The sequence below is a fragment of the Chamaea fasciata genome, unplaced genomic scaffold, assembly GCF_029207755.1.
Source record: "Chamaea fasciata isolate MVZ Bird 193981 ecotype frontalis unplaced genomic scaffold, bChaFas1.0.hap1 SCAF_8, whole genome shotgun sequence".
NCBI lineage: Eukaryota > Metazoa > Chordata > Aves > Passeriformes > Sylviidae > Chamaea > Chamaea fasciata.
In genome coordinates this window covers 36,917,388-37,133,685 of record NW_027094093.1, presented here as the reverse complement: position 1 = coordinate 37,133,685, position 216,298 = coordinate 36,917,388, and the positions used below count along the sequence as shown (strand labels likewise).

General features: G+C 44.4%; 3 protein-coding genes across 8 annotated transcripts; 1 reads left to right on the top strand and 2 right to left on the bottom strand.

The window, feature by feature from the left end:
* Positions 1-19,651: 19,651 nt before the first annotated feature.
* On the bottom strand, positions 19,652-127,097 carry MBD5 (methyl-CpG binding domain protein 5). 3 transcript variants are annotated; one of them, XM_066190433.1, is made up of 16 exons: positions 126,636-127,097; positions 84,443-84,541; positions 65,660-65,800; positions 62,624-62,815; positions 59,213-59,270; positions 50,677-50,936; positions 50,247-50,381; positions 46,520-46,622; positions 45,884-46,064; positions 41,579-43,699; positions 34,262-35,257; positions 32,504-32,745; positions 29,391-30,569; positions 24,488-24,561; positions 22,170-22,245; positions 19,652-20,246 (listed from the first exon to the last, which is right to left on the bottom strand). In XM_066190433.1, the coding sequence occupies exons 7-16, from the start codon at positions 50,357-50,359 to the stop codon at positions 20,175-20,177; spliced, it is 5,157 nt and encodes a 1,718-aa protein (XP_066046530.1). In that variant the 5' UTR covers positions 50,360-50,381; positions 50,677-50,936; positions 59,213-59,270; positions 62,624-62,815; positions 65,660-65,800; positions 84,443-84,541; positions 126,636-127,097; the 3' UTR covers positions 19,652-20,174. The 3 variants fall into 3 exon arrangements, with proteins under 3 accessions (XP_066046530.1, XP_066046529.1, XP_066046528.1); XM_066190432.1 differs by having other exon boundaries at positions 50,247-50,936; positions 62,624-62,818; XM_066190431.1 differs by having other exon boundaries at positions 50,247-50,936.
* Positions 127,098-127,308: 211 nt separating this feature from the next.
* ORC4 (origin recognition complex subunit 4) lies at positions 127,309-139,442 on the top strand. 2 transcript variants are annotated; one of them, XM_066190430.1, is made up of 14 exons: positions 127,309-127,558; positions 128,698-128,766; positions 129,473-129,549; positions 131,049-131,139; positions 132,380-132,455; positions 132,776-132,861; positions 133,940-133,988; positions 134,508-134,659; positions 135,831-136,004; positions 136,366-136,452; positions 137,880-137,988; positions 138,328-138,423; positions 138,505-138,572; positions 138,736-139,442. In XM_066190430.1, exons 1-14 carry the CDS (start codon positions 127,490-127,492, stop codon positions 138,922-138,924), a joined length of 1,392 nt encoding a protein of 463 aa, XP_066046527.1. In that variant the 5' UTR covers positions 127,309-127,489; the 3' UTR covers positions 138,925-139,442. The 2 variants fall into 2 exon arrangements, with proteins under 2 accessions (XP_066046527.1, XP_066046526.1); XM_066190429.1 differs by having other exon boundaries at positions 127,309-127,567.
* Positions 139,443-142,018: 2,576 nt separating this feature from the next.
* On the bottom strand, positions 142,019-189,547 carry ACVR2A (activin A receptor type 2A). Of its 3 annotated transcripts, none has more exons than XM_066190426.1 (12): positions 187,741-189,547; positions 159,554-159,761; positions 157,653-157,762; positions 156,258-156,412; positions 150,880-150,903; positions 147,288-147,431; positions 146,463-146,606; positions 145,641-145,786; positions 144,898-145,012; positions 144,410-144,548; positions 143,645-143,775; positions 142,019-142,698 (listed from the first exon to the last, which is right to left on the bottom strand). In XM_066190426.1, the coding sequence occupies exons 1-12, from the start codon at positions 187,793-187,795 to the stop codon at positions 142,504-142,506; spliced, it is 1,566 nt and encodes a 521-aa protein (XP_066046523.1). In that variant the 5' UTR covers positions 187,796-189,547; the 3' UTR covers positions 142,019-142,503. The 3 variants fall into 3 exon arrangements, with proteins under 3 accessions (XP_066046523.1, XP_066046525.1, XP_066046524.1); XM_066190428.1 differs by lacking the exon at positions 187,741-189,547 and adding an exon at positions 171,901-172,934; XM_066190427.1 differs by lacking the exon at positions 150,880-150,903.
* Between the last annotated feature and the right edge of the window lie 26,751 nt (positions 189,548-216,298).

Genomic DNA, 216,298 nt, shown 5'->3' with positions numbered 1-216,298 from the left:
CCCGCCGGCTCCCCAGAGTGTCCCCACAGTGTCCCTACTGTGTCCCCTCCGGGTGCCCACAGCGTGCCTACGATGTCCCCGCAGTGCCTCCGCTGTGTCCCCACAGTGTCCCCGTTGTGTCCCTGCCGTGCCCTCATGGTGTCCCCACTGTCTCTCCACAGTGTCCCTAGATTGTCCCCGCAGTCTTTTGCCAATGTCTCCTCACTATGACCCGCGCAGTGTCCCGGCTGGGTCCCCACTGTCTCCTCACAGTGTCCCCACAAAGTCCCCACCGTGTCCCCGCCGTTTCCCCCACAGTGTCCCCACACTGCCCCTGCCGTGTCCCCGTCAGTGTCCTCCCTGTCTCCTCCACAGTGTCCCCCCCGTTTCCTCTACAGCATGCACACCGTGTCTACACCATGTTCCCGTTTTGTCCCCCCAGTATCCTCGCGGTGTCCCCAGTGTCTCCCTGCCATGTCCCCACAGTGTCCCCACAATGTCCCCGCAGTGTCCCCGCAGTGTCCCCACTCCCTGGACAAAGCAGCGGGGTTGTCCCCTCAGCGTGTTGGTCAATGCGGGCTTAAAGTGTTCCTTCCATGGAAACATCAGGAGAGTTGGCACAAACCGACACTTTAGACACAAAGTTGCTCCTGCACAAGTATTTTAAGTTTTTTCCAGAGAATCACAGAATATTTAGGGTTGGAAGGGACTTCTGGAGACCATCCAGTGCCACCAGGGTCACCTGAAGCAGGTGGGTTTGGAATGACTCTGGAGACACCAGAGTCTCCCTGGGAACCTGTTCCCATTCTCTGCCACCCTCATGGAAAACTCATCCTCATGCCGAGGTGGAACTCCTCGTGTTTTAGTTTACTAAACTCCTTCATCACTCTTTCCATCAAGGGCAATGTCCTGCAACTTGGAACTTAGTAATCCCAAATTCTCACCTGGACAAAGCCTCAGTCCTCTGCCCATACAGTTTCCTGCCTGAGTTGACATTAGTCTGTAAAATTCTTCATCAATGACCCTTAGTACCTCAAATATCTCCACACTTCCATTTTATTTTGACACCATAAGACCAAGCAGCTGCTTCTCTCACCTCCACTTTAGAGCTCTCACAGGAGTTGTCAGTGTTATAAACAGAAACTCTTACTCAAAACTTCAGTGTCTGGATCACTGTGCCGACTGTACCTAATTTCCATTTTTTTTAAAACTAGGAAAAAAGTACGTTCAGTCTCTGAATTGCCTTTTATTTTCAGTTACCTGTTGTGGTTTTTGTTTATGTGGTTTTGTATAGCAAAAACAACTGCTGTTTGTGACAAACAGATGATTTACAAAATGAAGAATAAAGAATTGTGTCAGCTAGAGAGAGAGGAAAGATGAAACAAGCACAGCAATACACAGGAGGGAAAAAGAAGCAGCAAGAACATTGTGCTCATCAGCCACAGACCCAAATTAGCTTGGGAAAGAGATCTGGAAATTATATTAACTACTGCCATGAAAGCATCAGGTAAGTGTTCAGTCATGTGAGCAAATGAAGCTTTGAAAATATGAGAGAAGGAGCAGAGAAAACAAAACTGTGATAGACTGCACTTATTTATAATTCCCTTAGAGTATTTTTTTATTTCCTAAGACAGGCAATCCTTGCCTTGGATTAGAATCCACAGGTAAGTATTTAAAATTTGTATGGTTTAGCTTAGAATTTATCATTCAGCACCGTTTTAGAAGCAGCCAAACTTCCCACACCCCGACCCTCTGGGGTTTGGTGGCCCTGAGGCGACTCAGGCAGTGGCAGCACAGGAGGGGTTGGCATTTCTCGGGGTGATTGTGACACCGTCCTGCCTGAGCTGTGTTTTCCACCTGGGTGCCATCACCTGGGCACTGCTGAGGCCGTGTCACCATCCCTGGGGGAGGAACAGGCAGCTCCTCCTCAGGTACTTCCTCGAGCACTTAAAGGACTTTCTTTTTTCTGCTTTTACACGCTGCTGGAAGACTCTTTCCCCCTTTCAGTCAGCACAGCTGAACAACAGATAATAATAACCTTTTCCCTTTTGTGTGCATGTTCTGCTTTTTTCACTGCTTAAATTAAAAAAAAAAGTACAAAAATGAAACATATTTACCCTCCAGGTAGCTCTTAGTCCTAAACTCATCCCATTCTTTTATTTCTACAAGCAATGCAATTTTTTTTTGAAATGATGCCCTGTAGGATACAGAAGGGGTTTTTATGTAGTCAAAAAAGCCATTGCACGGAGCTGAACATGGGCAGAACTAAAGTTTCAGCTTGCATTAGTTTAGCTTTAAGCCAGAACCATCCATCTTTTAAGCCCATAATCTGATCTCTTCCTCTTGTAAAATATTATAGGTTTTCTGAAGAGTTGTAGCTGTAAAAAAATTATGAGCTGTAACTCACCTGTAGATAAAATAACTTACTTTTCATGCACATATCAGGGAACCTATGTCTCAAACGAAATTATTTGTTCAATAGTTGTATTCTGAGCCATCTTCTGAGAGGTAATGGAATTGGATATGCATGTTTGAACACTGGATAGACCAAAAAATCCTCTAATTTTATTTAAACATACATATCAGTGGAAATGTCAGAGCTGTATAGGCTTGGGGGCTTTGTCACATCCTTGCTTTTGGTTCTGCTTCTCCATAGTGACATTTAACACAAGGAATCCTTGTTCTCACCATAGCTGCCTAAAGCCTGGGATATTTCTGGAGATCTTTTTTGCAGATTTATCCCGTTTATATGTTGGTTTGGTTTTTTTCTAATACTTCCTATCTCACTGCATTGATCTTCTCCAAGCAGAAGCATCACTTATGGATGATTATCTCAGTCTACATCACTGCAACATGATGCAGCAGGAGGATGTGCTACTTCTCTACTCTGTGCGTTGTTACCTTCTAAGTACAAAAAGCAGTAAAATAATAATAATAATAATAATAATAATAATAATAATAATAATAATAATAATAAAAAAAACTCTCAAGAGTGCAGAAACAGAAATTCCAGAAGTGATAATGGCCCCTGCCAGGGCACGGTGCTGGCTGTCCAAAACCTTCATTCAAGAAGGTTTAAAAGAGAATTTTTAGGGTGCTGATGACTTGCCTGTAAATACACACAAATAATCAAGGCATGAAGCGTACAAAGAATCATCTTCTGCAGAATTCCAGGTACAGGCTCAGGAGGTGCAAGCGGGAAAGCGATGCCGAACAATCCACATCACCAAATATTCCCGCTGTTGTAAATCCCAGCTTCCAGCTCTTTGCAGAGGGGTTTGATCTCATGTTTAAGCAAATCCTCACTAGAAGGAAGCCTGAAAGTATCCAGGAGCTGGCTTAGTAACTCCAGCACAAGGGAAAGTGCTGAGCTTTCCAGGAGATCCATGAATGGACGAGGGGAGTCTTTTTAAAGGTTATGAAGTCCTTCTTTCTCCCTGTGTCTGAGAACTCTGATTGAAGTGAAAGGAACCTCTGTCCTATTCATTTCAAAGGGGGTTTTGTCAGGAAAAAAGAGCTTGATCAAAGTAGCCAGCGAGCATGCTTAGTGCCTAATGCTCAGAGTTAATGTATCATTCCCAACCATTTCTATTTCCAATTATTCCAAGGGTTTAGGGAACTGGCAGCCTGTGCATTTCCCCCTCGAAGGTCACCCAAACCTATCAGCCAAACCCTGAAATCGAGTATGGAAAGGCTTCCTGGGAGATTTAAAGCTCTGAATGAAAATTATCAAAGTTGAAAATGGAGTTAAAAATCTCAAGCCCGACGGCAAATAAAACGAAATAAAAGGGCAGCCATGAAAATAGCTGATCCCCCAAATTACAGCAGGAAGGGACAATGATGAAAAGCAGCAGGAAGCTCCTGATTTGAGAGTTTTATATCAAAACTATTTGTGTCAAGAAATAGGTTTAAAATGAAAGGCAATTGTGCTTTGTGTGTGGAGGTTACCACAGGCACCGGGAGCTCTTTAAGGAACCTGCTGCAGCTGTTTCCTGTGGTATAAAATCTTGGACTCTGACTCAAGAGATAAATCTACTCTTGGCTGGGCTCTTTTACAACCCCATTCAACAAGTGAGTTAACAATAATGCAGATATGAAACCAGAGGATTTTGATTTGGAATTATCTGCACTCAGAGGAGGGCAGCTCAAACGCACAGAAATCTGGGGTTTTACCACCAGGAAAAAGGTAAATTTACAATGCAGTGACCAGTGATGAAAACAGTGATTGTGATTGGAGCTAGCAAAGTATTGTTAAAATCAGTAGGTAATAAGGATGGTATTTATGCCCTTTAACTTTGGAAAATAAGAGAGATTTAATCAACTGTTACTTACAAAAACATAGCAGAGAAAAATCTTGAAAACCAAGTTTACAAATGCATGCAAATTTATCCCCAAATCTCACAGCTCAGAAGGCAAACGCATGGTAATTCTTAATTTTTATTTTTTTTTAATCGGTGTGTTTTGAGGAGCTGGGATCTCCCCAGCTTGTGTCAAAAAATTAAAGCAACCCCATCCTGCAAGTTAAAGTATCAATAAAGTAAGACTCACGGAGCATTGAAAACTGTTTTTATTTTTATTCAGATTACAGAGGCCAGAGTGAAGGACTTGCCATAAAGGGGCCTCTGGAAAACTCTGTCCCAGAAGTGAGAGATGCTCCCTTTCCTCCTCCGAGCTCTGTAATTCTGCTGGATTTCAGCACAAGAGAAGTGGGGCTGCTTTCTAAAAAGAAATGTTCAGGCAACTGTAAAATCATAAAATCACAGAATTCCAGAAAGGTTTGGGTTGGAAGGAACCTCAAAGGTCATCTAATTCCAACCTCATTCCGTGGGCTGGAACACCTTCCACTAGATAAAAGCAAGAAATTAGGAAATAAAAATAAAACCCACCTAGAAGCTCACCTACAACCCCCCCCACAAACCCTCCTTGACAATTGCTGTCTTCTGCATTAACAGCCTGGATATAACAATTTTTTCTTTCTGATCCATAATGGCAACATTTTCCCTGCCCACTTTACTCTGGGGTTGATGTCATTGCTTTGTGCTGATCTGGAGTGGGAATGTTTAATGTTCCATGCGGAGAAACCCCTGAAAACCCCCAAAATCTCCCCAGCTGGAGTAGAACCATTTCCTGCTGTGCAGAAAGAACCCAGGTCTCGCTCCTGGGAACGATTCCCCTGTGCCAATTGGAGTCAGGGGATGTTTCCCTAGAAAGGAAGATTTGACTTTTATCCGGCTGTGATGCAAATCAGAGGGAAGCTCCTTGTCACACTTGTATGGGAGCAGGGTCACCGTGTGCTCTCCGCTTCCCCCATTTTCCTGCAAAACGGGGCTGAAAACCTCCACAGGAAACCCAGAATCTCTCAGCAACGTTGCCGTGCATCAAGAAACACAAACATTTGCTGGGCTGCAAGAGGAGTCAAAAGGAAAACGAAAGCGTTCCGTTGGCAGTGAGGAGTGGGGACAATGTTTGCAGTGCTCTGAGCACACGTTTGTAATAACAAAAGGAAGTTTGGAGCTGTCGTGGGGAGTTATGCAATCAACATGCAGATTTAAAGATGTATTCAAGCTTCGCTTTTGCTGTACTTCCTTGTCAAAGGTTTTTTTTTTAAAGAAAATAATGTAAAAAAAGACACTTCCTCTGTGCAGACATCAGTCACAGCAAAGCTGGTGCAGTATTCCCACTTCCAAATTGCCATTCATCCCCGTTCATTGAGATCTGCTGCTCCAGGTACTGCCAGACCTTCAGAAACACACAAATGCTCTGAGAGTCACACCTCTACAGCAGCTCCTGCTTTCCTCAGGAACACTGGGAGCCCTGCTCAGCTCAGGAATTTCTTCTCAAAGAAAGACTAAAGACTCCACATCGCTCCCTGGAAAGAGGGGACAGCTTTGCCCCTTGGCACATCCAGCTACTTCACTCTCGTGCCTTTGGTTAAATATCTCAGTGGAAGAGGGAGCAGTGAGTTTATTTTTATTTATGGAGAAGGACTTTGGACACAGGAAAGGGCGACAGGAGAGTGACAGGACACAGGGATGGGGGGATACTGGGGAGGAATTCTTCCCTGTGAGGGTGGGGAAGCCCTGGCACACATTGCCCAGATAAGCTGAAGCTGCCCCTGGATCCCTGGAATTGTGTGTTCCTTGTGTCCCAGGCCAGGGCATGGACACAGCAGGAGCTGCTCATAAAATTCCTCTGAGCTTCACTAAGAAAAAAAGGAAGAAAAGATGGAAAAGTGGGAATTGTGGCCATGGGGTAGAGCAGACAGGGCAAGAGGGCACTGGTGAAAGTGAGGGAATGGTGATTCCTTTCAATCAGTTTTCACATGTGAGCCTTGGCAGCCTGAAAATGAAAATCGTGGATTACTCGAGGCAGTGACAGGATGAGAGGACAAAATTTTAGGCTGTGCTAGGGGAGGTTTAGCTGGACATGATGAGGAGTTTCTTCACAGAAAAGGTGGTTGGACATTGGAAGGGGCTGTCCAGGGAAGTTTGGAGTCACTGTCCCTGGAGGTGTTGAGGAAAGACTGGATGTGACAGTTGACAAGATGGTGATCACTCACAGGTTGGACTCAGTGATCCCAGAGGTCTTTTCCAATCTAATTGATCGTGTGATTCTGGAATATTTGGGGAATATTTGTGGTTCTCAGGGCACAGCAAACACCCAACTTCCAGAAGGCCAGGCCCTTGGGAAGAGGCAGGATTTATGGGAGAGCCAATGCAGAGAGGAACAGGAGCAGCTGAAAGCTTCCAAGAGAACTGAAGAGGTGCCCAAACCACGTGAGACCATTTCTGTGGAACCCGCACAGACATCCCACAGGAAAATCAGGGAATGTCACAGGCCTGATGGGAATCTCTAACCCTGAAATCCTAAATAATCCTGTGAGATTATAAAAAAGGACGTTGGTGCTTCTGGCTACTCCAGATATAGGAAAAAACTTCCAGAACAAAAGAGTGGCTGGGTTCGGTAATGGTTTTGCAGGTACCAGGGTTGTGTCACTAATTAATCATTCTTGGAAACAAAGGAGAAATAAAGGAGTGGAAAATATTGCCATTATAAAAGAGGAATATTGCATCAGAGTTTCATTCTTCGATCGGAAAAAAAAATAATGCCAGCGCAATAGGCAGGTTTTCAAGGAGCCCAAATTAACCCGTCCCCATTTCCCCCCAAGTACTCGGTGCTTGGTTGTTAATTAATTTCTTTGCACAGTTCTCTCCGTTTTAAACAAGCAGATATTTTGCGAGCTTTTCCTGAAGCCACAGGTTAATCCTTTTAGGAAAATGATCTATAAAGCCTTGAGTTGTAATCCCAAAATGTCTGGAGTATCCAAACTCCACTTGTCAGGTACCAAACTTCAGCAAACAGTGACCTCACATCACCCGAGACACATTAAAATATTCCAGCTTGGGAAGTTGTGGTTCCATGCCCAGCTTTCCTTCTCTGCTCTTTAATGACAGGTTTTGTTCTGCTCCGTTCCCAGCTGGAGAGGGAGCAGGTTCTGCCCGTGACAGGACAACCACAACAAGGAGCTGCAGGTCTTGGCACACCACGGAGTTGTGGGTTTCCTGAGGAGCAGCTCTCGGCTCTCCAGTCCTGTGGGAGAGGCTTGGTGGTGTTTAAGCAGCACCTCCAGAGCTTTCCCTTCTCCCCAGCTCGGGATGGGAGTGGAGCCCTTGGCTGCTGCAGCATCGGGAACTGGATGATCATCGTTCCATGGATCCAAACTGCAATTTGCCAATCTCATTTCCACATGTGGCTTATTCCCATGGACACATCATCATTCATTGGAATATGTTAAATTCCATTTTTTCCCCTCTTTTAGCCATACCTGTAACGTGTCAGTTCTTCCAGGGCTCATTTCACTGGAATGTTCCTGCACGAGGCAGGGAGGAGCTGGAGCTACAGATGCATCCACCCAAACCCTGTTTCCATCTGCCAGGAGATTGATAATCTATAATTTATTATAACCGTCCCCACCTCAGTTCCTGCTCTTCCTTTCAATATCATTTCACAGCTGTTTTGTCCTAACTATTTTCAGAAATGGTTTTATTTACGTCACCTATTTTGTCTTTAGCTTTTAAATTACAATTTCAGTAAATTCCTGTTATCCTCATTCAGGGGAAAAATGGCCCTGTTAATGTAAAGAGCCGTGTGGCGTCAGTTTAAAACATTCAGTGCAAATTTGGTGTTGGCAGAGGAATCAAGCCACGTAAAAAAAATCTTTGGGAAAGGTGAAGTTGGTGTCAGCAGTGGCAGAGCAGAGGCTGTGCTGACACTGAGCCGTGTGGGTGGTGGTGGCAGCACTACACCCAGGAGGAGTTTGCTACTCCAAAGCCTCCCAAAAGCCAATATTTAAAAATTACTTTATAAATAGACTTTAGAAAACAAGTTTAATTTCATGTATGTCCAGAAATCCCTTTAGGTCTGTTGCTGACAACATAAACTAGTGTTTGAACTCAGAATTAACAGAATTTTTCATTCTCTAGTTTTGACAAGTTTGTGATAGAAATCTTATCTATAGAAATCTTATGTGCAAACTTTCCTGAATGTATTTTAAAAGTATCTTATTTAAGCAAGTGCTTAATTCGAGCATGACATGTGATTTGCCAAACAAACATATGACTAAGGCAACACAGAGTGAGTTCAGTAGGACCAAAATTTGCTCCAGTGTGATTCATCAATGAGTAAGAGTGATGCTATCTGGAGTTTTAATCTAAGCACAGATTTGAATAATGACCTGAATTTTTTGGAGGAGCAGCTAGCTAAGCAAGAAAAGGGGGTGGGGGGAAAAAAATCTGTATAGAATTCTGGGCTTGATATCACCACCTATTTTCAGCTGTATGAGTCAGTGAGCCATCACATGGATTTGCACAGAAATATCAAAGCAAATCCCACTTCAAACCCACACCACTTCCCAATATATCCCCTCACTCATCGATCCCAGCAAAGCAGGCAACGTCTGTTTGTCTGAAATAAAAGCGAGCAGGGCTGCAGGAACAATGAACTTTCTCCAAACAAAGCCCCTCATTTTCTGTGAAGCTCCAGCCCGGGCTGATTTTCTGAGGAGAAACAGACACTCCAAAAGTGCCACTGGCTGAGCTCAATCAGCGCAGCCTTCCCGACGTGTGCAGAGACCCAGGGAGGGAGATTGTTTTGCAAAATTGCAAAAAAAATAAATTTGTCTAAACCCACAGAGATGGCAACTTGTGCAAATATTCTCTAATAACAATGATGGAGAGAGCTGCAGCTGCCATGCAAGACGTGAAACCTGACAGGTTTCTTCAATATTAGGAGCTTATTGGGATATAAATGTGAGCTGCCTGTGGATCCAGGGGAGGAACATCATTTGCAGGGGTTCATGTTATGAGACATGAAGGCAATTACTCGCTCGAAGAAAACAGAACTCAGTCTGTTACAGAAGAGTTCTGCTAAGTCCCAGCCTAGCAGAAGATGAAGCTTTGATAGAAATGATTTTTTTTTTCCCCAGAACGTTCTGCAATGTTTTGCAAGTTGCTGCCAGATGTGAGGTCCTCTGGAAATTAAAAGAGGGATTTAGGCAATATTTTAATGTGATATTCAGAACGGCAACATTTGCATGCCAGAAGATGAAAAAAACCAGATAGTTCTGTACTTTTAGTTCTTTTATTGACCAGAAAATCCTCTGTGGATTTATAAATCCTACCACCTTAGGACATCCTGCTCTTCTCCAATAGTTTATAAACCCTATAAGTGAGGATTATTAGGATCTCCCACTATAAAGAGGATTTAGGTGTGAATTAACAAGCAAACAAAGAGGAGAAATGGAAAATGACACGGGGTCATCTCATTAGTTGGCAAGGTGGGGATCAGCCAGAGGCTGGATTCAATCTTGGATATCTTCTCCAGCCTCAGTGATCCTGGCATTCTGTGGGTCTTCCTTGCCCAAGTTGAGTGTAATCTTTTGCTGGGAGTTCTTCGACGCCAGATGGAGCGGAACGGGTGTTCATGAAATGTTCAAACACAATGAGAAATTCCTCCTTTAGGGGAAGCAACACAGGAAAGCTCCGATTGGGAAAGTGCTGGATGGGGAGTGGGACCTTAAATCCCATCCCACTCCCACCCTGGATACCTTCCACTGTCCCAGGTGGCTCCAAGCCCTGTCCAACCTGGCCTGGGACACATCCAGGGGCAGCCGCAGCTTCTCTAAGGGCTCCGTGGTGTGGAGAAGATGCTTTCAGAACAAAGAACAAAAAGAGACCCAAAGCCCTCAAAAGCTGAGAAATGTGAGGAAATAGACCTGCCATGTTATTCCAGGACAAAAGGGGCCACCCCACACGGGTTGTTTAGGAAGCAGCTGGGGCTGCTGTTTGGAGTTCTGCCTGCAGATCCATTTCTCTGATTTCCACGGCAAAGTCCCACCCTCAGTGACGGCCACGCTCCTGCAGGAGCTGCCAGGGCTCTGACCTGGAAATACAAATAGCACAGGGAGGTCAATCCCCATCCAGCCATTCCTCCCTCAGGGCACAAACCGTGGGGCACGAGACCTTTAGTGTCTTCTTGTACAGCAGCATTAATTTTTACCTTCCTTTCTTTCTCATCAATATTTTTTATTTTGAAATCCAGTGCCGCATACTAATTCCAGTTCTTAATATAAACGTTGTGAAAAATCAAATCCAATCTGATCGACTGGAAACAACCAACAAACATCTACACACTTCAGTGGATTCCAAGAGGAGCACAAGCTCCAAGTATGGCTCAGATGGTCACCTAAATACCGTTTTTAGGAGAGAAACAGCCACGTCCTGCTCAGGCCGCTGAGAAGCGCAGCTCCTCAAGCACCGGGGGTAACAAATCCCCCAGGCTGGCAGCCAGCAGCTGCCCAAAGGAGCAGTGACTGCAGGAACAATCAGGGAGAGAGAGGAGAGGAGTGTGCCTGGCCTGCCCCGATGGAATGAAGGCTGGAGAGGGAACAGTGATCACACATCCAGGGGGAGAGGCTGAACAGCTCTCAGAAGAGATGAAAACCAACGCTGAGCTTGGAAATCAGGAGACAATTGCTGCTGTGGGGTGATATCCCGATGAGAACAACAGGAGGAAAAAGTCAAACATGCCCTGATGGAGCTTAAAAACTTCCAAGGATTATTCAGGGCTCTGCTTGGTGACGCTGGCTGCCCCTTGCACTTTGGGGCAGGAATTTTTGGGTTTAAGCAAAACATTTTAGCCTCAGTGACACAGAAAACAAGCAAGGTCTCCTCCCGGCACCGGGAGCCAGAGCTGTGGAGCAATTGGGGAAAGCAGAGGAGTGAGATCTGAGGGAGAAATAAATTCCCTTTTGGGAGGCTTTGAGGAGTGGCAATCCCATTTCCATGGAGCATTTGAGCCCTGACCCAGACGTGTGAGCAGGGAACTGTGGCAGGAGCCCTCGGCGGGGTGGGTGGGAGCCGAGTAAATTTAGCTGGGTTTGTTTGGAGATCAGACTGTGCTCCTCGCACTCCGCTGAGGAGATGCTCCAGAAAAGCTTCCAAACGCCCCCGTGTTTCTGAACTCTCCCAGAAGTTGAATAGGTGCAATTGTCTGCAGGGCTGAGGGAAGAGTCCTCTCAGATCTCAAACAAAGAAGAGATCGTGTAGCTGCAGATAAAAGCGGCAATTTCTGAGACAAGAAAACTTTCAGTTCAGGTTTATTTACCTGACGTGATGGGTCTTGATGACCTTCTGCAGCACCACCAGCAGCTGACTGCAAACAACGGGGCTCTTTCACTTGCCCTTTTCTGAGAAGCAGAAACTTTGAGCCATTTCACTCTTTCTTTAGTTCCAGAAACAAGTAGAAGGGAACATGAACTTCTGATCAGCTGCGCCTTACCAGGGCTTGGCTTTATTGAAGAAAGAAGTAGAAATAAACTGCTTTGAGGATTAAGAGTTAGAAAGTAGGAGGTCTCTAACTGAGGGAAATTTTTGAGAAGTTTCATTCCATCTTTGAAGGATCATTAAAAAGAAAAAAGCGACTATGGACCTGATAATTAAGGGCCATCTAATTAGTTACACGTTATTAATCACATTTGGGAAGACACTGAATGTTGTTCATTCAGATGAGCTGCATGACGCCCCAGAAGCTGCACTCAGGGAGCCTCCCCTGGTGTCTGGGATGAAGGGATAACCCTGCTCTCCCTGTCCAGGGGAACAGCTGGGGCTGAAGGAAGGGAGCACAAACCCATCTTTTCCTTTCCCCTTTCCCAGGGTGGGAATGGTCCCTCCTTGGCCTGGCCCGGCTCACACTGAGGAGTCAGCTCATGGAGCATTTACTCTTGTGAAAACACCTGACATCTCTGAGATATTCATCTCCTAAAAGTTTTGGGATCCAAATCAAGAACCTGTTCCACTTGCCTTTCGTTCAGTAAATAACTGTGCTCATCCTGCTGCAGGTCCAGTGATCCTCGGGATACGCTTCACTCGCTCTTGCTGTTTAATCCATGATTTTATGAGATTCTTAAGTCATCCTTATCAATAGCTAATGGCAGCATCTTCCTCTGGAAACCAATTAATGGAAGTGCAGCATTCCCATCCTTTGGGATGTGGCTCAGTTCAAAGCTCTGGCTAACAAAGCATGAGAAATCATTACAAAACATGCAGAGGTGCTTTGGGGTTCGTTAGGAAATGTCCTCTGTCCTTTGGATATTTGGAATTGCTTAACATTAAATTATCTTTTAACAAAAGAAACTCTTTCAGCCTCAGGTCTGGAAGGCGTTTTCAGTCTCACACAGAGCCTGACCTTAAATGCACAGGGAGGTTTTCGCAAGGCTGAGGCTCCGGGCAGGTGATGGGAACGTTCCTGCAGGGGCAGGGACACCTCCCACTGTGCCCAGGCTGCTCCAAGTCCCATCCAGCCTGGCCTTGGACACTTCCAGGGATGCAGGAGCAGCCACAGCTTCTCTGGGCACCTGTGCCAGAGCCCCATCACCCTCCCAGCCAGGAATTCCTTCCCAAAATCCATCTGATCCTGCCACTCCTCAGTTTGAAGCCATCCCTGTGTCCCCTCCATTCCCCGTTCCTGTGACAGGCAGGGAGCAGAGCAGGCACAGCACAGAGAGCTCAGCTCGGGGCACAGCCCTGATAACATCTTGTTGTACACATTCCGTAATTAATTTTAATTTACTTAATTAAGAATTGAGTCTTTGGGGAAGGAAGATGAAAAAGTTCCTTCATAAACTGACAATGGGCAATTGTTGCCAGCTCCTTCTCCTGGAGGCACGGGGGATAATGGGAGCTATAGAAATCCTTGGACAGATTGATTATCTGGATGTGATAGGAATCCCCCAGCACTCGCAGAGTAACGGGCACCTCCTCGCTCTTCCCTCCCCATTCCCCATCATCCCAAGGAACTCAACGTGGCTTCGAACCACGGAAAAATTAAAATTTCTCTGCAAAAGCCAATTTTCATTTGCAGACTCAAGGCTTGGGATGTCACTGACGTGGGCACGGACTTAACCCTTGCCAGAAAAATCAACCCAACGTGAAATGACAGAAGTTGGGGGAACGATGTTAATAAAATCTGAGCGTGGAAACTCCCAATACTTTTCCCCCGGCATCCATAAAAATAAAACGATATAAAAGAAATCCGACAGATGTAGCGTCATATGGATTTCCTTAATGGCAACGCTCAGCCTTGCGAAAAAAAAAGATTTACAGCCACAGTCACTACTAAAAGTTGACATTTGCATTGAATAATTCATCATTTGCTGCTTGCTGGGCTTTGTTGCCTTTCTTTTATCCCTCAGTGGTATCAGCTCTGCTCGCAGCGAGGCCAATCAGTTCCAGCAGATGCAGATATTTTGTTGTTACTCCCAAAGCCTGACTCTGTTTTTAGCTAAACCCGGCTTAAACCTGCCCTGGTGAGGACTCCTCGCCTGTCACAGATTTGATTTGCACCATTACCAGCCTTCAGCCTAATTCCCCCCCAAGCATTCCAAGTATTTTAACAAGGATCACATGTGCCTTGGACATGGTTTCCACGCCTCACACCAGGACAAACTCCTCTCACCTCACTCTTTGTGTGGATGCAGCTGAGGATTCCTGATCTGAGGATAAAACATGTTGGGAGCCACAGCTGGACACAACATCTGGACAGAAACTTGTCTGAGTGGCTGCTGAAACAGGACTTTATGGGCAATTCTATAAAGGTCATTGTCCCTTTAATGGTTTCAGGATGGCAAACCCCACACTTTTATTTCCATTCATCTCCTAAAGTTTGTCCAGAATTTTAAAGTATATTTAAAAAATTATATTGTGCTTATTGATTTATTGTCTAACGCTTTGTCATCTATTTTTTATCCTTATAACCAAGTTGTAAATGACAAACATTTATTCCTTCCCGATACCCCATTTGTTATTTCCTGTTTGTTATTTTGGTTCATGAGACTCCCAAGGCCAAGTCTGGGAACTACAGAGTCTCCTTTTGGTCCCCATTAAAGAAATGAGGGAAAGGAAAGGAAAGGAAAGGAAAGGAAAGGAAAGGAAAGGAAAGGAAAGGAAAGGAAAGGAAAGGAAAGGAAAGGAAAGGAAGGAAAGGAAAGGAAAGGAAAGGAAAGGAAGGAAAGGAAAGGAAAGGAAAGGAAAGGAAAGGAAAGGAAAGGAAAAGGAAAGGAAAGGAAAGGAAAGGAAAGGAAAGGAAAGGAAAGGAAAGGAAAGGAAAGGAAGGAAAGGAAAGGAAAGGAAAGGAAAGGAAAGGAAAGGAAAGGAAAGGAAAGGAAAGGAAAGGAAAGGAAAGGAAAGGAAAGGAAAGGAGAAAGGAAAGGAAAGGAAAGGAAAGGAAAGGAAAGGAAAGGAAAGGAAAGGAAAGGAAAGGGGAAGAAGTTTTATTCTTCAGATGTAAATCTTCCCTTTTTCCTCAGAAGCAGAGAGCTCAATCCCATGACTGAGAACACATATTGACAACCTCCAAAACTTTGTTATTTTTATGACTTTTTCTCTCTCTAGAGAAAAATCACTGAGAAAAGCAAGAACTTATTTTCCTGGAAGTGCAAACGAGCTGTATTTCTGCTGGGAGCTCAGAATTGCTTCTCCTTCAGAAGGGCCTCAGATGATTGTGGTTTGATGAGACAGAAACTTCTCAAGTGGGATGAAGAAAATGTCTGTTCGAGAATCCTGTTTGGTGCCTGGGAAATCGGTTCCTCCCAGCACAGACCCTGCAACCCATCACCTGCTGTGGGTCCAAGCGATGCAGGGACCAGCTGGGCAGAAATTCTGTGATCTTCTGACCCAAAGTATCGATTCCTCAGATATTTGGGGAATTATCAGTGAAGGACTTTCCACTTACCTGCACCATGGATGTGGATGTGGCTGGAAAAGCCTTTGTTCTCTCATCCCACTTTATCCCTGGTTCGCCACCCCACAGCTCAGCCCAACATCAATTCCTGCCTGGAATTTTGGAACTCTTGTGCCAGTGCCTCCTTGGGATTTCACACAGGAATTTGTGAGGATGCTCCTGCTCTTCCTTCCCTGCCCCACTTCATCCAGTGCAAGTCAGAAACCCCTTCCCACTTCCCAGATCTTTCCCAAAGCAGGAATTTCCAGACAGTACTGTTCTAAATATAAGGTTTTTTCTCCCCCAGTTGTAAATCTTACCCCTCATCCCCCTTAGGGATGACACTCAATTACAGCCAAATCCTTATCTCGAAGCAGGTAAAAACGTGGGAGATGCAATCTCTCCAGGATCTTCTTTCACTGGGGGATTCCAAATCAAATCTTGGATTTTTTTTTTTTTTTTTTTTAAACAGACCAACAAAAATTGCTTTGAAATGTTCACAGCCAAGACCTGGCAGAGGGAAGAGCTCCCAGTGCTGAGCTTGCAGATGCAAAGCCAATACAAAGTGTCACCAATCCAGGCTGAAGGAGAGGTGGCAATGCAGGATCACACCAGGCTGCTGGGAATTTTTGGGAATTGTCCACCCAGGCAGCATTTCTGGCATCACCACCAACCCAGCCTGAGGCTGCCAGTGAGTCTGAGCAGTATTTAAGGACACAAAAGCATGGAATTGCTCTTGATCCTCGGGAGCACGAGGATAACCAGATGACAGGAGCGGGGCAGGAATGCTTGGTGGGGTGTCTGTGGGTTTGGAAGCCCCTGCAGCTCCCAGGTTTATGCCCTGGGGATAGAGAAATTTATTTTATGCGGGACTTTTTTTTTGGTTTTCAAGCCTCCAAGTGTTTTTCCATCACTGACTGGACCCCGGTGTGAGCGGTGAGTATCGAACTGAAGGAATTTAGGATTCCTGGAAACCTCATGCTTGGAGTACTGTGTTTTGGGGGAAATCCTGGAGCTGCAGGGTCAGAGGGCTGGGATGGGATGGGCTGGGTGTGAACACCCGGGATGAGATCCTGCCTGGAGTGAGCAGGAGCCTCCACAGCCGCCGGCTCCCTGAACTTACCCGTGGGACGCTGCCGACACCGTGGCCTTCCCGGAGAGCACAGACCATGGACGGGCTGTGGGATCTGCAGGCTGAACTGGGAATTCTCTCGGCTCTCCTGGATTTAACTCAACCTCACAGCTGTGAGCTGCTATTTGAATTTGACAGAGGTGCCCGTGGGCATCCCATCGTGGCATGGAATAATCCGTCGGAAGACAAAGTCCCTGCCCCGAAGAGAACAGCACAGGAACTGTTTTTTCTGGTGATTTAATCATAATATTGACAACTTTATCAAAAATTACAAAACTGATATTAAAAAAATTCTCTAATTCTTAGTAAGACTAGAATGGGTTTTTTTTTTAAAAATAGAAAAGCACTTTTATGCTACGGCTCTTCTGGAATTCTCACATTACAACCCTACATAGCAAAATACAAACTGTAGCTAAGAAAGGTAATTCAGTCCTAAGGTAATTCAGTCCACCACGAGCCCTCTAATATCTCTAGACCATCAAACTCAGGGACTCCAAAAGGATTTCACACGACTCATAAACCTCCTGCAAAGATGATTTCGGAAAGACCTTGGAATTCTGAAGTTCCTCTTAACCCCTAAAACCTTAGACTGTGAGGATAACAGACCTGGGACATCAGAGGTGGGGTGGGGGGGTTTTTTTTGCCTTTTTTTTTTTTAAATTATGTTTAAACTATGTGGATATCATTTTTTTTTTTTTTTTTTGCAGCTGATACCAGCCAGAAAGTTGAAAACACGAAGAGAATCCATTGCAAGAAACGAAAATATTTTCGTTTCGTTTCGTTTCGTTTCTGGCGTTTCCACACAACGCACCGTTAAGAGAAGAAAAAAAAAAGGAGGAATTATTTCCTTTAATTTGAACGTCACCTGAACGACTCAACCACATCGTGTTCACCCACTTCAGCAAAAAAAAATTAAAAAAGGAAAAAAAAAGAGAAAAGCATAATAAATAAATAAATAAATAGACAAGAATAATGCAACACTTTAACATCCTCAAGGAAATCACGGCGTTCCCTAAATCTACCGAGGTCGTCGTGGGCTCGCTGTACTCAGCCACTCTCAGGTGATTGTGCCACGTTCATGACAAATCCAGTGGTGTTCCACTTTCCACAATGGAGGAATTTCTTTCTTTTTTTTTTGGTGGTTTTTTTTTGTTTGTTTAGCTTGTTTTTGATTTTTTTTTAAATTATTTTTGTGGTTTTATTTTTCTCCACCTTTTAAATATAGGAATTCTCTCTTAAATTAGAAAGTAGGCAAAAAGTATTTTTTTTTAATTTTCATTTTTAAGTCTTCTATTAGAAAAAATAGAGATTTATTAAACAAAAAATAATAAGGTAGAAAGAAGGGTTGGGCCTCCATCAAAAAAGTAGATTATGCTTTAATGCAAAGAGAAAGAAATGGCTCTATGGGCAAAATTCAAGTATGAGTGACCAGTTTTTTAATCGTAAAGTCGGTGCAACATTTCTTAAAATGTTACAACACTGCATGACCTGTAATGCTCACAATATTTACACGAACTGCTTACATGAAACCATAAAAACTCTAAAAGAGAGAGAGAGAGAGAAAAAAAAAATCGGTATGGACTGAAACAAACTACTCCTAGCACCCACATCAATGCCATTATTAACCGAGGAAATCAAGTGCACGAGAATACTTTACATAATCTTAGGGATGTAAAGTAAACCAGCGGGGAGGGAGCACAAACCTAAGGGCCAAAGGAGACACGAACTCAGCTCTGGGACACGAAGCGGAGGGAGGAGGAGGAGGAGGAGGAGGAGGAAGCAAGGGGAATCCCGAGGGCTCGATGAGGGATCCAGCGCACGGATCGGGACGGGGAAGAGCCGAGGGCCACCGGGACACGGCCGCGAGCAAGGGAAAAACGGGAGCGGCGGTCCCCGGCAAGGGCTCCGGGGGGACACGCGTGGAGCTGCCCGCGGAGGGGGCAACGCGCCCCGGGGACAGCGACAGCGACAGCGCCAGCGACAGCGCCAGCGACAGCGCCAGCGCCAGCGCCAGCGCCAGCCCGGCCGCCCCGAGGGAGCTGCGAGCGCGGGCGGCGGGGACAGCGCGGCCGGCCCGCGCTCGGGAAAGAGCCGGAACGGCCAGCCTCGGGATCCCCGGGATCCCCGCGACCATCGGGATCCTCCGGGATCCTCCGCTGCCCGGGCTGCTGCCCCCTGCCAGTGCTGAGCCACAGGCGGGACCCGGGGAAAAGGAAATGTGAGGTATCGGTGGTCCCGGAGCCAGAGGTGGGAGGTAGAGCTCCACCCCGGCAAAGGTGAGCTGCAGTTACCTGGGGAAGCCTCGCCGCGGCTTTCCCTTCACCATCGCCACCGGCCGTGTGAAAAAGAAAGATGAACTCGAATGGAAAAGAATGTTGTGCTACGCTTCCGTTCGTTAATTTTATAATGGCTCATAGCTTTAGACTTTTAAATCTGTAGTGTATTAATTTTTTTTTTCTACATATGTTTCACATTTCTCACTTAATATAACATAAATAATTTGGTTAATAGATTTAACCTGCGCATTTCAGCCACATTAATATATATAAGAATCTGTTAATGGTATAAATAATTCTTCTTAAATAAAATAAATCTGATATGTTACATAATACTGATAAAAATTACTGTTGCTAAGTTTTGTAAGCCACCCTTAACTTATTATTATTCTTTTTTTTCTGTTTTAATACTGCGAGCTGGATCCTGGGATTGCTTTTCCCCTTTCCTCCTACTGCCGAACCCAAGGTAATCAACAGCAATCAATGCCGATCACTGCTGCAAACACCGTGTTAATGACCCGTGTTAGATAATTGACGCTAATTAATCTAGGGGGTGGTTGGAGGGGCTCAACGTTACGGGGGTATCGACTCTTTAGTTCCTCAGGTGGCTCTGAAACTTCTACACAAACAGGTTGACTCAAATAGTCCCTCTACTCTTCCTTTTTTTTGTTATGTTTTGTTTTGTCCTTTTTAATCAAACCTACAGCGCTCTACGTTCAAAGCTAAGTAAATAAAAACGCACCCGAGGGGTTGCAGCCTTTGAATTGTTAACTCGAGCTGTTGATCCCACATCCCAGTCGGGAATCTGCCAGGCTGAGCTCTCCTAAAGGCCTGAACTGGAGTACAGCACTTTTCCAGGCAAGGTTCATTCCACACAGACAGAGCAATGAACACTCAGTGGCGTGAAGTGGATGTCATAATTAAGGTATTACATAATCATGCCTTCTCTCTGCTGTTAAATACAAAAACAGCATCTTTTACATTATCATATAAAAGCATTTAGGCTGTATTTTTATTTATCACTTTACACTGGTAGTCTCTTGTATGTGTACTCAATAGAAACCAAAGAATTTTGTACACTATTTTTTGTACAATAAAAGATAAAGTGTGCATTAGGTACGCTTGTACATGACAATATTGTACAATATTTACAGTTCAGATATCACCATGAAATTCTGTATTATCTATATACACAATGAAAATTTCTCAGAAACATTTGGACTATTTCTTATAATCACAATTTTTAGTATTATAGAAAAAAAAAAAATTTCAGTAATCATCTGACATTGTTACTGCAACCTTTCAAGATTTCTGATTGGCTTATCCAGCAACCTCTATCCCTCCTAAATCATCCCAAATGTGGCAGCAGTGCTCCTGGTGGTGCCCTGCCACGGCAGCGAGCTGTCTCCACAGAAATATCGACAGACCCACGTCTGCAGCAAGACCTACAGATAGACTCATGTGCACGTTCACTGTGATAAGGACTGGACCAGTAACAAAGACATTCAATGTTATCTAGAGATCTTCCTCCTCTTGAGTTTTGGAGGCTTCACTTGTCTGTCTCCCTGCGGGATTTGGTGGACCTAAAAATAAGTATATTCACAGGTTAGCACAGGACAGTGGTCGGAGGCAGCCAGGGGCTGGCAGGAAGCAGCTCGCAGCATTTCCCAGCTCCACTCAGTAAAGGGACTCCAACAGCTTTGAGAAACTGGCAGGAAAAAGGTTGATTCCGTAAGCTGTGCATCCCCAAACCTCGGAGAGAGGCAGCAGCTCCAAGCTCACTTGGTAAAATTCGGTTTCAACAAATGATTTGGTTGGGTCGTGGCTGGGAAACAACCACACCATCAGGGACTGAAAACCCCAGTCAGGGACTGAGCCCAAAGTGCAGCGATGGCAAATTCAGTGACAAACTTTCACACCCTGCAGTGACCAGAGTGACAAAACCTGGGGAGGAGATGGGAAGGAAATGCTGGTCACAGGGAAAACTGGAGAAATCCAGCTCAGGGCTGTTAGTGAGGAATGAGGGATGTTCGGGAAACTCTTGGTGTTGAAGAGGAAACGTTCAGTTCCCAGCTAATGCTGGATGGATTTGGGAGCCAAGGTTTGGCGTCGCTGGGAGAGAACCAGCAGGGAAGAGAGGAGGAGGAGGAGGAGGAGGAGGAGGAGGAAGGCTGAGCTGCTGTGGAATTCCACCACCATCTGTTGGCAGCAGCTGCAGCTCCCAGCAGAGGAGCCCAATCCCTCAGCAGCTCCCTGGGCTCTGCAGCCATTCCCTCCTCCACTGCCTCCTGCCACAATTCCCTCCTGGAGCCGCTGGTCCTGCTCCCCATCTCACACTGGCTGGAGCTGCACAAGCTGCAAGTCACTCCAAAGAGCCGCTGAGTCCCTGGGAGTGCTGCTAGGAATGATCATCCTCGTGGCAATCGGCCCTGATCCCCAATTCTGTGCCCACAAAATTAAAGGCTCAATCCAGGCACTGCAGGGGCGTCAGTTTGGGTGACAGGAGAAGCAGAGCAGAAAATTCAGCAAAAAACGTTGTTTTGAATCAAAGCTCAAAAGTCACTTTGTAAAATTCAGTTTCAATGAAAGATTTGGTTGGGTCGTTGCTTAAAAGCTACTGAAGAACTTTTTAAATATTTCTTGTTGGGTCTGAAATCAGCTCTAAGCCTCCTGTTCTTCAAATACACAAATAATTATAAATACATTTCCTTTCTTATACTCCAGAAGCTCCCCAAAGTGTTCCTGTAACTTCCAAACCTGCACATCTTCAGTCCTGAGCACTGAATATCAGCAGAAAACCCTTTTTCCCCCCTCTGTGTTCAAACATTTTATAATTAATAATTTGAATACTTAATGACCAAATAGAAGATGTGAGAGGTTACAGGAGCTGTGATAATTTTTTTTTTAATTTATTTTTAGGTGGGCTGCAATGAAATTAGAGCCGTGTTTTAGAAATAAAAATGAGGATATTTTATAAACCAAACCCGTGATTGGAAAGATGCTGGAGTTACACAGTAACAGTGGAAATCAGTGTGGAAAAGCCACTCTTGGGTGTGACATTAGAAATATTCTTTGGTTTTTTTAAACTTACCTTTCATTTCTCACGGGGAAAACTGAATCCCAAGAGTTTTGCACTCCAAAGAAAGATGCTTTCAAACGTGCTTTCAATACTTTGCTACCCCAGCTGAGAAACAAATGAGCCTCATTTTGTGTCATTAGCCAGAGGAACCCCCTGGAACACGGGCAGGACTGGAGCTCATCCAGGTATTATCAGGCTGGATGAGTTCAAAAATAATAACATTTGCAACGCACCTAAAATCCTCCAACTTTCCCCATTTTTCAGAACCATCAGATATTTGCAAAACAGCTTTTAATGCAGGGGAAACTTTGAAAATTCAGAAAATAAGCCCAGAATTTGTTAGAGAGCCACCCAAGCCAAGCCTCCCTCCAACGGACACATGCAGAAACACGGAAAAGGAGAATATCCCCAAGGAAAAGCAACTTACATTCCCAGACATTTTGTCTAGTTCACTCATGGCCTCGTGTATAGCAGCTTCTAAATGGTTATTTAGCTTTCCACTTCTAGGGGAGAAAAGAAGAAAGCCATCAGTAGTTCTTAAGGACAAGAAAATGAAGTGAATTCTTAAGAAAACCTGAAAACGGCGAATAACAAACACAGGAATTCATTGGGAATGTTCTGAGCCTGGAGCCTCCCAGGCTGGGAGCACGAGGAGGAAGATCAGCCCCGTCACAAAGGTTTGTGTTGGGATTACAGAAGTTAAATATCCTTCTGACTTTGAACAAACCGGATTAATTACCTCCAACATTCCCAGTTTTACCCGGGAATGGCAGCAGCCCACAGGCCGAGGGAGAGGCGAGGGGAAGGTTTCCTCCTCCCAACCCCCAGTGACCCCAGGCCATGGGGCACACTTCATTGCACAGTGACAATCCCATGGATCTGTTTGCTCCTGAAGGATTTCTCCCACCTGGACACGGTGACAGCTCCCGCTCTGGGGATGAGGAGAACCACGTCTGTCACGAGGGAAGGTGATGGCACAGACAGGTCAGGGAGCACTTTGTCCCCTGCTGGGACACCAGGCCTGTCCCTCCCACAGACACCTCCTATAAAAACCCCTTTCCCTATAAAACCCCTTTCCTTTTCATCCCAGAATTCCAGACTGGTTTGGGCTGGAAGGGACCTTAAAGCCCATCCAGTGCCACCCCTGCCATGGGCAGGGACACCTTCCATGGTCCCAGGGTGCTCCAACCTGGCCTGAGACACTTCCAGGGATCCAGGGGCAGCCACAGCTTCTCCAGGAATTCCAGCCCAGCTCCTGGGAAGGGGAAGCTCCAGGAGAGCACAGCTGGATCAGGAGAGCACAGCTGGATCTGTGCCATGGCCTGGGGAGCAGGGGCAGGGATGTGGCTCCAGGAGGATCAGGATGGCTGAGATGGAACTGAGCCATAAAGAATCCATGGGGTTCTGGAATGTGAACATCACTTGGACACCAATCCTGCTCTGCTGGACCAACTCGGGGCCCGTGTGATGAGAACTCTGAGTGCAGCAATCGTATTTAACACTGAATGTTTAAAAAACTTGGATAAAAATCCAACAGAACATCACAAACCAGAAAGAAACCCAGGAACTTTGCCAGATAAACCTACAGCAGGACATGGGGAAACCAGGAAATGTCCAGCAAAGGATCTGAACTAGGGAATGAGTTGAAATATTGAGGGAAAAAAAAATCTCTGTTAGGGCTGTAAAGCAGTGGTTTATGGCAGCTTTAACCACCTTAAATCTGCTCCCGCTGTCCTTGAGTCACTGATGTCACTTCAGGGACATGAATAAATAACTGGGAAGTCACCAAAAGCCCTTCTGCAAAATCCAGGCAGGGATTCTGAGGATGATGTTGGAAAAACCAGCCACCACCACCGTCTCATTGGAATAAAAATCCCTTCCTTGGCCCCGTGGGACACAGAAATAAAAAGGAGGGGAAGAGAGGGAATTATTGAATCCCTTTCAGCCTGTGGTAGTTCAGAGCTGAGTTTAAATCCTCCCAGATTTAAGAATACATTTTCCCTGTGACAGTAAAGAGGCACCATCACAGACCAAACCCAAACACAGCACAATTCCTGCTCGGTCATCCTTTTAAAGAAGTCCAGAGTTTTTTTTTTTTCCCCAAAAAAATCCAGTAATTTTCCTCTTTTTGCCCATCCTGATGCTTCACATCCCAATATTTGCTGTTTCACAGTTTTTCTACGCTGGAATTTGTCACTAAAAGGTGAAGTTGGATAAACCCAGCAGCTGACACAGGAGTGACCCAGACCCCAAAAATCCTGCAGCACCTCTCAGCAGTGGGGATCGAGGGAATTTCTCAGAATAAACCTCTGCTCAGCAGCCACAGGGACAGGCCAGGAGGTCAGGGTCTGCTTAGAAAGTGTGCCTTGGTCAGGAGAACTTGGATGGAATGATGTTTTCGCTGGAGCTCAGGAATCCCTCCAGAAGCTGCCACCAGTGGGATATTTCAGAGGAGACGCACTCGAGACACATCAAATCCCAGAACCAACAGGAGGAATTCCAAGGAATGAACCCCTCAGCGTGGCTGAGCTGCCCCAAAAGGGCAGCAGAGCAGGGGAATGGTTGGAATTTTGGTAAAGAAACACCCCAAAAGGGCAGTAGAGAAGGAAAATGGTTGGAATTTTGTAGGGAAGCACACTAGAAGGGCAGCAGAGCAGGGAATGTTGGAATTTTGGTGGGGAATACCCCAGAAGGGCAGCAGAGCAGGGAATGGTTGGGATTTTGGTGGGAATTCGATGGACTCACTTCCTGTTCCTTTTCCTGGCGCGGCTGAACGCCTCCAGCCCCTCCGTTAGTGTCTTCAGCTTCTCCGGCTCCACCTGGGGAAGGGATGGACACCAAACCTCGTTACCCACAGCACCAAATCCCAACTTTTCCTGCACTGAGATCCCTCCAGCAGGGCAGGAAGAACACCTGGAGCCCCCCAGCTCTCCCACGTTTATCCATTCCTGGAATTTCCCACCGGCAGCAACAGAAAAGCAAATCCGTGACATTTGTGGCAACAAAATTGAGGAGAAAAATCTTTTAAAGCCCTTTTTGGGCGGTGAAGTCTCTCAGTGTGAACTCCCAGGGATTTTACACCTGGAATGAACACCTGGAATTCTCAGTGCCTGGCACTGATGATCCCATTTTCACACCAGCTCCTGGCTGAGGAATTCCAAGTCTCTGTTCAACTCATGGCACGGCCAAATTCATTCCCGTTCCAGAAGGAAATCCTTCTTTGCCTCCTCAGTCCAGGAATCTTCATTTTATTTCTCTTAAAATCAGTCATTTTGATGATTTTTTTTTATTTTCCTTTAGCGATCTGGGCTGAATTTGGGCACGTGCTCAAGAGAAGTGGGAATTTAAATCTCGAATATTTTAAATCTAAACAATTTCAACTGTGTGGGCACCAGTGAGTCCCAGTGTAAACAACAAGAGCAGAAAATTAAATTATAACATCTCCATAATTCCACCATTTGCATCTCAAAACACGAAGCCACTTCACTCTTATTATTTTGACCTGGCTCAGTCATTCTTGTTGGTAAAAACAACAAAATCAGACATTTAGAACACATCAACCTGAAGAAAAGAAACGGTTCAGTTTCTGTTTCTTTGCTACATCTGACTCGACACTTTACAAAAACACAAATCTATTGAGCGTGTGCCAACCTGGAAATGAAGGGGGAATGCAAATTCCCTCCAAGTTCAGCCTTCCAATTATTAAATAATTTATATTCACCGCAGATCTGATGCGTGGACATGACAGAGGAAATGAGCGAGCAGTTGCCAAAATCTCTCAAAGTAAGGCCAAAGATTACGCATTTAGAGCAAATTTCAGTGTCTTGAAGTCACACCTGTGACTAAAGAAATTGGGGATGTGCTGATCCAGGCACTTCCAGGAGTCACTAACGGAGAAATCTGCGCTCGGGGAGCTGAGATTTCAATTTTCACGAGATAAATTCAATTATGCCCCAAACTGTAGCTTTTTTTCCCTTAAAAGCTGCTCACTTTTTGATGCAAATACTTCCAATAAGCCCTCCCCTCACCGGATTTTGGATACAAATTCAGAAGAAACTGAGAACCTGGGGAGCTTTTCTAAGGACAAACATGAGAAAAAAAAGGAATTATCCCTATCCACGATGGAAATGTGTATCTAAGGAGCAAACTGCCAAGAGAGAAACTGCAAAGTTCCATGGAAATAATGTTCTCAAGAATTAATATCATGTTTGGGAAATAAAGGGCTTCTTAAAATAACAAAAAAAAAATCTTAATTACTGGCATTTTGTGATGGTTACACACAAAAAAAAACCCACTTGGGTTTTTTGGGGGAGAAGCATCAAACTGCTACAAAACAGGATATGGAAAGCAACTCCAACAGAAATAACAATCAACAATCACTAATAATTAATAATCACTAATAATTAATAATCAATGTCAACACCAGGCCAGTGAACACCAAATCACACACACGGATGGGAGGAATCCTCCCTGATTTACCTGAAGAACCAGAAAAGCCCATTTGAACCAACCCAGTTTAACCTGCAGTTTAACCAGCCCAGTTTAACCAGCCCAGTTCAATCAGCTCAGTTTAACCAGCCCAGTTTAACCAGCACAGTTTAACCAGTCTAGTTTAACCAGCCCAGTTTAACCAGCCCAGTTTAACTAGCTCAGTTCAATCAGCTCAGTTTAACCAGCCCAGTTTAACCAGCTCAGTTTAACCAGCCCAGTTCAATCAGCTCAGTTTAACCAGCCCAGTTTAACCAGCTCAGTTTAACCAGCCCAGTTCTATCAGCTCAGTTTAACCAGCTCAGTTTAACCAGCTCAGTTTAATCAGTCTAGTTTAACCAACCCAGTTTAACCAGCCTAGTTTAACTAGCTCAGTGTAACCAGCCCAGTTCAATCAGCTCAGTTTAACCAGCCCAGTTTAACCAGCTCAGTTTAACCAGTCTAGTTTAACCAGCCCAGTTTAACCAGCCCAGTTTAACTAGCTCAGTTTAACCAGCCCAGTTCAATCAGCCCAGTTTAGCCAGACATTTTAACCAGCCCAGTTTAACCAGCCCAGTTTAACCCCAGGAAATTCACACTGAGAGCAGGATTTGCCCGGTTAAAATTCACCACGAAAAGCTCCCACAAAGCCTTTGATTGCTCTGCTCCTGTTTAGGTGATGAATAATAACCAAGGTGGGTAATAATTAAATTAATTGCTTAATGAGCTACAACTCCTCTGGTTTGGGATTAGACTCAGGCCTGCTCCTTTTCTTCCCCAAAATTCCTGCTGCACTCCCTTGGGCCCCTCTCATTTCCAGCAGACACAAACCAAGGAAAGGAAGTGCAATATTCCTCCTTCTCCTGCCTGGATCCTCCCAACAGATCCGTTATTCCATTCAACACCCGAATGCCCAAAGTCTTTTAAATGGGAACAAAAAAATCAAATGGTAAACAAGGGAAAGACCAGAGAAGGCACAAATCCCAAGAGCAAATTAGTACAGCTCAGGAGGGTCACATTCGGTCACACAAAGATTTAAAAGATGTTTTCAGGAAGCTCCAGAGAAAAAGGGATTTTCCCAAGTGCTGCAGGTCACTCCCACCACGGTGCAGAATTCCTGAAGGACATTTGTTTTCCAGGTTATTTCTTTGTGGTTCTCAGGGGTGTTTCTTTGTCCGGGTGATTTCTTCTGGTTTGGGGTGGGTTTTGTCCCTGTGTATCCCACCTTCCACCCTCCACTCCTGCCCTTTGGAACGGCCACAGTTCACTCTGCACTTCTTGATGGAGGAATGAAACACGTTTCTTTCATTTTTAAATTTAAAATGATGAATTGAAGGTGATCTGATGCCAGAGGTGATCCATGATGTGGGAATCCCTCATGGAGAACTGGTCTCCACCTTGCTGTGAGCATTCCAAGGATCTGCTTCCCTGGATTTTGTGCTTCAGTATCCAATAAAATGGGTTTAACATCCCACAATTCCCATACAATGCACAGAAACCTCAGCACAGGGACGGAGCTTTGCACAAACCCAAATCACACTGTGCTACCCACAGGTCAGGGAGGAAACATGAAACTGCTGAGGAATGCAGGTAAGAAAATTCCCCTCTTTACAGAAGTCAAAACAAATAAACCTAAATAAATCTAAAAATAAAATAAATCTAAAAAAGAAACCCTTCAATTCTATGAAACACTCACAGAGATTCGGACACACAGTTCATCCCATCCATGGGGATGGGAATGCTGTTCCTGACTCACACGGGGACGTTGAACATGGAATTCCTCCAGTTTTGTTTCATCCCTAAAAGTCTGTGATCTTCCCTTGCGCCTCCACTTCCTCGCCTGACTTGTAACTCGGGGATCTGAGCTTCCCAAGGGATGAGCTCTGAAACACCGGCCTGCTTTGGGATCTGGGCTGGATAAAACCATGGAAAGCTCTGGGATGTCCAGCACTCGCACCTGCCAAGGGAGACTGAACTTCTCCTGCTCTGGGGGTGAAACCACAGTGCCTCAACAGCCTCCAGGATTTCCAGCTCCAGTGGGGAGGGACTGGCAGATTCCCAGAGCAGCTGTGGCTGCCCCTGGATCCCTGCAAGTGTCCCAGGCCAGGCTGGATGGGGCTTGGAGCAACCTGGGATGGTGGGAGGTGTCCCTGCCCACGGCAGGGGTGGGATGAGCTCCTTGTCCCTTCTCTCCTCTGCTCTTGGCTGAATTTTGGGGAAAGGAACGCTTTGGTCCAACCCACTCTCCTCAGTTTATAGGGATTTCATCTCTTTGTCTCGCTAACAAACCCCTATTTCCTTAAACCTCCCCTCTCCGCTCATGCATCTTTTTAATTTGCATTTTGCAAAATGGCACTCGAAAATATTTATAGGTGGAAGACGTGAAGCGTTTTATAAGAACTACAAAGATAAATTGTTACACAAGCAGTGGAGACCAGATTTGGGAATATTTTCCGTAATGAAATAACCAGTAACTCCTTGATAACTGCATTTTCTGTATACTCCCTAACAAGCACAGGATTTGTTGACAAAAAAAAAAAAAAAAGAATTTTAGCATGAAAGAACAAATTGGAACGCTTTCCTTATAACTAAATGATGATCAAAACCTCCTTTAGAGTTGGAAATGTGTGTGCATTTCCTGGGAGAAGTGTGCGTCAATCAGCGAGATTTCACTCATTAAAGATTCCTCCATCTGATTAGGCCACTTCTCCTTTTTTTGCAGCTTCAACGCTTTCAGGTATTTCCGTTTCAGAGGCTTTGGACACAGCCGGGGATTTGTCTGAACACACCACGGGAGCGAGAACCATTTTTTGGTTAACGCTAAAAAATCATTTAGCGAAGCCCAGATCTAACCTGTCTGATGGCCCTGGTAAGAAATTCAGGGGAAATTCAGGGAAAAATCAGGGAAAATTCAGGGGAAATTCAGGGGAAATTCAGGGGAAATTCAGGGAAAAATCAGGGGAAATTCAGGGGAAATTCAGGGAAAATTCAGGGAAAATTCAGGGAAAATTCAGGGAAAATTCAGCTCTACAAGCTACAGCTACAAAAAAAAAAGAGCCATTTGTGCTGTTAAAATAAGAGACAAAATAAAGAATTTTGATCTGTGTGCCGGTGAGGGGAAAGAGAGAGAGACAGAGAGAGAGAGAGAGAGAGAGAGATGTGCACAGAGATATAAATATACCTTCCCCTCCTCAGCGTTCTGTTGGCATGAATTGTGAACCTCTTCCTCTCTGCCCAGTTTGCCGGGCCAGGAGGCGAGTCCTTTGATCTGGCCCCAGACCAAGTCGCCCACGTTAAACGTCCTGGGCCTGTAGTGGATGAGCTCGTGGGACGAGGGCGACTCGGGGTTCCGCAGCTCCTCCTCGCTGCTGATGCTCTTAGCATCCGAGGGGCTGGGCACGCACCCGTTAATGCTTTTGGCATTAAAATCTCCATTGTAATGGATGTAGTCTTTCACTAAGGAGCTCTCCAAGCTATTGGAGGAGCTGGGGGATTGCTCTTCCAGGATCAGGTCTTGTTTGGAAGCGTTGAGCAACTCCCCGAAGGCCCTGTTGGGCTGCGGGCGGTTCCCGTTGATGTGTGCACATCGTTCCACAGTGTTCTCCAGCCTTTCCTTGAAACTCATCATAGTTCTTTTGTAATTGTTATACCTGAAATTCTCCTCCGGCGCCTTCTCGCTCTGACAGTTCCGCTGGGCCAGCAGGGCCTGGTGCTGCTCCGCCGGCAGCAGCGGCAGCGCCGAGACGTTGTTGGGCCTCTCGCGGCACGGGCTGCCGTGGACGTGGGCGGAGTGCTCCAGGAACTCCTCGCATTTCCACCTGTTGACGTCCCCCACGGGGCTCTGCTCCCCTTCCCACTGCTTTTTGGGCGTGTTACAAGCGGCCGCTTTGTAATACTCGTAGCCGTCGCCCTCGGCGGGGCCCTTGCCGTGCTCCGGGCCCTTGGGGCCGCGCGCGGCGCGGGCGGCGCGGCCTCGGCCCTCGTGGCCGTGGATGACGGCGCTGACGGCGCTGGACAGGTTCAGGGGGTCCCCGATGGAGGCTGTGAAGGCACTCATGGCACTCAGGGCGGGGATGGGGCTCGGCTGCGCCGAGCCGGAGCCGGCCGTGGTGATCACCACCGGCACGCCCTTGCTGGCGGCGTCCACCACCGCCTTGTAGATGGCGTCCACCGAGGCGTCGGCCGCGCTGGCGGCGTTGGGGTTGTCCTTGGCCAGGGCTGGGTCAGGTCTCTGCTGCAGCTCGCAGGGAGGCTCCTGGAAGGGAGGGAGGAGAGTGTTGGAGCTCTCGGGAACCGGCGCCATTCCCATCTGGGTGATCATCCTCTTGTTGAGAACGGCGGCGTCTTCCTGCATCCTCACCTGGGGAAAGGAGAGGAGAGGGTGGGAGTTGCTGTTCTAACTCAAGCTGGGTGCCAGCAGATAAACCCTGTGGTTATTCATCACAGCACATTTCTGTTTTGTCATACACCAGGTAGGAAATTTCACACCGAACAAGGCAGAGAGGGAATTAAAAGCCTGATTTAGAGGAAGACAAAATCACTGTCTCAGACTTTTCACCAGCGGGCTCCTGTTTTCTCCCAAGTCCTAAAAAAACTTCTCCAAGGCCAGTATTTCTGATGCAGAGACACAGCATGGTTTGGGTGGGAAGGGACCTCAAAGCCCACCCAGTGCCACGGGCAGGGACACCTTCCACTGTCCCAGAGTGCTACAAGTCCTGTCCAACCTGGCCTTGGACACTGCCAGGGATCCAGGGGCAGCCACAGCTTCTCCGGGAAATCCAGTCCAGGGCCTCCCCACTCTCCCAGCCGGGAATTCCTTCCCAATATCCCACCTAAATTTCCTCTCTTTCAGCCTGAGTCCATCCCTCAGCCAGCCCCTCCCCGTCCTGTCTCTCAGTCCCTCTGCAGCCTCCCTGCAGCCCCTCCCGACACTGGAAGCTGCCACAAGGGAGCCCTGTCTTCTCCAGCTGAGCTGATCTAATCCAGCCTCCTGCTGGAGCACAGGATCACATCCAGCTGGGCTCTGTGCACCTCCAGAGGAGGAGAGACCTCAACTCCACAACCTCTGAGCTCTGCTCTCAACTATTCCCCTTCTTTCCTTCCCAGACCCCAACACTGCCTCTGTCCTTGTGTGCCCCTCGATGAATTCCTGACTGCCATCTCCGTGCTTTTGGAATTGCTCCACATTCCTATTTTCCCCTTTGCTGTGTGCCTCTCCCACGGGATCTCGTGGACTCCAATCCCCAATATCCCAACATCCCACATCCCTGTGCTCTAAGCCAGGCCCTGCCACAGCAAACTGCCATCTCCAGATTCAACCACCTGAGCTTTTCCTGCTCCTTTGTCACCTCCACAGGCAGGGAACACCATGTCAACGAGAGCACTCCAACAAAAACTGTAAAAACCACAGGGGAAATATTTCAAAAAGCCCTTTAACTACTTACTGTGACTATTTATAAAACTGGGAATGTGGCACAAAAAAATACAGGGAGAGACCAAAATTCTACAAGAGAGGGAACAGGCAGAGATTTTCCAGGGAAACTTCTCCACAGCCCCTTTTCCCTCCTGGAAGGGTGAGAGCACTGCCTGGTCCCCCTGCATTCCCCTCCTCACCCCTGCACTTGTGCAGCAACACTGAGGAACAACAAATCCCTGTCTGCACCCTGGGTTTGTCACCTATTTTTGCTCTGTTGACACCCAACCTGCATTAGGAATAATTGTGTTATGTGGAGAGCGGGGAAATCTCATTTGTGCCCAGTTTGTCAGTGTTTATTCACTCCAATCCCTGTTTTTCCAGGCTGCACAACCCCCATCACAGCTCTTCCATCCCATTTCAGTGGGAATACGAGAGGACTGCTGCACACAGACACTTATAACGACCTAATCAAGTTTCTAATTGCTGCAAAGTGCTATCAGCATTTATTTCTCACTGCTGAATTATCAGAAGGGGCTAAATAAAAATTTAGGATCATTTCGTGTGATGGCAAAGAGTTTTGTTAAAATTCTGCTGTGACTGTCAGCACACAGAGGAACTTCTTTTCAATACATGCAGCAGAACTCTTTCCAAAGCAACTAAACCCAACTCTTAAGGAGAAAGGGATAAAATTTCAGTAACAAATGTTCCTGATTTGCAAAATCCATCAGCTACTGAAAGAATATATTGTACACAGTATACATAGGATGATATAAATGATATTGTCTCAATCAGCAGGGAAACCCAAACTCTGGAGGATGGGATTTTACCTCCTGAGAGCTGCACCCTCGCTTGAGTATTGATTTAATTCTGTTTTCTACCTGGAAATTCTGGAACAGACACGCCATGGGGTTTGGGTTGCTGGCTGGGCCAGGGATTTGGGGCTGGCCTTGAAAGCCCTGCACGTTCTGGTAGCCCTGGAGGAGGTGCTGCTGCTGCTGCTGCTGCTGCTGCTGCTGCTGCTGCTGCTGATTTGCAGGAAACATCTGATTGTTGTTGAGGAGTGACTGGAGATGGCTGAGCTGATGGTTGTTCAGAGTAGTGTTCAGAGATGACATTTCCCCTGCAAGGCAAGCACAGGCAAACCCCGCTCAGCAACTCCCTGAGCTCCAATTTCACTGACTGCCACGAAAACCTCTGGAAAACAATCCTTCCACCCTCCAGGGATGGGGCTCTCCTGCTCTTTGTTTCTCCACTGGTGGGTCTTTAGTGTCACAGGACTCCTGGGACAGCCAGGGATGGCAGGAGGAGCTGCTGTGGAATTCCAGGCCTTGGAATCTCATTTAAACAGTGCTGGGGTGGTGAGGGGTATGAGGAGGGGAGAGAGAGAGAGAGAGAATCATTTAAACCCCAAACAAAGTGAGTTTTTCACCAGCTGTGAAGGAGAAAAGGCTTTTTGGCTCAGCCATGTCACCCAAGTCTTTTTTTACATTCGAGAGTAAAAGTTGAATTAATGTTTCCTATTACATGAAAATTTCACCTTGCATGAATGTTTTAGCACTAAAAAAAAAAAAAAATAAGTGCACTGTCGCACCTGATTTTATGAAATAATAAAGCTTAAAATATATCCATTTTCTAGTTTTGTTTCCTTTTTTTAGAATTAAAATCTTGTGTGTTTTCCTCAAAATTTCCATTTGAGAAGTCACTGTTAGATGGAAAACGCCAAGTAGGTTGAGTTCACTGTCGCCATTTAGGTCGGGCTGAGGCAGTATTTGATTATTATTTAATTCCCACCAGGAGCAGATTACAGAGGATGTAACATGTTTTTGGTAAAAATAACCACAAAATCATCTCCCAGGAGGGAAAAACTTTGTACTTGTGGGGTTTTTTCATCACTCGTTTTGGGATGTTGGTTGTTTGACATCTCCATAACAGCTACTCCCACTAACTCTGTGCTGCCACAGGCACTCCCAGCTGACCCAGGGATGCTCCTGAGCAATGCAATAAATCCAGCTGCTCACACAATTTTCAGGTGGATTTAGTAAGCCTAGGTGGCAGAATTAATAACTTCCAAGATCAATATTAAAACATTAAGGAATGAAAGCAGAGCGTGATTTAAACGTCTTACAGGAACAATTAACGTTTTCTCGATGAACGCAAAGGAAAAAAAAAAAAAAACGAAGGAAAATAAGGGAGACAAACCCAGAATCTGCAATTCTCCCTCCCCAGTAAAAGACAACCCGGGGGTTTTTATTTATAAAACTGGGAACGTGGCACAAAAAAATACTGGGCTAAAGACACCAAAATTCCCACAAGAGAGCAGGAACAAGGGAGGGAATGGGCAGAGAACGGAGATTTTCCAGGGAAACTTCTCCACAGCTCCTTTTTCCTCCTGGAAGGGTGAGAGCACTGCCTGGTCCCCCTGCATTCCCCTCCTCACCCCTGCGCTTGTGCAGCAGCACCGAGGGACAACAAATCCCTGGCTCTGTCACCTATTTTTGCTCTGTTGACACCCAACCTGCATTAGGAATAATTGTGTTATGTGGAGAGCGGGGAAGTCTCGTTTGCGCCCAGTTCGTCATCGTTTATTCCCTCCATAAAACCACAAAGTTTCATTTTCTCCACAAAGCCGCCCTTACCCAGCAGGAGCGGGTTGAGGAGCTGCGGCACCACGGAGCTGTTGTTGCTGTTGACCTTGGGTGGCCCCGGGGCGCCGCCGGAGATGTTGAGCAACGTCTCCGCCATGGACACCACAGCCGCTCCGCCGCCCAGCGCCGACACCGAGAGCGCGGCCACGGCCGACGACGTGGTGGTGGTGGTGGTGGCCGTGGCCTGCGAGGACGTGGTGGCGATGGCCACCTCGGGGTGTCCCCCCGAGCTCAGCACTCCCCCCACCAGCTGCGGGTTGAGCGCCATGAGCGCCGAGGCCCCCGAGGCGGCGGGCAGCAGCAGCGGGTTGGCAGCGGGCTCGGCGAAGCCGGGAATGGGGTTGGACAGGAGGGTCTCCACCCGGCCGCTGTCGGGCAGCGGCTCCGGGGGTGGTGGCAGCTGCGTGACCGAGGGAGCGGGAGCCGGGTGCTGCTGCTGCTGCTGCTGCTGCTGGAGCAGGTCGGAGATGGCGAGGTTGAAGGATGGCACGGGGAGCATGGCAGCGGCCTGAGCTTGGTTCTGGAGCAGCGCTGCCAGCAGCTGGAAGTGCACGGGCTGCAGAACCTGCCCGTCCACGTCGCCGGAGAGGAAGGCTAAAGCAGCATTGACGTTCGGGTTCAGGAAACCCAAAGGGTTGAGGTTCACCTCGGACTTGCCTTCTCCTGCTGAAGGCTGGAGGATGTTTAAGAGATTCTGGTTGAGGAGATGTTGCTGATTCACGGGCAGAGAGAGAGGCAGGGAGTTGAGGAGGTTTTGATTCAGAGGATGTGGCAGATTGTTGTTGGAGGAGCTGTTCTGGGGGAAGTGGAGCGAGTGTTCGTGGCCGGCGAAGGGGAACTCGCCCGCCATGGGCAGCTGGCCCTGCTGCAGAGGGGTCCCGGCTGCAGTGGTGACAATGACACCGTCCTGGAGCACTGACGTGGTCTTGGTGATGGCAGCTTGGCTGCTGCCAGCGATGGCTATCGATGACGACGGGCCCAATCCCCCTGGAACGGGAAAAGCAGGAATATTAACGGGAATATTAATAGTACCATCAAGGCCGCTGATGCCTTGAGTTTGAGCTTTGATGTATTTTCAGGTTCTGTGCTGCCCAGGGGTGCAGCTCTGAGCTCACAGTCAGTGTCACTCAGCTCTGCACAGAGCAGGGACACAAAACAAATCCAGGGAGCCCAGGCTTGTGTGAGCTCAGTAAACAACGGTCCTTAATAATCAGAATGAGAAAAGATGAAGGAGTCAAACTAAAAGCCATAAAAACCCAGGGCAAACCCAGCTCCTGCAGCCACGGACTCTGCCAAAGGTTCTTCTGCCACTTGTCGAGAAGAGCGAACTCTTTGCAATGCAGTGAAAGGAAGAAACATCCAGAATGCAGAAAAAGCAGATTTGTTCTCTTAGAGGGTCAAAGAAATGTTTTGGCAGCAAACAGCAAATACGTTTTTAGAATTATTACTGATGTTATTTATGAGCATTTTTAATTCTGCTTTCTTTTCAGAGCAGGTTCATTTTCCTGTGTGGATTTTAGCTTTTGTGTTCCTTCTTTGAAAGCATTGCTTGATGGGTGTTCTTAAGCAAAGACAATAAAACAAATAGGTCTTTTGGAATCAGTTTGGGTTTGAGAAGATTCACTTAAACTAAAGAAATCAGAGTGGAAGATATTCATTGTTAATATCTCAGAATTGTTCTTCCTAACCGTAGATGCATTTTCCAAAAGGACTGCACTTAGAGTGTATTAATTAGAGAAGAAGATTTCAAGTGCTATTTTACAACTCTTCTCCCTGTGAGAAATTCCCCATTACACATCCCAGTATTTAAATAATCTCAAAAAACACAGGGCTGGAATTTGTGGGGAAAAAAAAAATAGTCCCTAAAACAGGTGTATGAAGCAGTGAGAAAAGTGAAAATGCACAACTTGCTCATTGTCCATTAACACCTGAAACGTTTTTACAACTGAGCACAAATAAATGGTGTAAATTCCACGGCATAAATTCCACATTCTCAGTTCTCGCTTTTCAGAGAATCCCAGGATGGTTTGGGTGGGAAGGGACCTTAAAGCTCATCCAGTGCCACCTCCTGCCATGGGCAGGCACACCTCCCACTGTCCCAGGCTGCTCCAAGCCCTGTCCAATCTGGCCTTGGACACTTCCAGGGATCCAGGGGCAGCCACAGCTTCTCCAGGAATTCCAGCTCAGCCAGGAATTCTTTCCCAATTTCCCATCCAGCCGCCCTTTGCCAGTGGGGAACCATTCCGTGTCCTGTCCCTCCATCCCTTGTAAATTATCTCTCCCTGCATATCCCTTAAAACCACAGCCAGCTTTGCTTAGACTGGATATTTCCTTGGCTGCTTTTCTAATTTTGAACTTTTCAAGTTTTGGAAACCCTTGTTGGAATCTCCCTTTTGTTCTCTTTGGTCATCCAAGGAACTCCTCACTCAACTCTCACCACCTCCATCCATCCATCCATCCATCCATCCATCCATCCATCCATCCATCCATCCATCCTTTCCTGCTGCAGCTCAGGCAGAAGGAATCTGCAGGATCCTCTCAAAAAGCCCCGTGTGAGTGCAGAGAGCTGCCCCTGAGATCAGGAGGGTGTGAAAGCTCCCAAGATCACTCAGATATTTTAATTAGCACCACAGCTCAAAGGGGTTGTGACACCTCAGCCACCACGGGGCCACCCAGCCACGCCCGAGGTCCTGCAGAGCTGCTGCCACACCCGGGTGAAACTGGAATCAATCTCAAATTAGAGATAAAACCTCCGAGTTTGCATTAATGGGGAGATTGGTCAATTAGTGATTTCCAGAGCTTTCGCTTCCCAGTGAAGCTGCTGATGGAAAACACGACCTCAGAGTCCCTAAAGACCCCCGACAATGAGCTCTTGCTGTAACTCCCTATTCCATCCCTTACCTGCACACTTGGAACCAGGAGTTACACATTTTGGCAATTATATTCCCCCCTTTTCTTTCTGGAATGGAAAACATTTAAGATCTTTATCTGATATCTCCTTTATTACGCCCCTTCCAATTCCAGCAGTTCAGCACAAACTGCCGTCACCTGTTCCCCTCATCGAGACCCACCGCCCAGAAATCACCAAAAATGGGCCAATAAATGAAATATCCCCGTCAGAACCAGTTAAAAAATCCTCAACTGCCCCTGCACGCAGCCCTCCACGGCCATGGAATGTGCTCTGCTGGGAAATATTCGCCTGCCTGCCCACAGCTCCTGGGCACCACGCTCCACGATCACAGGGAGTTCTTCATTTACAACAAAGCCGCAACCTTGGCCCCTAAAATTTTGGCAAAAGGCCCAGAGCTGTTTATAGGACAACAGAAGTCCATAAAATCAGGCTTTTAAAAAATTTTATTAAAATTAAGCTTCTTAAAATGGAATAAAATTAGGCCTTTTCAAATTTAGTTTTCAGAATTTAATAACCTGTCTGAATTTCAGTCTGGGCTCTTGTCCCCGCCCATCTCCTGTGATTTCTGCATTTTTCCCAGCACTGCTGGGTTGGAAATGACTCGGAGGGAAGTGTTGTGATGTGCTCAGCTGTCAGCAGAAAGCAGAGCAGTGTCTGAGTGGAAAACTGTCAAGACAACAGCACACGAGAGCAGGAGCAGGAAACTCAGGATTTTCTCACTTGCTCTCGTCTCTCCCCACTCGCAGCTGTGGCAGATGCATTGCAAATGAAGGAAAACACTCAACTGCCAATTTGGGAAGCTAAAAATCCAATAAAAAGCATTATTTCCTTCAATAATCCCCACTCCTCCCTCTGGCAAGGGCTGGAGCTGCCCACTGGTTCCATTTTCAGCTGGGAAGAGCTAAATACGTGTGGGAAATCCCACAGAATTAATTCAGGTTTTCTGTGCAATATTATCTTTAATAAGACTCGTCTTTCTACGTTAATTTGTTATTATTTTTTACAAACTCCCTGACTTTCATCAATATAAAAATCCTAGAAAGTTGCATGGAACGTAAGGGCCTGGTTAACTGGAAGATTGTCAATTGTTGGCAAATTCAAATTTGAAGAGGTAAAACAACACCAGAAAACCTCAAGCTGTGTCCAATCTTCCAAAGAATTTAATAAGAAGGGAAAATGAGTTCTTATTTAGAAATAAGGATGGGGAAAAGAAGCTGGAAATTTAAGGATCAGTGATTCCTCATCATCTCTCCCAAGCAGGGAAAAGTCCTTCGGGATGTTTCTATGAACCCCATATCAATGGGGTTTAAATTATTATTTAAATTTGCTTTATTATTAGAAGATGAGGTTCTTGCCACCTTGTGATTCCAGTTTAATAAGAGATTTTTTTTCTCAGACACAAAAAGTCCCAAAAAGTTGTCAGACACCCTTCTGACCCAGGAGTCCAAAAGCCCTTCTGATTTTGTAATTCTAGGACATATCAAGTAATTTGGGGAAGCAAATGCAGATTTGTTTGGCTTAATTTGTTTTTGACAGCTTGCACTGAGGTGATTAAATCAAAGTCTTTTGGGGGCTTTGTTTCCCAGTGCCATGTTCCATTCCCAGTTTTCTTGGCTGTATGAAAACGAACTCCCCTCCTCACCCTCAGTCATTGGTGTTCTGCTCCTCCCTGTTTAATTCTATTTTACTGTTTCTATTCTGTGCATTTCACCAGGAAAAAAATTCCCATTCCAGGGAAGGAATTACAGCCTTTCTTTTTTTTTTTTTTTTTGGCTAAATCTACCAACTTTTTGTCTCTTCTTAACTTCTAGACCCAGAGTTTCTCCTATTTTATAATGTTAATATTTGAGACCACTGATCATCTTTATTTGCTCTGGTTATTGAGGTCCCCTTTATTTCCCTTACCAGCTGTACAGAGCTTTTATTCCCAAATATTTTCACTCATTTCCATCCACCCTATTATTTATGGATGTCGCTCTCTTAGCAGGATTTGGACGTTGAATGTTCAACACTCGAACACAGATTTTTCTACCCCGTGAACCACATGTTAACAGCAAGGAAAAGGTAAATAAATAAAACCCTGCAATCAGATCCATCACCCAGTGATGCAGTTCCAGCCTACAAAAGGAACAAATTCCACCACACACACACACACCCACCCTGAAAATTACCTGGGAACTAAAGATATTATCTGTGGAAGAAGAAAACAAGAGCTGGAAATAACCAAACTCGGTCCATGTGGTTAAATTATAATTAAAAGCTTAGGCAATAACCAGCTAATTGTGGGGATTCACAGGATTTTTTTTCTCTCAGGAGCTATTTCTGAGGAGTAGCTGTTCTGAACTGCTGGCACAGACACAGAAAACAGATTTAGCAATTAAAATACTTCAAAACAAAGGGGGAACAAAAAAAGAAAAACAAGGCACAAACTGAAATACGAACACGAGAGGTTCCTTTAGACATCTTCCTCAGCTGAACTGCTCTTGGAAATTCAGTGTACAGCACCATCCCCAACACTAACAGAGGAGAAATCCCAATATTCCTCTTCCCAGTTTTGTTACAGAGCTGGATGCAGGCTGGCAACTCACTTTTATTTCAAAAAAAAAAAAAATTATTAACCCAAAACACTCAACATTTCACGTGAGTTTCGTGGAAGGAACATTCCCATTCTCCTGGAAATCCAACAGAATTCCTCTCTCTGGATCTTCCCAGCCCTGTGCTGCTCAGGCAGGAGGCTCAGTGAAGGTTTATGCAGAATTTCAGGGAATGACACAAAGGTAACACAGCCTGAGACTTCACCTTAAAGAAGAAAACCTTCTTCAGGCTTTACCGTGGATATTCAAGAAATAATTCAATGCAGGCTGTTTATCCTGAAAGCACCAAACTAAAGGAACGTTCAGCAGCAGAGAATGGGACATTTCCCAACTTTCCAGCCTTTGCCTGCAGGGAATTACCTTTTATCTTTTAGAGAAGGACCAAAAGGGTCACTCGAGGCTTTGTAATTTGATGGTTCGAAGACTCTCAGCCATCCCCAGAGAGTGGGAATGCCAGGAGGAGTCCCCAGGTGGGGATTGTGTCCCTGCTCCTGCTCCTGGCTGCTGATGCTGGGACCTTCCTTCAGACCTTTGACTCATTTGTTCTATTTAATTTGTATTTTTGGCCGGGAAATTCAGCTTGTGGCTGAGTGGGATTTACCACAGGAACACCACAGGAGCTTTTGGGAGTGGGGGAAACCCCCAGCCAAGGTGGGAACCAAGGGGTTCCTGCCCCAGGGATTGCGTCCTGCGCTCAGTGGGACAGGGAAATGAATTCCCAAGGCAATCCCAGACCTTTGTTCCGGGCAAAGAGAGTGCAAAGTCTCGGGAGCTGCATCAGGAAATGTCCCCTGTGTCAGCATGACAAGGCAAAAGAGCCAGGCAAGGATTGAGAACTGCTTGTTGCGACCACCCCAAGAAAGAAAAAATGAAACCTTTTAATGCCAGGGATGGGGAGGAACCCTTAAAAGTCACCAGGAACCATGACCAGAGTGATTGCAGAACATCATTTGACTGTAATTCAGCTTTTAGAGGAGGAAGCTGAGGAGTGCAGAGCAGGTTCTTGCTCGGGATAATGAGAGGCCACTTGAACACTTTGGTGAGACCTGGGTTTTCATTCCACTTCAGGAATTTACACCACTGCCATCTTCTAATACTTTGTTCAATCAGTAATAGTCAATTAAGTTCACATTTTTGAGCTGATTCCTTTCTCTCTTTGTACCCCCCAGAGATGGTAACAGCAGCAAACCCATTTCCTCTCCAAATCTTCCCTGATGAACCAACCAGGAAATCTCTCCCTACACTCCTCCAATTGTTTATTCAACCATTTAATCACCACCTTAGCAGAATTACCTCAATAAAGGCAAACACTGGCTTGCCATTGCCTCCTGCTGGCCCTGAAAAAGGTGATTTTGTACATTTTGGTACTCCCGGGATCTGCTCCAATCTCTGACACCACCTCTTCAATTCCAGCAGGAAAGAACTCACGGATCACCTGGACATGCACTGCCAGGTAAGCCGCAACCTTTAGGCCTTGGAGCAAGGGCAGGCTGCAAAAAAACCTCGAATTTATTTGGAGAAGTGACAAAAGAGGTGTGGGAATGTCCGGAAGCGAATGGATTTTATTCCTGGAGTGTGTGTGGAAGTCGGCAGAGCTGTCACAGGACGCAGGCCAGGATGGTTTTGTCCAGAAAAAGGGAGATATGTTTTGGTTTGGTTTTTTTTTTTGTTTTTTTTTTTTTATTCCTTTCTGTTTTATTTTTGAGCAGGTGGCGTTCAGGATAGACCCAAGCTCAACAAGGAACACTTAAACCCAACCATCAGGGATTTCCAAGGACGGAAACCCGTCGGGAGGTCACCTACCTGCTTCAGGGCTGCTTTGATTACAGCTGCTGCCGATGCTGTTGGGGATGACGGGCGCGGAGGGTGCCTGGAGCCTGGCCTGAGCCGGGTTGGGATGTAAGGAGTTCCCCAAGGCCATGCCAGCCTGGGGGAGCATCCCGCAGCTCCCGCCCGCCTGCATCTGGTTCAGCAGCCCGGCCAGGTGGTTGGAGGGGGCCGGGCCGGCGCCGGGCCCGAAGGCAGGGTTGGGGTTGGGGCAGGGCAGCCCGTCCCCGCGCAGGGCCAGCCCCGGGGCCAGCGGGGCCACCACGGGCTCTGCCAGCTGCAGCTGCGGGCCGGGGCAGGGCAGGGCGCCGCTGGAGCTCCCGCAGCCCGAGGAACTATTGCTGCTGCCGTGGGAGCTCTGACAACTCATGGACTGCAGGAGCTGCGACATGGAGCTGATGGGGAAGGAGCTTTGACTTGGCTTTCTTATCAAATCAGAGCCAGCTTTGGGAACCCCCGAGCTGTCCAGCTGAGACTGTCTCAGCAAGCTCAGCACCGTGGTGGTCGGCTGCTTCCTTTTCCTCAGAGGATCCTTTTGCTGAGACATGAGTTTATCTCTCAGTGCTGCCCGGCCGCTCTGCCCCTCCGTGGTGGGCAGGAGCACGTTGGCAGCAGGAGGGAACATGGGATTTAAAGTGCTGTGTCCTTCGGTGCTGCCGCCGCTGGCAACAGGTCCAGAATTGCTACTGCTGTTATTGTTGTTACCAGCAAGTTTGTTTTGATTTGCTAGCTGTGCTTTGGCTGCTGCTGAGAGTAAACTGCTCGCTGGAAAAGAGGCAGCGTTGTGCTGGTTCAAGATCTGATTTAAAGGCATTCCCAGCAAACCGGGCTGACTCTTCAAGGAACCGCTTCCAGCCGATGCAGCGGGAAAAACGGCATTGTTGGGAGGATTTAATACATTACTCATTCCAGCAATTAACGGGTTGGGGATGTCCTTGTACTGATTAAGTCCATCGTGCTTGGTGGAAGGGCTGGATGGCATGGATGGCCTCGGTGAGCCTATGGTTGACCTCGGGGACCTGGGAGGGACTTTGATCCCGCTGCAGGACGACTGCGGCCCTACGGGAGGCAGCAGGAAGTTGCCGTGATCGGACGAGGTGGAAGAAGAACGGGATCTTTGGGGAGAAGCCTCGATCCTGGCCATGCCGGGCGCCATCATGTGAACGGGGGACGTCACCGGCGACGGCGACAGGGACGTGGAAGCCGAGTGCTGAACCCTTTGGACGTGAGCGCCATGGTTCATGTGGGCGGGCTTGACGGTGGGCAGGGGCAGGTTGCTGGGCAGGGGCACCACGGCGGGGGGCATGCTTACATTCATCACGGGTACCTGAGAGTGGACACTCGAGTGGAAAGTGGTGGGGTTCATGATCACGGGGTTCTGGTTCACCGGTTTGCTGGGAATGGGGTCCAGGATGCCGAGCGGATCCTTCTCGGATGGTAATGGCTTTTTCTGAAGAGCACAAGAAGGAGGTGGAGGAGGTGGGGGCGGCCCTTGAGGGGGTTTATGGTGGAACATTGCTCGTGGTATTTCCATAGCGGCCGAGAAGTTACACAGGGGTTTTTTCATGACCGGGCTCTTGGTGGTCAGGGTGGGGGAAAGAGGTATATTAGTCCTCGCAGCCATTGCACAGGATGACTGTATGGGAGAGCCGTGGAGCATGACTGACGGCGGGGACAGAGGCGTCCTGGTCATGTGGATAGGACTGGAGTTGGGAGCTCCGTGAAAAGTGGGATTGTTCCTCGTGAAGACGTCGGGGCTGCCGAGCGGGTCAGTCCTGGGGGAGATGGAGCCGTCCCCGTAGATCTGCGATCCCGAGGACGCCGGGCTGGGCATTCCCCCGTGACTGCCGCGGTACGGAGACTTCTGCCCCAGTTCATTGCTCCCCAATCTCTGCCTGGGATAGGCAGGATGGAGCTCTGCTTGCTGGCTTCCAGCCATTTCTTGCACATAAAGCCTCCCCATGGCATTAGATGCCCCCATCATCAACTTGAAAGGAGTCTTACATTCCGGCATCACAGAATTTGTAATTCCTTCATGTGATTTATTCCTCATCGACCTTGGAGTTGCTGCTCGAGTGGGAACTACTGGCGTTGCACCTGGGATGGGAAACACGCAACAGTTACTGCTTGGAAATCCAGCGTCCCACGTTTCAGGGCAAGGCTGCCGAGGGGGGAAACATTCCCAAAAGCGCAGGGAGCCTTTGGCTAAACTTTGGCTTCAGCAGAAAGAAAACCCTCAATCACCGAGCGGCTGCTGGAACGGTGCCTGTTCCCAACTACGCAGCTGTAATTCCATATCCCATAGAATTATGGACCATTTAAAACCTTTTTCCTTCCCTTTTGCCTTTTCCAGCCACCCCCTCCAGCCTCCTGCATCTCCAGCATCCCCCCTCTGGCAGGAGGAGGGAGCAGGATGGCTGTGGCAGGGAAAAGGAGCCTCTGGCACCATCTATTGAGGACAGGAGGAACAAAGCCCATCCAGGATCGAGAATCGTTTCCCACAGAAAAAGGTCCCGTCCCAAATGCTGTCCCTGCTGAGGGATCCTGACTGCTCTCTGTTTGTTTTCGGGATAAAAGCCTTGGGGATATTTGCACACGATGGAAGAATTCCACTTTTCAGGCTACACCTTCCGACAAACACAAGGCCACTTTCCATCTTTATTTAAAAAGGATTTTTTTCCCCCGTGTTTTACTTCCAGACTAGAAGCACAAGCAGCTCCAAGTCTGGGAGAACTTTCTGCCAGTTTTGCTGCTCTGGGAATTTGCAATTCAGCTCGGAGTGCTTGGCATGCAGCCTCCAGATGTGCAAAATTCAACTGGAATTGGGAGCTAAAAATTCTGTGCTCAAATGAACTCAGAGGTGCCTCGAAATTCCTCTGCTCATCTTTCCTTCTGCCTGGTCAGATGGCACTGACAGTCCTGCCTTCATCCTATTTGCTCCAAAGTGAGAGAAACAAACATTTCCCGTGTCCCAAAATACAACCAAAGTCTCGTTCAGGGCAGAAAACTAAAGGCTGAACTGCAAAATAAAATTATTATGAGAGGCCTCACCTTGAGTGCTGGAAATAAGCAAATGGTCACATGTAAACGTGCAAAAAATTTTGCTTACAAGGGGATTGATTGGGGAATTTTCTTCTTTGCTTATGCACAAAATTCTGATCACCAGAAAAAGTAAGAGCACCTAAATATATCAATTACCTCCTTCATGTTGTTAATTTTCTCAAAACAGGGATGTAATTTAAGTACTACTCGTTGAAAAAAATTAAGCAAGGAAATGCACAGACACTTGGGAAATTGCACTGTTAGTTTTAAAAAAAAAAAAATTACACTGAAAAAAAATTTCCAGGAAGATTTTAAATCCTAAATTTCAATGTGAAAATGCAGGGGCACATCAGTGTTACGAACAGCACGGGGATCTTAGCATTGGCACTTATCTAAAATCTATTATTTCTAGGTTTTCTAATAATTTTTTCCACTTTGAGGTGGGAAGAGCGATTGGCCAGGTGTCCTCACAGCAGTGAGGGGTGCAGAGAGCTCTCAGGCCTTTTCCCAGGAGTACAGAAATAAAAACTCAGCCCCTTTCCCTCCTCTGTCCTGCCCACTGGATTTGTAATTCTCTTCACAATCTTGTGATCCTGACAAAGCCCCTAATTTTGGATGAATTTCTGGGTTTGGAGCTGTTCCAGTGCTAACTCTGCTTTCACTCCAGGTCTCAGGGAGCGCCCCTGGTTTGACAAGGTTTTGATCTTTTGTTTGGAGAATACCTGTCAACTTCAGCCACCAACAAATTTCCTTTTTTTTTTTTTAATTATTATTATTGATGGGGATAATTAAAATGCTAATCCAAGTTGGTGGCCAAAAATAATCCTTGAGAAATGACAGTGGAGATCTCCTCTTGCTGTCTATTCTCTTTCACAATACAATTTCCCATTTAGCCAAGTCCTTAGCCACATCCTAATCCCTTCATAATCACTTTATTCTGCTCCTCTAATTTCCCATGTGACAGAATATCAGACATATTACTACAGTTCCAAAAGATGAGAGCTAATGTATTTTCTTTGTCTAGAACAATCTGATATCTTTTCCAAGAAAATCATGCTCTTCGTCTGGGCTGACCTGCTTTTAGACTCATTTTTCTATCTCCCTCCATCTCTGATTACTCCCTTTATTTATTCCTCCGATCTGCTTATTTCTGCACTCACAGTCAGACTTTCGGGGTGGTTTTTGCATAGTAATTACGTGTATAAAAATCAGATTATTGCATGATCTCATTTTACTCACTCGTTCCACCACCAGGACTAGTTAGAACCAGTGAAGGATGTGGTGCTTCCATGCTTTTATGAAGTGTAGCCACAGCAATAATTTTCCTTTTGTGAATGCATAGTTTGGTGACATCTTCGTCCGCTTTAACATCTTCAGCAGTTCTCTGCTTCACAGCAGCTCCAGGATCAAAATTAAAGACCTGGCAGGGAAAATTCCAGCGTTTAAAACAATCACTGCAGGCAACAAAGTCACCAAATCCACATAAATTAGGAATTTTTAGATGGAATAGAAAATTTATATGGAATACAGAGGATTTTTTCTCTCTTCCTGACTGCTCTTATGCTGCCCAAGAGATTCCTTGGCAGCGTGTTTGGAAACAACAAATAAAAAATGAATTTATTCATAATATATTCACATATAAATATATATATATATATATATATTCATTATATATAAATATAGAATATATAATAACTGAGTCATATCCCTTCCAAGAGGGGCGAGGGCAGAGGAGAGCTGAATTTTGTATTTTAAGGTCTAACTTTTGAGTGGACACCACTTATTACAGAGATGACCTGAACAGAGTTTGAGTCACCAGCATGGGCAGCTGACAAATATCACTGCACCCAGATCCAAAATGATGCCGTGCTTTACCTTGGGAAGAACAAGAGGACATTCTAGGCCACACTTGCACGTTCCATCAGTCAGCAAGTAAGTCTTCACCTGCTCCAAGCAGGATAATAAAGACCCACTGGGACTGCAAAGGAACAGAAATGATGAATAGGAGCTCTTGGATAGGTCAGGAATTGTGTCTGCTCACAAGGACAGTGGGTAAAATCACACTTCATTTTTTTTTTTCTCAGAGTACTTCTTGCTTTTATTCAAGCATTGAGGTAATACTTACAAAAAACCAAAAACAAACCACCCAAAGGATATTTTAAAGGAAACAAAACTGTTGCAGCCGGGTCTCTTTGTTGCACAACGTTTGGTTTCATTCAGCTAAAATTTCGACCTTCTCACTTCAAAGTAAGAAATATTACACCAAGGAGCCAGGCCAGTGAGCTCCTGATAAACTGCACTTGGATTCCTCCAACTCCCACCAGAAAATCATTATCTGCACATCCCAAAATAGGGCACTGGGAACTCTGTTACGGCAAAATCACTAATTCATAAGATGAAAAAAAAACCCAAAACGTTCTCGTGTCCCCAGCCTGTCACTGGCAGATTGCTCTTTACTGCTGGGCCAGCTGAACTGTTTATCTGGAATAAACCGCTGGTTATTAATGGCAGCTGTAAATAGCCCCAGTTCAAACAAAAAACAGCTCAAGTGGAATAGTTTGGATCACGAAAACACTCCTGACTCAAAATTCCAAGCCATGACGAACTTTGGGACTTAGAATCCAACCCATAAACACCTCACCCTGCACGAGAACAGAGTCACATCTAAAGCAACATCTGCAAGTGACATTTAAAAAGTTCTGCTGACAGTTTAAATAAGTCATTCCTTTGCCAGGCATGCCCTGAAACAGTTATTTTTGGGAGAAGTGCTCAGGTTGAATGTGTGCAGCAGTGACAGTTTGGAGGGTGAGGAAGATGAAAGAGCAATCTAAAAATAAAGGTCCAGGTCTGGTGACTGGTCAGGAGTCAAACCTTCCCTGCCCGAAATCCTTGGGGAGCAGGGGGAAACTGCTCTTTACTTTGTTTTATTTTAATTAAAGCAGGAGCCCGCCTGATCCCTTTGGATGCTCCCACCTGTCCTGCTCGTGCTGAGCCCAGGCAAACTCCACGCTGGAGGATGTAACAGCTTCCCAAGGGAGAATCCCAGACTGACATCTGCTCTGGACCCTCCTGTCTACGCACCCAAAATCTCTCCAGACACTTCCTGTGAGCCTTAAAAATCTCCTGTAAAAAGGCATTTCTGGGAATATGCTCCGGAGTGAGGATGTGTTTTATTTGCATTGGCTAAAAAAGGCCACTTTTCCTGGGGTATTTTTAGAAAGAAGCGATTTTAAATAACCTTGCTGTGCTGTTTGCCTGGGCACACACAAGCGGTGCAGGCTCCAGGAGATCCTGGAATAAAAAGGAGTGTGCTGCCAATCAGGGAGTGGAAAGGAAGGTCAATCCACTGAATCTGTGGGATGTGGGATCCAGCATTCTTACTGCACTCACGTGCAGGGTTATTTGTCCATAAAACCCAAGTAAATTTTAAAAAGGGCCATTTTTTCCCTGTTTCTGCCTTGATCCTGGGCAGAGCTGTAACTGCCAAGTCGCTTTTGTCAGCGCACAAAGTTATTGACACTTCTGTAACACAAAGGATAATCCACGGCTTCCTTTGTACGAAACTGCCACAAAATCGTGGAATTCCAGACTGGTTTGGGTTGGGAGGGACCTTAAAAATCAGCTGATTGCAGCCCTGCCATGGGCAGGACACCTTCCACCACCCCAGGCTGCTCCCAGCCCCGTCCAGCCTGGCCTTGGGATGATTTAGGCTCTACTTAGCAGCTCTGTTTGGCTAAGAAAAGCCCTGAGAGTCAACTCAGTGCTTCCAGCAGGTAATGAAAACCAGTTAATGAATGGATTTAATCTTGATTTAATCCAAAGCAACTGCTGACAGCTGACAGGAAAGCGTCCGTGCCTCCCGAGGAGGCACAAACACAGAGTCTTTATTCAGCTGGGATCATCTATTCCACTTAAATCATGTCAGATCTTAATATATCCACTAATTTTCCCTGGGATAGCTGTGGAGTCAATATTGTTTGACCTTTCCTTGCCTCCATGAACGCCGTGCCTGCTGGCAGGGCAGTGAGGAGCTTGTGGAAACTCAATCCTGGAGGATTCAGCTGCCCTCAGAGCCCTGTGGATGCTCCATGTCAGGCAGGAGATTGGATTGTTTGGACTTCCACCCTTCCCAACCAACACATCCTGCACAGAACAGGAGTGGCAAATACTTTGCTTCATCAGAACAACTCGGGTGGTCAGCAGAAAATTCACCAAAGAATTTAAAAAAAAAATAGATTGGAAAACTTGGGAAGAGGGCTGGAATGAGCTTCACCAAAACTCGTTAGGGCTGGGGGAAATGAAGTTTAAAAGCTGGTGGGATCATCAGGTACATAAAAATACCAGAAAGTTCACCAAAGAAGAAAAAAATAAATTGGAAAACTAGGGAAGAGGGCAGGAATGAGCTTTGCCAAAACTTGTTAAGGCTGGGGGAAACGAAGTTCAAAAGCTGGTGGGATCACCAGGTACACAAAAATATCAAAGCAATGTTTCCCTGATGTTTGGAGATAGAAATTATTGGGGGGAAAACCCTAATCCACAACTTTCCTTGGCCATTGATCTGTGAGTGAGGCAGAGGCTCAGTGAATTAATGAGGAATACAAGGGCAGGGTGGTTTTCTCCTTGCCATGGGTGTCACTGACATGGACTGGGCTTGACTCTGCCAATGGAGAACACAAACAAGAAATCCTGGAATGCACCTGATCCTTTCGGGCAGTTCAGTGTAAAACTGGAGTGCGCTCTGGCTCATTAAAGACTCTGTATTGGTAATGCACAAAATGTTGGGAGATGTGGTTATTTTAATCACAGAGCGGTGGGAGAAATTTAAGCGGGTAACTGACTGATAATCGCATAGACTCGTGTGATGCAAACCCGATGTCCCCACATTTTATAAAGCTAACTTTGATCTTTTTTTCCAATAACATTTAATTTAGGCTCTCTTTGTCTGAACACAGTTATTTCACAGCAATTTCAATGCATTTCTTCGTGACCATTCCGGGGCGAAGCAAACAAAAATCCAATAAGCTGAGAAAATAAACAAATAAAGTAACCTAAAACTTTGGATTTAGGTTTATGTTCTTGGTTTGTTGTTTTTTTTTTTCCCCCACATGAGAAATGTGAGAGATCCATAAAAGTTGGAGAACATCAGTGATAGTGAACACAGAACCTTCATGGGTGTAAAAAAAATGGGTTTGGAGCTGAGCGACTTGAATTCAGTTTGAAAAGAATCACAAAATCACAGAATGGTTTGGGTTGGAAGGGATCTAAAGCTCATCCAGTTCCAATCCCTGCCCAGGGACATCTTCCACTGTCCCAGGTTGCTCCAAGTCCTGTCCAACTTGGCCTTGGACACTTCCAGGGATCCAGGGGCAGCCACAGTTTCTCTGGGAATTCCAGCCCAGCTCCTCCCCACCCTCCCAGCCAGGAATTCCTTCCCAATATCCCACCTCAATCTACCCCTCCTCCAGCTTTCCAAGGCGATCTTGCACTTGAAGAACGACTCCTTGAGGTTTTTGAGCAGAAGACAGGAGCTGGGTCAGGAATCCCCTGCACATCCTGGCCAAACTCCACCAAAGACCAGCCCAAGCCCCTGAGGTGACCTTACCTGATGTAGAGAACTCCACTTTGGTCCACCCTCCGCTGCCAACCAACGGGAACTTGCACTGCTGGTGGCCCTCCATCCGTGTCCCCTCCGTCACACTCCTTCCCACCATTCATTTTCCTGTTTCTGGTTATGAGTCTTCAAAGATATCAACAGTAAGGTGATATCCTTTTACTACATGTCATCCTGGCCTCCCAAAGCAGGCCCTGCAGCACAGCTTTCCCCAAATCCTACAAAGTGCATCGGGAGGCTCCAGCTCAGTTTGAAACCAAGTCCTCAAAAGTGGCCATTTTGGTTAATGAGTCACTTTCCCATTATAATCCACATTAAATATGCAAGGTTTAACTCCTTATATATTCATAAGGATGAACTATATAGATAAAAATTAGTGCTTCCAACTGGGGAAAATCATAATTCACCAATCCTTTGTTACCTGTCAGAAAGGAGAATGGGGAAAAGGAGAATTTCTAGTTCAACAGCATGATGGCTCCAAGCTTGATGACTGTCTAAGATAACTTGTGTTTCGTGAAAGCTCGTCTCATTTTTATAAACATGAGTCAGATCCAATACCTCCAGGTATCACACCCTTTATATGCCACATTCTTTTTTAGTTTCTTTTTTTTTATCTTCTGGTCATGATCCAAGTTGTCTCCTTGAGTTTCTCTGCTGACTCCTTGGCTCCAGTCGAACGGCCTGAAAGATACAGATGTGGGGAAACACGTGAGCCATCCAACCCTCCATCCATCCATCCCTCCATCTATCCCTCCACCCTTGCATCCATCCATCCATTCATCCAACCCTTGCATCCATCCATCCATTCATCCAACCCTCCATCCATCCATCCCTCCATCCATCCATCCATCCATCCATCCATCCATCCATCCACCCTTGCATCCATCCATCCATCCATCCATCCATCCATCCATCCCTCCATCCATCCATCCATCCATCCATCCATCCATCCATCCACCCTTGCATCCATCCATCCTTCCATCCATCCATCCATCCATCCCTCCATCCATCCCTCCATCCATCCATCCATCCATCCATCCATCCATCCATCCACCCTTGCATCCATCCATCCCTCCATCCATCCCTCCATCCATCCCTCCATCCATCCCTCCATCCCTCCATCCATCCCTCCATCCATCCCTCCATCCATCCATCCGTCCATCCCTCCATCCATCCATCCATCCATCCATCCATCCATCCATCCATCCATCCATCCATCCCTCCATCCATCCGTCCATCCATCCGTCCATCCATCCCTCCATCCATCCATCCATCCATCCATCCCTCCATCCATCCATCCATCCATCCATCCATCCATCCATCCATCCATCCATCCATCCATCCATCCCTCCATCCCTCCATCCACCCATCCATCCCTCCATCCCTCCATCCACCCATCCCTCCATCCTCTGCAGCCTTTCAGCCCAGTGCAGTTAACTCAGGGAGATGTTCACAGCTGCAGCCATTTCCAGAGCCTCAAATCAAAATTTTAAATGTCAGTGGAACCATCAAAATAAGGCTCAGAGCAAACAGAATCCTGCCAGCAGTTTCTATTTATACGTGGATGTAATTGAGCTACGTCTTAAAAGCTACAAGAGTGCAACTGCTGTTAAATAGTTGATGTGGAGTTTGGGTGAATTAAGGGATGCATCTTTTCACGGAATATTTTCACATATGCTTCTGTTCAGAACTATCAGCAGATGACTAAATTAATGCCCTTTAAAAATTGTTTAGAAAACTGAATGAATTTCATGTGAAGGAAGCTGCTTCTAGGCTTTGATAATATCCATAAAAATGCAAACCTCCTGCCTTTCGATTGGATTGAATTAAAATAATCATCTCACCCAAAAAAATTGGGTAATAAAAAGGGAAAAGCCAGCAGCAGTGACTGATCTCTGAATACCTTTGAAACAATCTGAATATCCTCAGGAATAATTCCCCTCAGAGATTTTCTCTCCTGACAGAAGTTGTGTCAATCCCCGCCAAAAGAGTTTTTTCAAGGTGAAACTTGAAACTTGGGACTGGACATTTTATTAAGGCGAGACAAACGCGGCACATGGGATTTAAATAGTAAATACACCAGGAAAAAAAAAAAAAAGGCAACAATCCTCAATTCAAATATAGGATTGCACAGTTGACTGCTGTAGTAACATCATCAGGAGATTTTATTTGGAATCAGGTGTCAATCCTGCCTCATTCCCAACACTAACATTATTCCAACATGTTAAAACATAATAAATGTTATAGACCTGACTGATTTTAATAAGAAAAGGGTTTTTTTTTTAAAGCCAGAAATGGAACATAAAGACATTTCTGCAATAACACCACATTACATCTATATTTAACAGTAATAACAGCTCCTTCCTTCAAGACCACTAAAGGAAGACTACAGAGGCATAAATATAGTCCTGGAAAACGTTCCCTTAAGTACCCTCATGTAGAACATTCCCTTTAGAAGTGCTGCTTAGAAATGTAAAGTTCCAAATGCTCCAAAAAAATGAAAAAAAAAAAAAAAAAAACCCCAAAAAACCTCACCAGGTTATTTCCAAGGATAAAAGGAGCTGGTTGGACTGAGGGGCTGGAATCTAAAGACCAGGGAATTGGCCAAAGGTTGGAATTTGTGCTCCTGGAGGTTTTTCCCAACTTGAATTCCAGATTTTCTGCAGGATGAAGGCTCTGGAATGGGATCTGCTTCCACTTTCCCAAGCATTCCAATGGGATGAAATCCTTGGCCGGCCCAAAGTGGGGAAGGGACAAGGAGCTGGTGAAGGTCACCGAGGATGTCCCACGGACACCTTGTCATGCCTCCTATCCAAACAATCCACCCTTTAATCTCCCAGAACACAGAAATAGGATGTGGAGAGCTCCTGGCAACAGTTCAGGCCTCGCTCAGGTTGTCAGCTCAGAAATTTGGAGGTTGGAGTGGTTTTATCCCGATTAAGGAGGGACCAGATGAGGTTTCATCAAAAGCAGGCCAGAATTTACCTCATTGCTGAAAGCTGCAGTGGCATTTTTCCTGTAGGTCCCATGGAAGGGTAAAACAGGGAAAAAAAAAATGTCCCTGATATTCTGAATTAATTGAGGATTAACCTTCTGTAATGCAATAAAATCAGAAAATTTATCAAATACTGCGAGCACCCAGTGCAGGGGAAGTTGCTCACGTCTCAGCCCAGCCTCGCTGTGGCTCATGTTGCTATTTAGGGCCATTATGAGCAAATAATATCCAGCAATTGCTTATTTTTTTGCAAGAAAAACCTCGAAGTAACTTTTTTTTTTTTATTATTATTATTTCTACAGGTTCTGCAGGGTCCTGCCTCAGCTCTCATTCCACCTCCACCACGGGATCCTCACATCTAATCACGTGAACTTTGTCTGGACTGCAGCTGGGGAGAAACAGGACTGAAAAAAGCTTAAAAAACCAAAAAATCACTGAAGGGTTTAATCTGTGGGAAGTATTTCAATATTTTTAGGAAAAAGAGCAGGGTTAGGTGGGGTATGTGAGGGTGATGAGGGCCTGGCACAGGTTCCCACAGAAGCTGGGGCTGCCCCTGGATCCCTGGAAGTGTCCAAGGCCAGGTTGGATGGGGCTTGGAGCAACCTGGCACGGTGGAAGGTGAGGATTAGAGGATTTTTAAGGTCCCTTCCATCCCAAACCATGCTGGAATTTCATATTTCAAAATTCTGTTCAAAAATACTTCGACCCCCACACTCCCCTAAGCAGGAGCAGTGACCAGAGCTATTCCCAGCTCCCGGATTTGACCATTTCTGTGCAATTTTCTGTGCTGGGAGGACACCCTGAGGTGCCTGGGTGTTCCCAACACACACAAAATCCGTGTTTTGTAGGAAATGCTCACGGAAGTGAGATGTTTTTCCATAAAACCCAGCCCAGTTCCATGTGGATTTCCACAAAGTAAAGCTCCCAGTGACCTCTGCGTGTTGCTGGAGGCACAAATGGCACGAGTAAGAGGTGCCCCCAATCCATATTTCCATGCTGAAATCCCATCATAAGCCGCACAAGGAAAGTTCCTGGGTGTTATTTGATTTAATTAATTTAATAACACCGCACAACTCAAAGCTCTGCTGGTGGGATTTACAACAACAACAACATTTACAACAACAGGACAAGAGGGAACAGCCTCAGGCTGGGCCAGGGGAGGCTCAGGTTGGACATCAGCAGGAATTTCCCCATGGAAAGGGGTGGTTAGACCTTGGAACTGCCCAGGGAGGTCTGGAGTGTCCATCCCTGGAGGTGTCCCAGGAATTCCTGGAGGTGACACTCGGGGCTTGGGGCTGGGGACAAGGTGGGGATGGGGCACAGCTGGGACTCCCTGGGCTGGGAGGGCTTTTCCAACCTCAGGGATTTTGGGATTCCAGGAGTGCAGATCCCCCTCATCTCCTGATGCGCCATGTGCCCCTTCCCCATCCACGCTCTCCCTGAAGTTTTTTGGACTGGGATGCCAAGCAGTTTGGACCAAACCCAAAGAGTTCTGGACACTGGCAGGAATCCGAAGGCCTGATTTCCATCAGCCATGGGCTAAAATCCCTCCCCTCGGTAATCTCCAGACAACTCCTGTTATCTCACGACTTCCCACATCCAAACCAGCCAGGGCTTCCTGCCCCGTGCCAGCACATGATGTTTAGATTTGTTTGGCAGTCCAGTTTCATTACGATAGCCTTCAAAATATTTCACTGGAGCACTTTTGCAAGATGACAAGAAATCCCTCGACCCCTTCCCTGCGTGGAAAATTTCTCCTTGATTTTCATCTGCTGGAAGCCTGGTTTCAATTTTTTAATGGGACTCTCTCCCTTTTTTTTTTTTGAAATGTTGGATTTCAGGCAGCCTCTTTGCACACTCAGCTGTTAATATTTACTTGAACAGCTTTTGAGTCGAGTGGGAAAAAATAGAAAAACCCGATAGGATGTAAAAAAAAAAAAATTAGATTAGATATTATTAATTGTCTGGATTCCAATCTGTTACACATGATAGGAAGAGCATTGATTTTTATTAGGAAGTGGACGTTGAGCCAACTGAGACAAGTTTTGGGAGGTTGACATTGCAAATCATGGAATGGTTTGGGTTGGAAAGCCAAGAAAAAAGCCCATTTAAAGCCCATCGTGTTCCACCCCCAGGGACACCTTCCGCTACCCCAGGCTGCTCCAACCCTCTGAGTAATAAAGTTTTACCTCTTCAAATAGAATCCAAATCTCTCCCTTGTCCTCCAAATACTTCTGATGCTCCATTACTTTTTTTCTCACGTGAATTTGGAAGTGCCCAACAATCCCACGGACCCACAATCCCTGCCTGGCCCTCTGAGGCACAAATCCCACTTCCCCACCTATGGAATGGCCGCTTTTGGGATAGAAAACTTCGCAGACATTTAGAAAAAAAAAAAACAAAACCCACCAAACACTGCTCAGAGACACGAATTACAATCTCATTTTCAGGGCTTTCCTTTCTAGCAGTGAAAAAACCTCCAAAATGAGAAATGCTCTCCAATCACAGTCCTGGGGTTTCAGAACTAATGAGGAATTTCAGCTTCTTAAAAAGCATCACTTTCAAAGCCCTCAGTGAAAAGGAGTTTTTATTCAGTTACCACTTGCACATTATTAATCTGTTGAAGTCTATCAAAGCAATTAGCCAGGATTCTCCTGTATCATCTAATTAGATACAAATGTTGCGTCTTTTTATTTTTTTTTTTTCGGGAATGCTTTCCCAAGTTTGAGAAGCAGCATTCTCCTGACTAATTAGATCAGCGGTGAATACTTCATGAGGGCCTATTTTTAGGCCAGTGAGTCAACAAACAAAAAGTGCCTGATGTAGGAAGGAAACCTTGAATCCTTCAGGATTCTTTTCCTTGGGGTGGTGTCCAGGGCCATGGCCCAGCTCTGCACATGATTTACTCATGATTTACTCATGATAAACACGATATATTCATGATATACTCCGGCCTTCAGGCTGAAAACAGATCTCCCCCGTAAATACAGAATTTCTTGTAGTAAGAATATTTTGCCACAACCAGAAAATTGACTGAACGCCTTAATTAAAGCGAGCATTTTAAATGGCCCCAGTGCCAACTCACTTCACACCAGCCCAGCCAGCTTTGATATTGAGTTATTTCTAACTTTTCAAGCAGCTTTCTATCTATAACAAGGTTTTTATTCTCTTATTTCACACCGCTGTTGATGTTCTGTGATTTTTTAGGATTGGGATTTAACCACTCCACGAAATAACTCCCTGGAGGTGTCCAAGGAACACCTGGATGCAGCACTCAGAGCTCTGAGCTGGTGACCAGGTGGGGATTTGCCAACAGGTTGGACTCAGCCTTGGAGGCCTTTTCCAACCTGGATGATTCCCTGAGAGCCACGTGGGTGAATTCACCCATAAAGAACAAAAATCCAGGAGGATTCCAAGTCTCTGTCCCTGTTCTCCACCCCCAGGAGCTTCCTGGATGTCCCCCAGCTCCCAGCCTGCTCTCCCAGCACATGGATGGACAGAAACCTCTGGAATTTCTTCTCCCAAGCCCCCAAGAGCAGCCACTTCAGCCCTGCTGGTCAAATAAAACTGCATGAACATGATTTTCATGGAGAAAAACTGATTTCTGTCCATGGGATCCAGCCCATCATCAGGAACATTCCACATAAATGCCTTTCCCTGGAGCATTCTGGATCTGGGGGCTGTGAAGTGATCAGACAGAAATCTGATTTACAGGGAATAATCACAGTGTCCTCAGTTTTGGAGATTTAATTGTGCCAGCAAAGTCATCCAAGGCAATGGACAGCTGGGCTGAGCTGGGAAGGAGCAGGATTCTTTTATGGATAGCACCAGCCCCTAAAATCTTCTCCCAGGATGACTTTGAACCCATCTTTCTGGGCAACTCCCAAAGCTGGGGGCAACTGAGGCAGTCACTTAATAAAAGAATGGATAAAATCCATCCTCTCAAGACACAGAGATCTCTGAAAGGCTTTGCACAAACGAAAAAAGCCCCAAAAAAAAAAATCAGGAAAGAAAAGGATTCTGTTTTTAATGCTCATCCCTGGTTGTTCACTGTGGATTCATTAATATTTATTTATCATTTCATTGTATTTATATTTAATTTATACTTATAACTATGTAATATATATTATATATAATATAATATAGAAAATATATCATTTCAATTTATAATTATATTGAATTTAATTTATTTTTATTTATATTTATTATAAATACAATAAATTTATTTGTAATTCCCAGGTTGCTCTTCCAGGCTTTCCACCACACGGATTTTTCTCTTTCCAAGGGACACAGGTCAGCAGTGCACGTGACACAGACCTACCCTGTGTCAGCACGATGGCAGAGCTCAGATTTTGTCCAAATTCAAGTTAGTTTTTGGTGTACACCAGAAATCAGCCAAGAATGAGGTCGCTGTTATCCAAACCTTTCCCAGGGAATATCATCAAATGGAATATTACCGAGCAATATGTTGATGAGAAGTGGAGAAACTTCACGTCCCCCTCATTTTAGGGGGAATTTGGAGAAAGAAATGAGGGATTTTCTTTCAATTCCCATGTTTCAGGCTCCCAAAAAGCTGATATTATTCAGCATAGTTCTGCAATGCTTTCAGAATGAAGATTAGATGAATTTCAGGAATCATTGATAGAGAATGTTCCGAAAAGGTCTAATAAAGAGATGCAGAAATTGAGGAGGAAATAACTATTTGTAAATGTTCAGTTCTGCTGGGTATTATATTATTGACTTAGAGGTTACCAGGGAAATGGAAATTTGGGAAAATAAAGATTTAATTGAAAAGGGAAAAAAATAAATTTTGAACTGAACTCTTTTAAAAAACTGACCATGAGAATTCAATTAGATTCTAGCCAATTAAAAAAAAACAGGAAAAATATCAAGATTCCTGGAAATCCGAGAAAAGGAATAACAATTTTTTGAATAGCCCCAGATCTCCATTAATTTTGAGACCAAAAATGAAGCGATAAATGGCAAAACCGAAGCAATAAATGACAAAAAAGAATCCCATCCTCCCCTGTTTTCAGTGCAGAAGTCTCAATAAACAGAATCAACCTCCTTTGTGTCAGCCACCTGAAGTTGAGGACGGAGCAATATTTCAATAATTTGAATTATTCAGCCCGAGTTCCCGTGCAGGAGAATTGTCAGGACTGTAGCAAGATTACAAATTAAACCCATAAATTATGCTTTTGTGCCAAAGTAGTAATCACGTGACTGGACTATTTTTAGAGCCTTGGAATTATTTTTTTTTTTTCCTCCAACTGTTTATTGAATTATGTAGCTCTGCTCAGCAATTTCCCTGATGAAAATACACTTAAGGTATTAAAAAATATATGGGAACAATAAAAATCAGCACTTGAGACACCTCAGTGCAAACCCTCCTGTCTCATCTGGCATCAAATGGAATAATATTGGAGAGCCTGGACTGCCTGTGGACCCTGAAAATCTGATTAATTCTCTCCATTAGCAGATAATTACTTACTAATTGAATGTAGAAGTGTTTGGAGAATTTGGCCCCACTATTTTATTTGAGAGAGTTTTTCTCTGTTTTCTTAAGAAAACAAAAAAAAGAGATAGGATGCAAAAGTTCATGGATACTAAAAAAAAAAAAAAGTGGTTTTAATCCTTTTAAATGGCAAAATGTTTCCCTCTTGCTCTAGCAGAGATTTATTAGTTCTGAGTTTAATCGTTTTGAAATCAATCTCGATGAAGATTTGTATACATGACCTTTCCTTCCCCAGCCCCTTCTTCTCCTCGCACTGCTCTGAGTCAGCTCTTTCCTGAATTCACCGTTTGATTGCAAAATATTCTTGCTCACCCTGCCATTCAAGCATCACCTTTGCTTTGTTTATTGAAAAGCTTTGAAACCAGTAAAGCCCCACATAAAGTGATTTTTAATGTTAACTATTAAGAGGAGGGCAGGGGATTGAAATGAAAATGAAAAAATCCTGACCTTTTTCCTCATTAAGCATTAGATGGAAGGTGGCTCTGCTCATCTTGTTCACTCCAAGCTGGAAAAGAATCAGTTAAAACAGAAAATAAGCCACAGTGAGCAGCACACTCCACTCAGGATGTTAAGATTCCAATATTAAACCACTCTTAATTATTTCTTCGCATTTATAAACACTTAGAAACGTTTCTTAGGATAAACGATGGAATAACTACTTCCACTTCTTGTTTTGTACACATTTCCTTTCTGTCAAACACCACAACATGGAAAAAAAAATAACCTAATACTTAAGAAACTGCCAATATATGATTTATTTTTTACGAAGTCAGCCTTACTCCATTTAACCTGAATTCTGGCAACGCAGATGATCAAAGTTCTTCACTCAGATTTCCTTTTCAGCCAGCCAAGGTGGTTTTTTTGCCCACGAAAAAGGAGCAAAGTGCCTCAGAGTTGGTGCCTGTGTGTTTTGGGGATGAATTCTTACATAGCAATGATCAGACACGTTCACACCATCACCTTAATATGGGTAAATTTCTTTGGCCAAAAAAAAGTGTGAGGAGTGGAGTTTTCTGGCTCCTGGAGAATCAAACAGTTGATTTTAGGACAGATCACCGGAGCAGGGCTGCTGAAACCTTCCTCAGAGGGGAGACACAACAAATTTATTTTTAAAAATAAATGTAAACTGGCAGAGCAAGGTGGTAGCTGGTGGTGACGCTCAGCTCTGCCCTGCCAGGTATCCCTGGCTTTGCTCTGAAAAACCTGATTTTCCTGCTTGAGAAATAACCCCCAAAGCAGACAGAAAAAGTTTGATTCTCTTCAGAAGGAGCTAAACAAAAGGGTGAATCTGAGTCAAGCTTGACAAGCACAAGAGAATTCCAGCAGCTCATCAAAGCAGGGAAGAGAAAAATGAGAGTAAGGCCCACAGGCACCCAGAAATTAAAACCATGTGGCCCTTTAAGGATGCAGCACATCCAAGAGTTTAAGAACAAAGTTCCAAAAAAGATAAGAGCCTGGACAATAGATAAGACAATACATATCCTAACTCACAACTCCAGCAGTCCTTTATTCTCTGAAAGCGCCTCAAAAACCAGCTCTGGAATTGCCTGACGCAGAAATTGAGGATGCTCTGCTCCAAAAAGTGAATTACTGGGGGAAATGTGGGCAAAGAACCACTCAGGGAACTCTTCATCACAAGATATTTAACATTTGGGCTGCAGGTATTTATTTCTCATGTTTTTCTGCACCAGATCCTGGACTCGGCCAGCTTCCAAAGGCTGCTGATCCCAAATTTCACTCTCTTTGCAATGAGAGCTTTTCCAAGCATTTTATTGAAGAAAATAAAGGTCCTTTGGTTCATTTTTTGCTGCACACCTTCAACTGAAAGGCGTTGGCAGGAATGGAAAAGGTTTGCAGGGAAATGAGGCAAATTTAATCCCAAAATTTAGGTGACAGAATTAAACTGAGGATGTGAGTGAAGATCTCAGGAGAGCAGAATGCTCAGCCCACGGCCAACGGGGAAGGTCAAAATGACTGAAATTTTCTCTGGAAGCTCCTTCTTTGTCTGTTTTTAAAAGTTTCCTGACAGTGAGAGGTAAAATATCCCAGTTTTCCATAGTCAGATATGAGGTAAAATAACAACAAAAAAAAAACCCCTTGGCCTGTTTTCTCTTTCCATCTCTCCTAAATTCTGCTTGGGGCAAACTAAACTTGCTTTTTAGATTTTTTTTTTGTTTGTTTTGTTTTTTTTTTAAACCCCCAGCACTGCTTTGATAAAACCCTCTTATCTCTTTTTTTCTGCCCATCCTACAGTGTTCCCTTTTTCCCTCCAATAAACAAACCCAACCCTTTCAGCTGTTCTTTAAGAGCCTTGATTTCTACATCTGGCACGGGATGGTTCCTCTGCTTTGCATTCCCCTGGCTAATACCAATTTAAATGAAATTTATTTATTCAAATTTAACAAACAGACATTAAAATTGATTTTAAAATAAAGAAAGAATATTTTAATGTTTTTCATATGATTTTTATAAGATTTTTTTTCTTTTTTAAATTATAAGGGTAGGTCCAGTACTGCAAAACACCTCCTGCCTTTGATGTCACCAAGAGGAAACACACACCAAGAAAATCTGGGATATTTTTAAGGAATGAAGAGATTCCATGAGAAGGAGAATCCCAAAATGGTTGGAGGGATCTTAAAGCTCATCCCAGCCCCACCCCTGCCATGGGCAGGGACACTTCCCATTGTCCCAGGTTCCTCCAACCTGGCCTTGGACACTTCCAGGGATGAGGAATTCTGCGGGAATTCTGTGCCGGGGCCTCGCCACCCTCTCAGGGAAGAAGAGATTGATAGAAAATTCCACCAAGGAATTTTGGGAGCTCTTGTGTCAGCTCTACCTAATCAGGGACAGCACTCAAAAGAAAAAAAAGGATTCCAAATGAGTTGTGACCATCAGTGATTCTGTGGGAATGCTGCACTCATCGGCTCAGAGGGGATCAGACAGAATTCCACATTTCCTCTGAAGAAGAAAGTCCTGATAAGAATGAAAATGTGTTTAAAATCCTTCTTTTGATCCAACAAATACTGCACAGCCACTTCCAGTGACTCACTAAGATGCCCAACGCTATTGTTAAGATGTAACTTTATTTAAAAATAAACACACACACACACATTCCTTCAACTGGGCCACTTCAGATTAGGGATCTCTTCAGCCTTTTCTGGAGGGATTTAAAAAAGCTTTGGAGAAATCTTAAAGCTATGGAATTAGCCTGGTATTTATAGCTCCGTTTCCAAGCGTGTTCTTTGAGCTTCCTAGGATGTTCCTTTTCCCCATCTGCTGGTTGTTGACATGGTGTAACCTTGTGTTTCGATGAGGAAAATCTATAAGAGTGAGAGCATTTGATTTGGTATTGTGCAGGAGAGGTCTGGCCCCATCTCAGGCAGCTCCACTTTGCCACTCCAACGTCACCCAGGGCAGGGACGGTGCTGAGGATTTTCCAACAGAGAGCTGGAGTTCTGTTGTTTGATGATGTCAAAATTTTATCACTCCCAATCATGACTAATGCTCCACCTGAATCACAGCAGCACAAAATGGTGGGTTGGTTTATCCCCATTTAAAATGCTGAGCTTCTCATGCTGGCTGGATACAACCTCTTCAGTTGAGTTCAGGGAAGTTTTTTTCCTTTGTTTTCTTATGATTGGGTGCACTGTCTACCTTCCACCAAGGCATGAACTGCTGAACTGCTTCATTTTCTACTTCAGCACCATAAAATGTTGAAGATGCCTGATCTTCTGTTGTTTTTTTTTTTAATGTTGCCTCAAATATTTTATCTTTAAACTTCGCCGCCGCAGCGTAAAAAAAAAAAATTCCAAACTTCCCCAGCTCAATAAATGCTCTGATTTACCTCGGAATACTCACCTACATTGCTTCTCATGGTCTTGCTTCAAGGTATCTTGGGGATCTTTTAGGCTTTTTAAAATTCCTGCTGCACTTTGAGCTTTGCTTTAGACAGTCTCCTGTGGTGCTCTCGATGATGGGCTATGTCCATCGGGGCCGGCTCCTCGCCTCCCTCCAGCCCTCATCTGAGGAACTCCTGCACCCCACTCACATCTGCTGAGACAACCACAGGAGGATTTCAATTAAAACAATGAGCCAAATGCTTTCATTCCACTTTCCCTGATTGCTTTGTAAGCCCCTGCACAATTACTTGGTAGTGCAAACAAAGCAAGATTCGTTTCGCAGGAACGGCTTTGGCTGGAGCTGAAGACGCCTTCGGAGTTGAACTGATCCACACAAAAACCCCCCAGCTAAAAAGAGCTGAGTTTGGGAGCTGTGATGCTGGAAAAAGCCTTGGTGAGGTAGAAGGTTCCACCAGCACCACAGATGAGCCATAAATGATGAGCTATAAATGAGTCTTGGCTCAGGTACAGGACACTGGTGAAGCCCCAGTTGAAACAGAAGCTGCTGGATCACGGAATCCCAGAATGGTTTAGGATGGAAGGGACTTTTGAAATCAGCTGATTTCAGCTCCTGGACACCTTGCTGGTTGCTCCAAGCCCCATCCAGCCTGGCCTTAGCTCATTATTCCCCTGCTCCTGGGCCATTTCTGTCCTTCCTGTGCTGCTCCGGAGCCTTGGTCCCTCCAGCAGTGATTCCCTGCTGGAATCCCCCCGACCCTGAGAGGAGCCAGCAGCCTGCCCAGGACCTGAAGCCAATTAATTGGATTCCCCCAGAGGTGAAATGGATTGGAGCCCATGAGGTTAAAGGAATATCCCAAAGAGCTCATGGGGCCTTTAAACCCTTGGATCTGAGAGCCTGAGGACTCGGCACAGGCACAGCTGGGCATCAAATTCACAATAATTGGGGATTTCACATTTTTCCCCCAATAAATCGTCATTAAAACCAAATGCAACATCAATGATTCTTGAATCCTTCAGAAAAATGGAAAGAATTAGTTCTGATTTTCAGATCACCACTCTGGAATCTCTTTTAAAGCCATTTATCATCACAGTGAAGGTCTGGGTTGTTGTTAAAACCTTCCCCTGTCACAGAAAACCCTGACAGAAAACGGGAATGAAGAATTTCAGATAACCCAAACAAACAGGGTACAGCACAACCCTGTGACAACAAAAGTCACAAAGTGCACAGGCTGTGAAACCAAAGACAGCATCATTTCCCAGGATTATTTAAATATCTTAGTGAAGTCCAGAAGCAAAACCTGCAGTTTGGCTTCACTGATTTCATCAGTATCCCCAATTTAACCGAGTTTTCAATTGATCTGCCCAATTTAAGTGCAAAATCAGGGCTCAGCATTTTGTAAAAAAGGGCACTAATGACTCTTGGTTGTCTCAAACTGCATTTACCAACCTGGCAGAGCCTTTCAGGAATGGGGTGTTTTTTCACATGCAAGCTACTTAAAATAAAAATGACTAACTCTGTAAAGTTCTTCCCCAATCAATATGACTTTATAAATGACGCCCTATAAATTATGAATATATATTTAGGTATTCTTAAGGGCACTAGAAAACTTCAAGGTTTAGGCTCTATAAAGGGTTTACCTGCTCTTAATACTGAGTACTAACAAGGAACACTGAGTCCAGAAATATTATTGAATATACAGATATTACTGAATGGAAGTATTTCAAAACACGAGCATTTTATGCAGGTTCTTCATATAATTATAATTTATCTTCACAGTAACAAAACCAGACAGAAAGATGGTATAACCTACCATTAAAGAATTTGCATAAAAATGTATTTCAGATCATAATTCCACTAGGGATGCAGCAAACTTCACATAAAATTATTTATTAATGTTTAAACACATTGAAAGGTATTGATCAGAGACATTTCTATGCAGAATTCCCCATGAGCGCAGAATGCTAATCACAGCAACCACTGTAAAACTCCAATTTACTGGAAACAATTCCAATAGATGGATTGAAAGAGCTCCAGAATAAAACCTAAAGTCATAGAAGGGCTTAAAAAATCTGGGTCACATGGCCAGTGCTAAGGACTGGAGGAGCAGCAGGGAAAGGAGCTTCCTCCAAAGGCCTCGAGAAATCAACAGCAAAGCATCACAAGAATTCATTTAAACGAATGATCTGATTTTGAATTAATTAAAATGAAATGGCAACAATAAGTTAACGATAAAATTGTCTGTACTGAGCGTATGGAAATGGACTTGCACAGTGATTAAAGAATTTGGGGTTTTTTTTTTTTGGTTCCAAGCACATTTTTAACAATGAACTTCCCAAAAAGTTGCAGGAATCCAGTGGTGACTTCATTTCTGGGGGAGGCACATCTGTTTTTTTCAGAGCCTTTTGCTGTCTCCTTCCTTTGTGAGCTCCCTATTTACATAACAAGTCTGTGCTAACAGATTAAAAAAATCCTGTCCCCATCTAATCTCTCCAGATACAAACAATATTCTTACAACTACTGTGTTTGGAGGATCTAAAATTAAAGACACTTCTTACGAGCAAACAGGAAAAACACCAAAACCTGTTATTTCTGTGAGAGCAACAAACTGAACTTTTTAATTGTGTGCTGTCACAAATGAGTAAAAAAGAGGGTGGCAGTCAGCCAGCTCTCTTTTTACTTTAGCTGGGTTTTAAATGCATTTCTTCTAGATCAAACAACTTGATGATTGGCTGTTTCTCAGGTTATTTTTCTTATTTACTCTGTGGTGTAACTGAAAACCTCTCCTCCAAACTGCTTCATTCCAAATTAGAGCCACGAGCTCCACGCTGGAAAATAAGAGCAGCAGCTTTTGTTTGGGAGCATCCAGTTGTGTCTGATTTTCTTTACAGCAACTGTTATTTTTATTTTGCTAAGGGGAAAAAAAAAAAAAAAAGTCGCACCAAATTACATTTATTAATTATTATAATTCAGGGAATGGGAATCTGCACCTCCCCTGGGCTGCCAGAAAGAAAAACAAAGAGAGAATTCACCTACCTGAAATCAGGAAGACTGGTGGGTGTAATCCTTTAGGATTTGGTGGTGCTCAGAACTTTAGGGGAAGAATTAGAGAAGTGCTGTTTCTTCAAGTCTTTGTGGTTTTTTTTGCCCGTTTTGTTGCGATAAAGCCTCTTCTTCCTGCAAGAAAACACATTTTGTTGGACTAAAGGGAGGTTTGCAGGAAGGCAAATTATTCCTAACTCCCTCTGGAAGGATCTCTGCGTTCACTGTCCATACCCACAGACCCAGGAGAATTCCCTGCAGTCCAGGTCTGGCCGTATCCTCCCCTGCTTTACACTTGCAGAGAATTTCAGGCTGTAAAAACAGAGCCCACACAGCTGGAGAATGGAGAAAAAGGACTTTAAAATGAGATTATTCTTGAAAGGATCCACCACAAAACTCCAGAGAACGAAAATAGCAAAAAGACGCCCAGTTCTGCTTATTTATATACACATCTCTTTTTATATACGCTCACACACATGGACAATTCTATAAATTAATAGAAAAACCCCCAAAGTAGTTTAGAACCATTGAAAGTAGGTTAGAGACTCGTAGACTTTTTTTTTTCCCCCAAATGCCTTGTAGATTTTGCCCCTAAACCAAGCAGAATTCTGTGCCTTGAACAAGTGAGGGCAAATCACGACCTCGGTCGAATTGTATTTAATTTTATTCCCATAACCAGCATAAAGAACGAGTGAAAATACAAATGACGTGTCCGTGATTGTGCTTGGAGTAACCCCAGGGCTCGCAGGATTTTCAGGTTTCCCCAATTCAGCCTCAATCTGGAAGGCCTGGCCTAAAACAGGGCTCTGCTGTCTCCTCAGCACAAAGCCTGAAAACTTTGGGGACACCAGATTTTTTTTCCTTACTCCTCCATTTTCCTGGACTTTGAGGAGGAGGGAATTCCTGAGGAGGGAATTTCAGAGGAGGGAATTCCTGGGGAGGGAATTTCAGAGGAGGGAATTCCTGGGGATGGAATTCTTGAGGAGGGAATTCCCAAGGAGCGAATTCTTGAGGAGGGAATTTCTGAGAAAGGAATTCCTGGGGAGGGAATTCCAGGGGAGGGACTCTCGGAGGTGCAGCCCCTCTCTGTGCCAGAGGACACAACTCCTCCCTGTGCCCCAAGGCTGCTCCGTGTGTCCCCCTGGCTCAGCCCAGGAGCCGATTTGTGTATTTCTGCTGGATTAGTCTTAACCCAGATCCTTCCCTAATCCCTGTGCCTGCAGGAATGCTGGGGCTGGAGCGGCCAGGAGTGGCACACGGACAGGAACGAGAAACTCCAAGTGGAAAGAGCAGCAGCCACTTGGAGAAATCCAGGATGTCTGCTCATTTTATTTCTGCAAATCTCCTCTGTGTTCATGGGAGCATCTCAGTGTAATCATTGTTTAAATAAAAGTTTATCTGGTTACAGCTTCCTAATTCTAAATTTTAACTGCTACAATGCCAGAGAGCAAGGGAAATGCCTAAAAAATTCTGAATTCCTGACTCTTGCTGGAAACAATAACCTTGCTTCCACGCTGATTAGAATTCCCATCTATTATCCAGTATTTGCTAGACACGGGATCTGGAGAAAACGAAGTTAAAGCAGAACAGATGGCAGGAGGAAAAGAAGCAGCAGCTATCCCACCTTCCAAGGCTACCTTTGCAGGAACATATGGCCTTTCCCTGGGCTTTTGCACCACAACAAGTTGGCTGAACAGAACTTCAGAAACGAACTGCAACTGCCTAACACCACCACGGAGCACGTGAAAAACGCGAGAGCTCCAAGAAATACCAAAAAATCAGGCAGGTCTTCCTGAGAGGTTAATTCAGAAATCGGCTGGAAGGCCAACAAACTATCACACCTCTTTAAATTACAACGCTGTAAATGTAACATACTGATATATTTCCTTTATGCATGTGATACATACATAAGGCTGAGGTAGCAACATATTTATTTTACATATGTGATATATAGATATAAGTAACATTTTTCAAAGGTTTGGCAGCGCTGTCATTTGAGTGACTGTTGCTTTGAGCACATAAGATGTAAGAAGGGATATTATCTCTTTTTTGTGTCTCCAGCTACAGGGGAAAAAAAAAAAAACCAAAAAGGAGTTTGAATTTGGAAGAGGAAAAAAAAAATCAGACATCAGTTTAGTCAATATTTCAATCCTCTAAATCCTGAGCGGCTGATACCTCTGCCTGCAGTTTGGACATTCTCCACAACTTGATGAAGTTCTTGCTGAAAAGTTTGGAGAATAAAGGTCTCTCCAACAATCACACGTCCCAATTTATTTTGGTTTTCTCAAAACATCTTAGAATTAAATTTGATGAATAATTTACAAATTATTTTCATTCATCTGTAACACAGCACTTTGAAAACTCGATTTTGTTTCCCTCAGCCCCTTTGCACACCTGGTGTACAAGCATTGCTGTTTCCTGGCTCACAATGGAAATGTAATCAACTTTTCTCCTTCACTGATCTTTAATTTAATATAGAGATAACTGAGAAACTGATGAGAGCTGAGAAGATAAACAAAGAATCTGAGGTCTGTATAATGCAAATTTTTCTCCTATTTCGCCTAAACAAATGTTGCTAAAGGCACAAAAGAACGAGTTAGTAAAAAATTTAGTTGTTAATACTCCATACTCAGAAATAATTGACTTTTTTTTTAAATCACAGAACCCCAGAATGTTGAGGTTGGAAGGGACCTTAAATCCCATTCCATGGCCAGGGACACCCTCCCTGGACCAGGATGCTCAGGTTCTCTCTTTAGGTGTCTCTATCATAATCAGCCTTATCATAAAAAATACAAATACCCCCCCAAAAAGTGAAGACATTTGGTAAAACCACCCAAAGAGGAGAAACAACTGTCAGAGTCATCTCCAACCCCAGTGTCCACTCTTTCCTCCTGCCCCTCCAGCTGCTCCTGTGCTCCCACAGATCTGCAACACTTCCTCAAAAGTTGACTGAACCCACCAGAACATCTCCATTTCTACCTCCTCATTTTATTTCATATAAATATATTTGTGTTGATTTCATATAAATATATTTCTGTTGACCCCAAGATCAGAACTTTTTCCATTTCTCCACAACACACACAACTCTGCCAATACCTGGATAAACATACCCACAGCATTAGGAAAAAAAAAAGGATACCTGGACTTTCAGAGGAATTTCTTACCCCAAAGCCCCAAGCTCATTAGGAGAGAAGGAACTTCATGCAGCAAGCACACCAACAGTTTATATTTTTGCCTCATGACACTTTATCATCACATAATAAAGCGTCTTCTTTTAGACATGACATTATGCCATTGTTTAAAATTAAATCCTCCCCAAAGAAAATAACGTAAACTTTTCTAAACTGTGTTACTTCTTACTTAAAATTTCTTGGCACAAACCTCCGTAACTGGCAAATCTTGATTATTCTAAACTCTCTTGCAGGGCAGATGCTGCCATGGGAGCAGAGAGGAGACTCCAGCAGACTCTGCTCTGGATTCAGGCTCCAACTGGAATTATCCTGCAACTGGAAAGGCTGAGAAAATCCAAATTTCCAGAGGAGGAGAAGGAATTTCCAGAGAAGGAGAAGGAATTTCATCCCAGCTCCATCCCTGCTGCCCCTGTCGTTGTCACTCCACTTCCTCTGAGTAGTTCTTCCAAAGTGATGCTGCTAATTAGTACAACTAATTGTCCAATTCATTGATAAAAGTATCAGGAAGGTATTTGAATAATCCCCAGGCACGGGGCTCCGAAAGCAGAATTCAGTCTCTGGAATTCTGATTCTGTTCCTGCTAAGGTTAATGGATGGTTTCCCACTGAGTCTAATATAATTCACACTGGATCACTCCTGAGTCTATATTTATATAAAAATGCCCTACTATTTCAATCTGTTTGATCACTTTAAAAATATCCATCTTATTTATTCAGAAATAGAGCTCAAAATTCTATAAAAATTTAGCCTAGGATTGAATGAGTTTTCGGAAAGCTCCGAGAGATTTTATAAAGCAAATGGGACTAAATAATCAAATATTCCTCTGAGTTTTAGAAATATGTATCGCAACAGCACTAAGGCCGAAGGGAAATATTAAATATTATTAATGACAAATGTACCAAAAGCACGGTAAAAACAAGGATTTAAAGGTGGCAAGGTGTTTGACAGCAAATCAACCGCAGGAATAACTAAACTCCAGACTTTTAAAGTTAAAGGCACAAGTATAAATGGAAGGATTTTCACATCGGCAGAGCACACAGAGGAAAAGGATCCAGGAACAAGACTTTAAGCAGCAGTCAACAGAAAACTGGGTTAAACCTAAATTTGCTTTTTAATTTCACAACTTTATATGAAAATTTAGTTTTCATTAATGTTCTATGACCAAAAAAAACCCCAAAACCTTTCAAGCTAAAGAAACTTCTAATATACAAGAAGTTGAACAATTTTAATTGCATCGTTTAAGTTCCCTTAAGAATGAAATAATATTAATTTCATACTTAAAATATAAGTGCAATAACACTACAGCCTTACAATTTCGTATGGCTCTAAGAAGAGTGAACTGCAAGATGTCAATTTAATGACTGAATTTTTCCTCCTTCACAGAAACCACAATTGAAGTGTCCCAGTTCCTTCATTCTCAGCCTCTTTTTTACACTTTCTGGTTTCAGCCATAATAAAAGACGAAGTTTCTGACCCCTGAAGCTTTTGTTTCCTCTCCTGTACTTGCAAAACTTCCCTAATTCAAAGGTCTGGCAGGAAGGAGTTAATGGGAGCTTCCAGATGAGAGACTTCATCTCCCAAGGAGAGTCCGAGACAGTTCAGGGAGAAAAATCTGAAATTCCCCAGAACAACATCAGATTGGACCTGATGGACAATCAGATCCCAAATTTGAAATTCCTCCAGAATGACATCAGATTAGAGTTGATGGACAATCAGATCCCAAGAAGATTCCTACTCTATCCAAGTGCTCCAGCACCAACAGTGAGCTGAGAGTGAGGATCCCTCAGCTTCCTGCAAAGTTGAGGTCAGCCTGGCAGCTCTGAGAGAACTCTTCCCAAATTCTGGGCAGCAGCCTTGGTGTGATGTGTAACAAGCTGGACATGCCACGTCCCTGCCAAGACCCTGAGGGGCAGGAACTCCAGGCATGGCACTGGGAATGCCATCCAGGTATTGGGAGCCGTGCTGGGATCTGTCTTCCACGCCAGAAAACAAAGTCTGGACATGGCTTCACCCAGAAACTTCTTCCTCACCTTCCAACCCCTGTGAGCTGCTGCTCCTCCAATCAGCCTCTCCTGCATTTCAGTACTTTTGGGCTCTGTTTTTTTGAGCAGATCCAAACCAAGCCAAATTTAAAGGATCTGAATGGTCCCACCACCTTCAAAGAGTTCGAGGCTGAAAGTAATTCCATACACAAAGAACTTGGTTGGATTTTAAAAGCACCTTTTAAGGGATGGCAGCACCGTGCCAGGGGAGAAAACCTCAATCTGCTTTGTTGAAACGTGCGAATGTGCTGAAGTGGCAACCAAACCTAAACAAAACTGGGACTTAAAATAACCTCAAATTGGAATTCTACTCTTGCCCTCTCTTTGGATGAACGTGATCAACAAGTGTGAGGAACAGGACCTTCATCTGATCAACCAAAGCCTTAGAGAATGCCAACAGCTCATGTCTGAAACACAAAGACAAAATGAAGCCATTCTGTAAATGGCACGAGAGCACAGAAAATGCCTATTTTAGCTCCTGCTCAGTTGCAGAGAACAGATGGAAACATTTCGTTTGGACAACAAGAATTATTCCTTGATAATTCAATATTTCTCCCTGATATCAAGGCAGCCTGAAAACCAGTAAGAGCATCTTTAATTTTTTAGGAACTGAGATCTGTGCACCTATTGGGGTTCCTTTAACATCATTAGTGATCGGATTTTACATCCAGTGGAGTTTCCTGCACTGTGGCACCACCCAAAACTTTCAGCAGCCTCATAATATATATTATATAACATATATATATATTTATATGCTGATACTATTATTATTATTATTATTATTATTGTTGTTGTTGTTGTTGTTGTTGTATCTGATATTATTATGATGATATTATTGATATTCTGCATTAGCAGCTTCAAGCAACGGTGTCCAGGTCCTTCCTCAACTCAGGTCCTTGCAGGTAACAGTTAAGTGGTACCAAGTGGAAGGACTGAATTAGTAAATCTCAAGTAGGGTTACAAAGAGTCAACACGAGGCAGATCCAGGCTCCTGAATTATTTATTTTTTGAACTATAAACACGTCCTCTGCTAAACCACCAGAATTAAGAATCTACTAGTGCAGGTAGATGCTCATTTTGCATACCAGGGCTTCACTACAAAGAGGTGTAAATTTACTCAAGGTAAGAATTTATCCTAAAACACACATGAAAATGTCTTAAATGGACACACCAAATAATTTGGCTTTTAGTGCTGCAGGTCAGCCCAACTGAGCACATGATGGTGAGCACAGGAGGGTAAAAACAGTTTGTTCCTCAGCACCTCCAAGTATTTTAGGCAGCAGATAAAAATGAGCAGCTTAAACCAAGGTTTTCCCCTGACAGACTTTTGGTTTATTTGTCCAAAGAAACATTAAATACAGAAAATATGAATTCACCTGAAGTCACACTGTACTCTCACATTCTTTAAATTATCATCAAGGACTATTATGGTACCTCTTTACTAAAATATTTTATTTCAGTGTTCCACTCCACTTGATGTAACCACGTCATTTTGTGGCAGAATTAACGTGACAGCACAAACATCCCTTCTGCTTTATTAATTCAATTAATTGTCTTGGTCCAAACCCACAATAAACTCTAAATTTGTTGCAACCACACCCTGAATGGCAGCCTGGGCTTTGCAAAAAAAAAAAAGGCTCAAAGCTGCAAATAAAGAAATTTAGGAAGGAATTCCTGGCTGGGAGGGTGGAGAGGGGCTGGCACAGGGTGCCCAGAGAAGCTGTGGCTGCCCCTGGATCCCTGGAAGTGTCCAAGACCAGGCTGGATGGGGCTTGGAGCTGCCTGGGATAGTGGGAGGTGTCCCTGCCCATGGCAGGGGTGGATTGGGATGAGCTTTAAGGTCCTCCCAACCCAACCCATCCTGTGATTCCACGAATTTCTGTACAGTTCTGCACAATTTCTGCACCTCTGGATGAATTCTGCCAGGGAGTTTGATAAAACTCCATTTCTGCAGCGCGTTTTTCGGCTGCTCTTTCTGAATACAGAAGACATAAAACCAATAAAGAGGAGCAGAAGCTTGTTTTAACATCTACTTTCCAATTTTTGCGTGATCAGCAACAGGAGATGATTCTGGAAGGGCCACGGATGTAACCAGGGGTGTGGAGTCATCCTGAGGACCAGATCCAACACACCTTCAGAGTCATGATTTTCTCTGCCCAAAACGACTGCAGACACAGGCAGGGACTTTTGAGAGATGATTTTGGAGAAGCTGAGCCAAACTGAAACGTCTCTTCACACAGAATTGAAAATTGTTTTTAAAATTTCCCACTCTTCAAGAGTAACGCCGTAAAAAAAAAAAAAAAAAAACAACCAAAAAAACTTAATCCACGAAGCTTTTTGGAACTACAGCAAGATAATTTAACACGTTGTGCTGCTCTGAAGTTAAGGTCACACATTCTGCCATCATGTTGCGCATGAATTTTGATTTCCCCTCAGCATGATGGTATTTGACATTCACGGAATCAGCTCAGGTTAAGGCAAATGGTGAAATGTTGCATCAGGTTGTATTTTAAAAACTGGAACGGAGGATTTCAGGTATTTTGTCCTGTTGCAAAGGCAACACGTGTACATTTACATGCAGCGACTGTTGCATCCAAGGAAAAGCCATTCAGTGATTTACAGCCACAGCACTCAAGCACAATTATCAGCTTTGAAACCCATCAATTTGATTTTTTTTTCCCCCCCTCCTTTCTTTCTTGCTTTTAGCTGGCACTAGCACAAGGAGTTCTGGCATAGACTGTTTTCAGTTTGTACACATTTCAAACCAGTGTTGATTTCCTAGGACAGATGATTTAGAATTGCCACGTTCCCTTTAACTGAGCAGGATTTGCAATAGTACAAGATTTCCTGTATTTTTAACTGTTGGGCCTCCAGCACTCCGAGCAAGGCTCATTTTCTCTTTCCATTAAAATGTGACTTTTTCTTTTGCACCACTGAAAACTCCAACAGGGCCGATGTGTCTTCTTTCCTCTCTTTAAATTTAAAATTGTGAAGGATAGAACTTAACTCTAGGCTTAGTTTTCGGTCTTTGGAAGGGACAAAAGAACAGGCATCTCATTTATTTTTTGGTAGCTTTTTGGTGTAACATCGATACAATTTAACATATTCTTCTATTTTTTAGGCAAAGAGTGATACTGCTGCTCAAGAGACGCCAGAGAGCTTTCTGGAAAGTTAATTGTGATTGTGTTAATCAGCTATTAAACTTCTTTCTGGAAGTGTTCTCTGAATACTGCAAACCCTGGTGTTTTTAACCACTTGATGAGTATGAGTTTTCCTCAGGGATGACTCCTCCTGGAAAAAAACCTGTGAGGAGCTTTGGCATCTTCTCTGTGAGGGTGGCGGGATGGAATACCCAGAGCAGCTGTGGCTGCCCCTGGATCCCTGGGAGTGTCCAAGGCCAGGCTGGATGGGGCTTGGAGCAGCCTGGGATGCTGGAAGGTGTCCCTGCCCACAGAATGGGATGAGCTTTAATTTCCTTTCCAACCCAACCCATTCCATGATTCCATGAAAATCTGGGATTGTCAGGGAGCTGGGGTTGTTTAGCCTGGAGAAGACTCAGAGGTGACCTTATCACTCTTCACAGCTCCCTGAAAGTTGTGGTCAGGTGGGAGTCGGTCTCTTTCTCCAGGCAGCAACTGACAGAACGAGGGGACACAGCCTCAAGCTGCGCCAAGGGAAATACAGGCCGGATACCAGGAGAAAGTTTTTTACAGAAAGGGTGATAAAGTATTGGAATGGTCTGCCTGGGGAGGTGGTGGAGTCACCATCCCTGGAGGAGTGTAAGAAAAGACTGGATGTGGCACTTGGTGCCGTGGTTTAGTTGAGATTAGGGTTGGGTTGGACTTGATGATCCTGGAGGTGTCTTCCAACCTGGAGATTCTGATCCTGATCCTGATTCTGATCCGAAGCTTTGGGAATCACCCCCCACACCCTGCCAGTGTCCATGGTGAATAAAAGCACACGCTGGTGTCCTGCTCCCAAACATCCAAACAGAACTACCCAAACCTCCTGGGGAGCCACCAGGTCCCAGCACAGCTCAGGGAGACTCCGCGGGAATTCAGGGACACGAGGACAGCTCTGCTCCCACCTCCCAAATCCCTGAAGCTGTTTTTGGCCTGGTTCTGGTGAACCGCTGGAACAACACCACCTGAAGAGACGGTTTGGTTCCTGCAAAGGCCTTCAGTGCTGTTCTCCTGTCAGAATCCATCCAGAGGTACCACATGTGGCCCCTACTGACAGCTGTGTAAAATTAAATCGCCCTAATTAGGCAGCCAGCAGGCCCTCCCAGTCTTCATTAGGTGCTTAGGAAATGTCAAAAGGAAAAAGCATCCAGGCCCTGGAGATCACCAACCTTTGCCTGTGAAACCACACCAAACCCACGCCTTTGAGTGAAAAGGAGATAAAATCCAAGTTTTTCTAATGTTCAAAGGATGCCTTGAAGGTGTTGCAGGTTTTCAACTATTTGTGCATTTTCTTTAGAAGCACAGATCAGGTTTTTGCTTTATTTTTTATTTTTATTGTTCTATTTTGCTCTCTAGTCTTGAAAGCATCAACTCAGCGTTCTGAGCTTTCAGAAATATTTTATTTTCTTTTACGGTCAGGCCTTGAGCTGCTGTGAACAAGGACAAACTCAGGATCCATTTGGACAAATCCAGACGTGCCACAGGTTGTCCCACCACTCACTTTTGTTGGCCAAACCCTGAATTCAGTAATTTATTAAACTTAAATCATCAAGTTGCAGGTGTCACGGGAAGATCTACTGATAGAAGAATTCATGTTTATTTTCTTTAGACCTTTACAAGAAAACCTCATCAGAAACATCTTCAATACTCCTCCAAAATCCGTATTTTTTCCCTTTTATTGGAGCTACAGAAGCATGGAAATGAACAAGAGGGATGGCTTCAGCACTGACAGTGTTTCTAGATGAGTTCAAGGACAGGGAAGAAGAAATTTAACTGGTTTGGCATCTCTGTCCATCTTGCAAAGCCTGATGCAGAGTTACCTAAATGTCTGAAAAGCAGAAGGGTCAGGTATTTTGGAATGAGAGGCCTTTCCAGAATGCAGGAATGGAACAATGAAAATTCAGGAATGGAGCACTGAAATTCAGGAATGGAACACTGAAATTCAGTCATTACAGAGCTGTGGTCGTGATCCTGTGATTTGGGCATGTAACTGAAATGCTTTTTCAGCTCAGGACTCCAGGATCCAGCAATTCCAGCTGGACAATCCTCAATGCTTTAAAATCACCTTTTTATCATCACAAAATCATGTTTAGTTCACTGCTAGAACACACAGTTCAATCCTACATTCACATTTTATAAATTTCTATTTCCACCTAAACAAACGATTTACTGTTGTGTCAGTCCAGCAGATCTTTTGTATGCTGTGGTTTGGGGTTTTTTCCCTCCCTTTTCAGTGAATCCTTCCCATTATTGCGAATATTCCATGAGACTGAATCTAAGCTAGAATTTACTCTAAGGAGCACAGCCCTGCTATTCCACCCAGGAAGGAAGAGTGTGTAATCCTTGTCCCCTTCTCTTTATCCCACTTTTCAAGTTCACTTCCCAGGCTGAGGGGCTAAACTGCTTTCAGCTTCTTACATCCTTCTGGATTTAGGGATTGATCACAGAGGAGGGAGCCAGACCCTTCTTTCCCTCCAGCCAGAAATGTAATCCCCCTGACCTGAACCCAAAAATCACTTTTGGTTTTAGCTCTTCCTCCAGAATCTCTCCGCAAGGGGAGAGGACAAACCGTGCTGGAATTCTCTCAGTCCATGCCTGGAGTGCAGGCTCTGAATACACAGCAATGCCATTTTATCTCCCCCAGAATTTGGTGTTTAACTATTTATTTGGGACAGCACAAGCCTTGCCTTCACAAATGTTTTAGTCTCTGGAAAAAAAAAAAAAAAAATCTGTTTAAAATCTACCGCATTGTGGCTATCAGTAATTTAGGGGATAAAAAACCAAGGCACATCAGGAGTGCAGCTACAAACGTGGCACTTTATAAATCAAATTTATGCCACAGAGGCAGAGCAGGAGGACACTGGGCTGTGCTCCTCAGCTCCCTGGTCGGGAGATCATTTCCACACAAATGCCTTGCACAAACTTTTCCCAGCTGGCATCGTTTTTCCTTTTCGCAAGAAGTGCAAGAAAAGGCTGAAGCACGAGCGCACCTGAGGGAGGTGCACAGGGAATAATGGACTGCACCAACAACAAGCAAAAATACAGTTAGGAAGGATTTAATATGTATAAAACACAGAAAACGTCTCAGTCCAGAACACAGAATGGGGAAAGTTGGAAAAGATTTCCGAGATCATCCAGATGAGAGGTAGAGGAGGAGTAATTTTATATAAAATGCAATTTGTTACTATTAGGGGTGATTAATATGGGAACAGTTCTCTGGGTGCTGTGGTGAGCTCAGTGTCAGTGCCAGGCTCTGAAACACGATCGGGGAGCCGTGAGCAGGCTCTGTGCAAGGTGAGAGCCTGGCAGCTGCAGGGAGGCTGGGAACACTCACCGGGCTGCACGCTGCCCTGGGGCTGCTTGAATTCACACAAGCCCAGCAGGGATGGCCTTGGAAAGGCATCCCATCCCACCCCTGCCATGGGCTGGGACACCTTCCACCAGCCCAGGCTGCTCCAAACCCTGTCCAACCTGGCCTGGGACACTGCCAGGGATCCAGGGGCAGCCACAGCAAATCTGGGAATTCCAGCCCAGCCAGGAATTCCCAATCTCCCATCCAGCCCTGCCCTATGGCAGTGGGAAGCCATTCCCTGTGTCCTGTCCCTGCAGCCCTTGTCCCCAGTCCCTCTGCAGCTCTCCTGGAGTCCTCTGGGAACTGGAAATTCACCCCAGAGCCATTCCTTACTCTCCCTTGGATGCCTAGAATAGAAAAAGGACCTGTTTGGGGCAGGAAATGAAATCCTGCAGGCAGCAGATCCAGAGGTGTCAGACACAACCACACAAGTCAGTGAGGGCCCCGCTCCCATCTTCACCCCAGGATGGGTTTCCCAACAAGCATTCCTGGTCTGAAAGGATTCTCTCATGGATCCCCTCTTGACAAAAGCACTCACATGTAACTTTGGGCATTAAACACGGGCTCTCAGAGTCTGTTTTTCCAGGGAACAGGTGTGTGATTCCCACCTCCTGCTCTGGTCTCATCAGCGTGTCCTTATCCCAGTCCCTGCAGCTGCAGCCAGGCTGGTCCTCCATAATTATAAACCATCTTGAACTGGAATTTTAGCTCCACATTCCTGCAGCCCAAATCAAAACTATTCACGGAGAATGCGTAATTTTGTATTTTAAATACGTTTAGATGGGACCATCAGGATAATCTGAGGGCACTGGCCCTCCTGCAGAAACATCTGTGTCAAAGCAGGGACTTGTCCCTTTCTGGTGGGTCTATTTTTAAAAGCTTGGAATGTATTTTAGATTTTAGATCATCAAGGAAATGCAATTTAAGACAAATCAGAAAAATCAGTTTTATGTATGGACTAGTTCATAATCATGATTCCCACTGAAAAGGCATTGGAAAAAAAAAGCCTTTTAAGTACTAAGAAAGAGAAAAACCAAGCGAATTATGGAAAAAACATTTGGTGGGATCTCCCAGATTTTATGGCCTTGTGCTCAGGAAGGTGCCTGGCTCACCTTTAAACCCTCACAATCCTTTCCAAGGGGAGACATTGTAGAAGAGGTGGATTTCACAGGATTGCAGAACAGGGCCACCCACAGCCTTAACAATCCTCTGACAGCTGGAAAAATCAGCCCAATACTGACAGTCTGGCTTTACTGTTTTAAAGCAGCATCACCTGGATCAGGGATCTGCTGCCTTGCACTTTAAGTGGCATCATAAGGTAGAAAGACACCAGGAATGGTGCAAAGAACCCCAGCTGAAGGCAGTGCGTGATGGGGATACACCGAATTTTATACTCTGGGAATACAATATAAACTGCAAGCTGCTCCATGAGAACTTCACTGCACACAAAGAGGATCCTCCAGTCAGAACACCCACGTGTCAGACTATCCCCGAGTGCCATTGTGCCTCCTGTCACCTGCTCATTTCCCTGCAGGATCTGTCCTCTGCAAATGTCACTCGCTGCCACTCAAATGCTGAAATTGTGCTGCTCATAAGACGAAAATTAGGGGAAAAGAAATATATATAGGTCTGAACCAACATAAACGTCTGCACTGGCAAAGGTATAAAACTTCCTTTAAAAAACTTCCAAATAAAAATGAGCAGCATGAAAAAATGGTGTCAGAATCATCTAGGGGAGGTTAAATATACATTATTTACATTATATACATTACCAACCTATAATATTTATCATTTTCCTCTGTTGCCTTTTCTTGAAGGGGCACCTGTGGCCAGGTTTTGCTTTTCCCTTGTTGGGACAGGAATTAAACAAGAATTCACTCCTGGGATCTACTTCCTGATGAACTACTCACTATCAATTACAGGAATTAAACAAGAATTCACTCCTGGATTTACTTCCTGATGAACCATCGATTATCAAATGGCACAAAGATTCACCAGTGAACAGCCCCATTCATGTGGTATGGAAACAAGGATCACCTCAAATAGATTCCTGCTCCCGTGGAGAATTCACTGGGATCTGTGTCCTAAACACTTTTAGTTCCTGGATTAAGGAGTGATGCAAAAAGAGGAGATATTTTACCTTTTGTTGAGTTTTTAAATAGAAGCTTCAGCTCATTTCCCTTTTCCTGAACTCAGCAGCTTTTGCCCCCACTCTCAGAATGGCACCGATGAACTGAGGGTGGGGTTTGGATTGGACTCTGTGACCTTAAAGGTCTTTTCCAACCCAAATAACCCCGTGATTCTGTGAGGAAACCTCAAAGAAATGTGATGGATCCTTTGAAGTGATCCAAACTTAGTTTGGGAGGCTGAGCCAAAGCCAACTATGGCAATTGCTGACCCACCTTGGGGAGAATCTTTACCTCTCAGGAATGTGGTCAAAAAGAAAAAGAACCTTTTTTGCGTTCAGCTGTGGGGCAGCACCACAGGTTTGGAGAGGAAGAGAGGCCCTTTTCTTCAGAAAGTTGCTGTGATTGATTTTAGAAGCATCCCTGGTTTTAATTTGCAAGCATTTCCCCGGACTGGGATCCTTCTAGGAAAAGGCCAGTGGAGAATCTCAAAAATGATAATGCTTTCCTTAAGCATTTCAATTCATTTTTCACCATGACAGTGGCCCTCCAAGGATGTGAATTGATGGGAAAGGGAAAAGCAAACAAAACTGAAGCACAAAATGAAAATAAGAATCCCTTCACAACCTTCCAGGCCACCCTCATGTAAAAAAACTCAACTTTTTTTTAAGTTTTCTTTAACAGCCACATTTTAAATTTGCTGCCCTTGAACTTCCCCCTTTTTCTTTTTTTTTTTTTAAGAAGGAATTATTCAGACAAAAATCAATGATCTGAGTTAGGTCTGGTGTTTCAAAAGAAAAGAATAATCTGCTTTATCTTAAGTACTACACTATACATTCTTTTCTTAAATGTTATTTACAATTAATAAATAATGACAGGAGCTCTTATCTGTTACTTCGAACCAGCAGCCCTTTCAGCAAAAACATGTGGCTTTTACTTCACAGAAATTTCTTGTGAAATTTCAGGAAAACCTGAGGATGGAGATATGTAACATTTTCTAATACCACAGCCTGAAATAATCCAAACCCTCAACATTTTCTGGAGATATCCCAAGAACCTCAAAACTTTCTCGAGGTCTCCAGGTTCCTGGGGTGGTAGGAAGCCAATCTTTAGCTTTGCTAAGAAAAATTAACTATTAAAAAATTAACTGGAAGAATTTTGCTCTTTTGATATGAATTTTAAAGAGAGAGGCACTGCAGGATCAGAAAGTTTTGCATTACTTAAACATTTAACTTTGAAATCACAACTAAATCCCTGAGCTTGATTAATTTGCTTACAATAAAGGAAATGTTGAGAACATTTCCTTTTGTTCAGGGTGCCTGCTGCTCCAATTTTTCAAAATGAAAAGCCTTTGTAGTTGGTTTTATTTACAATATCTGTGCAAGGCAAAATTCAAAACGCCAGCCCAGAATTCAGGTTCAGAAGGAGCAGCTGGAAGAGAAGAGGGGATCATGGAAAACCAACTCCTTGCTCTGTGCAAAAACTTGGCAGAAGTGGTACAGAAATTCTTGCTCAGGCAGAGTACAATTTATCAAACCTACTACACTTCAAACGTACTTGGAAAATTTGGCTCTAAAACGCTCCTAAAAGTTGTGATAATTACGAGCAACATCAGGAAAATGTCTTTTTTTTTTTTTTTTACCCCAAATCCTTTAAATAATTTCTGTAGGGAAAAAAAAATATTCAAATGAAGTAGGTCTCCTTTTATTAAATTTAAGGAGGCAGAATTCGTTTATACCTTGCTTTAGAGGGAGCACCTTGGGATTTCACCACACTCCAAGCCTTTCATATGGAAAGAAGACAGAGCGAGACAGAAAACTGATTGTTCTCAGCAAAACATCAGGGCTTCAGGAAAAGGCAACCCAGCTCCTTGCTTTTAATGACAACTCAGGAGAAAGAGGCTGAGAAGAAAAGTGTTGGAACCCAAAGCTGCTCCCTGCGTGCCTGAGGATAACCCCAACACAAAGGCTGGGAGTGGCAGAGTTGGGAGCACAGTCAAGGCTCTGTGCGCACGGGAATGAAACAGCTCCAGCAGTTCTGGAGTCTGGAGTTTGCCCAGGAATGTCTGAGACACAACAAAACCTGGAGCTGGGGATGGCACAGGGCACTGCAGGTGTCTGCAGGGCACCAAACTCCTTCCAATCCCACACTGGAATTGTCCATGGTTAAAGAGATGAACGGATGCAAACCTCACTCATCCCTCCTGGGTCTGCAGATCCAGTTTCTGTGTTATTAGTGCTGCACTGATTCATTTATTCAACAACACAAGGAAAACCCGGAGCTGCTGGAGAGTCCAGAGGAGGCCACAGAGCTGCTCCAGGGCTGGAGCCCCTCTGGAGCCAGGCTGGCAGAGCTGGGAATGTTCCCCTGGAGAAGGGAAGGATCCTCCAGGAGAGCTGCAGAGGGACTGGGGACAAGGGCTGCAGGGACAGGACACAGGGAATGGCTTCCCACTGCCACAGGGCAGGGCTGCATGGGGGATTGGGAATTGGGAATTCCCAGATTTGCTGTGGCTGCCCCTGGATCCCTGGAAGAGCCCAAGGCCAGGCTGAAGCAGCTTAGAGCACCCTGGGATGGTGGAAGGAATCCCTGCCATGGAACTGGATGAATTTTAATCTCCCTTCCAACGCAAACCAGTGTGGCATTCTCCAAAACCTGCTGCTAAAAGGTGCAAGAAATCACAAAAAACGAATTGTGAATTCCATCTGCAGGGAAAGGCCTGAACATCCCTGAGGAAGGAAGGATTGAACAACGAAAGGCAGCGGATTGCTGGTTAAATTCCATCGATTTAATGGAAGGGTTTCCTACGGAGGAAAATAGCAATGTTATCATATAATTAAAGATAATGCCCGAGGTCTGGAGTGGGTGAGGCTGGGACAGGAAGGTTTGGGAGTCTTGGACTACCCAGGAATGTGGATTCCAGCCAGAGAGCCCCCGCTTTTAAAAATAGATCAAATGGACCAGCAGCAGTGGCTGCAATACCTGCACAGCTGTGAGCACTTTGGTGGGGGAAAGAAAAATTAAAAAGAGTACAAAATACAAGTTAAGATGCTGAGAATGAGAACTAAATGTTTTCTTGGATTTCACTGGAGCATCCTGAGGTTCATCCACATGTACATATTAAAACTTCAGGAAGTAACCGGTACAACATGAACCTCACAGAGAAAACTACTTTCCCTGCCCTAGTTTTTCATGTAGAAAAAAAAAAGGGTTTTTTCAGCACCCAAACACAGACTTCGATAATTATTCCCCCAAAACATTTGGTTTTCCAAATGGTGTAGATTCCCCTTTTAGCATAAATGAAAACATATGCACAGGTCTGTCCTGGAAGGGAAGAGTGACAACAAAACAAACCCAACCCCTCAATAAGGCAGAGGTATAAATAACCTCTCTTGGCTCTGTTGGGCTTTTAAATGGAAAAATCTTCCTTCTGAGGGTCAAAAAAATCCCCAAACGAAGGGAAAATAAAAAGGGAAGAGAACTGCCTTCGTTTTTTTCCTTCATTTTCAAAGGCTCCATAAATGAGACACTTAATTTGTGTGGGCCAACAAAGCACTTCCAAGAATTCTCTATTGATACTGCTAGAAAATAGAGATTATATGTATGTATCCATTATTTATGTATTAGAGAGATATGTATTAGAAAGATTTGCAGAATGAGCCCTTTGCCCAGCAGATCCTGACTTGACTAAAAGAAGGAAATTAATTACAAACACTGAATAAACTTTGTACTTAAATCAGTTTTAACTGTGCTGCACCAGAGCATCACCAGGGCCTCGGCAGGCTAAGAGCAGTGGAGGTTGCATTCCTCAAATCCCCACCTCCTAAGAGGCATCCAAAGTTCAGATCTGAGATTTAAGGAGCTCATCCATGAGTTTCTCCAGGCCTTTATTCAAGAGCATTTGACAGGCTTCGCTTTGAAAAGCCTCAGCTCCAGTTGGTGCCTCCAGAAGTTCAAAACTTTAAGCTGGAGCCTCATTTTGGACCTCTCTGCCCGAGCAAAGAAAAGCAAATATGTAAATTCCCAGCGAATTCAAGTGGCCCATTAGGAGCTCAATTATATTCTGAAATGATGTCTTAATTGGTTTGCTCATAGACGAGCTGTACTGCTAACCAAAAAAATCTACTGCCATAATCAGCACTAAATTTCAGATATTGCCACACATTAAATTAACAGCAGATAATGAGTGGGGAAAATTAGCTCGATTTCCATAATAAGGGGAAAAAAAAAAAAAAAGTCCCATATTACCTATGGTGTTACACAGAGTTACTTTCAAAATAGGAAAAAAAAAAAAGATCCGTAAACAAAACTCTCCTGAATATCCTCACATTTATTTGGATCGTTTATTGATAATAAATAATGCAAGCAAAGAAAATAAATGGCACAGGACACAACAGGTTGGCGCTTTCGATATTTAATTTAAAAGAAGTCAGACTTCTAAAATTCTATAGAAATTTTTCAAGAGATTTACCAGTGTTTTATCCTTTTTTCACCCAATTTTTGTCTTTCTGAGCGTAAGCCCCATCCTCAACTACTGTCGAGATTATAGATTTGTTGGTTCTCAGCAGCACCACAAAAATATTGCAACTGATCTGCAGGTCAAAACACTCATGACAAAAGAAGAATAAAGAAAAACATTAAGTGCAGGACGAAAAAGAGAAGCTAAGGAAGGAGGGATATTCCTGTAACTAAAAGGAGGAGAAGAAACTGAGCTCTTTCCACGGATATTATTTTTCACTTCAGAATAAATAAACGTTAAAAATGAGGTTAAAAGCTGGCAGACTTGGTCAGACTCCCGAATTTCAGCTGCTGCTCAGTTCTGGAGGAGAAAAATGAATTCATGACTTGGAGACAAAAGCATCATGTGGATTATTTGAGTTTTACCTTTGCTGTGTGAAGGAAACAGATTTTCAGAGATCTTGTCTGTAAGTGATATAATCTTCAACAGTGCTGCCTCCAGCGACCACCATCGTCAGCAAGGATCTGCACAACAACACCAGAGCACAAAGTCAGCCAGGAGAGCTAAATACTGACTGATCTATTCATTAAAAAAAGACACAATTTCATGCAATACATGAATTTAGGAGCTGCTGAAACAGTCGCTACGTGGGAAGGGATTGATCTGCTTGAGGGATATGAAAATTACTCTGCATTAGTATATTTAAAAATACACCTGACTTGGGGAATTCACCGCTCTACCAAAATAACAACAGCAAGGATCCCGTGAGTTCAAATTCCAATTAAATAAAATTACAAATTAGTACTGAAATGTGACATATTATAAGCACTAACAGATTATGAGAAGTTAAATCACCTCCCTAGTCTGAGATGAAAGGTAACTTTAAGACAAGGTCACTATAAATGCCAGTTATGCTTTTAAAAAAATAAAATTATTCAACAATATAACCCCAGAGAACAATTGGTTAGTGTTGCTTTCATATCTCAGCACTGCAGCTATGCAAAGATAAATATAAAAAATTAGATCACAAGAAAACTCATCAGCCCCTAAAGTTTTTGTCTTGTAAACTATTTTTTTTTCTTTTTTTTTTTTTAACTCAGTCAATTCCACTTGGTTTAGACTTGTTAAGACGAATTTCCAGATATGCATCAAGGTGGGGTTGAGAGGCAGGAGGGGAATGGAAAGAAAGGGTTTTTTTGTAATTGAAGGCTCAAGGAAGACCTGGGATTCAGAGAAGTTTCTGTGAAACAAGAGGTGAAAAAGATGTGGAGATGAGCTCAGCATCACTGAACAACCCAAGAGGTCCAGGGGCACCTGGAGGTGGCACCCAGGGCCCTGGTGACAAGGTGGGCATGGTCACAGCTGGGACCCCACGACCTTGGAGGGCTTTTCCAACCCCAAACCCACTAAACCCAAACCAATCCCCTTTAAATCCACACCTTGTGCAGCCCAAACCTACAAGCCCTTAGAATCAGGAGTAATTCAGGTTGGGAAAAGCCTTTGGGATCACCAAGGTCAAGCTGCAGCACTTTGTGACAGCTCTGCTGGCTTTGGTGTCCTTTAATTTGTCCTTTATTTGGTCAAAGCCTAAGCCTAACCCAACAAAGCCCAAGGAATGAAGTGACACAGAAGCCAAGGCAGGATCCAACAGCTGATTTCTTTCACGAGCTCAGCACAGAAGTTTGGATCAGCAGCTCCAAAGAGGAAAGTTCACCTGCTGAAAACTGGGAAATGGATTGAGAATTGGAGAGAAAAGTGGTATTTTAAAGGGAGAACACATCATATGGAGCAGCTCTGGGATGATAATATTTCACTGTGCCGCTTTAAAAAGATCTTGTTCGGAGTCTCCAAAGTGGTTCTGTGTCTTCCCTTAAAGTGACTTTGTTCACATAATTTGGTGTTGAGATTTTCTATCCACTCTGCCTCAAACCTCCCATTCAGTTCTTCATCTCCCCAGATTTTCTTCAGTGCCACGAAAAGATCTGTATTTTATTTTATTTTTTTTGCCTGACAAACAAATCATTCTCACGTCGCCTTTTGTGTTAACAGACGACATTTTCTATGTTCTTTGTGAACTGCACAGCCACAATCCAGATATTTAAACTCTGCTCCCGCTGCAGATGTTATTTCTGATCAGATTTAATCATCACTCTCAAACAGAACAACTGCAATAATTGTAAGGGTATCATTAATTTTGTTCTCAAAACCTCTAAGCCTTCTCCAAGGGCTTGGAGCATCACAGCCCTGGGAAGAAATTTCTTCTGTGTTTAACCACATCTTTCAAGGGATTCTGCTGAATTTCATGGGATTTGTTAATTTTGCTGAATGGCACCCCAGCGTTTCATTTTTATTTCTTCTGATTTTATCATCAACACCCAGAGACCAGGAGGAGTCACCGTGACCTCACCTCCAATTCATGGGAATTTACTGATGAAATGAAATGCTTCCTGTCGAAGAACACGTGATGTTATTTATAGCGTTGATTCCTGTAAAACATTTGATACACAAAGACAGAATTCCACAGAATTCCAGGATGGTTTGGGTTGGAAGGGAGCTCAAAGCCCATCCAGTGCCACCCCTGCCATGGACAGGGACAGCTTCCACTATCCCCGGCTCCTCCAAGCCCCATCCAACAGATCCCTGTGGATCCTGGACACCCTTTCCTGCTCACCACAGCCCAGGAGTGCCTGCCATTCCTTTGTGCTGCTCTTCAGGTGCTCCCTGTTCTTCTTTTTAGAATCTTTTTTTTCTGTTTTTCTTCTGTTCTCCAGCACCTTATTTTGAATGTTGTTCCTCTAAATATCCCAGAGTATGAAGAGTTGGTTCTACAGGATTCTGCATCCTAGTCTGGTGCCAACCCACCAAACATATGTCTCTGCTCAAATGGAAGAATCTGTTTTGATTTCTCTTTTTTTTTTTTTTTGAAATTTCTTCCTGGACTGGGGACAAAACATTTCTTTAGATACAACTCAACATTTAGAATCTTCTGAGACACGAAACTTCCTATAAAATTTTTGTTAATTTATTCCCATGCAACAACTTGGACGGAGCTGAACTGTCTGAATACGCGACAAGGAATATTAAACGTTCAGAATTTCATCACTAAATCAAAATTTATTTTGAAATTCCTGGCTGGGAGGGTGGGGAGGAGCTGGAATGGATTTTCCAGAGAAGCTGTGGCTGCCCCTGGATCCCTGGAAGTGTCCAGGGTCAGGTTGGATGGGCTTGGAGCACCCTGGAATGGTGGAAGGTGTCCCAGCCCATGGCAGGGGGTGGCACTGGATGGGATTTAAAGTCCTTTAAGCCCAACCCACTCCAGGATTCCATGACAACTCTTCAATCTCATGCTTGACAAACACGCCTGAGCTTCCTGGAGATGTTTAGGAATGAAAAGAAACCCATCAGCTCAGACAGGTGCAAAATCTGCCATCATTTTCTGTTAGACGAGGGAGTATTTGGGATGCACCACCACAGAAAACACTCCGAAGCCTCTCTGCAGTTTCCAGCAGTTGTTGCCTCTGGGAGGTGTTTTTCTTGTTTGTGAGAACAAAAAAATAAAAAAAATAAAAATCCTTCCAGTCACATGAAAATTATTCCACAGCAAGATAAATGCAGAAATTTTCGATGCATAACACAAGATCTGCACACAGAGTCAGGAAAATAGTTCCTGATTTTTTTTTTTTTTTTTTTGTAATGGCAAATGTAAAGGAGCAGCAGACTGGAAAACACAGTGAAGGGATCTTGGTATTTTCACACCTGAGGGGTGCAGTGCAGGAGCAGGGCTGGATTCTCCTCCGAGCTCAGAACTCCCGGCATGATCCAAACGCTACCTCTGGAGAAGGAGGAGGAGGAAGACACGAGTGTTTTTCCTTGTCTTATTCCACAGTAATGCTGAAAAGGCTGCCTCGATCTTCCTTTTAAATGAATAGTTTGCAGTGAGAAATAAATAAAGCAGGTCGGATTGTTTTTGTCAGAGATGAGCGAGCAAGGACTAATGAGATCACATGACAGATGAGTCTACTCCAGGATTGTCCTAAGGAAGAATTCCAGCCCTCTTTTAACTGTTATTTACCATTTTATTGACACCAGCAGAAGAGAATTTTTTAACTACCATCAGAAGACAAGAAGATGTTTTAAATGAAAGTAGGAGAGCCTCACCAATTTCAAAATTTCATTCTGGGGATGCTGTGCTGTATTCTGCACCAGATACTTCTCTCTGTATATTCACATTTAAGCCTAACCCACGTATCCTACCTAAGTATTATATGTACATGAGTATATAGAGGAAAAAAATGTGTGTTTCTCTGAGCATATAGACAACAGATAGTTCGTTTTTCACTCCAGGCAAAATCCCAGCGCTATCAGAATTTCTGAGAACCAAAATATTTCTGAAGGAAATAAATCCCCCCAGCCCTCAACAAGACACAAACTCCATTAGGAAGAAATCCCATTTATCTTCCAAACACCAATATCTCCATTTTCTTCCCTTTCTGGATGACTTTTTTAGCAGCTAATCTCTCTTTAAAGCTGAACAGAGTTAAGGGAACACAGAAGAGGTCACGGAGTGGGAGAGTTGGGAATGTTCAGCTGGAGAAGGGAAGGATCCAGGGAAAACCCAGAGCCTGAAGGGGCTCTAGGAGAGCTGCAGAGGGACTGGGGACAAGGGCTGGAGGGACAGGACACAGGGAATGGCTTCCCACTGCCACAGGGGCAGGGCTGGGTGGGATTTTAGGAAGGAATTCCACGGACTGAGTTAATTTCCAAGAGTTTTCCTCGCTCTGAGTAGCCCAGAAATGCAGAGATGGGAAGAGTCCCTCATTCATGGAAATTGAACGGGGAAAAGTAAGCCCAGTGCCACGCTAAAGGAAATTATCATCCCCGGCAAACTAGGTCACAGGAGTGAGTAGTTTACTAAATATAAACTTTCTTTGTAGTCAGGCAACCACCGTCAGAGTAATGAGATTTACTCATATTTCACCCAAGTGCTCTCTGCGTTCAGACTCATTAAAATAACCAAGCGACCACTCACACGGCCCTCACCCTCTCAGGTGACGCAGCAGCAAATTTAACAACCTCAAAAATAAAAAATAATAAAAAAAACCCAATCAAAAAAAAAAAAAAAAAAAAAAAAAAAAAGAGGGAAAAAAAAGGATTTTGGCCTTTTATAATTGCTAAATAATAAAAGAAACCCCTCTGCACCTCCACAAACATCCCCGCAAACATCCCGAGCGTCATTCTCTTCCCAAGTCACGTGGAGGTGACGGAACCCACAAATCCGTGGTGGCACAGGGACTTTTAGTGACCTCCTCAAACCTCTGCCATGCTGCTGACACACTTGGAAGGGCAACACGAAATTCCTGACATCTTCCAATCCTGTGAAGAGCCAGGGCTCTCCCAAAAATTGTAAAACTCCGGAAAAATGAATGGAAGGCTGAGAACGTTCCCTTGTTGTTTATTTATTTTTGTGTGTGTGTGTTTGGAGGAAGAAAAGAGAAAAATATTTTTTCCAGCCATGCAAGTATCAGTGTGTTTATAACAGGATGTTCTTCCTCTGCTGTTTGGATGGTTCCAAAAATATTCCCCCTCTGGTTTGTGGCAGTGGCTGTCACCCTGACAGCGTTCGCTGCCTCCAGGGCAGGCTGCGTCTGTAACAAATCTGCACAGGCAACTGATGCCACACTCTCATTTCTGCTCAACTTAGAGCTAAAAAAACTGAATTAGACAACTGTGGAGACAAAGCTTTAATTTCTGGATGGTTTAAAAACCTGCAAAGACGGTGCAGGTTGGGCTAAAAGTTCTATTTTTGGTGGGGGTTTTGAGACAACTGCACGCTGACATTTCGCTATTATAAAATAATTAATGCTCCTGTGCTTTCAAACACTGGGTATCAGGAATGATGACACGGAATCAAAACCTGAAAAGAGGACACTTCACTGCAGATAAAATACTGACATCTCTTCAGAGACTTCCTTTTAAAAAGGAAAAAAAGAAAAAAAAAAAAAAGGCGCAGTGTTGAGCCTTGGTTGTTTGAAGAAATATTCTTCTCCTCCAAAATGAAATTAGAAACATTCAGAAGCCCCAAATGTTGTAAGTTTATGAATGTATCAATCTGTGGTTACGCAGCCAAAAGAAAGAAAAAAAAAAAAAAAAGCATCTCTTCAGATACATCTCTTGGTTTATTTTCTGGCTTCTTCCACGGACAGAAAAGGCAATCAAATGCAACAGAAAAATTGTATTAATTGGCTAATCTTATGACAATTTCCATTCAACAGTATTTTCCTGCTCTTTTCACTGAATTGTAATTATCCAGCACAAAATGCAGAGTTTTATCCCACGTTTTGAGCCCTTTCTGCCATGGCTGGGGCTGCCCTGGTCCCTCCTCTCCTGGATATTTTAATTTATTTAACTGCTGTCAATGTTCAGACAATAAATTTTGGTGCCATTGGAAGGATTTCCATGAAATCACGAATATCTTGTTTATTTTCAAGGAAAGAAACCTGAAAGTAAATCCAGAAAAGTATTTCTCTGAAATCTGAGAGTAATAATTAACAAGTTTCAGGGGTCTTTTCTTCATTTTAATTCTAATATTCCGCTCAGAACTGTGTCTAATTTCCCAGACCAAGAAATGGGGTTTTTTTTTGGTCTGTATTTTAACACCTGCAGTTTTACAAAGGATTTCTCTTTTGATGGAACTCCTGGAAACAAATTAATTCATGAGTGCCTCCAAATCCCCCAAGATTTAACAGAGGAACTCTTCTTTATATAGCAGGGCATGTTCAGCATCAAACTGAAATCTAGGAAAAGACTTGATGTAAAATTAAAATGTTTTTAATCCGTGTATCCCACTTTTCCAGGCCTACACTCACACAGACCTATTACTCCACCTGCTTTCCCCTTCATCCTCATTCCAGAAGGAACACCCACTGAATATTTAGGTTTAAAGTATGGCGCACATTTAATAGTTTGGGTTTTTTTTCCCCTTCTCCATTAACATAAGATTTATAGCACTGCCATAATTACAATGCTTTTAAAACAAGCCCGCGCACAGATATCAAATTCTGATTGATTAGAATCAGGAGCAAGGAATATAATCTTTATTATCTTCCAAAACTTCATCCTTTCCTTTGGCCAAACTTAGGCCAGCTGCTCTTTCAGCTGATGATTTAGGAGCATCCACAAATGACATCAGGAGCACTTCAGTTACGCCAATCTAATTTCATAAAAAATACCTTGAGAGATGATTGTGTTACTAACAGAAAGGAATTTATCTCCCTTTTCAGCTGCTGTGTGCAGCTCATACAGATCAGCCCCTGCAAATCACTCCTGGAAACTTCAGAACGCTCCTTAAATGTAATAATGGACTTTTTCTTAATAGCAAATTTATTTGAAGCCGTGCCCGCATTCCTTCCTTGTGAAACAGAAGATAAAATCCTATTTCCTCACAGCTCACTGTGCTGCCTGCTGGAAAAGCAGAGGGTTTAGGCACATTAAAGAAAAAGCCTTAATAGGTTTTTGCCCCTCTTTATTTTTTTATTAAAATAAGGAAAAAACATGATTCTGGGTGGACTTCATTGTTTTTTTTCTCAGCAACCTGTGCTGTGCTGCCACAAGGATTCCCACACTGGCACAAATCCCTGTTTAAGGCACGTTCAGTCAAAGCTCTGTCATCCCTGCTGATATTCCTGCCCTTATCAGTTTTGTCTCCATCATTACTCCTTCCATCTTATCTTCGCTGAAAAGAAAACCTTCCAGGAAAAATGCACCGCTATCACCCGAGACATCTCCACAACAGCCACGTGGACAATTAAACCAGCAGATAACTGCAGAATTCCCCTCCTGTCTGCCTGAAATCAGCTTCGAAATATTTTTTTTGAGGGGGGGAGAAAAGGACCTTGTTCATTTTCCCAGTCGTTTTCCTGGAAAGCCACAATTGGCACATCCAGGAGGAACCACCAGGGCTGTGCTGGCTTCAGGATCCCCCAGGATCAGGGGTGCAGATTGTCTCTTCCCAGCCTAATTGTGGAAAAACTGCTTGGATAAGTGCTGGGTCATGGAATTAATGGATGAGACAAGCTGCTCTCCAAGAAAAGGAAATTTGGGAGTGTCTGCGTTGCCATAAAACCTCTCGGGACAGCAAGGAGGAGTTGGAGCCCAAAGATAAAATTGAGGTTGAAATTTAAACGTTTCCTCGAAGTTCTTCGCGATCCTTTAGTTTCTAATGGTTCTTTGGGATAGGTGGAAGACTGGGAATATACATGTGGGAAAAAGAGAAATGCAAAGGGTCCAAGTAAAACAAACAACTCCCCCCAAAAACTGAACCTGCTGCAGGAGATTTTGTAGAACCCATCTCAATCATCCCTCCCAATAAAAACACTCCAAAATCTGGTTTAGCTGCTCCGTTTCTTTAGCCCACAGAGACACCACCACACAAAGAGGAGGAAACCTTCGTGTGGACAGGGAGTGAACGGGCAAAACTCTGTCCAGCAGTTTGGCTGCTGGAGAAAAAGGCGAATTCTCCTTTTCAGGGAGGTGTTGCCAGTTGAACTCGTCAGTTTAAACCACCAAAGCGATTTTGACCTGCAGGAATTTTATGCCACTGGAGATAATACTGAAAGTTTTCAAGGAAAGACATCAAAAGCTTTTAAAAGCTTAGTTAAGGAGTATCCATGTCAAAATAAGGATATTGTTCAAAAGCGTCATCTATTTGACCCATTTACAAGTTTAAATTTGGGTGTTTTCTTCGCCACCCATAAATACACACTCTCCTTTTGCGCCCAAAGAACGATTCTAATCTCAAATTAAACAGTCCACAGCACTGCTGGAATTGTCGTCCAGGCCCTTCTCATGGTAAATAAACAGCATTTACAGGCATTAAAAACAAATCAAAAAAGCAAAACCACTCATATAAAAGCTTAATTTCTCCTCATCTTCCTCTTTTCGTCTCATCCCACTTCAGCCCAGTTTTTACTCTTTATGTTTTCCAGCTTGTCTAAAACTAAATCCTGAACTGTCCCAATCTCTCAGCTCCTACAAAATCCTACTGAGACCGGTGAAGGAAACTCTTTACTACAGGAAAGAATTCTTCACTATAAATAGAGTCCTTTACCACAGAGAATTACACAGCAGAATTTTCTACTAGGGAAAAGAAATCCTTCCCTGTGAGGGAGGGGAGGCCCCAGTACAGAGTGCCCAGAGAGGCTGTGGCTGCTCATCCCTGGGAGTGCCCAAGGGCAGCTTGGACAGGGCTCGGAGCAGCCTGGGATGGTGGAAGGTGTCCAGGGAATGGGGTGGGCTTTAAGGTCCCTTCCAGGACCCTATGGAGACACCTTCCAGGACCCTATGGAGATCCCTTCCAGGACCCTAAGGAGGTCCCTTCCAGGACCCTATGGAGATCCCTTCCAGGACCCTAAGGAGACCCCTTCCAGGACCCTAAGGAGATCCCTTCCAGGACCCTATGGAGATCCCTTCCAGGACCCTATGGAGGTCCCTTCCAGGACTCTAAGGAGATCCCTTCCAGGACCCTAAGGAGGTCCCTTCCAGGACCCTATGGAGATCCCTTCCAGGACCCTAAGGAGATCCCTTCCAGGACCCTATGGAGGTCCCTTCCAGGACCCTAAGGAGATTCCTTCCAGGACCCTATGGAGATCCCTTTCAGGACCCTAAGGAGATCCCTTCCAGGACCCTATGGAGGTCCCTTCCAGGACCCTAAGGAGATCCCTTTCAGGACCCTATGGAGTTCCCTTCCAGGACCCTATGGAGATCCCTTCCAGGACCCTATGGAATGGAGCATGGAGCACTCCCAGACTGCACTCCCAGACCCCCATGGCAAAGCCACCGCAGCAATCCCAGGGATGCTGAGATCCACGGCCATGCCTCAACAATTTAATGCATTCTTTTGTCTACCCAGACGAGATTCTTTTACATGGAGTGGTTAAGCTGAAGGAAAGAAACGGGAAAAAATGAAAAAGCAAACAAACAAACAAACAAACAAACAAACAAAAAAAAAAAAAAAAAAAAAAAAGGAAAAAGAAGGGCCTTTGTCCCAAAACAGTTTTCCCCTTGTTTTCTTTGGAAGAACCATCTAAAAAGCCCCAAGTGTTGCAGAATGCTCTTCCATGACATTAAGTCTTAATCTTCTCTTTCTCCATTTCACTCTTTATTTCCAGCTCAACCTCCTTACTCCAGCCGGAGCATTTCCCTGTTATCTCCCCTTGTTTACAACTCCAGACCCACGGAGGCTGTTAAACCTTGTCCTGCAATTCCCCTCTCTTCCTCTTTCCATGCCATTACTCCTTAAGAGACCAGACAAAGGCACATTCAGGTGTCTTTGATAAATAAGGCAAAGCAGCCTTTTAGGCCTGAAGTAGGAATCCTAAATCATGTGGCTGGAATCCCTCGGAGTGAGTGTCCACGCAGACGTGGCCATAAGTCATAAACCAGTTACATCCCTTCCAGTGCATTGCACCCAGCTCCTAAAATGGGATATTTGTGTCCAGCGCTCAACTCTGTGATCTATGAGCCTCTGGCATTGAAACTGTAAAAAAAAAAAAACAACCCAGGTATTTCCTGAAATCTCTGATTTTGGTAACCTGTGTGCAGCAAATAATGCAAGCAGGGGTACACACTAAAGAATCAAATAGGAATATACACACTGGGTTTCGGCAGGACAAAAATCTCATACCAAAATCCTCTTCACAGAAAATCTAAAACGTTTTTTTGCTGTGCAAAGTTAATATAGAATGATATGGTTTTATAGGAAATCAACCTAGATAAATGGTTATGTGTTTGCAGATAATCCTGCCATTTAAAACCAGTGTGATGGCAAGAAATCCAATGGTTAGATGAAGAAAAAAATAATCAGCACGGAGTAAATGTAACTTCATGATTGATCAGATCCCAGATTTCTGCATTTGCACATTCACTCCTCGCCAGCACTCACACAACCAGAAGCTGAGACTTAACACTTGATTTCTTGCTGTCCTAATTATAATCTGAATTAACTTTTGCTAACAGACCAAGGCCAAAAGGCAGGACAGAGGGGTCCTGTAAACCCTGGAGTGGTCCCAGGTCAGTGTGCTGACCCAGGCCAGGACTCCTGCCCTACAACCTCACAACTCCTTCATTCCATGAAAAACCTACGCTTCCTGTGGGCTGGGATCACAGAATGCTGGAAAGGAGCTTTGGGGGCCTCCAAGCCAACCTGCTGCTCCAGGGAGACCCAACTCCATCAGGATGTTCAGGCCATTATCAATGGAGTCTCACATTCCTACAAAGATCTTACAACTTCTCCAGAGTTTTAGTTTTCCTTGTACCTAACTGGAATCTCCTTTTTTCCCAGTTGTGTCCCTGTGCACCTCCAGGACACCTCTGTCTCTGCCTTTTCCACACCCAGCAGCAAGAAATGGACCTTTGTGATTCCCCCTCCCTGGGTGACAAGCAGCTCCGAGTGTCACTAAACCCACACCTCCACTTCACATTCATCTTTCTGATAGAGAAGGGGCCCCATTTACCATGGAAATGAAACATAAACGTGCAGAGAAAGAGACTGTCCACGAGGTGAACAGGGAAAGTTTAATAAATCTCCTTCACTCCAATCAACAGCTCTGTTTAGACATTTCAACTGCTCCTTCCACTACTCACAGCAATCCCACCTTAGCATGCAAACAATTTTCAGTCAAACTGCCAGCTCAGCAGGGGAAGATTTAAATCCGGATTTTCTTGCCCCATAACTTTTCATTTCTTGGTTGTCAAGGCCTGAGATATTCTGAATTCTGCCTACTGCAGGAGCAAGAGACACTGCCAACAAATCTTAATACCTCAGCAAGATTTCCCTTCTTCCTTCTGAAACAGAAGGAAATGTTTTGCAAAGCGAGTTGGGTCCTTTTAGGCAGCTGAGGTCACGGTGTCAGTTTGTTGTCCAGTCACTGCTTTCTGCTAGGAAAAAGGCACAGATTCCATGGATTCCTCAGGAATTCTATCACTTGGTATAAATAATGCTATCATTTAATCATCAGAACCTTTGGGTTTAATGTGGTTAGAAGGTAAAGTTGCTTCCTGGGTTAACTTTGTGCTGCCTGGACAATTCCCCTTTTCTGCAACACTCATTTATTTTTAAAAGCTTTGATGAGATGGATAATTCTTGGAGTATTTTCTACAGTTTAACAAGTTTCTAATATAAGACTCTATCACAAAGATTCTCTGAATTACTCCGGCAGAATTCTTTGCTGAATGGGAATTCCCCACGGGAAACAAGGGAGTCTAAAATAGCTCCAAGATGGAAATCTCTGCTCTGTCTCCCTGGGTGCTCTCACCTTCCTCCTTCCACATCCCCAGCACACACTGAGCTCACTCCAGGCTCCCTGAATCCCTCCCCCAGGCCTCTTTTCCATCAGGTATTTTATATATTTCCATCAGGGTCTCAAGGGCAGTGACCTGTCCACGGTCGTTGTGGGTTCCCAGTCCCTGGAAGTGTCCACGGAGCAATCTGGGATAGTGGAAGGTGCCAGACACAAAGCCCAACAACATGAGACAGATTGTTCTCTTAAAAATTCAAAGCCTTATTAATTTATTTTTATGACTTTTCTCCCCCTCACCTCCCTCTTCAAGCTTTGCTCTGCAGCCCCAAATCCATTTCCTCCCTCTGAGCAGAGAGTTTGGGCTCCTGAAATCTCTTCATTCCCCAAATTAAATCACATGAATCTTCCTCTCTGCATTCTATTGATGTGAGTTCTCCTCATCGTCCCTTATTTTCTCATTTTATGTCAATAAGAATCTTATAAACTGAAAATACAACTCCCTCATTTTAGCCTGGTGATAATTCCTCCCATGAGGAACCTCCTGCACTTCCAGTTCTCCTGTCCAAACTGATTTGCTCTTCTGGCTTTTATCTCCTCTCACCGACCCAGCTGTGCCACAGGTGGAAGAGCTGAAATGTGCTCCACCCCTACTCCTGCACAGCATTGATTTCCTTCCGTGGAACTGTGGGCAAGCTTGGATCAAACCGGGCTCTCATTAAAACTGAGGAACGAACAGAAGACAATTTTCAATCTAAAATTTACAGTTGTATAGGAGTGAAGTGTAAAAAAATATATATAATCAACTCAAATAAAATATTTGTGTGGCAGAACCATTCCTGAGCAAAGCTTCACTCCAAGCATGATTTGAGATGGAGTCACAATCTTTAACCTCTGTGTATTTGAACTACTAAATTTTAAATCCTGGACTATGTCCTCAGTTAAACTCCAACAGCCTTTAAGGAAGACAAAAAAACCACCCCCAAAACACAACAGAGAAAAGTCAACACGAAACTTAGATCCCACAGGGACTATCTGAAACTTAGTATTTCCAAAATGCCTCTTTTGGGGGTTTTCTTTGCTGAAGAAGTCACCAACTGCTGCTGCTGCCTTTGGGAAAAGAAACTCCCTTTCCCTGAGCATTTAAAATCAACATGATTTTAAATAAACACCAAGGTAAGGTCTGGTATACGCATAAATTAGAGTCCACAAAGTCTAAAGATGACAAAGGAATAATTTGCTACAACTTTTAGGGCAATTATGGGGACCGATAATTGCATTATTTACTATTTTTAGTGATGATATATCTTGGAGTTGTTAAAGAATACGCGGATATGCAGATTGTAAATTTGTGCTTGAACTTGCAAATAAGAAAGCAAATCAGTGAAAATAAAGACAGTGTTTATTGGTATTCTCTGGTATATCAAAGAAAGGTAAAATATAACTGAAGTGTTGAAAAAATTGCTACCAGTGTTCAGCGTCAAGGCTTTGGGCACACACAGAACAATGAAAAAATGAGGAAAAAAGTTACAAAGAAGCAACAAAAAAGATGAACTAGCAGTGAGACGGAGTTGAGGGTAGAAACACACGAGTTACAAGTCTAGACAAAGTAACTATTAACAGTATTTAGGAAACGTTCAGAGACGAAAGGCAGATTCTCTGTAGGCATCAGGTTATCTTAAAAATGCATTTTTAATAAGAAGAAACTTTAGCAAAGTGACCAAAGCAGTTCCAGAACACCCGTGGCAGGAAAGGAAACACCAAGAAAAAAGGCAAACATTCCCTAAATCCAGAGCACGGAGCAGTCGTTCATCAGCTGCTAAAAAACCACTGAAAATTCAGAATTGGTCTTCAGAAGAACTAAGGGAATCCCAAACCATGAGCTCCAGGGACAAAACCCCCATGGAAAGAAAATCCTACACGAAGGAGAGGGAGTTTCTTTAAGGAGAAATTCAAGAGACGGCAAAGCGCAACTTCCGCTGCCTTTCCACCGTCATTCCCATGGAGTCACATCCCTGCAGTCACTGCATGGAAATTACACCAGGAGACACCCAAAATGATGGGATAGCCGAGCCCCAAGAATGGCACAAGGGACAGGATGAATTTGAAATTCATGGACATTGATCGTGGAGATCCTCCCCCAGTGCGGCCCCTCCGATGACACAACCGCGTGCGGGTGATCCCACCATCCCACCCGGAGCTACGGATGCTGGGGTTGGGATCACATGGAGACACCAGCAGGAGCAGAGCAGGACCTCCAGAGGAGTTCAATAAATTACTGCTCCAACCAGGCCGAGCTCCACAACAGCTCATCCAAGTCAGCATGGAGGGAAAACCCATCTGGGAATGGCACCACCAGCAAGGACGCTGGGAATTCTCATCCATCAACCGATCGCAGGGTCCAGCATCACAGTTCAGCCTCTTCCTGCACAAAACCATCTGAGAATTCCTCAACTAGCCGGCTCAAGAGTCTGCAGTTGTTTAGAAAAATATGAAGATTTTCATTAAAAACCCCACCAGAATTTAATCAATTACTAAAGTATACAATCACAACAATTTAATAAATTTTGATTTAATCAATAATAATAACAATATTCAGCAATTTTTTTTTTCTTTCTTGGAGAGTTTATAAGGAGTCGGGAAGGATCTTTCAGGAATCTCACATGGCATCATTTACTTGTGGAGGGAAAAATAAAGGGAGAGAGAAAGCCAATCGACAGCCAGCGCAGGTGGACTTGATTTAAATTGTACTTCATTTAAATGCAACCCCTGACACCTGCAAACATCAGAATATACTCAATTTTTATCAGCACATTGCAACTCAACGGCTAAACTAACGTAACGTAGGGAATTACCTCGTGTCTAAAGCCTATTCAACTACAGAATTCAAAAATTAATCTAAAAATGCTTTAGTTGCACAAGAATTCTTGACTTCAGCCAATGAAAAATTTGCTGAGAAGAAATCTTAAGTTAATTCATTGAATATTTGAAATTGGGCAATCCATTTGTGATTGGCGAAACCTTCTTGCCGCTCTGCAGGAATTCTTCTGAAAGAATTCTTTTCAAACTGCGGCAGTTTTCGGGATGCTGCTGTGGACATTCTCAGTTCTGCACCAGCACACCCTCAATTCCATGAACAGAAGATTCAGTTTAGCTTTCAAATACAAATGTTTGGAGCACAAAAGCTGCCAGTGAAAGGGTTGGGTTTGTTTGTTGGCTTTGTGAGTTTATATCATTTCTTTAAAGTATGGACAGAGCCATCAGAACATATTTAGATACCAAATACCTTTTCATAAGGATCATTCAAGTTGGAAAAGAGCTTTAAGATCATCGAGTCCAACCATTGCCATCACTGCGCCATGTCCCCAAGTGACACATCCACATGGTTTTTAAATCCAGGGATGAGGGCTCCTGTGCCAGGGCTGGAAAATTTTCTTCTTTCCAAGAAAAAAATTTCCTCAATATTCAACTTAAACTTCCCCTGGAATAACTTGAGGCCACCCCCTCTTATTCTTTGGAAGCAGAGACCAACATCCACCTTTTATGAGATTGCTCCAACGTTCTTCAACGTTGCCGCTTTTCAAATGTCATTTGATGTGAGGAATTGAGAGCACACTGATTTTAGACACCAAACACTGATTCCTAGCTATAAAAATGGAAATGTTTATGCAGATGCATCATGTACTGTTTATTTTGATATTAAACCGTAATTAAAATCATTCGACTCTACGAACCAGAGCAGCCTCCATCAAAATCCACAAGTTTATTTTTTTTTATCTAGGAAAGGATGAAGCTAAAATCATCCCCTCACAATCCTGTGGGTCAAAACTCTACCACTGTCCAGAACTCCCTGCTCCCAAATTAACATGGTTTTATAGGAGGCAATGGAAGGACACGAGTGGTTCTGCCTTGGAGATGGCTGGATGAAGCCTTAGGATTTTAATCACAGATTCTTCCTCTTTCACTGACTGTTTTAATTACTTTGAGCAGCAGAACCGAGGTGGTATCTGTAGGCTAAATCTCCCTTGGCCTGCTGAGTGCTGACTGGGCTGTCTGCCCTGAGCTGGGATGGATGCTCACTCTGTGAAGGTGTATCCCAACAGGTTGGATTAAATCATCCAGGAGTCCTGGAAAACGCCCCGTTTTAATTTGCCCAAGCTTGCTGGGAAGAAGCTGGAAGAAAAATTCAAGAGAAGCAGGGCCAGTGACTGCACATCATTTTTTGCACATTATTTCTGCTGCTGTCTCTGCAGTTGACTTTGGGTTGTAGCAGCACCTTCCCAGTAATGATCCCGAGTTCCCTGTTGGACAATGAGGAGGTGAAAACTCAACCCCCACCACTCAACTTGTGTTCCACAACTACCACACCACAGAAATGGGTGGGGTCTCTACCTTCACCACGGGCAAAAATGACAATAAAAACAATCTGAAGGCCACTGGGCTGTGTTTTGTTCCTCTCTCCCTCTGATTTTCGTTTTACTCCATCCTGTTGGTTGAGAATTTAAATAATAGAAAAAAACTTTCCTGGTTTCAGACTCGAGGTCCATCTCAGACACCGGCAGCAGATGCCTTACATTGGTATCGGTCCCACAACTGCTGCCCCCGTGAAGAATTGATGGGGTTGTTTTTTAGGGAATGTTGACTTACACATCTATCCCTTAATTAGAGAGAGAAAAAAAAAAGTTTTCTAAATTCTGAGGGCTGTTCCAATTCTACTCAATCTAGACACGATCCTGTTTCAATTTCCCAGACGAAATTCCCACATCCCTTTCAGAGCTGCCCAATTAAAGCTGCATAGAAAGATGAGTGGCCTCGAAACGGAAGGGAAAAAAAAGCCATTTTTAATGACGCTTTATCATCCATGATAGATTGAACTACAAAAATAACTGGTTGGGCTACACACTTAATTGTGTTACATTTTCTAGCACATATTTTTACCTCTAATAGTTTGGTTTCTTTAAATCAAAAAAAAATGGGGGTTTTTGTCAATTCAACTTGCTGAATATAAACGCACGGAAGTTCAGGATATTCTTACTTTTTCCTTTTTTAAAATCCACCACTATTCCCCAAAAACATAATACACAACAAGAACAAACCATCTTAGCCAAAGTCCTGAAGGCTGCATTAGAGAAGTCAGAGCACTGGAAAATCTTGAAAATGGCATTCAAATCCTTAAATATGGCATTCAAATCCTGAAATATGGCATTCAAATCCTGAAATATGGCATTCAAATCCTTCAATACAACACTAAAATCCTCCAATATAACATTAAAATCCTTCAATATAACATCAAAGTTCTTCAAGATAGCACTAAAATTCTTCAAGATTGCACTAAAATCCAATATAACATCAAAATCCTTAAATATAACACTAAAATTCAAGATTGCCCTAAAATTCTTGAAGATTGCACTGAAATTCTTCACGACCGCACTAAAATTCTTCAATATAACATTAAAACTCTTCAAGATGGCATTAAAGGAAGTTGAAATGTGAACTCTATGATCCAACAGGGCTCTCTGGGCAGGTCTTTTAAAGCTGAGCTGTGTTTTTCTTAACGTTGCTCCACAGAGAATCCAGCGCAAGCGCCGCTCGGCATTTAATCCCCGAGCTGCCCTCAGCTGCCGGCCCAGCAGCATCCCCACATCCCATAAACCATCTGGCCCCGGCTGGAGCGGGGCCCTGTCTGCTCACAGCTGCTGCTCAGCCACCAAAAGGCTCCCAGGAGGCAGCAGGAGCCCGGCACGCGCTGGGCCACCACGGCACCGTGAGCCACCACCGTGGGGACACGGCATGATGGCCACAGCTGGGATGGGCCACTGGATGCTCTAATTTATTCCCGGGATAAGGGGCACAAGGCTCTGATCCAGACCGGGGTGATGAGGATGCTGCCAAGGCTGGAGCTCCTCCGGAGCCAGGCTGGGACAGCTGGGGGGGCTCACCTGGAGAAGGGAAGGCTCCAGGAGATCTTTCCAGGGCCTAAAGAGGCTCCAGGAGAGCTGGAGAGGGACTGGGGACAAGGGCTGGAGGGACAGGACACAGGGAATGGCTTCCCACTGCCACAGGGCAGGGCTGGATGGGAGATTGGGAATTGGGAATTCCTGGCTGGGAGGGTGGGGAAGCCCTGGCAGAGGTTACTCCATGGCTGCCTGTAGTGGTTTTGGTTTGAATTTGGGGTTTTTTTGGTTAATGTATTATTTATGTGGTGGTTTTATATTTGTTGAATTCTGTTTGTTAATTGGGAGATAGGATTTCGGGAGAAAAAGGTGAAAAAAAAAAAAAAAAAGAAAGAAGTCAAAACTGCCTCACCTCCTGTAAAAGCAAAAAAAAAAAAAAATCCTAAACTTTCTTCTGACTTTTAAAACTGTATAACCCAGAAGTATATCCCTACATGCAATCGGTTATTTTAGTTATCAATTAAAAAAAAAAAAATCGCCAATTGCACTTCACCATCTGTACTAAACCACCCCATTGCCCCTGGATCCCTGGCAGTGTCCCAGGCCAGGCTGGACAGGGCTTGGAGCATCCTGGGATAGTGGAAGGCATCCCTGGAGGGGGCTGGAACAAGCTGATCCCTAAGCTCCCTTCCAACCCAACCCATTCCATTACTCTACAATAATTCCATGACTTAGACAATTTATTCCCGACAAAGTTACGCAGAGCTGGAAGACAAATCTGAGCCGTTCGTGTCAAACAAGGCGCTGCATGTAGAGCTGAGCCTTGTCTTCCTTTCATCTAAAAAAAAAAAAAAAAAAAAAAAGAAAATCCGCCCCAACAAACCCCAAACAAATCATGTCGGAACTTCTCTAATTACAAAATCAAACATGAAATTTCTCCTGTGACATTTTCAATCCTTGCAATGATGAACTCCTGCGATACACGCGGAGTATGACAGAAAATCATTCTGCGAGTTCACAAGTGATAAGCTCCTACCCATTTTGGCACGTCTCAGCTCTGATAGCAGTCAATTTTTGCCTCATTATAAATGGGAAAAGTGAAGCTAGCACGCAAAGGCCACTTAAAAAGCAAAACAAAAATAAAGGAATGCAAATTTACATTGGGAGTTACACAACTGCCAAGCCTGCTGATCTCCTGTTTATTGCTCGCATGTTCTGCTCTTTGCCTCAGCCGTGCGTTCGCCAGGCTGAAAACTTCCAAAAAGTGTCTTTTAGAAGCTGACTTTGAATCGCGGCGAGCGTGAGTCAGACGCAATTTACACGGCTGAAATTTCACCGAGCCGCTCGGAAATTACACCAGCACGAGCCCTTGTGAGGAAGAGTGGCCCACAGCCTCTCTGCGTGTGTGCGCTCGGCTCCTGGAATCCGCAGCCCTCTCCCACCAGGAATAAATTCCACCTTCTATTCCGAGTGAGGCAGGGCTGCCATCAGTCACTGCTCAGGCACAGATGCGGGAGGCTGGGATGAGGATGGGAGCGCAGGGGAAGGAAGTGACAGCGCTGGGAATCCGCCTGAGCCGCGGACCTTTCACCACGGACCATATGCTCCCCCCGGCATCCCAACACATCCTTGACAACCTTTTCCCACACTGGTTTTGTTTAGCCAGACTGCTGCGAACACACCTCCCCTTCTTTTTTTTTTTTCAATTAGCCACGCAAAGAGGGCAGAGCGCTGGCAGAGCCCCGGTGCCTGTTAATGACGCGCCGAGGGAAAAGGGCTCCGAGCTCAACGAACAGCTCCCACTCCTGCCACATCCACTCCTACACGTGGGATGCGGCAATGCCTGCAAGGTTTAGACTGGGAATTAGGAAAAATAACTCCACGGAAAGGAAGCCCAGCCCTGGCACAGCTGCCCAGGTGGAGTCCCCGTACCTGGAGGGATGTGGCACTTGGTGGCTTTGGCGGTGATGGGAATGGTTGGGCTTGATGGTCTGAGAGGGTTTTTCCAGTCGAAATGATCCTGATCCTGTTCTCCTGCCATGGAGGCCAATGGTGGGAAGGGAGTTGCAGTGTTATCCCTCTCAGTAATTCCTCTGAGACCACAACATTCGCTCCTCTTGCCCGCTGGGACATCAGGAGCGCCAAGAAGAAAGGAAAAGCTGTTTGCAAACAATAAAAAAACAAAGAGAAAGAACTTCCATCCTTCTCCAAAGGCTCCACAATTCCCAAAAAAGTCCTGGAGATGTGTCAGGGATCCGGAGGCCTCCAGGTGAGGCGCAGACACTGCGGATTCTGATGACAAATTTTGGGTTTTTTTAGTGATCTCACACTAAGGTAAGAATGCATGATAGTTACAGAGAGGAAACACAACTAAGGGATATTTGTAAAGGATGAGCTGACTTGGAAAATTTGAAGAAGGGGCAGAAAAAGTAGGGGTTGTTTTCCTATTTAAAGCCCAGCTGTGTTTTATTATCTCCCGTAAGGTAACAATTAGCACTGCTCCCAAACCTGGGCAGACTCAAGCTCTTCACCTGAGCACTTGTTCCCTCTTCTGACAAAGTCCACTAAAAAATTACCAGTTCTCTGTCCATTGGAAAAGTAAAGGGATATTTGAGCCACTTTTTTGGACAAACCCAAATTTTGAGTCTGCTGACTCCACATTTTCTTCTTTTTAACAGTTATACATGTTTAAGTACAATTTACTTCTACTCAAAGATCAAAATTTAAAAGATGTTAAAATTTAAAAATCAGTCGAATTCAGTATCCTTAGCACCAAACAAGTTTTCACTAAAACTTTAATTTCTAAACAATGCTAAATAATCTTATTTGAGACTAGTATTTTTTTCATACAATACCTGGTATTATTTAGACAGCACGGTGACAACCATGGAAAACACTCTGCTTTGAAAGTCTTTTCCTTAGATTTAGATCCCAGTAATTTAAAAAAGTCTCCTGAATTGTCCTTCCTTACTCTTTTTGTAGCACAGAAATGCCAAAGAGCAGCAAAAGGTTTTTTTTCCCTTTTCTTTTTTTCCTGTTAATTCCTCCCATGAATACAGTGATGTGCATAGTTATGGTGCTGAATTATTGCCTAAAATCTTAATTTCCCCCTGCCATCGAAAAGATGATGAACCCACAAACCAGCACGGGGAGAATCCTGCTACCTCCTGAATCCACTTCAAAATTCTAAATCCATCCACAAATTCCTATTTATTACCCAGACATGACAAATGGCAACAGGACACGCCCACCACAGAAGGCTCTAAAATCTCTTTTATTTGACTATAATTCAGGACAGAAGTAACATAATCTTATTTTCAGAGACCACAGCAGGAGCAGATTTCTAATCCCAACCCTGACACTGACTTGAGCAAGTTATTTAATCTCTCTCAGCTGCCACTTGGCAAATGACATTTTTTTTTTCTTTGCCTTTTAAGTACTATGAGGATGCAGCAATAGATACAGCCTTGAAATCATTTTTAAAAAGATGCAAAAACCCAAAGTACCAAAAAAGATAAAAACCAAACCAGGTGCTCTGAAGGTATCATAAAATAATTACAGCAAAGGATAACAACCTAGGGATATTCAGAAGTGAAGCTTCTCTTCCTACTCACAGAATTTTCCAAACAGTACAAAAATCAAGATGTTTGTCTTAATTTTCACATTGCCTGAAGAAAAAAAAAAGGCAAAATCAAACCCAAAAAATCAACCTTACAATTTTTTTCCCTGCTGCTGCTTTGCCATTGAGGGAGGTTTGAGGCAGCACCACTGATTCTGTTTGTATTCCTGGGAACTTCAGGCTGCTGTGGCACACATTTGAAAGGTTATCTTTAAAACCAAAAGAGTTCCAAATTGATCTTTTCAAGCTCAAATGTACTCCTGCGTGGCCGGGGCTGATGTTTAAAAAGAGGCAATGAGCAAGGGCTGGTGTTGAAATTCTGTTCACAGAGCTCCTGCCCACTTGTGTCTACTTCCCTCCTCCCATTTTTTACCTTTCCACGGCCAAGGCAGCCACGGCATCACCACAGAACTCAGCCAAGATTATTTCTGTCGTGCAAAGTATCATTTACATAATGTCTAATTAAGCACGTGACTCCAGCAAAGAATCCACATTCCCCCTTCTCCAATATTCCACAAAAAAAAAACAAACCAAAAATGCTCTCCCCAGCACCTCCAGATCATTTATAAAAACCTCACAGTCGATTTATTCCGTGTGACACTGGTAAACAAATTAATGTGGGATTTAATTGCTTTGTCTCCTCGGCTCGGGCTCGCTTTTAGCGATATTTATCTGGAATTATTATCTCCAAAGAAAAGAGATTGTAATTGAGCCTCTGAAACTGATGGTGGTTTGAAGTTGACAACTGTCACCATTATTAATCTGAATTTCACTTCAGGGGAGAAGAATGCTTGATCAAGTATTTCTGCAAGGAAGGCTGGTTTTCTGCTGTCTCATGTTTCCTGCAGTATTGTACTCACATGCAGCTTTTTTTTTTTTTTCCCCCCAGAGTTATTTATTTATTTATTGCATTTGTACAAACCACTCTGTTTCTTCCTCCCAAAGCAGATCAGAAATCCATCTTTTTTTCCTCCCAGTGAAACGTAAAATAATCGAATCTCTGCAACACCTGATCCGTAACCAGCACCGAGAAACAAACAAAACAACTGAAGTTTTAAAAAAAAAAAAATTCCTTAATCACGATTATATAATTCCTACTGCCTCAGCAGTATTAGCAGAGACCATTAAAAAACCCTAAATACAAATATTAGTGTATAAAATAGCAATAACCCATCTGGCTTGCATTAGCTAAAGCAAAGTTTGGATGGTGCAGAGCTGAGAAATGATGACAACATGAGCTATGCGTTCCTAAAAGACCTATACATTTCCCAAATTCCTATCTGATTACAACATTTCTCACAGCTCCAGGAACTCCACACACACACAAAAAACCCTCTACAGGTATAAACCACCACTCTGCCTCTGTGAACAGCTTCAGCAGGATAAAAATAAATAAATTTGCGTATTTAAAACTGAAGATACAAATAAGGAACAAATATCCCAGCCAGGATGGAATTAGCTTTTAAATTCTGATTTTTTCACCCGAGGGTCTTTTCCCTTCCTACTTTGAGATTTACAGCAATAAAATGCAGCGAAATCTACAAGTGAAAGTTTATTTTCTTTAAGGAAAAGAAGGCAGGCTGGAGGATGGGAAAGGAAGTAGGCAAAAAGAAGGATGTTTGGACATTTGCCACTGTGAATATGAATGACTTCAGTAAACCTTGGTTATTTTGGACTAGAAATGTTTTCTCTTTTTAGGACATAATGACCATAGCCTGGAATTACTGTGGATTAGACACGTGGGCATGAGAAATTGCTTGGGAATTGCACTGGGGAGGGAGGCCAGGCAGGGATCTGAGGATCCTGGCCATCTAGAAGAGCCCAGCTCAGCCTTTCAGACACCCACCTATGCTCAGGTAATGGCATAATCGACATGCTGTAATTAAATATTTTATGAACACACGCATCCACGCTCATTTTCCAGTTCCTAAACCCAGCAAAGCGCTGCTGCTCTGACTTGCAAAGCTCTCGTGTGCTACTGAAGCAGCAAAGGAGCCTTCTCCTCTGATCAAACACTGGATTCCTTCACTGCCCCTGCTTTGGGGTGGGTGGGGAAGAAAAGGGGAGAGGAGAGGGAAGGAAATCCCCTTTCCAGGTGTGGTAAGGCTGGAAGTGGGAGGGATGGACAGACAGACATGACCCAGATTCCCTCTCCCCAGCAGAGCCAGCGGCTCCAGCGTGTCCCAGCCTGTCCCTCTGAGGCTTTGGGGTTTTCCGTACCTCAGCCTGCTCCAGTCACACTGCCAGGCCCCAGCTGGAGGAATCCCTGCTCCCCGGGACTGCTGGAAGCCAGCCGGGACACTGAGCCCCCACTGAGGTGAATTTCTGGCCATTTCCAACCAGTCCTCCTTGCAGAGCCACTGGGGCACTCAGCTGAAGAGATCTGCCCGTGGCAAAGCCCCTCTTCCCATTTCCTTTGGGAGCTCCTCTCTTCCCAATTCCTTTGGAGACCTGGCTCTGCTCTCCATGAAAAAGCAGAAAGTGACTGGCAGCTTTTTAATTTTCTTCTTCTCTCCCAACCCCAGCAATGATCCCACACCTAAGTGCTATTTCCCACTGGAGGATTGTGTCCTCAAGGAATGCCAAAATGCTGAAGCCCTTTCCTGGAAGTATTAAAGTGCCTGGGCCAGAAAAGGCAAGGAGAGGGAAAGATAAGGAAGGATGAAGCAACCTACTCCCTTCAGAGTTTTGAAAGTTTATACAGGAAAAACTAAAATGCAGAGTTCACTGTTCCTAAAAACATCCCTGGGACAAATCTCTCCCAGTCATCTTGCTCTGGCATCCCAATGCTGATGTGGAAAACCCCAAAATGAGCCCCTGTGTCCATCAGAGACATCACTGTAGAGACAAGAGCATCCCGCTCAGGGATTCTGCACCTCCACCTCAGCTGTACTGACTGAACTCTGCACCAGTGGCACTTTTCCAGCTTCCAGAGGGACAACACGATCCCAACCACCTCATTTTAGCTCTTTAATTAATAGGATGGGGATGGTTTCGAATCAGACACACCAGGTAATAAAAGGCAGCCACCACACCTGGAGTTTCAGAAAATGTTCTGGTACAAAACTTCTCTGGGTTTACAAACTCAGCTTCCAGACACACCTGCGGTGTCTGTCTCCTTTCCAAGTTGTTGGGGGTTTGTGACAAATTCATATTTCTGTCTTACAGAGCACTGAACACATGAGCGGTGACTGAAAAGTCTTGGGAGGATCCAAATGGATCTTGTCAGGCAATTACTGATTTGTGACTGAAGGTGCTCACAGGGAAGGTTCTGCACCATCCCCACCCAAAATTGTGCCGTTTTTGCACCTGCGCTGTGCTGGCAAAGGGAGGGAAGAGGTGGCTGCATCCCAGCCCTGTGACACCTGCACAGGTAAGGGCAAGGAAATACACAGGAGTAAGGACATACACAGGATCCTGGGCAGCACCCAGGATGTAAAAGGTCAGGGAACTGGGTTGGAAGTTGGGCTCTGGGTTGGAAGGGTCCTCAAAGCCCATCCATTCCCACCCCTGCCATGGGCAGGGACACCTTCCACTATCCCAGGTTGTTCCAGCCTGGCCTTGGACACTGCCAGGGGCAGTCACAGCTTCTCTGGGCAGCCTGAGCCAGGGCCTCATCGTGCTTCCAGCCAGGAATTCCCAATTCCCAATGTCCCACCCAGCCCTGCCCTGTGGCAGTGGGAAGCCATTCCCTGTGTCCTGTCCCTGCAGCCCTTGTCCCCAGTCCCTCTGCAGCTCTCCTGGAGCCCCTCCAGGCCCTGCCAGGGGCTCGGAGCTCTCCCTGGAGCCTTCCCTTCTCCAGGGGAACATTCCCAGTTCTCCCAGCCTGGCTCCAGAGGGGCTCCAGCCCTGGAGCATCTCCATGGCCTCCCTGGACTCTCCAGCTGCTCCAGGTCCTTCCCGTCTGGGGCAGCCCTGCAGGTGGGGTCTCACCTGAGGGGAGCAGAGTGACCACCCCTGACCTGCAGCCCTGCTCCTCCCCCAGCTGGAACACAGCCCAGCAGCAGCTCCTGCAATTCCCAACGAGCAGCTGGAGAGGATTTTCCAAACACCTCTGCCAGGCCTGACAGACACAGGGGGTGACAAGGAGAGCTCAGGCTACTTTATCCACAAATTTACAAGAGAACCCATTTCATCCTCTAGCAGGAACATCAAAAACTTGTGACAGCTACAGAACTTCAGACACAAACAGTCCTGCAGAGCTTCTTAAAGGGAATAACACAAACCTATATCCTGGGCAATAAATGCCACTGCAGGCTGGAGGATTTCCACCCTGCCTCTCAGGGCTTCCTAATTCGAGTTCGAAACTAAAGTCGGACTTTTGTTCTCTTCTGAACTTTCTTAGAACCTTCTACCACTTACAATCCCCACACAACTATTGTGCTGCACCTGAACAGAGCTACCCTTGCCAGGAATGTCTGCATCTGTGGCTGGACACACAGCCATCATTCTGCACACACATCCTGGTTCCAGAGAACTTTTCCCTCAGGTTTCTTTTGCAGAGAAAAGCTTTGGGTTTCAGAAGGGGGAAAAAAAAATTCCAAATTGAGATAAGCTACTTAAATGCCAACAAAACTTCCTGTACTGGGGAGAAAAAGGCAGAGATAAACAACCTGTCTGTAAATATCCACACGTAAAATAGAAATCGTGATACTATCACTCAGTCCTTGACTGGGACAAATGGGAGATTCTCTCCAGCTGCATCCCAGCAGTCCAGGAGATGTTTCGGGTGGCCTAAGGTCTGTTTTCCTGGATGCACATTTCCCCAGCACCTCCTTCCAGGTCCTCTTAATTAGCTGCTCATCAACTGCTAGAACCACGTGCATCACGTGAGGTTTCATCCTGCACTTGCTGCTGAACAGGGCAGGCTTTGAAGGAGGGCAGTTCAGAAAAAGCACAAATTATTTATGAGTGTGGATCCTGTGACTTTTACAGAACACAATTGCAGGGTGAAATATTCCTAGAAGATGCTCTGAAATGCTCCAGAGAGAAATCAGACGCGTCCACTGCCCCTTCTCCCCAGTGTCCAAAACAGCTGTAAGAAAACCACTGGTTTTTAGCAGATTTCTGTTTTCTCTGAAGAAAAGGAGAAGATCAGAGTTATTCCTTCAAAATCCCCTTCACAGATGAACTCAAACTTGTACAGCAAAGTGGCACATTGCTGCCTGCCGAGGTTTAATGCAACATTTTACATCCGGTTTCGACCAACTTCAGAGAAAAGCCCCAAAACAGTGACATTTATCCCAAACTGCTGGACTCATCCCTGCATCTTTGCACTCTGTATTCCACAGGTTGTGAAGAGGCAGGAGCAGGGAGCCTGCACACCAAACACCGTCAGAGTTTGTTGCAGGAACCACTTCCAAGGATTGGGAGCTTCCTTGTGAGCCTGTGCTCCCCATACCAGGCAGAGCCAGCTCAGATTGCTGCAGCAGCCGCAGCACTTGAGTTCCTACACCCAGGTGAGCCCTAGAAAACCTCAACTTCCAGCCCAAAGGGGAGCTTGCAGCAGTCTGATTGGGTTTTGCTGCTGGGTTTTGCCAATTCATGGCAATGGTGCTAACCTAATCCACGGCTCGTGGCTGGATTCCCATTCCCGCTGCAGGAGTTTCACTCCCAGAGATGCCTCACCCCAGAGCTGGGATCACCAATGGGTGAAATAAAATCACGCACGACAAACACGCGGTTTGCATTCAGGATTTGTGCACAAATGGGGGCGTGTGTGTGTGTGTAATTCGATATGTGAGAGTACTACAGTGGCCAGGATGTTCCAGCTTTTCCCTCTGCTCAGTATTTCCTGAACCTGCTAAAACCTGGCACTGCTCAAAGGAGCATTTTCACCACTTTGCACCATCTATAACAACCATCAACAACTAATAAGGGTAAAGACAAGTCTAAGGCTTTGGGAGAAACATCAAAAATACGCATTTTTTTTTTTACTGAAGACACAGCTAGAGGCTGATCAAACCTCTCACCACCACCAGAAATGTTTCTAGAAACTGAGGAGCCTCTTTTGCAGGGAAGTGACAAGTCTGGCTACTCCTCCTCTTCCCATCTCTACCGCGAGGAGTTTGAAAGGTTCCTCCTCGATTTCTAAATATAGAGCTGGTGATCAGATTCTGCCTGATAGGTTTGTGAGCAGGGCAGGATGATTTCAGACTGCAACAGCACAACACAGGGCAAGTCCCAGCACTCCTCAGTGCCCTCCCTAAGGTCACCACCCGTGGGGACACAGCCCAAGAGTCCGAGTCACTGAGCCTGAAACACAACCAGGAGAGAAGCGGCCAGAGCTGCCGTGAACTTGATTATGACGTGGGAAAACAGGAGAAGGGAATTCCAGTTTATAAGCCATAACATTATCCTTCTGAGGGAACAAGCTGGATGTCCTAGGCATTCATAAAACCAGTAGTAAAGCTACGTTCCTGATCTTCAACAATTAAAATGGACACTCAGCAGGGGAAATACCGAATATTTAACTACCGGTGGCTTTTAGGAAGTTTGCATTTATTAAAACCCCCTAGAAAACAAACCCCCCAAAACGCCCAACCCCCAAACTCGATGTACAGGTCGAGCAAGTATGACAGCATATTTCTGTGAACTCCCAGCTCCTGTAACCCAAGCACAGGTAACTCAATAGTGCCACCGACTCCTCGGTGTCCCAGGAGCCTCTGACATCCTCCACTAAAGCAGGACGACCCTGCAGCCACCGGCGTTTGTGCTCCTCTCGCCAGCTCTGGGGACCTTCCGCTGGCGAAGCCCAGTCCAGCATCCTGCAAAACTTTTGTTGGTGTCTCTGGGGTTGAGTGGAATTCCTGAGCGGAGTCGTTTCCTACCCCTTTGTAATCCCCCATAAACAGCTCAATCATTAACAGCATTAACAACCTGCGCAGCACACAACAAACCCTTTATGGCCTCCTCTGTCTGCCCTCCCTGCTTGGGGCTTTTCACCTTCTCTCCGTGTCTTAGTGCACTCCAATTCTTCTTTCACTTGGGGGTGGGGGAAGAACCGGACTATTTTTTTTTCGGTTAGGAAATAAAAAGGACAATAAAAAAAAAATAATAAAAAAACCTACCTCAAAGAAAAGAAGCCCCAAGGCTTTTGTTGTGCTCAGACTGATATTTTGTAAATTCGGTCTGTTTTCTGCCATGTTTATTCTGGCCTTAGAGTCCAAAATGGTCAGAGAGAAATGTTTCTTCACGAGATGCTCCCAACCCCCTACCAAATATTAGATATCACTTACTTAAAAATAGAAACGAAGGTCTAAATTGGTAAATTATATCATTGATCCAGGCCCTTTTATCTGTGCTAGGAAAGCTGTAGAATATACGAATTTAGTGGAAGTCTCAGGGCATAAAAAGTGACTATTCTGGACCCTTAGTAGAATGTGTCCAAGGGCACAATTTCACATCAATTTTTCTTTTCACTGTTTTAACTATGAATTTATCAGTGGACAAGAAGCCAGAATGTTACCCCACGTACTTTTGGTTCATTTAATGCTTCGTTATTTATTTTTTATTGCAATGTCATTTGAAGTCTTGGAAGAGCAATCAGGGAACTGCACCCACCTCACCTCGTTACTGGAGGCTCTCAGGGTTTCTAATACCAGCACAGAAAAAATAAACTTACTCAGAGGTTACATCCTTGCCACCACACTGGGTTTGCTCCTTCTACACCTTCACACAAAGCAAAAGTATGACCCTACCCCATCCCATCAGGAAAGTGTCCATGGCCAGCAGCATCTTCAGATACATTCAAAAAATCTAAAGAATTACATGGACATGATTAAGCCAGGGAAGACCATCCTCCCCAAAGGCAGCTTTCCCTCCAGATCCAATTGTTCTGCTCATCATTTCTCAGCCAAGTGCTCAATAAGCTGCATCTTGAATGTGAGATGTCTAATGAGCGTCTCCATGACTGCAGAAATGACAACTTCCCAAAACAGAAGGTCTGATTCCCAAACTGCTGCAGCCTGGATAATGTTCACCTGCTGTCAGGCTGCTGGAATATTTCTCCTCGCCCTGCCTAGACCCAGGACAAGTGGAACTCTCCCAGTGAAGTCCCACGCAGGACTAACTTTATAAAAATCTCTCCAGCATTTTCTCTCTCTGATTTCTTTACCACACTTGGGATCAAGCACCAGGCAGGCCAATCCCCTAAACGAAGAAGGGATTTTCTGTGAGAACGACACTGGAGTGAAGGATTGTGCTCCTGAGGCTCCCACAAGTCCCAACTGGCAGGGACAGGAGCAGGGCTCACCTGGCTCCACCTGCTCCGCTCCCCACCCACACCCGAGTGTTCCAGAGGCACTGCCAGCCCCAGGGGTGGGAGCACAGCCCGGGGATCCTGCTGGGAATGCTGCTCTGCCCTGGACACACACCCAGCTCAGGGGGCTGGGGGGCTGCTCAGCTCCCCCCAAACACCCAACTCAGACACGCAACTCACCTGGGCACACACAAACAGCTGACAGGGCATGGCACAGACCCCAAACAACCCCAAAATAGTTCCGTGAATCCTGCCCAGGTCTCTAGGAGAGGGGCAGCTCCCAAGGAAACGTTCATGGATGTCCATGGAGAGCAGTGTGGGGTGTGGGGTGGAAACCCCACTCATGGATGTCCATGGAGAGCAGTGTGGGGTGTGGGGTGGAAACCCCACTCATGGATGTCCATGGAGAGCAGCGTGGGGTGGAAACTCTCCCCAAAACCCATCCCGTGTGTTCAATGTTAAATTACTCCAATTTACCTGCTGCGTTGCCATCATTTTTTTCCTTAATGTTACATTTATTCTAAAAAAACGAACAATTCTCTTCAGATGTCCATTTCAGTGCACTGAAATTCATTTTTTAACCCGACTGCTCCAAACCCTCCCACTGCAACTCCAGGACTGCAGAGTAAAGTGAGATCTAAAGCAAACCCAGCTCTGAATCAGCTGAAATATCTCAATTCCCTTCATGCTGGAAGCTCAGTGTCCCATTCCCAGCCTGTCCTCCTTAACCTGCTGCTGCCTGGAGATAATCCCTGCCAGGCTTCCCAAGTGCTGACACAGGAACCTGTGTGAGCACACTGAACTCCTTCCTTTTCTCCTTGCAAAGGTTTAATAACCTACAACTTTTCTTCTCTGCCCTACTTGGAGTCTGGCACTTGCTTCCCTCTCACACCGAATTTGCTAAAATAAAATTTTACAGAGTGTCAATTCAACAAAGGCAAAACTATAAAGTCCGTTCTGACAGCTTCCTCTCTCCAAAAAATTTAATCAAAAAAGAAAGAAGAAGAAGAAGAAAAAAATATATCCTTTGCCCTTGAGAAGATGAATTGAATAGCCTTAGGTATTCTATAGCTGTATTTATGAAAAGCTTTTTTGGACACTAAAAGTCTCGACAGAAATGGGGAAAAGTGTTTTGCTCAGGTCATAAAACTTCTTTTTTTTTTTTTTTCAGTGCACAGAGAAAAATACAGAAACATCAGCTGACCTCTGGGAGAGGCACCAGCCCCATCCAGCCTATGGGACAACAACCCCCAAAACCCTAAAAAATACACAGAAACAGCAAATGCTCCCCTAAACCTGAAGGGATTTCTCTCCAGTGCTCTGCCCAGACATTAATTAAAACTTTTTTGTACCCAAACCATGTTGTTAATATTTAATATTATTTATGGCGGCACCAAATCACAGGTAATAATTCTAAAAAAAAAAAAATTTAAAAAATGAAAGAGTGTGTCACTTTTCTACATAACAAAGTAAAAGTCATGTAAAAGTAATGCAAAGCTCCCTGGCTATGAATGAAAACAAAACCAGCACTTTGAAACACTCCATAACTCCACGTATTTCCCATTTAATGTTTTATGCTGCAACGTTGCAGGAAATTTTTATTTTCCTCACTTTTATCCAAACCAATTTGGTTTGGTTTTAAAATTTGGTGTTTTAGAGCGGTGAGGAACAACTTGTAACCAGCGAGATTGTGAGAGAGATTGATGCAGAACAGGTAATTTCACTTGGTTCAAGTCCCTCCTGGTCTGTCTGATGTCAAAGACTCAATTGACTCGTGCATTACTAAATAAAAACCTAAATAAAACCCCCAAAACCTAAATAAAACCTGAATAAAACCCCAAATCCTCTCGAATCTGGTTTATAAATTATAACAAATATTAACATATTTTTCATCGGGCAGCGAATCACGGGGAAAAGGCATAAATAACTCATTGCTGGTTTGCAGATAATTTCATTTCAGCTGATTGAACAAATCCCTTTTCCTAGCCTGGGACAGAACTACAGGAGAATATTTATTTGAAATGTTGCACAGCCTGTGGTAATTTAGAGAAAAAGTACTTTGGGACAGGTTTGGGTTTTGGGGGTTTTTTTCAGGTAGAACATGAAAAAAAAAATAAAATTAAGTTAGTTTCTGGTTAGCTGCAGCTTACTAAAAGTTAACATAGAATAGCATCAGTGCTTTGAGTGATCCAATAGAAATTAAATTCAGAAATCAAGTTTCTGTACTGATAAGAGATCTGCTCATCCTGCATTACGACTTTTTTTTTTAATTCTTTATAGAATTATGTCAAATTATCTCCCTAATTAGACCCAAAAAAAATTTTTACAGAAGACAGTGACAAAAAAAAATTAAAATCCCACATTGTTCCTGATATTCTGTACATTCCAGTCATATCAAAGCTCTGGTTGTGATTGGCAAAATGCACAGGAAAACACTGTCCAATAGAGTGGCACAAAATCATTTACTCAGTCCTCGAATTTAAAGGGATCAGAGAATAATTCTTAGAATGCACAGATTGTTTAATGTTTACAAAATCAACACATCTGGCTCCTTCTTCTGCTGATGTTCCTCCAAAAATTTTGGTTCCTGTTTTTATTGAAACACTTAAGCACTCCAAAGAAACAAAGTTATTCAAGAGAAGCCCCCTTTCCTCACTAACCCACGCTGAATTTATTTCATTAAAGCCCTGCTTTAACCCATTAGCTCCAAGGAGAAAATGCTAAATCGTATCAGAGCTCCTGTTTAGTAGAAGAAGAAACTTTCCTGGCTGCATTTAAAGGAAAAATGCTTCTCCCTGCATGTATAAGTTCAGAAATATTTATTCCAAAAAAAGGAGAAGATACAAGAAATTTAAAGACCAATTTTCATATTTGTTCTAATTGTAAGACATTTCTCCTTTTTTTTTTTTTTTTTTTTTTTTTTTTTTTTTTTTTTTTTTGTGGAATAAGTTCCAAAGCCTTAAAACTCTGCAGATAAGAGTTAAAATAAAGAAGTTCAATTCTCTACCAGAAATGCATTTGCTCAAGTGTAAAGCTAACAAACGCTAAAATTTTTGGCAACACGTCTGCATTTCTGAATCATTAGGTAGTCAAACTATTTTTTGATTTTGCTCGCATGACGTTGGATTAGAATAATCCATATAAATCAGTGGTTTTCCCTGCCTAGGAATCGTGTGTGTGATGGCAAAAGGAGGCACAAAAAACCACAGCGAGGTTCAGCAAGACCCAGCAGAGCTGCCTTGGATGCGCAGCACTGGATTAGGATTGTTTACTCAGGGGACGAGCAAGGAGAATAAAGTCAAAGTAAACACAACACAGGCAAGGCATGCACAGCATTCCAGGCACCCTCGGCACCGGGGGATCATTTCCTAGGGAAAACTCAGCCTTGGATGGGCTGCCCAGAGCAGAACCAGAGTGGGACAAAGGAAAACCCAGCTCCAGTCACGGACTGAACTGCCTGGAGACTTCCCTGGTGGAAACCCAACCATCCAAAGTCCTCCAAGGTGCTGTTGAAGCATTTCTGAGCACTGATGGAGGTCCTGATCTGCCCAGCTCAGCAGGGCTGCAGCAACTCCCAGCTCTTCCAAGTTGAGGCAGCAACAGTGGCAATATTATGGAATTATTTACACACTCACAGGCCTGTTTACTTCCCTTTTCAAATCATTCGGAGGCTGCTGGATGGAAAGGCTGTGATTAAGCAGCACTTTCTGCTTGATACTGTGTGAAAATATCCTTGATACTTGTGGCCTCAGCGAGGCTGCCAGGTGGGTTTTCCCATCAGGAGTCACCAGCTCCCCTTCCCATCACAGTGTGGATCCCAGGGCTGGAGCCAGGCTGGGAGAGCTGGGAATGTTCACCTGGAGAAGGGAAGGCTCCAGGGAGAGCTGGGAATGTTCCCCTGGAGAAGGGAAGGCTCCAGGGAGAGCTCCGAGCCCCTGGCAGGGCCTGGAGGGGCTCCAGGAGAGCTGCAGAGGGACTGGGGACAAGGGCTGCAGGGACAGGACACAGGGAATGGCTTCCCACTGCCACAGGGCAGGGCTGCGTGGGACATTGGGAATTGGGAATTCCTGGCTGGGTTGGAATTCCCAGATTTGCTGTGGCTGCCCCTGGATCCCTGGCAGTGTCCAAGGCCAGGCTGGATGAGACTTAAAGCAACCTGGGATAGTGGAAGGTGTCCCTGCCCATGGAATGGGGTGGGATGAGCTTTGAGCTCCCTTCCAACCCAAACCACTCCTGGTTCTCTGACCCGCTCCCCCGTGTCATGGCAAAGGCCCCTGCTCCCCAGATCCCTGTCATTTTCCTTCCATCCCTGACCGCTCTGCACCAGCTCTGCCTCCATCCCTTCCCTCCCTGCTGCCACCCACATCCCCCTCACTGCTCCTGACCACCAACCCCAATTTTTGCCTCTTCCTAACGTCTCCCTGCTGGTTTCCTTCCTCCTGCCACCCCCTGAGGCCCCTCCAGCAGTTCTCAGTCGCAGCCCTGCCCTCCCTGGGAGCCCAAGCCCCCTTTCCCCAGCCCCGAAACCACAGGGAGCAGCGGGGTGACTTATCCACAGGCTGCACCTTGCAGCTCTGAGGAACTCCCCTGACGCTGCTTCACATCCTGTGCGCAAAAATCAAAATATTTCAACCTGGTGGATGCATTCCCTGCAGTTTGGTGAGGGTTTTTTTTTTTTGTGGGGTGACAAACTCACTGCCCCAAAATCACACAGCTGAGCACCAGACAATTGCCAGAGCGACTCAGAGTCAGTAACTTGTCAGGAATGTCTATTGGGGCACAATAAAGTAGGTGAGTAAAGCAGGAGTAAACAACAGCAGAGTCCATGCAAATTGAGGACGGAATAATTACGGATTACGCTGGACAGGATTAATGCAGAGATTAAAAAAACCCCAGTAATTATTTGAGAATTTCTGATGAACATCCATGTTCATAGAACCTAATCCTAAAACCCCACGTGCCTGTGAAGAACCTCTGGAGCACAGGACAAACACTCCCAACACTGGAACATGAAATAAAAACCTCTAGAAAGAGCTTTCCTCCAAGACAACAGCAGGAGACGCCTTAAAATATCCTCAGTTTAAGGTTCACCATCAGCAATAATTCAGTTTTCACCACCACTGTACTCAACATTTCCCTATATTACAAAAGCATTTGATTACTGTCTTCCAAAACACAAACTAAAAAGCATTTAGTTTTTTCTTTAACTGCACAGAGACCCACATATACCATCAATAAATTCCACACAAAGTCTTATAATTATTTGCAATAATTAGCAAAAGCTGAATATTAACAGGTTTTTTTACTGTTTTTTTTGTTTTTGAATGCAGTAACATTAAAAATGAGAATCATATACTTCCAACTGTTCATCTATGGGATAAGAGTGTCCCAAGCTGTTGCATCAAATCCATACCATCAAAAAAAAAACCAAAAACAAACCCAAATAAAGTTAAACTTAGTTGTATTTAGCATAAATCAATACTTGGAGAAAGTTGATCAATTCTTTTTGATTTTTTTTTCTTTGAAAAAAAGTAACAAGAGGCTCTCCAAAGTTTATACATTCCTCATCTGACAAAGCAACAGTTCTTAGTCTGATAATTATTACTTAAGAAAAATAATGCAGCTCTTACACATGGGAACACTTTGACTGGCGCGCAAGTTCCTTTAACATAAAACTGAAAATTAAAAATATTGTCTTGATTTTCTGGTTACTTTGAACTTCCAGGGAGGAGATGCTCCTGAATTCTACCTCCCCACGCGTCTGCAGATCCTTGGCAGGACTCTTCCACCAAAGCACTTGAGTTCCAAAAGATGATTGAGAACTGATTCCTAAGTGTGAAGTTTTTAGGGAAAGCAGCACAGGGCAAAGCCCAGGAACGCCCAGAATTTTGGGAAGAAAGCTCCAAGTGGAACCTGATCCCCCAGGAATCCACATCCACAAAGAGCTGCCCACCTTCGGATGGAACATTACTTTGTTACAAGTTTTGTTTCCCAAGATCTTTGGGAAGTTACAACTGGTGAAAAATTCAGATTTAGGGTTTGATCCAGCACCTAAGAAGTTGATACATATTTTAGCAGTGAAAACAGAACAGACATTATTAATATAATATTTTTTTTTCCTTGAAGATTTCACATCTACATTTTCACTAGTAGAATCTCAAGAGCAGAAACACCAGATAGACATTTCCAAAACTTAAAATCACCCACGGCACAGTTTTTAACACCCAGCTGAATGCCTGAATGAACACATTTATCACAGAAAAGTGGGAGAACAAGAAGCTACAAGATGTCCTGAGAGCAACCACAACTCCCAGCAACACAGTGCTCCAGCCAGGGCACCCTGCACAGATGGACAAGTCATTTTTAGAAATGAATCACGCTGCAAATGATTGGACTAATTTTAAATCAGAGGTGAGGAAGCAATAGCCTCCAGCCCAGATATGGTTTGCCTCAGCTGGCCCACAGACACAGCCCTGCTTTTCTGACTTCATAACACCCCGGCAGCTCCAAGGGGAACCGCGTGGGGTTTAAAACAGATTTTTAAGGACATGGTCCCTCAACTCAAACATCATTCCCAAGTTTTGAGCATTATGTGAACTTTTTGGGTTGTCCATTTCACAGCCCTCAGCGTTACAATGATCTTAGCAGGGAAAAGCCAACTGTGCTAAGAGTTTGGACAACACAAGGGTTGGAGGGGTTTGGTCCCTGCTCTGATTTTAGCTTTTATTTAGGACAAAACTTCCACTGAAAACTCTGAAGGGACACAGTCCCAACCACAGATCCCAGACTGCCCAAGCTGAAAGGACCCAGTGAAAGGAATTTCTGGAGGGAATCACAGGGCTGGCTTGGCTTTGATCCCTGGTCAGGCTGATACTGAGGCAAGAGAAGGTTCACCTCTAACTGAGTTTTTAGCCTGCCATAAGCAGGGGGCACAAACAAACCCTTCCATGGGATTCCAGCAACTCCCCTGGGACAAAATACAGGAGGAAAAGTAGTTTTAAAGAGCATCTTGAAAATCCAAACCTTTCCTAGCACAGGATAACTGGGGAAAATTGATATTTTCTGACTGTTGAGTTTTCAAAGGGAGCTGCTCCTTGAGGAACACGGGATGAGCCTCCCAGAAACAAATAAAACACCCAGAAAATTTTACAATATTTGCAATTCCAAGACAACAGCACATTGCATCACCAGTCTGTGCCAACACATCCACCTCTGAAATCTGATCCAGCCTCTTCCCCATAAAGATTACGAGGGAGACACGGATCCCTGTCCTGCCCCCAAGGCCCTAAAAGACAAAAGGAAGTTCTGTTCTAAAAAAACCAGCTCACTACAGATCCCTCACGACTTTGTTTCTTCAATCAAAGATCTCATTTGTTCACTTTTGCGGTGTTTTCTTCCAAAAATAGCAGATCCTAAAAAAAAATTCTTCTTATCTAGAGTTTGGATGAGAGGATCAAGCAAAAAAATTTTTTTTTTGTGTGTGTTTCTCTTCTACACACAGTAAAAATAAATAAAATTTATCTCCTTAAATTGACAGCGTGCTTATATATATATATATATATAAATTAATAGATGCATAAAGTTTCATTGCATCAGTCTTAAAAGTAAAAAAAAATTAAATGGAATTAAATTGATTAGGGACAAACATAGACAAAAAAAAGTAAAGGCTGCGTTTATTATTTCCAATGCTACAGCTTCAGTCTTAGCAAAACACATGAAATCTGGGCTCGTTCTGGTGGGCCTAGTCACCCAGATAAATATAAATATATAAATACCTATAAATATATAAAAATATAAATATATATATGTATACATATATAAATATATATAAATATATACATATATATATGTAAAAAATATACATGAGGCAGGCAGGTAAAAGCTTAAAGGATGAACCCAAACATTTCCGTATTTGTATCAAGCTTTTGTCACAACAAATAATCCTAAATAACGCATTGGACATGATCTACCAGAGCTTAAAAACCAAGTCTAAAACTTGGCGGAGTGAAATTGAATTTCCATGTTTTCCAACCATCAGGGCAGCATGAATGGAAAATTCTGACTATCTGGATTTCTGATCCGTGGGGCCAAATTTGCTCCTGATTTAGGCTGTGTTCGTTTCCTTTGGCCCCGAGGTACAAGGCAACGTCAGCTCGTGCCTTCCTTGCTCTGAACGTTGGGAATATCACCATTTGATCCGGCAGGATTTGTTGTGCAAACAATTGACAACTGTTCTGCTTCCCTCACTCAGGAATTTTCCTGAGCCACTGATGCTGCAAACCGAAGGGCCCTCAGATTTCAGTTCCTATTTACATTATTTACAATTTAGAATTTACAATTTTCAGATCACTCAGACACCAAAATAATTCTGCATTTAATGCCTACTGAAAACGTAGACTAAGCAAAAATTATGACAATATCTATATATATATGTATTTTTTATAATCAATTTTGCCTCATAGCAGAGTAATGAATTAATAGATTGCTTCTGGAGGTTTTGGTTAGCAGATGCCGTGGCAGGGTAAGAATATTTAAAATATTGCTGGCTTGCTTTAAAACATTTTCTGTAAAATAAAAATATATAAAATAAACAGCACGTTGAATTTAAGCAGAGTCATAAATGAAAGAATAAAGGTTTGCTTAGAAACATAAAAAAGGAATTTTCAAGCATTTTACCAGTTCATTTTTAAGCACATTTAAAGCTCCATGAAACAGAATATTTAAAAAAAACCAAACAACTCAAACAAACAAGAAATGTATCTTGGGCAGCTCCAAGGACTGGAGGCAGTGCAGGATTTGTTGCCCAGTGATTCCCAGGGGAAGGAGGGGAGGCAGTGGAGGTTTTGGGGCTGGCAGCACCTGTCAGGCTGCAGATAAACCCAGAGGAGCAAAGTCATTTGGCAGAGCTCTATGAATAGCCAGGCTGGGCTCTCAGTGACTCCTGCTGCTCTGGGCCACAGCACAACAACAGCCCGGGGCTGGGGGACTCACAATGCACATCCTGGGAGCCACATGGACCTCAAAGCTGCATTAAAAAGTTCAGATTTCTCTGGCTTTGAATACTTCTTGTAATGCTCATTTATGTGTTTGTATGTGTGTGTGTGTTTGGGTGTGCTGATAAACTCATACACTTTTTAATTGCAGGCCAAGTGATTTGGACAATTTTTACCTCGATTTAAAAACAGTACCCAAGTCTGAACTCCTTTCTGGACGATTCATCAAGGCAACAGGAATTGCTGTAATAAAGAACTTGGAATTCAAGAGAGGGAAGGAGTCAGCACTTCTCAATTTCTTAAATGCTGCTTTTTTGTTTTAGACCCTCTTCCTTTAGCTCCAGACACACAGAGAAGAATTAAAGCATCCTGAAAGCTGTTTTCCAAAATTTCATCCCTAACACCAGCCTTGGTTCCTGTGCAGGCCCATTTGAACCTGATGGAGCAGTATTGTTCCACCTAATAGTTCCAAAAATAAACACAAAGGAAAGCCAATGAGAGCCTGTGGTTTCCAACGTTCAAGTAACTCTTTAAAAGAATAAGCAGGTCCTTAATGACATAAGAGCATTAAAAAGGAAATAAATGTATCCTGTACCTTTTTATTTTTGAAATCAATGGTAATTCTGACTTCCACTGGGACAGAGCAAGAACCAACACAGGGACAAGGGAACAAAACTAAACCCTGAGATAACCCAACCAGGCTGAAAGAACAAACACAACTCCCCACTTTGCCAAAGTTTTGACAGGATTTTTTGCACAGGAAGCTCAGGCACTTCCAAAATTCTTGTCCCTGGCCATGAGCAGACTGAAGAGCTTTGTGCTCGTGGCCTCTTAAGAGCCTGGAGAGACCCTGGGACACGAGTGGGGCTCCCACCTGGCTGCTGCTCTCCACAGGGAACATCCACAGCCTCATGGTGCCCTCACACACTCTATCCCAGCCATGGATCAGGAATAACCAGGAGGAACAGCAGGGAAAACATTAAATCCACTGACAAAGCCAATGAAATAACCCAAGGCATTCCATCTTGGAGAGGACAGTGACTGATGGCAGGATCTCCAGGGCTTTTGGACAAGAAGGAGCACTGAGCCCTCCACAGCCAAGCTGGACATGAAAAGTTCAGTTATTGAAGGTATTGCAGCATAAAGATTCTCCTCAAACATCCTCCTCTCTAATCCAGATAGAGACCAACTCATCTGTCCACAAAGGGAGGAAGGTAGAGCAGCAAACTCCACAGAAACGGGATTAAAGTCAGGCCTAAACAGCATCTTTATGCTCAGCACAGCCATGGCAGGTCCTTGCTAACCCCAAACTATCTGCCTTTAGAGTCACTGACCCAGGATACAGCAAAATAATTATAAATTCTGTCCCCCAAAGACAAAGAACTGGAAAATCCCCACAAAGTTTTCCTAAGAGCAATCAGCACCTGTAAATATCTCGATAACAGCACCAAAAAGAGCTTAAGAACCCAAATAAACGGAAGCTGTGCCTTTTAGTTACAGCTGTTGATAATTCACAAGGTTTCCCAGAATGTTTCCTAGGTTGAAACATTCGATTTCTGCGGTTCTTGGAAGGCTGTGAGAGCAGCCAGAAGCCCCAGATTAGCCTGAGCCCCCTTTGTGCTCAGGCTGCAGGAATTGCCAGCCAGAATCCCAGTGCACCCAGTGCTTCCTTCCCTTCCCACCCCAATCCCACCCGAGGCACAGCACAGACCTGGCCGAGGACTGCAGCCTGTGGACATGAAAATTATCAGTAATTTCATCTCCAGGAGTTAAAGTCAGAGAAAACCTTGAATTATTCTGCCCAGCTCCAGAATCCTGTTCAATTTTACCCTGTGACCATATTAAACCAAACCTTAGCTCCTTTAAAGACCGAGACACAAGGAGATGGTTAAATCCCTGTAATAATTAACGTATCACATCTCTGTAGGCCATGGAAGTTGGGGAGAGAGCTGCAGCTCTACACACACAGGGAATGTAATCCTGCAGCCACTACAGGCCTTCATGTACAGAGGAGAGCACATCAATGGGATCTCAGGAAGAGAAAAGCAGCACTGTCATGAAATAAAATAAGGAAATTATGTCCTTTACTCCTGGACAGGCTTTTGCTGTCCAACTCCTGCCTGTAGTAAACTAAAAGGAGAGTCACACGTTTACATCATGGTGTTTATACACAGACCTGCTGGTTTGGGGGATTGTCACCGCTGAGGTTTTCTCCCCACATGTTTAAACCCAAAGTTATGAACAAGCAAAAAGAAAACTAACAGCAAACTATGAGAACGAACCAGAGTTATGGCTGCTGCCTCCAACCCTCCATCACAACACTGTCAAGTCTCAACCCAGCTCTGCTGTTCTCCCATTCCTTCCATCCAACTATGGCTCTCACAAACTCTTCCCAGCCCGATCCCAAAACTGCTGCCTCACACCAAACACAAATTAGGAACGGGGGATAACCCGGAGTGCCAGGAGAGCTCTTTCTCATGGGCATCCTCCGGCATGAGGCACAGAAGACACCCACTCCACTGACCACCATTTAACTGGGCTGCCCCTCTGGAACACACACTCACGGCCTGCTCCATGCTCCCGCACTCAGCACTTAATAAACCAAAAATAATGAGCCCAAAAATAAACCAAAGCACTCCAACCGCCTTTTGGAAAATTACGGAGGACATAATTAAGCTCCAGAAAGAAGCGCAGACAACAGCAATTCCAACATAAACATCCCACTTGTGTAGGGGACTCTCTCATTTCAGCTTGGTGTTAATGCCCCAACTCTTTACTTCTGGATCCTTGCAAACATCTCGAAGGCTTCTCCCAAACACTTCCTGGAGCCCAGAATTGAGTTTGACATTTAAAGCCATTCCATTTTAACCCGTTTCAGAGGTTTTAACACATAACTTTCCCTGGAAGCAGCAGAAAACACGGTCAGGTGAGTCCACCAGCAGCACCTGAGCGGGGATGGAGACACTTGGCCTTCCCAGCAGAAAGCCACGGAAAAACACATCCCGACATATAGATCTGAACAAACCATTGACCAAATATAGCCGGGCACCACCGATAACCAGGGGCTGCCACCGGCCACATCCCAACCCAGCAAACACCGAGTCCAGCTCTTGGACTGCCTCATCCCTAGGAAGTTCAGCTCGGGAAAGGGTCTTTGTACAAGTGGGCTTTGTACCTTCACCACCGCAGGGGTTTAATAACTCAAACAATAAGTCAAACAACGGCCTGGAACCTTAAAGGGGGGGGGGGGGGGGGGGGGTCAGCGCCGGGGCTCCCTGTTATCCCAGGAAAACAAGACTTTGGGGACCCGGCCGGGGCTCAGCACCCACCGCACCGCCCCGAACTTTGCCCGGCGCCCCCGCCGCCGTCCCCCCCCCGGCCTCCCGCTCCGGAGGGGCCCGGAGGAGCATCCCCGGAGCATCCCCCGACAACAAAGCTGGGCCGGGGGGGCGCCGGGAAGGGGCCCGGAGTGACAGGCGGTGCCCCCCCGGGGCAAACAGGGGGTAAACGCGGGGTAAACAAACAGCCCCCCCCGCCCCGCCGCTCCCCCCGCACTCACCTCAGGGCCCCCGGGCGCAGGGAGGAAGGCGGAGACGCACACAAAGGGTAATAAAGGGGGAGGAGGAGGAGGGAGCGGCGCTCCGCGGGGCCGCCCCCGAGGGACGGGGGGCGGGGGGGGTCTCTCGGTGTGTTTTTTGGGGGGTGGCGGGGGGGGGGGGATGTGGAAGAAACTCCCCGGCGGGGCTGCGGGGGGGGCAGCGACTCGGGGCCCCCCGCCCCCGCCTCGGCGCGGCGCTGCTTCGTGTCCCTTCAGCGGCGCGAACAACCGGCCGTCCCGCCGCCGCCCCCCCCCGCGCTCCTCCTCATCGCCGCCGCCGCTGTCGGGAAGGAGGAGGAGGAGGAGGAGGAGGAGGAGGAGAAGGAGGAGGAGGAGGAGGAGGAAGAGGAGGGGAGGCAGCAGCGGCGGCCGCCACCGCGCATGCGCCCCGGGGGAGCTCGGGAGGCCGCGGGGAGGAAGGCGGGGGGGGGAAACGGGGGGGGGGGGGACGGGGGACGACGACTTCCCACAGCGCCGCGCGCGCCGCTCCCGGAATCGGATCCGGGACAGGGAGGAAGGAAGTGGATGAGGGGGAGGAAGAGGAGGGGGGAAGATGGACGGGGAGGAAGTGACGGGAGCGGAGGGAAGGGGACGGGAAGGGGAAGGGAGGGGAGCGGGGAGCGCGCGGTGACGTGAGGGGGCGGCGCGCGCGGGGGCCGGTGGGAGCGCGCGCGGCGGGTCCCGCCCTCAGGTGAGGGAGGAGCGGCGGGAAGGCGCCGTCGCGGCCGCGGCGCGGGCAGGTGCGAGGGGCGGGCGGCTGCGAGGAGAGCCGGCCCCGCCGCCTCCGCCCGAGGGAACGTGCCGAGCAGCGCAAGATGCGCCCTCCTCCCCGCCCTTCATCTGCTCGGGCTCCGGCGTCTCTGAGGGAGCTGCGGACGCAGCCTGTGAGGAGGGTAACGGGGGTTCGGTTCCTGAGGGGACGGAGGGGGCTCGAGGGATGGGGGGGGGTCTCCGGTGGTCTCCGCTAAGGCGAGGGCTGAGGGGAGCGAGCGAGCTGCGGTGGCCGCCCTCAGGTGATGGAGAAGAGGCGGGAAAAGATCGTGAGGGGAGGGGGGGGGCCGGACAGGTGAGGCGGAAAGCACCCCCAGGACCCTTCAAGCCCCGTAGGGCCCTCTCTCTATTTCCTCATGGGCCTGTTCAAGGCCCTGCCAAAACCCGCCCTCTGTGTGCCCCCAGCCCCTCACGGATCATCCCGGGCTCTTTGAGGCCTCTCCATTCCCTCATCAGGATCGTCACACACTCTCCCAGCCCCGAAAAATCAACCCCCACAGACCCCCACCTTCCCCATCCCCACAGCCCTTCCCCAGCTCCCTCACGGACACTCCCCCTGCCCCCTATTCCTTTTCAGAGCATTCCCAGTCCCTCCTAAGCCCCCGTAAATTCCCCCCTCAGGACCACCCCCAAACCCTTCTCGTCTGGTCCGGACCATCCTTAAGTCCCCTTCACGACCTGTAATTCCCCATCAAATCCCCCTCAGATCCCTGTAATTCCCTCAGGCCCTCTTGAATCCCCCTCACAACCCACTCAAACTTCTCAATCACATCATGATCCCCCAGTCCCTTCGAGTTTCCCCTCCAAACCCCCTCTGGTTCGACCCCCAATCCCCTTAGGACCCCTTCAGACAGGTGCTCTGGTTATTGTTATAAACTGCACATTATAAACAAGGATGGCCAGTTATTCCTGGCCGTTTTTAAGGAAAGACTTAATTGTTGTGTCTTAACGTGTTCCCATGTGCTTGTAGCTTGTTCCAGCTGCAAAAACATAAGGATGTTATTTTAAACTCTCTAAAGCATCCTAAAGCCAAGTGCTGTTCTGGAGATGTGTGTAAACATGGGTTTAATGTTATCAGAAATAAATTTAAAATGCTTCCAGTGTTTTGGCTCTTTTTCCACTAGGAAGATGGACTGCTGCATCTTTAGTAGTTGAGAAAAGATGTTCATTATAATCCTTAAAAATTACCGACATCTAAGTGCAGTTTCTGACTAGGATTGTTAATAAAACAGTTACTTTCTCTTCTTCCAAGATGAAATCTGCCATGAGCAAGCGTAAGCTGAAGGAGAGCACTGAAGAAAGTGCTGAGTGCATTTCCCAGGTCAGTAACATCGTCATTCATTGTTTTGTTTTCAAGTTATGGAACTTTTCCACCCTCTGCCATTCATGTAATTGTATTTTATTGGGGTTTTTTTTCCCTAGAGCAGTTGCAAGGATTTGTACAGATACCGGATACAATTATTAGGGCTGTAAATGGCTTTTGTATCTGTGTTTCTTTCAGCTTCTCACCTGTTGCTTGCTTCAGGTAACAATGTAGTAAAAACCTTAAAGGATGGTCTTGTGCTTTTGCAACTGTTTGTGGCAAAAGATTTGCATAAATCTGTTTTTATCCATTTGGGATTTTATCTTCCAGTTCGGTGAATCAGAACCCAGGTGACTTTTTTAGCTGCCAAATTGGGTTTTTTTTGTTTGTTTGTTTGGCCTTTTTTAAACCTTTATTCTCCTGTTTTCCCAAAAGTTGCTGGTTAAAAACTGCAATGCATCTTGCAAGGAATTACCCCTGGGTCAGTGATTTCTTATATTTTAATCTCTTCTAATTGCTTTTTCCTCCTCTATATGATTATACAATATTCTGCCTCCTGCAGCTTTGTTCTTACTTTTAAGACCCCTCTATCATTGATGAAAGTAAAGAGAACATTTGTAAGCACAGAAAGTGCCTAATTTAGTGTTATTTTATTACTGGAGTTACACTGTTGGTAAATTCTGGTGTTTGAACATTTTTTCCTGTGCTCTGTCACATTTTGTAGGTGCAGAAAATCCTCCGTGAGAGATTCTGTCACTCTTGTGCTGCTGGGAAACTGTTTGGGATGAAACAGCAGTACAGGTGAGTGAGCAGCCTCTGGGATTCATCATTTCTGATTTAATTGAGGTAGTAGAATAATCTGGTGAAGTCAGAATTTTCTGCTTCTCTGTTGTACTAAATGATACAGGTTTAAGTGACTTCCAGCCTGGTGCTTCTAAAATTATTTGCCTCAGATTCTGAGAGTTTTTATACAACTGTTCCCTTCTGGTTTTGTCAGGCTCTGAGTTTTGGGTTTCTTGTCCTTGTTTCACACCTCTCATTCATGGAGCACTTTGCTTTTTGACACTGAAAGATACTTTCAGTGCACGTTCTAAGACTTTGTGTAATGGCCTGGCAAAAGCAAGAAGTTAAATTCTCTTGCTGAGATACTTTATTTTTTCCTTCAGGTTTTCTCCTGTTTGTTTGTGAACTGTGTTAAAAGTAAATCTTAAAATTTCTGTGCCAGCATCAAGATTTTTGAAGTAGAGTCCCATATTTAAACCTACTTCTGAAATCATGCAGATGTGGAATTTAGGGTTAGGAAGAAGGGGTCAGTAAAATTGATGCAGGTCAAATTCTGCGGATAACAAACATGTATTCAAAGAATTTATTTTAAAAAATTTGTTTTTCCAAGACTGACTTTATGTAAGTGGAATCACCTGATGTGATGTGAGCTCAAGTTTTCATTTCAGGAGGGACAAAACCATTGATTAAGACATTGTACTGTACATGCAGAACTCACACAGGCATTTTATTGTTCTTGTGAGGAAATGTATTTCTACTGTGTCAGTTCTACAAAACAAGCCTCCCCTGTTTATCCTGGAATTCTGAAAAGCAGTTTCCAGGCTGTGTTCTACTCAATGTGCCACTGGCAGTGAATTATCCTGGAGGGAAAACACAGGGAACTGCCCAGCTCTGATTTTTCCTTCCCAATATGTATCAGGGCTCCAAGGAACTGCCCAGCCCTGGTTTTGTCCATCCCAAGATGTATCAGGGCTCTTGGCTGGAGCTGCCTCTCAAACAGTGAACAAACCCACACAGCTGCAGCTGTTCCATGAGGGCTCTGAGCCCTTCAGAAACAGGATGTCAGCATTCCATATTCCAAAAGCACATTATGGATGTGTGAGCATTTGGGAATTGGAGGTGTCAGTGCTTGCTTTAAATGTGGCTGGAGGTGATGAGGCTGTCTGCAGGTAATTTAGAGGTGTAGCACAGAATGCAATCTATTTCTTAAAGAAAGAAATAATTCTTGAAGTCTGTCCTTTTCTGCAGAGCTTTATGAATTAGTGATACCCTCAACTTCTGCGTGTTTTAATATTTTAAAGCCTTTTAAGAGCTCTGATCACTGAGCCCTTTGTGCTTTATTGTTTTACATTTTGCATGCCCTGAGCGTTGGCATCTGAAGCGGATCAAGTTTGATCCTTTGAGTTTCCCCTGGTTTTGGGGAACGTTGTGAGCTCTGAGGTTTTCATTTGAATGGTTTTGGGGAATGTTGTCAGCTCTGGGGTTTTCATTTCCAGCCTGTCCCTGTTTCCCCACAGCCATTTGCTGGAGCTGCTGAGGAGGAGCGCGGTGCACGGGGAGAGCAACTCGGCCCTGATCATCGGCCCGCGGGGATCCGGGAAATCCGCGGTACGAGCAGCCCCTGAGCTCACTGGGAGCTCTGCAGCCACAGCTCCACCTCTGCCTGCTTTCACTGAGAGAATTCTTAATGCTTTGCATAGAAATTCAAAACATTCCAGGGCTTTCTGTTCAGGGACAGCATGGAGAAATCTGTTCCTAAGACTTGTCTTTGCAGTTAAAGCCATGTTGTGATTGCTCTTTAATTAACCTGGGTTTGGGCCCTCACTGTAAAAATGATGAAAAGGCTTCTAGAAGTCTGAGGGGTGGGTTTCTCCATAGCTGTGTGCATGCAGGGGGTGGTCAGGAATATTGTCACCTGCCATGGAGCACATTATTGTTTGGTGGTTATGGTTCCTAAATATAGATTTTGTATTTCAAGGGAGTTCCCCTTAGCTGAGGCACATGACGGGCTGACCTCTAATTAAATGTCTAATACTTCCACATTATTCAAACACTCAAGTCTTTAGTGTTCACATTAAATGATGTGATGAAAATCTGTCCTTTCAGACAGACTATCAGTTAGCAAATCACACATGCAGAATGAATGATTTCCTTTTTAGATGTCAAGTGAAAGATGCTGGAGTAAAGAAAATCATGTGTGTGTGTATTTATATATTTATACTTGCACATAGGTGGGAGCTACAAATCCTCCTCTGAAGAAGCCAAAGCAAATAGTAGCTTTTTCATTTTTAAATTGAACATTTCCACTAGTTATAGATATTTTAATACAAGTTCCTTTTGGCTTTTGCTAGTAACAGGCTCTTGATGGACAGCATATTTGGGAGTTTTATAAGCAGCAGTTGGTGTAATCATGTGCAGTTTCAATTTTGTCTTCCAAAAGAAAAGAATAAGCAGAGTTTCTTTTAAGATTTAAAGAAGGAAGTTTCTTTCTGCAGCACCCAAAGAAGCCATGAAGCTGAATATGACACCAACTAAAGGGCCAAATTCTCTCACATCTCAAATTCATAAAACTTTTTGATAAAGGCAAAAACCCCAGATATTACCCTCAAAAATAAGTGACTTAAATATCAGAGTTATTTTCCTTTCCCTCCCAGTTCAGCAGAATGAACAAATGTAATTCATGCTGGTGAGTGCAAAGTTGTCATTTTAGTCTGGAAATGACTCAAACATGTTCCCTAATGAACACCTCACACACTGTTTCCTATCCCAGAATATCTGTAATCACACTTTCCTTGCTGTTAAAAATTCATCTCCTCACAGAAATTCTGTAATTTTTTTTCTTTCCCAGTTATTAAATCATGTCTTAAAAGACCTCAGGGAGATGACTCAAGTGAGAGAGAACCTCTTGGAAGTCCATCTGAATGGCAAGTAAAACATCCTTGATATCCAGGGCTCTGTTATATTCAGTTCTGTATTTTTTATGTGCTGAGTAAAACTTAGTGCAGCCTGAATTATGGCCGTGTTTGTCTGTGAGCTCCAAAGTGCCTCTCTTTGTATTTCTTTATGTGGAGGGAATTTCTGTGCTCTTGGTGACAGAACTCAGTGACTTGTCAGGTACAGAAAACTCCTGTCCAGTCTGATTTTTAAACAGGCAAAGCTTTGTCAGGCTGCAAAGGGAGAGAAGCTGCTGGGTCAGTTCCTAGTGGGAGATTCCAGTTCTTCCTGAAGAATCCTTTTCTTTCAGGGCTTCTGCAGACAAGTGACAAAGTGGCCCTGAAGGAGATCACCAGGCAGCTGCAGCTGGAAAATGTGGTTGGGGACAAAGTTTTTGTGAGTAATTTCACTTTCCCCTCCAAAAGCCTGTCCTGGGAGCTGGGGCTTTGTGGGCTCTGAGTGCTAGCAGGTCCACACAAGTGCTCAGGTTCCCTTTGCTACTTGAGCAACTCTGATTCATCTTTTTTATTTTTAACAATCCGTTAGCTTGTGCCTTACAGGAGGGAAAAAGGGAAGTCTCTCCTGACAAGCTTCTCAATTAAACAAACTTGAGTATTCCAAAGAAACTTTGCTCAGAGGGGTGGGGAATTTGGAAATGTTGGTTTTAAGAGTTCAGAACAAAGGATTAGCAAGTTCACCAACCAAAAATCATGATCTTTAATATATGATCAGCCTTTTTTGGTCTATCCAAAAAGGAAGTGTATCCAGGCTTCCTAGGGCTCTCATTTTCCATGGAATTTCTGTTAAAACATCTGCTGCTATTTCCCTTTTCCCACAGATAAACTGATTTACATTAATACTGATGACAGTCCTAAAGAGAGTGACCAAAGTGCTTGAAAAGAAATTTCCCTCATTTTCTGTAACTCCCGTGCAGAGGTGAAACTGGCTTTTCTGCCCCCTTTGATGGGCCTTGTGCCCTTCAGTTCATCATTTCTCATCTCACACCTGGAGTGCTGCAGAGGAGCACGATGGGCACAGCCTTTCAGAGTTTGTTTCAGAAGTGCCTGATGCTCCCATCTGTTCAATAAAGTTCAAATGAAACCCTGCATCCTGCTCCTCCTCAGTGGCACTTCTTCCATGTGTGTGCCTGGAAAACGAGGATGCAACAGCTATTGCAGGAAGGAGAGAGCTGCTTGTGGATTTAGCTGATTGCAGGCTTTCTCCTGATCACTCAGTTTTGCCCGTCTGAGGCAGTTTGGGGATTTCAGGCTGGAAAAAGAAGAGGATGAATGTAGAGTTCTCCATCATTTTTCTTGTCCTGAGGAGTTTATACACCATGAAGGACGACTGGACATTGTTGAAAGAATGATTTTGGAAGGAATTGGCCTCCGCTGCATGTGTGAATTTGCTGTAGTTAAACAATTCTGAGAACAACACTGCAAGTTATTCTGAAACTCCTTCATTCTCTCCCTAGGGCAGCTTTGCTGAAAACCTTGCCTTCCTCCTTGAAGCTCTGAGGAGAGGTAAATAAACCCCCTGTTCTGGAACCCTGGGTCACTTGACTGAAAAGTGGAGTTTTTTCTTCTGCTTTCCAGGTGGAATGAAGACTCCTCATTCCCAAGGATGTGTCAGGGTTACAAAATAATATTAAAAAATAGTTAATAGTGATTATTACACTGAATTCAGTATCTGTGCAGCTGGTGTAACTCTAAAGGCTTGCATGTGATCTCAGCTGTGAAGGACAGATTCTTTTATCCAGATTGATGATTAATAACTCAATTAATTAATGCTATGAAAAATATTGTTTTTAAAATAAAATTGACCAAGTCTGTCTTCCTTTTAAGCCAGAAATGCTGCTTGGCAGAACACTACACAACCTCCCCAGTTTTTCCATGGGTTTTCCTTTTTGCTGTTGTGCTTGTAGGAAAGGAGGTGAAAAGCTGACAGAAAATCTGTGTATTTTTAACCCCATAATTAAAGAAATCTGTAGCAATGGAAGCCTAATGCTGAAGTTCCCTGCTAACTCCCCAAATTCCCCTCAGGAAACCGAAGCAGCAGCTGCCCGATTCTGTTTGTCCTGGATGAATTTGATTTGTTTGTCCACCACAAGAACCAGACCCTGCTCTACAACCTCTTTGACATCTCCCAGTCTGCACAGACCCCAGTGACAGTTATTGGCCTCACCTGCAGGCAGGTAAGAAATGCCACTTCCTCATTTTAATTCTTAGCTGGTTTAAAGTGACTTTTGTCTGAGCTGGAATAACTTCTCCTTCCCTGGAACCTTAATTCCCTAAGAGACTTTTCTCAATTATCCCTTTTTCCAACTTTTGAATTGAGAAGGGGGATGTAAAGAAAACATTATTTGTGCTGAGAGCAAATTGAAGATGCCCAAAGGCTTCACTTTGCTGAAGGAGCAAACCAACATTTCTAAGGACAGATTTGTAGTAACTATTGAAATTTCTTTTTTTTCAGTAACCACTTCAGTCAGGCATTTTGCTAGAAAATGGGTTCAGAATCCCCATTCGATTTCCTGTGATTTTCCTATGACATTATCTTTAGTTGTGGGCAGGTTGGGAAATAATTCCTGGGGAGCACGATGGAAACTTGATAAACCTGATGCTGTTCTCACAGTGAGCTGTGTTGTGCTGAGGATTGTTGGGTTGTGACAGGAAGAATAATTCACATCTCTGGTTCTGGGTTTGACTGGGGTTAGGTGATGCCCAGCTGGGCAAATTTGTGGAAGTTAACCGAAAAGTTAATTGATTTAATAAATTACAATCTTGCCTTTTGCACCATCCCTGTCCTGAGTGTGGTGTGCTCCTCCCCCATTCTTTAGACCCCTTCATCCCCTGTTTTGAGTGTAATTAAGGAAGTCTCTCTAGAGCTGACAGCTGCTCTTTCTGAGGGGTTTTTCTTTTGGCTGTTAAATATTTTTGGGATTTTGAAGCTGTATCCTCTGAGGCTGCCAAAAAGCACGTGGCCTGTCAGCTGCCAGCCCTGATGTGACCACACAACAACTCTGTGCAGAGCCCTGAGAGGCTGCAAGGTTTGATTCAGCCTTAAGGAGCTGAAATATTTCCATAATCTCTGGAGAAATTCTGCTGGGTTTCCTAGCAACAAATGATCCTGTGTGATGTGGAGCATCACGTGGGCTGCTGCCATTGCAAGGCACATCAATTAAAATAATCAGCAGAGGGCTTGTTACAACGTTTAACTTATGTTACAACATTTTAAGCCTGAGGATTCAATAATTCTTTCTTTCTTTCGCTTTACTTCGGTGATTTGTCTGTGCTGTAGTAAAAAAAACCCCACCAAATTCATCTGCTTTTTTAATTACTGGTTTTCCTCTCTCTTTTTCCATCAAGGATATCCTGGAGCTCTTGGAGAAGAGAGTCAAGTCAAGGTTCTCCCACAGACAGATCTATTTGATGAATTCCTTTGATTTCAAAGAATACATGAAGATATTTAAGAAACAGCTTTCTCTTCCTGCTGAATTTCCTGATCAGGCTTTTGCACAAAAATGGAATAACAATGTTCAGGTGTTTAAAGCATTTTCTACTTGATTTTAGGAAAAACTGTAAAGTGAGAGCAGTGTAAAGCTGGTTTACATTACACACATATCCTTTACCAGTAAGAGTGTAAAGCTTTTACCTAAGATTGGCATTTCCTCTCACTGGCTGAGTGTGATATGGAATAAATTAAATTATTCTAGAGAATCTTTGCTGATTGAAGTTTGGAGGTAAAACTCTCACAGAAAGTTGAGGTTGGACATAAAAATTGTCAAATGAAAGGTGAGCTCTTTAAAAAAAAATTATTTCCCTGTTATTTCTCCAGTTGAGTATGAAATGATGAGAAGTGAGTATGAGATGGTTAAAATACTTATTTTTATTGTTCCTGCAGCATCTCTCAGAGGATAAAACTGTGCAGGATGTGCTGCAGAAGCTCTTCCAGCACACCAAGGACCTGCGCTCGCTGCACTTGCTCCTGGTGGGTATTTCTGAGCCCCTGCCTGGTTTTTTGCACTGATTAATGAGCAGCTCTCGTGGCTTTCCTTTAGCTGAGCTTTGCCAAAACCATCGTTTATTAAACTTCTTGCAGCCTTTGTCACCCTGTGCTGTACAGGGAGTGGGGGTACCTCATCCTGGGAGGATGGACTGTGCACATTCTATTTCACTTTCTCCAGGCCTTGCCATTTATGAAACAAAACTGTAGCTGAAACCCTTTGAAACTGGATTTTTCTTTTTCCTTTCTGAGGTTCTTTTTGCTTCCTGGTGAATCCTGAAATCTTGAACATCCTCCCATCACCTCACAGGAGCTGCAGCTCTCTCTTGGAGGGGCTTTTTAAAATTCTGCCTTTGAACACAGCTCATCTAAATGCACTGACGCTTTTTTACATTGGATAAACAACACTTATTTAACCATCCTAAAATATCCCTGTGCTGGTGTCAGTGTGAAAAGCCCCCTGAGTGTCCCTGCCTCTGGCTGTGCTGGCTGCAGAGCTCACAGCTCCTCCTCCCTGCACCTTCAGAGCCTGAGCACAGCCTGAGCCTCTCCTTGGTGGTGCTCTGCTCACTGGAGTTGGCTCCGAGATTCCAGATTTTTCCTAGTCAGTGCCTGTGGCTGCAGTGGGGGCCAGGGAAGGAGCTGAGCCTCAGCTTTCCCGTCGTTTCCTGCAGCCTGTGGTGAGTTCTTCCTTTGGAAAGAGGCCTTTTCTGGCTCTGAGCTCAGCTTTCCAATTAAAGCACATAGTCCAGATCCTGGAGGGGTGAGTGAGGAGTTCCCGGACAAACTGGGGAGAGGAGAAGGATCCAGGGAGACCTTGGAGCCCTGGCAGGGCCTGAAGGGGCTCCAGGAGAGCTGCAGAGGGACTGGGGACAAGGGCTGCAGGGACAGGACACAGGGAATGGCTTCCCACTGCCACAGGGCAGGGCTGCGTGGGACATTGGGAATTCCTACCTGGGCTGGAATTCTCAGATTTGCTGTGGCTGCCACTGGATCCCTGGAAGTGTCCAAGGCCAGTCTGGAGCAATCTGGGGCACTGGGAAGTGTCCCTGGGTACAAAAGCAGGTGCAGAAGAGCAGAAGTCATTCCTGCAGGAGCCTCTGAGATGCTGTTCCACTGCCGTGGGTATAAACAGCTTCATGAGGATTCATCTCCTGGAATCAGGATTTCAAGTTTTAAGCCTGGAAAACTTTGCTGGCAAAATGAAGTTTAAGTGGCAGCTGTTTACAGGGTTGTCAGGGTGAAGCTGCTGTGTGCTTGGGGTGTATCACTGATGTTCCAGCAGGTGACTGCAGGGAATTGTGTCCAGTGCAGCAGCAGTGCAGCGAGCTGTGTCCCTGCTGTGTCGCAGATGCTGGGGTGTGCTCCAGTGCAGCAGCAGTGCAGCGAGCTGTGTCCCTGCTGTGTTGCAGATGCTGGCTGTCAGTGCAGTGACCGTGCACCATCCCCTGCTGACGGCTGCAGACCTGCAGGAGGCCCACAGGCAGCACAGCTCCGACTCCAGGGCAAACATTGTCCATGGTAAGGCTCAGATCCCTCCTGGGATTCTCCCTGTGGGCACTGCCTGTGCCTTGGAGCCTGCTCTGGGCTCACACCCCTGTGGGTACAATGCCAACTTACTGCCAGTTCCGGCTTTTTGGTGGGAACAGCCCATTCCTGAACACTCCTGCTTCACATACACGGCAAACCAATGTTCTCGATCCTCTCCAGTTCTGGAATTTCTTTACACGATAAAGACTCAGAACACCAATGGGCGAGGCCCAGAGCATTTAAAAACAGAGGGATGGACAGAGTGGGTGAACTGCCTGTGTCTCTTACATGCTCAAGGGAAATGCTTGGGATTGTTGTCCTTCCCTGCAGGTCTGTCTGTGCTGGAAGTCTGCCTCATCATCGCCATGAAACACCTGAACGAGGTCTATGATGGAGAGCCCTTCAACTTCCAGATGGTTTACAATGGTGAGAGCAATGCCTGAGCTTCACTAGCCCTGCCCCACTCCCTTCCTTCCAACTGCCCCTTTTCTCCTCCCGCTGCTCCAGAATTCCAGAAGTTCATCCAGAGGAAGGCACATTCCATGTACAACTTTGAGAAGCCCGTTGTCATGAAGGTCAGCCTGAAATGCCTTTTTTTTTTTTTTAAAGTTGTAAGCTATTGAGGTTTTAGTTGCAGAGCACGGACTGGGGTGGTGAGACGCAGGGCTGGCAGGGAGTGTGGGGTGTTTCGGGGCAGGAATGCTGTTCCCTTGCATTCCCTGTTTCCCTCTGTGGCAGGCCTTTGAGCACCTGCTGCAGCTGGAGCTGGTGCAGCCGCTGGAGCGGCCGTCGGTGCGGGCGCAGCGCGAGTACCTGCTGATGAAGCTGCTGCTGGACAGCGGCCAGATCATGGAGGCCCTGCAGCTGTACCCCAACTGCCCCACGGACGTCCGGCAGTGGGCAGCCTCCTCCCTCAGCTGGCTCTGAGCTCCACAAGCCCAGAACTTACCCCAGGAACGCTGGCTCACGCAAAGGTGCTCAGATCAATAAGGTTTTGGAAGCGGCTTTTCTTTGCTGATCCATTTGGGATTTGCTAGGGAGAAGGGCGCTGCTCTTCCCTCCCACTTTAGTGGGGCTTTAGTGCCAGCTCCTGCCCTCACACAGTTCCCACGGGGAGAAATCCCAGCTCTGGACTTGCTCCCTGCCTCAGGCCCTGCTGCCCTCCTGCCTCCCTTCTACAGCCCCATCAGGGCAAAGCTCACTTTTCCATCGCGAATCTGACTTGACACAGGAACTTCACCCAATTAAATCTTTAATTACAACCCAGTTTACTTCATTAAATGTTTAATCCAACAGGCTTCAGCTGCAAGGGCTGCTCTGGGGCAAGCACAAGGTAACATCTTTCCACACCCAATGTTTTGTAGCAAAAAGAGTTCGGCTCAAGAGCTGCTGTAGGACCAGCCCCAGGAATTTCAAATAAAGTTTTCAAAGAAGCATTTGCAAGTCAGAGTAGTCACATTTTTTATTTTCCCGCTGGGGAAGAGGGCAGAGTATACATTTGTATTTGTACAATATTTAACAATCACTTTATTGAGGGCGGGGGGCAGGGGGGGGTTGGTTGGTTTTTTTGGCACTTGCACAAAAGCAGCAAGTGCCCTTTGACAGTAGTACAACAACCTGTGCCCAAAACACTGACAAATACAAAGAGGAAAGTTAAAGTAATCGCTCACCAAACGCGAGAGGTAACGGAGAGGAGCTGGACTGAACAAACCAAAGTGGGGGCGGAAAGCAAAGCAGTCCTGCTGGTTGAGTATCTGAGGTAACAGATGTTCCATCAAGGATGCTACTGGGGGCCTGAACCCAGGGATGTGTGCTGCAGCTTCTGTGTTCTCTACCAAGTGTTCCTGATCGACGGAAATGTCTCGGAAAAGGTTAAAAAAGCCGAACAGGAGGAGAGGGGTGACCTGACTGATTGTGTGGATGCTGATGGGAGCAGGACAGGTCTCAGCGCTGAGAACTCCACCCCGGCGGTTCCTGGGAGATTCCCGGCTCAGGGGGGAGTTGGGAATAGCCCAGGAAGGGCAGCTCTGGCTCAACCCCCCCAGCAGGAACTTGTCACCCTCTCACACACAGAAATCACACCCGGTGAGGCCAGGCAGGAGGGGAGCCAGGGCACTGCTCCAACACCGCCAAACTCCCTGGCAGCACATTCCCGGATCCTGCCCTTGCTGCTCCTGCGGCTCAACTCACTGAATGCTCTGAAGTGAGCCAGGAATCCATTCCCAAGCCCCGGGGGCACAGCTGGAGCACAGCAGCTCGGGGAGATCCCTGTGACCCATCAAACAGCTTTGGGAAGGAGCAGCCTCTCCTCAGGGACGCTACATGATGCTGGTAAATCCCAGGAAGCTGGGAGGGGAACAGGGATTGAGCAGGGATATCCCAAAGGCAGGAGCCAGCCCCGGGCCCGCAGCAGCTCCACGGGAAGGGTCACACACAGGAGGGACTGGGAGCTCCAGTTTTCACATCAGGTTTCCACAGAATGAAACCAGCCCGTGGCTCTGGTTTAGCCAGGGAAGGGCCAAAAGCCCTGAGGTGTCCGGGGAGAAGGACGGGGTTGGGATTTGTTCAGAACTCCGGTCCTGTCCTGCTCTGTGTGAAGTTTAATTAAAAGTGGAGCAGAAACAGAAGCCGAAGGGAAGTGTCCAGCCAAGGGGCCCCCACAAATTGCATTCCTCTCCCTTTTCCAACGGCCCCTTGGAGCCGGATCCTCGGGCACAGCTCCGGCTGCAGCATCAGCCCTTCCTCCCTCCCTGCCCAGAGCTGGCTCTGCTTTGTCCATCACACCCCACTGCTCCCAGGGATGGAGTTCCCAGGTCCAGGTCCCAGGCACCTGCTGCTTTCCAGAGACACTGGATGTGGACACACGGAGACAAGGACACACAGCACACCAGGGGCCGCTGCCGGCTCTGCGCTCCAGGGGGTCACAACATTTATTTGCCTTGGAATTTGGTGTGAAGGATCCAATCGTTGCATTGGGACGGGATTTGGGAGAAGCACTTTGGCACCCAGCTACCAGTCACTGTAATTCCAGCATAAGGCTTGGCATCCTGAACCCCAGTGTTGGAGTTGTGAAGCCATTTCCATGTTTTTCCTGGTTTTTTTGCGAGTCTGTGCTCTGGACACTGAAACTCCTTTCGTTACCTCGGAATGGTCGTTGCATATTGTGAGCAGAACTAGGTTATTATCCCTGAAATCTGTAACATTTAGGATGTGGAATCTGTGGCTAGAACTGTGTGTGTGACTCCAGGCTCAAGCTGTGGCTCACGGGCAGTGAGCTGCACTCCCCCCCGATGGCACGGAGCTTTGAGTGGAGGGGAAGCTGCAAATCTCCAAGCAGAGGGTGAGGAATTGGGGGCACTGAGCTTCCTGAGGTGATCCTGAAACAGGGACACAGCCCCCACTGCCTGGCGGGACAGGGAACACGCGGCGACCTCGGCACAAACATAAATAGGAAAAAAGACTCTTTTTCAAAAAAAAAAAAAAAAAAGAAACAACAAGAAGAATTCAGAGCTTTCCAGTGTCACAGCTCAGAGAAAATTAAAAAAAAAAAAAAAAGAAAGTCATGCTTAAGGTTTCAAATATTTCCTCAGACACAGCAAACCTAAATAGTATTCAGTTAAATAAATGGATGAGATACTCTGGGAAACGGAGGGAAAAGCTTTCAACTAAAAGAGGAAGGGAAATTTTCTTTCAATAAACAGCACTTTTTCTTTTTTTTTTTATACACAACAAGCGAGTACAAGAAAAGGCTAAAAACACGGCTCTAGGAATGGCCACTTCCTGGGGGCATGAAGCTTTCCCCTTCTTAAATAACACAGGGAGTTGGGAATACATCATTTACAAAACACGGAGCGGTTTATTATTCCAATTAGTGTTGTCAATCATAATTTAGCGAGGTGGAACTGAGGTATACCTGGTTGAGGGAGGTTAAGTAATACTTGGAAGCCTCTTTGCTCTATCCCATTGATTACTCTTGTTTCTGTACACGGAACAGCAGCACACGGAACATTCACAAGCTGTGTCGTAGTCGCATTACAATAGTCATTTTATAAACAACAACAAATGCAATAAAAACAAGTTACCCTTTTTTTTTTGTTGTTTTGTTTTGTTGTTTTTCAATCTGAAATGAAATGTTTTTTGATTTTAAAAAAAATAACAGTAGTTCATTTAAAGGAATTAGTGTCTTCTGACAGGGATTAAGAAATCGGATGTCAGTGTTTAAAACGCTCATCAGCCCGTTCGGGTCGGGATTCTTCATTGTAAGTTCCTTTATCAGCACGTGAGGGGTTCTCAGTCACGTCCTTCAGGTGTACGCAGGGAATGCAGAAAGTCTCATGGATCCACGTTGGGAGGAGGGGAAAACAAAGGATGAACACCTGTTGGTGATGTTCCAGAGAGACTTACCACCCGTCCTTGCCACCCGGAACAGCAGTGACGCCAGCAGTCCGTGCGCTGTAGCAGCTCCAGTGAAGAGTCCTGTGGTCACTTCCATGACCAGTGCAACTATCATAGACTGGATTCTTTGGGAGGAAAGTCAACGTTTGTCACCATTGTGACCACAGTCACGATGTCCTCTGTTGTTATAATGTTAGTGAGTTTTTGCATCTGGATGATCCTCTCCTCCACGCAGCCCGCCGACAGCCGCGCCTCGGCGTCGTGATCCCAGCACTCCTCGATGGTCTCGCACAGCATCGCCATTCCCTGAGGGAAACAGCCAGGAGAGCCATCACACACCCACTGCAGGGCAGGGGAAGGCGGGGCCCCCGCCCCTGATTAGTGACAGCTCTGTTAATTACCAACACAGCCTCGCCCCTGGTGAGTAACAGCTACAGCCAATGAAGGGAAGTGCGGTAAAGGTGAGCTGGTGAGGAGAATCACCACGGAGGAGCATGAAGAGGAAGGATCCTGGAGAGAATCCCCGCTGTGGGGTCAGTCTGGGGCTGCAGCTGGAGCCTCTTGTTGGAACCTGCAGCCACAGTCTAGCCAGGGAAAAGCTGCAGCCACAGCCTGCACACCAATCCCTGCAGTCAGAGGCTGCAAGGGAAACCCACAGCAGGAGCTGCTGCAGCCAGAGTCAGGGAATGGTTGGAGTCAGGCTGGCTGAGCTGGAAAGAGGGATAAACCTGGACCCTTTTCATGCTGTGATAAACAAGAAGTCTGTGTCCTGGCTCGTTTCTATCCTCAAACAAGAGGGCAGCTGCAACAACCCACTACAAAGGCTGCAGGGGGGTTCCCAGATCCAAAATGGCATTTTAAGGGACACCTGGCAAATGGGAATTTTGTGTCCCACAGGATGTGGGGCTGGAGTGTCCCATGCGACCTCAGTTCTGCTTTGTTCTGTTGAGCAAAAACTGTTCAACAACACGGGGCAAATCCTTCCCTGCAGTGCTGGAGCCTCACAGTGTTTTAAAAAGGTGAATGCCTCAGCCCCCAAATGGGACTTCACCAAAAGGTAACTCCAGGATCTCTTCTTCCACCAAAAAAGGGTGAAAATCACTCACTTTGTAATACTGGAGAAAGAGCAGCTTAAGATGAGGAACACTGAGAGCCCATTTAACTCCTACTGGAATTACTAGATCCCTCCCAAACCCCGGTGTGATGGACACACAGGGATTCAAAGCCCTGCAGAAGGTCGGGTCACACTTACAGAATGTTTCTGCCAGCACTCCCTTAGGACAGGCCTCTTCTTTTTGTGCACCACAACTTCCTGCATGTCCTCCAGGGAGGGGTGCTGGCCAATCTCCTCCTCGAAAGGCAGCATGTACTCATCCACGGGGCCTGCACAGGGAAACACCAGTTAAACTGCTGCCTGGGGGAGAGAGACGGGAGCAGAGACTGGGCAGAGCTGGAGAATAAAACAGGAATTTATCGAAAGGCCTTTAGGGTTCACCTTGGGCAGGACAGGGCCTGGCCAGGGCTACACCCAAGGTGGACCCAAAATGGTCACAAAATGGTCACGAGGCCTCACACTTTTATAAGTTTTGGGCCATTTGCACATTGGGGTTTAACTGTCCAATTCCAGCTGCAGATTATGGAGTCCCATCCTTCTTGTTTTCTCTCTTCAGCCCACCCTTGTTTGTGCTTTTGGGCCTGAAAACTTGTAACCATCTTCCCTATTCTCCATCTGGGAAAGGATTTGTTTTGTGTCCCTGCTGTGTGCAGAGCCCAGTGACACTGACTGTGAGCTCAGAGCTGCACCCCTGGGCAGCACAGAACCCGAAATCCATCAAAGCTCAAACTTGAGGCGCCACACCGACCCTTCGGAAAAGGGAAAGAGAAGGTTGCGATGCCGGGAATGTCGGCCATCCGTGGAATCCCGGAGTGGTTTGGGTTGGAAGGGACTCCCAGCCCATCCAGTGCCACCCCAGCCCCAGGCTGCCCCGAGGCCTGTTCCCAGAGGGAATGTCCTCACCATCTGCGGCCGTGCAGCGCGAGGCCAGTTCCCAGAGCACCAGTCCCATGGCGTACATGTCGATCCTCAGGAACGCGTCCCTCTGGAAGTTGATGGCACCTTCCAGCACCTCTGGGGCCATGTACCTGCGGGTGCCCACCTGCAAGGGCACCGAAACACCCACGTTTGTGCCCAGAATCAACCACGGGCACCACCCCGCCTGCTGCCAAGGAAAATCCCTGCTTTGTCTCAGCCATGGTTGTTCCTGCCTTAGGATTAACTCTTGGAAGTTTCCCCCCTCAGTTTCTGAACAGTGATTATGTAATTAATAAGATATTACAGAAGGATCTTGTCCAAATTGTGCAGTCAGGATTGTGGGAGCATCCGTGGGTCTCACCTTTCCCAACGAGGATGAAAGGGGGGATAGGCCATGCAATGAGCCTGAGGGGAAATTCCCATTCACATCTGGGTAACAGCTGGAGCATTCCTGGAAATAAGTCAGGATTTACCTGTCCATGGGTGTCTCCTGCAGACTTCCCAGCCTCAAACTTTAAAGCTAGACCGAAATCAGCAATACAAGCCGTGAGGTTGTTTTTCAGCAGCACGTTCTTGCTTTTGATGTCCCTTACAAGTTCAAGAAAAAAACCACAAATTAGAGATCTAGAACAAAAAATACACATAAAACCCTAAGGAAAAAGGATGAAACAAGGAACATTACGGTATGAAAGGCAAGGAAATGATTAAGAAATAGATGAGTTAAACAACAAAATAATAATCATAAATCCTTGGAGTGCCCTTGCAGACCTTTATCTTTGTGGGAACGAACGAGACAGTAACTGGAACTGTGTTTTTGTGCTTGTTTTTAAAATAAACACAGATGTATGATAGATATAGGGATATAGAAATACAGGGATGTAGGAATATAGGGATATAAGGATACAGAAATATAGGGATATAGGAATATAGAAATATAAGGATATAGAGATACAGGAATATAGAGATATAGAAATATAGGGATTTTGGAATATAGAAATATAGAAATACAGAAATAGAGGGATATGGATGATGCATGTGGGAAGCAGAGAGGGAATGAAACTGTTGGAATCCAAGTGTGCAGCCACCGCAACTCTGTTTAAACAGCAAGAAACAGAACACTTGGAAAAATGCACCCTGGAGGCTGCTAACAGGGAGATGCAGGAATTCCTGCAGGGGCCAAAGGGGAAGGGCTGCCTGCGGGAGTGCTGGGCAGTACCTGTGGGAGATGGCAGGCTTGTGGCCGTCCTTGAGGCCCGGGATGTCCTCGTGCAGGTAGGCCAGGCCCCGGGCCATGGTCTGGGCGATGTGGCACAGCTCGTTCCACGACACCACGTTGGCCTTCAGGAAATCTGTCAGGGACCCCTGCAGTGAAAAACGGCCACACACCCAGCTCAGCCTCACTCCTCCAGGGAAATCCTGCAGTTCCTGCAATTCCCAGCTGTTGGACCTCTGGTTGTCCTTCCTTGTGGACCAACAGCAGTTTCAGAGTGAAATACTCTGAATAAACAGGTGAAATCATTCAACACCACAGTTCCAGAGTGAAACACACACTCTGAACAAATCTAAAGAGATCAAAATTATTCAACATAAAACTGAACATATTCTTAATTAATTGTATTTGTGTTTCTTCCTTTTGCTGTCACAATAGAATTGATCTGCATCACTTCACTCTTATTCTTACCAACCGACGAGTGAACCAAAAATAACCCCCAAAAATCTCTGCAAGATGGGAGGTTATGTATTTTAGGCAGGTTTAGATCAGGGATATTAAAAAAGACACATTCTAAAAAGCCAAAAAAAGGTAGCATTAATTTCTGTTTGTTTCCTAAAACAACTCCTCTATCAGTAAAACCTGATGACAACTTTCTCAGCTGCCTGAAAACGAATCGCAACCAACTCGCACCCAGTGAAAACCGAGCAGCTAAGTGAAAGCTACTTTTAATTTTCCTCCTTTAGTGCCTCAACTCCAGGCCTGTGACGCTTTTCTGGGGCTGTTCTCAGCCAGGCCAGCCCCAGCCCCAGGGAGGGGCAGCCCCACCTTCTCGTGGAAGGCAGTGATGAGCCAGAGGTCGACGTCGATGCTGGAGCCGCGCTTCTCGGCGCCGATGAACTGCAGGATGTTGTCGTGCTTCATCCCGGGCAGGCTGTAGATCTCGTACTCGTTCTGCCACGACTGCTTGTCCTGCAAGCACAGCAGCACAATCCCAGTTATCCACCAAAAAAATGGGATATGAGGGGCTGGCCCTGAGGGGAGTTTGCTCCCAGCGTTTGGGAATGGACCGATGAAAAATGTGTGTGGGGGGTTTCTTGTGAAATAAGGAGAGCCTGCAGCGTTTGTTCTGCAAGGCAGCACCTGGATCTCTGTGAGGGAACAAATTCCTGCACCTCGAGTAGCAGGGGGTGCTTTAATCAACATAAAACCCACCCCAGTGTCACCACCCAGCATCACTCTGCGCTCTCAAAATCCTGCAATCCTGTTAATGCAAGCCACGGCGCTCGCTGGGCAATGAGGGTTATGGCACTTAATTGAGGCGTGGTTAATTGGAACAATCACTTCAGGGTTTGCATTTCAGGACATTCCTTCCAAGTACAGTTTAATTTGATTATGAACTGGTCAAGAGGTGGGTGAGAGCTGCTTAAAACTGTGGATGCTGAATATTTTTATGGCTAGAAACCCACACTTCACAGGGTCTATGCTTCACTAAGGTGTTTACTGCAGGAAAAGACTTATTTTAAATCACTAAAACTCTTCACCCATCGTTTACACCTCAAAGCCATTTCCACTCGGATTTACAGAATTATTGGGCCAAGAAAAGCTGCTTTAATGTGAGGAAGAACCCAGGAGCCCGAGAGCTCTGCTCACCTGGATGGGGAATATTTTGACTGCAACGTATTCATTGAGCAGCTGAGCTTTCCACACGCACCCAAACCTCCCCCTGGCCTTGATCTCCAGGAGCTGCAGCGGCTTCAGACCCATCAGGGGAGATGGTGGGGGAGGCCCAGGGTCCTGCAATCAGGAGACACCATCAATTAATGCTGCTGTTATTAATGACATCGATTCACATCATCCCTGACAGCACTACAGATAAAGGACTGGAAATGGGGAGAGCCTGGGATCCCCCAGCCAAGCCCCACTGCAGCAATTCCCAAACCCAGGCACAAACCCCAGCCCTTGTCCACAGGATGGGAAATGGGATTGTGAAACGTGCACAGGAGGGAGCATCTCCACAGGGGTGGGATACACCCAGACCCTGGCTGGGACAGCACAGCAGGAACCAAGGGAGGATGTGAGCAAATGGGAAAGCACAGCAGAAGTTAGGGAATCATGGACTCAGGTGGGAAAGCAGAGCAGAAATTAGGGAATAATGGAACCAGGTGGGAAAGCAGAGCAGAAATTAGGGAATAATGGAATCAGATGGGAAAGCACAGCAGAAAGTAAGGATTAGTCTAACCAGGTGGGAAGAAAGCTCAGCAGAAATTAAGGAATATTGTAACCAGGTGGGAAAGCACAGCAGAAATTAAGGAACAAAGATAATCAAGCTTTACTTGTTACATTTTTAAGAGCTGGAATTGCACCGAGCCCCTTGGACGCACTGAAGGTTTCTGTGTTTATCTGAAGTGTGGGACCTTTGAGCCCTGCAGATGCACGGTGGGGATCAGCCCCTCCTGCCCCACTCCCACTGCTCCCACCTTTGCCAGCGATTCCTGAAATCCCAGCACTGAGAAATGAGCTGGGATGACATTGCAGAGGTGATCGGGTCCTGTCCTGTGGGATTTGTACAACTGGAGGTAAGGCAGAGCTCCCACAGGGCAATGCATGGCCCGTAACCCCATGTCTGTATCCCCATTCCCATATCCCACAGTACAGCCCGGCACCATTCCCCTTCCTGGGAAAGGGGAGGGGACACTTTATTGCGCACCCTGGATTTTGCGTTTTGCTGCGTCACATCACGTGAACAGAACAATCTCAATTTGATTGCCAAAGCTCTGCTGCCTTCTGGGCTGGCCCCTTCCCTCCAGGTGGGATTCGCTTGTCTCTCTATAAAACCCCCAACAACTGACCCCAAAGCTTTCAACACCTCCAAAATATCCCTTTTTCCCTCTCTTTTCCCCAAAGAGCCCCTGCAAAGCCATTTCTAAGAGAATGAAAACCACCAGAGGAGCTGCTTCTACAAGAGAGAGGAGAGCACTCAATAAAGAGTTACATATTTGAGCACTTCCATCAAAACCACGAAATGCTGTGCAGGTTAAAGACACATCTTGTGACAAACTCTGGGGTTAAGAACCCTTTACTATGGGGAGAGTGGAGACAAGTGCTGAGAGCACAAGTCCTGAGTGCAGGAATAAACATCCGCTCCCTGATTTCTTATACAACAACAAAGAAATGAAAAAGAACGAGTTTCAGAGAAAGATTCAGAGCGGAGTAACCTCGTTGCACAAATTAATAACTGGGAAAAGAATAAACAGCATTTGAAATTCAAATTAGAGACACACTGCAACGCTGTCCCCAAAAAGGAGGAAATCCTTTTGTCAGTGTGACAGTGACAGCGCTCCAAGTTTTGACATCAACATTTGCAGCACAGAAAACCAAATTTGAGAGCGAAGATTTCCCTCCCTTGGTGCCTTTCATTCCTTGCCAGAGCCCTCTTGGAATATTCCAGGCACCAGGGATAGCAGTGCCCTCAATTTGTAAATTACAAACTGCTCTAAATGAATATTTGTAAATCCAGTTTGTTGTTGTTAGAAGAGGAAGTGGGAACAAGATGCTGAAATTTATCCCCCAAAGCCAACCCTGATTTAATGAACTGTTCGAAGTCAGAACCTCCTGCCTCGCCAGAAGCAGAGAAATTTGTGGGAAATAACCCCAAATCCCCCTTTGCTCCAGCGGCTTGGATTCCCCTTCCTTCCCACGCCCTCCTCCCAAGAAACTGCTGGGATTTGGAAGCACTTGGTGCCTGAATTCTTCCCCAACCATCAGGAAAACCAAAAACCCTCCAAGATTTGCTGAACTCAGTTCCAGCATCTCTGCCAAGAGCTGGAAGTGCAAGTGGCAGCGAAACCTGGTGCTTTCCCAATTCCCCATTCGACCGCACCACTTCCCATACACCAAATTCCCCTTTCCTACAAATCCCTGGCTCTCCACACCGCATTCCCAGCACCTGCCACGGCCTTTCCACGTGGGAAGCAGAATTCCTGCTGTTGACACAACTGGAAAGAAAAGTGGGGTTTTTTTTTCCCCCCCCTGATTTTTTCTTGGTTAAAATCTAACTCCAAACTCTGCAGCTCCAGGGATTATTTTTACACGGACGATATTCCCAACTCGCTCTGCTCCAAGGAAAAATGTTTAACATTCCAGAGGCCTCGTTATTCCCATATGGTTTTGGGGCTGATCTCTGTGGTGCCAAGACCAGCAGGGATGGCAGGGGGATAAACTGGGCTCCCAGATTTCCCAGCTGTTCAAAAATCCAGGGCTCAATTCCCTTTTGCTGCCCCTTCCCTCAGACTGAGTCATGGGGGGAAAATATTCCTTAAGGAAAAGTGACTTCCAGGAATGGGGTTCCTTAAGTGTCCTCAAAAATGGGTCTTGAAATCAGAGAGCAGCTCAGCAGCTGTGGGACTCAAATGCATTAAAAGCAGCTCCTTGGAGGCAGGATCCTGCACTCCTGACTGGGAGAAGGAAGCCAAACATGGAACAGAGACCCAAGGAACTCTGGGAACTTTTCACGGAGGCACAGTCAGGAAAATATTTAAATTTTTAATGAATTTAAACCACTAGATTTTTTTTCTAAACTGCATTTCCAAGGCATTTCAGGTGTTCATTAGAGAACTTTATTGATGACAGGAATTGAGCATTTTTATTCCACCTCAAACCTCCATGTTTTCAATATTCCATTGAAAAGCTGAGCAGGAATGACCCAGTTTGTGAATTAAGGGGTCCCAGTGACTTGGAGTTTAATACAAATAAAAATAACTCCTGCTCAGTGGGAAAAATGAAGAGACTGAGCAGCGAAGGAATATTTTTATTTCGCTCCAGATGATCCAGTTTTGTGAGCTCCTGCAGCCCACAAAATCCCAGGATCAGCACGTGGAGACCCCACAGCTCCAGCTGGTGTTTCCAGGTGGGAAATGGGAATGGAGAGCCAAGGGCAGGGCCCAGGGGGGTGGGATGTGCCCTTTGCTTCCAGGGAAATCCCTGGGCTGGGCTGGGCTGATGGATCCCCCTGGACCTGCCCCTGTGTTCCAGGATCAATCCCACGCTGCAGATCCTGACCCCACCACCCTCAGGAACTCCAGGGAATTTTAGGAGATCCACAATGCACAGGCTAAAGCTGCATTTTTAAACCACACATACTGACAGATGGCCTGGCCAAAACACTGAGAAATCACAATTTAGAGCAAACAGTGTCTCCCACATCCCCAGAAAGCCCCGGAGCCAGGAACAAACATCCTCTTACCTCAATCATTATATGAAAGGCGTGCTTGCAGAGAGAGAAAAAACACAGGCAAGAGAAATTACTATTTACACCGAGAATGGGATGCAAAAACAGCTTAGAGGAGACAAAGTCAGTTATTTTGTGAGTTAATGACAGGAATATTCACGGGGACAGCAAAATTTCCCGTACCAGAAACACACCATTTAAAACGACAATCAAAGGAAAACCTGTAGTAGTTAGTAAAGGAAAACGAGAAAAACAGGATTATTAGATAGAAAATTAACTGAGTTATTTTATAATCGCATCGAGAAACGCCCGTTGCAGGCGCACAGAGCACAGAAACACGCGGAACGCGCAAAGGCGAAATTCCAAAGGAAGTGATTCCCTGCAGTGCTCCCCGCTGGCCGCCAGGGGGCAGCGCCGCCCCAGGGAAATTCCCGGCAGAAGGGGAAACTTCCAACGGCGCCGCTGGAGCCCAACCGGGGCAATGAACGGGATTTGGGCTGCGGCACCGAGCCCGAGCAGCAGATCCCGAACCACGGAGGGAACTCCAACACTCTGCACCCAGCGGATCAATCACAGTGTTAAAGATTCCTTCAAACAATCCCGGGAGGAGTTCAGACTGTGCAACAAAATCCAGGATAAACCAGGATTTCAATGACCCCCTTGTTTGTGCTGCTTTCATCCCTTCTGCTGAACAGCCTTGGTGTCACCTCCGTTCCTCCTCCTGCACTTTGGACTAGGAGGCCCAGGCACAGCATTCCCAGAGAAGCTGGGATGTCCCTGGATCCCTGGAAATGTCCCTGGACAGGGTTTGGAGCAGCCTGGGATAGTGGGAGGTGTCCCTGCCCTGGCAGAGGTCGATGGGATGAGTTTTGAGTTTCCATCCAACCCAAACCATTCCAGGGTTTTGTGACTCTCTCACCTGAGCCACCTCCTTTGTCCCTTACACCAGGATGGGATGGATGCTGGAAAAGAGGGAATTCTGCCTGTCTCCAGCTGCCATCCCCTTCTCTCCCTCTGCCCTCACACCCTCAGGGTGCTCTGGAGCACAGAGCCTTCCCCTGTGCCTGGAGCGCTGAGCAACACTTCCCTTTCTCCAAATAATTATTACCAATAATTAATCCAGGAGGATTCATTGGAGAATGGAGCTATAAAACCTGTAACAGAACTTGGAGCACTGTGATCCACCAGGATCTCCCCCACCACTGCTCAGGGCAGCTCCAGAGCAGCGCAGAACTCACCCCAAGGGGCTGAAAATCTTCTTTTTTTCCAGGCCTATTCATTATTAAAGTCCTCCAGCTCAGCTGAATTATGGAAATTCCTCAGCAATAAGCAGAAATATGTATGAATTCAACCTTTGTGCTCTGGCCATAATAAGAAACTGCAAGAAATGAAGCTCTGAGCAACGAGCCCTCTCCCAAACCTCTCAGTCCTCCCTGGAGGGATCAGCTTCCCCCAAGCACTGCTGGATTCCGCGAGCAGGGAAACTTTCCAGAGATGTTTTTGCGCTCTCATTGACACCTCTTGGGGTAAAAACCAATGTCTTCCCCTTCAGCCCACGGAGCATCACCTCGGGCTCCCAGCAGAAATCCAAGAGGCACCAGCTGAAGGGTATCAGGCTACTAAAGAAATGCAAATCTGAGATTGATGTCAGGAATTAACTGTGATAAACAGAAACTGGGAGGAGTTAACCCCCCTCAAAACCCCTGTCACTCACACAAATGTACATAAACACGCTCCCTGCTGTTTGTGCTGCCTGAAAAGCAACTCGAATGGGTCTGGCTACAATGTTTGTAACCAATTAGACCAATAAAACCCTAAGCAGTGTGGGGTTTTTCCCAAAATTTCGGCTACCCACAACCGTTTTCTGACCTGTAAAAGCTGCCCTTGGCTTTTGGGTGTTTTCTAAACAAATTTTTCCCTTCGTCAGAGATTTTAACTTGTACCAACCCATGGATTCTATTAGAAGGAAAAAAAAAAAAATCCAGTCTCAAGCTCCTGACCCACTGCACATTCAGTGGTCCTGATTTGCTGTAACTTTCCAATCTCTTTTCCCATTTCCTATAAGCACCTGGCTTCTCCCTCTGTGTGTTTTTCAAGTAGCCATTAATCTTCCCAGGTTTGGATTCAACCCTTGAAAAAAAACACCTCTCCCTTGCATTTTTCCAGTGTTGAAATGTTTCTATTAAAATATCTGTAAGAACAAGAAAATAAAAAAAAAAAAAAAAGTGGCTTTTGGAAGACCAAAATGGGAAAAAAAAAAAACAAAACCCTGAACACCTGGTTTAATTCTTCATTCTTCAGCAGGAAACTGGGATTTTCCCAGGGTAGAAAGATCACCCCAGAAATTTCAAGTGCATCAGGTAGATTTAGGAATTCCTGTGCTCAGAAATTAGAAGCCTGACTCATCTTTGACTCCAGAGAGTTTGACCATTTCAGAAGAAACCCCCAAAATTAGGTCGCTAAAAACAAGAAGCGAATCTGCAAAGTCTCTCAACGCAATTATTATTTCAAAACCAACCCAAAGCAACCAAAAAAAAATTTAAAAAAGGAACTGTGCTGCAGTAAAATGCTGCCAAGTTGGGCACCCAGAGAAGTACAAGAGGTGAATGATTCCCTGCTCACTGTGTGGGAAGGGTGACAGTGGCTCCCATCAGCTGCCAGGGTGGGAACAGCCCCCAGGAATCTGCACTGACAGCTCTGGCCCCAGCTCAAGGCTTGTCAGCAGGAAGGGAGCAGCTCCCTGCCATCCTCACTCCAGTTCTGTTGGGAATGTTTGGGGAGAATCCTGAATTACATCTCATTCCAGGGGCCCTCAGTGAAAGTGAGCCAGGTCCCAGCATCTCTTTCTGCAGAAAACCGCACACATTCAAGCACTCAAAACACCAGGAATTTTATCAGCTGATCAATTTGTGTTTGCTAAATCAAACAGAAATAAGGAGACAGAAGAGTTCCTAAGTGTTTTGCACACACACAGATGTATTCAGCAAACATGGATTTGTTAATAACTCATTGGAGAACGCAGGCAGTGACAGATTTGATGGGATTTGACAGCTTTCACTGGATAGATCCCCACACACCACTGAGGCACACTGAGCAGCACAAACAAGCCAAGACTAATTGTCCTTTATGTCTCCTCACAGGTTCAAACATTTCTTACAGTGTATTTCTTGCTTTTTTTTTCTTTGTAAATCTTCCAAATTATTTTTTCCCCTTTGCTCTCTTATCTTTTACTTATCACCACTTCTTCTAATTCTTCCACCATTTCTCATTCTTCAGCACTTCCTCATTTTTATCTCTTGCTTATTCCTCATCCACCCTTTCATTTTTTCCTGGAAGTTTGGTACCAGGGCAGCAGCTCTGTATTCCCATTGTTTCTGGGAATGAACCAAGGAAAAAGGGATAAGCTTTATCTGAGATGTCCCACGGAGCAATCCCTGTTTTTCCTGCCGTACATCCATTCCACCACTGCTACACGAAGATTTAAACCAAATCCCTTTGCCTCCAAACTCCACTCCTGCCCCAATTATTAAATACACTATTAACAGATTAAATGCACAAATATTTCAGAGTTTATTCGTGGTTGTAAAGTTCCCAACGCTTTCCCCTCCCTTCCTGCTTCCCCTGTCTCCTGCTCCAAGCAGCTGTAATCAAATTTCAAGTGGGAACCACCGCTCTGCTGCATGAGGGAGAGTGTTTATACACTGGATTTACATAATAATTCTGGGGAGTTCTTCAGGCAGAAGTGGCTTTTCCTGACTTTCCACATGAGCCTTAATGCCTGCACACCACAAGATAGGAAAATGTTGTTGCCCAAAAGCATCAAGGTGCATTTATCCCAAAGATACAATCTGAGCGTGAACACAACAGCTGATTACCCTACTTATTAAAAGTTTGGGTGGCCCTCCTGCCCCAAACACAAGCCAGGCAAGGAAAAAGCTGCGGCAAAAGGAGAGAGAACCAGAATTCAAGTCCGTGATACCCCACACTTATTTAACATTCACTTGCTTTTCCAGGGCTTTATCCACGACTTCATTTCTTTAGGAAGCCAATCCCACGCTGGAATTATCCCCACAATTAGCAGTTATGAATCCGATCTCCCAGCAAAGACCACTGGGTTGATGTAAAGTCCCAAATCCATCAAATGGGAGCTGGATGAACTAATTATGCTGACAGATTGCAGGGAGTCTGAGGAGCTGCAATCCTCTCCGCAAGGACAGCAAACAGACTTTTTTCCTCTAAATTATGTTCTTTTCATTTGGCAACAACATATGGCCACTGCCTCTCCCCAAATTCCTCTTATCTATTACTGTGAAACTGAAACCAAAACACTTGAGTTATCAACCCCAGGCAATCCTGATTCCTGCAGCGCCCTCGAGTCAAGCAGCAGCACTGGAAATATCCCAGGAGCTGCGGCAGGGAGCACACAGAGATCAATCCTTGGCAATCCCACCCAAAACAACAAGAGTTTGAGTTTTAATCATAAATAACATCACTGTAGGACAGGTCATGTGTTCTGGTCACTGCACTCAGTGAGAAGCTCAATTCCTACTGCAAAAATCCAAATCATTTCTCTCTTCATTTCCACAATCACATTTTCTTCATCTTTTCTGCTTTGGTCTCTAGAATTTCCTGGTTTAACTCTTTCCATAAAAGCCTCCTAATCTCAGCTGGATCTCCAGACATAACTGAAGGAAGAGGAACTCCAGTATTAGCACTAATTACAGCTCCAGGAGCAGCTGGAGCCTCCCAACAGCAGGAATTCCACACACCAGAGCCCCAGAAGGTTTGTTTGGATGCAGGTCACATCCAAGTGTGGAGCCCACAACCTCATCCTTTTGAACTAAAACACAAACACCCCTAAAACTGAAACGTTTCAAGACAAAACAGAAAATACATATTAAACAAGAGGCAAAAGATGACAGGAATCACAATCCATGAGCTCAGCTATGCCCTGGAGCTGTACTTGAAGATTTTGTTAACATTCCCTATAACTGCACCTGTATCCCAGGTCCAGGCTTCCCTAAAACCAGCTCATCCTCTCTTAGCTGCTATTTTCTGAACACCTCAAACGGCCAAGATGAATTGGCAACTCTTTTTTCTGTTCCCAGCTAAGCATTACAGCACCCCTGCACTGTGTCTTTGCCCTCTGTGTTCAGTTTCTCTCCTCCCAAACAAAGAGATGCATAAAAACATGAAGTAGTTGCTCATATATTCACCAAAGAATAATTAATAATGCTGTTTAAGTAAAGCTTAATTCTCTGCTTTTAGGGGAGAGCAAAGCATTAGGACCTCAAAATCAGGAGGGCAACAGAGACCAGCCAGGAGACAGATTCCCTTCAGGAATGGTTTGGCCCTTAAAAAAAAACAACCCAAATCCTGCAGCAGGGGCTCACCTGGGTGGGAACAAGCACGGGAGGATAGGCCAGCTTGTGATGTCTGTACATCCAGAAGGAGAAGAGCACGATCACTGCAATTCCCATGATAGGCACCAAGGAATAGAGCAAGGTGTTGAACAGAGGTGGCTTCGGTGTCACAGGATTGGAAGTAGCTGAAGGGAAAATAAAAAAAAAAAAAAAAGGACACAGCTTTTAAGGAACAAAACCAGGCAGTGTTTGAAATGTGCAGCAGCCTGATTTTCTAACAGCTCCTGCCATCATCACAGCAGGCTCCCAGTACCTGATTAGCCAGCACAAGCTAACAGCTGGTTAAAAGGCAGCACTTTGGGAAGCAGGGGAATAGCTCAGAGCTCAGATTCACACTTCAGCACGCTGCAATTCTGGGCCTATAAACCCCCACCAGCCTAAGGGGGCAAGGGCTGTCTGTATTCCCAGGGGACTGCAAGAATTCATCACCTCAGGAATGAAAACCAAGCAATGCAGAGACCCAGCACTTCTGTGCCTGGCTGCAAGGAGGAGATCTCCAGGTGAAGACACTTCCACATGACCTCAAAAAAGGCTCTGCAGAAGCAGGAGCTGCTTCCAAGGCAGCCACAGCCCCCTGGGGCAAGAGAGGGCTCAGGAGAGGGAAGAATGTCAATTATTGCCTTAGCAGCATCACTGACAGAAATGACAACAATATCTCCTGGGTCAACAAAGGCTATTTTCATCTCGCAGAAAATGTTCTTTCATTTCATAAACAACTTCCTCTGGCTATTTGGTACATGAGACATTTGCTGTTTGCAGCTCAGTTATTAACATCACTCAGTTTTCTAGCAGATTCCTAACTGGAAGAAGATTGGCGAGAAAAATCAAATCACCTTTTAGCTGTTATTTTTAAAAATAATCATTTGTCAAGTCTGGCTAATTTGGTTGTCTTTCAGAACCGTAGAATATGGTGAGATGGAAGAACCCACAATGATCCTGTGATCTGGGAGGAAATTCTTTTCCCCTTTTTAGAGGTTACTGTGTCCATTTACAGAGAAATTCAAAAGCTCCAGGTGGGATGAAGAGGATTTTTTGAAGAAAAGGAGCATCCCCAGGCTGGCACAGGGATGAGAAGGCTTTTAGGCCAACAATTCACACCCTTACAGGAGCTCAACCATATAATTAAGGTAAGATTTGACAGCAAGTTCTGTATCTTCAACCAGACAATTACTTCAGATTATCCTTCCTTCTCACCCTTGGAAAGAGCTGAAGTACCTTTCATTGATTTTACAGGAAAGCACCTTTCCAAGTGGAATAAATGAACTGGCAGTGCCTGGGAATGCACAGAGAGCTCTCACAGATTTTGGAGAAGTCTGATCTCCTGGCAAAGCAGCCTGTGAAATATTCCTGTCAGGAGGAACTTACGCTGCGTGACCTCCATCTCCGGGAAGTAGAAGAAGCGCTCGTTGCACATGTTGCCCTCACAGCAACAGAAAAACACATCAGGGCTGTCCTTCTTCTCTATGCAATCATTCCTGGCAGAGAGGAGAGCAAAAAGGTCATTAATCTCGAGCTGGGTTCATTAATCCTGAGATTCAAGAGAAAAATATGTGCCCATCTTTCACGTTTCCAAAGCGGGCTTCGTTAAACCGACCGTGTAACTAACACATGACCAAAGTAACAGCTAAGCCTAATGAAAGAAATGAAATTCTGGTGTTTTATATTGTAATGAAGTTTTACTGAAACAGAAACACGTTTCTGTCATTTCTAAGACAAAGTTAAAGAAAATCACCAGCAGGACACTGAGGAACAGTTCACAGGCCAGATTTAAACAAGTGATCAAACAAGGCTGCAGATAAGTGAGAAGGAGATTTTTTACATTTTATTCTATTTGCAGAAATAAACGATAAAATTTCTACAATCTCCTCTGCCTACATTATGCTCAGGGACAGGGCTTCTTTCATTCCCTGAGTTCACTGCAGCAATGGCTTTTTTATCAATATTCTGTAAATAAGCTGAAACTATTCCCATCAGGAAAGAAAAAGCAGCAACCAGGATCCAACCCGACTGCAGAACTGGAAGAGGCTGCAGAAATACTGAAGGATTTTAAACACAGCTGATGATTGTCCAGGAGGTTTTGGGCTCATCACCAAAACTTGGGGTTATTCCCTCGAGCCAGCTCTTGCTGTCACCCTGTGCTGTGACTGCCAGGAAACATTTTCTCTTTGATGTCCTGAATCTGCTGCGGTTTGGAGTCACCCCCAGAGCTCCCAGTGCAGCCAAAGCACCCCCACGCTCCAGAGATAAGATTTGGGCAGTTCTGGACAAACACAGCACTGCCTGTGATTAGCACAAGTTACTTAATGAGGTTTTACACTTACTCAGCTTCCAACTCCTTCCTTACCATCCTTCCTGCATTTGATTTCTTCTCCCCAATTTTTTTTTCTTTGCTCAAGGGAGAATTTTATCTCATGATTTTAGGATTATTTTTTTTTTTTTAGATTGTGGGAGTGAGCTTTAACCTGTCATTAAAGCAGAAAACGGCCTGGGGTGGGGGCAACTTGATTTGGGAGAAAGGACTGCAAAGTTTTCTTCTAAAATTTCAACTTTTAAGAAACGCAAAAAGAAAACTTTTGTAAAATATTGCTGAAATAATTCCTCAATACTTTTCAATGATGATCCACTGCGGATCTATTTCTTAATTCCCTGCCTTCCCAAATAATAGATGTTTTGGGCCAATAAAACCCAGTAGAGTCTTTAAAAAACTGCAACACCATTGCTTAAGAGAGTCATGACCTTTATTCAGTCAGCATCTAACAAACCCCAAGTCCTGCTGTTACTGCTCGTGGGTTCTTTCTGGACCATCTGTTAGCAACAAAATAACTGGAAATTTAGAATATTCTTAGAGCTGCCATTGAACTTATTAATAAACTGCCAAAATACTTCCATGATCTGGTAAATTGCAGACACAAAGTGCTGACTTCCTAACTCTAAAGACTTTGGAAAAATCAACGAGAGAATTTTGCATCCTGGTTGCAGTAATTACATTTGCACTGTTTGGCAATAATGAGGCACCACAGAATCTATTATTAATGAACTAAAAAAAAAAAGAAATTAAATTTTGGGGTTCTTTAAGAAGCTGAAACACTTTGTTCTGCAAACAAGACAACGCACTCACGTGGAGCACCTAAAAATAAGATAATTGTTCACACACTCACTTGTCTCAAGCCGCGGCTGTGGAGGGGATGACGTAGAAATTACGGGGAGGCAAAAAGAGTTTACAATGACAAATCAATTTCAAAAAAAAAAATCCTAGGAAAACTCACCTGTCATAACAATTGATGTCATCCAGCCAGCAGCCTTGCTTCACGATTTCAATTGATCCAGAAATGTTCTTCCATGTAGCAAAGCAGTGTCTCCTTTTATCTTTATCACCATAGCAGGGCTCGATCCCGCTGCGGTTGGTTTTGTCCTTCTCCCAGTTTGCGTTGTAGTAGATGCACTCCTGAGTTTCTGATCTGCCCAGGATGGCACCTGGCAGGGATGGGAAACACAATTAAATGGAATTCTGCAAGGGTCAAGCATGTGAAGAAATGCAAGGCTGTATAAAAATAGCATTTACTGCTTGGAGCAATGCGGCCTCTGTCCCTTCTTTTTAATGAAGAGAGAAAACACGTAAAGTTCAGCAGCATTCCGAGTGTTGAAACACAAAACAAAGATCTTCTGTGAAGTCAAACAGTGACTTGCATAACTTAGCAAGATTTGCAGAAATGAGGAACAAGTCATGGCAATACTTCTCCATGAATAGCAATAGCAGAGAGAATTTAGAGTGCCGAGCAGTGAAGATTTAATTAAAACATTTGCCAAACCAGGAGATTTAGCCAGGAAAATTCACCAAAAGGCATTTGTGCCTCTTATCTTGTTACAGGAGCCAAAAGAGCAGGGAGCTCATCTCAGAAACCCCCAAAAAGGCCAAGAAGTGTTTAGGGGCAAGGGTGGTACAGAATCCCAGAACGGCGTGGGTTGGAAAGGACCTTAAAGTCCATTTAGTGACCATCCAGGAAACCTTTCTGGCATTCTGGGGGAGAAAACTTCACAGGATATAAAGCACCAGTGTGGCTCCTGCAAAGGTGAAGGGTTGTTGGGAAGCAAGGCTGTTAACAAAAGACAGGAAGGGAGTAAAACTGCCTTTTATTTCTGGTTTTTCTCTTGTCAGACACTGCCCAGAGCGTGCCATCAATCTCCATCATTTAACATGTATTAAAGCCATGGGAAAACAGAGAGCGAAATCGAGGAGCTGGAGAATCAGAGGATCCACTGAGGAAGGGTCAGGAGGATGCCAAAGCACTTTGCCTGTGTTTATCTGTACACTCAGTATTTTTAACACATTACCTTGCACAGCACAATGAAGACTGGACTGGAAGAAGAAAAGGTTTCCCACAGCAGATTTTTAGGTGTTTATTTGCATCACTCACTCACTCACTCCTTTATCCACAATCATCCCCAATAAATGTGACCCAGCAGCAATTCCTGAGCAGAATGAGGATTACTCCCACCTGAGCCCTGGGAGAGCAGCACAAGAGGCTGGAGCTGAGCCCATCCTGAGCATCCCCCCTTGCTCCTTCCCCAAGTCCTGCCTGTGACGCATTCCCAAAATAGGCAGGAGCTGCTGGATCAATGGGAGAGGGGCAGGAGGCAGCTGGGAACGCCGTGAGGGGCAGCCTGGGAACCATTAGATTCCTTGTGCTGCCACGGCCTGACCTTTACAACTCTCAGCTATGGCAAGAAACAGATGAGGCAACAGATTGAACAATTTGGTTGTGTCAGTGCAATAAAGCAGAAGTCCTGGATTTCTCTCACACGTGCCATTGCTCTCCTCCCGCTGCCAAGCCCAGCTTTGAAGGGCCACAGACAAGCTGAATTTTATAAAATGCAGGAACTGCAGTAAAACTAACTTTGCATAAATATTCTCCTTGTTCCTGGCTTCTTTCTAGTCAGGTTTCCTTCCCCAGCTATTTTTTTGATCCATTAAAGCTCCAATCAGTGACTGGCAGCAGTCGCTGATGGTTTAATGACCTTGGATCTGGCTGGGGCTTCTCACCTGAACAGGAACCTCCAATAGGTCTGGCCAGACTAACCCAGGCTTGGAGAGAGCAGGACAATCCTGGATTCATCCTTCAAAGCAGGAACATGGTGGAAGAAAGGCAGGAGGAAAAGGCAGCCCTGAGCCCATCTGCTTCCAACCAGCTCTGCCCCACTCCACAGGGATGGAGCTCCCAGGGGAGAAGGGCAGCTGGCATTCACAGTAAAGAGAATTGATCAGGCAGAGCAGGTCTCTGATGGAACTCCCGTACCCAGGGTGAGCGCACAGGTCCTCAGAAATCCCTGAATCTCCACAAGCAACATGGTGCTGCTGAAAGAAGCCATGAGGCAACCTTCTCCTATGGATGGACCACGAGGTCTGAAAGCTTGGGCGGAAACACACTGGGAAAGCCAAGGGCATTAAGCACAAACGGAGTTTAGTTTGGGCACATTTAGGCAGATCCCACTGGATATCCGTGTGTTCCCATCCCAGTGCTGCTCTATCCCTCACACCCCTGTCCATCCTCAGCTGCACTGAGGGAACAAAAGCAATGTTTGAACTTGTGAACTACTCCTAGTACAGGAAGCAGCAGAACTGGGAGCAATTCCATCAGAGTGCAGCCTGGAAAGCCTCACCTCAGGAGGAGCTGAAGCACTGCCTGCCAGCTTTCAATCTGAAAGACTGAAAAAAACTCTGATTTTTTTTTTTAATTAAAAAGGGGCAAACAGTGCACAGCTCCTGAGGACTGACACGGCCTTAATTCAGGGAGGGATCACTGGGAAAAGGTGCTGAATGGAACAGGAATTGTCTCTTCCAGGTATTACCACAACAAAAAAAAAAAAAAAAAAAAAAAAAAAAGGACAGAAACTCCTGGGAGTTCATCATCCAACTTCATCCCCTAAACCTAAAACTGAGCAGCACAAGCCCATGGGTCTGGAATGCAGGAATGGTTTCCTGCTACTTGATCTGAGATGTGATAATGATCATCTCCCTCCTCTCCCAGGGAAGGCTTCAACACTTCCCACGTCCTACCCTCATTCCCAAATCCTGCTTTGGCTGCGTGATTAGTTGGTGACACCACGGAAAGACACAAAGGGCAAAGGGAACTCAATCTGTGAGCTCTCACTGCTTTAGGAAATGTAACAACATTTTCAAGCTGAAGTCATGAAAATTGATGAAAAGCCTACAAAGATTAGTTGGATGGTGCCAAGGACACTTTTTTTTTAACTTTTTTTTTTTTTTTTTGCTATTCCCTAGAAAACTTACAATATCTAAAAGAGCTAAAGAGTGAGGTTCAGTCTGGCAGATACCTCTACCTCTAACAGAAAGGTTACCTAAATTGTGCTATATTTGAGATGAATTTGAGCTCTTTAAGTACTGAAAGACAAGGAATGGAGCAGTTTATTAGAATAAAGCAGCACAGAAAAGAAGCACCACAGGGACTGAGTAACTTATAGACAGAATGGCCCATTCACCAAAATACCAGAATTGTACCACGCTGTTCTAGGGGAGCAGAAAAGAACAGAAAATGCAGCATAAATAGAAATAACACCTTGGGGGAAAAAAAACCTGCCCAGGTACCTTTCTCAAGTACTTGCCCATATGTGTTATTCTATTTGTTTCCACAGTGATCTCAAACACTTTCTAGCCCTACAAATATATCTAAGAGCAGACTACAAATATAGACTAAAAAAGCCCAGCTTTGATGTTCCCGCAAGCAGGAAGCAGGATTTGATCATTCTCTATTTTTTTCTGATAACACCCAGGGGAATGTTTCTCAAAGGAAGAAGAAAGAAGTTATTTCCAACCTAATAAAGCAAACTGAGTTCCAAGAGGAAGGATCCTGTCCTCCTTTTCCATGCCACCATGTCCCCAAACTTATTTTGTTGATTTTTTAGACTAATATTAGTCCTATTATCACTGTTCTCAACACCCAGGTCAAACAAGGACTGTACTTCAGATGAGCTGAGCCAAAGTACATTCATTAAATCCAAACACAGCAGCAATTAACTCAGGCAAGGCAAGAACTGCAAAAAAAAAAAAAAAAAAAAAAGATAAACAAGGCAGTGAAGTAACAAATCACCTGCGCTGCTGCCACCCTGCCCGGTGAATATTCCAAATTTAAACATTAACCTGCTGCTCCAGAAAGCTGCTTGCTTCTTCTAAACTAGTCTTTAAAAAGAAATGAGTTTGCAACTTGAACAGGAGTAAAACTTGGGAAGCTTTTAGTGTAGTTTTGTACAGCAAGAGCTGCAATTTTTTCTCCAGCATTATAGTGGGGGGAACAACAGGAAATCTGTATTTGCTAAGATATCTCATCATATACTTGGAAAATATTTCAATTTTTTTTTTTTTTTTGCAGTTCACACCTTTTCAAAATGGAAAATTTTGTAGGGATGAGCCTGCCATGGAAGTATGAAATTCTGTAGCTGAGATATAACACTTCTGAAAAAGAAGGAGAGAAGAATCCAGTGCTGGAGAACTGAAGGATGATCAACCCAAAGGCACTACAGAAGAGTGGAAACTATGGAGGATGATGTCACCTAAAAACAGGGAACAGAACTGAGAGTGAAGAGGGGGAAGGTGAGAGGAATAATATCTGTACTGTTAAAAAAACCCCTTGCTTGGTTTGCTTGGTGGACAGTAACAAAAAAAAAAACCACAACTTTTTTTTTTTTTACTCTGAGTCTTCTGGACTTACAGTATGGAAAATAAATCAGCTGCTCTAACCACTTGATGATGTTATTTTACATATATAGACATATCTTGGTTTGATTTGCACGGTGCTCTTGCTGAAGGAAAAAAAAAAAAAAAGCTGGAATTATTTTTTTCCAATGTGTTCCCTCAGTCCTTCCCAGCAGTTTGTGCCATTTGATAGCAGAAATTAATAATGCTGTAATGGGATTTTGTAGAGAACTTCCATTTTTTTTTCCCAAATCTCTCATTTAAGATTTTTCAGGAAGTGGGAAAACCCCCAGATCTCTGGTGCCCAAGTTTTCCAGAATCCTTTCAGAACAAAGCACGTGGCAGAAAATGAAGAGAAAGGCTCAGTGGCCATGTCTGTCCTTTAGGGAGAAATCCAACTGCCACCAAGAGATAAAGCTTGTCATCCTTTGGGAATCTCCAGAGACTCGGAGTTAAGTGTTATTTTTCACACTCCCTGACTTCAAGGGAACACAGTAAAACACAGGCTGATGTTTTCAAGTTCAAACATGCCAGCGCTGTCACGGCGAGGTGTGAGCAGCACACAGCACAAACACCTCTCTGCCACTGCCTGAGCGTTTCTCTAGGGGGGAAAAAAAAAGCTCCAAAGATCCCAGAAATTGCTGGGTTTCAAGCTTTTTGTCACTGCTGGTCATATGTCCCCCTCCTGGCACAGTTACCAGATGGTTAAAATATCCAATATTGGTAACAAAGGGCTCAAAAAACTGAAAAAAGTTTAAATTCTGCAGGATTCAGATGTTGGGAAAAGCAGAATAGGGCCAAACAGGCACTGATGCTAGAAATCCTCAGTTCCCAATTTGGATTATTCTCCCCTCCCCAGTGCAAAAACGCAAACACAAACAATAATAAGGAGAAACCTCCGTTAATTTTTTGACATTAAAACTTGCGAATTTGGGGTTCTGCTGCCCCCTGATTATCCAGGAGGGATCACCTCCTCCTGCCTCTGGATGAAGCTGAGGGAAGCAGCTGCCCAGGAAGGAGCCAGGGATTCTCTGCCCCTGCACATGGGAGTGACACTATTTCCACACTGAGTCCTGGAATGCTGTTATTAAACTAAAAAAGGGGCCCTTCAGCACTCAAGGCACCAATTAAGCACCTAAATAAACCACCTAAGGACACAGAGGCTGGATCAGGAACTAGGAATCGTTCTCAAGGATGAGTCTCATGCTGGTGGTGGCAACCAGCAGCGTTTCTATTTTGGGAGCTGCCAGGGAGTTTCCTGGGAATGAGCTCAGATACCTGTCAGAGCTGTTCCTCTGATCTGAGAATCCCAAACCAGCTCCTCTCAGGAACACCCAGCTGTGAATCCCAGTGGATTTTGGATCAAAATGATCCTTTTTTGGGGGTTGGTGTTGGTGGAGGTTCTTCTCTGAGCTACAAAACCCAATTGTGAGCTAGGGAACATTTAGAATCGTCTTCAGTGGAGGGTTGAGATTCCTGCAGCCTAATGGAGATGGGAAATTTGAACATATTAATCACTTCAGTAAAAAGCACTGGGAAAGCTTCATTTTTAGCTGTCAATTTTAGCTGTCTTCAAATTTTCTTCTCTGGTTAGGCTGTAAGAGAAGATGAGGAAATGACGTTTTCTCCAACTCTCCTCCTGTAACTGTTTCACACATGTTCAATACAATCAGTGTCAATATTTCACCTGCATTTATAAAGACAAATAAGGAGTCTCCTCTTCCCAGACTCCCTCCTGACCCCTCAAAAACACGCACAGGAAAGTTAATCCAGGCTAATTACAAGAAATTATTCTACCTTTTGCCTCCCAAACCAGTCGAGCACAATGCAAATGTAACAGTTTGACTGCAAAGCAAACAGAACCACACACCGAGTCAAACAAAAACACAGTCAAGACATCGAAGAGGCAAGCATCCAGCTCCACATTTGATGTTTCCTCCACATGATACATCCAACCCCCACTCCTTTTTCTGTCTTACAGGACCTTATGTAACTATTTAAAAGACAACAGGACCAGTGTGATTCTGCCTTCAGCTCAGCTCTCCAGCAAATCTCTCTGTGGGTGTCGTGTCCCACTCGGTGCTATTGCAAGCAAAAACACCACCCAGTTCTCCTACATGTGCTGATCAAGCTTCTTATTTACATCCCAATTCTTTAGCCATCGCTATACTTCTCTATTTTTTGCTGTGGTTACAACCAAAACCTCAGCCTAAACATACTTACAACCAGTTTTGTTGTTTTGTTTTGGTTTGTGTTTTTTTTTTTTTTTAAATTTTTAAAGCATCAGCTGTATCTTTTTTACTTCAAGGTGGCCAAGCAAGATTCCCAAGTGCTGAGCTCCTGGGCAGGAGCTGGATGGTCAGCGCACATCCAGACAAGCTCCAGCTGCCCTTGTCCAGATGGCAGCTCAAAGGAGGAGAGACAGGTCCCACATTTGTGTAAACACACCCAGGGATTACCTGGGAGCTGCAGGCAAACAGGACAATGGGGAGGGGGGGAAAGGCAGAACCCAGAGCTGAAAAATTCAAACCTTTAAATGTTGAGCTGGAAACTTTCCTCACCCCTCCCTCTTTCAACTCTCCAACTTATTTATGGAGAGCTTCAAGTCTTGATTGCACACAGCCCACGATCCTGGTGGGGGTTCTGTGTTTTCATTTTCATTTCCCCACCTCATCCCAACAGGACTCCCCAAGTCCATCCTGCTCACACGTTTGGCCAGAGCTCCAGTCAGGACTTCAGCCCTTCCCAAGGATTTCTCTGGGATGGAAATTGGGTTTGTTTGCCAGGAAATGCTCCTGCAGGAGCATCTTGGGATCAGCTGCATCACTAAAGGATGACACTGGCAGCTCGTGGTGTCTGCCCTGATGCAGTTTGAAAAGCAGTTTGGAGCTGTGGCACAATCCAAAACCCCACTGAGCTGTGCAGCCTTAAACTGCTGAACTGGCACAAAAGAGTGGAAGTAATTCCTTCCTTCAGCCACTAAACTTAAATAAATGTCAGGCTGCAGCATGACACATCTGAGTAAATACCTATCAGCAGAAAAATGCTAATATGTTTGTGACTGCTGAACTCTCCTCCTAAAGCAAAACATCCACATAACCTCAAACCTCACTGCATCTGTGCAATTCCATTCCTACTGTCCAGTCCTGTTGAGATCAAATTCCAGACCTTGTCTACACTGAGAGAGTTTTAAAAATTGTCTTCATGCTCTGAAATGAGTGTTGATCATGTTTAAGAACCCAGCACAACTGCCTCTTTACCTCCAGCTGAAGTGGCTGTCACTTGGAATGGATTTTCTCTTTGTCCCCTCTCAGGCTGCCTCATTTCGCTCCCCGTGCCAGACTGTAATCTGAAGATTAAGTGAAAAATCCCATTTCTGGAGCTGGAAAGAACCATGTTTACAGACAGAGCCATGACATGGGCAGCACATCCTCTCCAAATTCAGCTCCAAAGACAACACAGGGCCCAGCTGCAGCTCAGCCCTGCCAGCCCCAAGGAGCAGATCGTGGCACCTCTCAGGGAGGGAAGAAAAGAGGACAAAGATTTTTTGTTTCAGTCTCAAGTTTCTTATTCTGGACTTGTTTTCTAGAGATCAGGGAAATCCAGAGTCCAGTTAGCTTATGGAGTCATCATTAAGTCAATGTTTTCATTCATAATTTAAATACACATCATTTTGAACCATCATCACCTTTCCATGCTCCAAAGCCACTGCAAGTGAGCTTTCCCTCAGGAGGTGAGAGCTGACGAATTTCACCAAAAATCCCTATTAGGGCACAAATTTGGATATAAGTGACTGGTAAACCATCAAAACCATCATTTATTTAAGATTCAGAAGAAGAAAGCAGCAATGGAACAACAAAGCAACTTCCTCATGCACCTCAATAAAAAATAATTTTTCTGTTCAGTTTTTCTGATCTTTATGGATCCTCATGAAGCTGATTTTGCTATCCACTCATCCTCTTTTTTTAAATGTAATTACTGTGACATTGTATTTATCACTGTCGTTTATATATCATTGTATTTATCACTGTTATTTATATATGATTGTATATATTATTGTTATTACTATGATAGGATATGAAATGTTATCACTAATTGTATCCAGAAAAGCAAGATCGACACCCAAAAGAACAAATCTTAAAAAAGGAGCATTTCAAGCTCAGAAGGAGGTTATTAAAGTCAGCATAACACATATTCAAACTTAACTCTTTTTTGTATTTCTTATCAGAGCTTTAAGAACAACTGACTGGAAAGGGGAGCAATTTAAAATGGCAATTTTAAAACTCTTCTCAGAGCATAACTCTGTAGAAAACAGGCTAAATACTGGCCAGCCAGCACACTTATTGTCATTAAAACATTAAATGCAGCCACTCCTGCACCAGCTGCTTTAAATAAATCAGCTCTGATCTAACATGAGAATCAAACCAATATAAAAGTAATTTTATAATAAAAGTGGGGTTTATTCCTCTTACCTGCCTACAAGCACCTACGAATAGTTTGTTTCCATGTTTGGTGTTTTGCTTAAGAAAATTCTTATTAGAAAGAACTGCAGTTCAATTCTAGCATCCTGTAAATGATCTTCCAAATAAAAATCTGGAGGATTTAAATATATATAAATATAGAAAAAATATATATACATATATAAATATATATAAATATAGAAAAATTATAAATATATACATATCTAACTTACCAACATCAAGTAATTCATGAAAAAGTCCAACTTTTAGGAAAAAAACCCCCAAATATTCTTATTTCTGGTTCTGTATGAATAACAACAAATGTGATGTCAATCTACACCATCTCATTTAACAGCACAAAAATCCCTTCTAGATAACTCAAGGTTATTGCTGGAATTACCTCCAAGTATGAAAAAATTAAGACACTTTTTAAAGGTTTTTAAGTGTCTAAACATTTAAAAATTAATAGATCCAACGAAATCTCATTCACAGGAGCTTAGGGGAATGCCAAGTCCACAGGAGCATCACTGTTTGTTAAGAAAAGCATCCAAAAATCACACCAAAAGGTGCTGCTGGATATTTGGATTTTTGGTACAACACCCCCTGATGGTACAGCCCACACCTGCCACAGCACAATAACCCCAACGTATTTCAGTTTATCACTTGCACATCAATGAAAAAACTTCAAGGTTTTTTTGCCTTCAAGTGTTCAACTGAGCCAGTTTTGCTTCGTTTCACTTGGCAAGAAAGCCTTAAAAAACCCATTTGTCACAAAAACCTTGTACCAAAACTGCAGAGTTCACTGATTTGGAACACTGAGATAATTTCCAGGAATTCTGTGGAGAGCTGACTCTCAGGAGGTTCCGCACATATCCCAACCACACCAGGATCTATATTTAGAACAGCAACTCCAGTTCAACCAGTCCATCACTTCTGCACTGGGTGATGCTTTTGGAACGGGGACAATCCAGATCTGCTGGCTGAGACTTGCATTAAAACATTTCCTTTTCATTCATTTTTCCCCCTCAAATGCTGCATCAACATTCAGGCAAGATTAAAGATAACCATGTTGTAACACAAAAGTCTTATTTTTTTTTTGCTACAGAACTAAAGAAAAAATAAATTTTAAAAATTCACACATCGCTGCCGAGTCACAACAAATTTTAACATTTCATAAAGATCAGGGGAAAACAAATTAAGTAATGACCAAACACAGAGCAATGCACAACTCACTGCCTCCTGTAATGGATTTCCAAGTGGGTTCTTGACAGCTAAATATTATTTAACTTATTGTCTGGTTACTTCTCCATCGTTTTGTGTATTGGATGAGCTCATGGAGCCCCTGTTCCCAAACTTGGATTTAAGACACCACTGTGGTCTAGAAGCTACAAATATTTTCTAAACTGTAACCGACAGACTGGAATAAAGCACTCAGTGGAGGCACCAACAAAAAATTGACATAGAAAACAAACCCCATCCCACTTTATTATTTAATAGAACTACCCAAAATGTTTTACTAACCCACCAACAAATTGTTCTGGTGTTAAAAGGTTTCCCTTCACTTCAAACTTCCCCAAAAAATCCATCAAGTTCTCCAATCGGCCCTAAAGAATCTTAAGGAATAAAGAAGGCAATAAACAGCAAATCTGAATATTTCAGATCTTGGAGAAGTCACTTCAGTTGTTGTTGGTGCACACAAATGAGGAGCTGAGCAGGCACAGATTTAACACCTCAACAGGGATTTGAGGAACTCACATCCTTCTGCTGGCACACAGAATTGAAAGTTGTACCCTGATGAAATGTGCTTTATTTGGGTGCTTTGCTGTGTTTGACCCTTTTCCAGAGCCTGCAGCAATCCAGGTCCATCCCCCAGAGTTGGGAGGGTGGAAAATCAGGTAGAGAAATCTGGCTGGAGCAGAATCAAGGGATTTGAGCAGCTCCCCAGTATCAGAGCTGCCACAAACGCAGCTGAGAGCAGCACAGGATCAAAGCATCCTCCATCTTCCCTCAGATCTGCCTCCAACAGAGCAGGGGGAAAACCCACTCAGGCCTCACCTGCTTCACTCCCTGCCAGTTTCACACTTGGAATCACGTTTGCTGCACCTGAAATAAGCCAAAAGACTCTTTAAATCCCTCCAAGAGACAAAATAGCCGGTTTTTTGCCACTTGCTGAACATCATTTTTCCAGCATTTTGAGATGATCCCGAGTCTCTTTCTCTCCAAACAAATAGAGATACGAAAAAACCCCAGTGAAGAGACTTTTCTGGCATTGGAGAAAGGAAGATGATAAATGTAATACAACCAGTTTTAATCAAGATCAAAGCTGCAGGAGAATGCAGACAGACAGTCTAGACTGCTTTACTTTGAAAGCCTAAGCATATAAAGCAACATCTGCAAAGAACATTAATCACATTTAGTCCACAATCTTATCACCTCCCAAGCAAGCAGAAACAACTTTTACTTAAAAGTCATATGCTTCTGTGTGACAGCCATTTTTAATTATCTTGAAATTAGATATTTATCACTGATTACAAAGCTGTTCTGTTTCACTTTGAAATGAGCTGATGTAATTTGAAATACACTTGCAGAGCTGCCTGGACAAAGAATGGAATAAAGTATTATTGGTAAGGAAGCCTGGTGAACAGCAACAATTATTTTCTACCTCTGGTATAGAGTAGGAATTCTCAAAATATTGAATTAAGTTCTGATTTGCTCCTCTGCATTTCAGGCCGTAACTCCTCAACAGGCAGCAATAAAGTGCAAGATTTTCTGTACAGTTTTCTTCAGCTTTGGGAAATGACTTGAGAATATAAATAATCAGCTTCTTTTCAATTTTCTTTCTATTAAAAAAAAATTATCTGGCTCCTACATTTTAGAGGGGAATTAAAAATTGGAGAGATGGTGCAGATCTACATAGAGAGTATTTATGTGATAATACATATCTTTTGATACAAAAGCAATTTATTCCGTGTTTACCTCGGTTTATTTTGCTTATATTCTGGTCCATTCTCCCTTATGATTTTGCCTACTCACCAGCAATCATTTAATTTATTTTATTAAAAGTGCATTGCATTAAAAGTTTCCCCTTCTGCCAAGGTTTTCATACAATTTGCCCTTCAACAAGAGCCTGGCAAAGACAAACCCACCAAAAAAAAAGAAAATAAAATCCATCATCTTACAACCTCGAAGCAACAGCTGTGAGAATTTACAACGTTATAAACCCACAGAGGCAAAGAACAAAACTGGGAATTTCTGCACTGAACTCAGCTCCTCCAGCAGCCCCACATCCCACAGGAGAGCTGGTGAAATGCAGCAGCAAATCCAAAATTTATGAGTCTTAGTCCAAAATCCGGGTGTTAAATTCCTCAGCTGAGAACAGAGTTGTGCAGCCTTCCCTGCGTCAGGAGTCACTGAAAATCCGGATTTTTAGGATTTTTACTGGTACCTTTCATTGGAGATCCCCTCACTGCTGGCCATCCTGCTGCTCCTGGCTCCACAGGAGATTCCTCAGTCTCTCCATAAATTTAAGAGACAAAAAGATGATTCCTGAATGCCTTTTTTTTCTTTTTCCCCCCCAAATCCTCTCCAATCTGTCGACTTTGCTGTTCCAACTCTCAGCTGCAGAACAGAGGTTTTCCCAGCAGCAAAGCCCCAGTAACTCATCCCACACTGAACACTGGAGATGTCACTGAATTTCCGTGGATAAAAGCACCTGGTTTATTCCTCCTGCACAGGCAGCAGCATCCTCCTGAAGCTCTGCAGCATTCCTGGAGTGCTGGAGTTCATCTGCCTGAGCTATTTAAAGAATTTCCTATCTTTAGGCCTACTGACAACACTTTTTTTTTTCTTTATTTTTTTAATGTAACTTTAACCTCCCACAAAAAGCAGTTTAACAAAGGGAGACTCTGCACACCTTCTGAGACTCCTACACCTGTGGGAATTGGAATGCTTGGAGAAATACCCTCATGTACTAGGATTTAACTTCATTTCTTGGTGATATTTTGGTATTTAACTGGGCACCTCATAGAGCCACACCAAGGCAATCAATTTTCTGGCCAATTTTCGATTTGCTTATCTGATATCAATTCCACCACGATTCTTTAGGTTCAAACAAATTTAGGTAAAGCAGGGAATTTAAAGTGCTGTAGGACAATGCAGAGGCTCTCTCAGAGCTTATTTCTCTTCAAAACCCTGGGATTGGTTTGGGCTGCCAAATTTTCATGAGGTAAATTTGAGAGAATAACTAGAACTAGACAGCTGCTTTTAAAACAGTGAAGAAAATCTAGTTCCAGTCCTAACTCCAGCTACACAAACTTCAATTTTTATTATCTCATCTCCTGGAATGAACCACGTGGCCCAGGAGAAATAACACTGTGGCTATTGAGAGGCAAGGCAGGTTCTGACAGCTCTCACTGATCTCCCAGAGTAAAGAACCAGAATTCCAAAGTCCAGGGATGACTCAGGGAATCCTGAGTACGTGACACAAGAAAACAACACCACAAACAAAAGCTTTAGGGCAAAGGCACTGCACTTGCTACTACAAGGGTAATTTGGCTTCTAAATTTAGAAAACAATTAAGAAAAAATGTTATCTAGTGACCTGAAATCTGGAAGGCACTTTAGGAGATGATTTTGACCTTCCTGTCCTTATTCAAGAACGCATTTAAAGGCGGGACATGAATGCTGTTACTCCATTTAAAAGCCTCTTGACACTGACAAAGTAACAGCCTTAAATTTGATGATTAAAACTCCAAGTTCCACGGCAATAAAAGGCTCAAGAGGGTTTCCCTAAACACGTTTTGCACGGGTACTGCCCGTGCCCAGAGGCCATGGGGTGAAACCTCTGCTGCCTCTCCAAGATAAGAGGACAAAGATGACTGTGGATATATGACATTAGTTTATTTGCCAGACAGGTGATCTGCTAACACAGTCTCCAAAAACACTCCCAGGAAATTACCAGAACATCACTGAGAGAGGAAAATGACAATTTTTAAGCCGTGCTGCATGAAAGATTACAAGGCAGACATTTAAGCTACAATTCTGTCTATTAATGCCATTCTCTGAGAAGCATGAATTCCCCAGAAGTGAAGCGGCTGCTCACAATATGCAGGATTCCCTTGAAATAGCATTCCACCCACCGCACGTGGAGGCAGGTGAGTAAGAGGCAAAGGAGGATCTCTGCATGGAATCTACCATGGGCTAATAACACTCACTAAATATCATGAATTTTGGGTTTCGCAGCATTCTGGAAAATCAGAGCAGCCTGGTGTTAAGCAAGGCTTGAGAAAGCAGCTTTTCGAGGAGTTCTTTTATCAGCACACAGTAAAAAAAAAAAAAAATAAAGAAACTTTTCAGGCCGGGAAAAAACTAGAAATACAGAATTTTAACTTCAAAGTTATCAATGCATGAGTCTTAATACCAGGGGAAATTGAGTACAGGAGCACAAATCACGCCAACTAATTTTGATCTGTTTTGCTCGAGCAGCACAGCTGATAAAGAAGCAGCAGAAGCAGAGGACTCAAGACATGAAAGCAGCTGAGAAGAAGAGCCCAGGACACTGAGTTTGGATCAGCCCCTATCGCTGCAATGTCTCCCTGCGCCTGAAGTCACCCAGAGGAGCAGCTGGGAGCCAGCACCACGTCACTGGATGTGCTGACAGGGGATGGTTCGGGCTGGCCGGGTGTGAGGAGAATTCAGACTGACCCCAGCCTGGGATGGATCACACAGAGGGACAGACTGACTCCCCGACCCCACACAGAGCGCACTGCTCAGCCCCTGCCCTTCACGGATCCTCCCCGAGGACAAAGCAAAGGGAAGGGCTGCGGAATCACGAGCACAGCTACAATTTAACTCTACAAAACCAGACGGTGAGCGGAGCTCAGTGAACTTTGCACAAGGGCTGATTCCACCTCCTCCCTTCTGCCACACCGAGGAAAAGCCGGCCGAGGGAGGGCAAGGATTGCTCCCTTCCAGAGAAATCCAGAGTCACAGGGATCAGGGAATCTCCAGGGTAAGGGCCACTGCTTTCATGTTATCTCTGCAAAGTTCCACAGTGCAAACTCTGAGGCTACAAGTGGTGTCCAGTTCGGAAAAGATGAGGAAACAAATGTGTCCAAACACACAAAGAGTCGTAACGCACAAACAGAAGGTTGGCAGAATTTTAATCTGAATTCTCCTTTTGAGCAGAATTTCCAAAGCATCAGACAATATGAAGTGTAGGGTGAACTAAAGGCTTTTGGCAGCAGCGTTCAGCCATCAGGAATTATTTCATCTGGAAGTTCCATCCAGACCCAAGTTTAATCACCTCTGAACAAACCATTCCTCCCTGAATTTGTCCATCTGCGAGATCATTTTTTTTTTATTTCCCCATGTTCTGAAACACTGAGTTCTACAGTTTAATTACCCATCATTAGTAGCTGTACTTTTTCTGTTGAAAGCACCTTCATCAATCATTTGGATGGATTTGATGTGGAGCAGCTGGCCAGAAGGCTGAGCAGGAAGAAAAGACAAGTTGGCAAGGTACTCAGCCCCAAAAACATCCTGAAATGCATTCCCGTGCTTCTCACACAAAGGTAGGATGTTGGCATGGATGAGGATGGAGAAATTACAGGTATTTAGCAGTATCTGGGTGATTCTCTTCCAATTCTCAACCTGCTTTAAACCAGAATGATGCTTAAAAGGAAATCCTTTAAGTTGGATGCTGGGAATTTTTAGAACAGAAAATAACTCAGCAGATTTCAAGCTGTTTATATTTAGTTATCTATGTGCTCATATGGAACCTTTATTCTTAGCTATTGGGGATAAAGAAATATCAACATCCAAAAGAATGCAATTCACTAGTAGGAAAATAAAGACTTTTCAGGAATTAAGGGGCAGAATGATGATATATTTTTATGACTTTTTTTTCCCTTAACATAGGAAGCATCGGTGTCAGGGGATTGCTGACTTTCTCCAGAGAAATTCCAAAGTCGTATTTGGAGTCTCTTAGCCAGAGCAGTCATAAACACAAGTTGAAGGGCTTCTATTGCCAGATGTTGTGTTTGATGGAAAGTGCTTGTGCTCCCACAGAAACAGGTGTTCCTCTTGTCACAGCTGAGGAATTCACTCAGCAATAAATCCTCCTGGCAGGCCAGCAGAACGTCAAAGCTTCACGAATGCAACAAAAAAAAAATTTATGGGAGAATTCTCGTGTCTTGCCTGCTCCAGGTGTTTATCCTGTGGTAGTCAATGAGCGTTTGAACGTGAACACAAACACTTCTATCAGTAAAATCAATAAGGAGAATTTGCCTTTGCAAAGGAGAAGAAAATCTGTCTGTTTTTTTTTTTTCATTTGGATTTTTTTGTTGTTTGGTTGGCTGGCTTTTGTTGTTTGGCTTTCCCCCCTCCACCCCCCCAGGACAATGATTACAGATATTTAGTAAATCACTGGCCAAACAGCAACAATGACTCAACTTTCCGTGAAGCACCCTTAGGAGTGGTTTATTCTGTCCTATCAGGAACACGTTTGGTGTCAGGCAGGAATCCCAGGTTTTCCTGAGCTCCCTTCCTTGAAAGCCCAGAGCCTGACCCCTCCCTCCACCCTGGCTGCATCAGCAGCGTGTCCCACAGCTCAGGTGGATGTCACATTCCAGCGGCCTTAGCTTCTCCTCTTACGATGTTGATTTAAGCACAGCATTGTTTTGGCAGAGATACCGAGGTTAGTAATGCCCTGAGCCCTGGGATCCCACTTCCCTGTAGGGTCACAGGAGAAATCCAGGACTCCTGAGCACCTCGGCAGGGAGCACAGAGTTCACAAAATTCCTACCCACAGCCAATACATGTCTAGACTCGATGCCTCCATCCTGTCACCCCTCCCCAGGATTGAGGCCGTCTGCTTCAATCACCAGTAACTTTTTTTAAGGAATCACATAGATGCTCTCCACTACTGGAAATTTCACAGAAAAGCTTGAACATCACACTCCCGGCACATGGATCCCAAGAATGACCAGCCTTGCAGGAGGGAAGGTGGGCACAAAAGAAACCAATGGACATTTGGGCCTCTGCTCTCTCCAGTGGTGGAAGGTCACTGCACTGTCCCTCAGCAGAAGCCACCACCTCAAAGAAAGGCTTCAAAATCCTGCCTTAAGTAAAAACCAACTTGAATATCACAGTTAACTGAAAAAGGAAGAGGAAACAGCAGCCTGGGCCTTGGAACACTGGCTTTTCTCTTCCCCACAAGGGAGGCTGAGCTGGGAGAGCCCGTGGTTGGGATAATACCTCAGGTAACATTCCTCTGTGGTTTTGGAACTGATCTGACTTCCAGTCACGCTCCATGCAGCACTTCAGAACACGACTACTAGAGCCCAATTTATCTCCATTTCAGTGCCCGTGCTCGGATTTCAGCACAGAAGTTGTCCTCACGTAGAATTTCAGGGAAGATAAACAGCAACACGATGTCTGAACACAGCCCAAGCACAGCCCGGGGCTGATTCACCCCGCAGTGAAACAAAAGGCTGAGGAGTTTAGGTGCTGCCCCAAGGACTTGGGGAAGAGCTGAACTCTCAGCACCACCAAGCCATCCACAGCTTCTCTTTCCAGAAGTGTGCCCTGCTCACTGGGACACATTCCCGGTCCATGGCTTTCGTCAATTCAGGACTGACAAACTCCTGACAGGTGTCCTGGCAACTGGGAGATGCTCCTGGGATTGAGACCTCGTAGATCTGCTCCGTGGCTCTTCAGCTGATTGGCAAAACTCACCAGTTCAGCCCTTGTTTGTAAATGGGATCCCTGATGCCGTTTTGATTCAGTACAACCGGAGTTCTATATTTAAAGGACATCCTCTACATTGTCCCCTCATCATTTCCTGACCTGTTAGTGCAGTCTGTTCTCTTCTTGGATCAGATTTGAGCACAAAGTTTTATGCCCATCTGCTCAGAATAAATTTCTAAGGACACCTGCAGCTCAAATTCGAGTTATCATAAATTAGATATTACTAAGATTACTCCACAAATAGTTTTTCCAAACAGTTTTCCCCAACGTGGGATGTAACTGGATTTTACTGACCACCGTATCAGCCATTCTGTGATTGTGTCAGTCTGAATCTTTTATTTCGTTCCCACCTCATTGTTACCAGAGAACCTGCGAGACGGGAGTGAATTTTCTCACCTATTCCTTGGAATGACAGAATCACAGAACAGTTTGAGTTGGAAGGGACTTAAAAGCTCACCTCATTCCGTGCCAATGCCACGGGCAGGGACACCTTCCACTATCCCAGGCTGCTCCAACCTGGCCTTGGAAACTTCCAGGGATCCAGGAGCAGCCACAGCTTCTCTGTGCCAGGCCCCTCTGCTGTTCTGCCGGGAAATCCTGAGTCTAGGGCCCCCAGAGAAAAATGGGACATGAAGATATTTTAAAAAGCAAGGGAAGAGGGAAAAAAAAACCAACCCTGTGAGAGCAGGCCTGCACTGAGAACCACAGAAAAATGCTGAAAAAGAGAAGCAAATTCTTTCTGAAGATGGAGGTTATTAAAAATGCTAATGAACTGTGGCATTCTCTCCTTCTCACCCAATAGATGCACAGAACAGCCCCGTTCACCAGCACTGAGGTGGCACTTCCCTCGATAATTCACTTCTAGGAGAATGCAGCCTCCCTGCCAGCCCTTTCCTTGCTCCATCATCCTTCACCCAGCTCCTGCCTTTGATCCCGAGCGCAGAAAGATCCCTCGGTGCCGTTTTTTCCAGTCATTTCTGCTGCTTTAGCAGATCGGATGAGCCCAGCCCAAAGCCGAGGGCTGAGCCTGGAGTGAGGAGCGACCTCAGCACAAAAGGGGGATGTGGGTGAGGGATCAGACACAAAGGGGAACTCTCAGTCTCACTGCTCTCCCGTCGGTTTTTCTTACATACCCTACAAATAAATCAACCTCTTAGGACAAGTAGAAGGTGATTAACAGGTTTTTGAAGCTGGCTGAACTGCTGGAGGAACAATTAAAAATCGTGGTTGTTGTGGGCTTGCATTACTGAACCTCTGTTTCAGAATAAAGGAAGAGTGTGAGGAGAAGAGCTCAGATGGGCAACAGAAGCTCCTCCAGAACACACTTTGTCAGCATGTAAATATCCCAAATTCATCAAAACCAAATTCCAACAGACATTTTTTTACTCTTACACATGAAGAAATGGGAACTCCTCATTTACCTCCTCTCTCCCATCTTCACTTGGAATGAAAGAGCTTCCAACACCGAAGTATTTGTGACGTCGAGAGAAAAATTTCTGGGATAATTCAATTTCAGAGAAATATTTTTGCAAACAAGGTTCTAGGGAATTAATTTTGCTTGATTTGCCATCCATCTGAATACTTTTAAACCACTGGAAAAGTCCAGCTGCACACTGGAGCATCAGGATTTTTCCCGAGGGATCCACTCCATTTCCACTGGAATAAAAAATGGGATTTGTGCTCTCCTGGCTTTCCTGGAAGCCTCTGACCCCAAAGGATGTGATTCAGAACTTTTCCAGCTGAACAGGAAAAGAAAGGTGCTGTTTTCATGGGTGGTTTCCCAGAGAAGTGATAAATGCTGAGTTTGGGGCAGGAATGGAAGCAAAACCAAAACCACCTCCTCACAAACTCATCACGGTTTCACAGCTGGGTTTTAGCACAAGCACAGCACATAGAAACTCATCAAAAGCAAGAAAATAACGAAAAATCAATAACCCAAATTCTTTATAAAAAGTACAGTTAACTCCAACAATTGTGTGCCATTTTCACAGCCTAAATGTTTTTCAACCCTGAAACACGGAAATATTTAAAGAAAACCTCTCCCATCGTGTAATTGCTGTGAGCTAAAGAGAACTATCTGTACCCTCTACTGACAAACACTAGCAAAAAATTTCTAAAATTAACAGTTACTGCAAAGTTTAATTTTGTCTCATATCCTCAACACTGTTAACTCGACAACAAAATTAAAACCACTTCCCTGTTTATGTGGAAATTCCTAGAAGGAAACAGTTTTTCATGCTAGAAGGTTTGATAAAATGATTGGTCATATTTAAAAGTAGCCTTTAAAAACCGATCCAATTTCATCTTCTGTGCTGATATTGAAATGCAAGTCTTCCAAATCCAGCTGAGAGAAGGAAGGCCACTCCAATCTTTAGGCAGCATTTAAGGAATGGAGATTGGTGTTATCTAGGTGAGATAAGAGCTCTCAACGTGAAAACATAAGGTCAGGCTTCAGTTACCAATAAAACCCACCTCGGAATCACAAGTTGGTGAGGCACCAAAAGCTGCTGGAACCCAGCTAAAATCAGCTCTGAGAGCAGCAGAGAGATCTGGAGACACAGCCAGCCTGGGACGGGACAATCCAGAGAGGGATAAGGAGCTCCACAGGGTCCCTCAAGGCTTCCCTGGGACTCTCCTTGGTTCAGACCTTTGTGGAGGTGGTGGAACACCTGCAGGCAGTGCCAGGGGCAGGGACGGCTCTGCAGGCAGACCCCAGGGCTGGGCACACGGGAATTTCACGGAATTGTACGGGACACAGCACCCTCTGCAGCAGTCCAAGTGAGGACTGCCAGAATGGGAGCCAGCTCTGCTGAAAACAACCTGGAAGTTTGGTGGACACCACACTGCAAAGTCATTTCAAAGAGGAAATGACCATTTGTGCTCAGAGCTGTTCTGATGAAGTGACATTTAAAAAGTGACATTAAAACCAGGCACAGGCAGCAGATCCCAGAAATCTGCATCCAAACTGCCAATGCTCATCTCAAACAGGAATCACCTTCGAATATGAAATAGAAGAACATGAATTTGAAGAAAAAAAATTATCCATCCACACTTGAGATCACAGCTGGCCTGAGGAGTGCTCCTGGTCCCAGGCTGAGCACAGACCCTGCTCAGGGCTCCAGGGAATGCTGTCCTGGCCCAGGGCAGGTGATGGAGGTGCGGGGCTGGCTGTTCTCTAAGTGGGGCAGCTCCCAGTTTAGCACAGGGCTGAGCTGGGAGGCAGGAAACGCTGCCAAGGTTTTCCCAGCACACTGATGGCACACACTCCACGCTCTGGGGCACGAGAGGAGGGAAGGCTGAAGTGCTGAAGCTGCAGGAATTGTGGCTCAGCCCTGCCTGCGCTGCCTCCTGGCACCGGCCCTCACACGGCGCTTTGTGGCATCTCGTTAGACACCACTTGGCACAAGCTCCGGCACTATCGGGGCTGCACTGGGAGCCGGGCAGGGTTTGTGTTCCCTCCACAGCCTCATTTCACTGGGAATTCCAGAAACAGCCAAAAGAGACCGGCCACGGATCCTCTCTAAAACATTCTTCACACACAAAAAAAAAGTTAAAAACAATCACCGAGCTGCCTTACCCACTTCCATTTTTCTTTTTCCAGAAAAAAAAAAACAAACAAACAAGATAATCCCAAACCAAACAAGCAGAAACAAACGAAAACTGCGTGTTTGCCCTCATAAAAAGTTTGATATCTCTCAGAAAATACACAAATCTTATCCTAAATGTTTCTGAGCACCGTCTCCCTCCTGCATTCCTAAAAAGGATCCAACTTTAAAAGTCAGTCTGCCACAAGAACCTCAGCAATTTGTTAGAAAAATTAATTGTTTTCCTTCTGTGCATCCCATTTAAGGATGAAAGGCACACAAAGAGTCAAAACCATTTTAAAAAGTAACACAATTCTGAGCTATGCAGATTCTCATTGTTTTCAAAATGATTATACAGCTACTTTCTAACAGAAACCTTCAGATTAAACATCTTTAGTAACTTCTCAGGTATCAGCTTTAAGGGTCTCAAATGTTCAGAATTAAACCAGCAAAATTTAACTCGTTTGCTGCCATCATTACAGAAAGTGGAAATCTTCCCAAGTGTGACAACAGCCTCATTTAGGCAAAAACCAAATCCAGATCAGACAGCAATGCCTAAATTGTATTGTAATTACAACACACAGTTTTGCTGTAAATGCAAAATACAATCTTAATTCCCTTGGGTTTAACGAGGCAGATGAGTATCTCAAAGTTCACAAAGCATAAGAATTTGAGAAGTATTCTTTTTGGCCAAGATATAGCATTCTTCTTCATTATCCATTCACTAACTGCAGACAATGTTTCCCTCATGTAATTAAAGAGTTATAAAAGCAGAGAAATGCATCTTGGCATTTCTTCCATGCCCATCACACTTAAGAGTACATAGGGGTTTGCTTTTAATTACATTGTCATTTCAGCATTTTGTATCGAATTACCACCTAATTACTGAGCCATAGAAATACTTTTAAATGAAAGAAGTTATACTGAAACTAAGCAAGGAATCTCCAAAGGTGATATGTAGGCATTTAAATTAATTCAAGGACTCGTAGCCCTCCGGCCAGCTCAGGGTCCCCAACATCCCATCAGGGCAGTTTCATGGTTCCCGACCAGGCACCTCGGTGAGTAACTCAAGAGTAACACCGAAATTAATGACAAGTTTGCACCGAGTGAAACAGATTACCCTGCACCACTTTAACCAGAAACACGGAATTACCAAGCCTTTCACCAGGTGTGTTTAGAATTTGGGAATAATTAATTATTTCCCTTCCAAACCCAAGGAAACAGGGAGTTGGCAACCTCACAAGCGCTGCTGTCACTGGGAAGTCCCCAGGATCTGGGGTGACACAGCCACCACCCAGACCTCTGCTGGCACCAGCACAACACAAGGGTGTCCCCTGCTCATTCTCTCTTCATTCCATGAAGGAATCCTGGCACAGCTCATGAGGAGAAGCTCACAGAGAAAGCCCCAACGGCACGGAGGGGCAGGTCCCCATCCTGCTCATCCTCCTTTGACTGAGATGAATGAATCTGGGAGATTGGCAAGACAGGCACATTCTTTCACTGAATTATTTGAGGAAGAGCCCAGTTTTGTGCAGCCAGCTGTGGGGAGGTGCTGTCAGCAGCGGGACCTCACACACCTCCACCTCCCACGCCAGCACCACCTCCAGCTGCAGGAACAAGCAGTGCTCCCACAAAAGCTCCGCTCCTTTCCGAGGGTTTTTCTAATACCTCTAACCACAGAACCAAAGCTCTATGTCCCCAGTTAGTAAGTGAATTGTCTGTTTCTCTTGTTCCCAGTTTCAGCTTTAACTAGGAAATTCTGAAGAAAACCGTAAGTGTTGACTTGCCTCACCAAGAATTAAATTATTGTGAAACCATGAGGATAATTATGCAATGGAAAAACCCTTCCCTGCTCCCTTTGCACCAAACAACTGAAAGATTTGATGCATCTAATGTACATTTGGGATTCCTGGCCACAGAGATATGCAATGTAAACAACAGAGCAGTAAATATTCATTTTCTGTGGGATTAAGCCTAAATATGCTCTGCTGTTTGGCACCGTAGTCACAAACTGTTTCTAAGAAAAAAACCCCTCCACCACCACACAGACAGTGCAGGGAGAGGAGACAAGAGATGCCACAGGAAAGTCACTGGCATCCAATATCACTTCAATCCCAGATGGAAATAACAGGAAATAAGATGTGCCGAATTTGAAAGCACCAAGGCAACAAAAAACACATCAAGATTTCATCACACAAGGACTTGGCTGTAAAATCCGTAATTTTCTTGATCTTTTCAGGGGAGTTTTCATTTCCAGGAACATCAGAGAGCTAACAGCTCATGGATGCTACCAAGCAGCTCGAGCAGGCATTTGCATTAAGCTGCTCTCAGTTAATTAAGTGGTGGAAACGCATCTCTCCTACACCAAGAAACCTCTTCCACAATCAGATCCCTTGTCAACCTCTCTCTTTTTACAGCCTGGAAAAACTGCAAGTAGAGAAGGCTGGGAGAAAAGGGAGAAGGAATAGGGATGAAAAACATTTATGCTGTTATTTTTCCCCTTCCCTAGAACTCAGGATATGATAAAAATTAATGTCTATAGTTAAACAGAGAAGCTAAAAAATAAATTATTTGTCTGTCCTCATTTGCTAATCAGCCAAACTCATCACATCAAGGGATTTTTACCTCCAGATTCCAGAAAGGTGGGAATGGAGAAAATAATTTTAAAAAACCCCATTCAAATAGTCTCCATTAAACCCAGCTGAAAACTATTATTCTTGCAGAAAAGAGCTTTTCCCTCACACACAACACCTGCCCCTCAACTCACACCCAACACATGCAAACAAACTTATTGAAGCTTTTTTTTTTTTTTTTTTTTTTCCTTCAGCAAAACCTTGTGTGTGAAGTGTAGAGATGCAAATAAACTCATGACAGCAGCATCTCTCCGGAAACGTTTGGGAAGCAGAGTTCCACCAGAACGACTCTCACGTGTTCTGATGTTGCATGAGCACAATTACAGCTCTTTTCAGAGCCCACAAGATTTAGGGGGTTTGTAGCTGTTAAGTATTAACAGATTACTTCGAAACAGTTAACAGATTTTGGAGCTGGAATCGTTTATAACATCAACTCCTCCATAATTCAGTTTATGCTTGAAAAGAGTATTAAAATGGTTTATTTAATGAAACAAGTCCCGCTCTCTACAGCACCATTAGGAGTGCCCCGTGGTGATTATTTTTATCTAATATAAAAACTTGTACACTCTGAGAAAATAAAGGAATCTTTACTTTAAAAGCAGTGCTAATTCTGAAGTGGTTTATTGCCCCACAGTAAAGTGAATAAAGTGATTAGAGTCCAACCACAATCATGGACAGCTCGCAGGGAACACGCCAGCAAAAACAATTTCACAAACATTCCCCAAACCTGCGGCAGGATTTTCAAGGGTTACCAAGTTAATAATGAAGGGATAGGAAAAAAAAAAAAGACATTACACAAGTAAAATCAAAGAAAAAGTCTCCCCTCAGCTCCTTCAGGACACCCAACCATTCAGCTTCTGAAGTCACACCATGGAAAGCAGGTTTGACAGTTCTCCACAGATTGTTTTTTCGGGGAGGGAGGGGAAAGATACAATTTTAAAAATAATTTTTCTGATAATAATCGCTGTGAGACAGCAGAATAATAAATTAAAACTCAAGAGAATAAAACATCCTCCATGCAGTGAAAATACCACTTCAACCACAAAGGTATCTTTGACACGCCAGAACCTTCAGCTGAATTACTCCAGACCTTCTGGGTGGCTTGGGAATGACCTGGAATTCGGAGAAATAGAGAGGACCAACATTTTTCTGATATAGTTCCTTTTGCTTAGCTGATTTTTAACTTGATTTTAGCTTCAGCTATGAAAACTCCAGGTCTTGTTCCCTTTAGGAGACAGCAGAACCACTCTGATGAGACCACCCAGGTACCAAGGGCAGAGCAGGTACCTCAGAGGAGATGAAGGGCTGGGAAATGAGGAGTTTATGAGCAACAAAAGGAAGATTTTAAACTCAGATTATGGGTGAGGAAAATCCACTGCTTCAGCATCTCCCACACTTCCAGCTGCATGGGGCAAAAATGTTTGGAAAAATCTCAGAAAACGATGGAAGTGCCCATTTCTCTGCACCTGAAACGTTGTGAAGTGCAGCCCAGCGATCACAAAACCACCAGAACACAACCGCACTTCCCCGGGGGAGGGGAGCACACAGATAATATCTGACCAGAGCCTTCTCTGATGAACAAGCTGCTTTTAGTCACAAGTTTTCTTGTGAAGCTCCCCTACAATCCTGCCTCACCTCCAGCACAGGCACAGGAAGCTCGTTCTGAAGTGTTTTAGTATTACTTCAGGATCTTCTGCTCCTCCTGAAATCAAACATGCTCACGGGTTTATCTAAGAACTATATCAGAGGGCACACGGAGAACCTTGACCCGGGCACTTGGTTTTCTTGTTTAGTTAATTGCACTCATGTCAGCCTCTGCAGTTCCTGCAGATGGGTGCAAACCTACACCCCTTCACTTTTATCCAAGCATCTCCAAATATTTTAAAGCCTGATAACAACACAGATGCTCTTCTTTCAAATATCTTAGTCAGAACGGGGGAAATATTTTCACTCTCTTTAACAAAGATGATTAAACTCGCTGGAAATTCCTGTCCGTCTGCAGCACGTTCACAGGATTTCATAGTGCAGTTTACAGATAATCAAATAAATCGCTTTGAACCTAAAGAGCACTTCCACACCCACCACGCAGGAAAAAAAACTCCCACAACAATTTCACCTATGAAAAGAACCCCGGTATTAATTGGCCACGTAAACACCTGCAGAAAATAGCTGCATTTAAAAATAAATGAACAAATAAGACAGCAAACCAAACCCCCAATCGCTGAAACAACCTGTGAGGAGCTGGAGGCATCTCCACACCTGAACTCCAGGATTTCCTCAACCACTGCCAATATTCCCAAATACAGAACCAGGGCAGACTGATTTGTACACTAAACACTGGAAAAGAAAGTTCTGGCGATGATGATGATGAAGAACCAATTCATCAGGTAAGGTTTTAAACTGAAATAAGTCAGTTAAGAAACCCTACCCATAAAAACTCCCGTACTTCAAGCTTAAAATCTTATATAATCTCGTAGTTCTGCTCATAAACCAAACAGTTTCCTGTTGAATTTCTTTATTTTTAGGCTTGCCTAAAATTTTAGAGCGTCTGCAGTCCTGGTGTGAGTAGAAAATAGTATAATAATTCTTAAGTACCGGAACACTTAATGTGTAATACTGGAATAACCACCAAAACAATGTCATTAACATGAGAAGCAGCCCGGATTGCAGGCAGTTTCCTGCTCATTTAGCCAAGATTAATTCTTCCCAGGCAAGGGAAACATTCTTTTCACCTTACCAAGGACAACCCGAGCGAGAAACACTAAAGAAAAGGCGTTCTTTATTGCTTAGCTGTTCTTTTTCTTGAGTCTGATAGGTAATGTCAACAAAAACCACTATTCTGTGCTCTAGGCAAAAGGATCTTAGAGGTGGACGTGGAAGAGAGAGAGCAGATGGCAGCAAGTCTTTCAGAAACTGTCAGCGAGAAGGGGGGGGGAAAAGTTTCCCTACAAAACATCTTGCTGAATTAAGAGGAACGCTGCTGAGCTGAAAAAACAGGCGTCAGGAAAAGACGGCACACACGTCTTTACTGAGAGGCGAAAACCGGCAGAAATCACGTTTTGTTCCGAAAGAAGAATAAAAATTAAAGCTCCTGAACAGCCTTCTGGCCTGTCCTGAACCCGCTGAGGCGTTTCTGTGCCTCTGAGCACGGGCAGGGTTTTTTGGTTGCTCCCTGGCAGCGCTCGCCATTTCACAGCACATTTAGCGCACACAGCGCGGATCGATAGCACTACAGACACAAGACGAGACTTATCCATTTGCTAACCGCAGCAAAACGGCCTCTTCAGCAAAATCCGCCGGCTCCTAAGGCTGGAAATTTAAAAGGCATCGTTACAGGGATCTCATTACTTCCCCTTCTCCTGGTCACACTTGTCGGCGAGCTTTTAGCCTGATAAAACAAGTGTAGCTTCGCACAGCCTGCAAGGATGCTAAAAACCTACACAGAGCGCTAAAAACGCGTTCCAAACGCGGGCACAGAGTGCCAGGCAGGCTTGGAAACCCGAATCAGAGCCTCTCACGGCTCGTCAGAGAGTTTTTTGTGACACTGATGGAGCTCCAAGCACAAATGGACCAACAGTTCCCCAACCACTGGTTGCTGCCATAACAATTTTCCTGCTAGAGGAGAAGCGTGGGGAAGTCCTCACACCCCCCTCGCTTGCCAGGACTCAGAGCTGGAATTTGAACCTCAATTTCTGCTGTTTAAAAGAGAAAAATGAGTAGAATTTTTTTTAAATTCTGCGCTACAAGGCAGTGACATAACGAGTAGCAAAACACAGAGGGTTACCAATTATCCTTTAGAAACGGAAAGGCTGGCTTTTCACCCCAATCCTGTTGGTACATCTCTACAGGCACACACCCCTCGCTACGACCAAAGGACGAGCTCAGCCTCTCACAGCGGCACCTATTCTAAATTAATTAAGCATTAACGAAGGTCGCTATTCACCAGCCAACAGTCCGGGCTAGGAGAGATCAAACTGAAGGAAAGAGCAGCTCAGCTGGGTAATTCTTATTTAAGAGCAGCATCCAGCACCCAGAATTGCGCTGCCAGGTTACTCCTATGACACTAGGTGGGTTATGTTCTCCACATTTATTCCACTCAATCGATCTGAAATCCAAGCGCTCTGAGGGTTTTAACTGCTCACGCTTTATATTTTTAAGACTAAACACGAAAGCAGCTTCTGCCTTTACACAAACATCACATCTGCCATCCACAAACATCAGCCACCTGAAAATATTCATTCATACAGAGCCAACCCAAGTTTTGAAGTGCTGACCCCAGAGCCCTCCGCTTAAAGTGACAAATCCAGGAACATTCACTTACCTGATGAACAAGAGATAAGAAAAACAGCGAACGCCAACTTAGTAGCGGCTCCCATTTTCCAACGCTGTTAAAACATTTAAGTGAGTTTAAGTATCCAGTTTTCTGGGTCCTGCAAGTTGGAAAAAAAATCTCCCTTCTTGCCGAACCGTTATAAAGCAATTTATAGCAACATTTCTGCAGCAAGTAGTGTTCATAAAACACTAAAAATCACGTTTGTTTAGACACTGACGGCCTCCCCACGGCTCTTTCTAGAGAGAATCCGTGCTGAGGGAGGGATAAATATATTTGGAACCGTGTTTCAAAACACACGTGTCATTTGGCTTCTGTACAAACGGTGGCAAAATTCAATTCATAAAAGTAATGCTACGAATCCACTTTCAAAAAAAAAAAAAATTAAAACCAGAACAAGTCAACGATTTAAGCTGCTGAGCACGACGAAGTCTCTGAGTCTCCAAGTGTTTTCCACATCAGGCGCCGTGCAGGATCATCCCTGGTGGGTGCGAGTGTCGGGGGGTCGGATCGGGATCAGTCCAAGGCGATGTTTTCGTCCTGCCTGCCTCCCCTTCACAGCCCGTGTAGCGTTTGGGAGAAAAGCAGCTCCATTTCCAGTTCCAAACCTCGGGGCGAAGAGAGGAAGTTTTGTTTTTTGTTGGGGTGGTTGTTTTTTTTTTTTGTCAGTTTGTCGATGAAAAAAAAAAAAAAAAAAAAGACTACCTTTAAAAACTAGCCACCAGCTAGCTACACGTGGGTTTTCTTTAATAAACGCTGCGAGATTTAGCGTAGCCCAGGAGAGAGAAAGGGGGGGAAACAACAGTCTGGGAAGAAACAAACCTTCGGGCTTCCCGGGAAGTGGCAAATCTCTAGTCCTTGGCCAGGCAGCGAGAGCAGCGCATCCCCCCCGTCTTCGCCGCCCTTCTCCAGCACCAGCACTCCCGAATCCCAGCAAGATTCCCAATTCTTCTAGGAGATTTCCATCCCCTCCCCCCGCAAGAGGCTATATTTGGTATTTAAACACACGAGAGTGGCTGGGGAGGGGGTACCAAAAAAAAAAAAATTTTAAAAAAAGAGCAGTATCCAGGCGCTGGGGGGAGGAGGGTGGTATATTCTTTGTGGCAAATCCTTGCCGAGTGCCGTGCTTCCAGGAGAATTGGGTTTTCTTTGGAAGGGAGGCGGCCGTGCCTCACGGCGGGGCTGAGGCTGGATGGATCCCGGCTCCTCACGGCTCCTGGATGGATCCACGCTTCTCTCCCTCCTCACGGACACATCTCCTCGCCGCCCCGCCGCGGAGACTCCACAAAATCCACCCCTCCGAGCTCAATCCAGTTCTTGCCTCTTTTTTTTTTTTTTTTTTTTTTTTTTTTCCTCCTCTTTTTTCTTTTCCTCCTAGGAGCGAGCAGCAGGAGACGGCAGGGGCGGGGAGGCAGAGCCTTGTCCCCGCGCCTCCCACACGGCGGAGCGGGAAGCGATCCCCTCGTCACCCTCTCCCCTAACTCTGACCCCGGCTCAACTCTCCGGTCTCCCGGGCGGCGGAGGCAGCGCGGCTCAGCCCAACTTTGTCCCTCCAGCAGTGCAGCTTAGGGGCTGGCGAGGCGAAAAGGCCGAGCCGGGGGATTCTCTCCGGGCGGCGGCGGCCGTGCCTAGAGCCCGCCGAGTGTCGCTGGCAGCGCGGAACAGCCCTCGGTGCCCTGCTGCCGCTGCTCCCCCGTGGTAATCTCATATCTACCCATTCACCCGTGTGGCGTGTGGAGAACCGGCCCAAGATGGCGGCGCCCGGGCGATTGTTTTTGTTTCCTCTCCGCCTCCCCCTCCTTCCCCACGGCCGCGGCGGCCGCCCCGGATTGACGGCGGCGCCACCCAATCACAGCGCGGGGATTGCCGCCTAGCCCCGCCCACCCCCTCTCGCCCCTCCTATCGGCGGCGGGGCGGAGCGCGCTCCCCTACGCTGGCCCCGCCCCCCGCGGCCCGCGCGCGCCGCCTCACGGGCGCGCTCCCGCCCGCCCTTCCCGCCCCTCAGGGCGCGGCCCCTCGGGCGCCCTCGCCCCGCTCCGCCCCGACCCCCCGGGGTCGGTAATTCACCTTCGCGGGGCTCCTCCGAGGTTTTGGGGGGTGCTGTGCTGTGCTCCCAGGCTCAAGGGATGGAGGGAAAACGCTGCCGGCAGCCACGCGGTGGGACCTGGCTGGGAGGGGTCACGGCCGTGTAACGGGTACACAAAGGTGTGAGGCGGGGGGCGCTGCCTCTGGGGTCAAATGTCGGCCTGGTCTTCCGCCTCATCCCCACCCCAGCCTGAAAATGTCCTACAGGTAGTCCAGGTGAGAGCTACGGCTGTGGTGGTCTCTGCCGTGGGCACGTTGCTCAGGAGCATCGCTGCTGCTACAGCAGAGAGTCAGAGTCACAGAATGGTTTGGGTTGGAAGGGACCTCAAAGCTCATCAATTCCTGTCCTTCCACACCTTCCACTGTCCCAAGCTGCTCCAAGCCTTGTCCAGCCTGGCCTCGGACACTGCCAGGAATGCAGGAGCAGCCAGAGCTACTCTGAGCGCCCTGTGCCAGGGCCTCCCCACCCACACAGGCAACAATTCCTTCCCGATATCCCAGCTAATCAAAACCTGCCCTCTTTTAAGTTTGACTCCATTCCCTGAACTCCAAACTGTTCTCTCCGTGTTTCTGGTAGGTTCCCTGAGGTGCTGGAAGGCGCCTGGGTTGTGTTGATGGTTCTAGGTGAGATCCACCATTAACAGCTGGCTCTACATCCCTAGCCTGTGTGTCCAGGGAATTAATTGGCTCTGCTCCTTCATCAGTTTGGTGTCACTCCTTACACCTTTCTCTTTTTTTTTTTTTTTTTAATGGATGCCATAAAATCCGTCTCTTGTCTCTGGATAAAAAGGAAGACACGGCTCTTAGATCTGGAGATCCATGTGGGAAAGCACGAGAGCCTTTAATTTCTGTATTCTGTAAAGACCTGTAATTGCACAAGCAACAAGAAGCACCAAGTTCTCTGAAAACTGGTTATGCTGTTCGCCAACCCCAGATAGATATTAAGGTGATTTCAGATTCCTTTTCAAACTGTTTGGTGGCATTGGACTAAGGGGGTTTTTGGGAGGGATATGAATAGTTGGTGGTACTAGATTGGAAGGAAAATTATCCATATTTCACATACATGAATATTCAGCCAAGTCAAGGCTTAGCGACACTGCCAAGCTCTAACCCACAGATCAGTAACTAGAGCTGGTGATCCACCAGGATCCAAGAGATGGATCTATTTCAGTTTTTTTACATTGAGTTGTCTGCTTGAGTTCTTAATCAGACATCCTTGGTGTTTCTCTGTCGTGTCCCAACACTTGCCAACATTAAATTCATCCAGTGACCATAACTTTTTTTATGATTTGAAACGTCCCAAGCACAAAATAAGATGTCAGGGCTTGTGCACATCCAGAAGCATCAAGACATGTGGCAACACCTTTTGTGCCATCTTTTTATCCAGGTATTTCAGAATGATTTACAAGCCTTAATTAATGTTAAGTGTTACAACACTCCTGCTTAATCTGGAGCTTTTAATATTCTTCAATAGCAGAATATTTAAACGTGACCTGTTCTGCAGGTTGTGTTTTCACTTGGCTCAGCTTCTTCAGAGCTCCGGTCATGTTGCCACACGAGTAGGAAATCACAGCTAAAAATATTGCTGGGCTCTGTGTGTGAATATATATTTATATATGTACTTCTCATTGCAGGGATTTGCCTTAGTTGGTGGGTTTGGGGTTTTTTTTGCTGAAAGAATGTAAATTGCGGTCCATGCTGCTATTTTACCAATTGTTTTTGAATAAAAATAGAAGAAATAGAAAAAATAGAAGAGAATTTGCACGGATGTCACGGCAAGGAGGCATCTCTTACTCAAGGAGCTCCTTGTCCTGAGGCAGGGGTTGGTTTTTTGCTTGCAGGATTCCTCCAGCAGAGCAAATCCTTCTGGCCACCCAGGAAATATCCCAAACACAGTCATTCTGTGGGGTCACTCCTGGCAATCCCCTGTTTATCAGCACCACAGCAATCACAAGGAGAGCCTTTTCTCCTCCCACTTTTGAGAGTAGGGTCTGGGAATTAGGATGAGTGTTGGTGGCTGGGATCAGGGAGCTCTCCCTACCTGCACTGGGGATTTGCTCCAATTTAATTACACACACCCAAAAAAAAAAAAAAAAAAAAAAAAAAAAAAAAAAATTCAAAAAGGGTAGTTTGGTGTAGATATTGTACAGACCTTTAGGAGAAATTGCCAACCATTTTTATGAGGTACTTGATGCAAAATGCTTCAAGGGCTTTCAGGCTAGGCTGTTGTTTTATTGCTAGTAAAAGGATGAGCTTTATCCCAAGCAGACACATTAAATGTCAGCGCAGTTGCTGTCTCCTCTTTATTTTTAAATGCCTTTCTCATGTGAATTTTGGGGGGTGTTTCCCTTTTTCTTCACCTTTTGGGCTCCTCATTTCTATTTGCCTTTCGCCTTAAACTCCAGATCCTTTCCCCCCCCCCCCCCCTTCCAAGATCAATCTGTCTCTGCATTTTTAATGAATCATTTACTGTGACATATGAGCACTGAAGACACAGTGTCAGGGACTTAAGCATCTGTGGAGAGCAGGAGGAGATGAAATGGATGTGATCTCAGCTCCAGCCTTTTGTTCATGTGGGATGGGACTTTGCCTAGAGGCAGCACAAATATAACTTTTCCTTCTAGGAGAGTTGAAACCCAGCAATGCCTCATTTTTTTTCTCTCTGGAGAAAGAATTGAGGATTTCAGCTGTGCCTTTGCTGTTTCCACTCTTAGCAGTGAATCGACACAAAACCCAACGTGGTGGGAAAGGAGTTTTTTGTGCAGAACTCATTCAGAACACCAAGAGGAGCATTTCTAAATGCAAAATGGGCACCATGGGGTTTATAATATCAGGAGGGACACCAACAGAGAGAATCCTTGTCATTATCTCTTTCATCTTTCCTTGTGGTCTAAGTCATCCCCCCTTTGAAACTCTGGAGGAAGAGAAGACCCCATTCAGGCACTGTCCTTACATAATCAAATGGGGAAAAAAAAAAAAAAAAGGACCAAAATGGCAAGAAATTAATCCCTCCCAGGGTTGTCCTCTTTACCAGGCAACTTCACTTTCCTTTGGGAAAAAGTGCTGGATGACAGCCCAAATTATTTTATTTTAGAAAAGGTAAATAACTGCCTTAAAGTGTTTTTACTTTCGTATGCATGACTTAAGTGAAACTCATCATATTCCAAAAGAGTTTTAATACAAATTTTCAGTTCTGCTGCTGTGGACAGATAAGAAAATTCCCACAAATTATTCATTATTGTGCACTTTTTACTGTGTTCCGAAACTACTGAGATATTTTACAGTTATATGAGTAGCACAACTTGAAAACATGAGAGAATGTGTTATTAATTCACCTTTTAAATGCTGCTGATGAACTGAAGTGAAACACAAAGCTTGCCTCTGCAGTGCTTTTGGGCTGGGGCAACACAGGTGACCATCAAAATGTTCTCCTTTAATGTTTTAAATCAAACTTAGATGTTTTAGATGCAGTTGTTGGATCCACAAATTCAAATCCAGGCTGAAGTCACAGCCCTCTTTTGGTGTTGGGCTAAGGTGGATCATTTTATTCACATGAGCAGCGACAGGATTTGGGCTGGATCATGTTGTGTGAAGATGTTTTTGTGGTGAGTTTGTGTGTGAAACGAATTCCCTTTCCAATCAAACACCTGGAGCCTGCGGACCCCACATCCCCAGGAATTTTCCCTGCCTCAGGTTTAAATAGAAAGATACAAAATATCACTGAAATTCACTTTGATACAAGCTTCATCGAGTTGTTTCCATAAAGGCTACATTTAAACCAAGGATGATTTTTTCCTTTTTGACCTCTTAGGCTTTTGCTTCCTTAAAACAGGGATTCCAAACGACCTAACCTATTTTCCTGGAGGAGGCAGGGATGTTTCTTTCTAGGATTTGCAGAGTCTTGTCAGAAGCGATCACCCCACTGGAGTTTCTGGTTTCTTTCACATACTCCCTTTCCTCTTTGAGGCACTTTGTTGTGTCACAGGGTGGCATTTGTCAGCTATGGTTTCATCCATATCTCACAGCAAAATTTCATTTTCTGGATATTTTTCTCTAGTCCTCATTTGTTCTGTAGAATCCTTTTTTTGGTGAGTGTCATGAAGAGTCCAAGCTGAATTCCTCAAATCGCAGCCTGTGCTATGAAAACGAGGTTCTCCAGGTCTAAATAGAGAATTTCCTTCTCAGAATACACCACAATTTATAGACTCAGTCAGAAACTGACTCTGTGTTCATCACAGAATGCAAAAGTTCTGCAACATTGTCATGTTTTCAACGTTATTTTTGAAGGATTCTTAAAATATGTGACAAGTGTTTGTTGTTTTTTTTTTTTTCTGCTGCAGCGTCCTGACAGTGATAGCAGATTTTAAAGATCTTTTGCACTGCCTTTGAAAGGCTTTATACATCTATTTGTTGATAAAGATTTCAATATTTTCGACCAACAATTTGCAATTAAATAGTCATAAGAAGTAGGAGTGTGAAGTGGCCAAGTGTGGAGAGACTGTCACATCTTAAGAGCGTTCAGTTGTGTGCTCTTTAGAATTATTGTGTCAATATGACTCCTGCTTGTTTTGAAACACAAACATATGAACAGCTGTAATTACTTATGGTGTCATTCCAAATATCCTAGAAGCTTTTCTGAAGGGTGGGACCAGGAGAGCTGCCTGATACTTTGGGAATTTAAAACCTCAGCGAGGACAACATTCCTGGAAATGTTTTTTTGGTTCAGATCGATGTCACGGAGAAGGTGAGTGCTGGGAAAGACAAATGAAAGCCAGATTTTTTTATTTCAACAGATAATAACAAAGTTTCCTGTGGTATTTTTATAAGATAATAATGGGAAGTGAAATTCTGGAAGGTCCAGATGGATTGGAGGATACTCAAATATTGGTTACCGTTTTGGCTAAAATGCCAAGAAGTTGAGGCTTCAGAATGTGACCAATTGGCTTCAGAAAGGGATGGCAACAGGGAGTCAAGTATTTATCAAACCATCCATGGGTGTTGCAGTTGAAAATTTGCCATTTGGAATTTTACAAAAGGAAGGTGAAGACCCATGGTGATGATTTTATAATTTATATTGCTGGTAACTGGAGAGTGTAGAATTAACCCTTGCAAACACATGACATGGCACAAGCTGCTGTCCTGCTTCCAGAGGCAGCAGGTTTAGGCTAATAAAGCCTTCCTGCCGAGGAAAATGATTGAAAGATGATTTGAGAGAAATGTCTCTGCTGCTGCTCCTGCTGTTACCTGAACCCTTTGTGATGTGGGAATGGAGCAGGAATCCTGCTGAAGCCACAGGTGTGGCTCTGGGACAGTGGCTGGGAATTGCTCTAAGACGATGTGTTTTGGTTGCAGCCCATAATCCCTGATTTAGGGATTTCATAATTTCTGCCCAGAATTGAGGTAACATTAAAATAATCCTGCCAACAGCAGCTCAGGCACCCCTTTGTTCCTGTTCACTGTGACAGAAATAACACCTCTCCCCAAGTGCTGTAATTCCTGAAAATCTGGCACCTTACAGGTTTCATAGGTAAAAGGATGGAAGATTCCCAAATTTGACTTATTTCAGATTCTAAGGACAAGTTTCTAGGCTTGGGAGTCTCTCAGGGAACCCCTAATAGCTGTCCACTTCTTTTTTCCATGCGGACAATCCAGCTGGAACATTTCTCTCTGCTGATTGTGCTCTGACAAGATGGATGGGCTGAGCCATTCCAGGGATTTGAAATCCTGGAAAATCAAACCCAGAATCTTTCTTCTGCAACCAGCAGAACATCCCAGCCTGGGGCTCTCACCCATTGTTCAGGCCACTGGGGAGCTAAATCCTGCTCCAGCTTCTACTGCTGAATAGTTTTGGAGTTAATTCATCTGCAAATTATTTTATAGCAATTCCAATTCAGACACTGAGCAGATAATGTTAATATCTGAGATAGAAAAATTCTGTTTGCTCCCTGGAGTGAGAAGTTTATTCAGTTCAGGCTTGTTTAAAATGAACAAAATTTAACCATTTTCCCCATTTACTCAGAAAGTTTTGTACACAGCACCAACCTTTCTGATATAAAGGCTCATTTTTTTTTTCTTTTGCTTTGAAATTCTTTAGGCATTGAAAATGTACTTCTAATTTTGTAGTGATATATAGTGCATGCACCCAGTTTTAGTAATATCAACTAATTAACTGCAAGGGGAAAAAGTATTTTTGTTTCATGTGGGGAGTTAGGGAGGCTGAAATACACACACAAAAGTTTCTAACCTAGCCCAAAACATGGTTTGGTTTTTTTCTCAAAGTCCACCAGAGTTTTTCCTTTTCTGGTGAACTGGAAGACGACAAGAAGTTGTGAAAAAATTGGTTAATTGGTGTCCTCGAGCTGTCAGGACCTACACCGAGGGAAAAGAAATGCTCCAGCACTTGAGCAGCTATTTGGAAGTGGGAAGGTGGGTGCCAGAGTGTCTGGCAGTTCAATATCAAGGTGGATTAAGAGCATTAAGGAAGCTTAAACAGCACCCAGGAGAGACATTCCCATGGGTTTGAAGGCTTATTCCTCTGCAACAGTTGCTTGCCTGCAATTTGGGTTGAAAGATCAGGTTTTCTTCTGCAATTGTGCATGGCACCGCTTAGTTAGATTTTTGTTGTTGTTGTTAAGGATGCTCCAAGTCTGAGTGCTCAGGTCCTGCTGAGTTTTCAGGGTTGGGAAAGCTCAAACATCCCTTGCCAGGTTTAGTGGACATTGCCATGGGAGTTCTCAGGCTGAGGGAGTGAAAGGAAACAGGCAGGGTTTTCCTTTTTGATTAATATTTCTATTTTAATGACCTGTTACAGCTAATAGACTAGATCTGTATTGGTTTTATTATGATTAAAATATGAGGCAATTCATGTGTGTTTTGTGCTGCTGGAAGAGAGGACTAAGATGTGGCTGGATGTTCCATGCGTATTACCTGGCATCAGCTGGAAAAATCCTGTCTGCATTGAAGGTTTATTGCCAAATGTTTAACAAACAAGCTTCAAAATATCGATATTACCTTTTTTAAAAACTATTATTTTAAAATCATAGCATGCTGTTATCTATATAAGCTATTATCAGTGGGATGAGCACAATATAGAACATATGCCTGTCATGTGTTAATAGGTGATTTTTCTTCAACATTATTGGTTTAGTTAGATTCTACTTGAGATTGGTACCAGCTAAAAATGTGCTTTTCTGCTGATTTTTTTTTAATTTAACTAGAATGTAATTACATTATTTTCCATTATAAATAGTTTCAAATATTTGGAATAATACTTATGGTTGGATTTCTATGTCAATAGAGAAATGAAGATAAAGGGTTCAGACAGAGTAGAAAATGTAGGATATGCTGAGGCACTGAGCTTGGCCTTCCAGGTTAATACAACAATTATGGATCTGCACATGCGCAGCCCAACTTTTTGTGAAATTATACAAAACCAACAATCAGAGTGTCCATGGCTTGTGTTGATATTATAATAAAATAGTGATGGAAAAATGGGAGTGTCATTTCCAGATGGATTCTCCTGGTGCTTCTGCTGTTCCCTCCGCTGGATTCTCATTTGGAGCATTACTGGGAACTGGGAGCAGCGAGGTTTCAGGGTGGCTGATGGAGGGTCAGGCTGTGAGAGGATCCTGTGGTGGCAGCACAGGCTGGGCTGAGGGAGGTGGGGACAACACCCCAGGCCAGTCCCAGCTCCCTGCCTGGAGCTGCTCTGATTTCTCATCCCTCACCCTGTGATACAACCACCCTGAGAAGCAGAGTTGTCTCCTTGCTCTTGGAACAAGCAGTTTACCTCAAAACTCAGCTATTTTTCAAGCTGTTCCAGCAATTTCTGAGCTTTCCTCTGTTAGGCCCCACTGCCAAGCACATGGCCAGGCCATTTATATGCTTTAACTATTCCTGTGCTGTGGAATGGCATTTGTGGATTATTGGCAATACCAGCTCTTCAGTTACACTCCTGCTGCACTTCCACAAACACTTTAAGCCGGTGTAAGCCAGAGATGCTGCCCTGCCCTGCACAAATGTTCCTGCAGCTGCACATTGAATTGATCTGGGAACTGATTTGGGCTAAAACCAGCCCAGCAAGGAGCCAAAAACATCAACTTTAAACTCCTCTCTGAACTCACCTCCTCTCCAGCCTGTCCAATATTTCTGCTGGCTTGAAGGTCTGCACCTTCCCGGGCCTGAAACCACAACAAGCTTGTGAAGAAAACCAGGAGCTGCTTTTTTTGTTGCAAGGGCTGGTTTTTAAAGGGCTTGAGGAATTGCAGTTTCAAGTGTGGCTCCTTGTTAAACAGCCTTGTTTTCTACAAGAGGATTAATGGTCATATTTTTCTGCCCTGACTCCCAAGGCACACCTTGGAGAGAGCCCAGGGTGTGACCCTGGATTAATTTTGTCTCCATCACCTGCATGCTTTTAACCAATTTTCTCTTAAAAACATCAAGTTATATCTTCCGTGAGCCAAACTGTCTCTAAGCAAAACATGTTCCCACACCCTCTGAAATATTTTTCTATCCTCTCACAGCAGATACTTTCTGTGTTAGGTAGTTTCAGTATTTATGCAACAAAACAATGGAAGGAAAATTCAGGGCTGGGGTGACTTGTCAGTCTTAAAATCTGACACTTGGAGCAGCTCATTTTCTCCAAAACTCTGCTAAAATAATCTGTGAGGTTCACAAGTGGTTTATCCTTGGATTACAAGGATTTACAGGAGTTTGCTCATCCCAAATTACATTTATTTTGTTGTTAGCCACAGAAGCACAGATCTTTCTTTACAGGCAGTCTGTGGGCACGGGCGGGAACAGTGACACTACACCCCTGGCTGGTGGGTTTGTTTGTGGGGTTTTTTGAACATCAGGTCAAAGATGGAGACATTATTCAGAGTAAAACATCACCTCTGCACCTGCAAGGACACCACCAAATCCTCCATTTCCTGGCTAATATTGCAGAATTAACTCTGCACCCTGCCAAGCAAAATTCAGGTGTGGAGTTTACCTCGTGTCATTCAGGAGACACGGGAAAGATAAAGGACTAATTATAGAGATCGGCTGCCAATTTTGTCTAAACTGGAAGTTTCCTCCTCTTCTCAACAGTAACTAGGACACAGTGTTACAAAAATAATCTCACAAAATTCCACGGTGGGATGGGAGTCAGCTCCTAACGTGTGTCCTGGCTTCTGGCTCTTCGTGTGGCAGTCACTGAGTTATCCCTGATTTCCCTTCAGCTTTCAACAGCCAAACCAATTCTGAGGCTTTCTCCAACATTCTCGCACTGTCATGGAGTAGATGATGAGCAGGAGTGGAAAGATTTTAATATTCTAAAATCACAGAATTGTTGAAGATGGAATAACCCTCCAAGGTCACGGAGTGCAGCCCTGCCAAGGTCACCACTGCCCCACGTCCCCAAGCGCCACATCCACACAGCTATTGACTCCCTCCAAGGATGAGAATTCCACCACTTCCTGAAAACTCTGGGATTAAAGGTTTCTTGAACTGTGTGAACTTCATTCTGACTTCTCGAGAGCTCTGGCTTTTCTGTCAGGAAGAGTTTGCAACCTAAGAGTTGCTTTTGGTTATGAGAGCCAAGAAAATCATCGACCAATTCTCAGGTTTAAGTTCTTAAAAGTTAAAAATAAAGTTAAAAAGAATAAAATAGAAAAATTAAGGGTTTTTCTAAAACGATCTGGGAGGCTGCTGCTGAAAAAGCAATCCAGCAGACGTTGAGATAATACAGATTAATATTCTTTTTATTTCTTAGCTCTCTGTAATTCTCTCCTCCATCTTATACCATCTGTGTTATTTTCCTTAAAAATATGACTGGGATGTTTAAATAAGAGGAAGGTAAGCCCATTGACTGCCCCAGTCAAATGCTTAATCTGTTCCTTCAAAGAAGTTAGGAAAGTGAAGTGAAAATTTTAAATCTGTTTGATTGAAATTCAAATTTTTTTGATATTTTCATTTAAAGGAAATTTCTTAAAATCAAAATTTGAATCCAGACTAATTTCAGTTCTTTTTTAGTGTAAAAACGTTCAGTAGTATGGAAATTCACTGAGCTCCAGTTTAGAATCCCTTTAAAGCACAAGGGATGATTGTCTTTAAAGCAAAGGCAGAGCATTTTTTATTTTAACTCGTGTGAACTCGTACGAAACAAACTCCAGGGTGATTAAATTATTTTAGGCTGGAATTCTTAATCCTCAGAAACCACGCTTTTAAAAAGTTCCTACAACCTGAGCGGCACGAAAATGTTTCTAAATAACAGGTTGGGGAAAATGCAGGAGCTCTGTCACAGCGCAGAGAGTTCAGGGGGTGAGGTTGGGATCCAGCCGTGAGATGAAATGCTGATAGAAGTTTTGCTGCTTGGAAAGCGGGATTTTTTTCACCAGGAGACTTGGCACTGGATGTGCTAGAGCTGCTCTTAACAGTTTAATTAATGCTGTGTTATGTGTGCACAGTTTTTTTAGCATCTCCTATTTGGAAACACGGCTTGATATATAGAAATAAAAAGTGTGCACACTCCCTAAGTGATGCACGTTGTTGTGGCTGTGAACTCTGTACGTTTGTAATGTTAAATTTGTCAAAGTTAATGTGTTGAAAAGTAACAAGTTACTTAAGTTAGTTAAATGTCTCTTTCTGGAGGAAAATTACCATAATGGTTACTTTTACTAAAATGCAATTACTGTCATTGTAACAATCAATCATATTTTCCTGGGGAAGGAACTTTCCTAGTTCTGAAGGCATTAAAATGTAAGATTGCTTTGCTCAGTGCTCACAAGAGCTGCAGAGGCAAAAAACTTCTGGGGAGAATCAAGTTCCTCTCAGATGGTTTTCTTCCAGAGTATTCCAAAATAGAAATTAACTTCTTAAATGAAACTGAGCCCAGTGACTTGTAAAACACCAGCCAGAGCTTTATAAATTCTGAAAGGCTTGAAAAATATTTGAAAAAGGTTTTGTTACAGCTGAGATTGATTTAAGCCCAAAGCAACAAGTTCCCATCTGCATTTCCCACCTGACTGCCAGAACCTGGGAAATTCTGCACAGGACCTGAAATAAAGAGACCTTAAAGATCCCATCCCATCCCATCCCATCCCATCCCATCCCATCCCATCCCATCCCATCCCATCCCATCCCATATCCCATATCCCATATCCCATATCCCATATCCCATATCCCATATCCCATATCCCATATCCCATATCCCATATCCCACCCCATATCCCACCCCATATCCCACACTTTCCATAGACCAGGGTGCTCCAAACCCCATCCAGCCCTGCCTGGGACACAGGACAAAAATAAGTCCTTTAAATATTCACTGATATTTTCATGACTGTTTTTATAGGAAGTTTCTTCCTTGCACAAAAAATTTTAACCTGCTCTGTCACAGAGGAGGAAAGTTCTTAAGTTCTCACAGATGAGAAGTAATTTCGAGATATCCCACGAAAAACTGAATTGTTTTTCAGGCAGCTTTTGTCACATAAAAACATGATTTGAACTCTACACCCATCACTCAAAGCACAATTAACAATCTCATGGAAGTTTCGAAGCTCAGCTGATTTTTTTTTTTTTCCTAGGATAGTGGACTTCAAAGGATTCTTCTAATTTCATTTTTTTTTTGGTGTTTATCTCTGTGTGGAAACAAAACCAGCATCTCCATTGCTAAACAACTGCTGGAACACGCACCGTGAGTGTTTTCACACTTGGAGGTTCATGTTCAGAAATGATTCTGCTGTGGGAAATAGATTGGGATAAACACATTCATTCCACACATCCCCAGGTTTGTTGAGTTTATATTAAAGTTATTTTGCAAAGGATGACAAAGGTTTCGGTGAGGATACCCCAACAATGATGACACTGATATCTAGGCAATTTACTGTTTGAAACATGAATGGTATTTTGATTTCACTGGTTGTAGTTTGTTAAATTAGTGGTGTAAGTGCATTTTTAATATTTATTTCAGTGCATGCTTTTCAAACTCTCCTGTACAAGAGAGTGATGCAACACCTGTGATTCAAGTCACAGAATTGCCTTTTAAGTTTATTATCATTAAAATATATGTTTTGGGTTTAAAATTTATTCTTTTATGTGAAAAAGTGTTCTGACTAGTATCTTGTTGGATTTTGGAGAGATCCCTCACCAAATAACATCCTCCTACAAAATTCCCTTTTCGTAAAAATTTCTTTACTTAACATCTCACCGTTAAGACTCACGCGATGGTGAGAAATTTCAACCTGAAAATTTACCCAAATGCCAGATTCCAAACCCATTGAAAGACTTTTGACTAGATAAATCCCCTCGTGCACACTCCTGTTGGTCAAATTCTTCTTGCTAGTGAACGGCTCTCTCCTTTTTACTTTCCTATGAAGCATTTTTAGATTAATATCTAATTTTTCTCTGAATAACTTCCCCCAAGCTGTGCTGTTAGGGTTGCATTTTATGGTTTCTCTCTTGCAATCCGTTGCTGGAATCAATAACTCCTGCCCTGATACAATCACAGAAGTGATAATATTGTCCTGATGGTGGAAAATGGGGGTTAACACAAAAGATGCTCTAATTAGAATTCCAAGCCTGGTTGGCACAGGGTTGATTTCCTTGGCTCCCAGCCTAATCTCGTTATGTTGTTTTTAACTATGAAGAGAGTGGGTTTAAAGATCTCCAGCAGTGCAAATGAGATGAGGGAGTTGTAAAGAGCTTAAAGAATCACAAAATTGCAACTCCTCCAAAACAGACCATCCCATGGACACAGGGAGGGGAAAATTTTACCTGAACATCCCTCGGTGGGACGAGGACACTCCCAAAAAAACAATTTCTGGGGCTGTTAAATAAATCTTGTGGAGTCTTGTAGTGCTCTCTAATTGCATGGTAGCACAGAGGTGTAAACCATTAATGATATGGTGCATTTTTATTTGGAAAAGGGTAATTATACTCTGCATGCTCAAGAATCCATATTGACAAATCTATGTAACTTTATTCTTGTGTAGCCTTCGCTTAGGAAGACTCTTATAACATTAATTTTCATTAAGTTCTAAGACATTTACACCAAAATTATTGATATCGTCGACTGCTGACACGAGATTAAGACATTTTAACCTTCAGTTCTTTGTTTTATTGGAGAAACAGTGATGCTGCCCCAATATACAATAAAAAAAAAAATACAAAATGAAACAGAGGGAAGAAATCTTTACAAAGCCCCTCCCGGTTTTATGAATTCTAGTTCAGGTCTTCTTTGAACAACAGAAATTTTGGTTTTATCAGCTACCAATTTCTACATAACCATGTTAAGGTGTGTAAAATGTGGAAGTCATCAGAATTTTAGAACATTTTTTTCCTCTGCCTGTAATGTGTGGGGTTTTTTCCTTTAATTTACATGTGATTCATTTCATGTACATAGAGACCCATACATTACACATGCACAAAATAATTTTGTTTTTTTTAAAATTTTCCCTTTTTTTCCTTTAAGAATTATCCACGTTAATGGCTCAGCTTCACTTCCAATCATTCCTCTTGGTAAGAATGAAGGCCGGTGCTAAATCCAGTTTTCCTTTTCTCTGCATGCAAAACCATGTGTAGAGCTGGAAAGCAGAACATTTCTACAGGCAGAATTTTCTTTTTTTTGTGGCAAAATAATATAAAATATTTACATCAAGTTTGTTCACGTCTTCAGGAGTTTGAGTGAATTTTTTTTTATTCAAGTGCTTGACTTTTCATCTTGGAGAATCTTCAGGTGGAAGCACATTCAGTGTGTTGGTAAACGTATTCTTCCTTAATTTTTTATCCTTTTTGTCCTTTTTACCCTATTGTCCTTATTTTAAGGACAATATTATCACTTCTGTGATTGTATCAGGGCAGGAATTATTGATCCCAGCGATGGATTGCAGGAGAGAAACCATAAAATGCAATCCTAACAGCACAGCGTGGGGGAGGTTATTCAGAGAAAAAATAGATGTTAATCTAAAAATGCTTCATAGGAAAGTAAAAAGGAGAGAGTCGTTCATTAGCAAGAAGAAATTGACCTACAGGAACGTGCACAAGGCTATTAATTTTTTCATTTTCTTGTAATTATTTATCACTTTCAACTATCATTCTTCGGAATTCCTTGAGTCTCCTGATCCAATTGGCATTAAATGGATTTAATGTGAATCTGTCCGACACTTCTACCAATTCAGGGAATTGATGATATTTGAATTTATGACCAGTTTGGCAGATTTCCCTGGACTATTCCCTTTAGCTCTTTGTGGAAAGGATCAAGTGTCTCCCTAGGTAGGTTTCCAGCAGAATGAGTCGATCTTTGTGGGTGAGAGGGGCTGCATTTCCCGGGAATTCCCTGCGGATTTGGAGCCGATGCAGCCGAGGAAGGCACCGAGGAGCATCCACGAGGAGGAAAAGTAGGTCAGTGGAAACGATCCCTGAGACTGCTCAAGGAGGAGAATTGGGATTTCAGCCCTGATCACTTCACACTGGATAACCTTGGGAAGGAAAGTAAGCCAGGCAGGGTAAAAATACCTCTGCTGGTGTGCTCGGCTCCGGAGCCGACGGGAACATTCCCAGGAGCCACAGGAGATGGACTGAGCTGCTCCAATCCCAAACTGGCCTTGAAACAGCACAATCACCCTCTCTGCTCTCCTATTCAGTGAAGGGAATAGTAGAGTCTATTTTTCAAGGGGCTAATTTTGGCAATCAGGAACTACTTTCTGCTGAAATTCCTGGGTTTCTTTTCCATAAGGAGTGGCTTATGTAGCTGCTGCTCCTGTTATCCAAGGAGGAGAGAGCCTGCACTGTGTATTCCTGCTGTGTCCATCCCTTTCCTCTCTCAAAACACTGAGCTTTTTCCTCTGCCTGCCTTTTTACCTTTTCCTTCTGTCACTCCTACAGTTTATTTTAAACTTTAATTTATACCGAGCTCCTGCTTTCTCTATCAATATCACATCATTATTCTTACCTGATTCTCTTGATAATTTGTTTGCACTGGAATTCTTGGCAGTGAACTAAGAATTTCATTGTCTACCTACTCTCTTTTCTCTTGGAGAGTATAATAGAGTGGGAGGGAGAAGCCTCATGGTAATATTTTTATATTTGAAATGTAGCCACACTTTATATGCTCCTACACATGGTGCTACTTATAGCTAATGAAACAAGTCTCATCTTGTGGTCTAGAGCTTTTCTATTTTGGACTATTTTGTGCTAATTCTACTCATTTCTGCTCCCTCTGATTAATGCTGCTTCTCTTCTCCTCGTCTACCTCCGTGGGATTATTTAGGAAGGGACTATTAGCACTGCCTGGGAAGCACAGCAATCATCCTCAGCCCAAAAAATGAGGAAGAGCAAGTGGAATTAGTGGGATGGGACCACAGCTGGGGCCATCCCAGTATCCCACTGAAGTGACATGGAGGAGAATGGATCCTTTGGAAGCACAAAACTGATGCATCCCAGCAGGTTCTGGGACGTGGGGTCACAGAACTTCTCATTTTGGGAGGCTTTTGGAACCTCAGAGTTCCCAAAACCTTTCCTGCAATAAATCCAGAACAACTGCATCTGCTTCCAAATCAATGGTAATTTGAGGAAAAGAAAATCCACTGTATCTGCTGATCAATGACTAATTTAATATTATAATGCTTTTTTTTTTGTTATGCGTCTTTATAAGCCATGTCAAGTAAACAATGATAGCACACACAGCAAGTAAATAGAATTTAAGAATAGGTTACCATTGGCAGAACTGCTTATTTTTAATCCCTGTGTCTTGCATAAGAGGAAAATGATACTTTTACCAGACACCTTGTCTAGTATAAAATAAAGATTTTTTTTAATGACACATCATCCTTTTTCACATCACTCATCCCCTGCCTTAGAGATTATTTGTTCTGCAGGGAAAACTCAGTTTTGAAATAAGTTTACTCCACACTTTTCCTTTTTCCAGAACCTCTTTCAGCCTATTTTTAGGTTGTTTAGATTTCAAAGCAAACTGGGAGTGCTTTGATAACGTCGAAGGATTGCACCTCACCTGAATTCAGAAGACACAGCCACAGAAACCTGCTGTGCTCCTTATCTCAGGCAATTTTGATAAAAACCTACGATGCCCTGTGATCCACACAGATATTGGCAAATCAGCTCCAGATTCAGTGGGCTAATTACAAAGTCATTTATTGGGAACAGTCAGGGAAGCATTTAAAAACGCTCATTACAGACCAAATAAAATATATTTGACTCAGCTCTTTTCAGCTGTGATTTCTGCTCCATGTGGGTGAATTGAAGAGGAAAGGAAATTTTCAATTCTGAAACATGTACTGCTGGTAGACAGAAACGCTCAGCTTGAATTTTTTTGCCATATCTTAATACTTACAGTCTTTTAGACACATTAAAAATTTATTTAATGGTTGGGCAGGAGAAGATTTTGAAATTAATTTAAGCTGGTTCATTTGAATCCCATTTCCTGATCACAACTGCAAATTAATAAACTTTTATGATCAATTTTATTACTTAACTGACTCCACTATTTTGGAGACTTGTTATATCCTGAATATTGGTTTTGATAAACATGAAAATAAGTAATTTTGGTGTCTAAATGTATTTACACTCATCAAACATCCTTCACGAGACCAGTTGCAGTAAAACTGATTGAAACTTGATGGTTTCTGTGAGAACACTTTAAATAGACTTTAGTCAAATGTCAGTAAATTTAGTACAGATTCACTTCTCAGTTTTTCTTGCTTATTTTTTTTACTAATTTAATTATCACAAGTAAATTCTTATTTCCTCCAACATATATGCCAATCTGGAATAAACCCCTCTGTGCCTTGTCAAAGTTTACTTCAGTTTATGAATTTGAACTGTTCAGGGGATTTTAGAGTCTTTCATGTCTTGATTTAAAAACTCCATTTTATTTCTTTTTTCCAGATGTAAGAAAGCTTTTCTTTCTCAAGAAAAATCTTTGGAATGAAAAGTTCTAATTTTGCAAGAGAAATTTGCCAGTTTTGGCCTTCATTTATACAGAAGGAGACATTTTAACTAAAAAGTCATGACAAAGCTTCATATAGAGTTTCTTGATGTATTTCTGTCAAACGGCTGAGGTTGAAGTGAATTATTGACATATTGGAAGCGTATTGATTAAATGGGAACTTGGATCTTTGCAGTAGGGATGGATCGGAGACCATTGACCTGGGAAGTCGTGTGCCAGAGAGGTTGCGACAGGTTTCAGGGAGAATAGAGGCGGCAATGCAGACACCTCCAGCCAGGCAGTGATCTTTTAAACCACTCAGTCAGCTGAACCCAAAATTTATCTTATTATGGGCTGCATTTGTGCAATCTGAATTCTCACCCCAGTTGTTTTGGTGGGATTTGCCCTGAGTGCTGCAGGATGTTTTCTGGCCATGGTCACTCATCATTCCTGTAGGAACCGTCCTGCTCAGCACCTCTCACCTTCCAACTCCATGCTACAGTCCCATCCTATCTATTTTGTTTTGCAGAGATCCCTGGAAGCAGATGATGTCTAATGGCAGGCACTGCAGTGCCAGCCTGAGCTGCTCAGATCCACTCCCCAGCCCTGAGAGCAGCATCCCAGAATGATCCAGCTTGGAAAAACCTCCTAGAGCATCGAGTCCAACCCGGGATCAATCCCATTTTCAGCAAGTGCCACTTCCAGTCGTTCCTTGCTCATCCAGAGATGGTGACTCCCTCACTTCCCAGTCCCTTCCCAGTCCCTTCCAGTGCCTGAGCACCTTCTCCATGGCTGCTCTGGGATCCTGGTGTTTCTCTGGGGCTGCTTTGGGTTCCTCCGAGCAGCTGCTCAGCGTTAAGGACCTGCCCTGCTCTCTGTGCCACACAAAACCAGGACCCCATCAGAGTCTGGGGTGTCCCTCTGAGCTGCACTCTGTGGTTTGGGGTAAACCAAAGTACGGAAAGGCAGATCCAATGGTCAGCCCCACGTCTGGGAAACCTGTGGGAAACACAGCCCAGTTCAAAGTTCTCCTGTGAGCTGCAGTCTTCTTTACTCTCCTTTCTCAGCAAAACACATTTAGCACTGAAATGAAGCAGCATTTTGGAGGTTTAGAACTTGTTCAGCAAATCAGTTTACAATTCTCAATTTCTCTGTCTGGCCCTGCTGTTCTCTGCAGAGGTACTGGGATCCCTGGAGTCAGGAGGGGGCAAATCCATTTGTTCTGCTTTTCCTGGGGCACAGCTGTTCCAGCTTGCTGCTTTTTGCCTGTCTGAAATCTCCTCAGGCCCCGGGGCTGATTTACTGTCCCATGTGCTCCCTGTGACATTTCTCCACTGGGAATTTGTACTCAGAGTTTACCTGTCCGCGGAGCTGCTGCTTTTCCCTACTTACAGATAAGGACAGCATCCTTCTCATCCTTCTCATCTTCTTTTTATAACTTTCTATACCATAAAAAGTCTTTTTATAACTTAGACTTTGCTATGAGAGACCTTTGGACCAACATATCACATGACAGTGCTGTTAGTCACTTGTGAGTGCTGCTTTTCCCCTGTATTTATAAAAAACTCAATCCTAACCGTGTTTTTAGCTGTGATTATAATTTGGTTTTTAACTCCGATTTTCAGCAAAGCTGTGGTTTATTTAAACCAGCCCCGTGGTCTTGCAAAGCTCAGACAGTAACTTGAGATGTCACAGTGAGCACACACAGTGATCAAAATTATGGAGCAACTGCTCTGTGAGGAGAGATTGAATTCTTTAGGATTTTTCCACTCTGCGATGAGAACACGAAATGCAGAGTTATGGAGGGAGCCTCAGAACTCATGAATAGTGTGGGAAAGGTGCACAGAACATCATTTTTCATCCTTTTTCATACACAAGAAACAGGCGGTATGCAAACGTGGAGTGTTCTTAAATAGCACGGAATGAAATTTTGGAATGCGCTGCCGCAGGAGATTGCCGAGGCCAAAAGCATGAATAGATTTTAAAATCACCATCAGTGGCTATTGAAGTGAAACAAAAACCCTAAAAACACACACACAAAACCACTGCTCAGGGTACAGACTCCTGCTCAGGAAGATCCTGAAGGGCTGATTGCAGGAGCTGGAGGTGTACAGGCCCCGGTGACACCCCGAGCCAGGAGAATGAGGTGATGAACGTGATTCAGCCCCAATTAGGGATTTTGTCAGGGCCATGTTCACTTCATGGTTTCCCTTTGCTGGCATCACCAAACCCATTTACAAATTGAATTTCATTGATGTCGGTCCACAGAGTAAAAAAATTTACTTTGGTCTTCAGCTCAGGCTTTTTTTTCCCCCCATTTTAAGCCGTTCTTTACCTGCTTAACAGTATCCAAAGGGAAATGACCCCGGAGCAGGACTGGGAGAGATCAGAGCCACAAACAGCACCGCAGAATTCATCCTGCGATGAATTCCACATTATCCTGGGAGGGAATGCCCCTACAGGGGGCTCACAGCTCTGATTTTCCCGTTTCCTTATGGATTGCACTCCCCTGTCCATGACACCAGGCATGGAGAAGCCCCCCTTGATGGAATTTGCCAACAGGTTGAGCAGTGAAATCCACACTTCAACTGGGCTCCCCCAGCACTGCTGCCAAAAATAACAGAGATAACAGGTGGAGGGAGAGCTGGGATGCGGAGCCAAGTGTTCCACAGGCATCCTTTGTTTTTTTCAGTAAGAGGGATTTTTTTTTTTCCATGCAATTCCAGCCCTGGAGCACTCGTGGTGCTGGGAATGACATGTCCAGTGCTTTTCATCCCCAGAGTTTTCCTGATTGTGCAAACTCTGACTCATTCTGGGGATGCTGAAGTTCACCACCTTTGGCACTGAGAGCAGAGGTTGGGTGACAGTTCAAGCTGAGGTTGAAATTTGAAATTATTGGGGAATCCATTCTCTGCACCCATTAATGGCTTGGCTGGTGAGGGTTCAGTAATCCATCAGCTCACTACAACCCCTGGTTATTAATAATTACACAAAATTTTCCAGTGTTTGCTTAAAATCCTTGGCAAATTTAGTATTTTTCTGTTGGTTTATGCACTCCTCTTGCTGACACCGACATCCTTCAGGATCCATCCTGGGGATGGATTGACAGAAACATTTGCTTCGTGTCTTGATTTCTTTCTTGTGTCTGAGTCTTGTAGGTTAAGGGTGGCGGCTGAACTAGTGTTTGCTGTGTCCACACACATTTATTTCTCTATCACAAGTATTTCACAAGACTTCTCCATTTTTTTGGGATATTAAAAAAAAAAAAAAAGATCAAGGCTTTGTGTCTTGAGAAATCCTATAAATCAGGATTAAAATGCTGCTTTTGAGCAAGAGGTTTTGATATATCCCTGGGCTTATGCTGCAGCTTTTGCTGCCAATCTGAATTCAATGAAAAACCTGCTCTTTTTCATATAGAATTACATCAAATGATTTGCCATAAAAATGCCCTTTCTTTGCTTCCACGCAAGAAATTAAGTCTCATTATTCTAAAACTTAAGAAAATACAATAGTGGCCCACTGTCTTTTTCACAATCTCTTGAAATGAGAAGATTTTTTTTGGTCCGTGGAGAAAAGATTCCAAACGCTGCTGCAGGAACGTTGCAGTAGATCCTACCCCCTGCTAAGTGATTTTTGGCTGCTGTTTCTGATTAATCAACCTGGGCCCATTGGTACAATTTTGAATTCAGAGGTGGGAGATCTGAATTTCAATTTTCCTGCCTGTTTTTTGTTGCTTCCAAGCATCTTAGCCCGGGAACTTTTACATGTGCTGGCAGAGCACACTCCTCGAGGGTTTTGCTCCCGGTAGTACTTCACTAATCAAAGTGAGATCCCAGGTTTGCCCTCCCCTTCTATCACTTTACAGCAGATATTGTCATACCTGACGAGTGAATTATCAAAATTTACACTTCAAACTTTCATCTTAAATAGCATAAATCAGAAAAACACACTTGTAGCAGTGTAAAAAGTTCTATGGCACTTTAGCTCCTGAGGCCCCAAAACCCGTCTCTTCTGTCTGAATTTTATCAGTTGGTTTAACTTATGTTCTCTTCCATTCAATTTCTGCCTATTTTTTTTAAATGAGGTATTTAGGATCACTGAAATTGCTAATTATTGGATACGGAATACAAATAGTTAAATAGGAAAATGTCTCTGAATCATTGAAGGTCAGCATGATTGTTATGAATTATTATTTAATAATATAAATATTCTGGATTATTAGACAAGAGTTGAAGAATAGAATATGAAGTCAAGAGCTGTCTTGATATAAGAAAATTAAAGTCCACAGCATCAGTTTTGTGTTTCTAAAGCAATTTTTTTCCCAAAGTAATTTTTTTCCAGAGGTAACGATTGAGGAAATGGCCTCAGGTTGTGCCAGGGAAGGTTTAAACTGGATATTAGGAAAAATTCCTTCAAGGAAAGGATTGTAAAACATTGGAACAGCTCAAGGAGTCCCCATCCCTGGAATTGTTCAGAAAACGTGTGGATGTGGCAGTTGAGGGCATGGATTGTGGTGGACACTGGTGATGGCTGGATTTGACCTCACAGGTGTTCCCCAACCTTCACAATTCCTTGATTCTGCCTCAGAGCCCACTGAGTCAGAATTCCAGTGGGATTCACCTTGACAGAGTCATGGGGGTGTTTCTTTCCTGCCTCCATCCCGCTCAGCTCCACCAATCCCACTGAAATAGTTCCCAGCACAGGTACAAATTAAACATTTCACAGTTCTGGTACTGAAATGTAGCTGGAGAATGCAGGAGCTCAGTGAAAAGCGTTACCTGGTGGTGAACTGAAATGACAACTGGGTGTGTTTGGGGCAGAGTGGGAACTGCAGCCAGACTGAACTGCAGCCAGGGCTGCTCTTTTGCAGTTTTTAAACTTTTCAGTGGTTTCATACAATGATCTCCAGGTCAGATTTTGGGGGGTGTTCCTGTGAGATCTTTGAACCATTGCAATGATCTCCACGTTGGATTTTGGGGGGTGTTCCTGTGAGACCTCTGAACCACTGCAGTGATCTCCAGGTCTGATTGTTGGAGGTGTTCCTGTGAGACCTCTGAACCACTGCAGTGATCTCCAGGTCTGATTGTTGGAGGTGTTCCTGTGAGATCTCTGAACCATTGCAGTGATCTCCAGGTCAGATTTTGTGGGGTGTTCCTGTGAGATCTCTGAACCATTGCAGTGATCTCCAGGTCAGATTTTGTGGGGTGTTCCTGTGAGATCTCTGAACCATTGCAGTGATCTCCAGGACAGATTTTGGGGTTGCTCCTGCTGCTGTCTCAGCTCTCTGAGCCCACTGAGCTGCTCCTTGAGGCTCTGGGTCACTCCAAAGCCATTCCCACAGCCCAGATTTCCCTGCAGACAGCAAACCAACCCCCCGTGCATAGCTGGGGCCAAAATAGTCCCAATATTCTGTTTCCTGCTCCTACAGAGACTCTTGAAATGCAGGGTGAGATCATTGCAGCCTTTTGGGGTTTGCTGCAGTTTCCTATTTCTTTTGGGGCTCTTTTTTAAGCCGGGCTGTCCTTACGGAGCCACTGTGTGTGCCCAGGGTCCCTGCAGGCATCCTGATAACCCTGCACAACATTTTTAGCTTTGTGGGGGATCAGAAGGTTCAGCAGGGACTTGCTGACATTCTTGGGAAGAATCCAGTGCTGGGCTGAGAATGAAAGAGTGGCAGAGAGCACTTCTTAATTAATCACCAACAAAGGAATTAATGCCACTGGAGTTTGTTTTATTTTTAATTCTCTAAGTTCACCAGAAAGAAATCCCGTGGATTATTTTATTTTGCAGCAGGTCAGGATCTCACCAGCTGAGCCTCAAGTAGAAATGGACTGGCAGGTCCCAATAAAGATCTACTGGAAGAAATTTATTTACACTTTTGTCGTAAACGCTACCCTGAGTAGCGTGTTAACAGCCTGTATGTTTTCATTTGCTGCCATAAATCAGCTTGTTGCACAGCCCATGTCATATTTCCAATCCCACATCATTTTAGTGATTCTTTACAAATCAAGAATTCTGGGGGATATAAGGTGGATTTCTCAAGCGAGGGTTCAAGCTGAATTTCCATGTCCTTGAGCTGCAGATGCCTTTGTGTCATGAGATCTTTTATTAAAAAAAAAAAATATAGCACACTGTTCCTATGCCAAATATTCTTTTGGAAAGCTATTCTTGCTCCCACCCTCAATAGTAACAAGAAAATACTGCACTAGGAGTTATTTTTAAGTGGCTGGAAATAGCATCCATATTATTTCAAGCCACTGATGTATAAAATCTTTGGAAGAAAAGGAGGGCCACTTGTTTATTGCAGGTTGTTTGTTCCCATTTGTTCATTCTGCTATTTTAGAAAAGTGCCACGTGAACAGAAATTACCATCCAAGATCATTTGTAAGCACCAGGCACCGTCATGTACAAAAAAAAAAAAAAAAAAGATAAAAATGAGAATTGCTATTATTTTTCTCATTTCTATTGGGATTAAACAAAACCACAAACCTTGATTCTTCCACGGTGGGAAGAATCTGTTAGAGCAGTTCTCAAAAACTTGGGGAATCAATCCCTACAGAAAAATCTTTTCCTTCTATTAACAGAAAGAAATGAGGATTTATGCACAACACATTGGGTCCATTCGTTAAGTTTTACAGGTGTTTAAGATATTACATCAGAACAAGGTTTTGTGCGCTGGAGAAATTCAGAATGTGGCGATCGTGTCAGACATGAAATAATCGAGGTTTTCAGCTGTATCGCAAGGGGTGTAACACGATTTTACAGCTGCAATATTTGTGCAGCAGCTAATTGTGGTGCCTGCAGGAGCTGAGAATTGTATTCCAGCGACACAGTTTATTTCTTTTCACTTCAGACACCTTGGATAGATATAAATAATTAACGAAATTCAGAAGTAATTGATTTTTTCTACAATTTTATGTAGGTAGAGGTAGAATTTAACTAAACCCTCAGTATATTTCCAGTGTCACAGTCAGCTTGTGACTTCAAAGACAACAGAATTTGTACCATATGTGTCAGGAGTAGCTCGAGAACGTGTAAGATAACATCTTAAATGCACTCACACTTTTAAAAATTGTATTCTTCAAAAGAGAAGTTTCTGCTGGATGCTGTTATGCTCCTCATTCCGAGCGCAGATGCTCCTAAAAGCGTTAAAAATAAATGGTCAACTCCTTTTGCAATGTTTGCTTGTGAATTTTAATTCATTTTGTAGATACTTCCTATCTGCAATTAGCTGCACTGCCTGTTCTATGGCCAGAATTAATTACTCCTCCAATAACCAACAAAGGAGTCTCTGGAATCACCCTGTATTTGCCACAGAAGAAAAATCAGAATTCCCTCCTCCAACTGTTTGTTTGATGGAGAACATTTTTTATTTTTTTTTCCTGGCCAAAGTGTATCTAATCAGATCCTCCCAAAGCAATGCCTGCAATGCCTGTCCCATAATTCTCCTTGGAGACAGTGCACAGCTGCCGCAGTGAGTATTAGCTGCTTCTTAGGCTTGGTCTTTTCTTTCAATAAAAATCCCAGATGGCCCAGGGTCTTTCACACCACCCTGGTAAATATGAGCCTGCTTCAGGTGGAGAGGTGATCTAAGTCCATATAATTCTGCTTTAAGTGCAAAAATCCCACACTGAGCTCGATTACTGCCTGTTTGTCTCCAGTCCCTCCACTGGCCAGACTTGATCCAACGGCAGCAGTGGCTGGACCCAGGAATTATTGTGCTCCAGCCCCACAAATAATGACGGCTCTGCGGGGCTCAGCTCTGGCTGTGTTTGTCAGGGGAGCCCTTCCAGCTTTGGGCCTGACTCCTGGGAAGTGCTTGAGGCTCCTCCAAAGCTCCCACTTGTGCCCACTTTGCCTCTGCAGTGCTGCTTTCCCTCTGCTCGCATCCTCTGCGAGCCAGGGGAGGCTTTCCATCATCATCATCGGGGCCTGCTGCTCATTGTGGGGTGGCAGCACATTCATACCCAGCAGCATCACAGATCTCTCAGATCCCAAATGAGCTTCTCTGTTGAAAAAGAGTAATTAAGGAGAGGAATTTGGTCAATATTCCCTTGCAGGCCTGTGCACCATGAATTTTAATGGAGTGGCTGGATTTGGGACTCTGGGCTGGGTGACAAGGTGGGGATTGTCACACACTGGACTCAACGATCTTGGAGCTCTTTTCCAGGTATTCTGAGATTCTCTGCTGTGATGTGAGGACACATCCCAACACAAGGCTGGGATCTTACAGAGCTCTGTGCAGAGCCCCCAAGCTTCCATCCGTTTGTCCCAGGTGTTGCTGTCCCATTCCAGCTCCATCCCTTCCAGCTAAGCAGGAGGAAATGGAAACTGAACCTGGTGGTGACACAGAGGAATTCAGAGAAGGGATGGACTGGACAGGGGCACAAAGCCTGTGACAGGGCTGGGACCATTATTAGAGTCAGTGCTGCTGGATACCAGCTTTGCCTCTGCACAACCGACTGAACTTTGAAATTATTGTGGAGAACTGGAGAATTTGCTGACAGCACTGAGTCCAGGGTGGGACTGTCCCTGCCATGGCTTTGCCAGGCTGTTTTCCAGGCTGTTGGAAGCACCACGTGCTGAACTCCACATAAAATTCCCTTTACGTGGCCTTTTCAGGTCAAAACACCCCACTGCCAACTGATTCAACAAGTCAAACTTGAAGCTGCTTTCCGATTGAACCTTAAATTTCTCCCTTCCTGCTTCTGAGTCAAGTCATTGCCCCACGAAGCCAACGACAGAACTCCAGAGAGCGAAATACAATTGCAGCACGAATATTTATCCCATTGAAAAATGAACAGGCAGGACTCATTTTCCCCCGATTTTTCAGGGTTGCGTTAAGCTGTGCTGTCTACATCTGAGGTTTTCTCGAAGTTTTAATGATTTTTCATTTGTCCCTGCTCATTTAAATTTTTATTATTCTTCCACGGATCTCCTGTCATTAATTTAATCTTTGTGGTAACGACAATCCTCAGCTGGAGTTTCAGCATGTGCAGGTTTGTATCACTTCAGTTTTACTTTCCTGCCCAGCTCAGCTCTCAGAGCTGCTCTTCACCACTACCTTGATAACTGGGTTTTATTTATTTTACTTTTCCTATTAAGAAGCATTTCAGATAAATTTCTTTTTAGTTTTTTTTTTTATCCTGTTCTATCAATTTGCTTTCTCTTTTATTCCTCTTTACAACATTTTTAATCATTCTTCCTTAAAACTGCAACATCTTCTGAGGGATTTTTTTTTCCCTTAGACTTCATTTTCGCGTTGGTAACTTTTTCTTCCAGAACACATCATAAAGGAGCTCAAAATCCAGCCTATTGCCAGTCTTTGTGGAATAGTCTAGACTTAACAGTTCATTACATTTGCCTCTAATGACTGTTTTACATTCTGCTTATTAGGACTACGTGTTTATTTTCAGTTTCTGTGTGCATGTGCAGCCTTGGGGTTGGATGGATATCCGGGAAACACCAGTGGATGGCGTGGAAAAAAATTTAATTTTTGGCCCAGTTGTTGATTGGAATGTAGTTTAGCTCTTGGGAAGG

What these genes read in the sequence shown, in the direction of transcription:
- ACVR2A (XM_066190426.1), bottom strand. Translation starts at nt 187,795, where the DNA reads ATGGGAGCCGCTACTAAGTTGGCGTTCGCTGTTTTTCTTATCTCTTGT. An exon ending in CCTTTCATATAATGATTGAG is followed by an intron (nt 147,432 to 150,879) that starts GTAAGAGGATGT and finishes TCCTGATTGCAG; the next exon opens with GACCCTGGGCCTCCCCCACC. An exon ending in TCAAAATATTCCCCATCCAG is followed by an intron (nt 146,607 to 147,287) that starts GTGAGCAGAGCT and finishes CTGTGCTTGCAG; the next exon opens with GACAAGCAGTCGTGGCAGAA.
- MBD5 (XM_066190432.1), bottom strand. Translation starts at nt 50,359, where the DNA reads ATGAATGGTGGGAAGGAGTGTGACGGAGGGGACACGGATGGAGGGCCA. An exon ending in AGTGGAGTTCTCTACATCAG is followed by an intron (nt 46,623 to 50,246) that starts GTAAGGTCACCT and finishes GTTCCTTTGCAG; the next exon opens with TCCCAGTGGGTCTTTATTAT. An exon ending in AGAACGCTGAGGAGGGGAAG is followed by an intron (nt 24,562 to 29,390) that starts GTATATTTATAT and finishes TCCCTTCCCCAG; the next exon opens with GTGGAGCCGGAGAAGCTGAA.
- ORC4 (XM_066190429.1), top strand. Translation starts at nt 127,490, where the DNA reads ATGCGCCCTCCTCCCCGCCCTTCATCTGCTCGGGCTCCGGCGTCTCTG. An exon ending in TGGTTGGGGACAAAGTTTTT is followed by an intron (nt 132,862 to 133,939) that starts GTGAGTAATTTC and finishes TTCTCTCCCTAG; the next exon opens with GGCAGCTTTGCTGAAAACCT. An exon ending in AGAAGCCCGTTGTCATGAAG is followed by an intron (nt 138,573 to 138,735) that starts GTCAGCCTGAAA and finishes CCTCTGTGGCAG; the next exon opens with GCCTTTGAGCACCTGCTGCA.